Genomic DNA, 288,358 nt, shown 5'->3' on the forward strand with positions numbered 1-288,358 from the left:
TTCGGCCAACCGCGACCAATTAGCGAAGCGTGGTTCAAACTCTGTGCCAATTCATGGCCGCACTGCAACTGTTGCTGATTGTTCACGGCCGGCCACGTAGCATATAACAGCCCACGTAGTAAATAGCACAGCTACATAGTACATAGCACAGCCACGTAGTATATTGCACAGCCACGTAGTATATAGCACAGCCACGTAGTATATAGCACAGCCCACAGAGTATACAGCACAGTCACGTAGTATATAACACAGCCCACAGAGTATATAGCACAGCCGACGGAGTGTACAACAGCCCACATAGCATATAACACAGCTCTCGTAGTATATAACAGCCCACGCATGCAGTATATAACACAGCCCACATAGTGTATAACGCAGCCCACGTAGTGTATAACACAGCCCATGTAGTATATAGCACAGCTCACGTAGTATATAACAGCCCATGTAGTGTATAACACAGCCACGTAGTATATAGCACAGCCACGTAGTACATTGCACAGCCACGTAGTATATTGCACAGCCACGCAGTATATTGCACAGCCCACGTAGTATATTGCACAGCCCACGTAGTATATTGCACAGCCCACGTAGTATATAGCACAGCCCACATAGTATATAACAGCCCACGTAGTATATAACACAGCCACGTAGTATATTGCACAGCCACATAGTATATAGCACAGTCCACGTAGTATATAGCACAGCCACATAGTATATTGCACAGCCACGTAGTATATGGCACAGCCCACGGAGTATATATCAGCCCATGTAGTGTATAACACAGCCAAGTAGTATAGAGCACAGCCCACGTAGTATATAGCACAGCCACGTAGTATATTGCGCAGCCACGTAGTATATAGCACAGCCACACAGTATATTTCACAGCCCACGTAGTATATTGCACAGCCCACATAGTATATTGCAAAGGCCTGTTCTGGATCCGAGGGGCCGACGGACGGTGAGTATATAACTATTTTTTATTTTTTTATTATTTGTAACATTAGATCTTATTACTATTGATGTTGCATAGGCAGCATCAATAGTAAAAAGTTGGTCACACAGGGTTAATAGCAGCATTAACGGAGTGCGTTACACCGCGGCATAACGCGGTCCGTTAACGCTGCCATTAACCCTGTGTGAGCGCTGACTGGAGGGGATTATGGAGCGGGCACTGACTGCGGGGAGGAAGTAGCAGCCATTTTGCCGCCGGACTGTGCCCGTCGCTGATTGGTCGAGGCTGTTTTGCCGCGACCAATCAGCGACTTGGGATTTCAGTGACAGACAGACAGACAGAAGGACAGACAGAAAGACGGAAGTGACCCTTAGACAATTATATAGTAGATATTTAATGGGAATCACAGACACCCTTGCCAAAAAATTGACTGTCTGTAGCAGCACGGAACACATGAACCCTGGTGATCTAGTGGCGGAAAATGATGAGTGGTGGATGAAAGCCTCATTAAAACCAGGCCTAATTTAAAGGAGCATGGCTAGACTTGTAATGCCAATACACTAACTGTATGGGCTGACAAACATTTCCCCATGGGGATTACTTTTTAAAAAAATTATATATGGGTAACATAGATGCCCCTTGCCAAAAATTGAATGGCTGTAGCAGCAGAGAACACATTCACCATGGTGTTCTAGTGGCGGAGAATGATGATATGTGGAGGAAGGCATTATTAAAAACTGTCCAATGTTAAGGAGCATGTTTCCTAGAATTGTAATGCCCATACACTAAGTGCATTGGCTGCCAAACATTTCCCCATGGGGAGTACATTTAAAAAAAATATTTTGTGAGCATCGTATACACCCTTGCAAAAAATTGGACTAGCTGTAACCGCACGGAACACGTTAACCCTGGTGATCTAGAGGCCAAGGATGATGAGAGGTGGATGAAGGCCTCATTAAAAAGTAGGCCCAATGTAAATGAGCATGTCTCCTAGAATGCCCATCTTTAAGTGCATGGCCTGACAAACATTTCCCCATTGGGGGGGTCAATTTAAAAAAAAAATTGTTTACGGGTATCATTAACACCTTGCAAAACTGTAAAGTGGTTTCCTAATCAGTTGCTCCTGTGAAGGTGCAGGTTTTTAGTAAAAATATGTAGGACGAATCGTTGGATGAAGTGATCAGGAAAAGGGGCATGGTGATGACAGGCATGGGAACGTACATGATTAATTACAGCGGTGGCTATGGGAGGTATGAGATCCAGGATACAGCCTACAATGATTAGTCATTCAGCCACCACTAATTACCAGAATGTGTTTCATGCCCATCAGAAGATCGGTGTAACAGATGCGCGTGTTCGACGTGGCCTGAAAAATGTCTGTCAAAATTATGTTGCCAAAGACGCACGTGTCTGTCTAAAGGGCAAAGTGCAACACGTTCGTGAGATGCTGAATTAGAGAAAGCAGATCAGTGTTGGAGGAAAATCAGGAAAATCAAACAAACCGATGGATGCTTGTGAAAGACTAAGTTTAAAGAGGAGTGCACCATCCGTAACTATAAACACTCCCATGCCACAGGCTTTTTCATCTTCACCCATACATATTATTAATATCCAAATGTCACAGTCGAAAATGATTTGCTCTAGTGTAACGAACACTGTTAAAGGAATGTCACTAAACGTAGATAACCACGACCCTGGGAAACACCAGAATTCCCCTTTACAAGATATGGATGATGATGGTATTGATGACGACTTTGAAATTTATCACATCCATGCCAAGAATATGAAGATCACAGCTTCAAAAAATGTGCAAAAAGGCCGTGAATGTCTGGAAAATCATTTTCTCTTGAGCCAACTTTCCCTCTTACTAAAGTGTTACCGAATGATGCATACACAGCTCTCATGTCTATTTAGTGTGAGATGGTTGAAAGACGATGTATTCTGTTTTGTCCATGTCCACTTTTTGAAAGCGAGCAGAAAAGAAGGATGAAATAGCGGGAAGACGTGTGATTTTTGTCAGTAAGGAGGTGATGTCAGGTACAGATAGGTAGATCTGCGTGTCATCGGCGTACTGATGATATTGCAAACCGTCCCATTACATCAGGTGTCCCAGGCCGAAGGTGTAGACGGAGAAGAGTAGGGTCCTAGAACTGAGCTTCGGGGAACACCGAAAGACCAAGGACGAGGTGTGGAGGTGGTGTGGGATAGGGAAACATTGAATGTCCCCATAGCAGCCTGGTTGTTTTTGAAAGACTCTGCCGATAACCCCAAAAAGGCCATGTGCACCACAGGCCATGCCAGCATCAGCAGGGGTAGCAAAACTCCCACCCTAACCATCACAAGCATGATCAGGCATATGGCAGCAAACACCCAACTTTGTTGATTGAACACAAGGCTCCATGAACAGTGTCTGCGGGTGATACCACTGCTTCTTCTGATGTTGTGCGTGCAAGTCAAACCCCTGTCCATGGTGCATGCAAAGATGACGTATGTCCTGCATCTGCAGTTTCACACAAACTCAACTAGCAACATAAACAAGCACGTCCACATCCTTGTCCCAGCGCAGTGTTCAGTTGTCCATACCCCAGTCTTTGGAACGCAAGCGGAAATATGCAGCCAATGCCACAGTACTAAATTCACACATTTCTCGTCTGCTTGCGCTTGAAATGTTGCATTTTAGGTCAGTGGGAGACGTAAGCTTTCTGCAACCTAATGGTGGTGACCGTCACAAGGTACTCTTTGCCCAGCCGCCACAATTTTCCCGGTCTGCCGTCACGACATTACACAAGCAAGGACGTGTCCCACATTACCCGAGCCTTCAACAATGCTGTTACAGGGAATGTGCACCTAACCACGGACACGTTGACAAGTGCTTGTGAGCAGGGATAGTTAGTGTTGAGCGATACCTTCCGATATTCGGAAATATCGATATCGGATTGGATCTACCGATATCCACAACATATTGGATATTGCCAATACGATACCCGATACCAATGCAAGTTAATGGGACAAAAATATTGGAATTAAAAAAAACTTTCTTTCCTTTCTTTCTTTCTTTCTTTCTTTCTTTCTTTCTTTCTTTCTTTCTTTCTTTCTTTCTTTCCTAGGTTAATTCTACATGAAGGAAAACAACTAAGAATAATGTAGGATGTATTGGGGATGTGGAGGAGACATTAAGGCCATAGAGGTTTAGCCCAATCAAATGGAATAGCAGGAATTAATTTCTTTTTTTAAGACGTTCGGAGTTACAAAGATATTGACTATCTTAAGATTTTTTATATTTCACTATTTCCATGCTCTTACCTTCTTTTTTACTTCTCCCACACTTTCTTCTTCATCATCCTCAGCAGCAGCATCTTTTTCATCAACTTCCTCTTCCCCTTATTCATCTTCTTCTTCTTCACCTTCTTCCTATTATTCTTTTTTTTTACATTCTTCAAATTCTTTTTATTCAACTATTATTCTTCTTGATATTCTACTTCTTTATCTTCTTCATATTCTTCTTCTTCATCATATTCTTATTTGTGACAGGCATTCCTGTAGTTGTTAAAAGTTTGAAGATTACACCTTTCGTTCTGCCTGTCACAAAAGATTTACAACAGGATTTGTCCGCGTTCAGTTTGGCCTGCAGCAGCAGGTTTTTTCCAGGAGCACCACGAGGAGGAACGGACTCACCCCATACACTGCTTAGTCTTGTTCTGCTTATAATTTAGATATGTTTTGCTCTGATTTTTAGTCTTATGCTTAATGTTCTTCTGCTTTTTGTTCTGCAGCTTCTTGTTCTTCTGCTTCTTGGTCTTCTTCGGGGTGGTCTTCAGGCTCGTCGTCTCCAAGGTCGTCATCTCCAGGGTCGTCGTCTCCAGGGTCGTCATCTCCAGGGTCGTCTTCTTCTTCGGGGTGGTCTTCAGGGTGATCGTCTTCGGGGTTGTCGTCTCCGGGGTCGTCGTCTCCGTGGTCGTCGTCGTCTTCTTTGGGTGGTCTTCAGAGTCGTCATCTTTAGGGTCGTCGTCAGAGAAATCCAGAGTGATTATCAAAAACCATTTCCAAAAGCTTGAACTTGGAAATGTAGCAGAAGGTACAATGGAACTACCGAGGACCAGCTGATGGTACTGGAACCCGATTACTAAGCAGGAGGCACCCGTGCCAGAAAGCACTATCAAGGACCACCAGACGTTGGTGGAACTTGGATACCGAGAAGGAGGTATCTAAGCCAAAGGCTCTGCCTGGAACCAGCTGATGGTACTGGAACCAGGATGGGTAGCAGAAGGTACAAGAGCCAAAGTCACTGCCGAGAACCTGCTGACGGAACTGGAACTCGGATGGGTAGCCGAAGGTACAAAAGCCAATTGAACTACCGAGGACCAGTTGATGGTACTGCAACCCGGTTACTAAGCAGGAGGTACTAGAAAGCACTACCAAGGACCACCAGACGTTGGTGGAACTCGGATACCGAGAAGGAGGCACCTAAGCCAAAGGCGCTGCCTGGAACCAGCTAACGGTACTGGAACCAGGGGGACCTATTCAAGATTGTCTTCCAAAGAACCAGCTAATGGTGCTGGAACTCAGATAGGCAGCAGAAGGTCCACATGAAAAAAAAATTGCTGGGCCACAATCCGGCCGTAGTTACCGAAAACCCACAGTCCTACAGGGAGAGTTTGTCCTATTGGCACTACGGAACCAGCCTTGATTGCCAGTTCCCGAAGCCCACATAGGAAGCACCTAAACTGCAGGCATAGAGTTGGCTGACCTGACAGCAACCCGACAGGACAAGGTATTGGAGGCAAAGTGACCTTGACACTACCCGGAAACAGCTGGCATGCTGGAACCAGGCTGGGCATTAGGGAGTACCCATGCCAAAGACACTTCTGAGCAGCAACTGGCGGTGTTGGAGCCCAGGGATTACAGGAGAAACAGTGTGTAGGCTGAGGCCTAATTGGAGCAAGTTTAAAATCTGTAGTGGTGTCAATGTGGAGGGAGCATTTCAAAAACCTGACCTGCACATCCAAACATAGACTGAGTGTGAACAGGTGCTGAACCCAGAGTCGCCAACTCGTATATAGTTAAATAAATAGGGCAGCACACTGCAGCGCCAAAACATGTAAACTTGAAAAAACGAAATTTGAACTGCATTACTGCACTAGAAATATGAAAAATGAGAGCTTTTAGCGCACAAAAATGGCCAATTTTATGTGTACCTCGTAGCCACGTTAAGGCATCTCTCTTATACGAGGTCCTAAGTTTGACCTACCTCACTGAGAATAAACGTCTCCATCTGAATGGGTACATGCAAAAACCTCTTCTTGGACTCAAATTCTCTCTCTATGTGGAGGGGTATTGGACCTACTATAATTAAAACACCTGAAGCTAGGAGGCGGGGAGTGCACGATCAGAAGGCTAGAGAATACATTTCAAAAACCTGACCTGCACATCCAAACATAGACTGAGTGTGAACAGGTGCTGAACCCAGAGTCGCCAACTCGTATATAGTTAAATAAATAGGGCAGCACACTGCAGCGCCAAAACATGTAAACTTGAAAAAACGAAATTTGAACTGCATTACTGCACTAGAAATATGAAAAATGAGAGCTTTTAGCGCACAAAAATGGCCAATTTTATGTGTACCTCGTAGCCACGTTAAGGCATCTCTCTTATACGAGGTCCTAAGTTTGACCTACCTCACTGAGAATAAACGTCTCCATCTGAATGGGTACATGCAAAAACCTCTTCTTGGACTCAAATTCTCTCTCTATGTGGAGGGGTATTGGACCTACTATAATTAAAACACCTGAAGCTAGGAGGCGGAGTGCACGACCAGAAGGCTAGAGAATACATTTCAAAAACCTGACCTGCACATCCAAACATAGACTGAGTGTGAACAGGTGCTGAACCCAGAGTCGCCAACTCGTATATAGTTAAATAAATAGGGCAGCACACTGCAGCGCCAAAACATGTAAACTTGAAAAAACGAAATTTGAACTGCATTACTGCACTAGAAATATGAAAAATGAGAGCTTTTTCTCCACATAGAGAGAGAATTTGAGTCCAAGAAGAGGTTTTTGCATGTACCCATTCAGATGGAGACGTTTATTCTCAGCGAGGTAGGTCAAACTTAGGACCTCGTATAAGAGAGATGCCTTAACGTGGCTACGAGGTACACATAAAATTGGCCATTTTTGTGCGCTAAAAGCTCTCATTTTTCATATTTCTAGTGCAGTAATGCAGTTCAAATTTCGTTTTTTCAAGTTTACATGTTTTGGCGCTGCAGTGTGCTGCCCTATTTATTTAACTATATACGAGTTGGCGACTCTGGGTTCAGCACCTGTTCACACTCAGTCTATGTTTGGATGTGCAGGTCAGGTTTTTGAAATGTATTCTCTAGCCTTCTGATCGTGCACTCCCCGCCTCCTAGCTTCAGGTGTTTTAATTATAGTAGGTCCAATACCCCTCCACATAGAGAGAGAATTTGAGTCCAAGAAGAGGTTTTTGCATGTACCCATTCAGATGGAGACGTTTATTCTCAGTGAGGTAGGTCAAACTTAGGACCTCGTATAAGAGAGATGCCTTAACGTGGCTACGAGGTACACATAAAATTGGCCATTTTTGTGCGCTAAAAGCTCTCATTTTTCATATTTCTAGTGCAGTAATGCAGTTCAAATTTCGTTTTTTCAAGTTTACATGTTTTGGCGCTGCAGTGTGCTGCCCTATTTATTTAACTATATAATGTGGAGGGAGCAAGAGAAATTGCCGCACACACAGCTGGGCATCAGCTGACGTTACTGAACCCCAAAACACTGGAGCATGTGTTGACTGTGCAGACGGCACTTCCGAGCAGCAACTGGGGCTGTTGGAGCCCAGGGATTACAGGAGAAACAGAGTGTAGGCTGAGGCCTAATTGGAGCAAGTTGAAAGGGAACCTGTAACCCCCCAGGCATTTATGACTAAAAGAGCCATCTTGTGCAGCACTAATGCTGCACAAGGAAAAGGTGGCTCTTTTAGTTATGCTCCTTGCACATGCTGAAGTAAACACTTATAAAATGTGCCCCCTCAAACAGTGAAACCGTCCCAGAGGCAGGACTTTCCTTCTTAATGAGACGCAGCACAGCCATCATTCATACCCCCTTGGCTCCGGGCGCCGCCTCCTCAGCGTTGTTTGAATCTGACCCGGAGCCTGTGCTGTTATGTTATCCCTTGGTCATGCGCTAGCGTTGCCATCTTCTGACATCATTTGTTGTCAGGCTGACTGCGTCTATGCGGCTGCGCTGCCCGAGATCCCATCCCGCAGTGTCTTCTGATTTATTCACACTGCGGGGCTGGGATTCATGGGCATGCGCAGTGCATTGTTATGACCTGGTGGTCAGGACAATAATGGACCTGGTGGTTAAGAGCACACGCAATGACCTGATAGTTACTGATTATATAGGACGAGCTCTGAGACGTGGGAACTCTGCTGACCGCAATCCCTAATCCTATCACACACTAGAAATAGCCGTGGATTGCTCCTAACGCTCCCTATGCAACTCGGCACAGCCTAAGGAACTAGCTAGCCCTGAAGATAGAAAAATAAAGCCTACCTTGCCTCAGAGAAATTCCTCAAAGGAAAAGGCAGCCCCCCACATATAATGACTGTGAGTAAAGATGAAAATACAAACACAGAGATGAAATAGATTTAGCAAAGTGAGGCCCGACTTACTGAACAGACTGAGGATAGGAAAGGTTGCTTTGCGGTCAGCACAAAACCCTACAAAAAGACCACGCAGAGGGCGCAAAAAGACCCTACGCACCGACTCACGGTGCGGAGGCGCTCCCTCTGCGTCCCAGAGCTTCCAGCAAGCAAGACAACAATAAAAATAGCAAGCTGGACAGAAAAATAGCAAACCAAAGAAAATACAAGCAGGAACTTAGCTTCTGCTGGGAAGACAGGTCACAAGAACGATCCAGGAGAGAACTAGACCAATACTGGAACATTGACAGGTGGCATGGAGCAAAGATCTAACTGGAGTTAAATAGAGCAGCCAGCTAACGAATTAACCTCGTCACCTGTGGAAGGAAACTCAGAAACACCCACCAGAGGAAGTCCATGGACAGAACCAGCCGAAGTACCATTCATGACCACAGGAGGGAGCCCGACAACAGAATTCACAACAGGTTCAGTAACGTCAGCTGCTCCCCTGCTGTATATCCGGCAATGTGTCCTGAGACCGCAACGCTGACACTCCATCACATATTAAACTGCCTCCAGTGCAGGATTTGGCCTACAATCTGCTCCTCCTGCTGACCCTGGGCTCCAACACCGCTAGTTGCTGCCTGGAAGTGCTGTTTGCACAGTCAACAGATGCTCCTCTGTTATTGGGTTTCAGTAACGTCAGCTGTTACCCTGCTGTGTATCCGTAAATGTATACTGAGACCGCCACGTTGACACACCATCAGATATTAAACTGCCTCCAGTGCAGGCTTCGGCCTACACTCTGCTCCTCCTGCTGACCCTGGGTTCCAACACCGCTAGGTGCTTCCTGGAAGTGCTGTTTGCACAGAGAATAACACTTGCTCCTGTGTTAGTGGGGTTCAGTAACGTCAGCTGCTCCCCTGCTGTGTATCCGGCAATGTGTCCTGCAACCGCCACGCTGACACTCCATCAGATTTTAAACTGCCTCCAGTGCAGGCTTCGGCCTACACTCTGCTCCTTCTGCTGACCCTGGGCTCCAACACTGCTAGTTGCTGCCTGGAAGTGCTATTTGCACAGTCAACAGTTGCTCCTCTGTTATTGGGTTTCAGTAACGTCAACTGATCCCCAGCTGTGTATCCTGCAATGTGTCCTGCGACTGCCATGCTGACACTCCATCAGATATTAAACTGCCTCCAGTGCAGGCTTCGGCCTACACTCTGCTCCTCCTGCTGACCCTGGGTTCCAACACCGCTAGGTGCTTCCTGGAAGTGCTGTTTGCACAGAGAAAAACACTTGCTCCTGTGTTAGTGGGGTTCAGTTTCATCAGCTGCTCCCCTGCTGTGTATCTGGCAATGTGTCCTGCAACTGCCACGCTGACACTCCATCAGATATTAAACTGCCTCCAGTGCAGGCTTCAGCCTACACCCTGCTCCTTCTGCTGACCCTGGGCTCCAACACCGCTAGTTGCTGCCTGGAAGTGCTATTTGCACAGTCAACAGTTGCTCCTCTGTTATTGGGTTTCAGTAACGTCAGCTGATCCCCAGCTGTGTATCCGGCAATGTGTCCTGCGACCGCCACACTGACACTCCATCAGATATTAAACTACCTCAAGTGCAGGCTTCAGCCTACACTCTGCTCCACCTGCTGACCCTGGGTTCCAACACCACCAGTTGCTTCCCAGAAGTGCTGTTTGCACAGAGAAAAACACTTGCTCCTGTGTTAGTGGGGTTCAGTAACGTCAGCTGCTCCCCTGCTGTGTATCTGGCAATGTATCCTGCGACTGCCACGCTGACACTCCATCAGATATTTAACTGCCTCCAGTGCAGGCTTCGGCCTAGACTCTGCTCCTCCTGCTGACCCTGGGCTCCAACACCACTAGTTGGGGCTGTAGGAAGACAATCTTGAATAGGTCCCCCTGGTTCCAGTACCGTCAGCTGGTTCCGTGCAGAGCCTTTGGCTTAGGTGCCTCCTTCTGGGTATCCGAGTTCCACCAACGTCAGGTGGTCCTTGGTAGTTCTATTGGCTCTTGTACCTTCGGCTACCCATCCGGGTTCCACTACCATCAGCTGGTTCACGGCAGTGTCTTTTGCTCTTCTACCTTCTGCTCCCCATCCTGGTTCCAGTACCGTCAGCTGGTTCCAGGCAGAGCCTTTGGCTTAGGTGCCTCCTTCTGGGTATCTGAGTTCCACCAACGTCAGGTGGTCCTTGGTATTGCTTGCTGGCACGGGTATCTCCTGCTTAATAACCAGGTTCCAGTACCGTCAGCTGGTCCTCGGTAGTTCCATTCGCTCTTGTACCTTCGGCTACCCATCCGGGTTCCAGTATCATCAGCTGGTTCTCGGCAGTGTCTTTTGCTCTTGTACCTTCTGCTCCCCATCCTGGTTCCAGTACCGTCAGCTGGTTCCAGGCAGAGCCTTTGGCTTAGGTGCCTCCTTCTGGGTATCCGAGTTCCACCAATGTCAGGTGGTCCTTGGTAGTGCTTTCTGGCACGGGTACCTCCTGCTTAGTAACCGGGTTCCAGTACCGTCAGCTGGTCCTCGGTAGTCCCATTGGCTCTTGTACCTTCGGCTACCCATCCGGGTTCCAGTACCGTCAGCTGGTTCTCGGCATTTTCTCAGCCTTCTTGTACCTTCTGCTACATTTCCAAGTTCAAGACCCTAAAGACGATGACCCTGTAGACCACCCCTAAGATGACGACGACACCAGAGACGACAACCCATAAGACGACGACCCTGGAGACGACGACCCGGAAGACCGAGAAGCAGAAGAACAACAAGCTGCAGAGCAAAGAGCAGAAGAACATTAAGCATAAGACTAAACATCAGAGCAAAAGATATCTAAATTATAAGCAGAAGAAGACTAAGCATTGTATGGGGGTGAGTCCGTTCCTCCTCGTGGTGCCCCTGGAAAGAGCCTGCTGCTGCAGGCCAAACTGAACGCAGACAAATCCTATTGTAACTCTTTTGTGACGGGCAGAACAGAAGGTGTAATCTTCAAACTTTTATAGATAACAACTACAGGAATGCCTGTCACAAATAACAATATGATGAAGAAGTAGAATATGAAGAAGAAGAAGAATAGTTTAATAAAAAGAATATGAAGAATGTAACAAAAAAAATAATAGGTAGAAGATGAAGAAGATGATGAATAAGGTGAAGAAGAAGTTGATGTCAAAGATGCTGCTGCTGAGGATGATGAAGAAGAAAGTGTGGGAGAAGTAAAAAAGAAGGTGAAGGGCATGGAAGTCGTGAAACATCAATATCTGACAAAATAAAAAAAATCTTAACATAGTCAATATCTAACTCCAAACGTCTTTAAAAAAAAATTAAAATTCCTGCTATTCTATTTGATTGGGTTAAACCTCTATGCCTTTAGTGTCTCCACCACCTCCCCAAATACATCCGGCATTATTCTTAGTTGTTTTCCTTCATGTAGAATGAACCTACAAGGAAAGAAACGGTATATTTTAATTCTGATATTTTGGTCCCATTGACTTGCATTGGTATCGGGTATCGGTATCGGCGATATCCAATATTTTTGGAATATCGGCCGATCCAATCCAATACCGATACTTTCCGATATCGGAAGGTATCACTCAACACTACTGACCACACATTTAAAGGTATTTCTGTATTTTTTTTCTCTGCTCTGTTTGCTATGGATCCGCTCCATACTTTGGCGGATCAAATGGATAGTTTGACAGTTATGATACAAGACCTGTTTGTGGAACAGAGGGCCTTGTCCTCGTCTCATAACCACCTTCAAAGGGAGCTTTCTGACACAGTTAAATCATTACAGACTGACTGTAAGCTCTCTGACATTGTTGATGTCTCTTTGCACTCTCCTGAACCTACAGTCAAGCTCCCAGATACCTTCTCTGGGGAGACGGAGAGATTTTTTACTTTTAAGGAGAGTTGCAAGCTTTTTTTTTCTCTTAGACCTAGATCTTCTGGAAATGAGAGTCAGCGGGTGGGGATAATCATTTCCTTACTGCGGAAGGGACCTCAGCCATGGGCCTTCTCTTTACCTGCTTCTGCCCCTGAATGTGTGTCTGTGGACAGATTCTTTGAGGCTTTGGGACTGATTTATGACGAACCAGACTGGGTCAGGGTAGCAGAGGACATGATCATGAGTCTCTCCCAGAATGAACTCACTGCTGAACAGTATTGTTCTGAGTTTAGGTGGTGGTCCGTTGAGGTTCTTGGGTTGACTCTACTCTGAGGTGCCTGTTTGAGAGAGGACTTTCAGATCATCTCAAGGACACTCTGACCCTTCATACGCCACCCAGTTCCCTGATAGAGGCCATGACCCAGGCCATTCGTATGGACCGGAGGTTATGGGAGAGAAGAATTATCAAGCGTGAGATTCCTGTTTTGCCTGCCAAGTCTGAGGCGATGTCATTCAAGGAGACAATGGAAGTTGGTGCCACCAATTTCAAGGAGAAGGAAAGGAAACGGTGACGTGATGGGAAATTATGTTTTTATTGTGGAGATCCAGGACATTGGAAGGACTGCCCCTCTTGTTCATCGAGTAACAAGCTGCCGAGTCTGGGGGATGGTCTAGGAGGCCATCCAGACTCTCAGGTACCATTTTCGACATTTCAAAAAGTTTTGTTAGAGGTGGAACTGTGTTCTGGAGGTGGTTTTGCATCCACTTCAGCGTTTGTGGACTATGGATCTTCCATGAACTTCATTGACTCTAGTCTGGTGTCCAAGTTAAAGTTAGGGACAGTTAGGCTAGAGACTCCCATCCATATTGTTGCCATTGATAAGACACCGTTGGTTCAAAATGTCCTTAAATTTGTCTCTGAGGAGTTCCTCCTCAAGGTGGGGTCCTTGCACCAGGAACGAATTTCATGTTATGTTATGAATAATCTTCCTTGCGGGACTGGTGTTGGGGTTCCCCTGGTTGCAGAGGCATAATTCTGTTATAGACTGGGGATCTTGTGATATTGTCAAATGGGGTCCTAATTGTTCCAATGGTTGCCTTTCTGCTGTGTTTATGTCCACCATTAGACTAGAGGGTATTCCGGAGTACCTAAAGGACTTTGGGAATGTGTTCTCCGAAAAAGAGGCTGAGGTCATACCACCCCATCATTCTTATGATTGTACCATCAATCTTATTCCGGGTGCTAAATTGCCCATAGCCTGTTTGTACAATCTTTCTGGCCCGAAACGTATTGCCATGAAAAACTATATCTCTGAAAGTCTTCGCAAAGGTCACATCCTCACCTGTGGCCGCGGGATTTTTTTTTGTCAAGAAGAAAGATGGTGGTTTATGTCCATGCCTCGATTTCCGGGAACTAAATAAAATTACGGTGAGAAATACCTACCCTCTCCCACTCATTCCTGATCTCTATAACCAATTGTCTGGGGCTAAGCGGTTTTCCAAACTGGATCTTAGGGGAGCATATAACTTTATCCGTATTCAGGAAGGGGATGAGTGGAAAATGGCATTTCTCACCTCCGAGGGTCTGATTGAGAACTTGGTCATGCCCTTCGGTCTCACTAACGCGCCCGCGGTGTTTCAAAATTTCATGAATTATGTATTTTCTGATTTTATCGGGCGATTTATGGTTGTATACCTGGATGATATCCTTGTTTTCTCGCCAGACAAGGAATCTTACATTGGTCATTTACATGCTGTTCTTCACAGGTTACGGGGAAATTCTCTGTTTGCTAAACTAAATGTTTGTTTTGTGTTCAGGAGCTTTCTTTTCTGGTATCATCCTTTCTGCCAATGGGTTTCGGATGGATCCCGGAAAGGTACAGGCCATTGTTGATTGGGTGCAACCCAGAGACCTCAAGGGGTTGCAACGGTTTCTGGGTTTCGCCAATTATTATGGGAAATTCATTAAGGGGTTTTCTCAGGTTGTCAAGCCTCTCACCGATCTCACTCTCAAAGGGACTGATCTCAAAGTTTGGTCATCCTTGGCAGTTGAAGCATTTATTACATTAAAAAAGCATTTTATGACTGCTCCTGTATTAGTTCAACCCGATCCATCTGAACCATTCATTGTAGAGGTGGACGCATCAGAGGTGGGAGTAGGGGCGGTGTTGTCTCAGGGACCCGTTACTTTGACCAATTTAAGAACATGTGCCTTTTTCTCCCGGAAGTTTTCTTCTGCAGAAAGGAACTATGATGTTGGGAACCGGGAGATATTGGCCATAAAATTGGCTTTTGGAGAATGGAGGCATTTTTTGGAGGGGCGGTTCATCGGATCACGGTGATTACTGATCACAAGAACTTGTCTTGTATTGAAACTGCCAAACGGATAACTCCTAGAAAGGCTAGGTGGTCGCTTTTTTTCTCTCGTTTTCATTTTTCTATCACTTTTCGGCCTGGTTCCAAGAATGTCAAGGCTGATGCCTTATCTCGCAGTTTTGATCCGATATCACCCCCCGAACCTCCTTCCTCCATTCTTCAGCACGGGGTAGTTGTTGCAGGGGTGTCCTCTGAATTTGAGCTGGAGATTCGAAAGGCTCAGTCTCTTGTTCCTCCCTCTTTGCCTGACAATAAGCTTTTTGTCCCAGTTCAGTACCGATTGAGGGTTCTCCAAGAGTTCCATGATTCTGCTCTCAGTGGACACCCTGGGATCACTGCCACCGGGAAAGCCATTGCTAGGCTGTTTTGGTGGTTCTCCATGACCTCTGATGTCGCTGTGTTTGTGTCTGCCTGTGATACCTGTGCCCATGCTAAGAGCTCTCATAACCAGCCAGCCGGGGAATTGGTGCCATTGCCAATTCCAGATAGACCTTGGACTCATTTGTCCATGGATTTTATCACTGATCTCCCTTCTTCTAATGGCAAAACTGTAATCTGGGTAGTGGTTGATTCAGTAAACAGGTGCATTTTGCACCTCTGGCAGGATTGCCTAATGCTGAAACATTATCTAAGCTGTTTATTGAGCAGGTTGTTCGGTTGCATGCTGTGCCTTTGAATGTGGTTTCTGATAGAGGGGTACAATTTGTGCCCAAATTTTGGAGGGCCTTTTGTAAAAAATTGGGTGTTTGTTTGACCTTCTCCTCTGCTTGCCATCCTGAGACTAACGGTCAGACGGAGAGGACCAATCAGTCTCCTGAACAGATTTTGAGGTGTCTTGCTACGTCTCGGCAGGATGATTGGTGTTCTTCGTTGCCCCTGGCTGAGTTTGCATTTAAACAATCGGATTAACCAGTCCACGGGCACCTCCCCATTCTTTTGTAACTACGGTTTTCACCCTCATTTTGGCAAATTTTCTAGGCTGGATTCAGGATGTCCAGGGGCAGATACGGCAGTGCAACGTTTGGGGGAGGTGTGGAGGGAGGTCCAGAAGAACATCGGAGAGGCTCAGGGCAAGCATAAACTTTTTGCGGATAAGCGACGGTCTGTGGGACCTATATTCCTGGTAGGAGATAAAGTGTGGTTGTCTACCAGGAACATTCGTCTCAAGGTTCCTTCGGCTAAGCTAGGTCCCAGGTATATTGGTCGGTCCTTATGAGATCATTGAGGTGATCAATCCAGTTGCCTTTCGCTTACGACTTCCTCTGTCGCTTCGGATTCCCAATGTGGTCCATAAGTCCCTTCTTAAGTCATTTTTACCATCCTCTGCTAGGCCTCCATCCCCTCCACCTCCAGTCTCTGTGGTCAGACCGAGTATGAAGTGGAACAGATTGTAGATTCTCGCATGGTCCATAGTTCTACTCAGTACTTGGTCCATTGGAGGGGTTACAGTCCTGAGGATCGATCTTGGGTCCCGGCATGATCTGTCCATGCTAATCGACTGGTCCAGGCATTTCTTGCACGTTATCCTGGAAAACCTGAGGGTGGTGTCAGCTATTGCTCTGTCTTTGGCGTGTAAGGCTGGGTTCACATTGCGTTAGCAGCAGCCCGTTCAGCACATACGCTAATGGGCTGCTGTTAACGCAAGTGCCGATATTACATCGTGCTAGCGCAGATAGAGCATCTGCTAGCTCTATCTGCGCTAGCAGTGACGGACCCGGAAACGCTGCAGCCCGCGTCTCAGGGTCCGTCACTCAATGACGGCACATCCCTAGCGCACGCCCATTGTGGGCATGCGATAGCGATGCGTCCGACATTGAATTCCATGGCGGCGTTAACGGACTACATTACACCGCGTTATGCCGTGGTGTAACGTAGTCTGTCTAACGGATGCCAGGAACGCAATGTGAACCCAGCCTTATCCTGGCTCTGGGAGACCTTGATTTGTCCTACTGTGAACCCTGCCTGCCCTTTCCCAGTGTCTCTTTGTCTGTCTGTAGATCTGCTTGACTCTCTGGTTCTGACCTCCTGGCTTTGCTTTTTTGACTCCGTTTCAGTTTGTCCCTACTGTACCGTATTTTGCTCGTCCTGGTTTACTGATCCCTTGCTACGTCCTGACTATCCATTCTGCCTTAATCTTTTTGTACTCTTGTGCTGTATTGTGCTCTGACTTGGCTTTCCTGACCAAGCTCTCGCCACTAGGTGGCGTCTGTTCAGTTGCTCTTTGTGTGCAGTCTTGCTTCCCTACCAAGCTCCCCATGGTGGAGGTTGCACTGTACTGCACTGCAGCTGCATGACAGGTGGTTTCTGTGCCCTGATTGGATGACGAAATGTACACACATTTAGTTAATTTAAAAAAAAAATACACTCCGACGCTCTTCCGTCCTCTACCACCCTCATAAAACTTGACCCCCCCCCACTCTTCATACAGCACCACTATCCTAGCCAAAGTCCTAACAAAAGCATTAGCGGAAATGCGATCATTTATCAAACTATGCCAAAATTTTGCTGACTTTGAGGGAAAATGTTCAGAAATCCCAAAACAAATCCAAATGAGCTACGTTTGTGTCGAATTTCAGATTGGCGAATGTTTTCCAAACACTTTGCTCATCTCTAATTGAGTGCTGTAGAATGATTCTTCATGAATCGAAGGTTAAGGCTATGTGCACATGCTGCGGATTTTGCTGCGGATCTGCAGCAGATTGGCCGCTGCGGATTCGCAGCAGTTTTCCATGCATTTACAGTTTGTTTGGAATAAAAAATCTGCAGTGCACATGCTGCGGAAAAAACAGCATTGAAAAGTAGCGTTGTTTATTCTGCAGCATGTCAATTCTTTGTGCGGATTCCGCAGTGGTTTACACCTGCTCCACAATAGGAATCCGCAGGTGGAATCCGCACAAAATCCGCAGTAAATCTGCAGTAAATCCGCAGGTAAAACGCTGCTTTTTACCTGCGGATTTCTCAAAACAGGTGCTGAAATATCCACAGAGGTTTCAACTACATGTGCACATAGCCTAACTGCTGCCCAGGTCACAGTACATTGATGGGTGCACGGCAGCGCACCCTTTATATTACACATTGACCGTAATGTCGAAGGACACATGACCATTAGGGTCAGATTCTTCAGGATGTTTTCACAAGTTTTCTGTTTTTTTACTTTGTACCAAGGAGATTATTAGAGGAGCTGTGCCTGCCATGTCCAAATTATCTGTGTTGAAAGTTTTTTATGTACTATATCTTAATTTTTTTCCTGGACACTAGCAATAGAAATATGGCAGAATAAATATTAGACCAGTATCAATGTTATTATTTTTCCCCAAAGTTTACTGGAAAGTTCTAAAACTTACAATACAATGTATACAACAACTAACAATACACAATGTTTAATTTTTACCATTTTAATACTAAAAAACACCATTAGTAATTGTATAATATGTATACATGACAAGGAACCAGTGAAAGTGTAACTAATAAATCCATTCATTACATTGCTTTTTGCTGTGGTTGCTTCATTCTGCTTAATTCTTTCATATTAAAAATGTGTTAACAGAAATTCAGCATCTAATTCCCACAAGAAAGCGCAGAAAGTTCTCAGTTGTAAATAGCTAGAAGTATGTCATTGTTCTCTGGAGTCCCAGCGACAGTACGGTTCCTCCCCTGTCATTATGATAGTGAATAAACAGCATATGGCAGGGGAATTCTACACTGGCCGGCATTGTGGGATGTGAGGCGGAGGCCGATCCTGTTTTATGAGTCATTCTTATTATCTTTCATCGATTCTCATCCATCCTGTGTAATTATGTATCCAGGTGACCGACTCCTGGATGAGTTACAGATTTATCCATGTATTGAGGAGTGCGGAGGGGAGCGGAGAGTGACAGCTGTGGCTGCAGCTCCGCTCTGTCATCTGGTTATACAGGAGGATTCAATGTAATGTGAAATACAATGTAACATACAATAAACCGATAGATGTGGACTCTACAGATCATAATACAATATATAATACAGTATAATAATCTCATAGGTCTGGACTCCATAGATCGCAATACAATGTAACATACAATAAACCGATAGATGTGGACTCCATAGATTATAATACAATGTATATTATATACTGATGAGCAAGCACTAAAATGCTCAAATGCTCATAACTCAAGCTGAGCGATTCCTAATGCTCGGGTACTCGTTTCGTGTAGCAAGCATAATGGGAGTCAATGGAAAACCTGAGCAGTTTTGTGGCAGATCCTACAAAGAGTTATTGGGAGCAGTGAAAAAGTAAAACTGGATGAAAAAAGTGCTGAATGGAAGGAAAACAGCATGGGAAAGATCCCTGGAAGCATCTCTGACTCCCAGATCTCTGCTGAGAACAATGGTCTCACACTTTGGCTCCACTTTAACCCCTTAAAGGGACTCTGTCACCTGAATTTGGAGGGAACAATCTTCAGCCATAGGGGCGGGGTTTTCGGGTTTTTGATTCACCTTTTCCTTACCCGCTGGCTGAAGATTGTTCGCTCCAAATTCAGGTGACAGAGTCCCTTTAAAGGGAACCTGTCACCCCGAAAATCGCGGGTGAGGTAAGCCCACTGGCATCAGGGGCTTATCTACAGCATTCTGTAATGCTGTAGATAAGCCCCCGATGTTACCTGAAAGAGGAGAAAAAGACGTTAGATTATACTCACCCAGGGGCGGTCCCGCTGCTGGTTAGGTCAGATGGGTATCTCTGGTCCGCTGCGGCGCCTCCCATCTTCATTCAAAGACGTCCTCTTCTGATCTTCAGCCACGGCTCCGGCGCAGGCGTACTTTGTCTGCCGTGTTGAGGGCAGAGGATAGTACTGCAGTGCACAGGTGCCGGGCCTCTCTGACCTTTCCGGCGCCTGCGCACTGCAGTACTTTGTTCTGCCCTCAACAGTGTGGGTATACCAGATATAATGAACATATCCTTCTCAACTAACAGTCCTTATGAGTACTAATAAAGCTGCATAGATATCAGTGCTAGGCAGGCAGGCAGACTTCAGTGCATATAGCAATAGGGTCCATTCCAGTATTGTCTGCTGCTGGTGCTGCCTATTATAGATATTTATAGACATAGCCCAAGTTATCCGGTGCTAGGAATATTTTGGGGGGGATCTTAATCCTGATTATTTGCTTTAAAAACAATGCAGAAAACACCGTTTTTCTGCTCCATTTGCCTGTTAGCACCGCAGAATGCAACAAGATCCTTTCCATATTACAGTGCTAAAAATCCAGCTATTTTAAACTGGAGTTTGTCTGTCACATGAATCACATATCAGTGCACCCAAAATTGTGCCATTTCATGCCTCCAGTAAAAATTTTTACTGTGTCTTAGCCAAGTTATTGGCACCAGTTTGCCAAAAAAAAAATTCCTACAGGCCAAATATTTGGGGTTTGTCTATCACACGGATCACATATCAGTGCACTCAAAATTGTACCATTTCAGACCTCCATTTAAATTTTGTTGTCATTTCTTAGCCATTAAACCATTATTTCTTATTTTTAGGGACTCTATAGCGACAGGGTCTGTTCCGCAGGACTGGCGCATAGCAAATGTGGTGCCAATATTCAAAAAGGGCTCTAAAAGTGAACCTGGAAATTATAGGCCAGTAAGTCTAACCTCTATTGTTGGTAAAATATTTGAAGGGTTTCTGAGGGATGTTATTCTGGATTATCTCAATGAGAATAACTGTTTAACTCCATATCAGCATGGGTTTATGAGAAATCGCTCCTGTCAAACCAATCTAATCAGTTTTTATGAAGAGGTAAGCTATAGGCTGGACCACGGTGAGTCATTGGACGTGGTATATCTCGATTTTTCCAAAGCGTTTGATACCGTGCCGCACAAGAGGTTGGTACACAAAATGAGAATGCTTGGTCTGGGGGAAAATGTGTGTAAATGGGTTAGTAACTGGCTTAGTGATAGAAAGCAGAGGGTGGTTATAAATGGTATAGTCTCTAACTGGGTCGCTGTGACCAGTGGGGACCGCAGGGGTCAGTATTGGGACCTGTTCTCTTCAACATATTCATTAATGATCTGGTAGAAGGTTTACACAGTAAAATATCGATATTTGCAGATGATACAAAACTATGTAAAGCAGTTAATACAAGAGAAGATAGTATTCTGCTACAGATGGATCTGGATAAGTTGGAAACTTGGGCTGAAAGGTGGCAGATGAGGTTTAACAATAATAAATGTAAGGTTATACACATGGGAAGAGGGAATCAATATCACCATTACACACTGAACGGGAAACCACTGGGTAAATCTGACAGGGAGATGGACTTGGGGATCCTAGTTAATGATAAACTTACCTGGAGCAGCCAGTGCCAGGCAGCAGCTGCCAAGGCAAACAGGATCATGGGGTGCATTAAAAGAGGTCTGGATACACATGATGAGAGCATTATACTGCCTCAGTACAAATCCCTAGTTAGACCGCACATGGAGTACTGTGTCCAGTTTTGGGCACCGGTGCTCAGGAAGGATATAATGGAACTAGAGAGAGTACAAAGGAGGGCAACAAAATTAATAAAGGGGATGGGAGAACTACAATACCTAGATAGATTAGCGAAATTAGGATTATTTAGTCTAGAAAAAAGACTACTGAGGGGCGATCTAATAACCATGTATAAGTATATAAGGGGACAATACAAATATCTCGCTGAGGATCTGTTTATACCAAGGAAGGTGACGGGCACAAGGGGGCATTCTTTGCGTCTGGAGGAGTAAAGGTTTTTCCACCAACATAGAAGAGGATTCTTTACTGTTAGGGCAGTGAGAATCTGGAATTGCTTGCCTGAGGAGGTGGTGATGGCGAACTCAGTCGAGGGGTTCAAGAGAGGCCTGGATGTCTTCCTGGAGCAGAACAATATTGTATCATACAATTATTAGGTTCTGTAGAAGGACGTAAATCTGGGGATTTATTATGATGGAATATAGGCTGAACTGGATGGACAAATGTCTTTTTTCGGCCTTACTAACTATGTTACTATGTTACTATGTTATTGACACCAGTTTGTGGAAAAATAAATAGTTATCTACAGGCTAGATATTTTAAACAGGATTGTCCGTCACATGGATCCCATGTCAGTGCACTCAAAATTGTTCCATTTCATGCCTCCATTTAATTTTTGTTGCAGTGTCTTAGCCAAGTTATTTATACCAGTTTTCTGAAAAAAAATCCTCCAGGCTAGATATTTTAAACTGGGGTTTGTCCGTCACAAGGATCACATGTAAATTCACTCAAAGTTGTGCATTTTCAGGCCTCCATTTAAAGATTTTTGCAGTGTAATAGCCAAGTTATTGACACCAGTTTGTTGGAAAAAAATTCCTACAGGCCAGATATTTTAAATGGGGTTTGTCCGTCATACGGATCACATATAAGTTCGCTCCAAATTCAGCCATTTATAGCGAGCGTGGAAAATATTGTCCTCCATTTAAAATGTTCAAGGCACATGGCAAGGGATGGGGAACTGGATGTGATGGTGATAGTGCATGCAGAGGCCGAGGTAGAGGGTGAGGCCGTGTTTAAGCTCAAATTGTGGCACAACAAACTCGCACATCTTCTCGCTCGTCCTTCCTGTCCCAATTACTAGGGGATCATAAAAAAATATAATTTTATTAAACCATATTTAAAACATAATTTTTAATTATGTTTTAAATATGGTTTAATAAAATTATATTTTATATGATCTTCTTGGAGGACATTTTTTTGTATTTTTTTCTGATCTTCACGGTCCTCCGTGTTCATATTGTGGGGCATTCTTTTGTGCTTTCCAATTACTAGGAGGACTGCAGCACACCACTATTGAACCCAGAGCAGTGTCAAAAGGTTGTTGGTTGGATAGCAGGTAAGGTTTCCTGTCACTGTGCCACCACCACTGTTATGAACAGGTAATTCAGAACCACAATGGACCTTGAAGTTCAGAGCACACAAAGTGACCTGACAATAACCAAAAACATAGGACGAGCTCTGAGACGTGGGAACTCTGCTGACCGCAATCCCTAATCCTATCCAACCACACTAAAGGTAGCCGTGGAGCGCTCCTGACCAGACCTATGCGCCTCGAGCACAGCCTGAGAAGCTAGCTAGCCCTAAGAAAGAAAAATAAGCCTACCTTGCCTCAGAGAAATACCCCAAAGGAAAAGGCAGCCCCCCACATATAATGACTGTGAGTTGAGATGAAAATACAAACGCAGAGATGAAATAGGTTTAGCAAAGTGAGGCCCAACTTACTGAACAGACCGAAGATAGGAAAGATTGCTTTGCGGTCAACACAAAACCCTCCGCACCGACTAACGGTACGGAGGTGCTCCCTCCGCGTCCCAGAGCTTCCAGCAAGCAAGAAAAACCAAATAGCAAGCTGGACAGAAAAAATAGCAAACAAAAATAACACAAGCAAAACTTAGCTTATGCAGGAAGACAGGCCACAGGAACGATCCAGGAGGAAGCAAGACCAATACTAGAACATTGACTGGATCCCAGGATCAAAGCACTAGGTGGAGTTAAATAGAGCAGCACCTAATGACTTCACCTAATGACTTAACCTCATCACCTGAGGAAGGAAACTCAGAAGCCGCAGTACCACTCTCATCCACCAAAGGAAGCTCATAGACAGAACCAGCCGAAGTACCACTCACGACCACAGGAGGGAGCTTGGCCACAGAATTCACAACACACCACCCTATCTTCCACAGATTCAAGTCTCAGTTGCCGTGAGTCTGGACCGCTTATTACTTACCCTGATCCTCCTTCTTCCCACCATGCCGAGAGCCCGTAAGCAACTGATCCCACACTTGGAAACACCGAAGAGCTGTTCACTTTTCCATTTACAGATTTGGGCCTCTTGCCTGGTCCACTTGAAGTGGGGCAAGAGTAGATAGCATGTAGAGATGCTCAAAAATTTGCACAGCCACGGTCACATGAAGGCAACAGTGGGAAAATGTCACAAGAGGTGGACGATGCTGAGACACAATTGCCAGAAACTAAGCAGGAGGACCAGGGTGCAGTAGTAGAAGACAAAGTGGTGGATGATATAGGAACTGACCCAACCTCGCAGGAAGACATGCAGAGTGAGGACAGCAGCACACAGGGGAGGGAGGCATAGCACCCCAACAGGCAGGAAGAAGCAGTGTGGTGGCCACAGATAGAAGGCGGGCAACTGTTCCTGTATCACCAACACAACAGAAGTTGCCAGTACAACTGTAAGATCTTCCCAAGTCTGGTTGTTTTTTAAAGACTCTGCTGATAACACCAAAAAAGACATTTGCACCACATGCCAGGCGAGTATCAGCAGGGGTAGCAAAATACCAGCCTGACCACCACCATCATGATCAGGTACATGGCAGCAAAGCACCCAACTTTGTGGACCGAAACCCAGGGTCCAGGAACAGTGTCTGCGGGTGACACCACTGCTTCTTCCGCTGTTGTGCGAGCAAGCAAATCCCCCGTCCATTGTGCATGCGAAGATGCCTCCTGCCCTGCACCTGTCGTTGCACATACTCAACTAGCACCATCAGCAAGCATGTCCTCGTCCTTGCCCCGGCGCAGCATTCAGTTGTCCATACTCCAGTCCTTGGAACGCAAGCACAAATACTCAGCCAACGCCCCACAGGCTACAATACTAAGTTCACACATTTCTCGACTGCTTGCACTTGAAATGTTGCCTTTCAGGTTCATGTAGACTGAAGCTTAGCAAAACCTGATGGCGGCAGCCATCCCTCGGTACTTGGTCCCCAGCCACCATTATTTCTCCTGGTGTGTCGTCCCCGCATTACACAAGCATTGGTTGTACTCTCAACAATGGAGTTACTGGGAAAGTCCACCTAACCATGGATTAGTGGACAAGTGCTTGTGGGCAGGGATGGTACATCTGATGGCACACTGGGTTGACAGAGTGGAAGTCAGGACCCAGTCGGACCTTGGAATGGAACATGTCCTCCTGATGCCCAGGATTGTGGGCCCTAGGTCAATCAGGGTTTCCCCCACAGTCTACAGCTCCTGCACCTCATCCTTCTCCCCCACCTCCTACTCTTCGGACTCCTGTTGTGAGTTCTGTTTTTGGGCTCCCTCTGGTGGTTACTGATGGTACTGGGTGATTTGTGTTCTGCTGTCTCTGGTGTCCACCTGTTCTATCAGGATATGGGAGTTTCCTATTTAACCGGGCTTTCTTGTCTTTTCCTGGCCGGCTATCAAGGTTATCAGAGTGTTTTGTTACCTCAGCTTCTGGCTTCAGTAATCTTCAGGACAAGCTAAGTTTTGATTTTCTGGTTCCACGCTTTGCTTTATTTTTGTCTTGTCCAGCTTGCAGATACGTGTTTCTTTGCTGCTGGTTGCTCTAGTGGGCTGTAATTGCTCCTCATGTTCCATGAGTTGGAACATGAGTTCAAGTAATTTCAGGATGGTTTTTTGAAGGGTTTTTTGCTGACCGCGCAGTTTACTTTTGTATCCTCTGCTATCTAGTTTTAGCGGGCCTCATTTTGCTGAATCTGTTTTCATACTGCGTATGTGCCTTCTTCTCATTTCACCGTCATTATATGTGGGGGGCTGCTATTTCTGTGGGGTATTTCTCTGGAGGCAAGAGAGGTCTGTGTTTCTTCTAATAGGGGAAGTTAGATCTTCGGCTGGTGCGAGACGTCTAGGATCAACGTAGGCACGTTCCCCGGCTATTATTATTTGTGTGTTTAGGTTTAGGGTTGCGGTCAGCTCAGGTTCCATCACCCTAGAGCTCGTTTGTGCTTGTCCTTTTGTGATTCCCTGCCATTGGGATCATGACAGTATAGCCGGCCCGAAACTTTTGGCTGAAGTAGGAGGAAAAGTAGTCTGAGGAAGTTTTTTTTTTTTTTTTTTTCCCTCCTCAGAGTTTGCTGCCTAGCCTTAATTGCAGCCTGGCTGTTTTTTTTTTCCTCCTCTTAATCCTTGAATGGCTCTGACCTCAGCTGTTTATCATGGACGTCCAGAGTTTAGCTTCCAGCCTGAATAATCTTGCTGCTAAGGTTCAAAATATACAAGATTTTGTTGTACATGCTCCAATGTTTGAACCTAGAATTCCTATCCCAGAGTTCTTTGCTGGAGATAGATCTAGTTTTCTGAATTTTAGGAACAATTGCAAGTTGTTCCTTTCTTTGAAATCTCGCTCTTCTGGAGACCCTGCTCAGCAGGTTAAGATTATTATATCTTTCCTGCGGGGTGACCCTCAAAATTGGGCATTTGCATTGGCACCAGGGGATCCTGCGTTGCTTAATGTGGATGCGTTTTTTCTGGCATTGGGTTTGCTCTATGAGGAACCTAACCAAGAGATTCAGGCTGAAAAAGCTTTATTAGCTCTCTCTCAGGGGCAAGATGAAGCTGAAATATATTGTCAAAAATTTCGGAAATGGTCAGTGCTTACTCAGTGGAATGAGTGCGCCCTGGCTGCAAAGTTCAGAGATGGCCTTTCTGAGGCCATTAAAGATGTTATGGTGGGGTTCCCTGCGCCTACAGGTCTGAATGAGTCTATGACTATGGCTATTCAGATTGATCGGCGTTTACGGGAGCGCAAACCTGTGCACCATTTGGCGGTGTCTTCTGAACAGGCACTTGAGACAATGCAATGTGATAGAGTTCAGTTCAGAAGTGAACGGCAAAACTATAGGCGGAAAAATGGGTTGTGCTTTTATTGTGGTGATTCAGCTCATGTTATATCAGCATGCTCTAAACGCACAAAAAAGGTTGATAAGTCTGTTGCCATTAGTACGTTACAGTCTAAGTTCATTCTGTCTGTGACTCTGATTTGTTCATTATCATCCATTTCCGTCGATGCCTATGTAGATTCAGGCGCTGCCCTGAGTCTTATGGATTGGTCATTTGCCAAGCGCTGTGGGTTTAGTCTTGAGCCTCTGGAAGTCCCTATTCCTTTGAAGGGAATTGACTCTACACCTTTAGCTATGAATAAACCTCAGTACTGGACACAAGTGACCATGCGTATGACTCCCGTTCATCAGGAGGTGATTCGCTTCCTGGTATTGTATAATTTACATGATGTCCTAGTACTTGGTCGGCCATGGTTACAAACTCATAATCCAGTCCTTGACTGGAAAACAATGTCTGTGTTAAGCTGGGGATGTCAGGGGGTTCATGATGATGCACCTCCGATTTCTATCGCTTCATCTACTCCTTCTGAGGTTCCTGTATTTTTGTCTGATTATCGGGATGTTTTTGAGGAGCCTAAGCTCAGTTCGCTTCCTCCTCACAGGGATTGCGATTGTGCTATAGATTTAATTCCTGGTAGTAAATTTCCTAAAGGTAGTTTGTTCAATCTGTCAGTGCCAGAGCATACTGCTATGCGGGATTATGTTAGGGAGTCCTTGGAAAAGGGACATATCCGTCCATCTTCGTCCCCTTTGGGAGCAGGTTTTTTTTTCGTGGCCAAAAAAGATGGTTCCTTGAGGCCTTGTATAGATTATCGTCTTTTGAATAAGATTACCGTAAAATATCAGTATCCTTTGCCTTTGTTGACTGATTTGTTTGCTCGCATTAAGGGGGCTAAATGGTTCACTAAGATTGATCTTCGGGGTGCGTATAATCTTATACGAATAAAACAAGGTGATGAGTGGAAAACCGCATTTAATACGCCTGAGGGCCATTTTGAGTATTTGGTAATGCCTTTCGGACTTTCTAATGCTCCTTCAGTCTTCCAGTCCTTTATGCACGATATTTTCCGTGAATATCTGGATAAATTTATGATTGTATATTTGGATGATATTTTGGTTTTTTCTGATGACTGGGAGTCTCATGTTCAGCAGGTCAGGAAGGTGTTTCAGGTCCTGCGGGCCAATTCCTTGTTTGTAAAGGGCTCAAAGTGTCTCTTTGGAGTCCAGAAGATTTCTTTCTTGGGATATATTTTTTCCCCTTCTACTATTGAGATGGATCCCGTCAAGGTTCAGGCTATTTGTGACTGGACGCAGCCTACATCTCTTAAGAGTCTACAGAAGTTCTTGGGCTTTGCTAATTTCTATCGTCGTTTCATAACTAATTTTTCTAGTGTTGTTAAGCCTTTGACGGATTTGACTAAGAAGGGTGCTGATGTTGCTGATTGGTCTCCTGCGGCTGTGGAGGCCTTTCAGGAACTTAAACGCCGGTTTTCTTCTGCTCCTGTGTTGCGTCAGCCAGATGTTTCGCTTCCTTTCCAGGTTGAGGTTGATGCTTCCGAGATTGGAGCGGGGGCGGTTTTGTCACAGAGAAGCTCCGATTGCTCGGTGATGAAGCCATGTACGTTCTTTTTTAGAAAATTTTCGCCCGCTGAGAGCAGAATTATGATGTTGGTAATCGGGAACTTTTGGCCATGAAGTGGGCATTTGAGAAGTGGCGTCATTGGCTGGAGGGTGCTAGACATCGTGTGGTGGTCTTGACTGATCACAAAAATCTGATTTACCTTGAGTCTGCCAGGCGTCTGAATCCTAGACAGGCTCGTTGGTCACTGTTTTTCTCTCATTTCAATTTTGTGGTTTCATACCTGCCAGGTTCAAAGAATGTGAAGGCGGATGCTCTTTCTAGGAGTTTTGTGCCTGACTCCTCTGGAAATTCTGAGCCCACTGGTATCCTTAGGGATGGGGTGATTTTGTCGGCTGTCTTCCCAGACTTGCGACGTGCTTTGCAGGAGTTTCAGGCGGGTAAACCTGATCGTTGTCCGCCTGAGAGACTGTTTGTTCCGGATAGTTGGACCAGTAGAGTCATCTCCGAGGTCCATTCTTCTGCGTTGGCAGGTCATCCTGGAATATTTGGTACTAGAGACTTGGTGGCCAGGTCTTTTTGGTGGCTTTCCTTGTCGAGGGATGAGCGTTCTTTTGTGCAGTCTTGTGAGGTTTGTGCTCGGGCTAAGCCTTGCTGTTCTCGGGCCAGTGGATTGTTGTCACCTTTGCCTATCCCGAAGAGGCCTTGGACGCACATTTCCATGGACTTTATTTCGGATCTCCCTGTCTCTCAAAAAATGTCCGTCATCTGGGTTGTGTGTGACCGCTTTTCTAAAATGGTTCATCTGGTACCCTTGCCTAAGTTACCTTCCTCCTCTGAGTTGGTCCCTCTGTTTTTCCAGAACGTGGTTCGTTTGCATGGGATCCCGGAGAACATCGTTTCTGACAGGGGATCCCAGTTTGTGTCTAGTGTTATGAGTGCAATCCAGTGACACAGTGTACCAGCGATCAGAGCACATACATTGATCTGACAATAACCCAAAACAATAGAACGAGCTCTGAGACGTGGAATCTCTGTAGACCGCAATACCTGAACCTATCCTAAACACAACTAAAGGCAGCTGTGGATTGCGCCTGACACTACCTATGCAACTCGGCACAGCCTGAGAAACTGACTAGCCTGAAGATAGAAAAACAAGCCTGGCTTGCCTCAGAGAAATACCCCAAAGGAAAAGGCAGCCCCCCACATATAATGACTGTGAGTAAGATGAAAAGACAAAACGTAGGGATGAAATAGATTCAGCAAAGTGAGGCCCGATATTCTAGATAGAGCGAGGATAGCAAAGAGAACTTTGCAGTCTACAAAAAACCCTAAAGCAAAAAACCACGCAAAGGGGGCAAAAAGATCCACCGTGCCGAACTAACGGCACGGCGGTACACCCTTTGCGTCTCAGAGCTTCCAGCAAAACGAATAGACAAGCTGGACAAAAAAAATATCAACAAAAGCAAAGAAGCACTTATCTAAGCAGAGCAGCAGGCCACAGGAAAGATCCAGAAGCTCAGATCCAACACTGGAACATTGACAATGAGCAAGGAAGACAGAATCAGGTGGAGTTAAATAACAAAGCAGCCAACGAGCTCACCAGAACACCTGAGGGAGGAAGCTCGGAAGCTGCAGTACCACTTGTGACCACAGGAGTGAATTCAGCCACAGAATTCACAACAGTCTAGATTTTGGCGGACGTTCTGTGCTAAGATGGGCATTGATTTGTCCTTTTCGTCTGCATTCCACCCTCAGACGAATGGCCAGACGGAGCGAACTAATCAGACCTTGGAAACTTATTTGAGGTGTTTTGTTTCTGCTGATCAGGATGACTGGTTTACCTTTTTGCCGCTGGCCGAGTTTGCCCTTAATAATCGGGCTAGTTCTGCTACCTTGGTTTCTCCTTTCTTTTGTAATTCGGGGTTTCATCCTCGTTTTTCCTCTGGTCAGGTGGAGCTTTCTGATTGTCCTGGAGTGGACATGGTGGTGGATAGGTTGCATCAGATTTGGAGTCATGTGGTGGACAATTTGAAGTTGTCCCAGGAGAAGGCTCAGCAGTTTGCTAATCGCCGTCGCCGCGTGGGTCCTCGACTTCGTGTTGGGGACTTGGTGTGGTTGTCTTCTCGTTTTGTTCCTATGAAGGTCTCTTCTCCTAAGTTCAAGCCTCGGTTCATCGGTCCTTATAGGATCTTGGAAATTCTTAACCCTGTGTCGTTTCGTTTGGATCTCCCGGCATCGTTTGCTATTCATAATGTGTTCCATCGGTCGTTGTTGCGGAGGTATGAGGTACCTGTTGTTCCTTCGCTTGAGCCTCCTGCTCCGGTGCTGGTGGAGGGAGAATTGGAGTATTTTGTGGAGAAGATCTTGGATTCTCGTGTTTCCAGACGGAAACTCCAATATTTGGTCAAGTGGAAGGGTTATGGTCAGGAGGATAATTCTTGGGTGGTTGCCTCTGATGTTCATGCTGATGATTTGGTCCGCGCTTTTCATAGGGCTCATCCTGGTCGCCCTGGTGGTTCTCGTGAGGGTTCGGTGACCCCTCCTCAAGGGGGGGGTACTGTTGTGAGTTCTGTTTTTGGGCTCCCTCTGGTGGTTACTGATGGTACTGGGTGATTTGTGTTCTGCTGTCTCTGGTGTCCACCTGTTCTATCAGGATATGGGAGTTTCCTATTTAACCGGGCTTTCTTGTCTTTTCCTGGCCGGCTATCAAGGTTATCAGAGTGTTTTGTTACCTCAGCTTCTGGCTTCAGTAATCTTCAGGACAAGCTAAGTTTTGATTTTCTGGTTCCACGCTTTGCTTTATTTTTGTCTTGTCCAGCTTGCAGATACGTGTTTCTTTGCTGCTGGTTGCTCTAGTGGGCTGTAATTGCTCCTCATGTTCCATGAGTTGGAACATGAGTTCAAGTAATTTCAGGATGGTTTTTTGAAGGGTTTTTTGCTGACCGCGCAGTTTACTTTTGTATCCTCTGCTATCTAGTTTTAGCGGGCCTCATTTTGCTGAATCTGTTTTCATACTGCGTATGTGCCTTCCTCTCATTTCACCGTCATTATATGTGGGGGGCTGCTATTTCTGTGGGGTATTTCTCTGGAGGCAAGAGAGGTCTGTGTTTCTTCTAATAGGGGAAGTTAGATCTTCGGCTGGTGCGAGACGTCTAGGATCAACGTAGGCACGTTCCCCGGCTATTATTATTTGTGTGTTTAGGTTTAGGGTCGCGGTCAGCTCAGGTTCCATCACCCTAGAGCTCGTTTGTGCTTGTCCTTTTGTGATTCCCTGCCATTGGGATCATGACACACTCCATCTCTGAAATGACCACATCAGTCACAAGCTGGAAACACTCTAGCACTGCCTTAGCCAAGCGGCAGCAAGCTGTGCTGAAGCTAATATGCTTAGGTGACAGTTGTGGACAGCTCTGAAAGAGCATGCAGATCTGTGGCTGTCTGTTGTGAGTTCTGTTTTTGGGCTCCCTCTGGTGCTTACTGATGGTACTGGGTGATTTGTGTTCTGCTGTCTCTGGTGTCCACCTGTTCTATCAGGATATGGGAGTTTCCTATTTAACCGGGCTTTCTTGTCATTTCCTGGCCGGCTATCAAGGTTATCAGAGTGTTTTGTTACCTCAGCTTCTGGCTTCAGTAATCTTCAGGACTAGCTAAGTTTTGATTTTCTTGTTTCACGCTTTGCTTTATTTTTGTCTTGTCCAGCTTGCAGATACGTGTTTCTTTGCTGCTGGTTGCTCTAGTGGGCTGTAATTGCTCCTCATGTTCCATGAGTTGGAACATGAGTTCAAGTAATTTCAGGATGGTTTTTTGAAGGGTTTTTTGCTGACCGCGCAGTTTACTTTTGTATCCTCTGCTATCTAGTTTTAGCGGGCCTCATTTTGCTGAATCTGTTTTCATACTGCGTATGTGCCTTCCTCTCATTTCACCGTCATTATATGTGGGGGGCTGCTATTTCTGTGGGGTATTTCTCTGGAGGCAAGAGAGGTCTGTGTTTCTTCTAATAGGGGAAGTTGGATCTTCGGCTGGTGCGAGACGTCTAGGATCAACGTGGGCACGTTCCCCGGCTATTGTTATTTGTGTGTTTGGGGTCGCGGTCAGCTCAGGTTCCATCACCCTAGAGCTCGTTTGTGCTTGTCCTTTTGTGATTCCCTGCCATTGGGATCATGACAGTATAGCCGGCCCGAAAGTTTTGGCTGAAGTAGGAGGAAAAGTAGTCTGAGGAAGTTTTTTTTTTTTTTGTTTGTTTTTTCCCCTCCTCAGAGTTTGCTGCCTAGCCTTAATTGCAGCCTGGCTGTTTTTTTTTTTCCTCCTCTTAATCCTTGAATGGCTCTGACCTCAGCTGTTTATCATGGACGTCCAGAGTTTAGCTTCCAGCCTGAATAATCTTGCTGCTAAGGTTCAAAATATACAAGATTTTGTTGTACATGCTCCTATGTCTCAACCTAGAATTCCTATCCCAGAGTTCTTTGCTGGAGATAGATCTAGTTTTCTGAATTTTAGAAACAATTGCAAGTTGTTCCTTTCTTTGAAATCTCGCTCTTCTGGAGACCCTGCTCAGCAGGTTAAGATTATTATATCTTTCCTGCGGGGTGACCCTCAAAATTGGGCATTTGCATTGGCACCAGGGGATCCTGCGTTGCTTAATGTGGATGCGTTTTTTCTGGCATTGGGTTTGCTCTATGAGGAACCTAACCAAGAGATTCAGGCTGAAAAAGCTTTATTAGCTCTCTCTCAGGGGCAAGATGAAGCAGAAATATATTGTCAAAAATTTCGGAAATGGTCAGTGCTTACTCAGTGGAATGAGTGCGCCCTGGCTGCAAAGTTCAGAGGTGGCCTTTCTGAGGCCATTAAAGATGTTATGGTGGGGTTCCCTGCGCCTACAGGTCTGAATGAGTCTATGACTATGGCTATTCAGATTGATCGGCGTTTACGGGAGCGCAAACCTGTGCACCATTTGGCGGTGTCTTCTGAACAGGCACTTGAGACAATGCAATGTGATAGAGTTCAGTCCAGAAGTGAACGGCAAAACTATAGGCGGAAAAATGGGTTGTGCTTTTATTGTGGTGATTCAGCTCATGTTATATCAGCATGCTCTAAACGCACAAAAAAGGTTGATAAGTCTGTTGCCATTAGTACGTTACAGTCTAAGTTCATTCTGTCTGTGACTCTGATTTGTTCATTATCATCCATTTCCGTCGATGCCTATGTAGATTCAGGCGCTGCCCTGAGTCTTATGGATTGGTCATTTGCCAAGCGCTGTGGGTTTAGTCTTGAGCCTCTGGAAGTCCCTATTCCTTTGAAGGGAATTGACTCTACACCTTTAGCTATGAATAAACCTCAGTACTGGGCACAAGTGACCATGCGTATGACTCCCGTTCATCAGGAGGTGATTCGCTTCCTGGTATTGTATAATTTACATGATGTCCTAGTACTTGGTCTGCCATGGTTACAAACTCATAATCCAGTCCTTGACTGGAAAACAATGTCTGTGTTAAGCTGGGGATGTCAGGGGGTTCATGATGATGCACCTCCGATTTCTATCGCTTCATCTACTCCTTCTGAGGTTCCTGTATTTTTGTCTGATTATCGGGATGTTTTTGAGGAGCCTAAGCTCAGTTCACTTCCTCCTCACAGGGATTGCGATTGTGCTATAGATTTAATTCCTGGTAGTAAATTTCCTAAAGGTCGTTTGTTCAATCTGTCAGTGCCAGAGCATACTGCTATGCGGGATTATGTTAGGGAGTCCTTGGAAAAGGGACATATCCGTCCATCTTCGTCCCCTTTGGGAGCAGGTTTTTTTTTTCGTGGCCAAAAAAGATGGTTCCTTGAGGCCTTGTATAGATTATCGTCTTTTGAATAAGATTACCGTAAAATATCAGTATCCTTTGCCTTTGTTGACTGATTTGTTTGCTAGCATTAAGGGGGCTAAATGGTTCACTAAGATTGATCTTCGGGGTGCGTATAATCTTATACGAATAAAGCAAGGTGATGAGTGGAAAACCGCATTTAATACGCCTGAGGGCCATTTTTAGTATTTGGTAATGCCTTTCGGACTTTCTAATGCTCCTTCAGTCTTCCAGTCCTTTATGCACGATATTTTCCTTGAATATCTGGATAAATTTATGATTGTGTATTTGGATGATATTTTGTTTTTTTCTGATGACTGGGAGTCTCATGTTCAGCAGGTCAGGAAGGTGTTTCAGGTCCTGCGGGCCAATTCCTTGTTTGTAAAGGGCTCAAAGTGTCTCTTTGGAGTCCAGAAGATTTCTTTCTTGGGGTATATTTTTTCCCCTTCTACTATTGAGATGGATCCCGTCAAGGTTCAGGCTATTTGTGACTGGACACAGCCTACATCTCTTAAGAGTCTACAGAAGTTCTTGGGCTTTGCTAATTTCTATCGTCGTTTCATAACTAATTTTTCTAGTGTTGTTAAGCCTTTGACGGATTTGACTAAGAAGGGTGCTGATGTTGCTGATTGGTCTCCTGCGGCTGTGGAGGCCTTTCAGGAACTTAAACGCCGGTTTTCTTCTGCTCCTGTGTTGCGTCAGCCAGATGTTTCGCTTCCTTTCCAGGTTGAGGTTGATGCTTCCGAGATTGGAGCGGGGGCGGTTTTGTCACAGAGAAGCTCCGATTGCTCGGTGATGAAGCCATGTGCGTTCTTTTCTAGAAAATTTTCACCCGCTGAGCGGAATTATGATGTTGGTAATCGGGAACTTTTGGCCATGAAGTGGGCATTTGAGGAGTGGCGTCATTGGCTGGAGGGTGCTAGACATCGTGTGGTGGTCTTGACTGATCACAAAAATCTGATTTACCTTGAGTCTGCCAGGCGTCTGAATCCTAGACAGGCTCGTTGGTCACTGTTTTTCTCTCGTTTCAATTTTGTGGTTTCATACCTGCCAGGTTCAAAGAATGTGAAGGCGGATGCTCTTTCTAGGAGTTTTGTGCCTGACTCCCCTGGAAATTCTGAGCCCACTGGTATCCTTAGGGATGGGGTGATTTTGTCGGCTGTCTTCCCAGACTTGCGACGTGCTTTGCAGGAGTTTCAGGTGGGTAAACCTGATCGTTGTCCGCCTGAGAGACTGTTTGTTCCGGATAGTTGGACCACTAGAGTCATCTCCGAGGTCCATTCTTCTGCGTTGGCAGGTCATCCTGGAATATTTGGTACTAGAGACTTGGTGGCCAGGTCTTTTTGGTGGCCTTCCTTGTCGAGGGATGTGCGTTCTTTTGTGCAGTCTTGTGAGGTTTGTGCTCGGGCTAAACCTTGCTGTTCTCGGGCCAGTGGATTGTTGTCACCTTTGCCTATCCCGAAAAGGCCTTGGACGCACATTTCCATGGACTTTATTTCGGATCTCCCTGTCTCTCAAAAAATGTCCGTCATCTGGGTTGTGTGTGACCGCTTTTCTAAGATGGTTCATCTGGTACCCTTGCCTAAGTTACCTTCCTCCTCTGAGTTGGTCCCTCTGTTTTTCCAGAACGTGGTTCGTTTGCATGGGATTCCGGAGAACATCGTTTCTGACAGGGGATCCCAGTTTGTGTCTAGATTTTGGCGGACGTTCTGTGCTAAGATGGGCATTGATTTGTCCTTTTCGTCTGCATTCCACCCTCAGACGAATGGCCAGACGGAGCGAACTAATCAGACCTTGGAAACTTATTTGAGGTGTTTTGTTTCTGCTGATCAGGATGACTGGGTTACCTTTTTGCCGCTGGCCGAGTTTGCCCTTAATAATCGGGCTAGTTCTGCTACCTTGGTTTCTCCTTTCTTTTGTAATTCGGGGTTTCATCCTCGTTTTTCCTCTGGTCAGGTGAAGTCTTCTGATTGTCCTGGAGTGGACATGGTGGTGGATAGGTTGCATCAGATTTGGAGTCATGTGGTGGACAATTTGAAGTTGTCCCAGGAGAAGGCTCTGCAGTTTGCTAATCGCCGTCGCCGTGTGGGTCCTCGACTTCGTGTTGGGGACTGGGTGTGGTTGTCTTCTCGTTTTGTTCCTATGAAGGTCTCTTCTCCTAAGTTCAAGCCTCGGTTCATCGGTCCTTATAGGATCTTGGAAATTCTTAACCCTGTGTCGTTTCGTTTGGATCTCCCGGCATTGTTTGCTATTCATAATGTGTTCCATCGGTCGTTGTTGCGGAGGTATGAGGTACCTGTTGTTCCTTCGCTTGAGCCTCCTGCTCCGGTGCTGGTGGAGGGAGAATTGGAGTATGTTGTGGAGAAGATCTTGAATTCTCGTGTTTCCAGACGGAAACTCCAATATTTGGTCAAGTGGAAGGGTTATGGTCAGGAGGATAATTCTTGGGTGGTTGCCTCTGATGTTCATGCTGATGATTTGGTCCGCGCTTTTCATAGGGCTCATCCTGGTCGCCCTGGTGGTTCTCGTGAGGGTTCGGTGACCCCTCCTCAAGGGGGGGGTACTGTTGTGAGTTCTGTTTTTGGGCTCCCTCTGGTGGTTACTGATGGTACTGGGTGATTTGTGTTCTGCTGTCTCTGGTGTCCACCTGTTCTATCAGGATATGGGAGTTTCCTATTTAACCGGGCTTTCTTGTCATTTCCTGGCCGGCTATCAAGGTTATCAGAGTGTTTTGTTACCTCAGCTTCTGGCTTCAGTAATCTTCAGGACTAGCTAAGTTTTGATTTTCTTGTTTCACGCTTTGCTTTATTTTTGTCTTGTCCAGCTTGCAGATACGTGTTTCTTTGCTGCTGGTTGCTCTAGTGGGCTGTAATTGCTCCTCATGTTCCATGAGTTGGAACATGAGTTCAAGTAATTTCAGGATGGTTTTTTGAAGGGTTTTTTGCTGACCGCGCAGTTTACTTTTGTATCCTCTGCTATCTAGTTTTAGCGGGCCTCATTTTGCTGAATCTGTTTTCATACTGCGTATGTGCCTTCCTCTCATTTCACCGTCATTATATGTGGGGGGCTGCTATTTCTGTGGGGTATTTCTCTGGAGGCAAGAGAGGTCTGTGTTTCTTCTAATAGGGGAAGTTGGATCTTCGGCTGGTGCGAGACGTCTAGGATCAACGTGGGCACGTTCCCCGGCTATTGTTATTTGTGTGTTTGGGTTTGGGGTCGCGGTCAGCTCAGGTTCCATCACCCTAGAGCTCGTTTGTGCTTGTCCTTTTGTGATTCCCTGCCATTGGGATCATGACAGCTGTCACCGCTGAACCTACAGCTAGGCATGGTCGTGTGGGACAATGGCCGGAACCTGGTGGCAGCTCTGAGTCGGGGCGAACTAACACATGTACCATGCCTGGCCCATGTGCATAACTCATGGTTCAACAGTTTCTCAAAACCTACCTGGAGCTACCGGATGTGCTTGTCAAAGGATGCCACCTGTGTGCTCATTTTAGAATATCAGCTACAGCTTTCATAGCCCTTGACGTGCTTCAGCAGCATTTGCATCTTCCGGCTCACCGACTGATGTGTGATGTCCCCACTCGTTGGAACTCTACACTGCATATGTTGGAAAGGATTTGTGAGCAGAAGAGGGCAGTTGTTAACTACAAGCATCAACAAGGCCGTCGGTATTCAGTTCAGACTCCACTCATAAATCAGGAGTGGACAAGGATGTCAAACATATGTACCATCCTCCAAAAATTTGAGGACTCCACCAGGATGGTCAGCGGCGATGACGCCATAATTATTAACACCATCCCACGTCTCTTTGCTCTGAAATGCTTTCTGCTCACAATCAGAGAGGATGCATTGCAGGCAGAGCAGGTTGATATGGAGCAAGGAACCATACATGGTGATGGCACACAACCCAGCCTCATCTTATCCCAATGTGGATTGGGTGACAATGAGGAAGATGAGTAGGAGGAGGTGGAAGAACAGGAGCTAGTGTCATGCGCTACAGATGGTACTACCTCCACAACTTTCATACCATCTTTTCAGCGGGGATGGCCTGAGGACAGGTAGGAGGAGCAGGAGAGCATGGTCAGTCATCCCCTTGGTGAGGACATGGAAGTCTTGCCTCTTAGCAGTCTGGTACACATGGCTGAGTTTATGTTACACTGCCTTTCCTGTGACCCTCACGTTCTCAAAATTTTGGGTGACAGTTATTACTGGTTGGTGACACTTCTAGACCCACGCTACAAGGAGGACTTTCTGTCTCCTATTCCGGAAGCAGACAGGTCTACTAAAATGGGGCAGTACCAGAAGGACATTCTTGCAGAATTTTTAAAACAATTCCCATCTGAAAATGATGGCGGCAGAGGTCACAGTTTGGTGGACAACCAAGGAGTACAGGCGAGAGAGACAACTCCAATACAGCAGAGGCAGGGGAACACTGTCAAAGTTCTGTGAGAGTTTCCTCAGACCCTCCCATTGCACAGGTCCTGAGGCATGGAGTACTCTCACAAGGAGTGCAAAGTTTGGGAAGATGCTGAGAGTGTACATGGCTAACCGTACCAACTTAATCTGTACCTTATAATTATTTGGTATCCAAGCTGGACACGTGTCATGAACTAGCTCTCTACACCTTGGAGATCCTAGCCTGCCATGCCACTAGCATTTTGTCAGAGCTGGTGGAACTATTACTGAGAACCGCATCCGCCTGTCAACTGAAAATGTTGACAAGCTGACTCATAAAAATGAACAAGGGCTGGATTGGGCCAGACTTCTCAACACCACCGAATGATAGCAGTGTAGCATAAACTCAAATCCCATGTCTTTTTTTGGGAGGTCTATTTCCATGCACATCTTCACATCCACACATGGGTATACGCTTCCTGATTTTGGCAATTTGCTGTAGTCCTCCTCCTTCTCCTCATCCTCCACCACCATATCTCCAGAGTGACCATGGTCCGTGATGCAACACCCACATAATTTTTTAAAGGGTGTTTATGATGCCCATACATTTTTTTTTATACAGTTGTAAGGTGCTAGCAGGAACGTAGGATGCAGTGACGAGCAGGAGGCAGAACCAGACTTAACAGGTTTTTTCTAAAGAGTAATTATAACAGTAAATACTCCACGCAAGGAGAGTGACAGTGAGGGAATATAGGTGTACAAAGCATAAACAATTATAGCGCAATAACATAGATTCAAATAATGGGTTAACTTATCAGTCAGTGGGTCCCGGACAGAGGAGGCTGGAAAATCCCACAATGGCGTCGTAGGTGACGTGAGAGATCTCTGAACTGATCCTGGAGAAATGTGAAGCACTGTCTCACTGTACAGTAGTGACGTATCCTGGCCTTTCCACATGACCCTGGAAGAAGCGAGCAGAGAAACGGCGCACGTCGGGCGGGAGGGAGAGCACAGCTCCGTGACACAAGTCCGTGACCAGCACTATCTGACACACTATCGCCCCACTTGCATTAATAAGGTAATGAATGACTTTCTGGAGACAAAATATCAGCGATATTTGTGACTAACATCAGGCTGATAGATGTTATACTCATTGGTTACAACTAGTATTACACCCTGGACTGTTTATGTTCATATAGCAACGTATAGGTATAATATTGTTGCCATGCTAGCTGGACTGTCTTTATCAGTATTATTTCCATTATTATTGAACTTAATATTAATTATATCCTCACTATTGTGTATTATACCATTATATTGATAATTACGGATATATTTCACATATTATATATTATTATTAGTTCTCATAGCTAGGGTTGAGCGACTTTTCTTTTTTGGGGGTCGAGTCGGGTTTTGCGAAACCCGACTATCTCAAAAGTCGAGTCGAGTGAAATCGGCCGATTTTCTTGAAAAGTCGGGGATCCACCGAAACACGAAACCCAATGCAAGTCAATGGGGAAGCATAGTCGGCAGTGAGAGGGGGCCAGGAAAACACCTACAGTGCCCATTTTAATGGCAAAAACATCCATTCTTGTTACTGAAGCTTGCCAATCTTAATTTGCCTTATAATAATAGTTAGGCATCGGAAATTGGGGGTCATTTGGCTAAAGTTGTGGGGGGTAGGGCTGGTTCAAGTATTTAGTGGGCCCAGGAAATGTGGACCACGTCACGGCAGTGGAGCAGGGAGAGGTAAGTATTTCAACTTTGCAAGTGCTGTGATCCTGAGCAATGCTCAGGTGGGGGGGGGGGGAATACTCGTTGGCGACATCACTGGCACAGGGCCCCTCAAAGTACAGCGGTGTGTTTGCACGGCGGGGGCGCCTCCCACTGGCAGCAACACTTTTGCGTACTATGAGGGGCCCTGTGCCAGTGACGTCGCCAACGAGTATTCCCCCCCCACCTGATGAAGGAACCTGCACTTTCATCTGCACCTTCCTCTTTGTCCCCGTGTAAGGTGGTATGGTATGCGGGAAGGGGGACCTGACTTTCAGCAGGGTCACATTCTGGCTGTGTAGCGTGCACGGGGAATGTAGCGTTCTGGGTCAATGTACCAGCAGACTCATCTATCATTGGCTGGGCAATGGGCAGGATGAGGAGGAAACACAGATATAGGCCCAAAGAATAAAGTGGGCTAAATGCAGTTCAAAATTGGTAACAGAAGTGAACAGGCGGCACTGGTTTGTTCAGTGGAGGAGAACATCAAGGAGCGGCAGACACCGTTAGTAGGGCCAACAAAACAAGTAGGCCAAATGCAGTGTTATATTAAAAACAATTTAACGAGAGCCTGAAGATAGAAGCTAGGGAAAGACAACCTGGAGAACACCTTGGAGCGGAAGACACCGTTTGTAGAACCCAGACACAACTTGTAGGCCTAATGCAGTGTTGTTTCAACAACTACTTAACGAGAGCTTGAAGATAAAAGCTAGGGATAGACAACATGGAGAACACCTTGGAGCGGAAGACTCAGTTTGTAGACCCCAACGAAACTTGTGGCCCCAATGCAGTTTTAAAATTCCGACAGGCTGAAAACCAGACAATTGCTGCTTTTTTTTTTTTTAGAGGAGGACAGCTGCATTGCGTGGCACAGACAGACACTGCTAGTAGGCCTTACACCACAAAGTTGGCTGGCTGCAGGTTTAAAAAAGGTTACACGGGCAGCATTGAGTGGCGCAGACAGACACTGCTAGTAGGCCTTACACCACAAAGTTGGCTGGCTGCAAGTTTAAAAAAGGTTACACGGGCAGCATTGGTGTAGTCAGCGGAGGACAATTGGTAGGAGGGACCACAGACAGACTTAGTAGGCCTAAAATAAAAAAATTAGGCTCAATGCAGTTAGAATTATGTGGTAGGGGTACACAGGCAGCATTGATGTGGTCAGCGGAGGACAATTTGAAGGAGGGACCGCAGACAGACTTAGTAGGCCTAAAATAACAAAATAAGCTCTATGCAACTTCTATTACGTGGCAGTGGTACACAGGCAGCATTGGTGTGGTCAACGGAGGGCAATTTGAAGGAGGGACCGCTGACAGACTTAGTAGGCCTAAAATAACAAAATAGGCTCTATGCAGCTTCTATTATGTGGCAGGGGTACACAGGCAGCATTGGTGTGGTCAGTGGAGGGCAATTTGAAGGAGGGACCGCAGACAGACTTAGTAGGCCTAAAATAAAGAAATTAGGTTCAATGCAGCTTCGATTATGTGGTGGGGGTACACAGGCAGCATTGGTGTGGTCAGCGGAGGACAATTGGAAAGAGTGTCTGACACAGTTAGTACTCCCAAAAAATAAATAGATGTTAATGTCTCGCAAAACAACAACAACAAAAAAAAAAGGGTGGCATACTTAGGTACAGGGGTGGGCTCTTCTGCAGACTTTCAGACATAGTAATTTGGCACAAAGCATTTACTGGTGTAAATATAGGACACGGCCCCTGACTATTTTAACTAGCATCATACATGTCAACAAATTGGTATTGTCAGTGCCAGGCATTGAAGGATTTCAGCGCATAGACTAAACATTGGTGGAGCTGTGAGAGATAATTTTCCAAGTGGTAGAGCACTGTTTGAGCTGGGGGGGGACACTCTCTTGCGGCCGGCGGTACAGGCCCAGGGCCCCTCATGTTACAACGGTGTGTCTGATGTTGGGTGCACGCCACCACCACCAGAGACACTTCATTGTACTATGAGGGACCCAGTGGCAGTGCCATCAACCAAAAGTGGTATAAAAAGTAATTCACCGCACTCTCTAATGGATAATCAATAAAGATAGTGTAGATTTATTAAATAAGGACTGGGAGCGTAACAGAATATAACAGTATATGCGATATTATGCGATACAACGTTTCGGCTCTACCAGAGCCTTTATCACGTACTCGCTTAATTCAGCAAGATAATAGTGTGCGGTAAGGGAGAAGTCCCAGTTATAAGATGCAGATTCTTAAGGATGTAGTAAATATGTTCATGGAAATTCCCATCAGACAATCATGGACCTGTGGCATTCGGGTATGGAGCGGGGACTTCTCCCTTACCGCACACTATTATCTTGCTGAATTAAGCGAGTACGTGATAAAGGCTCTGGTAGAGCCGAAACGTTGTATCGCATAATATCGCATATACTGTTATATTCTGTTACGCTCCCAGTCCTTATTTAATAAATCTACACTATCTTTATTGATTATCCATTAGAGAGTGCGGTGAATTACTTTTTATACTATTATCTGGGCCTCTGGTCCATTACACCAGCACCTCGTCTTATAGTAGGCTGAGTGCATACCAAAACTCTTTTCTCTATCAACCAAAAGTGGGCACACCCACCTCTTCAGACAAACGGCACTCTCACGGGTGCTTGCGCCAAGTGGCGAGACCACGGCCCCATGGGGGGAGTTAGCCCATTTAAGGAGGGGGTTTAAACATGTCGTATGCTGGACAAATGGCAGCTGCAAATTAAGAGATTGGAACAGTCAGTAAGACCAGTCCACAAGCAAGACCTTTTTATAGGAAAGCTAGGTGTCAGCCGGGAAAGGTGGGGCAAAATAATTAGAAATCCATGAGTGGTTCATTTTAATGAAGGTTAGACCATCAACATTTTGGGTAGCCAGATAAGTCCTTTTTTCGGTCAATATTGAACCAGCAGCACTGAATACTCTTTCTGATAGCACACTAGCTGCTGGGCAAGCAAGCTCCTGCAATGCATATTTGGCCAATTCAGGCCAGGTGTCTATTTTGGATGCCCAATAATCAAATGGGAATGACGGTTGAGGGAGATGTTGTGAATTCTGCTTTTGGGTTCCCTCCAGTGGTTGTAGGTGGTAATGCAGTTGTCCCTGAGTTGCAGTCATGGTCAGGTGAATCTGCTGATTGCAGTTCTGACTGGGGTATTTAGGTGTGCAGGATTCATTAGTCCTTGCCAGTTGTCCATGGTTCAGGGAGGTTTTGGATCTTTGTCTGGTTCCTCCTGCCTTGCTGCCAATTCAGCAAAGATAAGTGTTTGTTTGTTTTTCTGTGGCACACATGCTGTGTGCTTAATAATTTTGTGCTATTCATTTCTTTTCTCTTGTCCAGCTTAGATTGTGTCAGTGTTCTCTCAGTCTTGTTGGATTCTCAGGAGTTGCAGATATACGCTCCACATCTTTAGCTAGATGGTGGAATTTTTTGTATTATCTGTTGTGGATATTTTTTGGAAGGGTTTTAATACTGACCGCTTAGTATTCTGTCCTATCCTTTCCTATTTAGCTAGAAGTGGACTCTTTTGCTAAATCCTGTTTCCTCCCTGCGTGTGTCTTTCCTCTACTGCTCACAGTCAATATTTGTGGGGGGCTGCCTATCCTTTGGGGTTCTGCTCTGAGGCAAGGTAGAATTCCTACTTCCATCTATAGGGGTATTTAGTCCTCCGGCTGTGTCGAGGTGTCTAGGGTTTGTTAGGCACACCCCACGGCTACTTCTAGTTGCGGTGTTAAGTTCAGGATTTGCGGTCAGTACAGTTTCCACCAACTCCAGAGAAAGTTCCATGCGGCTCCAAGGCCACCAGATCATAACAGTACAACTGGCCAATAATGAGTTAAATGCATCTCAGAAGAAGGGAAGAAAGGTGTTGGGCCATTTTTTTTCTGCACTCTGCTTTGTCTTCTCTTCCCTCTTTTTCTCTGGGTGGCTGAAGAGTCTTGTGCTAGCATGGATGTTCAGGAATTAACTTCTCGTGTGGACCAGCTTGCTGCTAGTGTACAGGGTATTTCTGATTATATTGTTCAGACTCCTGTTTTAGAGCCGAAGATTCCTACTCCTGAATTGTTTTTTGATGACAGGTCCAAATTGTTGAGTTTTAAAAACAACTGTAAACTGTTTTTTGCTCTGAGACCTCGATCCTCCAGTGATTCCATTCAGCAGGTTAAAATCGTCATCTCCCTGCTACGTGGCGATCCACAGGATTGGGCATTTTCCCTGGAATCTGGGAATCTGGCTTTGCTTAATGTAGACTCCTCTTTTCAGGCTTTAGGATTATTATATGATGAACCTAATTCTGTGGATCAAACGCAGAAGACCTTGTTGGCCCTGTCTCAGGGTCAAGAGGCGGCAGAATTGTATTGTCAGAAATTTAGAAAATGATCTTTGTTGACTAAATGGAATGATGATGCTTTGGCGGCAATTTTCAGATAGGGTCTTTCTGAATCCATTAAAGATGTTATTGTGGGGTTTCCCACGCCTTTCGGTCTGAGTTATTCTATGTCTCTGGCCATTCAGATTGACCGGCGCTTGCGGGAGCGCAGAACTGTGCGTGCTGTGGCGTTGTCCTCAGAGCAAATTCCTGAGTCAATGCAGTGTGATAGGATTCTGTCTAGAACGGAACGACAAGGTTTCAGACGTCAGAATAGGTTGTGTTATTATTGTGACGACGCTTCTCATGTCATTTCTGTCTGCCCTAAGCGGACAAAGAGGATCACCAGTTCATTTACCATCAGTACTGTACAACCTAAATTTCTGTTATCTGTGTCCATGATCTGCTCATTGTCATAATTTTCTGTCATGGTGTTTGTGGATTCAGGCGCCGCCTTGAACTTAATGGACTTTGAGTTTGCCAGGCGTTGTGGTTTTCTCTTGCAGCCTTTGCAGAACCCTATTCCTTTAAGGGGCATTGATGCTACACCTTTGGCTAAAAATAAGCCCCAGTTTTGGACACAGGTGACCATGCACATGGCGCCAGCCCATCAGGAAGATTGTCGATTTCTGGTGTTGCATAATTTGCATGATGGTATCGTGCTGGGTTTTCAGTGGTTGCAGGTACATAATCCTGTGTTGGACTGGAAGTCCATGTCTGTGACTAGTTGGGGTTGTCAGGGGATTCATAATGATGTTCCTGTGATGTCAATTTCCTCTTCTTCCTCTTCTAAAATTCCTAAGTTTTTGTCTGATTTTCAGGATGTATTCGATGAGCCCAAGTCCAGTTCCCTTCCACCACACAGGGACTGTGATTGTGCTATTGACTTGATTCCAGGCTGTAAGTTTCCTAAGGGCCGACTTTTCAACCTGTCTGTGCCTGAACATACCACCATGCGGAATTATATTAAGGAGTCTTTGGCGAAAGGGCATATTCGGATTTTTTTTTTGTTGCTAAGAAGGATAGCTCCTTGAGACCCTGTATTGATTATCGCCTCTTGAATAAGATCACGGTCAAGTTTCAATACCCTTTACCTTTGCTTTCTGATTTGTTTGCTAGGATTAAGGGAGCTAGCTGGTTTAGGAAGATTGACCTTCGGGGGGCATATAATCTTGTTCGTATTAAGCAGGGCGATGAATGGAAAACTGCGTTTAATACGCCTGAAGGTCGTTTTGAATATCTTGTGATGCCATTCGTGCTCACTAATGCTCCATCTGTTTTTCAGTCCTTCATGCATGATATCTTCCAGAGTTATCTTGATAAATTCTTGATCATATATTTGGACGATATTTTTATTTTTTCCGATGATTGGGAGTCTCATGTGCAGCAGGTCAGGATGGTATTTCAGATCCTTCATGACAATGCCTTGTTTGTGAAAGGGTCTAAGTGTCTTTTTGGGGTGCAGAAGGTTTCTTTTTTGGGCTTCATTTTTTCTCCCTCATCTATGGAGATGGATCCGGTTAAGGTTCAGGCCATTCATGATTGGATTCAACCCACATCCGTGAAGAGCCTTCAGAAATTTTTGGGTTTTGCACATTTTTATCGCCGTTTCATTGCTAACTTCTCTAACGTGGTTAAACCCTTGACCGATTTGACGAAGAAAGGCGCTGATGTGGCGAATTGGTCCTCTGCGGCTGTCTCTGCCTTTCAGGCACTTAAACGCCGATTTACTTCTGCTCCGCTGTTGCGCCAACCAGATGTTTCTCTTCCGTTTCAGGTTGAGATTGACGCTTCTGAGATTGGGGCAGGGGCCGTTTTGTCTCAGAGGGATTCTGTTGGTTCCTTAGTGAAACCGTGTGCCTTCTTTTCCCGTAAGTTTTTGCCTGCGGAACGCAATTATGATGTCGGCAATCGGGAGTTGTTGGCTATGAAGTGGGCATTTGAGGAGTGGCGACATTGGCTTGAGGGAGCTAAGCACTGTATTGTGGTCTTGACTGATCATAAGAATCTGATTTACCTCGAGTCTGCCAAACGGCTGAATCCTAGACAGGCTCGATGGTCCTTGTTTGTTTCCTGTTTTGATTTTGTGGTTTTGTATCTTCCGGGTTCTAAGAATATTAAGGCTGATGCCCTCTATAGGAGTTTTTTGCCTGATTCTCCTGAGGTCCTGGAACCGGTCGGCATTCTGAAAGAAGGGGTGGTCCTTTCTGCCATTTCCCCTGATTTACGACGGGTTCTTCAGGAATTTCAGGCTGACAGACCTGACCGCTGTCCAGTGGGGAAACTGTTTGTTCTTGACAGATGGACTAGTAGAGTGATTTCTGAGGTTCACTGTTCTGTGTTGGCTGGTCATCCTGGTATTTTTGTTACCAGAGATTTGGTTGGTAGGTCTTTTTGGTGGCCTTCTTTGTCATGTGATGTGCGTTCTTTTGTGCAGTCCTGTGGGACTTGTGAGCGGGCCAAGCCTTGATGTTCCCGTGCTAGTGGGTTGCTTTTGCCATTGCCAGTCCCTGAGAGGCCCTGGACGCATATTTCTATGGATTTTATTTCTGATCTTCCGGTTTCCCAGAAGATGTCTGTTATCTGGGTTGTTTGTGACCGGTTCTCTAAGATGGTTCATTTGGTGCCTTTACCTAAATTGCCTTCCTCTTCAGATTTGGTTCCGTTGTTTTTTCAGCATGTGGTTCGTTTGCATGGTATTCCAGAGAATATTGTGTCCGACAGAGGTTCCCAGTTTGTTTCTAGGTTTTTGCGGGCCTTTTGTGCTAGGCTGGACATTGATTTGTCTTTTTTTTCTGCATTTCATCCTCAGACAAATGGCCAGACCGAGCGAACTAATCAGACTTTGGAGACTTATTTGAGGTGCTTTGTGTCTGCTGATCAGGATGATTAGGTGGCCTTCTTGCCATTGGCGGAGTTTGCCCTTAATAATCAGGCTAGTTCGGCTACTTTGGTTTCGCCTTTCTTTTGTAATTTTGGTTTTCATCCTCGTATTTCTTCTGGGCAGGTTGAGCCTTCTGACTATCCTGGTGTGGATTCTGTGGTTTACAGGTTGCAGCAGATTTGGGCTCATGTGGTGGACAATTTGGTGTTGTCTCAGGAGGAGGCTCAACGTTTTGCTAACCGTCGTCGGTGTGTTGGTTCCCGGCTTCGGGTTGGGGATCTGGTCTGGTTGTCTTCCCGTCATGTTCCTATGAAGGTTTCTTCCCCTAAGTTTAAGCCTCGGTTCATTGGTCCGTATAGGATTTCTGAGATTATTAATCCGGTGTCTTTTCGATTGGCGCTTCCGGCCTCTTTTGCTATCCATAATGTCTTCAATAGATCTTTATTGCGGAAATATGTGGTGCCCGTTGTTCCCTCTGTTGATCCTCCAGCCCCTGTGTTGGTTGAGAGTTGGAGTATGTGGTTGAGAAGATTTTGGATTCTAGTTTTTCAAGGCGGAGGCTTCAGTACCTTGTCAAATGGAAGGGTTATGGCCAGGAGGAAAATTCTTGGGTTTTTGCCTCTGATGTCCATGCTGCTGATTTGGTTCGTGCCTTTCATCTGGCTCGTCGTGATCGTCCTGGGGGCTCTGGTGAGGGTTCGGTGACCCCTCCTCAAGGGGGGGTACTGTTGTGAATTCTGCTTTTGGGTTCCCTCCAGTGGTTGTAGGTGGTAATGCAGTTGTCCCTGAGTTGCAGTCATGGTCAGGTGTATCTGCTGATTGCAGTTCCGACTGGGGTATTTAGGTGTGCAGGATTCATTAGTCCTTGCCAGTTGTCCATGGTTCAGGGAGGTTTTGGATCTTTGTCTGGTTCCTCCTGCCTTGCTGCCAATTCAGCAAAGATAAGTGTTTGGTTTTTTTCTGTGACACACATGCTGTGTGCTTAATAATTTTGTGCTATTCATTTCTTTTCTCTTATCCAGCTTAGATTGTGTCAGTGTTCTCTCAGTCTTGTTGGATTCTCAGGAGTTGCAGATATACGCTCCACATCTTTAGTTAGATGGTGGAATTTTTGTATCATCTGCTGTGGATATTTTTTGGAAGGGTTTTAATACTGACCGCTTAGTATTCTGTCCTATCCTTTCCTATTTAGCTAGAAGTGGCCTGTTCTAAATCCTGTTTCCTGCCTGCGTGTGTCTTTCCTCTACTACTCACAGTCAATATTTGTGGGGGGCTGCCTATCCTTTGGGGTTCTGCTCTGAGGCAAGGTAGAATTCCTACTTCCATCTATAGGGGTATTTAGTCCTCCGGCTGTGTCGAGGTGTCTAGGATTTGTTAGGCACACCCCACGGCTACTTCTAGTTGCAGTGTTAAGTTCAGGATTTGCGGTCAGTACACTTTCCACCAACTCCAGAGAAAGTTCCATGCGGCTCCAAGGCCACCAGATCATAACAGGGAGAAAATCGATAAGGGATGAAAAATAGTTAGTAACCATACTGGACAAATGTTGTCTCCTGACACTTTGAATTGATGATGCAGTACCTGTCCTGTCTGCGGTCATTGCGAAATCACTCCACAACCTGATCAGAAAACCCCTCTGTCCAACACCACTTCTGATTTGTGCACCTCTAACACCTCTGCCCTGTTTCCCCCTGCAGCTCGTGTGAGAACCATCACCGGCGCTGTGTGCTGGGAATGCCTGAATCAAACGGTCTACAAGACTTGCTTGTTTGGCTGCCAATATTTGTTCGAGGTTCTCACGTGGCATGATATTTTGCAATTTGCCTTTATAGCGAGGATCAAGGAGGCAGGCCAACCATTAATTGTCATCGGTCATCATTTTTATAATGCGTGGGTCCCTTTTGAGGATACGCAAGGCATAATCCGCCATGTGGGCCAATGTTCCAGTTGTCAAATCTGCACTTGTGCTGGGTTGAGGGGCAGTTTCTGTCAAATCAACGTCACTTGTCTCCCTCAAAAACCCTGAACCCGGCCTTGCAACGCCACCAGTTTCTGTTGCCCATTGAGAAGATTCCTCATCCAAAAAATACTCATTCCCATCATCCTCCTCGTCCGCCTCCTCTTCGCCCGCCACCTCATCCTGTAGACTGCCCTGACCAGACAATCGCTGACTGTCATCAAGGCTTCCCTCGTCCTCGGCTGTAGATCCCTGCTCCTTTATGTGCGTAAAACTTTGCATCAGCAGACGCAATAGGGGGATGCTCATGCTTATTATGGCATTGTCTGCACTAACCAGCCGTGTGCATTCCTCAAAACACTGAAGGACTTGACACAAGTCTTGTAGCTTCGACCACTGCACACCTGACAACTCCATGTGTGCCATCCAACTGCCTGCCCGTGTATGTGTATCCTCCCACAAATACATAACAGCATGCCTCTGTTCGCACAGTCTCTGAAGCATGTGCAGTGTGGAGTTCCACCTTGTTGCAACGTCGATGATTAGGCGATGCTGGGGAAGGTTCAAAGACCGCTGATGGTTCTGCATACGGCTGGAGTGTACGGGCGAACAGCGGATATGCGAGCAAAGTCTGCGCACTTTGAGGAGCAGGTCGGGTAACCCCGGATAACTTTTCAGGAAGCACTGCACCACCAGGTTTAAGGTGTGAGCCAGGCAAGGAATGTGTTTCAGTTGTGAAAGGGCTATGACAGCCATAATATTCCTTCCGTTATCACTCACTACCTTGCCTGCCTCAAGATGTACAGTGCCCAGCCATGACTGAGTTTCTTTCTGCAAGAACTCGGACAGAACTTCCGCGGTATGTCTGTTGTCGCCCAAACACTTCATTGCCAATACAGCCTGCTGACGCTTGCCACTAGCTGTCCCATAATGGGACACCTCGTGTGCAACAGTGGCAGCTGCGATGGAGTGGTCGTGCGACTGCGGTCTGTGGACGAGCACTCGCTTCTGCTGGAGGACGAGGAGGAGGAGGAGGGGGGGGCGAACGCCTACAGCCAACTGTTTCCTAGACCGTGGGCTAGGCAGAATTGGCCCAATATTGCTGTCCCCTCTGGACCCTGCATCCACCACATTAACCCAGTGTGCTGTGATGGAGACGTAACACCCCTGGCCATGCCTACAGGTCCATTCATCTGTTGTCAGGTGCACCTTTGTACTCACAGATTGCCTGAGTGCATGGACGATGCGGTCTTTTACATGCTGGTGGAGGGCTGGGATGGATTTTCTCAAAAAGAAGTGTCGACTGGGTAGCTCGTAGCATGGTGCAGCGTAGTCCATCAGGGCTTTGAAAGCTTCGCTTTCAACTAACCGGTAGGGCATCATCTCTAACGAGATTAGTCTAGCAATGTGGGCGTTCAAACCCTGTGTACGCGGATGCGAGGATGAGTACTTCCTTTTCCTAACAAGAGTCTCATGTAGTGTGAGCTGGACTGGAGAGCTGCAGATGGTGGAACTAGCGGGGGTGCCGGTGGACATGGCAGACTGAGAGAGGGTTGGAGATGGTATTCTTGCTGGTGCCGTACATACAGTGTTTCCTACCACGAACCTGGTGATTCCCTGACTGCTTTGGCCTTGCAACGAAACCTGCACATTTACTGCAGGTGGTGCGGTAAACGGTGGGCTTACAGTGAGGGAAGGGATGTAGCGTTGCTGACTAGCTTAATTGGCAGAGGGTGCTACAACCTTAAGGGACGTTTGGTAGTTAGTCCAGGCTTGCAAGTGCATGGTGGTTAAATGTCTACGCATGCAACTTGTATTTAGATTTTTAACATTCTGACCTCTGCTGAAGGTACTTGAACATTTTTGACAGATGACTTTGCGCTGATCATTTGGATGTTGTTTAAAAAAATGCCAGACTGCACTCTTCCTACTATCGGATACCTTTTCAGGCATTGCAGACTGAGCTTCTGTAACCGGATGGCCACGCTGTCCTACAACTGGTTTTGGTTTTGCCACATGTTTTTGGCCAGATACGGGCCTGGCAGATGGAACCTGTTGCGATGTTGATGCCTGCTGCGGCTCCTCCTCCTCCGCTTCAGAGCTATTGCCGCCTGCACCCTGTTCCCCCAATGGCTGCCAATCGGGGTCAACAACTGGGTCATATATAACCTCCTCTTCTATGTCGTGTGCAACTTCCTCTGTGTCACCGTGTAAGCCTGTGCTATAGCGTTCGTGACGGGGCTCTATAGTCTCATCAGGGTCAGATTCTGGACCAGTACACTGCGAGGGCAATGTTCTGATCTGAGTCAAAGGAACAGCATAGTAATCTGGCTGTGGCTGTGCATCTGTGCACTACATGTCCAATTCATCTTGTAATGGGCATGGCCTGTTAACTGTTTCACTTTCTAACCCAGGAACGGTATGTGTAAAGAGCTCCACGGAGTAACCCGTTGTGTCGCCTGACGCATCCTTCTCTGTTGTTCTTGGTGATGAAGACAAGGAAGTGACTTGTCCCTGACCGGAAACATCCACTGACGACGCGCTGCTTTTACATTTAGCAGTTTCCGAAGAGGGGGCGAAAGAGCTAGAGGCAGAGTCAGCAAGGAAAGCCAAAACTTTTTCCAGCTGCTCCGGCTTTAAAAGCGGTTTTCCTACTCCCAGAAAAGGGAGCGTTCGAGGCCTTGTGTAGCCAGACGATGACGCTGGCTCAACAACTCGAGACTTAGGTGCTATATTGATTTTCCCTTGACCACCTGATCCTCCACCACCACTACCATCATTACCAGCTGGCAATGACCGCCCACGGCCACGACCTCTTCCACCAGACTTCCTCATTGTTTGAAAAATGTAACCAAACAAACAAACGGTATTTGTTACTGTAAAACCAGTTACAAGATGTACTCAAACTTGTGGTGAATTTATATCTCCCTTTATAGGTGGGTGAGACTGCAGGAAAAATCAGGCCCACTGTATAACAGTACACAGCTTCAGTGGCAGACAGATATGCCACTAACAGGACTGACGCAGATGCACACACTACCAATAAAAATCTCCCCCTTTTTATTTTTTCTGGGAGAATATTGAAGAAATTAGGCCCACTCTTATACAGTATATTTTCTGTGGCAGAAAATGAAAGACAGATGCCACAGACAGGACTGGCAGTGCTGCAGATTTGCCAATCTTAATCTCCCACTTGTTTTTTTTTTTCTGGGAGAATTGTGAAGAAATCAGGGCCACTGTATTACAGTATATTTTCTGTGGCAGAAAGTGGCTTGAAGAGATATAACAAAAAAAAGGGACTGTACTACAATTACTATCTCCCTACAGTAATCTCAGAAAAGTATGGCAGGCAGCAATAAAAAGTCATGCTGCACACAAAAGTGTGGACAAACAAACAAGATAGCTGTGCAGAAAGGAAGGAGCAAAAGGATTTGTGCTTTGAAAAAAGCATTCTAGGGTGCCTTCTAGGGTAGCCCAATGAGCTACAGAGCTGATGAACAAAAAGCTAGCCTCCACTGTCCCTGCAAACAAAAGGTGGTGTTGGACAGTGGAAATCGCTACAGCACAAGCGGTTTGGGGGTTAATTGACCCTGCCTAACGCTATCCCTGCTTCTGACGAAGTGGCAGCAACCTCTCCCTATACTCAGATCGGCAGCAGTAAGATGGCCAATCACTGTAATGCCCTTCTCTAAGATGGTGGGGACCAGGACCTATGTCATCGCGCTGCCCACACTCTGCGTCCACCTTCATTGGCTGAGAAATGGCGCTTTTCGCGTCATTGAAACGCGACTTTGGCACGAAAGTCGCGTACCGCGTCGCCGACCCCACACAGGGATCGGGTCGGGTTTCATGAAACCCGACTTTGCCAAAAGTCGGCGACTTATGAAAATGATCGATCCGTTTCGCTCAACCCTACCGCCCAATACTCTCTGAGTAACGAGTATATCTAAACACCCAGATACTGATATCCAAGTATTAACGAGCGTGCTCGCTCATCCCTAATAATCATATCTACAATTATATACAGTGGGGAAAAAAAGTATTTAGTCAGCGATCAATTGTGCAAGTTCTCCCACTTATAAAGATGAGAGAGGCCTGTAATTTACATCATATGGGAGTCAAAATGAGAAAACAAATCCAGAAAATCACCTTATCTGATTTGGAAGATTTATTTTGCAAATGATGGTGGAAAATAAGTGTTTGGTCATTAACAAAAGTTCATCTCAATATTTTGTTCTATATCCTTTGGTGGCATTGACAGAGGTCAAACGTTTTCTGTAAGTCTTTACAAGGTTGGCGCACACTGCTGGTGGTATGTTGGCCCATTCCTCCATGCAGATCTCCTCTAGAGCAGTGATGTTTTGAGCCTGTCGCTGGGCAACACGGTCTGTCAACTCCCTCCAAAGATTTTCTATGGGGTTGAGATCTGGAGACTGGCTAGGCCACACCAGGACCTCCATATCCTTCTTACGAAGGCACTCCTTCACTGCCCTGGCGGAGTGCTTGGGATCATTATCATGTTTGAAAACCCATCCACGTTTCATCTTCAATGCCCTTGCTCATGGAAGGAGGTTTGCACTCAGATTCTCACGATACATGGCCCATTCATTGTTTCATGTACAAGGATCAGTCGTCCTGGTCCCTTTGCAGAGAAACAGCCCCAAAGCATGATATTGCCTCCCCCATGCTTCACAGTAGGTATAGTGTTCTTTGCATACAACTCAGCATGTTGTCTCCTCCAAACACGACGAGTTTTGTTTCTACCAAACATTTCTACTTTGGTTTCATTGGACCATATGACAATACTTTTCTGGATAATCCAAATGCTCTCTAGCAAACTTCAGATGGGCCTGGACATGTACTGGCTTAAGCAGGGGGACACGTCTGACACTGCAGGATCTGAGTCCCTGGCGGCGTAGTGTGTTACTCATGGTAGCCTTTGTTACGGTGGTCCCAGCTCTCTGCAGGTCATTCACTAGGTCTCCACATGTGGTTCTAGGATTTTTGCTCTCCGTTTTTGTGATCATTTTGACCCCACGGGGTGAGATCTTGCGTGGAGCCCCAGATTGAGGGAGATTATCAGTGGTCTTGTATGTCTTCTATTTTCTTATTATTGCTCCCACAGTTGATTTCATCACACCAAGCTGCTTGCCTATTGCAGATTCAGTCTTCCCAGCCTGGTGCAGGGCTACCATTTTGATTCTGGTGTACTTCAACAGCTCTTTTGTCTTCACCATAGTGGAGTTTGGAGTGTGACTGTTTGAGGTTATGGACAGGTGTCTTATATACTGATAACAAGTTCAAACAGGAGCCATTACTACAGGTAATGAGTGGAGGACAGAGGAGCCTCTTAAAGAAGAAGTTACAGGTCTGTGAGAGCCAGAAATCTTGCATGTTTTTAGGTGACCAAATACTTATTTTCCACCATAATTTGTAAAATATATCTTACCAAATCAGACAAGGTGATTATCTGGATTTGTTTTCTCATTGTGACTCTCATAGTTGTGGCCTACCTACGGTGTCAATTACAGGCCTCTCTCACCTTCTTAAGTGGAAGAATTTGCACAATTGGTGGCTGACTAAAATTTTTTTTCCCCCACTGTAGCTCTTTTTCCTATTGTTTTTCAAACTTACTAAGGGCTTTCCTCTTCATATACACATTTATTATTTCCACTAATATAGGTGGCTCCTCCGGTAACCATTTCCCCAATAGGATCAAGTATTTTAGCTATAGTTAGTTGTTTTGCAGTTGTAACTTGTCAACTCTCCGACATATCCCAACAACCTCACTGTAGGATCTTTTGACACCTTTGCACCATACATTCTGCAAATCAATTCTAATAAATTCCTCCAAAGGTCTTACAACACCCCCCAAGTCTAAAACATGTGCTCCAGATCTGCTATCCATTCGAAGATCCATTTTCCATTATATTTGTGGGGTCCTGTACCCCCTGTAGATCAAGAATAACTTAGATGAGATCTTCTTTGTGCATTCACGGTAAAACACATGGAGAATTAGTTGATTCTTCTCAGGCTTCCCTATCTATTCTTTCTACCTTCACTTCCCATTTCTCTTCAATCGACTCTATTATTTAGCAAATGCCTTTGGACGATATGTTATTGATATTTTCCCATTTGCAAATTTAGATTTGACGATGTCGCATTCTATAGGTCGAAATCGATAGACTTACAGTGGGAAAAATAAGTATCTGATTCACTGCCAATTTTGCAAGTATTCCTACCTACAAAGAATGGGGAGGTCTGTAATTTGTATCGCAGGTACACTTCAACTCCGAGAGACAGAATCTAACAATAGAATCCAGAAAAATCACATTGTAGAATTTTTAGATAATTAATTTGCATTTTATTGCATTAATAAATATTTGATACAATACAAAAACAGAACCTAATATTTGGTTCAGAAACCTTTGTTTGTTGTTACAGAGGTTAGAATTTTCCTGTAGTTTTCGACCAAGTTTGCACACACTGCTGCAGGGATTTTGGCCCACTCCTCCATACAGATCTTCTCCAGATCTTTCAGATTTTGGGGCTGTCACTGGACAGCATTAATTTTCTGCTCTCTTCCAAAGACTTTCTATTGGATTCAGATCAGGAGACTGGCTGGGCCACTCCAGGACCATTAAATGTTTCTTAAGGAGCCATTCCTTAGTTGTCCTGGTTGTGTGTTTCTAGTCATTCTGACGCTGGAAGACCGAGCCACGACCCATCTTCTACGCTGTTACTGAGGGAAGGAAGTTGTTGTTAAAATCTCATGATTCATGACCCCATCCATCCTCCCTCCTGTTCCCTTTGCAGAAAAGCATCCACAAAGTATGATGTTTCCTCCACCATGCTTCATGATGGCACGGTGTTCTTGGGGTTGTACTCATCCTTCTTCTTCCTCCAAACACGGCAAATGGAGTTCATCCAAAAAAGGTCTCCTACTTCTCCCATGCCTCCTTGGATCATCCAGATGGTCATAGCTGAACTTCAAATGGGCCTTGACATGTGCTGGTGTGAGCAGAGGGACTTTGTGTGCCATACAGGATTTTAATCCATGACAGTATAGTGTTTTACTAATGATAATGCTAGAGACTGTAGTCCCAGCTCTCTTCAGGTCATTGACCAGGTCCCCCAGTATAGTTCGGGACCGGTTTCTGACCTTTCTTAGAATCATCACTACCCCACGAGGCAAAATCTTGCATGGAGCCCCAGACCGAGAAAGAAAGACAGTCATCTTGTGTTTCTTCCATTTTGTAATAATTGGGCCAACAGTTGTTGCCTTCTCACAAAGGTTCTTGCCTATTGTCCTGTAGCCCATCCCAGCCTTGTGCATGTCTACAATTTTGTCCCTGGTGTCCTTAGACGGCTCTTTGGTCTTGGCCATGGTGGAGAGGTTGGAGTGTCATTGTTTCTTTCATACAGGTAAGGAGTTCAAACGGGCACTGTTAATACAAGTAATGAAAGCAGAATAGGAGGGAGTCTTAAAGAAACACTTACCGGTCTGTGTGAGCCAGAATTCTTGCTGGTTGGTGATCAAATACTTATTTCATGCAATAAAATGCAAATTAATTATGTGATTTTCTGGATTGTATTTATAGATTCTGTCCTTCACAGGTGAAGTGTACCTACGATAAAAATTACAGACCTTACTATTCTTTGTAGGTGGGAAAACTTTCAAAATCGGCAGAGCATCAAATACTTATTTTTCCCACTGTATGTCTACTTTCAACCTTAAAAACCGAGGCTCCTGTATCTAAAATTGCTGTAATTTGAGTCTTGGCAGCACTGAAGTTGAAGAAAGTGCTGAAACCTGTTATTAGCGAACGTAAACTCCTCCTTGAGCCTTTGAAAACTCTTCCAAGCTTCTCCAGAGACCAAACCTGGACCCTTATTATTGTCAACTCTTCCAGCCGGTGAAGTTTGCTTGGTCTGATGGCAGATAATCACTATATTGTTTTTATTTAAGCAATTAAATAAAATGTCAACTGGCTGTGGAATAAAATAATCAGTAAAACGATGAGGACATTTTTGTTTGCCTCTTTCAACGATATCACTTTCTTCCTCATTTAGGAGCAAGAGAAAAAAAAATCGAAAATAAAATTGCTGACAAGAACTTCAAAAAGAGGAACATATAAAATGAGAGAATATATAAAAGCCTCGAATATCCATCACAAGATATCGGGCCGGAGGAGAGAAACTTGGCTATCCCTAAAGGTAATGCAGATATGCAAATATCTACACTCTAATACTTTTTTTGCTTTTTAGACTGGATGATAAAATATAAACAAATTCAGATGAAAAAAAAAAAGACAGAATAACCTTTAGATGTAGAAACATTTCAGCAGGATTTGTAGTTGGGAATATTGATACAGCCTTAAAATTGGTCTAAAATTCAAGAGATAATAACTCGGCAAAGAAGTTAGAAATTATCTCTACGATTTAATAGCAAGTAAGGAACTTTTTCCACATTTCTTAGGTAGTTTTTTTCACTAAACAAAAACAATCTTATAGGAAACCTGTCAGTGTTTTTTTTACCTCTCCTTGTGGATAGTGCCAAGCCTGCGTAAGGAGACTTATAGGCCATACAATGCTCCTTTGGGAATTAAAATATGTAAATAATTTCTTGAGAGGAAGAACTCGAACTCTTGCGCCACCTAAAATCCTAAATGTCAATATCGGCCCTTTAATGAGCCTTAGCTTTGCATATTTAAATTCCCGGAAGAGCATTGCATGGCCTATAAGTCTCCCTTCACTTGGTTGGTATGCTTCACAAGGAGAAACGTTCCCTTTTAAACTCACAGTCAAAGTCTATTGTAGCCCAGTCAGACCTGCTGTTTTGCACTGCTGAGGGGCTAGCACCCCAAAATGTCCATCTGCAAATGCAGTACGTGGTTTGGCTTCTTGACCTAAGTCATGTGGCAAAGCTCATTAAAGGGTTGATATTGAATTTTAGGATTGCTAAATCCAATAGATGGCACAAGAGATCACGTTCTTTTCCTCTCTGTACAGGATATTGGCATACTTAGCCTCTCGGAAAAAAACAAAACACCACCACTACCATTCTCTTCTGCTCCAGCACTTTCCATAGCATTATTAGCTTAAGTAGTAAACAATTTTTTAAAGAAAATGTTAAGATGTCAAACCATATGCAAATTTCCATTCTGAAGACAGGCTGGTGGCACCCTAACCCCACCAACTGACATTCCCAAAATAAGTTTACGTCATCCCAAGCCTTTCAGAAATCTTGTGTACAATAACAAATTGTATTGTGGTACCGTGTTAGCCAGAAAAATCGATGTGAATACTTTTCTGCCCAATGATGACAGAAGTATTCTGGGAGTGATACCTTTATTGGCTAACCAGAAAATAATATGCTTGCAAGCTTTCAGAGCACAGAGGCTCCTTCTTCAGGCAGGATTACAATCTTGTCTGAAGAAGGAGCCTCTGTGCTCTGAAAGCTGCAAACATATTATTTTCTGGTTAGCCAATAAAGGTATCACTCCCAGAATACTTCTGTCATCATTGGGCAGAAAAGTATTCACACATAAATCTTGTGTATGTTCTGTTGAGGTCCGATCCTCATGGGCGGTATCTCTCTAGAGAAGGTGTCCCTGTTCTTCATCAACTCTTACAACATGACTACAGATATTAGCTAATTTGCTGATTAGTGTTTCTTCATTTTGTTGGAGACTTCAATATAGCTAGTAGCCTTAGTCATGTTGCAAGATTTGTGTAGGCCTACATTCACACAACTGTCTGCGATACATGGACCGGCAACAGGTCTACCTACCTGTAGTCAACAGCCTCCTAACCATATGTGAGGCTGCCAAGTCCACACCGTAGAACTTAGACCTGAACACACAGATATGTGGCTATGCTGTAAGGGTTGGACATCGATTCTTAAGGTACCTCAGAGGCGGTACTAAACAAAACGCTTTCTTCATTCTAGAAGAGAGCTTATTGACACAGCCCTAAAAGTAACCCATTTAATGATGCTATTAATTGTGTTTTATTAAAAGTTAAGGAAATATTATATTCAAAAACGTAGTTTATTCATTTTTATGTCTTTTTTGTTACAGGCTCAAAAGCGGGAAAATGTTGCCGCTGAAGTTGTATTTTCTGATCCTTTTAAGTGCGAAAGGTATAACATTGATAAAGCGAAAGTTTTCTGACAACTCAGCACTCAGAAACGAAGCACACTATTGTTTTTCTTGTGAAATTCTCAATAAGTTTGATCTGTCACGTGACCCTCTTCCCATTGAAAAAAATAAAGTTGGATTCAAAATGGCCGACTTCAAAATGGCCGCCATGGTCACCACCCATCTTGAAAAGTTTTCCCCCTCCCATATACTAATGTGCCACAAACAGGAAGTTGATATCACCAACAATTCCCATTTGATTTAGGTGTATCCATATAAATGGCCGACCCTGTGTAGTGGTAATATCTCAGTTCCCTCAGGATGAGGAATAAGAAATTGAGCTAGTGATTTATTGTTATCCTTTTTTCCTTTTTCAGTTTTTTTTTATTTAGATTAAAGCCTACACGAGCTAACTGATATAAATTAATATTTATTTTTCTAGGCGTCGACTGCGACTGGAATGTATTTTACCCCAATACGGTGAAGAGCGTCGCCGGATCCTGTGCCGTAATGCCGTGTTCGTATGACTACCCCAGTGACGTTCAGGACGTGGATGGCATTGTCAAAATCTGGTACAAAGACTATGACGGTGCCCGAAAGCTAGTGTACCATTCCACCGACCAAGCAGATGAGGCCTTTCGCAACCGATTAGAATTTTTGGGCGAGCCGGTGCCAAAAAACTGCACCACCCTAATCAAAAACCTTCAGACATCGGACTCCGGGAAATATTTTTTCCGATTTGAGGTCATTAATGGCAATAAATGGATGGACAAGATTGGCGTCGATCTGAAAGTTACAGGTGAGTCTCCAGAATGCAATCGTGACTGATCTCGAGAGACCGTGGAGTGAACACAGTGCAAAAATACATTAGAATACAGAACATAATCTCGAAAACTCCAAAAGACAACTTTACCGGAGACTTGTTGGGTTTAGATTTTATGGCGGTTCTAAGTCTATGGAAAGAAAAATCGGAGTGACTATACCCAAATATTTTCCATGTGGAATTACTCAAGGGCTTCTGAAGAAGACGTCCGTGAAGCTTGGTCCAAGCACAGACCACAAAGCTCAGACGGCTCGCAGGTCTCCTGACCTAAGCCCGAAAGCCTTGTAGGACACCTGCAGACCCCAGCTTCAAGGATAGTACAGGAAAATGTGCGGCAATACCACTATGTGGGGTAGACCAAATACCAACAGCAAATAACCCACCCAAATAATCAATTACAAAGGTTATCTTTATTAAGTATAACAGGATAAAATATGCAGATAAAAACTAGAGGGGGATATTTTACATAGACAGAAGTGGTAATCAATCATATATATATTTCAATAGATACAATACTTCACAAAATTTAATATCAATGTGCTTCGTATTCCATGATGAGACACAGGGCAAAAAATAGGAAATACAAATTCCTGCACAAAATAATGGATTAATAGAGGTGAAATAACCAAGCACCTGTATAAGCATGCTATTAAAATGAGCCCTAGAGGATCAATATAACCTATAGATATATGCACAACAACCAGCGCACTATATTCATGGAAGACAAGGTAAGTAAAATAATGAAGGGTATAAAGTGCTAATTAGCGCTAAATGGGGTGTTCAATCAATGTTGTGCAACTTGTGGTTCATATCAATGTGTTCTGTATTCAAGGAAAAGATGCAGAGCAGAAAAAAAGCAAATAAAAATTCCTATTCAAAATAATGGCCAAGTACAAGGATTAATAGAAAGGCACATACCCCAGATGCTAGGGCTCCACCTGGTGGTTGTGGGATATAGCATGCTAATAAAGGGGATATCCCTAAATAAGCTCTAGAGCTTCATTATCACCTAAATATACTGTATATACACAAGACAACCAGGATATCGTATACATGGAAGACAAGGCGAGTAGAATAATGGTTAATGATATAAAGAGCAAACAATGCTGAATGGAGTATTCAATGAATACCGTGCAGCTGGAGGGGCAATAAAGAGCAAACACTTCAATTAGGCTAAAGACTAGTTTTGTGTCTTCAAGTTTCTTGGTGGTGTGAACAGGTTCCTACAGACTTGTTCATTGTGCAAGTAGCCCATGTGTTTCTGGTTCTGTAATTGTTCTCTTGTTTCTACAAGACTGGTGAGTCCACCACTCCTTATGGGTCATTTGCATCAAAGCTGGTCAATCCAGCATGTCCACATGGATATTTTCTCTCTGAACCCTGCTTATACAGGTACTCTACATATTATCAGGTTTTTAAATACATCAGATAGGGATTATATACATTAGATAGGACTGCTCTATATGGGTATACCTTGACGATTGGTGGAGTAGCTTAGTATATATTTTTTTGCAAAAAAAAAGTATCAACTAAATACCCTGGTTTTTTTTTCCATCTTTTGACTAGCAGTTGCTTATTACTGTGATTTTTTTTACAACAGAGTATTTTTTACCTCACTGTGCTCTTTTGTGTCTTCAAGTTTCTTGGTGGTGTGAACAGGTTCTTACAGACTTGTTCATTGTGCAAGTAGCCCATGTGTTTCTGGTTCTATAATTGTTCTCTTGTTTCTACAAAACTAGGGACTCCACCACTCCTTTTGTGGGTTATTTGCACTTAAGCTGTTCCATCCAGCATGTCCACATGGATATTCCCTCTCTGAACCCTGCTTATACAGGTACTATCCAGATGATCAGGTTTTTAAATACATCAGATAGGGATTATATACTGTACATTAGTTAGGACTGCGCTATATGGGTATACCTTGACGATTGGTGGAGCAGCTTAGTATACATTTTTTTGCAAAAAAAAGTATCAACTAAATACCCTGTTTTTTCCATCTTTTGACTAGCACTTGCTTATTACTGTGATTTTTTTACAACAGAGTATTTTTGACCTCACTGTGTTCTTTTGTGTCTTTAGGCTAAAGACTAAGTATAATACTAACACAATCATGTCAGATGCATGTAGAGTGGAAACAGTTACCACGATTCCCTCTTACACGCGTTTCACTAAAGGGCTTCCTAGCAGAAGAATTATCAGGGTAGAAAGGCAAAATGAGCAATTGTAAGAACACAGTGCTGTAGAATGTGATGAGTGCAATAAACGATACAAATTTTGATGGGAGGAGGAGGAAAAGGAGGAGGAAGAGGGCGTATGCTCGACCAGACCACCACTACATTCATTCTTTATGGGCCTGCTGGAAAGAATGAATGGAGCAGTGGACGGGTATAATACGCACTGTCAATCTATTTTATTGGAGAATAAAAATTCTGTTCTGTTGATCGCTGCAGGTCCCAGTGGTTGGACCTCACCAATCTATACAGTAAGTTGTCACCTACCCTGCAGATAACTTATTTTCACTATACAACTGCTTTAAATTAATGGATGCATAAGACCTTTCCTGATGAGAAGGTCTATGATGGACTCCAGTTTGAGAATCTTATCACACTGAGTCCTTGAATACGTCGCCTTCATTTTAACCTACTGTCCATGATGTGTGCTCTTTCCACAGATGATCCGCTTGCTCCTGAGGTTGTGGTTCCAACAAACATCAGTGAAGGCTCTTCGGTAACATTTCAGTGCTCCACACCATACTTCTGTCCAGATGGTTCAGTGTCATTAGAATGGAAGGGCCACTCTTCAGAGAGATCGCACATTTCCTACTTAGTACAAATGGACACAAAAACTGTTCTTTATACCAAGAACCTGACGACAAGCTTCTCCTGGATGGACAACCAGAAAAAAATCAGCTGTGAGGTTTCTTTTGGACTGAAAAAAAGAAGCAAAGAAATTATTCTCAATGTGCCACGTAAGTGGGAATTCCGAGCACTGCCCGGCTGGAGGACCTCGAAATATGAACCGAAGGTTTCTAGACACATTCAGGATTATTTTTAGGATTAAATTACCTTACTGTTTGTGAAGTCCATTAATTAGAAGAATTTGTTATCCAAGTTCACATTTTTTATTTTTCCCTTAGTTATCCAGAGCTGACCATCTGGCGTCTTCCCAGTTTTTGTTTACACGCCCCCATCACGTGAGCAGCGGCTCCAGCAGTCATATGTTGGGCTTCTGGTGCCACCACCAAGTTATGAAAGCCACCATATTGCCGTTACAGCACATGATCGCTGAGGCCACTGATTGCACTGACGGACGCTTGTAACCAGGACTAGAGGGACCACCGGAGCATCAGCGCTGGATCTCCGGGGTCAGAGAAGCCAATGATACATTTCTCCTTTACTCTACAACATTTGCAGCTGTTTCTAACAATATTTTTAAAATTGGATCCTCCCTTAGCAGCATATACTGTGTCATGTCTTGTCCATTATGTCTTCTGGAATAATATTGGCCTTCATATTCTATAGGAAGACCCGATGAAGCTTCTTCTCCAGAAAATGATAGCTGAGAGTGGAATTTTATACTTAAATTATTAGTCTGTGTCAGCACAGAATGTGACCATAAAAATGTGAAAATTGCTAAGATGCTAAACTGAAAGGGGTTGGACTGCGGTGCCAAAGGCCCACCAGTAACCAACTCCAGGGCCCCACATTCCGGCTACATGCAAATATGACATTATTCTCAATCATTACTAGTGATGAGCGAATACACTCATTACTCGAGATTTCTCGAGCACGCTCGGGTGACCTCCGAGTATTTTTTAGTGCTCGGAAATTTAGTTTTTCTTGCCGCAGCTGAATGATTTACATCTGTTAGCCAGCATAAGTACATGTGGGGGTTGTCTGGTTGCTAGGGAATCCCCACATGTACTTATGCTGGCTAACAAATGTAATCATTCAGCTGCGGCAAGAAAAACTAAATTTCCGAGCACTAAAAAATACTCGGAGGTCACCCGAGCGTGCTCGAGAAATCTCAAGTAACGAGTATATTCGCTCATCACTAATCAGTGCATTTATATAACAATGATCTGAACAGATTGTTAGATGAAAAGATTCCGCCTCTGTCTGTACATAGTGATTCAGGTATATGTGCCAAGTACTGCTCATATACGAGGATGGTGGCCCACCAGGGGATTCTCCTGCTCTCCTGTGGGCCAGTCCAAGCTTGGATGTGACACCTGGCTACCTGCCGATCAGTTATTATTGGGGTCAAAGTGGCTGGAAGGTAGCAGATGCTGCCGGTGTAAAGTGTGCAAGGTGGTAGTCATGGGCGAGGGGCTGTTATGTTCCCACTCCTTGGCACCCTACAAATAAACGGTGTCCTGATTCCCATGTGCTTTGTGTGGGCTGTAGTATATTCACGGTTCAGCTGCAGGCCTCCGCTTTCTCCTTGCTTTCAGATCCAGGAACAGCTGCACATAAACCAGACGACACTCGGTACTCCTTGACAAGTCCAACTTTACTTACCAGTCTCAGTTCAGTAGCTGGTATCATGCAGTATTGACAGGGCCAGTGTTAGAGGCAGGCAGACCAGGCAGCTGCCTAGGGCCCCCGCACTTCCAAGGGCCCCCAGCCAGTGGCCTGCCATTAATAGCGGCACACTACGTGGCCGCTATGGAGCCCATCAGTAAGAGGGGCCTGGTGCAACCCTCCTGCATTCAACTTATCAGCATCATAGATGCCGATACAGTTGAAAGCAGTGATGGAGGAGAGAGTCAGATGACGCTCCGTCTCCCCTAACTCCCCATCTGCTTGTGACTCAGCATGTACCAGCAGTGGAGCTGATGAGACACTGAGATGCTCTGCAGAAGCCAGAACAGTGGGGGGGGGGGGCGAGCAGGAGAGGTAAGTATTGCATTTGTGTATGTGTGAATTATACTGTGTGTACATTATAGTGTGTGTGGCTGCTGCACTTTACTGGTTTTACTGGGTGTGGGGGTGTGGGGGGGACTGGACTATACTGTGTGTGTGGAGGCTGTATTATACAGCAAGATGGGGGCTGCATTATACTGTTTGTGGGGAAAGTGTACTATACTGTGTGGGTGAGTAGTATACTGCGTGTGGGGGGCTGCATTATACTGTGTGTGTGGGGGCTGCACCCTACTGTGTATGTGGGGGGCTGCACTGTACTGTGTGTGGGGCGACTGCACTATACTGTTTGTGTGGGGGACTTCATTATACTGTGTGGGGGAATGCACTATACTGTGTATGTGGGGAGGCTGCATTATACTGTGTGTGAGGGACTGCACTATACTGTGTTTGTGGGGGGTCTGCAAAATGCTGTGTGTATGGGCTGCATTATACTGTGAATGGTGGGGCTGCATTATACTATGTGTGTGGGGGAGCTGCACTATACTATCTGTGTGCTTGTGGGGGACTGAACTATACTGTGTGGGGGAGGGCTGAATTACACTGTGTGCGTGGTGCATTATACTCTGGGGGAGCTGCATTATACTGTGGGGGAGCTGCATTATACAGTGTTTGTGGGGCTACATTATACTCTGAGGGGCCTGCATTATAATCTGAAGCGGCTGCATTATACTCAGGGGGATTGCATTATACTCTGAGATGGGCTGCATTATACTTTGAGGGGGACTGCATTATATTCCAAAGGGGGGGCTTAATTATACTCTATGAGGGGCCTACATCATACTTTATGAGGGGGCTTCAGTATACTCTGAGGGGGGCTGCAGTATACTCTATAAGGGGGCCTTGCTGTAAACTACTGGGGAATGAATGAAATGCAGGGAGCAGAGCTTCAGTGACTAGCGGTGACGTCACTGAGTCTGCGCTTCCTCGCAGCATGAACTAAAATGAACACTTCAGCGTTGGAAAATGCCTTCTGATTTTCCCACGCTGAAGAGTTCATTTGAGTTCATGCCGGCAGGGAGCGCAGCTTCGGTGACATCACCACTAGTCATTGAAGCTCCGTTCCCTGCATTTCATTCATTTCCCAGTAGTTTACAGCCAGGAGCGGCCGCATTAACATCGGTCCCGATTGTAAACTGTAAATGCCCCAGATATGGATTACTGCGTGGGACTGACTGTACGCCGGACAGGTATTGGTATATTGTTGGTTTATTATTTTGACTTTTTTTCCAGGAGATTGAGGGCTTCACTTGGAATGGCAGACTAATAAAGATGGATAAACTGTGTATATTTTTTTTTTTAATTAAAAGACTTTCTCTTACTGTGTGGTGTATTTGATTAACCCTTTAACTACTATATGATTAGTAATGGATAGGTGTCTTATTAATGTCACCTTACAATAGGAAGGTGACATTAACCCCTCATTACCCCACTTGCCACTGCTACACGGCAAGTGGGAAGAACCGGGCAGATGCGAACTGCTGTTATTAGGCTGGGGCACCCATATCCATGGCCCCTTACCAGCCTGAGAACAGCAGCCCGCACTTGTGAGTTTTGCTGGGTTGGTTTTAAAATATAGGGGGTACCCCACATGTTTTTTTTTTCATTCATTCTCCCCCGATCGCCGTCCGAGCAGTTGAGAAGGGATGACAGCCGCGTTCAGCACCACACGCAGGGGAACAGCAGCTTACAGTAGCGCTGCTTCCCAGCGGCCGTCCATGTGCACAGAGGACAGTGTATATTGTTCTCTGTGTGCATGTGTGCGGGCTGTTTGGTGGGCCGTGGGTCCAGATAAAACGGACATGTCTGCGTGCTTTTCACATGGACACACGGTCCGTGAAAACACGCTGGCATCTGCATAGACCCATTAATTTGAATGTGCATACTTGTGTTAGTGTCTCCGGTACGTGAGAAAACTATCACTACACGTACCGGAGGCACTGACGTGTGAAACCGGCCTTACTGTGTATTCCAAAATGCCAGGATTGCGTTTTTCGGTCACCACGGCGCTGCAAAAAAAACTCTTAAAATTGAAAACTTTATGGGTCTCGAAAAATAGACACAAACAAAATGTTTGGTTTTTTTAACAAATTTGTGATTTTTTTTCACCACTTAAATAAAACAAAATCCATGCATGTGTGGTATCACCATAATCGTAATCAGCCAGAGAATCACATTGCCAGGAGATTTTCATCATATATTGAATGCTGAAAATACAATTTAAAAAAAATGTTCTCCCACTTTCCAGTACATCACGTGATGGCTCTTGGAAGACAGGGAGGGAAAAGCTAAAGTGCAAAAATAGAAAACCAGGACGGGGTTAATTGTACTCGTGATATAAATGTAAGGACCGTTTTCTGCACTCATGGGTTTTTTTTTGTTATTAATTCGCCTACAGATTCCCCCAAAGGAGTGAAAATGATCTTACAACCTTCAGACCGAAATCTCAAACAGGGGGATTCTGTGACCCTGTCCTGTCAGGTTAATAGCAGCAACCCCGCAATTGCCACTTACACCTGGTACAAGGACGGACAACGCGTTTCCGAAGAAAGGATGATTACGTTCCACAGCCTAACCAGGAGTGACCACGGGGAATATCGATGTGAAGTGCAGAATTCTATGGGCCGAGTGTCATCAAATGCAGGTCAACTAGCGGTGTTCTGTGAGTATTGTCCCCCCAATACCAACGTGATCGTCCTATAAGCAACATATCATCAATTCTCACCAGGATGGGTGATGATCACTAAAGGTCTAAGGGCTCCAAAGTCCCAGTACTGAGCATGTGTGACCACTTCTGGTCTGTAGGAGTGGTGGTCACTAGTGATGAGCGAGTGTACTCGTTGCTCGGGTGACCTCCGAGTATTTGCTAGTGTTCGGAGATTAAGTTTTCATTTCGGCAGCTGAATGATTTACAGCTATTAGCCAGGCTAAGTACATGTGGGGGTCCTATAGCAACCAGGCAACCCCCACATGTACTCAGGCAGGCTAATAGCTGTAGATCATTCAGCTGAGGGGATAAAAACTAAATCTCTGGACACTAACAAATACTCGGAGACCACCCGACCAACGAGTATACTCACTCATCACTAGTGGTCACACATGCTGACAACTGCTCTTTTCACACAGGTTGCATTCACCCTTTTATTCTCTGGGTTGGTGGGATTATTATGAGCCGAACTCCTGACGATTGCATCCTGAATTTTTAGAAGTTTTCTCCTGTGCAGCTTCATAATTCGCAATTGTCTCTGAGCTAGTGAGAAGAGACTGGCTGCTACGATATCTCCCATGCACAGCACAACACTCAAGAATAAATTCCTGTTTATAATGCCTTTTATGTCACACAAGAAGCAGAGTTTGGAGGAAATTACACAGCTGTACTGAGCGGTGCAGATATGAATACAGCTCCTGGGTTTGGTAAAGACTTAGTAAAAAGCTCAGCACCTTCTTCCTGTGTCTCCCTCTGCCTGTTGTCTCACTCTGTTCCTCACTCCTCCCATCCCTGACACACCATTTTGCCATCTTGTGTTGAGCAGGACAGAGCTGAGCTGTTTTTTCAGAATGCAGGATGTATTCAGGAGACTAGGTCAGGGGGAAAGTGGCTCATAAATGTGAAGGAAAGAACATTTCTCTGATAAGATATATTGCAAAGTTTCTTCTATTCACTTGTGTCACAGGGTTTTCGTCCGATATCACACAATCAACAGAGCTAGAGTATAGTAAACAATTCCAAGACCTTTATTTAGGCAAAATACGAAAGGTCCATAAACGATCCACCACATAAAGGATAAAATAGTCCAGAACACGAATGCAGTTCATTAACAGGATAAAAATCCAACAATCCAGCTGAGAGGATAACATAGTCCATATACTCTTCCTTCCCACTGATATGCTGTGTCCACTGTTGTGAATTCTGTGGCAGAATTCACTCCTGTGGTCACAAGTGGTACTTCGGCTGATTCTCTCTGGGAGCTTCCGTTTGTGGAGGAAAGTGGTACTGCAGCTTCTGAGTTTCCTCCCTCAGGTGATCTGGTGAGCTCATTAGCTGCTTCTCTACTTAACTCCACCTAATGCTTTTATCCATGCTTCCTGTCAATGTTCCAGTGTTGGACTTGTGTATCTCTGGATCATTCCTGTGGCCTGCTGCTCTGCATAGCTAAGTGCTTCTTTGCTATTTGTTGCTATTTTTTCTGTCCAGCTTGTCTATTTGTTTTGCTGGAAGCTCTGGGACGCAAGGGGTGTACCTCCGTGCCGTTAGTTCGGTACGGAGGGTCTTTTTGCCCCCTTTGCGTGGTTTTCTTTAGGGTTTTGTGTAGACCGCAAAGTTATCTTTTCTATCCTCGTTCTGTGTAGAATATCGGGCCTCACTTTGCTGAATCTATTTCATCCCTACGTTTGTCTTTTCATCTTAACTCACAGTCATTATATGTGGGGGGCTGCCTTTTCCTTTGGGGTATTTCTCTGAGGCAAGGTAGGCTTATTTTTTCTATCTTCAGGCTAGTCAGTTTCTCAGGCTGTGCCGAGTTGCATAGGTAGCGTTAGGCGCAATCCACGGCTGCCTCTAGTTGTGTTTGGAGAGGATCAGGAATTGCGGTCTACAGAGATTCCACGTCTCAGAGCTCGTTCTATTATTTTGGGTTATTGTCAGATCACTGTATGTGCTCTGATCGCTATGTACATTGTGTTTCTGAATTGCCTATCATAACAGTACAGGAAGCCAAAAGTACTAATGTTTCTCAATAGAGGGAAAAGAGAAGTTCTGAGACCATTTTTTTTCCTTTGCACTGTATTTTGTCTTTTTTTTTTCCCCTAGACATTTGGGTGGTTCAGGACACAGGTGTGGACATGGATATTCAGGGTCTGTGCTCTTCCATGGATAATCTCGTTATAAATGTACAAAAGATTCAAGACTTGGTAGTTCAGAAGCCTATGTTAGAACCAAGAATTCCTATTCCTGATCTGTTTTTTGGTGATAGAGTCAAGTTTGTGAATTTCAAAAATAATTGCAAACTGTTTTTGGCCTTGAAACCTCACTCCTCTGGTTACCCAGCTCAACAAGTGAGAATTATTATTTCTTTTTTGCGTGGTGACCCTCAGGACTGGGCATTTTTCCTTGCGCCGGGAGATCCTGCATTAAGTAATGTTGATGCGTTTTTCCTGGCGCTCGGATTGCTGTACGATGAGCCTAATTCAGTGGATCAGGCAGAGAAAAATTTGCTGGCTTTGTGTCAGGGTCAGGAGGAGATAGAGGTATACTGTCAGAAATTTAGAAAGTGGTCTGTACTCACTCAATGGAATGAAGCTGCGCTCGCAGCGGTTTTCAGAGGGGGTCTCTCTGAAGCCCTTAAAGATGTCATGGTGGGATTTCCTATGCCTGATGGTCTGAATGAATCTATGTCTTTGGCCATTCAGATCGGTCGACGCTTGCGTGAGCGTAAATCTGTGCACCATTTGGCGGTATTACCTGAGATTAAACCTGAGACTATGCAGTGCGATAGGACTTTGTCCAGAGTTGAACGGCATGAACACAGACGTCTGAATGGGCTGTGTTTCTACTGTGGTGATTCCACTCATGCCATCTCTGATTGTCCTAAACGCTCAAAGCGGTTCGCTAGGTTTGCCACCATTGGTACGGTACAGTCAAAATTTCTTCTGTCCGTTACCTTGATCTGCTCTTTGTCATCATATTCTGTCATGGCGTTTGTGGATTCAGGCGCTGCCCTGAATTTGATGGACTTGGATTATGCTAAGCGTTGTGGGTTTTTATTGGAGCCCTTGCAGTGTCCTATTCCATTAAGAGGAACTGATGCTACGCCGTTGGCCAAGAATAAGCCTTTGTACTGGACCCAGCTGACCATGTGCATGGCTCCTGCACATCAGGAGGATATTCGCTTTCTGGTGCTACATAATCTGCATGATGTGGTCGTGTTGGGGTTGCCATGGCTACAAGTCCATAATCCAGTATTAGATTGGAAATCCATGTCGGTGTCCAGCTGGGGTTGTCAGGGGGTACATGGTGATGTTCCATTTCTGTCAATTTCGTCATCCACCCCTTCTGAGGTCCCAGAGTTCTTGTCTGATTACCGGATGTATTTGATGAGCCCAAGTCCGATACCCTACCTCCGCATAGGGATTGTGATTGTGCTATCAATTTGATTCCTGGTAGTAAATTCCCAAAAGGTCGATTGTTTAATTTATCTGTACCTGAGCACACCGCTATGCGCAGTTATGTGAAGGAATCCCTGGAGAAGGGGCATATTCGCCCGTCATCGTCGCCATTAGGAGCAGGGTTTTTTTTTGTAGCCAAGAAGGATGGTTCGCTAAGACCGTGTATAGATTACCGCCTTCTTAATAAGATCACTGTTAAATTTCAGTACCCCTTGCCATTGTTATCTGATCTGTTTGCTCGGATTAAGGGGGCTAGTTGGTTCACAAAGATAGATGTTCGTGGTGCGTATAATCTGGTGAGAATCAGGCAAGGCGATGAATGGAAAACTGCATTTAATACGCCCGAGGGTCATTTTGAGTATCTAGTGATGCCGTTCGGACTTGCCAATGCTCCATCAGTGTTTCAATCCTTTATGCATGACATCTTCCGTGAGTACCTGGATAAATTCCTGATTGTGTACTTGGATGACATTTTGATCTTCTCGGATGATTGGGAGTCTCATGTGAAGCAGGTCAGAACGGTTTTTCAGGTCCTGCGTGCTAATTCTTTGTTTGTGAAGGGAACTGTTATGGCTGGCAATCAGGCAACACAGCGTGCAGTAATCAGCGCACATACAGAGATCTGGCAATAACCAAAAACAATAGGACGAGCTCTGAGACGTGGAATCTCTGTAGACTGCAGTACCTGATCTATCCTCACACAACTATAAGCAGCAGTGGATTGCGCCTATCACTACCTATGCAACTCGGCACTGCCTGAGGAGCTGACTAGCCTGAAGATAGAAATACAAGCCTGACTTACCTCAGAGAAATACCCCAAAGGAATAGGCAGCCCCCACATATAATGACTGTTAGCAAGATGAAAAGACAAACGTAGGAATGAAATAGATTCAGCAAAGTGAGGCCCGATATTCTAGACAGAGCGAGGATAGCAAAGAGAACTATGCAGTCTACAAAAAACCCTAAAACGAAAACCACGCAAAGGGGCAAAAAGACCCACTGTGCCGAACTAACAGCACGGCGGTGCACCCCTTTGCTTCTCAGAGCTTCCAGCAAAAGTTAATAGCAAGCTGGACAGAAAAAACAGAAAACAAACTAGAAGCACTTATCTAGCAGAGCAGCAGGCCCAAGGAAAGATGCAGTAGCTCAGATCCAACACTGGAACATTGACAAGGAGCAAGGAAGACAGACTCAGGTGGAGCTAAATAGCAAGGCAGCCAACGAGCTCACCAAAACACCTGAGAGAGGAAGCCCAGAGACTGCAATACCACTTGTGACCACAGAAGTGAACTCAGCCACAGAATTCACAACAGTCCCCCCCCCTTGAGGAGGGGTCACCGAACCCTCACCAGAACCCCCAGGCCGACCAGGATGAGCCACATGAAAGGCACGAACAAGATCTGGGGCATGGACATCAGAGGCAAAAACCCAGGAATTATCTTCCTGAGCATAACCCTTCCATTTGACCAGATACTGGAGTTTCCGTCTAGAGACACGAGAATCCAAAATCTTCTCCACAATATACTCCAATTCCCCCTCCACCAAAACAGGGGCAGGAGGCTCCACAGATGGAACCATAGGTGCCACGTATCTCCTCAACAACGACCTATGGAATACATTATGTATGGAAAAGGAGTCTGGGAGGGTCAGACGAAAAGACACCGGATTGAGAACCTCAGAAATCCTATACGGACCAATAAAATGAGGTTTAAATTTAGGAGAGGAAACCTTCATAGGAATATGACGAGAAGATAACCAAACCAGATCCCCAACACGAAGTCGGGGTCCCACACGGCGTCTGCGATTAGCGAAAAGCTGAGCCTTCTCCTGGGACAAGGTCAAATTGTCCACTACCTGAGTCCAGATCTGCTGCAACCTGTCCACCACAGAATCCACACCAGGATAGTCCGAAGACTCAACCTGTCCTGAAGAGAAAAGAGGATGGAACCCAGAATTGCAGAAAAATGGAGAGACCAAGGTAGCCGAGCTGGCCCGATTATTAAGGGCGAACTCAGCCAACGGCAAAAATGACACCCAATCATCCTGGTCAGCGGAAACAAAACATCTCAGATATGTTTCCAAGGTCTGATTGGTTCGTTCGGTCTGGCCATTAGTCTGAGGATGGAAGGCCGAGGAGAAAGATAGGTCAATGCCCATCCTACCACAAAAGGCTCGCCAGAACCTCGAGACAAACTGGGAACCTCTGTCAGAAACAATATTCTCAGGAATGCCATGTAAACGAACCACATGCTGGAAGAACAAAGGCACCAAATCAGAGGAGGAAGGCAATTTAACCAAGGGCACCAGATGGACCATTTTAGAAAAGCGATCACAGACCACCCAAATGACCGACATTTTTTGAGAAACGGGAAGGTCAGAAATGAAATCCATCGAAATATGTGTCCAAGGCCTCTTCGGGACCGGCAAGGGCAAAAGCAACCCACTGGCACGTGAACAGCAGGGCTTAGCCCTAGCACAAATTCCACAGGACTGCACAAAAGCACGCACATCCCGTGACAGAGACGGCCACCAGAAGGATCTAGCAACCAACTCCCTGGTACCAAAGATTCCTGGATGACCGGCCAGCACCGAACAATGAAGTTCAGAGATAACTTTACTAGTCCACCTATCAGGGACGAACAGTTTCTCGGCCGGACAACGATCAGGTTTATTAGCCTGAAATTTCTGCAACACTCTCCGCAAATCAGGGGAGATGGCAGACACAATGACTCCTTCCTTGAGGATACTCGCCGGCTCAGATAACCCCGGAGAGTCGGGCACAAAACTCCTAGACAGAGCATCCGCCTTCACATTTTTAGAGCCCGGAAGGTATGAAATCACAAAATCAAAACGAGCAAAAAATAACAACCAACGGGCCTGTCTAGGATTCAAGCGCTTGGCAGACTCAAGATAAGTAAGGTTCTTATGATCAGTCAAAACCACCACGCGATGCTTAGCACCCTCAAGCCAATGACGCCACTCCTCGAATGCCCACTTCATGGCCAGCAACTCTCGGTTGCCCACATCATAATTACGCTCAGCAGCAGAAAATTTCCTGGAAAAGAAAGCACATGGTTTGAACACTGAGCAACCAGAACCTCTCTGTGACAAAACCGCCCCTGCACCAATCTCAGAAGCATCAACCTCGACCTGGAATGGAAGAGAAACATCAGGTTGACACAACACAGGGGCACAGCAAAAACGACGCTTCAACTCCTGAAAAGCTTCCACGGCAGCAGAAGACCAATTAACCAAATCAGCACCCTTCTTGGTCAAATCGGTCAATGGTCTGGCAATGCTAGAAAAATTACAGATGAAGCGACGATAAAAATTAGCAAAGCCCAGGAATTTCTGCAGACTTTTTAGAGATGTCGGCTGAGTCCAATCCTGGATGGCCTGAACCTTAACCGGATCCATCTCGATAGTAGAAGGGGAAAAGATGAACCCCAAAAATGAAACTTTCTGCACACCGAAGAGACACTTTGATCCCTTCACGAACAAGGAATTAGCACGCAGTACCTGGAAAACCATTCTGACCTGCCTCACATGAGACTCCCAATCATCTGAGAAGATCAAAATGTCATCCAAGTAAACAATCAAGAATTTATCCAGATACTCACGGAAAATGTCATGCATAAAAGACTGAAAAACAGATGGAGCATTGGCAAGTCCGAACGGCATCACCAGATACTCAAAATGACCCTCGGGCGTATTAAATGCCGTTTTCCATTCATCTCCCTGCCTGATTCTCACCAGATTATACGCACCACGAAGATCAATCTTAGTAAACCAACTAGCCCCCTTAATCCGAGCAAACAAGTCAGAAATCAATGGCAAGGGATACTGAAACTTAACAGTGATCTTATTAAGAAGGCGGTAATCAATACACGGTCTTAGCGAACCATCCTTCTTGGCTACAAAAAAGAACCCTGCTCCCAATGGTGACGACGATGGGCGAATATGTCCCTTCTCCAGGGGCTCCTTCACATAACTGCGCATAGCGGTGTGTTCAGGTACGGACAAATTAAATAAACGACCCTTAGGGAATTTACTACCAGGAATCAAATCGATAGCACAATCACAATTCCTATGCGGAGGTAGGGCATCAGACTTGGACTCTTCAAATACATCCTGAAAGTCCGACAAGAACTCTGGGATGTCAGAAGGAATGGATGACGAAATAGACAAAAATGGAACATCACCATGTACTCCCTGACAACCCCAGCTGGTTACCGACATAGAGTTCCAATCCAATACTGGATTATGGGTTTGTAGCCATGGCAACCCCAACACGACCACATCATGCAAATTATGCAGTACCAGAAAGCGAATAACTTCCTGATGTGCAGGAGCCATGCACATGGTCAGCTGGGCCCAGTACTGAGGCTTATTCTTGGCCAAAGGTGTAGCATCAATTCCTCTCAACGGAATAGGACACCGCAAAGGCTCCAAGAAAAATCCACAACGTTTAGCATAATCCAAATCCATCAGATTCAGGGCAGCGCCTGAATCCACAAACGCCATGACAGAATACGATGACAAAGAGCACATTAAGGTAATGGACAAAAGGAATTTGGACTGTACAGTACCAATAACGGCAGAGCTATCGAACCGCCTAGTGCGTTTAGGACAATTAGAAATAGCATGAGTAGAATCACCACAATAGAAACACAGTCTGTTCAGACGTCTGTGTTCTTGCCGTTCTACTTTAGTCATAGTCCTGTCGCACTGCATAGGCTCAGGTTTACTCTCAGACAATACCGCCAGATGGTGCACAGATTTACGCTCGCGCAAGCGACGACCAATCTGAATGGCCAAGGACATAGACTCATTCAAACCAGCAGGCATAGGAAATCCCACCATTACATCCTTAAGAGCTTCAGAGAGACCCTTTCTGAACAAAGCCGCTAGTGCAGATTCATTCCACAGAGTGAGTACTGACCACTTCCTAAATTTCTGACAATATACTTCTACATCATCCTGACCCTGGCATAAAGCCAGCAGATTTTTCTCAGCCTGATCCACTGAATTAGGCTCATCGTAAAGCAATCCCAGCGCCTGGAAAAATGCATCAACATTACTCAATGCAGAATCTCCTGGTGCAAGAGAAAACGCCCAGTCCTGTGGGTCGCCGCGCAAAAAAGAAATAATAATCAAAACCTGTTGAATAGGATTACCAGAAGAATGAGGTTTCAAGGCCAAAAATAGCTTACAATTATTTCTGAAGCTCAGGAACTTAGTTCTGTCACCAAAAAACAAATCAGGAATCGGAATTCTTGGTTCTAGCATCGATTTCTGATCAATAGTATCTTGAATCTTTTGTACATTTACAACGAGATTATCCATTGAGGAGCACAGAGCCTGAATATCCATGTCCACAGCTGTGTCCTGAAGCACTCTAATGTCTAGGGGAAAAAAAGACTGAAGACAGAGCTAAGAAAAAAAAATGATGTCAGGATTTCTTTTTTCCCTCTATTGGGAATCATTAGTGGTTTGCGGCTCCTTGTACTGTTATGGCTGGCAATCAGGCAACACAGCGTGCAGTAATCAGCGCACATACAGAGATCTGGCAATAACCAAAAACAATAGGACGAGCTCTGAGACGTGGAATCTCTGTAGACTGCAGTACCTGATCTATCCTCACACAACTATAAGCAGCAGTGGATTGCGCCTATCACTACCTATGCAACTCGGCACTGCCTGAGGAGCTGACTAGCCTGAAGATAGAAATACAAGCCTGACTTACCTCAGAGAAATACCCCAAAGGAATAGGCAGCCCCCACATATAATGACTGTTAGCAAGATGAAAAGACAAACGTAGGAATGAAATAGATTCAGCAAAGTGAGGCCCGATATTCTAGACAGAGCGAGGATAGCAAAGAGAACTATGCAGTCTACAAAAAACCCTAAAACGAAAACCACGCAAAGGGGCAAAAAGACCCACCGTGCCGAACTAACAGCACGGCGGTGCACCCCTTTGCTTCTCAGAGCTTCCAGCAAAAGTTAATAGCAAGCTGGACAGAAAAAACAGAAAACAAACTAGAAGCACTTATCTAGCAGAGCAGCAGGCCCAAGGAAAGATGCAGTAGCTCAGATCCAACACTGGAACATTGACAAGGAGCAAGGAAGACAGACTCAGGTGGAGCTAAATAGCAAGGCAGCCAACGAGCTCACCAAAACACCTGAGGGAGGAAGCCCAGAGACTGCAATACCACTTGTGACCACAGAAGTGAACTCAGCCACAGAATTCACAACAGGGAACAAAGTGTCTGTTTGGTGTGCAGAAGGTTTCATTTTTGGGGTTCATCTTTTCCCCTTCTACTATCGAGATGGATCCGGTTAAGGTCCAGGCCATCCATGATTGGACTCAGCCGACATCTCTGAAAAGTCTGCAAAAGTTCCTGGGCTTTGCTAATTTTTATCGTCGCTTCATCTGCAATTTTTCTAGCATTGCCAAACCATTGACCGATTTGACCAAGAAGGGTGCTGATTTGGTCAATTGGTCTTCTGCTGCTGTGGAAGCTTTTCAAGAGTTGAAGCGTCGTTTTTGTTCTGCCCCTGTGTTGTGTCAACCGGATGTTTCTCTTCCGTTCCAGGTCGAGGTTGATGCTTCTGAGATTGGAGCAGGGGCTGTTTTGTCGCAGAGAATTTCTGATTGCTCGGTGATGAAACCATGCGCCTTCTTTTCCAGGAAGTTTTCGCCTGCTGAGCGAAATTATGATGTGGGCAACCGAGAGTTGCTGGCCATGAAGTGGGCATTCGAGGAGTGGCGTCATTGGCTTGAAGGAGCTAAGCATCGCATGGTGGTATTGACTGATCATAAGAACTTGACTTATCTCGAGTCTGCCAAGCGCTTGAATCCTAGACAAGCTCGTTGGTCGTTGTTTTTTGCCCGTTTTGACTTTGTGATTTCGTACCTTCCGGGCTCTAAAAATGTGAAGGCGGATGCTCTGTCTAGGAGTTCCCGACTCTCCGGGTTTATCTGAGCCGGCGGGTATCCTCAAGGAAGGAGTAATTGTGTCTGCCATCTCCCCTGATTTGCGGCGGGTGCTGCAAAAATTTCAGGCTAATAAACCTGATCGTTGCCCAGCGGAGAAACTGTTCGTCCCTGATAGGTGGACGAATAGAGTTATCTCTGAACTTCATTGTTCTGTGTTGGCTGGTCATCCTGGAATCTTTGGTACCAGAGAGTTAGTGGCTAGATCCTTTTGGTGGCCGTCTCTGTCGCGGGATGTGCGTACTTTTGTGCAGTCCTGTGGGATTTGTGCTCGGGCTAAGCCCTGCTGTTCTCGTGCCAGTGGGTTGCTTTTGCCCTTGCCGGTCCCGAAGAGGCCTTGGACACATATCTCTATGGATTTTATTTCTGACCTTCCTGTTTCTCAAAAGATGTCAGTCATTTGGGTGGTCTGTGATCGCTTTTCTAAGATGGTCCATCTGGTACCCTTGTCTAAATTGCCTTCCTCCTCTGATTTGGTGCCTTTGTTCTTCCAGCATGTGGTTCGTTTGCATGGCATTCCAGAGAATATTGTTTCTGACAGAGGTTCCCAGTTTGATTCGAGGTTTTAGCGAGCCTTTTGTGGTAGGATGGGCATTGACTTGTCTTTTTCCTCGGCTTTCCATCCTCAGACTAATGGCCAGACCGAACGAACCAATCAGACCTTGGAAACATATCTAAGATGCTTTGTTTCTGCTGATCAGGATGACTGGGTGTCCTTTTTGCCTTTGGCTGAGTTCGCCCTTAATAATCGGGCCAGCTCGGCTACCTTGGTTTCGCCGTTTTTCTGCAATTCTGGGTTCCATCCTCGTTTCTCTTCGGGACAGGTTGAGTCTTCGGACTGTCCTGGTGTGGATACTGTGGTGGACAGGTTGCAGCAGATTTGGACTCAGGTAGTGGACAATTTGACCTTGTCCCAGGAGAAGGCTCAACTTTTTGCTAATCGCAGACGCCGTGTGGGTCCCCGACTTCGTGTTGGGGATCTGGTTTGGTTGTCTTCTCGTCATGTTCCTATGAAGGTTTCCTCTCCTAAGTTTAAACCTCGTTTTATTGGTCCGTATAGGATTTCTGAGGTTCTTAATCCTGTGTCTTTTCGTCTGACCCTCCCAGAATCTTTTTCCATACATAACGTATTCCATAGGTCATTGTTGCGGAGATACGTGGCACCTATGGTTCCATCTGTTGAGCCTCCTGCCCCGGTTTTGGTGGGGGGGGAATTGGAGTATATTGTGGAGAAGATTTTGGATTCTCGTGTTTCAAGACGGAAACTCCAGTATCTGGTTAAATGGAAGGGTTATTGTTATGTCTGCTAATGATGGGTGTAATGAAGGCAATCCAGAGACACAGTGTGCCTAGCGATCCGAGCGCACACAGTGATCTGACAAATACCCAAAAACAAAAGAACGAGCTCTGAGACGTGGAAACTCTGTAGACTGCACACCTGATCCTATCCTAAACACAACTAATAGCGGCTGTGGATTGCGCCTAGCAACTACCTATGCAACTCGGCACAGCCTAAGAAACTAGCTAGCCTGAAGATAGAAAAATAGGCCTGACTTGCCCCCAGAGAAATACCCCAAAGGAAAAGGCAGCCCCCCACATATAATGACTGTGAGTAAGATGAAAAGACAAAACGTAGGGATGAAATAGATTCAGCAAAGTGGGGCCCGATAATCTTAGACAGAGCGAGGATAGTAAAGCGAACTTTGCAGTCTACAAAAAACCCTAAAGCAAAAACCACGCAAAGGGGGCAAAAAAGACCCACCGTGCCGAACTAACGGCACGGCGGTACACCCTTTGCTTCTCAGAGCTACCAGCAAAACAAAAGACAAGCTGGACAGAAAAAAAGCAACAAAATAGCAAAAAAGCACTTAGCTATACAGAGCAGCAGGTCACAGGAACAATCAGGAGAAGCTCAGATCCAACACTGGAACATTGACAAGGAGCAGGGATAGCAGCATCAGGCGGAGTTAAGTAACGAAGCAGTTAACGAGCTCACCAGAACACCTGAGGAAGGAAGCTCAGAAGCTGCAGTACCACTTGTGACCACAGGAGTGAATTCAGCCACAGAATTCACAACAGTACCCCCCCCTTGAGGAGGGGTCACCGAACCCTCACCAGAGCCCCCAGGCCGACCAGGATGAGCCGCATGAAAGGCACGAACAAGATCGGGAGCATGAACATCAGAGGCAAAAACCCAGGAATTATCTTCCTGAGCATAACCCTTCCATTTAACCAGATACTGGAGTTTCCGTCTAGAAACACGAGAATCCAAAATCTTCTCCACAATATACTCCAGTTCCCCCTCCACCAAAACCGGGGCAGGAGGCTCAACAGATGGAACCATAGGTGCCACGTATCTCCGCAACAACGACCTATGGAATACATTATGTATGGAAAAGGAGTCTGGGAGGGTCAAACGAAAAGACACAGGATTGAGAACCTTAGAAATCCTATACGGACCAATAAAATGAGGTTTAAATTTAGGAGAGGAAACCTTCATAGGAATATGACGAGAAGATAACCAAACCAGATCCCCAACACGAAGTCGGGGACCCACACGGCGTCTGCGATTAGCGAAAAGTTGAGCCTTTTCCTGGGACAAGGTCAAATTGTCCACTACCTGAGTCCAGATCTGCTGCAACCTGTCCACCACAGAATCCACACCAGGACAGTCCGAAGACTCAACCTGTCCTGAAGAGAAACGAGGATGGAACCCAGAATTGCAAAAAAATGGAGAAACCAAGGTAGCCGAGCTGGCCCGATTATTAAGGGCGAACTCAGCCAACGGCAAAAAGGACACCCAATCATCCTGGTCAGCAGAAACAAAACATCTCAGATATGTTTCCAAGGTCTGATTGGTTCGTTCGGTCTGGCCATTAGTCTGAGGATGGAAAGCCGAGGAAAAGGATAGGTCAATGCCCATCCTACCACAAAAGGCTCGCCAAAACCTCGAAACAAACTGGGAACCTCTGTCAGAAACAATATTCTCAGGAATGCCATGCAAACGAACCACATGCTGGAAAAACAAAGGCACCAAATCAGAGGAGGAAGGCAATTTAACCAAGGGCACCAGATGGACCATTTTAGAAAAGCGATTACAGACCACCCAAATGACTGACATCTTTTGAGAAACGGGAAGGTCAGAAATGAAATCCATCGAAATATGTGTCCAAGGCCTCTTTGGGACCGGCAAGGGCAAAAGCAACCCACTGGCACGAGAACAGCAGGGCTTAGCCCTAGCACAAATCCCACAGGACTGCACAAAAGTACGTACATCCCGTGACAGAGATGGCCACCAGAAGGATCTAGCCACTAACTCTCTGGTACCAAAGATTCCAGGATGACCAGCCAACACCGAACAATGAAGTTCAGAGATAAGTTTATTAGTCCACCTATCAGGGACGAACAGTTTCTCCGCTGGACAACGATCAAGTTTATTCGCCTGAAATTTTTGCAGCACCCGCCGCAAATCAGGGGAGATGGCAGACACAATGACTCCTTCCTTGAGGATACCCGCTGGCTCAGATAAACCCGGAGAGTCGGGCACAAAACTCCTAGACAGAGCATCCGCCTTCACATTTTTAGAGACCGGAAGGTACAAAATCACAAAGTCGAAGCGGGCAAAAAATAACGACCAACGGGCCTGTCTAGGATTCAAGCGCTTGGCAGACTCGAGATAAGTCAAGTTCTTATGATCAGTCAATACCACCACGCGATGCTTAGCTCCTTCAAGCCAATGGCGCCATTCCTCGAATGCCCACTTCATGGCCAGCAACTCTCGGTTGCCCACATCATAATTACGCTCAGCGGGCGAAAACTTCCTGGAAAAGAAAGCACATGGTTTCGTCACTGAGCAATCAGAAGCTCTCTGTGACAAAACCGCCCCTGCTCCAATCTCAGAAGCATCAACCTCGACCTGGAACGGAAGAGAAACATCTGGCTGACACAACACAGGGGCAGAACAAAAACGACGCTTCAACTCCTGAAAAGCTTCCACAGCAGCAGAAGACCAAATCAGCACCCTTCTTGGTCAAATCGGTCAATGGTTTGGCAATGCTAGAAAAATTACAGATGAAGCGACGATAAAAATTAGCAAAGCCCAGGAACTTTTGCAGACTTTTCAGAGATGTCGGCTGAATCCAATCCTGGATGGCTTGGACCTTAACTGGATCCATCTCGATAGTAGAAGGGGTAAAGATGAACCCCAAAAATGAAACTTTCTGCACACCGAAGAGACACTTTGATCCCTTCACAAACAAAGAATTAGCACGCAGGACCTGAAAAACCATTCTGACCTGCTTCACATGAGACTCCCAATCATCTGAGAAGATCAAAATGTCATCCAAGTAAACAATCAGGAATTTATCCAGATACTCACGAAAGATGTCATGCATAAAAGACTGAAACACAGATGGAGCATTGGCAAGTCCGAACGGCATCACTAGATACTCAAAATGACCCTCGGGCGTATTAAATGCAGTTTTCCATTCATCTCCTTGCCTGATTCTCACCAGATTATACGCACCACGAAGATCTATCTTACTGAACCAACTAGCCCCCTTAATCCGAGCAAACAAGTCAGATAACAATGGCAAGGGATACTGAAATTTAACAGTGATCTTATTAAGAAGGCGGTAATCAATACACGGTCTCAGCGAACCATCCTTCTTGGCTACAAAGAAGAACCCTGCTCCTAGTGGTGATGACGATGGGCGAATATGTCCCTTCTCCAGGGATTCCTTCACATAACTGCGCATAGCGGCGTGTTCGGGCACGGATAAATTAAATAATCGACCTTTAGGGAATTTACTACCAGGAATCAAATTGATAGCACAATCACAATCCCTATGCGGAGGTAGGGCATCGGACTTGGGCTCTTCAAATACATCCTGATAATCAGACAAGAACTCTGGGACCTCAGAAGGGGTGGATGACGAAATCGACAAAAATGGAACATCACCATGTACCCCCTGACAACCCCAGCTGGATACCGACATGGAATTCCAATCCAATACTGGATTATGGGTTTGTAGCCATGGCAACCCCAACACGACCACATCATGCAGATTATGTAGCACCAGAAAGCGAATAACTTCCTGATGTGCAGGAGCCATGCACATGGTCAGCTGGGCCCAGTACTGAGGTTTATTCTTGGCCAAAGGTGTAGCATCAATTCCTCTCAATGGAATAGGACACCGCAAAGGCTCCAAGAAAAACCCACAACGTTTAGCATAATCCAAATCCATCAGATTCAGGGCAGCGCCTGAATCCACAAAACGCCATGACAGAAAACGACGACAAAGAGCATATCAGGGTAATGGACAGAAGGAATTTGGACTGTACAGTACCAATAACGGCAGAGCTATCGAACCGCCTAGTGCGTTTAGGACAATCAGAAATAGCATGAGTGGAATCACCACAGTAGAAACATAGCCCATTCAGACGTCTGTATTCCTGCCGTTCAACTCTGGTCATAGTCCTATCGCACTGCATAGGCTCAGGTTTAACCTCAGGCAATACCGCCAAATGGTGCACAGATTTACGCTCGCGCAAGCGTCGACCGATTTGAATGGCCAAAGACAAAGACTCATTCAAACCAGCAGGCATAGGAAATCCCACCATGACATCCTTAAGAGCCTCAGAGAGACCCTTTCTGAACAAAGCTGCCAGCGCAGATTCATTCCACTGAGTGAGTACTGACCATTTCCTAAATTTCTGACAATATACTTCTATATCATCCTGACCCTGGCACAAAGCCAGCAAATTTTTCTCAGAATGATCCACTGAATTAGGCTCATCGTACAGTAATCCGAGCGCCAGGAAAAACGCATCGACACTACTCAATGCAGGGTCTCCTGGCGCAAGAGAAAATGCCCAGTCTTGAGGGTCGCCGCGCAAAAAAGAAATAATAATCAAAACCTGTTGAATAGGATTACCAGAAGAATGAGGTTTCAAGGCCAGAAATAGCTTACAATTATTTTTGAAACTTAGAAACTTAGTTCTATCTCCAAAAAACAAATCAGGAATAGGAATTCTTGGTTCTAACATAGATTTCCGATCAATAGCATCTTGAATCTTTTGTACATTTATAACGAGATTATCCATTGAAGAGCACAGACCCTGAATATCCATGTCCACACCTGTGTCCAGAATCACCCAAATGTCTAGGGGAAAAAAAAAAAAATGAACACAGAGCAGAGAAAAAAAAATGATGTCAGAACTTTTTCTTTCCCTCTATTGAGAATCATTAGTTTGGCTCCTTGTACTGTTATGTCTGCTAATGAAGGGTGTAATGAAGGCAATCCAGAGACACAGTGTGCCTAGCGATCCGAGCGCACACAGTGATCTGACAAATACCCAAAAACAAAAGAACGAGCTCTGAGACGTGGAAACTCTGTAGACTGCACACCTGATCCTATCCTAAACACAACTAATAGCGGCTGTGGATTGCGCCTAGCAACTACCTATGCAACTCGGCACAGCCTAAGAAACTAGCTAGCCTGAAGATAGAAAAATAGGCCTCACTTGCACCCAGAGAAATACCCCAAAGGAAAAGGCAGCCCCCCACATATAATGACTGTGAGTAAGATGAAAAGACAAAACGTAGGGATGAAATAGATTCAGCAAAGTGGGGCCCGATAATCATAGACAGAGCGAGGACAGTAAAGCGAACTTTGCAGTCTACAAAAAACCCTAAAGCAAAAACCACGCAAAGGGGGCAAAAAAGACCCACCGTGCCGAACTAACGGCACGGCGGTACACCCTTTGCTTCTCAGAGCTACCAGCAAAACAAAAGACAAGCTGGACAGAAAAAAAGCAACAAAATAGCAAAAAAGCACTTAGCTATACAGAGCAGCAGGTCACAGGAACAATCAGGAGAAGCTCAGATCCAACACTGGAACATTGACAAGGAGCAGGGATAGCAGCATCAGGCGGAGTTAAGTAACGAAGCAGTTAACGAGCTCACCAGAACACCTGAGGAAGGAATCTCAGAAGCTGCAGTACCACTTGTGACCACAGGAGTGAATTCAGCCACAGAATTCACAACAGGTTATGCTCAGGAAGATAATTCCTGGGTTTTTGCTTCTGATGTCACATGCTCCCGATCTTGTTCGTGCCTTTCATGTGGCTCATCCTGGTCGGCCTGGGGGCTCTGGTGAGGGTTCGGTGACCCCTCCTCAAGGGGGGGGTACTGTTGTGAATTCTGTGGCAGAGTTCACTCCTGTGGTCACAAGTGGTACTTCGGCTGATTCTCTCTGGGAGCTTCCGTTTGTGGAGGAAAGTGGTATTGCAACTTCTGAGTTTCCTCCCTCAGGTGATCTGGTGAGCTCATTAGCTGCTTCTCTACTTAACTCCACCTAATGCTTTTATCTATGCTTCCTGTCAATGTTCCAGTGTTGGACTTGTGTATCTCTGGATCATTCCTGTGGCCTGCTGCTCTTCATAGCTAAGTGCTTCTTTGCTATTTGTTGTTGCTATTTTTTCTGTCCAGCTTGTCTATTTGTTTTGCTGGAAGCTCTGGGACGCAAAGGGTGTACCTCCGTGCCGTTAGTTCGGTACGGATGGTCTTTTTGCCCCCTTTGCGTGGTTTTCTTTAGGGTTTTGTGTAGACCGCAAAGTTATCTTTCTATCCTCGTTCTGTCTAGAATATCGGGCCTCACTTTGCTGAATCTATTTCATCCCTACGTTTGTCTTTTCATCTTACCCACAGTCATTATATGTGGGGGGCTGCCTTTTCCTTTGGGGTATTTCTCTGAGGCAAGGTAGGCTTATTTTTCTATCTTCAGGCTAGTCAGTTTCTCAGGCTGTGCCGAGTTGCATAGGTAGCGTTAGGCGCAATCCACGGCTGCCTCTAGTTGTGTTTGGAGAGGATCAGGAATTGCGGTCTACAGAGTTCCCACGTCTCAGAGCTCATTCGATTATTTTGGGTTATTGTCAGATCACTGTATGTGCTCTGATCGCTATGTACATTGTGTTTCTGAATTGCCTATCATAACAGTCCACATCATCATTCCACACAGGACTGATTTCTCAGCTCATGTCCTCCCCAGCCCCCCTCCTTATGTCCAGTCATGTAGTCAGACAGGATGGGGTGGTTTTCAGGCCTCCCAGACTTGACAAAGGTGCCTTGGGGAATAAGGCACTACAGGGGGTCATTGTTTCAACAAGCTAGTTCAATATGTCATTAGCATATTAGCAAACTGGTTTATTCACTGACCTTGTGAGAAGACAACAATACAGTACTGATATCAGATGGCAACCACAGCCATTCACCAATTAGCAAATAACTCCTTCTACAAGAGAACACCATGAAAATAAGTAAAAGAGAAATATACACAAAAATGATACCCACATAGCATATCACACCATCACAACCTGTATTATTGACTTATGCCGTTTTGTTGAAAGCACCGTCCCCATTAAGGGTTAACCCCTAACAGGAAACCAGCTTCTGGATTAAAATTTTGTATCATTGTATCAGTGGAGTTTTTTTTTTTTTTTTTGGGGGGGGGGGGTTTTGGATTTTTCTTCAATGAGATTTTCGCTAATTTTCTCCAATATTTCCTTCAAAAATGCATTCACGTTTTTGAAACACCATGCCGCATTTTTTCCCCAGTTTGCAGCACACTTTAAAGAGAACCTGTCACCCCGTTTTTTCAGATTGAGATAAAAATACTGTTAAATAGGGCCTGCGCTGTGCGTTACAATAGTGTATGTAGTGTACCCTGATTCCCCACCTATGCTGCGAAATACATTACCAAAGTCGCCGTTTTCGTCTGTCAATCAGGCTGGTCAGGTCAGGTGGGCGTGGTGACATCGCTGTTTCTTCCCCAGCTTTCCGTTGGTGGCGTAGTGGTGTGCGCATGTCCAAGTGCCGAATCCACTGCGCGCAGGTGAAGAAAAAGCGTGCGATCTGCGCTATTACCCTTGTCATCAGTGGGGGCGGCCATCTTCCTGAGGCCGCGCGTGCGCAGATGGAGTGCTCTGCTGCACGGGGCTTCAGGAAAATGGCCGCGGGATGCCGCGCATGCGCAGATGGAGATCGCGGTGGCCATTTTCCCAAATGATAAATAGTGGATAGATTGGCCCCCATGTTCAGACATTGTTCAGCTCAGAAATGCTTCGGTGGCTTTACTGTGATTTTTTTTTAATGGGGATTTAGCATATTACTAAGTGACGGAGTTTTGCTAGATCTTGAATGTGAAGGGGATTCGGCGCCGATGTATCCACGCACAGCCGGGTGCTCGGGAGTGCCGCCACCGCTGCACAGGGAAAAGTTAAAAAGCAATGCAACATCTTCATTTTTTTGGATCTGCGGGTGTCCCTGAGGTCAGAGTCCAACCCATCATAATCTGTCAGCATACACTAGAGGTATCACACCATTTAGTGAGATGGGAAAACCTCTGAGTATGATGTAGGTTGAATGAAAGGATTCGTAACAATCTATGATCTGCACTATTAAAGCGGAAAAATTAAAAGGGAAGTGAAGCCTTAACAAGAAAGTAATTCTTTTTTTGCATATATTTGTGGATACCTTTTTACATATAAACATTAGGATTCGTTTAGGTTATAAAAAAATGCACTGTTTCAGTCCACAATCTTCATTAATTCATTTATTTACACCTGAAGTTCAAGTTGTAGTCAGATCAAAGGTTCAGATGTGGTTTTACATATAAGAGTGTCAATTCCAGTAATACAGGCTGGATGTGAGCTGGCTTTGCCCTTCTAAGTAATATTGTTTGGCTATAAGTTCTGTGTTGTTCTCTCAGTAATGTAGGCTGAATTTAAGATCTCCAGAAATATGGGTTGGATGAGCTCAGTGTCTCTCACAAGAACATAGGCTGGATCTGATAACTGTGTCTTTGTGTGCCTTTTCCAGATACATAGGCTGGATGTGAATTGTATGTGTCTTTCAGGGTATATGAACTGGATGTTATCTCTGTGCAGTACTTCCAGTAACACCAGCTGGATGTGAGATCTGTGTGTCTCTCCCAGTAATATAGGCTGGATGTGAGGTCTGTGTGTCTCTCCCAGTAATATAGGCTGGATGTGAGATCTGTGTCTCTCCCTGTAATATAAGCTGGATGTGAGGTCCGTTTGTCTCTCCCAGTAATATAGGCTGGATGTGAGGTCTGTGTGTCTCTCCCAGTAATATAGGCTGGATGTGAGGTCTGTGTGTCTCTCCCAGTAATATAGGCTGGATGTGAGGTCTGTGTGTCTTTCCCAGTAATATAAGCTGGATGTGAGGTCTGGGTGCCTCTCCCAGTAATATAGGCTGGATGTGAGGTCTGGGTGCCTCTCCCAGTAATATAGGCTGGCTGTGTGATCTGTGTGTCTCTCCCTGCAATATAGGCTGGATGTGAGGTCTGTGTGTATCTCCCAGTAATATAGGCTAGATGTGAGGTCTGTGTGTCTCTCCCAGTAATATAGGCTGGATGTGAGGTCTGTGTGTCTTTCCCAGTAATATAGGCTGGATGTGAGGTCTGTGTGCCTCTCCCAGTAATATAGGCTGGATGTGAGGGCTGGGTGCCTCTCACAGTAATATAGGCTGGATGTGAGATCTGTGTGTCTCTCCCAGTAATATAGGCTGGATGTGAGATCTGTGTGTCTCTCCCAGTAATATAGGCTGGATGTGAGGTCTGTGTGCCTCTCCATGTAATATAGGCTGGATGTGAGGTCTGTGTGTCTCTCCCAGTAATATAGGCTGGATGTGAGATCTGTGTGTCTCTCCCAGTAATATAGGCTGGATGTGAGATCTGTGTGTCTCTCCCAGTAATATAGGCTGGATGTGAGGTCTGTGTGTCTCTCCCAGTAATATAGGCTGGATGTGAGGTCTGTGTGTCTCTCCCAGTAATATAACCTGATGTGAGGTCTGTGTGTCTCTCCCAGTAATGTAGGCTGGATGTGAGCTCTGTGTGTCTCTCCCAGTAATATAGGCTGGATGTGAGGTCTGTGTGTCTCTCCCAGTAATATAGGCTGGATGTGAGGTCTGTGTGTCTCTCCCAGTAATATAGACTGGATGTGAGCTCTGTGTGTCTCTCCCAGTAATACAGGCTGGATGTGAGGTCTGTGTGTCTCTCCCAGTAATACAGGCTGGATATGAGGTCTGTGTGCCTCTCCTAGTAATGCAGGCTGGATGTGAGCTCTGTGTGCCTCTTCCAGTTACACAAGGTGCTTCTGAGCTCTTTTTATATTTAAGATGCTGCTGTCTTTATTAAAGAGGACCTTTCACCAAATTTTGTATGCCGAGCTGGACACACAATGTAATGGTGACTAAACAGTGGAATCAAATGTTTTCCTTTTTTATTGTGCCTCTATATATGCCTTTATATTAGGAATCAAAGTATTTGGCACCTACTTAATTAACCTTTTGTTATCCACACCCCAGTGAAAGCGCCCACTTAGAGGTAACTAAAGTTAACGCATTAAGTGATCTACAATAACAAATAGTATTGTGCTACCATGTTAGCCAGAAAAATCGATGTGAATACTTTACTGCCCAATGATGACAAAAGTATTCTGGGAGTGATACCATTATTGGCTAACCAGAAAATAATATGTTTGCAGCTTTCAGAGCACAGTGGCTCCTTCTTCATTTGTAATATTGCCTGAAGAAGGAGCCACTGTGCTCTGAAAGCTGCAAACATTATTTTCTGGTTAGCCAATAACGGTATCACTACCAGAATACTTTTGTCATCATTGGACAGAAAGGTATTCACATCGCATTAAGTGAAAAATACTTTTATTACTAATATTCCCACAATGGAGAGGCAAAATAAAAAAATAAAAATTACGGTAATTCTGCTTTACAGCCGGTTACATAATGTGTGCGGTTCAACATGTAAAATTTAGAGAAAGTTCCTCTTTAAATCCTACTTCACCACCATCATCTTTTCCCTAGATAACAATCTAAAATGACTTTTTGAAAGCTTACATTACCTCCAGAGCCCTAAAGCACAGGACCCCACCACCAACCTCAGCGGTGAGGATCTGGCCACTCATCTCCTAGAAAAAATCAACCACATCCATCAGAACATTTCTGAACAATGTACTCAGAGCCTGGCTTCTCTACCCTGCCTCTACCCTGCCTCATGTCAACCTCATTTGCATCTTTGAGCCTGTTACAGAAGAAGATGTTACCTGGTTTCTCGTTTCTTTTCGCCCAGCAACAGTGACCCTATTCCCTCACATCTCCTGCAGTCTCTCTTGCCGGTTGTCACCACTCACCTAACTAAAATAAAATTTTTAACCTTTCTCTCTCTTCTGGTATCTTTCTCTCCTCATTTAAGCATGCCATCATAACCCCAATACTTAAAAAAAATCCCTCAACCAGAACTGTGTTATATGGCATGGTTAGGACATGGTTAATGTCCTGTTCTCTAAGGGTTAATTTTGCTGGCCTCCTTTTCTTTCTGGGAGGGGTATTTATACTCACTCCAGACTAGGATTCCCTGTCAGCTATACTTTCGTCTAGTCTGTGTGCCTGAACTTTGGGGTACAGTATGTGCTCAGCTTGCAATTGTGTTCCTTGCTCTTCGTGCTTTACTCTGCTCATTTGTTCTTTTGGATTTCTGACCTCTGGCTTCTTTTATGACAATCCCCTTTCTCTCCCCTTTGGTACCTCCTGATCTCCTGGTTCTGACCTTAGCTTGTTTGACTACTCTCCTGTGTGTATGGTCTCCTCTGCACCCCGACATCTGGCTCCACCCCAGACCACCTCCCACTTTTTCACATGGTTCAGATCCTGTTTGTTACCTGGTTAGTAACCAGGCACTTTGCTCTGCTCCCTTGCTTCTGTGTGCAACTCTCCCTGCAGCAGTAATACCCGGGAGTCGCGACACTATAGACCTGTCTCTAATCTTTCTTTCATCTCTAAACTCCTGGAACGCCTGGCCCACTCCCGTCTTACCCGCTATCTCTCAGATAACTCTCTTCTCGACCCTCTTCAATCCGGTTTCTGCTCTTTACACTCTACTGAAACTGCCCTCACTAATGTCTCTAATGACCTACTAACAGCTAAATCTAATTAGGCCAGTAAGCTTAACCTCTACTGTGGGTAAAATCCTGGAGGGCATTCTAAGGGACGCTATACTGGAGTATCTGAAGAGGAATAACCTCATGACCCAGTATCAGCACGGGTTTTCTAGGGACTGTTCCTGTCAGACTAATTTGATCAGTTTCTATGAAGAGGTAAGTTCCGGATTGGACCAAGGGAACCCAGTGGATGTAGTGTATATGGACTTTTCAAAAGCTTTTGATACGGTGCCACACAAAAGGTTGATACATAAAATGAGAATAATGGGGATAGGGGAAAATATGTGTAAGTGGGTTGAGAGCTGGCTCAGGGATAGGAAACAAAGGGTGGTTATTAATGGAGCACGCTCGGACTGGGTAGCGGTTAGCAGTGGGGTACCACAGGGGTCAGTATTGGGTCCTCTTCTTTTTAACATATTTATTAATGACCTTGTAGGGGGCATTCAGAGTAGAATTTCAATATTTGCAGATGACACTAAACTCTGCAGGGTAATCAATACAGAGGAGGACAATTTTATATTACAGGATGATTTATGTAAACTAAAAGCTTGGGCTGATAAATGGCAAATGAGCTTTAATGGGGATAAATGTAAGGTCATGCACTTGGGTAGAAGTAATAAGATGTATAATTATGTGCTTAATTCTAAAACTCTGGGCAAAACCGTCAATGAAAAAGACCTGGGTGTATGGGTGGATGGCAAACTCATATTCAGGGGCCAGTGTCAGGCAGCTGCTACAAAGGCAAATAAAATAATGGGATGCATTAAAAGAGGCATAGATGCTCATGAGGAGAACATAATTTTACCTCTATACAAGTCACTAGTTCGACCACACTTAGAATACTGTGCACAGTTCTGGTCTCCGGTGTATAAGAAAGACATAGCTGAACTGGAGCGGGTGCAGAGAAGAGCGACCAAGGTTATTAGAGGACTGGGGGGTCTGCAATACCAAGATAGGTTATTACACTTGGGGCTATTTAGTTTGGAAAAACGAAGACTAAGGGGTGATCTTATTTTAATGTATAAGTATATGAGGGGACAGTACAAAGACCTTTCTGATGATCTTTTTAACCATAGACCTGAAACCGGGACTAGGGGGCATCCTCTACGTCTGGAGGAAAAAAGGTTTAAGTATAATAACAGACGCGGATTCTTTACTGTAAGAGCAGTGAGACTATGGAACTCTCTGCCGTATGACGTTGTAATGAGTGATTCATTACTTAAATTTAAGAGGGGACTGGATACATTTCTGGAAAAGTATAATGTTACAGGGTATATACACTAGATTCCTTGATAGGGTGTTCATCCAGGGAACTAGTCTGATTTCCGTATGTGGAGTCGGGAAGGAATTTTTTTCCCCAATGTGGAGCTTACTCTTTGCCACATGGGTTTTTTTGCCTTCCTCTGGATCAACATGTTAGGGCATGTTAGGTTAGGCTATGGGGTGAACTAGATGGACTTATAGTCTTCCTTCAACCTTAATAACTATGTAACTATGTAACTAATGGTCATTACTCCATGCTGATCTCCTGGATCTCTGCAGCATTCGACACTGTGGATCACCAGCTCCTCCTCACTATGCTCCGCTCCATCGGCCAATATTCTCCTCCTACCTCTCTGACTTCTCCTTCACTGTATCTTTTGCCGGCTCCTCTTCCTCTCCTCTTCCCCTTACTATCGGGGTTCCGCAGGGCTCAGTCCTAGGCCCCCTCCACTTCTCTCTATACACTGCCCCTATTGGTCAAACAATCAGCAGATTTGGGTTCCAGTACCATCTCTATGCCGATGACACCAATTATTCACTTCTTCCCCCGACATCACCCCTACCCTAATACAAAATACCAAGGATTGTCTGTCTGCTGTCTCTACCATCATGTCATCTCTGAAATTGAATCTGCAAAACTGAACTTCTTGTGTTTCCTCTCTCTACTCACCGAACTTTTCTTAACATTGAAATTACCCTGGAGGGTTCAACCATAGCTCCCCAGCAGCACGCCCGCTGCCTTGGGGTCATATTTGACACTCCTCTTACCTTTATTCCCTGTATCTGATCATTCGCTCTTGTCACCTGCTTCTTAAAAGCATCTCCAGAATCTGACATTTTTCACATTTGGAACTTCTAAATCTCTTTCTGTCGCTCATATTCATTCTCGTATGGACTACTGCAACTCTCTAGTCATTGGTCTCCCTCTAACCAAACTTTCTCCTCTTCAAACCATCCTGAATGTGGCAGCCATGGTTGTATTTCTGTCCAGTCGCTTCACCCCTGGTTACCCATTTGCTACAGAGTACAATATAATCTCATCTCTCTCACCCGCGAAGCCCTCCACAATTCTGCACCACCCTATATCTTCTCCCTTATCTATATCACCACACACATGCCCTCTGTTCTGAAACTGACCTAAGACTAACATCCTCTCACCTACGTTTCCGAGATTTCTCTCATGCTGCGCCAGTTCTCTGGAATGCACTACCCCAGACAATTCGACTGATACCTAGACTCCATTTTTTTAAGTGTGCTTCAAAAACACATCTCCTGAAACAAACCTATCACCTTAAACTCACTAACCGAACTCTTCCCTCTTCCCTCCTTCTAAGCATTATTCATAATCTGCTCCCTCCTATGCATCTGTCTCCTCACCCTCCACGCACACGATAACTGCACCTGATAAATCCACTTAAACACATGGGCTGATGACCGGATCCTGCAGCTTTATATGAAAACCCCTATTTATTACAATTGCTGGACCTGAAATAACAAGCACTTTTCACCTATTGTGTCCCCCCTATTTCCTGGTAGATTGTAAGCTTGTGAGCATCCGGACCCTCACTGCTAATGTAACTGTTTAAATTGTCCTTCCTTGTATTGAATTTATTTTTATATATGTCTCCTCTTAAATAAAAAGTGCTGTGAAATACGTTGCCGCCATATAAATAAAATTATTATTATTTATTATTAACTTATATACCATCACAGCCTCTCTACTTGTCACAAGGGTGTCACGTCCCCCTGGAAGACCTGGAGTTAGAAGGTCACAACAGGTAATGAATTGCAGGTCCTCTTTAGAGACGGCGTGATTTGTGCTCTTTTTTAAATAGAGTTCCTTTCTTTCAGTGCTGAAGGGGCTAAGGACTCTTTCCATGTTGGATGGGAACATTCAGCTTTTGTGCACACACGTGTTACTGCTGCTAATCACCTCTACTCCCTACCTGTACTAGCACTGAGCATTTCTTTCTTTGCTGGTGAAAGATTCTTCTTCCTGTGCTAAGTGCTAAGCTGAGTAGTTGCAGTTGTACTGTTCTGTGATTTGCTGTAGTACGTGTGTGTTAATCTCCTGGTCCCTGTTCCCATTTAGTTTATTCCTCCCTGTCCCTATCCTCCTCCCTAATGTTGGCTAGTGCTTTTGTATAATAGAGGTTATCCCTGTTTTGTCTTTGTTTGGTTTGACTTTACATTTCCAGGGACAGATTGTCAAAATTGACTCTATATTTTTTTTATGGACACATAGAAAAGCCATAATAAAATAATAAGATTCTAAGTGATGAATATCTACATCCCATAATCCTGACATGAGGGCATCAGCTGCATGAACTGCAAAAAAAAGATAATTACATTTACATTAATCTGTGTTGAAATCTCCAACTTCAAAAAAACTCACAGACACATCACTTTCTTTTTGGACAATTGGGGGCAGGGTGCGAGTTTCCAAACTTCCCGACTGTCCAGGAATCTCTGGATGGTTCCCAGCCCTGGTGGGAGAGCAGGGAAGTCAGAACTGAGCTGGGGTAATTATAACGTTTCTGAACTTTGCATTTTCGAAGCTAATAAACAAAAAAAAATGTAATCAAACTCATTACACAGAATTAATTAGTAAAATGATTTTCAGGATTTCCCTTCCTGTTGCGAATCTTCTTTTCTCCGAATGACTTCATGTGGCGCCCAGTGACGGATTACACATCGCATCTTGCACAACAAGTGAAAGTTTCATTTTCGCGGAATATAAGACATAACTCCAGGAGCAAAAATATTACATAGCAAGAAGAAAATATATATTAATGATAGGCAAATCTTGAGAAACGAAACCTATATTTTAAAAGCTCTGTATGTGCTGACTTTATGCATTTATTCTATTTGCAGAAGTTATAAATCCAAATTTAAAAAAAAAATCCATCTTCAAGTAAACTTGACAATATTTGTCTCACAAAAGTATCACGAGATAATACAAATTCTGTAACTTAAAGTAGCTTTTAGAGGAACGAGGGGCCCATCGGGGCCACATTATGGAGAGGGAGCGGAGAGGACCTCCACCCTCGTACTGGCTGTATTATTAGTCCATCATGCATTGAGAGCCTTGCCATTTCTATACCTAGGAGTCCAGTGGAAGGTTCTATTTATTGACTAACAGACCACTACAAAAATGACCCATTCAACTCAAATGAAACTTTTCCTGCAACTCTACAATGTATATCAATCTTTTCTGCTTCTTCCGTGATCTCTGATGACCGTGATGACCATGTATAGACTTTGGAGACCTCTAGTATATTTGGTATGGCCATGTACGGTACTTAATCGTTCTGTATTAAAGGGGTTTTTCCCAAAATTGCAAATTGTTGCAATGACTTAGGCTGGTTTCACATTTGCGTTTTTTGCCGCTGCGTTTTAGTGCAAAAAACCGCAAAAAAACGCATGCGTTTTTTTTCTATACTTAACATTAAAAACGCATGCATTTTTTGCGTGCGTTTTGCCGCGTTTTGTCAACGCATGCGTCTTTTCTCTGCATGCATTGTGTTGCAGAAATGCAACATGTAGTAATTTCTAGCGGCGTTTTTTTTTGCCGCAAAAAAACGTATTGATGGCTATGTAAACGCATACGTTTTAATAGAAAAACACAAGAATACACACTGATAAGCCACCCCCAAACCCTAACCCTAAGGGATCCTAACCCTAACTCTAACCCCAAGGGGTTAGGGTTAGGATCCCTAGGGTTAGAGTTAGGGTTAGGGTTAGGATCCCTAGGGTTAGGGTCCCTGGGGTTACTAGGAATCCTAACCCTAGGGTTAGGGTTAGGATCCCTAGGGTTAGGGTTAGGGTCCCTAGGGTTACTAGGGTTCCTAACCCTAGGGTTAGGGTTAGGGTTAGGATCCCTAGGGTTACTAGGGATCCTAACCCTAGGGTAAGGGTTAGGATCCCTAGGGTTAGGGTCCCTAGGGTTACTAGGGATCCTAACCCTAGGGTTAGGGTTAGGATCCCTAGAGTTACTAGGGATCCTAACCCTAGGGTTAGGGTTAGGATCCCTAGGGTTAGGGTCCCTAGGGTTTCTAGGGATCCTAACCCTAGGGTTAGGGTTAGGATCCCTAGGGTTAGGGTTAGGGTTTGGCTTAGGGTCCCTATGGTTACTAGGGATCCTAACCCTAGGGTTAGGGTTAGGGTCCCTAGGGTTACTAGGGATCCTAACCCTAGGGTTAGGGTTAGGATCCCTAGGGTTATTTCAAAATGGGGGTCTCAATAGTTCATTCTCTGTGTTTCTGAGCTACAGTCTTGGGGTGTCCTGGAATGTAGCAGTTGGACACCCAGAGATCAATACGTTATCTCTTATCCTATGGATAATGGATGACTTGTGTGCTACAATCTATGGCCTCCCATAACTTCCCTGTGCATGGAGGCAGTGATCACACACCATCTTGGATAAGGATGATGAACAATGTTTTACTGTACCCCAATAATCTAATTAGTTAATTCCTGTTGTTTCATGTTCGCAGCTGCTAGGATCATTGTATCTCCTTCTCAAGACATCAAAGAAGGAGAGGCTGTGACCCTGACATGTGAGGTTCCTGGAGCCAGACCTGAAGACGTTCACTACAGTTGGTTTAAGAATAGTATCCTGATCAAAGACAGTTCTGTGAAATCTCTCAACTTCCCAGCGGTATCCACCAATGTTGCCGGTTATTACTACTGCAAGGTGGAAAATGAGAAAGGGAGCGATTCCTCCCCGACTGTCATAATAAACGTCAAGTGTGAGTCACTCCTATCTTATAAAAAAAATAGCAAAATGTAATAGAAAAGCACAATAATAAAAGGAAATGACGAGTGATGACTAGTTATACGTAATGCGAGCCTTTATTGTTACTGCAGATCCTCCAAGAATCCCATCACTCTCCTCATTCCTAGAGACTCAACGTGGCTCCTTGGCGATAATTCACTGCACCGTGGACAGCAATCCATCCTCCGAGCTAACGATCTACAAGGATGGGAATCTAATAGGAAACACCAGTTCTCACGGCGCTCCTGGCGAGAGAGTGCAGGTGGTGCCAACTGTGAATTCTCTAAGCCTGAAGATCCAGGACGTGACGTTAGCCGATGAAGGCTTGTACAGCTGTATCGCGAAGAATCCATTAGGAAACTCATCGACAAGCCTTCAGTTCGCTGTGGAAAGTTAGTAGATAAAATTGTAAAAATATGCTCAGATGGGCTCCAAATGGGGCATCGGGGGCTACTGAGTGTCAAGAGTTCTCAGTGCATGTGATCTAGGGTCCTATCGGGTTACATTCGGGAATACCATCAGTTGTATTGGGGAAAGTGGTTTGTTCAGTCTTTCCCAACTTGTGGTAATTTGGCCATGGTATTTCGTAAATATGAATATTCTTACACATCCATAACCATCTCACTGACTGACAGTCCAGATCTCAACACATTTTGGCCAACCGACCAATAAAATGTTTTTTTGGAATCTGGGACGAAACAGATGTAGAAACTTAGAAAGAACATGAGAACATTGGGTTCGATCCCCTAACGTAATTCTAGCGTTGCCTTTTTCAATCTTTGGAATGTTATTTCTCCTAAAGGTTGAATTCCCATTGACTGACAGCACAGATTTACAGATTTCATTTCTTTTTTTTACAGCTGCTAGGGTGGTAATCACACCATCGCCTGAGACAGAAGAAGGCAAAGAGGTCACCATGGCGTGTAAAGCAACCCGGGGCTCGGAGAAAGGAACCACATATTCCTGGTATAAAGACAACAAAAGGTTGAGAGAAGATATGAGAGAGAAAGAACTTGTCTTCTTCAGATTGTCCAAAACCGACTCGGGTTCCTATTTCTGCAAAGCTCAAAACAGCCATGGAAGCAGCACCTCCCCCCCGGTGACTCTGCGCGTCCTCTGTAAGTTTCACTTCCCTTAAGCAGAGACAGAACTGGAGAATTCACATTATTTATATCTTGAGTATAGAAATCCCCTGTAATATTTTATTAGGGAGTTATTAAGGGGGGAGGGGTTGTTGTGTTTGGATCCTCTTTTCTTGGTCGGATGAGAGAATGGTTAGAAATGGTGAATTGTGTGCTCTGTTGACCCATCCTGTCCTACATGACACATAAATCCACTGATCAGAATGGACACTGTGCAATACTTCACTTCCCCTGTGGAGGCGCTGCTGGGAAACTGAACACTTAAGGTCAGGCTTACCCATGGATAACAACTGATTTCTGGGGTCCATTGGGGGGATGTTTTCAGATCTGCTCATTGTAAAGGGCAGAGGTGTATACAGGTTTTCTGGCACCTGAGGCAAGAATTCAATTTGCCCCCCCTCCCCACCCCCCAAGCACATGTGTGATTTACACAGTCACAGCTGCTCTCCCTAATTCTCTCAATCTCAATGATCAGTGTAAAACTATGAGGAGAGGAGAAGCTCGTTGTCACGTGACCGTAAGTATGAAAATCGCATATGAGTGAAGCGGCCATGTGATGACTGCTGGAACCTGCAGAGCTGAATCCTGACAGTGAGGATATTACACACAAACTATAGGGGACTGCAGCTTCTGAATTCTCACAGTGCATGCACTGCTCACCTTTAGGAATCTCCTTTGCTCAAGTATAAGATTTGTATAGTTCTGGACTCATTCTGACTAGACTTGTCTGGCCTCGCTCAATTCATTTTCATTGAGTGAGGCCATGCATGTCTAGTCAGCATGTGACCGCGTGTATGCAAACCGCCGATACGAGAGAACCCTGACAGCTCCTGGGGCCGATCCATCTGCCGTATGTGTAGTAGACTCAGCTCCTGGGGCCGATCCATCTGCGGTATGTGTAGTAGACTCAGCTCCTGGGGCCGATCCATCTGCCGTATGTGTAGTAGACTCAGCTCCTGGGGACAATCCATCTGTCATATGTGTAGTAGACTCAGCTCCTGGGGCCAATCCATCTGTCATATGTGTAGTAGACTCAGCTCCTGGGGCCAATCCATCTGTCATATGTGTAGTAGACTCAGCTCCTGGGGCCAATCCATCTGCGGTATGTGTAGTAGACTCAGCTCCTGGGGCCAATCCATCTGTCATATGTGTAGTAGACTCAGCTCCTGGGGCCAATCCATCTGCCGTATGTGTAGTAGACTCAGCTCCTGGGGCCGATCCATCTGTCATATGTGTAGTAGACTCAGCTCCTGGGGACAATCCATCTGTCATATGTGTAGTAGACTCAGCTCCTGGGGCCAATCCATCTGTCATATGTGTAGTAGACTCAGCTCCTGGGGCCGATCCATCTGTCATATGTGTAGTAGACTCAGCTCCTGGGACCGATCCATCTGCCGTATGTGTAGTAGACTCAGCTCCTGGGGCCGATCCATCTGCCGTATGTGTAGTAGACTCAGCTCCTGGGGCTGATCCATCTGCCGTATGTGTAGTAGACTCAGCTCCTGGGGCCGATCCATCTGCCGTATGTGTAGTAGACTCAGCTCCTGGGGCCGATCCATCTGCCGTATGTGTAGTAGACTCAGCTCCTGGGGCTGATCCATCTGCCGTATGTGTAGTAGACTCAGCTCCTGGGGCCGATCCATCTGCCGTATGTGTAGTAGACTCAGCTCCTGGGGCCGATCCATCTGCCGTATGTGTAGTAGACTCAGCTCCTGGGACCGATCCATCTGCCGTATGTGTAGTAGACTCAGCTCCTGGGGCCGATCCATCTGCCGTATGTGTAGTAGACTCAGCTCCTGGGACTGATCCATCTACCGTATGTGTAGTAGACTAAGCTCCTGGGGCCGATCCATCTGCCGTATGTGTAGTAGACTCAGCTCCTGGGACCGATCCATCTGCCGTATGTGTAGTAGACTCAGCTCCTGGGGCCGATCCATCTGCCGTATGTGTAGTAGACTCAGCTCCTGGGGCTGATCCATCTGCCGTATGTGTAGTAGACTCAGCTCCTGGGACTGATCCATCTGCCGTATGTGTAGTAGACTCAGCTCCTGGGGCTGATCCATCTGCCGTATGTGTAGTAGACTCAGCTCCTGGGGCCGATCCATCTGCCGTATGTGTAGTAGACTCAGCTCCTGGGACTGGTCCATCTGCCGTATGTGTAGTAGACTCAGCTCCTGGGGCCGATCCATCTGCCGTATGTGTAGTAGACTCAGCTCCTGGGACTGGTCCATCTGCCATATGTGTAGTAGACTCAGCTCCTGGGGCCAATCCATCTGCCATATGTGTAGTAGACTCAGCTCCTGGGACTGATCCATCTGCCGTATGTGTAGTAGACTCAGCTCCTGGGGCCGGTCCATCTGTCATATGTGTAGTAGACTCAGCTCCTGGGGCCAATCCATCTGCCGTATGTGTAGTAGACTCAGCTCCTGGGGCCGATCCATCTGCCGTATGTGTAGTAGACTCAGCTCCTGGGGCCAATCCATCTGCCGTATGTGTAGTAGACTCAGCTCCTGGGGCCAATCCATCTGCCATATGAGTAGTAGACTCAGCTCCTGGGGCCGATCCATCTGTCATATGTGTAGTAGACTCAGCTCCTGGGGCCAATCCATCTGCCGTATGTGTAGTAGACTCAGCTCCTGGGGCCGATCCATCTGCCGTATGTGTAGTAGACTCAGCTCCTGGGGCCGGTCCATCTGTCATATGTGTAGTAGACTCAGCTCCTGGGGCCAATCCATCTGCCGTATGTGTAGTAGACTCAGCTCCTGGGGCCGATCCATCTGCCGTATGTGTAGTAGACTCAGCTCCTGGGGCCAATCCATCTGCCGTATGTGTAGTAGACTCAGCTTCTGGGGCCGATCCATCTGTCATATGTGTAGTAGACTCAGCTCCTGGGGCCGATCCATCTGCCGTATGTGTAGTAGACTCAGCTCCTGGGGCCGGTCCATCTGTCATATGTGTAGTAGACTCAGCTCCTGGGGCCAATCCATCTGCCGTATGTGTAGTAGACTCAGCTCCTGGGGCCGATCCATCTGCCGTATGTGTAGTAGACTCAGCTCCTGGGGCCAATCCATCTGCCGTATGTGTAGTAGACTCAGCTCCTGGGGCCAATCCATCTGCCGTATGTGTAGTAGACTCAGCTCCTGGGGCCAATCCATCTGCCGTATGTGTAGTAGACTCAGCTCCAGGGGCCGATCCATCTGTCATATGTGTAGTAGACTCAGCTCCTGGGGCCAATCCATCTGCCGTATGTGTAGTAGACTCAGCTCCTGGGGCCAATCCATCTGCCGTATCTATAGTAGACTCAGCTCCTGGGACTGATCCATCTGCCGTATGTGTAGTAGACTCAGCTCCTGGGGCCGATCCATCTGCCGTATGTGTAGTAGACTCAGCTCCTGGGGCCAATCCATCTGCCGTATGTGTAGTAGACTCAGCTCCTGGGGCCAATCCATCTGCCGTATGTGTAGTAGACTCAGCTCCTGGGGCCGATCCATCTGTCATATGTGTAGTAGACTCAGCTCCTGGGGCCAATCCATCTGCCGTATGTGTAGTAGACTCAGCTCCTGGGGCCAATCCATCTGCCGTATGTGTAGTAGACTCAGCTCCTGGGACTGATCCATCTGCCGTATGTGTAGTAGACTCAGCTCCTGGGACTGGTCCATCTGCCATATGTGTAGTAGACTCAGCTCCTGGGGCCGATCCATCTGCCGTATGTGTAGTAGACTCAGCTCCTGGGACTGGTCCATCTGCCGTATGTGTAGTAGACTCAGCTCCTGGGGCCGATCCATCTGCCGTATGTGTAGTAGACTCAGCTCCTGGGGCCAATCCATCTGCCGTATCTGTAGTAGACTCAGCTCCTGGGACTGATCCATCTGCCGTATGTGTAGTAGACTCAGCTCCTGGGGCCGGTCCATCTGTCATATGTGTAGTAGACTCAGCTCCTGGGGCCGATCCATCTGCCGTATGTGTAGTAGACTCAGCTCCTGGGACTGGTCCATCTGCCATATGTGTAGTAGACTCAACTCCTGGGGCCGATCCATCTGCCGTATATGTAGTAGACTCAGCTCCTGGGACAAATCCATCTGCCGTATGTGTAGTAGACTCAGCTCCTGGGACAAATCCATCTGCCGTATGTGTAGTAGACTCAGCTCCTGGGGCCAATCCATCTGTCATATGTGTAGTAGACTCAGCTCCTGGGGCCGATCCATCTGTCATATGTGTAGTAGACTCAGCTCCTGGGGCCAATCCATCTGCCGTATGTGTAGTAGACTCAGCTCCTGGGGCAGATTCATCTGCCGTATGTGTAGTAGACTCAGCTCCTGGGGCAGATCCATCTGTCATATGTGTAGTAGACTCAGCTCCTGGGGCCGATCCATCTGCCGTATGTGTAGCAGACTCAGCACATGGGACTGATCCATCTGCCGTATGTGTAGTAGACTCAGCTCCTGGGGCCGATCCATCTGCCGTATGTGTAGTAGACTCAGCTCCTAGGGCCGGTCCATCTGTCGTATGTGTAGTAGACTCAGCTCCTGGGGCCGATCCATCTGCCGTATGTGTAGTAGACTCAGCTCCTGGGGCCGATCCATCTGCCGTATGTGTAGTAGACTCAGCTCCTGGGGCCGATCCATCTGCCGTATGTGTAGTAGACTCAGCTCCTGGGGCCGGTCCATCTGTTGTATGTGTAGTAGACTCAGCTCCTGGGGCCGATCCATCTGCCGTATGTGTAGTAGACTCAGCTCCTGGGGCCAATCCATCTGTCATATGTGTAGTAGACTCAGCTCCTGGGGCCAATCCATCTGTCATATGTGTAGTAGACTCAGCTCCTGGGGCCAATCCATCTGCCGTATGTGTAGTAGACTCAGCTCCTGGGGCAAATCCATCTGCCGTATGTGTAGTAGACTCAGCTCCTGGGGCCAATCCATCTGCCGTATGTGTAGTAGACTCAGCTCCTGGGGCAAATCCATCTGCCGTATGTGTAGTAGACTCAGCTCCTGGGGCCGATCCATCTGTCATATGTGTAGTAGACTCAGCTCCTGGGGCCGATCCATCTGCTGTATGTGTAGTAGACTCAGCTCCTGGGGCCGATCCATCTGCCGTATGTGTAGTAGACTCAGCTCCTGGGGCAAATCCATCTGCCGTATGTGTAGTAGACTCAGCTCCTGGGGCCGATCCATCTGCCGTATGTGTAGTAGACTCAGCTCCTGGGACCGATCCATCTGCCGTATGTGTAGTAGACTCAGCTCCTGGGGCCGATCCATCTGCCGTATGTGTAGTAGACTCAGCTCCTGGTGCCGATCCATCTGTCGTATGTGTAGTAGACTCAGCTCCTGGGGCCGATCCATCTGCCGTATGTGTAGTAGACTCAGCTCCTGGGACTGATCCATCTGCCGTATGTGTAGTAGACTCAGCTCCTGGGGCCAATCCATCTGCCGTATGTGTAGTAGACTCAGCTCCTGGGACCGATCCATCTGCCGTATGTGTAGTAGACTCAGCTCCTGGGACCGATCCATCTGCCGTATGTGTAGTAGACTCAGCTCCTGGGGCCAATCCATCTGCCGTATGTGTAGTAGACTCAGCTCCTGGGACCGATCCATCTGCCGTATGTGTAGTAGACTCAGCTCCTGGGGCCGATCCATCTGCCGTATGTGTAGTAGACTCAGCTCCTGGGACTGATCCATCTGCCGTATGTGTAGTAGACTCAGCTCCTGGGGCCGATCCATCTGCCGTATGTGTAGTAGACTCAGCTCCTGGGACTGATACATCTGCCGTATGTGTAGTAGACTCAGCTCCTGGGGCCAATCCATCTGCCGTATGTGTAGTAGACTCAGCTCCAGGGGCCGATCCATCTGTCATATGTGTAGTAGACTCAGCTCCTGGGACTGATCCATCTGCTGTATGTGTAGTAGACTCAGCTCCTGGGGCCAATCCATCTGTCATATGTGTAGTAGACTCAGCTCCTGGGGCCAATCCATCTGCCGTATGTGTAGTAGACTCAGCTCCTGGGGCCAATCCATCTGCCATATGTGTAGTAGACTCAGCTCCTGGGACTGATCCATCTGCCGTATGTGTAGTAGACTCAGCTCCTGGGGCCGATCCATCTGCCGTATGTGTAGTAGACTCAGCTCCTGGGGCTGATCCATCTGCCGTATGTGTAGTAGACTCAGCTCCTGGGACTGATCCATCTACCGTATGTGTAGTAGACTCAGCTCCTGGGGCAGATCCATCTGCCGTATGTGTAGTAGACTCAGCTCCTGGGACCGATCCATCTGCCGTATGTGTAGTAGACTCAGCTCCTTGGGCCGATCCATCTGTCATATGTGTAGTAGACTCAGCTCCTGGGGCTGATCCATCTGCCGTATGTGTAGTAGACTCAGCTCCTGGGACTGATCCATCTACCGTATGTGTAGTAGACTCAGCTCCTGGGGCCGATCCATCTGCCGTATGTGTAGTAGACTCAGCTCCTGGGACTGATCCATCTGCCGTATGTGTAGTAGACTCAGCTCCTGGGACTGATCCATCTACCGTATGTGTAGTAGACTCAGCTCCTGGGGCCGATCCATCTGCCGTATGTGTAGTAGACTCAGCTCCTGGGACTGATCCATCTGCCGTATGTGTAGTAGACTCAGCTCCTGGGGCCAATCCATCTGCCGTATGTGTAGTAGACTCAGCTCCTGGGACTGATAAATCTGCCGTATGTGTAGTAGACTCAGGTCCTGGGGCCGATCCATCTGCCGTATGTGTAGTAGACTCAGCTCCTGGGGCCGATCCATCTGTCATATGTGTAGTAGACTCAGCTCCTGGGACCGATCCATCTGCCGTATGTGTAGTAGACTCAGCTCCTGGGGCCGATCCATCTGCCGTATGTGTAGTAGACTCAGCTCCTGGGGCCAATCCATCTGCCGTATGTGTAGTAGACTCAGGTCCTGGGGCCGATCCATCTGCCGTATGTGTAGTAGACTCAGCTCCTGGGGCCGATCCATCTGTCATATGTGTAGTAGACTCAGCTCCTGGGACCGATCCATCTGCCGTATGTGTAGTAGACTTAGCTCCTGGGGCCGATCCATCTGCCGTATGTGTAGTAGACTCAGCTCCTGGGACCGATCCATCTGCCGTATGTGTAGTAGACTCAGCTCCTGGGGCCAATCCATCTGCGGTATGTGTAGTAGACTCAGCTCCTGGGACCGATCCATCTGCCGTATGTGTAGTAGACTCAGCTCCTGGGGCTGATCCATCTGCCGTATGTGTAGTAGACTCAGCTCCTGGCCATCCATCTGCCGTATGTGTAGTAGACTCAGCTCCAGGGGCCGATCCATCTGTCATATGTGTAGTAGACTCAGCTCCTGGGACTGATCCATCTGCCGTATGTGTAGTAGACTCAGCTCCTGGGGCCAATCCATCTGTCATATGTGTAGTAGACTCAGCTCCTGGGACTGGTCCATCTGCCATATGTGTAGTAGACTCAGCTCCTGGGGCCGATCCATCTGTCATATGTGTAGTAGACTCAGCTCCTGGGACTGATCCATCTGCCGTATGTGTAGTAGACTCAGCTCCTGGGGCCAATCCATCTGCCATATGTGTAGTAGACTCAGCTCCTGGGACTGGTCCATCTGCCATATGTGTAGTAGACTCAGGTCCTGGGGCCGATCCATCTGCCGTACGTGTAGTAGACTCAGGTCCTGGGGCCGATCCATCTGTCATATGTGTAGTAGACTCAGGTCCTGGGACTGATCCATCTGCCGTATGTGTAGTAGACTCAGCTCCTGGGGCCGGTCCATCTGTCATATGTGTAGTAGACTCAGCTCCTGGGGCCGATCCATCTGCCGTATGTGTAGTAGACTCAGCTCCTGGGGCTGATCCATCTGCCGTATGTGTAGTAGACTCAGCTCCTGGGGCCAATCCATCTGCCGTATGTGTAGTAGACTCAGCTCCTGGGGCCGATCCATCTGCCGTATGTGTAGTAGACTCAGCTCCTGGGGCCGATCCATCTGCCGTATGTGTAGTAGACTCAGCTCCTGGGGCCAATCCATCTGCCGTATGTGTAGTAGACTCAGCTCCTGGGGCCGATCCATCTGTCATATGTGTAGTAGACTCAGCTCCTGGGGCCAATCCATCTGCCGTATGTGTAGTAGACTCAGCTCCTGGGGCCAATCCATCTGCCATATGAGTAGTAGACTCAGCTCCTGGGGCCGATCCATCTGCCGTATGTGTAGTAGACTCAGCTCCTGGGGCCAATCCATCTGCCGTATGTGTAGTAGACTCAGCTCCTGGGGCCGGTCCATCTGCCGTATGTGTAGTAGACTCAGCTCCTGGGGCCGATCCATCTGCCGTATGTGTAGTAGACTCAGCTCCTGGGGCCGATCCATCTGCCGTATGTGTAGTAGACTCAGCTCCTGGGGCCGATCCATCTGCCGTATGTGTAGTAGACTCAGCTCCTGGGGCCGGTCCATCTGTCATATGTGTAGTAGACTCAGCTCCTGGGGCCAATCCATCTGCCGTATGTGTAGTAGACTCAGCTCCTGGGGCCGATCCATCTGCCGTATGTGTAGTAGACTCAGCTCCTGGGGCCGATCCATCTGTCATATGTGTAGTAGACTCAGCTCCTGGGACTGATCCATCTGCCATATGTGTAGTAGACTCAGCTCCTGGGACTGATCCATCTGCCGTATGTGTAGTAGACTCAGCTCCTGGGACTGGTCCATCTGCCATATGTGTAGTAGACTCAGCTCCTGGGACTGATCCATCTGCCGTATGTGTAGTAGACTCAGCTCCTGGGGCCAATCCATCTGCCGTATGTGTAGTAGACTCAGCTCCTGGGGCCGATCCATCTGCCGTATGTGTAGTAGACTCAGCTCCTGGGACTGGTCCATCTGCCATATGTGTAGTAGACTCAGCTCCTGGGACTGATCCATCTGCCGTATGTGTAGTAGACTCAGCTCCTGGGGCCAATCCATCTGCCGTATGTGTAGTAGACTCAGCTCCTGGGGCCAATCCATCTGCCGTATGTGTAGTAGACTCAGCTCCTGGGGCCAATCCATCTGTCATATGTGTAGTAGACTCAGCTCCTGGGGCCGGTCCATCTGTCTTATGTGTAGTAGACTCAGCTCCTGGGGCCGATCCATCTGCCGTATGTGTAGTAGACTCAGCTCCTGGGGCCAATCCATCTGCCGTATGTGTAGTAGACTCAGCTCCTGGGGCAAATCCATCTGCCGTATGTGTAGTAGACTCAGCTCCTGGGGCCAATCCATCTGCCATATGTGTAGTAGACTCAGCTCCTGGGGCAAATCCATCTGCCGTATTTGTAGTAGACTCAGCTCCTGGGGCCGATCCATCTGCCGTATGTGTAGTAGACTCAGCTCCTGGGGCCGATCCATCTGCCGTATGTGTAGTAGACTCAGCTCCTGGTTCTGATCCATCTGTCATGTGTGTAGTAGACTCAGCTCCTGGGGCCGATCCATCTGCCGTATGTGTAGTAGACTCAGCTCCTGGGGCCGATCCATCTGCCGTATGTGTAGTAGACTCAGCTCCTGGTTCTGATCCATCTGCCGTATGTGTAGTAGACTCAGCCCCTGGGGCTGATCCATATGCCGTATGTGTAGTAGACTCAGCTCCTGGGGCCAATCCATATGCCGTATGTGTAGTAGACTCAACTCCTGGGGCAAATCCATCTGTCATATGTGTAGTAGACTCAGCTCCTGGGACTGATCCATCTGCCGTATGTGTAATAGACTCAGCTCCTGGGGCCGGTCCATCTGTCATATGTGTAGTAGACTGAGCTCCTGGGGCCGATCCATCTACCGTATGTGTAGTAGACTCAGCTCCTGGGGCCGATCCATCTGCCGTATGTGTAGTAGACTCAGCTCCTGGGGCCGATCCATCTGTCATATGTGTAGTAGACTCAGCTGCTGGGGCCGATCCATCTGCCGTATGTGTAGTAGACTCAGCTCCTGGGGCCAATCCATCTGCCGTATGTGTAGTAGACTCAACTCCTGGGGCAAATCCATCTGTCATATGTGTAGTAGACTCAGCTCCTGGGGCCAATCCATCTGCCGTATGTGTAGTAGACTCAGTTCCTGGGGCCGATCCATCTGCCGTATGTGTAGTAGACTCAGCTCCTGGGGCCAATCCATCTTTCATATGTGTAGTAGACTCAGCTCCTGGGGCAGATCCATCTGCCGTATGTGTAGTAGACTCAGCTCCTGGGGCCGATCCATCTGCCGTATGTGTAGTAGACTCAGCTCCTGGGGCCGATCCATCTGCCGTATGTGTAGTAGACTCAGCTCCTGGGGCCGATCCATCTGTCATATGTGTAGTAGACTCAGCTCCTGGGGCCGATCCATCTGTCGTATGTGTAGTAGACTCAGCTCCTGGGGCCGATCCATCTGCCGTATGTGTAGTAGACTCAGCTCCTGGGGCCAATCCATCTGTCATATGTGTAGTAGACTCAGCTCCTGGGGCCGATCCATCTGCCGTATTTGTAGTAGACTCAGCTCCAGGGACTGATCCATCTGTCATATGTGTAGTAGACTCAGCTCCTGGGGCCGATCCATCTGTCATATGTGTAGTAGACTCAGCTCCTGGGGCCAATCCATCTGCCATATGTGTAGTAGACTCAGCTCCTGGGGCCGGTCCATCTGCCGTATGTGTAGTAGACTCAGCTCCTGGGACCGATCCATCTGCTGTATGTGTAGTAGACTCAGCTCCTGGGACTGATAAATCTGCCGTATGTGTAGTAGACTCAGCTCCTGGGGCTGATCCATCTGCCGTATGTGTAGTAGACTCAGCTCCTGGGGCCGATCCATCTGCTGTATGTGTAGTAGACTCAGCTCCTGGGGCTGATCCATCTGCCGTATGTGTAGTAGACTCAGCTCCTGGGGCCGATCCATCTGCTGTATGTGTAGTAGACTCAGCTCCTGGGACTGATACATCTGCCGTATGTGTAGTAGACTCAGCTCCTGGGGCCGATCCATCTGCCGTATGTGTAGTAGACTCAGCTCCTGGGGCCGATCCATCTGCCATATGTGTAGTAGACTCAGCTCCTGGGGCCGATCCATCTGCCGTATGTGTAGTAGACTCAGCTCCTGGGGCCGATCCATCTGCCGTATGTGTAGTAGACTCAGCTCCTGGGGCCGATCCATCTGCCGTATGTGTAGTAGACTCAGCTCCTGGGGCCGATCCATCTGCCATATGTGTAGTAGACTCAGCTCCTGGGGCCGATCCATCTGCCGTATGTGTAGTAGACTCAGCTCCTGGGGCCGATCCATCTGCCGTATGTGTAGACTCAGCTCCTGGGGCCGATCCATCTGTCATATGTGTAGTAGACTCAGCTCCTGGGGCCGATCCATCTGTCGTATGTGTAGTAGACTCAGCTCCTGGGGCCGATCCATCTGTCATATGTGTAGTAGACTCAGCTCCTGGTGCCAATCCATCTGCCGTATGTGTAGTAGACTCAGCTCCTGGGGCCGATCCATCTGTCATATGTGTAGTAGACTCAGCTCCTGGGGCCGATCCATCTGCCGTATGTGTAGTAGACTCAGCTCCTGGGGCCGATCCATCTGTCATATGTGTAGTAGACTCAGCTCCTGGGGCCAATCCATCTGCCGTATGTGTAGTAGACTCAGCTCCTGGGGCCGATCCATCTGTCATATGTGTAGTAGACTCAGCTCCTGGGGCCGATCCATCTGCCGTATGTGTAGTAGACTCAGCTCCTGGTGCCAATCCATCTGTCATATGTGTAGTAGATTCAGCTCCTGGTGCCGATCCATCTGTCATATGTGTAGTAGACTCAGCTCCTGGTGCCAATCCATCTGTCATATGTGTAGTAGACTCAGCTCCTGGGGCCGATCCATCTGTCATATGTGTAGTAGACTCAGCTCCTGGTGCCGATCCATCTGCCGTATGTGTAGTAGACTCAGCTCCTGGGACTGATCCATCTGCCGTATGTGTAGTAGACTCATATCCTGGGGCCGATCCATCTGCTGTATGTGTAGTAGACTCAGCTCCTGGGACTGATCCATCTGTCATATGTGTAGTAGACTCAGCTCCTGGGGCAAATCCATCTGCCGTATGTGTAGTAGACTCAGCTCCTGGGACTGATCCATCTGCCGTATGTGTAGTAGACTCAGCTCCTGGGGCCAATCCATCTGCCGTATGTGTAGTAGACTCAGCTCCTGGGGCAAATCCATCTGCCGTATGTGTAGTAGACTCAGCTCCTGGGGCCGATCCATCTGCCGTATGTGTAGTAGACTCAGCTCCTGGGGCCAATCCATCTTTCATATGTGTAGTAGACTCAGCTCCTGGGGCCGATCCATCTGCTGTATGTGTAGTAGACTCAGCTCCTGGGACTGATCCATCTGTCATATGTGTAGTAGACTCAGCTCCTGGGGCCAATCTATCTTTCATATGTGTAGTAGACTCAGCTCCTGGGGCCAATCCATCTGTCATATGTGTAGTAGACTCAGCTCCTGGGGCAAATCCATCTGCCGTATGTGTAGTAGACTCAGCTCCTGGGGCCGATCCATCTGCCGTATGTGTAGTAGACTCAGCTCCTGGGGCCAATCCATCTGCCGTATGTGTAGTAGACTCAGCTCCTGGGGCAAATCCATCTGCCGTATGTGTAGTAGACTCAGCTCCTGGGGCCGATCCATCTGCCGTATGTGTAGTAGACTCAGCTCCTGGGGCCGGTCCATCTGCCGTATGTGTAGTAGACTCAGCTCCTGGGGCCAATCCATCTTTCATATGTGTAGTAGACTCAGCTCCTGGGGCAGGTCCATCTGCCGTATGTGTAGTAGACTCAGCTCCTGGGGCCAATCCATCTTTCATATGTGTAGTAGACTCAGCTCCTGGGGCCAATCCATCTGTCATATGTGTAGTAGACTCAGCTCCTGGGGCAAATCCATCTGCCGTATGTGTAGTAGACTCAGCTCCTGGGGCCGATCCATCTGCCATATGTGTAGTAGACTCAGCTCCTGGGGCCGATCCATCTGCCGTATGTGTAGTAGACTCAGCTCCTGGGACTGATCCATCTGCCGTATGTGTAGTAGACTCAGCTCCTGGGGCCGATCCATCTGTCATATGTGTAGTAGACTCAGCTCCTGGGGCCAATCCATCTGTCATATGTGTAGTAGACTCAGCTCCAGGGGCCAATCCATCTGTCATATGTGTAGTAGACTCAGCTCCTGGGGCCGATCCATCTGTCATATGTGTAGTAGACTCAGCTCCTGGGGCCAATCCATCTGTCATATGTGTAGTAGACTCAGCTCCTGGGGCCAATCCATCTGCCGTATGTGTAGTAGACTCAGCTCCTGGGACTGATCCATCTGTCATATGTGTAGTAGACTCAGCTCCTGGGGCCGATCCATCTGCCGTATGTGTAGTAGACTCAGCTCCTGGGGCAAATCCATCTGCCGTATGTGTAGTAGACTCAGCTCCTGGGGCCGATCCATCTGTCATATGTGTAGTAGACTCAGCTCCTGGGGCCGATCCATCTGTCATATGTGTAGTAGACTCAGCTCCTGGGGCCAATCCATCTGCCATATGTGTAGTAGACTCAGCTCCTGGGACTGATCCATCTGCCGTATGTGTAGTAGACTCAGCTCCTGGGGCCGATCCATCTGCCGTATGTGTAGTAGACTCAGCTCCTGGGGCCGATCCATCTGCCGTATGTGTAGTAGACTCAGCTCCTGGGGCCGATCCATCTGTCATATGTGTAGTAGACTCAGCTCCTGGGGCCGATCCATCTGCTGTATGTGTAGTAGACTCAGCTCCTGGGGCCGATCCATCTGCCGTATGTGTAGTAGACTCAACTCCTGGGGCCAATCCATCTTTCATATGTGTAGTAGACTCAGCTCCTGGGGCCAATCCATCTGTCATATGTGTAGTAGACTCAGCTCCTGGGGCAAATCCATCTGCCGTATGTGTAGTAGACTCAGCTCCTGGGACTGATCCATCTGCCGTATGTGTAGTAGACTCAGCTCCTGGGGCCGATCCATCTGCCGTATGTGTAGTAGACTCAGCTCCTGGGGCCGATCCATCTGCCGTATGTGTAGTAGACTCAGCTCCTGGTGCCGATCCATCTGCCGTATGTGTAGTAGACTCAGCTCCTGGGGCCGATCCATCTGTCATATGTGTAGTAGACTCAGCTCCTGGGGCCGATCCATCTGCCGTATGTGTAGTAGACTCAGCTCCTGGGGCCGATCCATCTGTCATATGTGTAGTAGACTCAGCTCCTGGGGCCAATCCATCTGTCATATGTGTAGTAGACTCAGCTCCTGGGGCCAATCCATCTGCCGTATGTGTAGTAGACTCAGCTCCTGGGACTGATCCATCTGTCATATGTGTAGTAGACTCAGCTCCTGGGGCCGATCCATCTGCCGTATGTGTAGTAGACTCAGCTCCTGGGGCAAATCCATCTGCCGTATGTGTAGTAGACTCAGCTCCTGGGGCCGATCCATCTGTCATATGTGTAGTAGACTCAGCTCCTGGGGCCAATCCATCTGTCATATGTGTAGTAGACTCAGCTCCTGGGGCAAATCCATCTGCCGTATGTGTAGTAGACTCAGCTCCTGGGGCCGATCCATCTGCCATATGTGTAGTAGACTCAGCTCCTGGGACTGATCCATCTGCCGTATGTGTAGTAGACTCAGCTCCTGGGGCCGATCCATCTGCCGTATGTGTAGTAGACTCAGCTCCTGGGGCCGATCCATCTGCCGTATGTGTAGTAGACTCAGCTCCTGGGGCCGATCCATCTGTCATATGTGTAGTAGACTCAGCTCCTGGGGCCGATCCATCTGCTGTATGTGTAGTAGACTCAGCTCCTGGGGCCGATCCATCTGCCGTATGTGTAGTAGACTCAACTCCTGGGGCCAATCCATCTTTCATATGTGTAGTAGACTCAGCTCCTGGGGCCAATCCATCTGTCATATGTGTAGTAGACTCAGCTCCTGGGGCAAATCCATCTGCCGTATGTGTAGTAGACTCAGCTCCTGGGACTGATCCATCTGCCGTATGTGTAGTAGACTCAGCTCCTGGGGCCGATCCATCTGCCGTATGTGTAGTAGACTCAGCTCCTGGGGCCGATCCATCTGCCGTATGTGTAGTAGACTCAGCTCCTGGTGCCGATCCATCTGCCGTATGTGTAGTAGACTCAGCTCCTGGGGCCGATCCATCTGTCATATGTGTAGTAGACTCAGCTCCTGGGGCCGATCCATCTGCCGTATGTGTAGTAGACTCAGCTCCTGGGGCTGATCCATCTGCCGTATGTGTAGTAGACTCAGCTCCTGGGGCCGATCCATCTGCCGTATGTGTAGTAGACTCAGCTCCTGGGGCCAATCCATCTGTCATATGTGTAGTAGACTCATATCCTGGGGCCGATCCATCTGCTGTATGTGTAGTAGACTCAGCTCCTGGGACTGATCCATCTGCCGTATGTGTAGTAGACTCAGCTCCTGGGGCCGATCCATCTGTCGTATGTGTAGTAGACTCAGCTCCTGGTGCCGATCCATCTGCCGTATGTGTAGTAGACTCAGCTCCTGGGGCCGATCCATCTGTTATATGTGTAGTAGACTCAGCTCCTGGGGCCGATCCATCTGCCGTATGTGTAGTAGACTCAGCTCCTGGGGCCAATCCATCTGTCATATGTGTAGTAGACTCATATCCTGGGGCCGATCCATCTGCTGTATGTGTAGTAGACTCAGCTCCTGGGACTGATCCATCTGCCGTATGTGTAGTAGACTCAGCTCTTGGGGCCGATCCATCTGCCGTATGTGTAGTAGACTCAGCTCCTGGGGCCGATCCATCTGCCGTATGTGTAGTAGACTCAGCTCCTGGGGCCAATCCATCTGCCGTATGTGTAGTAGCCTCAGCTCCTGGGTCCGATCCATCTGCCGTATGTGTAGTAGACTCAGCTCCTGGGGCCAATCCATCTTTCATATGTGTAGTAGACTCAGCTCCTGGGGCCAATCCATCTGCCGTATGTGTAGTAGACTCAGCTCCTGGGGCCAATCCATCTGCCGTATGTGTAGTAGACTCAGCTCCTGGGGCCGATCCATCTGCCGTATGTGTAGTAGACTCAGCTCCTGGGGCCGATCCATCTGCCGTATGTGTAGTAGACTCAGCTCCTGGGGCCAATCCATCTTTCATATGTGTAGTAGACTCAGCTCCTGGGGCCAATCCATCTGTCATATGTGTAGTAGACTCAGCTCCTGGGGCAAATCCATCTGCCGTATGTGTAGTAGACTCAGCTCCTGGGGCCAATCCATCTGTCATATGTGTAGTAGACTCATATCCTGGGGCCGATCCATCTGCTGTATGTGTAGTAGACTCAGCTCCTGGGACTGATCCATCTGCCGTATGTGTAGTAGACTCAGCTCCTGGGGCCGATCCATCTGCCGTATGTGTAGTAGACTCAGCTCCTGGGGCCGATCCATCTGCCGTATGTGTAGTAGACTCAGCTCCTGGGGCCGGTCCATCTGTCGTATGTGTAGTAGACTCAGCTCCTGGGGCCAATCCATCTGCCGTATGTGTAGTAGCCTCAGCTCCTGGGGCCAATCCATCTTTCATATGTGTAGTAGACTCAGCTCCTGGGGCCAATCCATCTGTCATATGTGTAGTAGACTCAGCTCCTGGGGCCAATCCATCTGCCGTATGTGTAGTAGACTCAGCTCCTGGGGCCGATCCATCTGCCGTATGTGTAGTAGACTCAGCTCCTGGGGCCAATCCATCTGCCGTATGTGTAGTAGACTCAGCTCCTGGGGCCAATCCATCTGCCGTATGTGTAGTAGACTCAGCTCCTGGGGCCGATCCATCTGCCGTATGTGTAGTAGCCTCAGCTCCTGGGTCCGATCCATCTGCCGTATGTGTAGTAGACTCAGCTCCTGGGGCCGATCCATCTTTCATATGTGTAGTAGACTCAGCTCCTGGGGCCAATCCATCTGCCGTATGTGTAGTAGCCTCAGCTCCTGGGTCCGATCCATCTGCCGTATGTGTAGTAGACTCAGCTCCTGGGGCCAATCCATCTTTCATATGTGTAGTAGACTCAGCTCCTGGGGCCAATCCATCTGTCATATGTGTAGTAGACTCAGCTCCTGGGGCCAATCCATCTGCCGTATGTGTAGTAGACTCAGCTCCTGGGGCCGATCCATCTGTCATATGTGTAGTAGACTCAGCTCCTGGGGCCGATCCATCTGCCGTATGTGTAGTAGACTCAGCTCCTGGGGCCGATCCATCTGTCATATGTGTAGTAGACTCAGCTCCTGGTGCCGATCCATCTGCCGTATGTGTAGTAGACTCAGCTCCTGGGGCCGATCCATCTGCCGTATGTGTGGTAGACTCAAATCCTGGGGCCGATCCATCTGCTGTATGTGTAGTAGACTCAGCTCCTGGGGCCGATCCATCTGCCGTATGTGTAGTAGACTCAGCTCCTGGGGCCGATCCATCTGCCGTATGTGTAGTAGACTCAGCTCCTGGGGCCGGTCCATCTGTCGTATGTGTAGTAGACTCAGCTCCTGGGGCCGATCCATCTGCCGTATGTGTAGTAGACTCAGCTCCTGGGGCCGATCCATCTGCCGTATGTGTAGTAGACTCAGCTCCTGGGGCTGATCCATCTGCCGTATGTGTAGTAGACTCAGCTCCTGGGGCCGATCCATCTGTCATATGTGTAGTAGACTCAGCTCCTGGGGCCGATCCATCTGCCGTATGTGTAGTAGACTCAGCTCCTGGGGCCGATCCATCTGCCGTATGTGTAGTAGACTCAGGTCCTGGGACTGATCCATCTGCCGTATGTGTAGTAGACTCAGCTCCTGGGGCCGATCCATCTGTCATATGTGTAGTAGACTCAGCTCCTGGGGCCAATCCATCTGCCGTATGTGTAGTAGACTCAGCTCCTGGGGCCAATCCATCTGTCATATGTGTAGTAGACTCAGCTCCTGGGGCCAATCCATCTTTCATATGTGTAGTAGACGCAGCTCCTGGGGCCAATCCATCTGCCGTATGTGTAGTAGACTCAGCTCCTGGGGCCAATCCATCTTTCATATGTGTAGTAGACTCAGCTCCTGGGGCCAATCCATCTGTCATATGTGTAGTAGACTCAGCTCCTGGGGCCAATCCATCTTTCATATGTGTAGTAGACGCAGCTCCTGGGGCCAATCCATCTGCCGTATGTGTAGTAGACTCAGCTCCTGGGGCCAATCCATCTTTCATATGTGTAGTAGACTCAGCTCCTGGGGCCAATCCATCTGTCATATGTGTAGTAGACTCAGCTCCTGGGGCTGATCCATCTGTCATATGTGTAGTAGACTCAGCTCCTGGGGCCAATCCATCTGCCGTATGTGTAGTAGACTCAGCTCCTGGGGCCAATCCATCTGCCGTATGTGTAGTAGACTCAGCTCCTAGGGCAAATCCATCTGCCGTATGTGTAGTAGACTCAGCTCCTGGGGCCGATCCATCTGCCGTATGTGTAGTAGACTTAGCTCCTGGGGCCAATCCATCTTTCATATGTGTAGTAGACTCAGCTCCTGGGGCAGGTCCATCTGCCGTATGTGTAGTAGACTTAGCTCCTGGGGCCAATCCATCTGCCGTATGTGTAGTAGACTTAGCTCCTGGGGCCAATCCATCTGCCGTATGTGTAGTAGACTTAGCTCCTGGGGCCAATCCATCTGCCGTATGTGTAGTAGACTCAGCTCCTGGGGCCGATCCATCTGCCGTATGTGTAGTAGACTCAGCTCCTGGGGCCGGTCCATCTGCCGTATGTGTAGTAGACTCAGCTCCTGGGACCGATCCATCTGCTGTATGTGTAGTAGACTCAGCTCCTGGGACTGATCCATCTGCCGTATGTGTAGTAGACTCAGCTCCTGGGGCCGATCCATCTGCCGTATGTGTAGTAGACTCAGCTCCTGGGACTGATACATCTGCCGTATGTGTAGTAGACTCAGCTCCTGGGGCCGATCCATCTGCCGTATGTGTAGTAGACTCAGCTCCTGGGACTGATCCATCTGTCATATGTGTAGTAGACTCAGCTCCTGGGGCCGATCCATCTGCCGTATGTGTAGTAGACTCAGCTCCTGGTGCCAATCCATCTGCCGTATGTGTAGTAGACTCAGCTCCTGGGGCGATCCATCTGCCGTATGTGTAGTAGACTCAGCTCCTGGGGTCGATCCATCTGTCATATGTGTAGTAGACTCAGCTCCTGGGGCCGATCCATCTGCCGTATGTGTAGTAGACTCAGCTCCTGGGGCCAATCCATCTGCTGTATGTGTAGTAGACTCAGCTCCTGGGGCCGATCCATCTGCCGTATGTGTAGTAGACTCAGGTCCTGGGGCCGATCCATCTGTCATATGTGTAGTAGACTCATATCCTGGGGCCGATCCATCTGCTGTATGTGTAGTAGACTCAGCTCCTGGGACTGATCCATCTGCCGTATGTGTAGTAGACTCAGCTCCTGGGGCCAATCCATCTGCCGTATGTGTAGTAGACTCAGCTCCTGGGGCAAATCCATCTGCTGTATGTGTAGTAGACTCAGCTCCTGGGGCAGATCCATCTGCCGTATGTGTAGTAGACTCAGCTCCTGGGGCCGATCCATCTGCCGTATGTGTAGTAGACTCAGCTCATGGGGCCGATCCATCTGTCATATGTGTAGTAGACTCAGCTCCTGGTGCCGATCCCTCTGCCGTATGTGTAGTAGACTCAGCTCCTGGGGCCGATCCATCTGTCATATGTGTAGTAGACTCAGCTCCTGGGGCCGATCCATCTGCCGTATGTGTAGTAGACTCAGCTCCTGGGGCCGATCCATCTGCCGTATGTGTAGTAGACTCAGCTCCTGGGGCCGATCCATCTGCCGTATGTGTAGTAGACTCAGCTCCTGGGGCCGGTCCATCTGTCGTATGTGTAGTAGACTCAGCTCCTGGGGCCAATCCATCTTTCATATGTGTAGTAGACTCAGCTCCAGGGGCCGATCCATCTGTCATATGTGTAGTAGACTCAGCTCCTGGGGCCAATCCATCTGCCGTATGTGTAGTAGACTCAGCTCCTGGGGCCAATCCATCTGCCGTATGTGTAGTAGACTCAGCTCCAGGGGCCAATCCATCTGACATATGTGTAGTAGACTCAGCTCCAGGGGCCGATCCATCTGTCATATGTGTAGTAGACTCAGCTCCTGGGGCCAATCCATCTGCCGTATGTGTAGTAGACTCAGCTCCTGGGGCCGATCCATCTTTCATATGTGTAGTAGACTCAGCTCCTGGGGCCAATCCATCTGTCATATGTGTAGTAGACTCAAATCCTGGGGCCGATCCATCTGCCGTATGTGTAGTAGACTCAGCTCCTGGGGCCGATCCATCTGTCATATGTGTAGTAGACTCAGCTCCTGGGGCAAATCCATCTGCCGTATGTGTAGTAGACTCAGCTCCTGGGGCAAATCCATCTGTCATATGTGTAGTAGACTCAGCTCCTGGTTCGGATCCATCTGCCGTATGTGTAGTAGACTCAGCTCCTGGGGCCGATCCATATGCCGTATGTGTAGTAGACTCAGCTCCTGGGGCCAATCCATCTGTCATATGTGTAGTAGACTCAGCTCCTGGTTCTGATCCATCTGCCGTATGTGTAGTAGACTCAGCTCCTGGGGCTGATCCATATGCCGTATGTGTAGTAGACTCAACTCCTGGTTCTGATCCATCTGCCATATGAGTAGTAGACTCAGCTCCTGGGGCCGATCCATCTGCCGTATGTGTAGTAGACTCAGCTCCTGGGGCTGATCCATCTGCCGTATGTGTAGTAGACTCAGCTCCTGGGGCCGATCCATCTGCTGTACGTGTAGTAGACTCAGCTCCTGGTTCTGATCCATCTGCCGTATGTGTAGTAGACTCAGCTCCTGGGGCCGATCCATATGCCGTATGTGTAGTAGACTCAGCTCCTGGGGCCAATCCATCTGTCATATGTGTAGTAGACTCAGCTCTTGGGGCCAATCCATCTGCTGTACGTGTAGTAGACTCAGCTCCTGGTTCTGATCCATCTGCCGTATGTGTAGTAGACTCAGCTCCTGGGGCCGATCCATCTGCCGTATGTGTAGTAGACTCAGCTCCTGGGGCCGATCCATCTGTCGTATGTGTAGTAGACTCAGCTCCTGGGGCCGATCCATCTGCTGTATATGTAGTAGACTCAGCTCCTGGGGCCAATCCATCTTTCATATGTGTAGTAGACTCAGCTCCTGGGGCAGGTCCATCTGCCGTATGTGTAGTAGACTTAGCTCCTGGGGCCAATCCATCTGCCGTATGTGTAGTAGACTCAGCTCCAGGGACTGATCCATCTGTCATATGTGTAGTAGACTCAGCTCCTGGGGCCAATCCATCTGTCATATGTGTAGTAGACTCAGCTCCTGGGGCCGATCCATCTGCCGTATGTGTAGTAGACTTAGCTCCTGGGGCCAATCCATCTTTCATATGTGTAGTAGACTCAGCTCCTGGGGCAGGTCCATCTGCCGTATGTGTAGTAGACTTAGCTCCTGGGGCCAATCCATCTGCCGTATGTGTAGTAGACTCAGCTCCTGGGGCCGATCCATCTGCCGTATGTGTAGTAGACTTAGCTCCTGGGGCCGATCCATCTGCCGTATGTGTAGTAGACTCAGCTCCTGGGGCTGATCCATCTGCCGTATGTGTAGTAGACTCAGCTCCTGGGGCTGATCCACCTGCCGCATGTGTAGTAGACTCAGCTCCTGGGGCCGATCCATCTGCCGTATGTGTAGTAGACTCAGCTCCTGGGGCTGATCCATCTGCCGTATGTGTAGTAGACTCAGCTCCTGGGGCCGATCCATCTGCCGTATGTGTAGTAGACTCAGCTCCTGGGGCTGATCCATCTGCCGTATGTGTAGTAGACTTAGCTCCTGGGGCCGATCCATCTGCCGTATGTGTAGTAGGCTCAGCTCCTGGGGCTGATCCATCTGCCGTATGTGTAGTAGACTCAGCTCCTGGGGCAAATCCATCTGTCATATGTGTAGTAGACTCAGCTCCTGGGGCCGGTCCATCTGCTGTATGTGTAGTAGACTCAGCTCCTGGGACTGATAAATCTGCCGTATGTGTAGTAGACTCAGCTCCTGGGGCCGGTCCATCTGCTGTATGTGTAGTAGACTCAGCTCCTGGGACCGATCCATCTGCTGTATGTGTAGTAGACTCAGCTCCTGGGACTGATAAATCTGCCGTATGTGTAGTAGACTCAGCTCCTGGGGCTGATCCATCTGCCGTATGTGTAGTAGACTCAGCTCCTGGGGCCGATCCATCTGCTGTATGTGTAGTAGACTCAGCTCCTGGGATTGATCCATCTTTCATATGTGTAGTAGACTCAGCTCCTGGGGCCGATCCATCTGCCGTATGTGTAGTAGACTCAGCTCCTGGTGCCAATCCATCTGCCATATGTGTAGTAGACTCAGCTCCTGGGGCCGATCCATCTGCCGTATGTGTAGTAGACTCAGCTCCTGGGGCCGATCCATCTGTCATGTGTGTAGTAGACTCAACTCCTGGGGCCAATCCATCTGTCATATGTGTAGTAGACTCAGCTCCTGGTTCTGATCCATCTGCCGTATGTGTAGTAGACTCAGCTCCTGGGGCCAATCCATCTGCCGTATGTGTAGTAGACTCAGCTCCTGGGGCCGATCCATCTGTCATATGTGTAGTAGACTCAGCTCCTGGGGCCAATCCATCTGCTGTATGTGTAGTAGACTCAGCTCCTGGGGCCAATCCATCTGCCGTATGTGTAGTAGACTCAGCTCCTGGGGCCAATCCATCTGCCGTATGTGTAGTAGACTCAGCTCCTGGTTCTGATCCATCTGCCGTATGTGTAGTAGACTCAGCTCCTGGGGCCAATCCATCTGCCGTATGTGTAGTAGACTCAGCTCCTGGGGCCGATCCATCTGCCGTATGTGTAGTAGACTCAGCTCCTGGGGCTGATCCATCTGCCGTATGTGTAGTAGACTCAGCTCCTGGGGCCGATCCATCTGCTGTATGTGTAGTAGACTCAGCTCCTGGGATTGATCCATCTGTCATATGTGTAGTAGACTCAGCTCCTGGGGCCGATCCATCTGTCATATGTGTAGTAGATTCAGCTCCTGGTGCCGATCCATCTGTCATATGTGTAGTAGACTCAGCTCCTGGTGCCAATCCATCTGTCATATGTGTAGTAGACTCAGCTCCTGGGGCCGATCCATCTGCCGTATGTGTAGTAGACTCAGCTCCTGGGGCCGATCCATCTGTCATATGTGTAGTAGACTCAGCTCCTGGTGCCGATCCATCTGCCGTATGTGTAGTAGACTCAGCTCCTGGGACTGATCCATCTGCCGTATGTGTAGTAGACTCATATCCTGGGGCCGATCCATCTGCTGTATGTGTAGTAGACTCAGCTCCTGGGGCCGATCCATCTGCCGTATGTGTAGTAGACTCATATCCTGGGGCCGATCCATCTGCCGTATGTGTAGTAGACTCAGCTCCTGGGGCCGATCCATCTGCCGTATGTGTAGTAGACTCAGCTCCTGGGGCCGATCCATCTGTCATATGTGTAGTAGACTCAGCTCCTGGTGCCGATCCATCTGCCGTATGTGTAGTAGACTCAGCTCCTGGGGCCGATCCATCTGCCGTATGTGTAGTAGACTCAGCTCCTGGGGCCGATCCATCTGCCGTATGTGTAGTAGACTCAGCTCCTGGGGCCGATCCATCTGTCATATGTGTAGTAGACTCAGTTCCTGGGGCCGATCCATCTGTCGTATGTGTAGTAGACTCAGCTCCTGGGGCCGATCCATCTGCCGTATGTGTAGTAGACTCAGCTCCTGGGGCCGATCCATCTGCCGTATGTGTAGTAGACTCAGCTCCTGGGGCCAATCCATCTTTCATATGTGTAGTAGACTCAGCTCCTGGGGCCAATCCATCTGTCATATGTGTAGTAGACTCAGCTCCTGGGGCCGATCCATCTGTCATATGTGTAGTAGACTCAGCTCCTGGGGCAAATCCATCTGCCGTATGTGTAGTAGACTCAGCTCCTGGGACTAATCCATCTGTCATATGTGTAGTAGACTCAGCTCCTGGGGCCAATCCATCTGCCGTATGTGTAGTAGACTCAGCTCCTGGGGCAAATCCATCTGCCGTATGTGTAGTAGACTCAGCTCCTGGGGCCGATCCATCTGCCGTATGTGTAGTAGACTTAGCTCCTGGGGCCAATCCCTCTTTCATATGTGTAGAAGACTCAGCTCCTGGGGCAGGTCCATCTGCCGTATGTGTAGTAGACTTAGCTCCTGGGGCCGATCCATCTGCCGTATGTGTAGTAGACTCAGCTCCTGGGGCCAATCCATCTTTCATATGTGTAGTAGACTCAGCTCCTGGGGCCAATCCATCTGTCATATGTGTAGTAGACTCAGCTCCTGGGGCCAATCCATCTGTCATATGTGTAGTAGACTCAGCTCCTGGGGCAAATCCATCTGCCGTATGTGTAGTAGACTCAGCTCCTGGGGCCGATCCATCTGCCATATGTGTAGTAGACTCAGCTCCTGGGGCCGATCCATCTGCCGTATGTGTAGTAGACTCAGCTCCTGGGACTGATCCATCTGTCATATGTGTAGTAGACTCAGCTCCTGGGGCCAATCCATCTGCCGTATGTGTAGTAGACTCAGGTCCTGGGGCCAATCCATCTGTCATATGTGTAGTAGACTCAGCTCCTGGGGCAAATCCATCTGCCGTATGTGTAGTAGACTCAGCTCCTGGGGCCGATCCATCTGCCATATGTGTAGTAGACTCAGCTCCTGGGGCCGATCCATCTGCCGTATGTGTAGTAGACTCAGCTCCTGGGACTGATCCATCTGTCATATGTGTAGTAGAGTCAGCTCCTGGGGCCAATCCATCTGCCGTATGTGTAGTAGACTCAGCTCCTGGGACTGATCCATCTGTCATATGTGTAGTAGACTCAGCTCCTGGGGCCGATCCATCTGCCGTATGTGTAGTAGACTCAGCTCCTGGGGCAAATCCATCTGCCGTATGTGTAGTAGACTCAGCTCCTGGGGCCGATCCATCTGCCGTATGTGTAGTAGACTCAGATCCTGGGGCCAATCCATCTGTCATATGTGTAGTAGACTCAGCTCCTGGGGCCGATCCATCTGCCGTATGTGTAGTAGACTCAGCTCCTGGGGCCGATCCATCTGTCATATGTGTAGTAGACTCAGCTCCTGGGGCCGATCCATCTGCTGTATGTGTAGTAGACTCAGCTCCTGGGACTGATCCATCTGCTGTATATGTAGTAGACTCAACTCCTGGGGCCAATCCATCTTTCATATGTGTAGTAGACTCAGCTCCTGGGGCCAATCCATCTGTCATATGTGTAGTAGACTCAGCTCCTGGGGCAAATCCATCTGCCGTATGTGTAGTAGACTCAGCTCCTGGGACTGATCCATCTGCCGTATGTGTAGTAGACTCAGCTCCTGGGGCCGATCCATCTGCCGTATGTGTAGTAGACTCAGCTCCTGGGGCCGATCCATCTGCCGTATGTGTAGTAGACTCAGCTCCTGGGGCCGATCCATCTGTCATATGTGTAGTAGACTCATATCCTGGGGCCGATCCATCTGTCGTATGTGTAGTAGACTCAGCTCCTGGTGCCGATCCATCTGCCGTATGTGTAGTAGACTCAGCTCCTGGGGCCGATCCATCTGTCATATGTGTAGTAGACTCATATCCTGGGGCCGATCCATCTGCTGTATGTGTAGTAGACTCAGCTCCTGGGACTGATCCATCTGCTGTATGTGTAGTAGACTCAGCTCCTGGTGCCGATCCATCTGCCGTATGTGTAGTAGACTCAGCTCCTGGGGCCGATCCATCTGTCATATGTGTAGTAGACTCAGCTCCTGGGGCCGATCCATCTGCCGTATGTGTAGTAGACTCAGCTCCTGGGGCCGATCCATCTGCCGTATGTGTAGTAGACTCAGCTCCTGGGGCCGGTCCATCTGTCGTATGTGTAGTAGACTCAGCTCCTGGGGCCGATCCATCTGCCGTATGTGTAGTAGACTCAGCTCCTGGGTCCGATCCATCTGCCGTATGTGTAGTAGACTCAGCTCCTGGGGCCAATCCATCTTTCATATGTGTAGTAGACTCAGCTCCTGGGGCCAATCCATCTGTCATATGTGTAGTAGACTCAGCTCCTGGGGCCAATCCATCTGCCGTATGTGTAGTAGACTCAGCTCCTGGGGCCGATCCATCTGCCGTATGTGTAGTAGACTCAGCTCCTGGGGCCAATCCATCTTTCATATGTGTAGTAGACTCAGCTCCTGGGGCCAATCCATCTGTCATATGTGTAGTAGACTCAGCTCCTGGGGCAAATCCATCTGCCGTATGTGTAGTAGACTCAGCTCCTGGGGCCGATCCATCTGCCGTATGTGTAGTAGACTCAGCTCCTGGGGCCGATCCATCTGTCATATGTGTAGTAGACTCAGCTCCTGGTGCCGATCCATCTGCCGTATGTGTAGTAGACTCAGCTCCTGGGGCCGATCCATCTGCCGTATGTGTAGTAGACTCAGCTCCTGGGGCCGATCCATCTGCCGTATGTGTGGTAGACTCAAATCCTGGGGCCGATCCATCTGCTGTATGTGTAGTAGACTCAGCTCCTGGGGCCGATCCATCTGCCGTATGTGTAGTAGACTCAGCTCCTGGGGCCGATCCATCTGCCGTATGTGTAGTAGACTCAGCTCCTGGGGCCGATCCATCTGCCGTATGTGTAGTAGACTCAGCTCCTGGGGCCGGTCCATCTGTCGTATGTGTAGTAGACTCAGCTCCTGGGGCCGATCCATCTGCCGTATGTGTAGTAGACTCAGCTCCTGGGGCCGATCCATCTGCCGTATGTGTAGTAGACTCAGCTCCTGGGGCCAATCCATCTTTCATATGTGTAGTAGACTCAGCTCCTGGGGCCAATCCATCTGTCATATGTGTAGTAGACTCAGCTCCTGGGGCCGATCCATCTGCCGTATGTGTAGTAGACTCAGCTCCTGGGGCCGATCCATCTGCCGTATGTGTAGTAGACTCAGCTCCTGGGGCCGATCCATCTGTCGTATGTGTAGTAGACTCAGCTCCTGGGGCCGATCCATCTGCCGTATGTGTAGTAGACTCAGCTCCTGGGGCCAATCCATCTGCCGTATGTGTAGTAGCCTCAGCTCCTGGGTCCGATCCATCTGCCGTATGTGTAGTAGACTCAGCTCCTGGGGCCAATCCATCTTTCATATGTGTAGTAGACTCAGCTCCTGGGGCCAATCCATCTGTCATATGTGTAGTAGACTCAGCTCCTGGGGCCAATCCATCTGCCGTATGTGTAGTAGCCTCAGCTCCTGGGTCCGATCCATCTGCCGTATGTGTAGTAGACTCAGCTCCTGGGGCCAATCCATCTTTCATATGTGTAGTAGACTCAGCTCCTGGGGCCAATCCATCTGTCATATGTGTAGTAGACTCAGCTCCTGGGGCCAATCCATCTGTCATATGTGTAGTAGACTCAGCTCCTGGGGCAAATCCATCTGCCGTATGTGTAGTAGACTCAGCTCCTGGGGCCGATCCATCTGTCATATGTGTAGTAGACTCAGCTCCTGGTGCCGATCCATCTGCCGTATGTGTAGTAGACTCAGCTCCTGGGGCCGATCCATCTGCCGTATGTGTAGTAGACTCAGCTCCTGGGGCCGATCCATCTGCCGTATGTGTAGTAGACTCAAATCCTGGGGCCGATCCATCTGCTGTATGTGTAGTAGACTCAGCTCCTGGGGCCGATCCATCTGCCGTATGTGTAGTAGACTCAGCTCCTGGGGCCGATCCATCTGCCGTATGTGTAGTAGACTCAGCTCCTGGGGCCGATCCATCTGCCGTATGTGTAGTAGACTCAGCTCCTTGGGGCCGGTCCATCTGTCGTATGTGTAGTAGACTCAGCTCCTGGGGCCAATCCATCTGCCGTATGTGTAGTAGACTCAGCTCCTGGGGCCAATCCATCTTTCATATGTGTAGTAGACTCAGCTCTTGGGGCCAATCCATCTGTCATATGTGTAGTAGACTCAGCTCCTGGGGCCGATCCATCTGCCGTATGTGTAGTAGACTCAGCTCCTGGGGCCGATCCATCTGCCGTATGTGTAGTAGACTCAGCTCCTGGGGCCGATCCATCTGCCGTATGTGTAGTAGACTCAGCTCCTGGGGCCGGTCCATCTGTCGTATGTGTAGTAGACTCAGCTCCTGGGGCCAATCCATCTGCCGTATGTGTAGTAGACTCAGCTCCTGGGGCCAATCCATCTTTCATATGTGTAGTAGACTCAGCTCTTGGGGCCAATCCATCTGTCATATGTGTAGTAGACTCAGCTCCTGGGACTGATCCATCTGCTGTATATGTAGTAGACTCAGCTCCTGGGGCCAATCCATCTTTCATATGTGTAGTAGACGCAGGTCCTGGGGACAATCCATCTGCCGTATGTGTAGTAGACTCAGCTCCTGGGGCCAATCCATCTTTCATATGTGTAGTAGACTCAGCTCCTGGGGCAAATCCATCTGCCGTATGTGTAGTAGACTTAGCTCCTGGGGCCAATCCATCTTTCATATGTGTAGTAGACTCAGCTCCTGGGGCAGGTCCATCTGTCATATGTGTAGTAGACTCAGCTCCTGGGGCCGATCCATCTGCCGTATGTGTAGTAGACTCAGCTCCTGGGACTGGTCCATCTGCCGTATGTGTAGTAGACTCAGCTCCTGGGACCGATCCATCTGCTGTATGTGTAGTAGACTCAGCTCCTGGGACTGATAAATCTGCCGTATGTGTAGTAGACTCAGCTCCTGGGACTGATACATCTGTCATATGTGTAGTAGACTCAGCTCCTGGGGCTGATCCATCTGTCATATGTGTAGTAGACTCAGCTCCTGGGGCCAATCCATCTGCCGTATGTGTAGTAGACTCAGCTCCTGGGGCCAATCCATCTGCCGTATGTGTAGTAGACTCAGCTCCTGGGACTGATACATCTGCCGTTTGTGTAGTAGACTCAGCTCCTGGGGCCAATCCATCTGCCGTATGTGTAGTAGACTCAGCTCCTGGGGCCAATCCATCTGCCGTATGTGTAGTAGACTCAGCTCCTGGGACTGATAAATCTGCCGTATGTGTAGTAGACTCAGCTCCTGGGGCTGATCCATCTGTCATATGTGTAGTAGACTCAGCTCCTGGGGCCAATCCATCTGCCGTATGTGTAGTAGACTCAGCTCCTGGGGCCAATCCATCTGCCGTATGTGTAGTAGACTCAGCTCCTGGGGCCAATCCATCTGCCGTATGTGTAGTAGACTCAGCTCCTGGGGCCAATCCATCTGCCGTATGTGTAGTAGACTCAGCTCCTGGGGCCAATCCATCTGCCGTATGTGTAGTAGACTCAGCTCCTGGGGCAAATCCATCTGCCGTATGTGTAGTAGACTCAGCTCCTGGGGCCGATCCATCTGCCGTATGTGTAGTAGACTCAGCTCCTGGGGCCGATCCATCTGTCATATGTGTAGTAGACTCAGCTCCTGGTGCCGATCCATCTGCCGTATGTGTAGTAGACTCAGCTCCTGGGGCCGATCCATCTGTCTTATGTGTAGTAGACTCAGCTCCTGGGGCCGATCCATCTGCCGTATGTGTGGTAGACTCAAATCCTGGGGCCGATCCATCTGCTGTATGTGTAGTAGACTCAGCTCCTGGGGCCGATCCATCTGCCGTATGTGTAGTAGACTCAGCTCCTGGGGCCGATCCATCTGCTGTATGTGTAGTAGACTCAGCTCCTGGGGCCGATCCATCTGCCGTATGTGTGGTAGACTCAGCTCCTGGGGCCAATTTATCTGCCGTATGTGTAGTAGACTTAGCTCCTGGCATTGATCCATCTGCTGTATGTGTAGTAGACTCAGCTCCTGGGGCCAATCCATCTGCCGTATGTGTAGTAGACTCAGCTCCTGGGGCCAATCCATCTGCCGTATGTGTAGTAGACTCAGCTCCTGGGACTGATACATCTGCCGTATGTGTAGTAGACTCAGCTCCTGGGGCCGATCCATCTGCCGTATGTGTAGTAGACTCAGCTCCTGGGGCCGATCCATCTGTCGTATGTGTAGTAGACTCAGCTCCTGGGGCCGATCCATCTGCCGTATGTGTAGTAGACTCAGCTCCTGGGGCCGATCCATATGCCGTATGTGTAGTAGACTCAGCTCCTGGGGCCAATCCATCTGTCATATGTGTAGTAGACTCAGCTCCTGGGGCCAATCCATCTGCCGTATGTGTAGTAGACTCAGCTCCTGGGGCCAATCCATCTGTCATATGTGTAGTAGACTCAGCTCCTGGGGCCAATCCATCTGCTGTACGTGTAGTAGACTCAGCTCCTGGTTCTGATCCATATGCCGTATGTGTAGTAGACTCAACTCCTGGGGCCAATACATCTGTCATATGTGTAGTAGACTCAGCTCCTGGGGCCAATCCATCTGTCATATGTGTAGTAGACTCAGCTCCTGGGGCCGATCCATCTGCCGTATCTGTAGTAGACTCAGCTCCTGGTTCTGATCCATCTGGCGTATGTGTAGTAGACTCAGCTCCTGGGGCTGATCCATATGCCGTATGTGTAGTAGACTCAACTACTGGGGCCAATACATCTGTCATATGTGTAGTAGACTCAGCTCCTGGGGCCAATCCATCTGCCGTATGTGTAGTAGACTCAGCTCCTGGGGCCGATCCATCTGCCGTATGTGTAGTAGACTCAGCTCCTGGGGCAAATCCATCTGTCATATGTGTAGTAGACTCAGCTCCTGGGGCCAATCCATCTGCCGTATCTGTAGTAGACTCAGCTCCTGGTTCTGATCCATCTGCCGTATGTGTAGTAGACTCAGTTCCTGGGGCCAATCCATCTGCTGTATGTGTAGTAGACTCAGCTCCTGGGGCCGATCCATCTGCCGTATCTGTAGTAGACTCAGCTCCTGGTTCTGATCCATCTGCCGTATGTGTAGTAGACTCAGCTCCTGGGGCCGATCCATATGCCGTATGTGTAGTAGACTCAGCTCCTGGGGCCAATCCATCTGTCATATGTGTAGTAGACTCAGCTCCTGGGGCCGATCCATCTGCCGTATGTGTAGTAGACTCAGCTCCTGGGGCCAATCCATCTGCTGTACGTGTAGTAGACTCAGCTCCTGGTTCTGATCCATCTGCCGTATGTGTAGTAGACTCAGCCCCTGGGGCTGATCCATATGCCGTATGTGTAGTAGACTCAACTCCTGGGGCCAATCCATCTGCTGTATGTGTAGTAGACTCAGCTCCTGGGACCGATCCATCTGCCGTATGTGTAGTAGACTCAGCTCCTCGGGCCGATCCATCTGTCATATGTGTAGTAGACTCAGCTCCTGGGGCCGATCCATCTGCCGTATGTGTAGTAGACTCAGCTCCTGGGGCCGATCCATCTGTCATATGTGTAGTAGACTCAGCTCCTGGGGCCAATCCATCTGCCGTATGTGTAGTAGACTCAGCTCCTGGGACCGATCCATCTGCCGTATGTGTAGTAGACTCAGCTCCTCGGGCCGATCCATCTGTCATATGTGTAGTAGACTCAGCTCCTGGGGCCGATCCATCTGCCGTATGTGTAGTAGACTCAGCTCCTGGGGCCGATCCATCTGTCATATGTGTAGTAGACTCAGCTCCTGGGGCCAATCCATCTGTCGTATGTGTAGTAGACTCAGCTCCTGGGGCCAATCCATCTGCTGTACGTGTAGTAGACTCAGCTCCTGGTTCTGATCCATCTGCCGTATGTGTAGTAGACTCAGCTCCTGGGGCTGATCCATATGCCGTATGTGTAGTAGACTCAACTCCTGGGGCCAATACATCTGTCATATGTGTAGTAGACTCAGCTCCTGGGGCCAATCCATCTGTCGTATGTGTAGTAGACTCAACTCCTGGGGCCAATACATCTGTCATATGTGTAGTAGACTCAGCTCCTGGGGCCAATCCATCTGCCGTATGTGTAGTAGACTCAACTCCTGGGGCCAATACATCTGTCATATGTGTAGTAGACTCAGCTCCTGGGGCCAATCCATCTGCCGTATCTGTAGTAGACTCAGCTCCTGGTTCTGATCCATCTGCCGTATGTGTAGTAGACTCAACTACTGGGGCCAATACATCTGCCGTATGTGTAGTAGACTCAGCTCCTGGGGCCAATCCATCTGCCGTATGTGTAGTAGACTCAGCTCCTGGGGCCGATCCATCTGCCGTATGTGTAGTAGACTTAGCTCCTGGGGCCAATCCATCTGTCATATGTGTAGTAGACTCAGCTCCTGGGGCCAATCCATCTGCCGTATCTGTAGTAGACTCAGCTCCTGGTTCTGATCCATCTGCCGTATGTGTAGTAGACTCAGCTCCTGGGGCCGATCCATATGCCGTATGTGTAGTAGACTCAGCTCCTGGGGCCAATCCATCTGTCATATGTGTAGTAGACTCAGCTCCTGGGGCCAATCCATCTGCCGTATCTGTAGTAGACTCAGCTCCTGGGGCCAATCCATCTGCTATACGTGTAGTAGACTCAGCTCCTGGTTCTGATCCATCTGCCGTATGTGTAGTAGACTCAGCTCCTGGGGCTGATCCATATGCCGTATGTGTAGTAGACTCAACTCCTGGGGCCAATACATCTGTCATATGTGTAGTAGACTCAGCTCCTGGGGCCAATCCATCTGCCGTATGTGTAGTAGACTCAGCTCCTGGGACCGATCCATCTGCCGTATGTGTAGTAGACTCAGCTCCTGGGGCCAATCCATCTGTCGTATGTGTAGTAGACTCAGCTCCTGGGGCCGATCCATCTGTCATATGTGTAGTAGACTCAGCTCCTGGGGCCAATCCATCTGCCGTATGTGTAGTAGACTCAGCTCCTGGGGCCGATCCATATGCCGTATGTGTAGTAGACTCAACTCCTGGGGCCAATACATCTGTCATATGTGTAGTAGACTCAGCTCCTGGGGCCAATCCATCTGCCGTATGTGTAGTAGACTCAGCTCCTGGGGCCGATCCATCTGCCGTATGTGTAGTAGACTCAGCTCCTGGGGCCAATCCATCTGCCGTATCTGTAGTAGACTCAGCTCCTGGGGCCGATCCATCTGCCGTATGTGTAGTAGACTCAGCTCCTGGGGCCGATCCATCTGTCATATGTGTAGTAGACTCAGCTCCTGGGGTCGATCCATCTGCCGTATGTGTAGTAGACTCGGCTCCTGGGGCCGATCCATCTGCCGTATGTGTAGTAGACTCAGCTCCTGGGGCCAATCCATCTGCCGTATGTGTAGTAGACTCGGCTCCTGGGGCCGATCCATCTGCCGTATGTGTAGTAGACTCAGCTCCTGGGGCCGATCCATCTGCCGTATGTGTAGTAGACTCAGCTCCTGGGGCCAATCCATCTGCCGTATGTGTAGTAGACTCAGCTCCTGGGGCCAATCCATCTGTCGTATGTGTAGTAGACTCAGCTCCTGGGGCTGATCCATATGCCGTATGTGTAGTAGACTCAACTCCTGGGGCTGATCCATCTGCCGTATGTGTAGTAGACTCAGCTCCTGGGGCCAATCCATCTGCCGTATGTGTAGTAGACTCAGCTCCTGGGGCCGATCCATCTGTCATATGTGTAGTAGACTCAGCTCCTGGGGCCAATCCATCTGCCGTATCTGTAGTAGACTCAGCTCCAGGGGCCGATCCATCTGCCGTATGTGTAGTAGACTCAGCTCCAGGGGCAAATCCATCTGTCATATGTGTAATAGACTCAGCTCCAGGGGCCGATCCATCTGTCATATGTGTAGTAGACTCAGCTCCTGGGGCCGATCCATCTGCCGTATGTGTAGTAGACTCAGCTCCTGGGGCCAATCCATCTGTCGTATGTGTAGTAGACTCAGCTCCTGGGGCTGATCCATCTGCCGTATGTGTAGTAGACTCAACTCCTGGGGCCAATACATCTGTCATATGTGTAGTAGACTCAGCTCCTGGGGCCGATCCATCTGCCGTATGTGTAGTAGACTCAGCTCCAGGGGCCAATCCATCTGTCATATGTGTAGTAGACTCAGCTCCTGGGGCTGATCCATATGCCGTATGTGTAGTAGACTCAACTCCTGGGGCCAATACATCTGTCATATGTGTAGTAGACTCAGCTCCTGGGGCCAATCCATCTGTCGTATGTGTAGTAGACTCAGCTCCTGGGGCTGATCCATATGCCGTATGTGTAGTAGACTCAACTCCTGGGGCCAATACATCTGTCATATGTGTAGTAGACTCAGCTCCTGGGGCTGATCCATCTGCCGTATGTGTAGTAGACTCAGCTCCAGGGGCCAATCCATCTGTCATATGTGTAGTAGACTCAGCTCCAGGGGCCGATCCATCTGTCATATGTGTAGTAGACTCAGCTCCAGGGGCCGATCCATCTGTCATATGTGTAGTAGACTCAGCTCCTGGGGCCAATCCATCTGTCATATGTGTAGTAGACTCAGCTCCTGGGGCTGATCCATATGCCGTATGTGTAGTAGACTCAACTCCTGGGGCCAATACATCTGTCATATGTGTAGTAGACTCAGCTCCTGGGGCCGATCCATCTGCCGTATGTGTAGTAGACTCAGCTCCAGGGGCCAATCCATCTGTCATATGTGTAGTAGACTCAGCTCCAGGGGCCGATCCATCTGTCATATGTGTAGTAGACTCAGCTCCTGGGGCCAATCCATCTGCCGTATGTGTAGTAGACTCAGCTCCTGGGGCCAATCCATCTGCCGTATGTGTAGTAGACTCAGCTCCTGGGGCCGATCCATCTTTCATATGTGTAGTAGACTCAGCTCCTGGGGCCAATCCATCTGTCATATGTGTAGTAGACTCAGCTCCTGGGGCCGATCCATCTGCCGTATGTGTAGTAGACTCAGCTCCAGGGGCCGATCCATTTGTCATACGTGTAGTAGACTCAAATCCTGGGGCCGATCCATCTGCCGTATGTGTAGTAGACTCAGCTCCTGGGGCCGATCCATCTGCCGTATGTGTAGTAGACTCGGCTCCTGGGGCCGATCCATATGCCGTATGTGTAGTAGACTCAGCTCCTGGGGCCGATCCATCTGTCATATGTGTAGTAGACTCAGCTCCTGGGGCAAATCCATCTGCCGTATGTGTAGTAGACTCAGCTCCTGGGGCCAATCCATCTGTCATATGTGTAGTAGACTCAGCTCCTGGTTCGGATCCATCTGCCGTATGTGTAGTAGACTCAGCTCCTGGGGCCGATCCATATGCCGTATGTGTAGTAGACTCAGCTCCTGGGACTGATCCATCTACCGTATGTGTAGTAGACTCAGCTCCTGGGACTGATCCATCTACCGTATGTGTAGTAGACTCAGCTCCTGGGGCTGATCCATCTGTCATATGTGTAGTAGACTCAGCTCTTGGGGCCAATCCATCTGCTGTACGTGTAGTAGACTCAGCTCCTGGTTCTGATCCATCTGCCGTATGTGTAGTAGACTCAGCTCCTGGGGCTGATCCATATGCCGTATGTGTAGTAGACTCAACTCCTGGTTCTGATCCATCTGCCATATGAGTAGTAGACTCAGCTCCTGGGGCCGATCCATCTGCCGTATGTGTAGTAGACTCAGCTCCTGGGGCCAATCCATCTGCCGTATGTGTAGTAGACTCAGCTCCTGGGGCTGATCCATCTGCTGTACGTGTAGTAGACTCAGCTCCTGGTTCTGATCCATCTGCCGTATGTGTAGTAGACTCAGCTCCTGGGGCTGATCCATATGCCGTATGTGTAGTAGACTCAACTCCTGGGGCCAATCCATCTGTCATATGTGTAGTAGACTCAGCTCCTGGGGCCAATCCATCTGCCGTATGTGTAGTAGACTCAGCTCCAGGGGCTGATCCATATGCCGTATGTGTAGTAGACTCAACTCCTGGGGCCGATCCATCTGTCATATGTGTAGTAGACTCAGCTCCTGGGGCCGATCCATCTGCCGTATGTGTAGTAGACTCAGCTCCTGGGGCTGATCCATATGCCGTATGTGTAGTAGACTCAACTCCTGGGGCCGATCCATCTGTCATATGTGTAGTAGACTCAGCTCCTGGGGCCGATCCATCTGCCGTATGTGTAGTAGACTCAGCTCCAGGGGCCAATCCATCTGTCATATGTGTAGTAGACTCAGCTCCAGGGGCCGATCCATCTGTCATATGTGTAGTAGACTCAGCTCCTGGGGCCAATCCATCTGTCATATGTGTAGTAGACTCAGCTCCTGGGGCCGATCCATCTGCCGTATGTGTAGTAGACTCAGCTCCAGGGGCCAATCCATCTGTCATATGTGTAGTAGACTCAGCTCCAGGGGCCGATCCATCTGTCATATGTGTAGTAGACTCAGCTCCTGGGGCCAATCCATCTGTCATATGTGTAGTAGACTCAGCTCCTGGGGCTGATCCATATGCCGTATGTGTAGTAGACTCAACTCCTGGGGCCAATACATCTGTCATATGTGTAGTAGACTCAGCTCCTGGGGCCGATCCATCTGCCGTATGTGTAGTAGACTCAGCTCCAGGGGCCAATCCATCTGTCATATGTGTAGTAGACTCAGCTCCAGGGGCCGATCCATCTGTCATATGTGTAGTAGACTCAGCTCCTGGGGCCAATCCATCTGCCGTATGTGTAGTAGACTCAGCTCCTGGGGCCAATCCATCTGCCGTATGTGTAGTAGACTCAGCTCCTGGGGCCGATCCATCTTTCATATGTGTAGTAGACTCAGCTCCTGGGGCCAATCCATCTGTCATATGTGTATTAGACTCAGCTCCTGGGGCCGATCCATCTGCCGTATGTGTAGTAGACTCAGCTCCAGGGGCCGATCCATTTGTCATACGTGTAGTAGACTCAAATCCTGGGGCCGATCCATCTGCCGTATGTGTAGTAGACTCAGCTCCTGGGGCCGATCCATCTGCCGTATGTGTAGTAGACTCGGCTCCTGGGGCCGATCCATATGCCGTATGTGTAGTAGACTCAGCTCCTGGGGCCAATCCATCTGTCATATGTGTAGTAGACTCAGCTCCTGGGGCCAATCCATCTGCCGTATGTGTAGTAGACTCAGCTCCTGGGGCCAATCCATCTGCCGTATGTGTAGTAGACTCAGCTCCTGGGGCCAATCCATCTGTCATATGTGTAGTAGACTCAGCTCCTGGTTCGGATCCATCTGCCGTATGTGTAGTAGACTCAGCTCCTGGGGCCGATCCATCTGCCGTATGTGTAGTAGACTCAGCTCCTGGGACTGATCCATCTACCGTATGTGTAGTAGACTCAGCTCCTGGGACTGATCCATCTACCGTATGTGTAGTAGACTCAGCTCCTGGGGCCGATCCATCTGCCGTATGTGTAGTAGACTCAGCTCCTGGGGCTGATCCATCTGTCATATGTGTAGTAGACTCAGCTCTTGGGGCCAATCCATCTGCTGTACGTGTAGTAGACTCAGCTCCTGGTTCTGATCCATCTGCCGTATGTGTAGTAGACTCAGCTCCTGGGGCTGATCCATATGCCGTATGTGTAGTAGACTCAACTCCTGGTTCTGATCCATCTGCCATATGAGTAGTAGACTCAGCTCCTGGGGCCGATCCATCTGCCGTATCTGTAGTAGACTCAGCTCCTGGGGCTGATCCATCTGCTGTACGTGTAGTAGACTCAGCTCCTGGTTCTGATCCATCTGCCGTATGTGTAGTAGACTCAGCTCCTGGGGCCAATCCATCTGCCGTATCTGTAGTAGACTCAGCTCCTGGGGCTGATCCATCTGCTGTACGTGTAGTAGACTCAGCTCCTGGTTCTGATCCATCTGCCGTATGTGTAGTAGACTCAGCTCCTGGGGCTGATCCATATGCCGTATGTGTAGTAGACTCAACTCCTGGGGCCAATCCATCTGTCATATGTGTAGTAGACTCAGCTCCTGGGGCCAATCCATCTGCCGTATGTGTAGTAGACTCAGCTCCAGGGGCCAATCCATCTGTCATATGTGTAGTAGACTCAGCTCCTGGGGCCGATCCATCTGCCGTATGTGTAGTAGACTCAGCTCCAGGGGCCGATCCATCTGTCATATGTGTAGTAGACTCAGCTCCTGGGGCCGATCCATCTGCCGTATGTGTAGTAGACTCAGCTCCTGGGGCCAATCCATCTGCCATATGAGTAGTAGACTCAGCTCCTGGGGCCGATCCATCTGTCATATGTGTAGTAGACTCAGCTCCTGGGGCCAATCCATCTGCCGTATGTGTAGTAGACTCAGCTCCAGGGGCCAATCCATCTGTCATATGTGTAGTAGACTCAGCTCCTGGGGCCGATCCATCTGCCGTATGTGTAGTAGACTCAGCTCCAGGGGCCGATCCATCTGTCATATGTGTAGTAGACTCAGCTCCTGGGGCCGATCCATCTGCCGTATGTGTAGTAGACTCAGCTCCTGGGGCCAATCCATCTGCCATATGAGTAGTAGACTCAGCTCCTGGGGCCAATCCATCTGCCATATGTGTAGTAGACTCAGCTCCTGGGGCCAATCCATCTGCCATATGAGTAGTAGACTCAGCTCCTGGGGCCGATCCATCTGCCGTATGTGTAGTAGACTCAGCTCCTGGGGCCAATCCATCTGCCGTATCTGTAGTAGACTCAACTCCTGGTTCTGATCCATCTGCCGTATGTGTAGTAGACTCAGCTCCTGGGGCCAATCCATCTGCCGTATGTGTAGTAGACTCAGCTCCTGGGGCTGATCCATATGCCGTATGTGTAGTAGACTCAACTCCTGGGGCCAATCCATCTGTCATATGTGTAGTAGACTCAGCTCCTGGGGCCAATCCATCTGTCATATGTGTAGTAGACTCAGCTCCTGGGGCCGATCCATCTGCCGTATGTGTAGTAGACTCAGCTCCTGGGGCCAATCCATCTGCCGTATGTGTAGTAGACTCAGCTCCTGGGGCCAATCCATCTGTCATATGTGTAGTAGACTCAGCTCCTGGGGCCGATCCATATGCCGTATGTGTAGTAGACTCAGCTCCTGGGGCCAATCCATCTGCCGTATGTGTAGTAGACTCAGCTCCTGGGGCCAATCCATCTGTCATATGTGTAGTAGACTCAGCTCCTGGGGCCGATCCATATGCCGTATGTGTAGTAGACTCAGCTCCTGGGGCCAATCCATCTGCCGTATGTGTAGTAGACTCAGCTCCTGGGGCCAATCCATCTGCCATATGAGTAGTAGACTCAGCTCCTGGGGCCGATCCATCTGCCGTATGTGTAGTAGACTCAGCTCCAGGGGCCGATCCATCTGTCATATGTGTAGTAGACTCAGCTCCTGGGGCCAATCCATCTGCCGTATGTGTAGTAGACTCAGCTCCTGGGGCCAATCCATCTGCCATATGAGTAGTAGACTCAGCTCCTGGGGCCGATCCATCTGCCGTATGTGTAGTAGACTCAGCTCCTGGGGCCGATCCATCTTTCATATGTGTAGTAGACTCAGCTCCTGGGGCCAATCCATCTGTCATATGTGTAGTAGACTCAGCTCCTGGGGCCGATCCATCTGCCGTATGTGTAGTAGACTCAGCTCCAGGGGCCGATCCATTTGTCATATGTGTAGTAGACTCAAATCCTGGGGCCGATCCATCTGCCGTATGTGTAGTAGACTCAGCTCCTGGGGCCGATCCATCTGCCGTATGTGTAGTAGACTCGGCTCCTGGGGCCGATCCATATGCCGTATGTGTAGTAGACTCAGCTCCTGGGGCCAATCCATCTGTCATATGTGTAGTAGACTCAGCTCCTGGGGCCGATCCATATGCCGTATGTGTAGTAGACTCAGCTCCTGGGGCCAATCCATCTGTCATATGTGTAGTAGACTCAGCTCCTGGGGCCGATCCATATGCCGTATGTGTAGTAGACTCAGCTCCTGGGGCCGATCCATCTGTCATATGTGTAGTAGACTCAGCTCCTGGGGCCAATCCATCTGTCGTATGTGTAGTAGACTCAGCTCCTGGGGCCAATCCATCTGCTGTACGTGTAGTAGACTCAGCTCCTGGTTCTGATCCATCTGCCGTATGTGTAGTAGACTCAGCTCCTGGGGCTGATCCATATGCCGTATGTGTAGTAGACTCAACTACTGGGGCCAATACATCTGTCATATGTGTAGTAGACTCAGCTCCTGGGGCCAATCCATCTGCCGTATGTGTAGTAGACTCAGCTCCTGGGGCCGATCCATCTGCCGTATGTGTAGTAGACTTAGCTCCTGGGGCCAATCCATCTGTCATATGTGTAGTAGACTCAGCTCCTGGGGCCAATCCATCTGCCGTATCTGTAGTAGACTCAGCTCCTGGTTCTGATCCATCTGCCGTATGTGTAGTAGACTCAGCTCCTGGGGCCGATCCATATGCCGTATGTGTAGTAGACTCAGCTCCTGGGGCCAATCCATCTGTCATATGTGTAGTAGACTCAGCTCCTGGGGCCAATCCATCTGCTGTACGTGTAGTAGACTCAGCTCCTGGTTCTGATCCATCTGCCGTATGTGTAGTAGACTCAGCTCCTGGGGCTGATCCATATGCCGTATGTGTAGTAGACTCAACTCCTGGGGCCAATACATCTGTCATATGTGTAGTAGACTCAGCTCCTGGGGCCAATCCATCTGCCGTATGTGTAGTAGACTCAGCTCCTGGGACCGATCCATCTGCCGTATGTGTAGTAGACTCAGCTCCTGGGGCCAATCCATCTGTCATATGTGTAGTAGACTCAGCTCCTGTGACCGATCCATCTACCGTATGTGTAGTAGACTCAGCTCCTGGGGCCGATCCATCTGTCATATGTGTAGTAGACTCAGCTCCTGGGGCCAATCCATCTGTCGTATGTGTAGTAGACTCAGCTCCTGGGGCTGATCCATATGCCGTATGTGTAGTAGACTCAACTCCTGGGGCCAATACATCTGTCATATGTGTAGTAGACTCAGCTCCTGGGGCCAATCCATCTGCCGTATGTGTAGTAGACTCAGCTCCTGGGACCGATCCATCTGCCGTATGTGTAGTAGACTCAGCTCCTGGGGCCAATCCATCTGTCATATGTGTAGTAGACTCAGCTCCTGGGACCGATCCATCTGCCGTATGTGTAGTAGACTCAGCTCCTGGGGCCAATCCATCTGTCGTATGTGTAGTAGACTCAGCTCCTGGGGCTGATCCATCTGCCGTATGTGTAGTAGACTCAGCTCCTGGGGCCGATCCATCTGTCATATGTGTAGTAGACTCAGCTCCTGGGGCCGATCCATCTGCCGTATGTGTAGTAGACTCAGCTCCTGGGGCCAATCCATCTGTCGTATGTGTAGTAGACTCAGCTCCTGGGGCTGATCCATCTGCCGTATGTGTAGTAGACTCAGCTCCTGGGGCCGATCCATCTGCCGTATGTGTAGTAGACTCAGCTCCTGGGGCCAATCCATCTGCCGTATCTGTAGTAGACTCAGCTCCTGGTTCTGATCCATCTGCCGTATGTGTAGTAGACTCAGCTCCTGGGGCCGATCCATATGCCGTATGTGTAGTAGACTCAGCTCCTGGGGCCAATCCATCTGTCATATGTGTAGTAGACTCAGCTCCTGGGGCAAATCCATCTGCTGTACGTGTAGTAGACTCAGCTCCTGGGGCCAATCCATCTGCCGTATCTGTAGTAGACTCAACTCCTGGGGCCAATCCATCTGCCGTATGTGTAGTAGACTCAGCTCCTGGGGCCGATCCATCTGCCGTATGTGTAGTAGACTCAGCTCCTGGGGCCAATCCATCTGTCGTATGTGTAGTAGACTCAGCTCCTGGGGCCGATCCATCTGTCATATGTGTAGTAGACTCAGCTCCTGGGGCCGATCCATCTGCCGTATGTGTAGTAGACTCAGCTCCTGGGGCCAATCCATATGCCGTATGTGTAGTAGACTCAACTCCTGGGGCTGATCCATCTGCCGTATGTGTAGTAGACTCAGCTCCTGGGGCCAATCCATCTGCCGTATGTGTAGTAGACTCAGCTCCTGGGGCCGATCCATCTGTCATATGTGTAGTAGACTCAGCTCCTGGGGCCATTCCATCTGCCGTATGTGTAGTAGACTCAGCTCCAGGGGCAAATCCATCTGTCATATGTGTAATAGACTCAGCTCCAGGGGCCGATCCATCTGTCATATGTGTAGTAGACTCAGCTCCTGGGGCCGATCCATCTGCCGTATGTGTAGTAGACTCAGCTCCAGGGGCCAATCCATCTGTCATATGTGTAGTAGACTCAGCTCCTGGGGCTGATCCATATGCCGTATGTGTAGTAGACTCAACTCCTGGGGCCAATACATCTGTCATATGTGTAGTAGACTCAGCTCCTGGGGCCAATCCATCTGCCGTATGTGTAGTAGACTCAGCTCCAGGGGCCAATCCATCTGTCATATGTGTAGTAGACTCAGCTCCAGGGGCCGATCCATCTGTCATATGTGTAGTAGACTCAGCTCCTGGGGCCAATCCATCTGCCGTATGTGTAGTAGACTCAGCTCCTGGGGCCAATCCATCTGCCGTATGTGTAGTAGACTCAGCTCCTGGGGCCAATCCATCTGTCATATGTGTAGTAGACTCAGCTCCTGGGGCCGATCCATCTGCCGTATGTGTAGTAGACTCAGCTCCAGGGGCCGATCCATTTGTCATACGTGTAGTAGACTCAAATCCTGGGGCCGATCCATCTGCCGTATGTGTAGTAGACTCGGCTCCTGGGGCCGATCCATATGCCGTATGTGTAGTAGACTCAGCTCCTGGGGCCGATCCATCTGTCATATGTGTAGTAGACTCAGCTCCTGGGGCAAATCCATCTGCCGTATGTGTAGTAGACTCAGCTCCTGGGGCCAATCCATCTGTCATATGTGTAGTAGACTCAGCTCCTGGTTCGGATCCATCTGTCGTATGTGTAGTAGACTCAGCTCCTGGGGCCGATCCATCTGTCATATGTGTAGTAGACTCAGCTCTTGGGGCCAATCCATCTGCTGTACGTGTAGTAGACTCAGCTCCTGGTTCTGATCCATCTGCCGTATGTGTAGTAGACTCAGCTCCTGGGGCCAATCCATCTGTCATATGTGTAGTAGACTCAGCTCTTGGGGCCAATCCATCTGCTGTACGTGTAGTAGACTCAGCTCCTGGTTCTGATCCATCTGCCGTATGTGTAGTAGACTCAGCTCCTGGGGCTGATCCATATGCCGTATGTGTAGTAGACTCAGCTCCTGGGGCCAATCCATCTGCCGTATGTGTAGTAGACTCAGCTCCAGGGGCCAATCCATCTGTCATATGTGTAGTAGACTCAGCTCCTGGGGCCGATCCATCTGCCGTATGTGTAGTAGACTCAGCTCCAGGGGCCGATCCATCTGTCATATGTGTAGTAGACTCAGCTCCTGGGGCCGATCCATCTGCCGTATGTGTAGTAGACTCAGCTCCTGGGGCCAATCCATCTGCCATATGAGTAGTAGACTCAGCTCCTGGGGCCGATCCATCTGCCGTATGTGTAGTAGACTCAGCTCCTGGGGCCAATCCATCTGCCATATGTGTAGTAGACTCAGCTCCTGGGGCCAATCCATCTGCCATATGAGTAGTAGACTCAGCTCCTGGGGCCGATCCATCTGCCGTATGTGTAGTAGACTCAGCTCCTGGGGCCAATCCATCTGCCGTATCTGTAGTAGACTCAGCTCCTGGTTCTGATCCATCTGCCGTATGTGTAGTAGACTCAGCTCCTGGGGCCGATCCATCTGCCGTATGTGTAGTAGACTCAGCTCCTGGGGCCAATCCATCTGCCGTATCTGTAGTAGACTCAGCTCCTGGTTCTGATCCATCTGCCGTATGTGTAGTAGACTCAGCTCCTGGGGCCAATCCATCTGCCGTATCTGTAGTAGACTCAGCTCCTGGGGCCGATCCATCTGCTGTACGTGTAGTAGACTCAGCTCCTGGTTCTGATCCATCTGCCGTATGTGTAGTAGACTCAGCTCCTGGGGCTGATCCATATGCCGTATGTGTAGTAGACTCAACTCCTGGGGCCGATCCATCTGCCGTATGTGTAGTAGACTCGGCTCCTGGGGCCGATCCATATGCCGTATGTGTAGTAGACTCAGCTCCTGGGGCCAATCCATCTGTCATATGTGTAGTAGACTCAGCTCCTGGGGCCGATCCATATGCCGTATGTGTAGTAGACTCAGCTCCTGGGGCCAATCCATCTGTCATATGTGTAGTAGACTCAGCTCCTGGTTCTGATCCATCTGCCGTATGTGTAGTAGACTCAGCTCCTGGGGCCGATCCATATGCCGTATGTGTAGTAGACTCAGCTCCTGGGGCCAATCCATCTGTCATATGTGTAGTAGACTCAGCTCCTGGGGCCAATCCATCTGCCGTATCTGTAGTAGACTCAGCTCCTGGGGCCAATCCATCTGCTGTACGTGTAGTAGACTCAGCTCCTGGTTCTGATCCATCTGCCGTATGTGTAGTAGACTCAGCTCCTGGGGCTGATCCATATGCCGTATGTGTAGTAGACTCAACTCCTGGGGCCAATCCATCTGTCATATGTGTAGTAGACTCAGCTCCTGGGGCCAATCCATCTGCCGTATGTTTAGTAGACTCAGCTCCAGGGGCCAATCCATCTGTCATATGTGTAGTAGACTCAGCTCCTGGGGCCGATCCATCTGCCGTATGTGTAGTAGACTCAGCTCCAGGGGCCGATCCATCTGTCATATGTGTAGTAGACTCAGCTCCTGGGGCCAATCCATCTGCAGTATCTGTAGTAGACTCAGCTCCTGGGGCCGATCCATCTGCCGTATGTGTAGTAGACTCAGCTCCTGGGGCCAATCCATCTGCCATATGAGTAGTAGACTCAGCTCCTGGGGCCGATCCATCTGCCGTATGTGTAGTAGACTCAGCTCCTGGGGCCAATCCATCTGCCATATGTGTAGTAGACTCAGCTCCTGGGGCCGATCCATCTTTCATATGTGTAGTAGACTCAGCTCCTGGGGCCAATCCATCTGTCATATGTGTAGTAGACTCAGCTCCTGGGGCCGATCCATCTGCCGTATGTGTAGTAGACTCAGCTCCAGGGGCCGATCCATTTGTCACATGTGTAGTAGACTCAAATCCTGGGGCCGATCCATCTGCCGTATGTGTAGTAGACTCAGCTCCTGGGGCCAATCCATCTGTCATATGTGTAGTAGACTCAGCTCCTGGGGCCGATCCATCTGTCATATGTGTAGTAGACTCAGCTCCTGGGACTGATCCATCTGTCATATGTGTAGTAGACTCAGCTCCTGGGGCCAATCCATCTGTCATATGTGTAGTAGAGTCAGCTCCTGGGGCCGATCCATCTGCCGTATGTGTAGTAGACTCAGCTCCTGGGGCCAATCCATCTGTCATATGTGTAGTAGACTCAGCTCCTGGGGCCGATCCATCTGTCATGTGTGTAGTAGACTCAGCTCCTGGGGCCAATCCATCTTTCATATGTGTAGTAGACTCAGCTCCAGGGGCCGATCCATCTGTCATATGTGTAGCAACTCAGCTCCTCGGGCCGATCCATCTGCCATATGTGTAGTAGACTCAAATTCTGGGGCCGATCCATCTGCCGTATGTGTAGTAGACTCAGCTCCTGGGGCCAATCCATCTGTCATATGTGTAGTAGACTCAGCTCCTGGGGCCAATCCATCTGTCATATGTGTAGTAGACTCAGCTCCTGGGGCTGATCCATCTGCCGTATGTGTAGTAGACTCAGCTCCTGGGGCTGATCCATCTGTCATATGTGTAGTAGACTCAGCTCCAGGGGCCGATCCATCTGTCATATTTGTATTAGACTCAACTCCTGGGGCCAATCCATCTGTCATATGTGTATTAGACTCAACTCCTGGGGCCAATCCATCTGCCGCATGTGTATTAGACTCAGCTCCTGGGGCCGATCCATCTGCCGTATGTGTAGTAGACTCAGCTCCTGGGGCCAATCCATCTGCCGTATGTGTAGTAGACTCAGCTCCTGGGGCCGGACCATCTGTCATATTTTTATTAGACTCAGCTCCTGGGGCCGATCCATCTGTCATATGTGTAGTAGACTCAGCTCCTGGGGCCAATCCATCTGTCGTATGTGTAGTAGACTCAGCTCCTGGGGCTGATCCATATGCCGTATGTGTAGTAGACTCAACTCCTGGGGCCAATACATCTGTCATATGTGTAGTAGACTCAGCTCCTGGGGCCAATCCATCTGCCGCATGTGTAGTAGACTCAGCTCCTGGGGCCGGTCCATCTGTCATATTTTTATTAGACTCAGCTCCTGGGGCCGATCCATCTGTCATATGTGTAGTAGACTCAGCTCCTGGGGCCAATCCATCTGTCGTATGTGTAGTAGACTCAGCTCCTGGGGCCAATACATCTGCCGTATGTGTAGTAGACTCAGCTCCAGGGGCCAATCTATCTGTCATATGTGTAGTAGACTCAGCTCCAGGGGCCGATCCATCTGTCATATGTGTAGTAGACTCAGCTCCTGGGGCCAATCCATCTGCAGTATCTGTAGTAGACTCAGCTCCTGGGGCCGATCCATCTGCCGTATGTGTAGTAGACTCAGCTCCTGGGGCCGATCCATCTGCCGTATGTGTAGTAGACTCAGCTCCAGGGGCCGATCCATCTGTCATATGTGTAGTAGACTCAGCTCCTGGGGCCAATCCATCTGCAGTATCTGTAGTAGACTCAGCTCCTGGGGCCAATCCATCTGCCATATGTGTAGTAGACTCAGCTCCTGGGGCCAATCCATCTGCCATATGTGTAGTAGACTCAGCTCCTGGGGCCGATCCATCTGCCGTATGTGTAGTAGACTCAGCTCCTGTGGCCAATTCATCTGCCATATGTGTAGTAGACTCAGCTCCTGGGGCCGATCCATCTTTCATATGTGTAGTAGACTCAGCTCCTGGGGCCAATCCATCTGTCATATGTGTAGTAGACTCAGCTCCTGGGGCCGATCCATCTGCCGTATGTGTAGTAGACTCAGCTCCAGGGGCCGATCCATTTGTCATACGTGTAGTAGACTCAAATCCTGGGGCCGATCCATCTGCCGTATGTGTAGTAGACTCAGCTCCTGGGGCCGATCCATCTGCCGTATGTGTAGTAGACTCGGCTCCTGGGGCCGATCCATATGCCATATGTGTAGTAGACTCAGCTCCTGGGGCCAATCCATCTGTCATATGTGTAGTAGACTCAGCTCCTGGGGCCGATCCATATGCCGTATGTGTATTAGACTCAGCTCCTGGGGCCAATCCATCTGTCATATGTGTAGTAGACTCAGCTCCTGGGGCCGATCCATATGCCGTATGTGTAGTAGACTCAGCTCCTGGGGCCAATCCATCTGTCATATGTGTAGTAGACTCAGCTCCTGGTTCTGATCCATCTGCCGTATGTGTAGTAGACTCAGCTCCTGGGGCCGATCCATATGCCGTATGTGTAGTAGACTCAGCTCCTGGGGCCAATCCATCTGCCGTATCTGTAGTAGACTCAGCTCCTGGGGCCAATCCATCTGCTGTACGTGTAGTAGACTCAGCTCCTGGTTCTGATCCATCTGCCGTATGTGTAGTAGACTCAGCTCCTGGGGCTGATCCATATGCCGTATGTGTAGTAGACTCAACTCCTGGTTCTGATCCATCTGCCATATGAGTAGTAGACTCAGCTCCTGGGGCCGATCCATCTGCCGTATGTGTAGTAGACTCAGCTCCTGGGGCCAATCCATCTGCCGTATGTGTAGTAGACTCAGCTCCTGGTTCTGATCCATCTGCCGTATGTGTAGTAGACTCAGCTCCTGGGGCCGATCCCTATGCCGTATGTGTAGTAGACTCAGCTCCTGGGGCCAATCCATCTGTCATATGTGTAGTAGACTCAGCTCCTGTGGCCAATCCATCTGCCGTATCTGTAGTAGACTCAGCTCCTGGGGCCAATCCATCTGTCATATGTGTAGTAGACTCAGCTCCTGGGGCCAATCCATCTGCTGTACGTGTAGTAGACTCAGCTCCTGGTTCTGATCCATCTGCCGTATGTGTAGTAGACTCAGCTCCTGGGTCTGATCCATATGCCGTATGTGTAGTAGACTCAACTCCTGGGGCCAATCCATCTGTCATATGTGTAGTAGACTCAGCTCCTGGGGCCAATCCATCTGCCGTATGTGTAGTAGACTCAGCTCCAGGGGCCGATCCATCTGCCGTATGTGTAGTAGACTCAGCTCCAGGGGCCGATCCATCTGTCATATGTGTAGTAGACTCAGCTCCTGGGGCCAATCCATCTGCAGTATCTGTAGTAGACTCAGCTCCTGGGGCCGATCCATCTGCCGTATGTGTAGTAGACTCAGCTCCTGGGGCCGATCCATCTGCCATATGAGTAGTAGACTCAGCTCCTGGGGCCGATCCATCTGCCGTATGTGTAGTAGACTCAGCTCCTGGGGCCAATCCATCTGCCATATGTGTAGTAGACTCAGCTCCTGGGGCCAATCCATCTGCCATATGAGTTGTAGACTCAGCTCCTGGGGCCGATCCATCTGCCGTATGTGTAGTAGACTCAGCTCCTGGGGCCAATCCATCTGCCATATGTGTAGTAGACTCAGCTCCTGGGGCCAATCCATCTGCCATATGAGTAGTAGACTCAGCTCCAGGGGCCGATCCATCTGTCATATGTGTAGTAGACTCAGCTCCTGGGGCCAATCCATCTGCTGTATGTGTAGTAGGCTCATCTCCTGGGACTGATCCATCTGCCGTATGTGTAGTAGACTCAGGTCCTGGGACTGATCCATCTGCCGTATGTTTAGTAGACTCAGCTCCTGGGGCCAATCCATCTGTCATATGTGTAGTAGACTCAGCTCCAGGGTCCAATCCATCGGCCATATTTGCATTAGACTCAGCTCCTGGGGCCGATCCATCTGCTGTATGTGTAGTAGACTCAGCTCCTGGGGCTGATCCATCTGCCGTATGTGTAGTAGACTCAGCTCCTGGGGCCGATCCATATGCCGTATGTGTAGTAGACTCAACTCCTGGGGCCGATCCATCTGCCATATTTGTATTAGACTCAGCTTCAAGGGCCGATCCTTACACCACCAGACATAGGATGTGCCGATGAACTTCCTGTCCATCAGAGTAACTTGTAGCCTCTGCTGAACAGAGTGGCCAGTGAAAGTCTGACTGTGGATGCAGGGTTGGAGTTCACGGTTTCATCACAGAACTTTTCTAACAAATCAGGATCTTCCACGGGGCAAAAAACATAAGCAGTAACTGAATAAAAATCCTTAATCTTGAATTGAAGCTTTATGCAATGTGAGATTGTTTAAAAAGTGAACAAAAACTGTCTTCTAATCGAAGACAGAAGACATTGTGAATGTCGTCGATGTAACATAACTTGTACTTATAATGAACAGTAGGTGAATCTAATATTTTGTATTTCGTTTCAGTTCCACCCAGGGACCTCTCAATGAATTCACTCATATCAGGTCAGGGTATTTTACAAGCGGTCATTCAGTGCACCGTGGAAAGCGATCCTCCATCACAGATGTTCCTCTATCACGAAGAGACCTTGGTGGCTTCGAGCACAAAAATTCTTTCCGACCTGAGATATGAAGTTTCTCTTTCAACAAATTCTTTACGGCTAGAAATCCAGAATGTTGTGTTGGAGGATGAAGGGGAATATGTCTGTGTAGCGAACACCTCATATGGACAGATGACAGGTGCACTAGAATTTACTGCTGAGAGTAAGTATGGACGCGGCACTTCACTTTTTTTCTTTGTTCATTTGGACAAGTCGCATATTTGGTACTAGATATGAGTAATCTACTTAGCAATTACGGCTCAGAAGAAATATGAACCTACAAATTGTCATGTATGCTGGACAGTGCTCGCTCTACTTTGGGTGCCAGCGATCCTGAGAATGTGTGGTAATTGTCATGATCCAGTTCTGACTTTATGTTCAGCTGTCTTGTTTCTGGACTGGTCATGTTGGAGTTAATCCCCTCTGCCTCACTTTGAAGCTGGCTGAGCTATTTAAGTCCTCTGCAGCCTGTGGGCCAGTGTCAGCTATAGTTCATGTTGCACGGCTTGAGCACCTGATCTGTTCACTTGTACTAGTGTTCCTTTTTGCCTCTGACTGCCTGTACCCGTTTATGACTTGTTCTGACCTCTGGCTTGTATCCCGACTTCGTCTTACGTCTCACATTTTGGTTACCACGTTCCCGGTAGGCTCTGACTTTTTGTTTGTCCCTGACCATTCTTCTGACTCCCCCTGTGTACTTCGCTTATCTCTCTGTGTATGATTTTGGCTTGCCTGACTTCTCTTTCATTACCTGTGACACCTGTGTTGTAGTTCAGTATTGCTGCTCTCTGTGTACAACCTCTTTTCCTTAACCAGCACCCCCTGGTGGAGGTTGCACTATACTGCACTGCAGCAGCACATTACAGTAATTAGTGTTGTTTCTCTTCCATAGCTATTGCAAGCCACTGGTTGGGCAGGAGATCACAGAATAGCCCCAGTGCTTGTACGTGAGAGTATAAGCAGGGAAAATATATAGCCAACTTTTTCATGGTTAAATCAGCTGTTTGGAGAAAGTCTAAGACTAAGTTAACATTGCATTTTAGCCCATGGTCAGTGGTCACACGTCTGGCTTCTAAGGCCGGGCTCACATCTCATCTTACCCTATCGTCATTGGATCCATCAGAGGTTACATCTGAAGCCCTGGAAAACAGAATTTGGACAAATGCACTGATGAGGCCATTGACTGTAATAATGTAGACGGATTCACGATGTGCTCTATCGGGCATCATTTTTGTCCGTACACCTCTGTTGTGGTGGACTCCAAGAAGTCGTTTTGGTGTCCACCTCAAATAGATAGAGATGAAAATAATGTCCGATAGAGCACACTGTGGCTCTGTCTATATCATTACATTCAACGCCTGCATCCAAATCCTGTTTTCCAGGGCTTCAGACATAGGCCTTGATGGAGACACCGATGTGAGGGTAAAACACGATGTGAGCCTTAAAAGCCACACCTGCAACAATCATCCATCATAAAGTGGTTAATGGGATAAGACATCATAGAAGGGGACCTGTCAGAAGATTCATGCTGTCTAAACCACATAATATGCAGACAAGCTCCGTTGTGACAAACAGCCATGTTTTATTCTAAAACTCGGAAAGAGAAAAGTCTTCAGGATGGCTGCCTCTGTCTTCTCCCCACTCAACTCTGCTCCTTTAACAGATCTCTCTCCATTTGCAAAATAGAGAAAGTTTTGTCCAATGTGTTGAGATAGGTGGGGACAAACCAAAAGGGCCACCCATCAGACTCTTCTCCCCATTCCTGGACTCTTCTTAATGGGCTCGGCTCAATTTTTGTCTCTAAAATACGTCCGGATTTTAGACTTCCTATATTTCTTGAATCTCCTGGCAGATTCCATTTCAAGGCATTTTATGAGATTAGAAAAAAAAGTCTCCTAAAGATATTAGACTTTTTAGCAGCCCATTTGCCTGATTAGGGTTATAGTACCTCACAGCCCTGACCCAACATCATTAGTAGTTATGTCCTCCTGGTTTTGATCTTCCATTTAATTTTGTATGGTTTGGTCGTACAGTAACAAAATACTCATCTCCTTTTTTTTTCCCTCAAAATTATTTTTAAAAATATAGCGGCAAAACTAATTGTGTCTCCATCTGGTGACATCCAAGAAGGAAACGGAGTGAATCTAACCTGTGTTCTCAAGACTACGATGGAGAACGGAAACTACTCCTACAGCTGGTATAAGAACAATGTCCCGCTCATGGAAGAATCGAGCGGACGCTTGGAAATTCCACAAGTCTACAGTTTAGATTCTGGGTTTTATTATTGCAAAGCCTGGAACAACGAGAACAGCAAGAGCTCAGCGGTGGTCAGCCTGAACGTGGCGTGTGAGTACTACAATGGCTCTTTGATTTGTGTGATCCTGTCTATCAATGTCAGTCCAGGAATTTACATGTATCAGATCAGATGGTGAAAATCAAAATCAACTAGTGCAAACATCAACTAGTGCAAAACATGGTGGAGTTTGCATTGCGCCAATAGAAACCACCACCAAAGATAACAAATACATTGAGAAGGATTTACTGCATGTGTTACACAATGAAAACCAATGCTGTTCTTGACTGAGGCAACATGGCGACTTTAACCTGAGCACAGATTGCATGGCCAAGGATGGCTGTCTAATGCGTGTGAATGGCATCGCATCGCCAAGGTATTGTGACCAAGGTGAACAAGTCACAATAAATCCAACTGGTTCTTTTTGTGACTTGTTTGCCCTTTGCGGGTCATAATGCAGCCTACTGTGATGTAGCAGTAAGACATAGCAATCTTCTGCCGTGCCATGTGGGTCACAGCCATGTGGCCTTGTTGCCTAAACCTAATACACCAGACAAATCCTATAATTATGTCTTTCCAACTTGACACTTTGCAGAACGAATCTTTATTATTAATCATGTAGTTCAGTAGTAATGTAATATTTATTGAATATTACGAAATAACATGGAGTTGTCTTGCCTCTTCTCTCACATTGCACAGATGCACCAAGGCATCTCCAGGTGTTGTCCTTCCAGGACACGGCAGAAGGTAAATCCGCCTTCATTCGCTGTGCCGTAGACAGTTTCCCATCAGCTGAGATGTCTCTTTATAGAGGAGACCAAGTGGTGGCTTCCAGCAAATCCACAGTCTCCATGAATTCACGATACCGGGTCACATCGTCCCATAATGAGTTGACGGTGAATATTAAGAATCTAAAGCTGGAAGATGAAGGAAAGTACAACTGTACGGCCAGAAACAGCATCGGATCCACCACCCAATCAATGTATTTCCATGTGCAGAGTAAGTTCTTCACTCTGTAGTAAAGTTCCTCATCCTCTAATAAGCTCAACGATACATGTTTCATATAATTGTCATTCATTCAATAAAATGCTTCCTGACAGACTAGATAGCACCAACTCGGAGGGTTCACGTTGGCGCCGTCCACATCTCTCATGGCTCCTATTTTTCATTGAAAAGTTAGAAAAGATAGAAGGGAAAACTAGATTTTTTCTACAAGGAGTGTGGAGGAAGGTGGGTAACCCATTAGTGTGCCAGAATAACAAGATAGAGTAGTGTGACCCAACGTTAGCAGGGGTCCATTTTGAAAAAAATTACTGAAACCTTGTTGTCTATGAAGCCATTTTGGCAATAAAGGCGGCCATATTGTGCACATGAGAGCAATGTCATCCAAACAAGTCATCGTCCAAACATGTTTATGTGCTCTCACTCAATGGCAGATGTGTTTTTAGCTTTGAAAAGAAAAATTTGAAAAGAAAAATGTTGTGACTTTTGTTGTTTTTCACGACATTTTCTCCAAGATCTACCCATTTTGCGCCATACTCTCCCTTGATTGACAGCTCTGACTATTCAGGGAAGGACAGAGATAGATGGATAACAAGAAGGTATGAAGTTGCATTGAGCTGCTCTGCCACCGAACACCTACATAACATATATTATAGAGGGATTTCTTGAAAACTTAGCAGTAGATTTGAACACTACAGGTCCGATTTTTACCAGGACTACGTCCCTTACAAGACGTTGCACATGAACAGTTATTTTGTGCTGACGGTCATCTTTTATGTCAATTTATAGCCTGAAATTGTAACCCAACATTGACTATTATATGTCATTATGGGTCTGTAAAAGATGAAGATAACTTAGAACAGATGAATAGAATATTACAAGATAAGGAACGGACATTCGGGGACTGTAGCAGACCTTAAATTAATATTTTATGACCCACTTATTACTTCTGTTTTAGCTGCCAGAGTCCTGGTGTCTCCATCTCCAGATGTTCTGGAAGGTTCCCAGGTGACCATGACATGTGACTTCATGAAGTCCCAGTTGGGAGAGACAGAAAACATCTGGTACAAGAACAGCAGATGGCTTTCAAAGACCACGGACAACTCCCTGGTGTTTGACAATGTAAAGGACAGAGACTCTGGATATTATCACTGTGTAGTACAGGGAGCCGAGGACAGCAGTGTTTCTCCATCAGTCTTCCTCCACGTGTCTTGTAAGTAAGGGTTGTGCTTAAACCGCTTCCATTTTTTGCGATCCAAATGTTTGAGATAATCAAATCCGATATCTCACAGTCTAAAATGGAATAAATTCATAAAATGATTAATGAGTGTCTTATTTATGTACCTGGGTTCTAGCTCTCGAGAAAATCACTCCTCCATTGTTTTTCAGATGCCCCACGAGTTCCAGTAATGTCATCTTTTTGGGAAGCACAGAGCGGGCAGATTGGCGTCATTCAGTGCTCCGTAGACAGTGACCCACCATCCAGCTTGGCTTTGTACTTTAGAGACTTCATGTTATGGTCCTCTGACTCCAAGGAATCCTCGAGTGGCAGGATAAGAGTATCCTCATCACCGAACATGATAAAGATGGAGATCAGCGACGTACGGCTGGAAGATGAAGGAACGTATCTGTGTGCAGCAAACAATTCTATCGGAGAGTCGAGAGCAACGATCAACTTCACGGCACAAAGTATGACAATCCACCAAGTGTTCCATCTCTTTCTGCTTTTGCTTCTAATGTAGAACCCCTCGAAGGTGTCTTACAATGCAATCATTTCACCCATGGAGACGCCATCTTACACAAGGGCTCATGAACAAGGGCAAAATTCAGGTGAAGCCTCCCGTCGCTATATAGGAGCCCATAACGTGCCTGTGTATGCCTCTGTCTGAAGAGAGCAGAACAAGGAGGCAAAACGGTCAATGGCTCCATAGTATAGAAATGTAGGTACTATGTGAGCCACATCTGCAGAAAGAAATTGGTATTATTAAAGGGGTATTCCCATTGAGAACATTTCAAGATATGGAGATTTTGTGGATTCCCCTTGTTGAAGATGGGTTTCGAAGTGACATGCTCTTCTTCCTCAGGAAACAAAATGTGTTGGAGAAAAAAAATGCACATTTAATAAATTACTGAAAACTGAAGTCTTCAATTCGCAAAATCTCCATATCTTCATTTCATGTGTTTGACAACCCGTGGATCCGCAGCAGCAGAGTAATGTTTTAAAAATCGCGTTAATTCTTGGATCAGTTCAGCACAATCTGATAGATTTTATAATTGTTTGTCGGATAAGACCCTATTTGCGTTTTTTATTATTTATACCCCTTTTCACATGTAAACTGCCATGGAATAAATGGTGCTATATTAATAAATAATAATAATTGGCCCACTTACTCCCCCAGTAAATTTACATTGAGAACATTTGTGTTGTAGGCACGGGGTGATAGATCAGGGTCCAACCAATGGGCGGTGAATGCAACTCGGGAAAGAGGCCCAATCGTGTGCAGAGAAGGGGTCAGAATTCCTGCACAAATAAATGGGGACATTGACCACTTCTCCACTGACAGATGCGCCATTCCCGGACCATTTGCATCCACTATACATTTGTGGCTATGCCATAAATCTCTGAGATGGGAACACCTTTGTAAGCCATGCCAATGAGCTGTTATGATATTGGGTTGTGATGGGGCAGAGACAGAGTTGTACAAATAGTTTATTTCGTCACATCTTGGTGGTTTCACCCTCATTCACACTTCTCACCAAACATCCAATGTTGTGTGCAGGGAGTCAAACCCAAGGGAAAGAGTTTGATGTCCAGTCCCATATACTTTTAATGTTTGAAATTTGACTACAGTGGAAAGTATTCAGAACCCTTTTTAATGTTTAACTATTTGTTTCATTGCAGCCATTTGGTTAATTCAAAAAAGTTCATTTTTCCTCATTAATGTTCACTCTGCACCCCATCCTGACAGATAAATAACAGAAATGTAGAAATGTTTGCAAATTTATTAAAAAAGATAAACTGAAATATCACATGGTCATAAGTATTCAGCCCCTTTGCCCAGTATTGAGGTGAAGCCCCTTTTGAGCTCGTACAGCCATGAGTCTTCTTGGGAATGATGCAACAAGGTTTTCACCCCTGGATTTGGGGATCCTCGGCCATTCTTCCTTGCAGATCCTCTCTAGTTCCGTCAGGTTGGATGGTGAACGTTGGTGGACGCCATTTTCAGGTCTCTCCAGAGATGCTCAGTTGGGTTTAGGTCAGGGTTCTGGCTGGGCCGGTCAAGAATGGTCACAGAGTTGTTCTGAAGCCACTCGTCTCGTTTTAGGACAAGACATTGTCTTGTTGGAAGGTGAACCTTCTGCCAAGTCTGAGGTCCAGAGCGCTCTGAAAGAGGTTTTCATCCAGGATATCTCTGTACTTGGCTGCATTCATGTTTCCTTCAATGACAACCAGTCGTCCTGTCCCTGAAGCTGAAAAACATGATAGCATAGCATGATGCTGCCACCACCATGCTTCACTGTTGGGATTGTATTGGGCAGATGATGAGCTGTTCCTGATTTTCTCCACACATACCGCTTAGAATTATCACCAAAAAGTTCTATTTTCATCTCATCAGACCAGAGAATCTTATTTCTCATAGTCTGGGAGTCCTTCATGTGTTTTTTAGTTAACTCTATGTGGCTTTCATATGTCTTGCACTGAGGAGAGGCTTCCGTCGAGCCACTCTGCCATAAAGGCTGGACTGGTGGAGGGCTGCAGTGATAGTTGACTTTGTGGAACTTTCTCCCATCTCCCTACTGCTTCTCTGGAGCTCAGCCACAGTGATCTTGGGGTTCTTCTTTACCTCTCACCAAGGCTCTTCTCCCACGATTGCTCAGTTTGGCTGGACGGCCAGGTCTAGGAAGACTTCTGGTGGTCTCAAACTTCTTCCATTTAAGTATTATGGAGGCCACTGTGCTCTTAGGAACCTTGAGTACTGCAGACATTCTGTTGTAACCTTGGCCAGATCTGTGCCGTGCCACAATTCTGTCTCTGAGCTCCTCGGCCAGTTCCTTTGACCTCATGATTCTCATTTGGTCTGACATGCACTGTGAGCGGTGAGGTCTTATATAGACAGGTGTGCGCCGCTCCAAATCAAGTCCTTTTCAGTTTAATTAAACAAAGCTGGACTCCAATAAAGGAGAACCATCTCAAGGAGGATAACAAGGAAATGGACAGCATGGGACTTATATATGAGTATCTGAGTAAAGGGTCTGAATACTTATGACCATGTGATATTTCAGTTTTTCTTTTTTAATAAATTTGCAAAAATTTCTACATTTCTGTTTTTTTCAGCCAAGATGGGGTGCGGAGTGTACATTAATGAGGAAAAAAATGAACCTTTTTGAATTTACCAAATGGCTGCAATGATACAAAGAGTGAAACATTTAAAAGGGTCTGAATACTTTCCGTACCCACTGTACATCGGGAAAGATAACATGGTTCAGTAGTCAATTCTGGCAACAAAAAAATTGTCTCACAGATGGTCAGAAACTCAAAAAACAACACAGAAAAAGAACAGCCTGACGAGGATGGGTGAATTGGGGTGTTTGAAATTGTGGGGTGCTTGTATATAGTGCTGGTCAGCCCACCTGATCTAATACAATGGGCATCATCAATAGACTGTAAGCCACACACTGTGCATCACACGTCCCTATGTGACTGGCGTCCTATACAAACCTCATCTGTGTGCATTTTTAGTATTAGGCAGCCACCTCGTCCATGAGTGATTGTGAGTGGTTGCCCCATCAGTATTTTGCACCTGTGCTGCCCCGGCCTCTATCATGGGGGGCGTTCTGTATCCTACTAGTGCAGTGGTAATTTGACCTGATGTTGGCAAGATGTTGTGTCTTTTGGTACCAAAACTGGTACCACACATCCTGGTAATTGGCTTCCGAAGTCAGTAATGCCTATCCCTCTAGCCTACAGACTCACGGGTCGGGATCGTCTCCTTCTTCTAGTTGGTGAGGCTTTCAACGTAAAAGCATTTCAATGTCGCACATAATGTTGGGCTCAGGGGTAGGGTTAGGGTTAGGATCCCTTTAGGGTTAGGGTTAGGATCCCTTTAGGGTTAGGGTAGGGTTAGGGTTAGGATCTCTTTAGGGTTAGGGTTAGGGGTAGGGTTAGGATCCCTTTAGGGTTAGGGTTAGGGTTAGGATCCCTTTAGGGTTAGGGTTAGGGTTAGGATCCCTTTAGGGTTAGGGTTAGGGTTAGGATCCCTTTAGGGTTAGGGTTAGGATCCCTTTAGGGTTAGGGTTAGGGTTAGGATCCCTTTAGGGTTAGGGTTAGGATCCCTTTAGGGTTAGGGTTAGGATCCCTTTATCACCTTTATGGTGGGGGGAGGGGTGGCATATCAGTGTGTTTTCTGTTTTTTTTTAAAGCAAACAAATGCATGTGCTTAATAACGCATGCGTTTCCATTGACTCCAATGTTTTTTTGACACAAAAAAAACGCATGAAAACGCATGCGTTTTTATGTGTCCAAAAAACGCCTCTCAAAAATACTACAAGTTGCATTTCTGAAAAAGAACACATGCAGCAAAAAAAAACGCATGCGTTTCAAAACGCGACCAAACGCGTACAACAAAAAACGCATGCGTTTTCAATGTTAAATATAGGGGGAAAAGCGCATGCGTTTTTTGTGCAAGAAAACGCTGCAGACAAAAACGCAAGTGTGAAACCACCCTTAGAGGACCATATCTAGACATGTCTCCTCCCGATCATTAGTCTTCAGCTTTTTTTCAATATTATATGCATTGTGTCACAGCAGAGGATCTGACCACTTCAAAGGGGATAATACAATCACCCCATATGTGGCTCCTAATTTCCATCCTGGAAGAATGGCCCAGTGCAACATCCTTGTTCCCGAACATCATCTCAAGGTGACACCAATGACCTGGATTACCTCCCACAATGGCAGTGGTTGTTGCGTTAGACGTTAGTCCCTGTCGTCACTCCGTTGGGCATTTCTCAGGCCCATCAGACCCACCACCTGCCCAAAGAACATCCATCAGTGCAACAATTGACTGTGAAGAATATTCAAGGATAAATATTCAGTTTCCTTATGTTCTCACCACAGGGGTCTTCTACTCTTTATTATTGGTACAAATACGTTAAGTATCATCAGGTATGCGACTAGCGCACAGTCTGTAGCTGAAATGATGCAACTTCATAGGCAAAGTCGACATTTCTTACCTCTTCCGCTTGTCCTGTTGTCTTACAGCCACCAGAGTTGTGATCAGTCCATCATCGGTGGTAGAAGAAGGTCGAGCTGTGAACGTCACCTGTGTAGTCGACACCGATGATGAAAGTGACGCAATGTACACTTGGTATAAAAATGGAGTCAAGTATTCGGAGAGTTCCAGAAACACACTGAGGTTCGCTAATGTGGCCGGTGGAGAAGGTGGAGCGTTTCACTGCCGCGTTCAGAGCCAACGTGGGACCAAGATTTCCCCGGCGGTTATCCTAAACGTAATATGTAAGTATTACAATGGAACACATCAATAATGCCCCCAATAATGGTGCCGAGGACAGAAGGATCTGCTACTTGCTTTTCCGTCTACACCCTTTCCGTAAACTTTGAGCCAATTTGTCATCCACTTTGTTTTCTAACATAATTTCTTCTGGAAATAGAAATATAACACAGATTCATACCACCAAATGGCAAAGACTATGAAAAGATGCGTTGACTCACTTGGCAACGTGTTCTTCTTGGTTAGCCTATGGGATACAGACATGCGCCACCAAATTCCGCGTATATTGACTTAAAGGGAATCAGTCACAGGGTTTTCTTATTTAATCTGACAGCAGCATGATTTAGGGGTTGAGAGCCTGATTCCAACGATGTGTCACTTACTGGCCTGCTTGTTGCAGCTTAAAAAAAAATCAGTGTTTTATCAACAGGAGGTTATCACTAGAGGACTAATTGTCTCGTGTCATATGGTCCTCCTGCTCTGTGTAACTCCGCCCCCACCACTGATTGGCCGTTTTCTACCAAGGCACTGTGGATACACAAAGCTGACAATCAGTGCTGTGGGCGGGGTTATACAGAGCCCAGAATTCAGAGAATTGGTAGATCTGAGCCAGAGAAAGCAGGGATTTTATCAGAATGACAGCAAGCAGCCCAGTAAGTGACACATTGTTGGAATCAGGAAATCTGTCTCTACATCATGGAAACATCTCCCCTGGAAGAAGGCACACGCAGCTGAAACGCGCGTAGGGGTCGTGGCACCATCAGACCAGAGGTATAGTTTAGATTTATATTGTGTACACTTATCTGTTTATCGCGCCGCAATGTTGTGATGTATTTTGGGGAAACACATTGTATTATGCCGTGTGGCAAGAGAGACTCCTTTACTCTAACAACTATTACATATATGTGGCAGCGGGATCAAATGTTGTGACAAGCTTACCTCTGGCCTGGGGTGCCTATACATTGGTATCATCTCCATCACTGTTGTTTTTATAATGTTTTGAATATTGTCTCAAATAAAATTTTTAAGTTTTTTGTACGATGAGGTTCTTGTGCAATCTTTTGTAGGTCATAATCATTGAAACAAGGTGTGCCCTAGGTGTCCTACAGTGATGACGCACATCTAGCCTTGTTTCTCCAGCCTCAGTGATCAAGTGCTGACCAGGGTTCAAGAGAACAGCGCACTGACTGCCCGAGAGTAGGAGATAGGCGAGTGCTGATCCTTCTCGTTCCCATAGTTGCAGGTCAAAGTAACAATCGATTTTGCAAAGAAACAAATAGACGGCACAATGTTCCAATGTGAAATAACGTGACGTTTATCAAAGCTACAAAGTCACCAAAGTAAAGCAGCTCTGGCTCGGAGTTTAGGAATTCTTTATAAAGTTGGCATAAAGGGACGATCACAAACCAAAATGTCGCCGGCTGTTCGCTCATCACCACTAAGGCTGATGATTGGCCGCTGCCCAATTGGCACATCATCTCCACCGGACGGACCACAGGATAGGATGGACCACCGCAGTGGTGGCGTTGAAGTACAAGGGGACTTATCAGTTTTGAACCTTATTTTGTCTTTATCCCCATTCCATGCTCAATGACCTTTGCTTATTGTTCTCTTAAATCTTGGACACCATTTTAAGTATTTTTTAAGAAACTGCTTCCCTCGTTCCTATCATCAAGGTTCCATGTATTAAGGTATAAGTACAGTATGAAATCAACGCTCATATATTGTCCCATGATGGTTCTTTTACTTTTTTCTGTACAGATCCTCCAAAAAATGTGCACATTAAATCATTTATGGATACAAAGCACAGCAGAGCGGCCATAATTCTGGGCAGCGTGGACAGTAACCCACCATCAGATCTGTTTTTATATAAAGATGGACAACTGATCGCTTCTTCTGGTGACGGTGGAAGGTCCGGTGAGAGGACGCAGGCTTACTTTTCACCAGACACGTTGAGACTGGAAATCACAAGCATTAAGGCCTCTGATCAGGGGAACTATGTTCTGGTTGCTAAAAACCTCCTGGGAACGAACCAAGCCAACGTTAGCTTCAATGTGGAAGGTAAACTGCAACCAAGGGGAAAATAATTGAAGGCGAAGCAAACACCAAAATGTAATACCTATATACACACAATATATTTTGACTGGAAGTTGTCTTTGGCTCCGAAATCCCATGGGTTCTTGTTTTAGAGTTGTTCTCAGAAACTTTGTGAACAGTGCCGTGTCGGGGCAACGAAATAGGCAGCTCCTTCTTTCTACCTCCCTGGAGAAAGTAACATAGTAACATAGTAACATAGTTAGTAAGGCCGAAAAAAGACATTTGTCCATCCAGTTCAGCCTATATTCCATCATAATAAATACCCAGATCTACGTCCTTCTACAGAACCTAATAATTGTATGATACAATATTGTTCTGCTCCAGGAAGACATCCAGGCCTCTCTTGAACCCCTCGACTGAGTTCGCCATCACCACCTCCTCAGGCAAGCAATTCCAGATTCTCACTGCCCTAACAGTAAAGAATCCTCTTCTATGTTGGTGGAAAAACCTTCTCTCCTCCAGACGCAAAGAATGCCCCCTTGTGCCCGTCACCTTCCTTGGTATAAACAGATCCTCAGCGAGATATTTGTATTGTCCCCTTATATACTTATACATGGTTATTAGATCGCCCCTCAGTCGTCTTTTTTCTAGACTAAATAATCCTAATTTCGCTAATCTATCTGGGTATTGTAGTTCTCCCATCCCCTTTATTAATTTTGTTGCCCTCCTTTGTACTCTCTCTAGTTCCATTATATCCTTCCTGAGCACCGGTGCCCAAAACTGGACACAGTACTCCATGTGCGGTCTAACTAGGGATTTGTACAGAGGCAGTATAATGCTCTCATCATGTGTATCCAGACCTCTTTTAATGCACCCCATGATCCTGTTTGCCTTGGCAGCTGCTGCCTGGCACTGGCTGCTCCAGGTAAGTTTATCATTAACTAGGATCCCCAAGTCCTTCTCCCTGTCAGATTTACCCAGTGGTTTCCCGTTCAGTGTGTAATGGTGATATTGATTCCCTCTTCCCATGTGTATAACCTTACATTTATCATTGTTAAACCTCATCTGCCACCTTTCAGCCCAAGTTTCCAACTTATCCAGATCCATCTGTAGCAGAATACTATCTTCTCTTGTATTAACTGCTTTACATAGTTTTGTATCATCTGCAAATATCGATATTTTACTGTGTAAACCTTCTACCAGATCATTAATGAATATGTTGAAGAGAACAGGTCCCAATACTGACCCCTGCGGTACCCCACTGGTCACAGCGACCCAGTTAGAGACTATACCATTTATAACCACCCTCTGCTTTCTATCACTAAGCCAGTTACTAACCCATTTACACACATTTTCCCCCAGACCAAGCATTCTCATTTTGTGTACCAACCTCTTGTGCGGCACGGTATCAAACGCTTTGGAAAAATCGAGATATACCACTATAAGTGTCATAGAGCAACGGAGCAGAGGCCATTGATCTATTCAAACAAGGCACCTTGGCTCAGGATTGGTGGGTGGTCTCATGGGTGGTGACCCCAGCAAACAGCAAATTAGCCCTTACACCAGTGTTCCCCAACTCCGGTCCTCAAGAGCCACCAACAGGTCATGTTTTCAGGATTTCCTTAGTAGTGCACAGGTGATGGAATTATTGGTGGCTCTTGAGGACTGGAGTTGGGGAACACTGCCTTACACTGTGATGGATAGCCTCTTTAATGATATCCATATTATCCTAACATTGCCTTCCATGTTACTAAGCTATTACATCAGATTGTTAATGGTTCTCTTTAGAAGAAAACGATTTTCAGGACCTTGGTTCAATGGCCATGCAAGTAGATCATGGTGCTGGACCAGAGCCAAAGAACCTCCTCCTACCCACTGGTATCTCCAGCACCTCTTCTGATTAGTAGACCTGGCCTATCATCATGCCTTCAGCCAACTAATCAGAAGAGGCGCCATTACTAGGAGGGTCTCGTGACTTTGGTCCGGCAGCCAAGGACTACCGATGTGTCCTACAAATCTTAAGACTCAACTCTAGTTCTAGCTTTTTAATCATATGGTATTTTGTCCATGAATGATAGACTTTTGCACTTTTTGGCAGATGTACATGTTCTTGTCAGTCCATCCAGAGACCTGAGAGAAGGGCACATAGTCACATTAACTTGCGAAGTTTTAGACGAGACTCAAGAAATAATCAGTTACATCTGGTACAAAAACAGTAGGTGGCTTCAAGATGTCAAAGTCAGTTCATTTGGGCTTGGAAAAGTGAGTAGTCATGATGCTGGATCCTACTCTTGTGCAGCCCGGACATCAAAAGGCTCCAAGACCTCTCCGCCAGTCTCCTTATCCGTCCTATGTGAGTAGCTGTGGTTTTACTCTATGTTTTTTGACATTTCTGTTTATTGTCAAATAGTCAAAACTGAAGAGTTCTCGGTGGTTGATGAATTTTAATGGACAATTGTAAGGATGGGAAGATATAGTAGGCAGAATAAGCTTCGTTTTGTTTTAGTTTTTCACAATAATTTCTGCAGTTCATAGATAAGAAGTGGGAAGTATATTTTTATTAACGGCCTTTGGTTCAATCTTGAACCATGGCAACTTGATGGATGAATGCTCTCCAGGAAGATCGATCTTGTGCATGCCTAAATAAGTCCACCAGGGTCTTCCCCGCAGTTATCTTTATAGTATCCAGACATTGAGTCTTCCGACCATGATGTCATTCTCCAGTGATTGCTCTCTTAATGATCCTTGCTTCCACTGCAGCCCTCCGTCCAGTCCTCCGGTTCTGTTCCTGTATCTATGTAGTAGGCTTATTGCTGTCCGCATATGATGTAGTAACTCAGTTCTGTACCGGCATTCATGTACTCAGCTTGTTTCTGTTCCTGGATCTATGTAACAAACTCAGTTCTCTTCCCATACCTATGTACTAAGCTCTGGTCTGTTCCTGTGTCTATGTACCAGCCAACATTAATTTTACAGCTTGTTACCTCTGCTGCTTTAATGAAAAGGCCAGAGATAAACATGGTAAAGATATGAAGCAGAAACGTGTGGGCCAGTGCTTTGTGATTGCCCTACAGGTTAACATTTGATAGCCAGCCCTTTCATGTGCGTATTACAACCCTGGACCAGACCTTGATCAGTGGACAATAACATTTTCATACTCTTTATAGATGAAATGCTCCAAGATATACTGTCACAACTGTTTTTCCCCTTCTCATGTTGGTCTTTCTGCTTCATATAGCTTGTCTCATTACTGCACTGTTCTATGTCCCGTTGTGTATAAATATGTGACTCTTCAGACTTTGTGTTATACTTGATGAACAGACTGGAGGAGTCTGGAAAGCTGCTCTGTGTTATCATCTTCTCAGTTGCCCTAAAAACTACCAACCACTGAGAACTATTTTTTCTTTTTAATTCTGGACAACATGGCAACATCTCAACTTTTCCCTACAGGGTAAGAAACTGCATGGATTTTTGTATAGTCAGGCATCCAACACTTTTCCCTTCATAAAAAAACACTGAAGTATTATGACAATTCTGGTCATAGGCAAAAATCAAAGCGCTGCCGTAGTCTAAAGTATAGAACATAGTAACAAAAAAATGGTAATCCATATAACTAAATAAATAGCAAAAAAATAACAGATGGTTCCCCTTAATATGCCAGACCACAAATACCCAAAAAATGATTTGCATCACATATACCACCCATTGCCACCACAAATCATAGAGATGGGCATCCATCCACACGGTTCTCCCCAATACAGCACATAGGAGACACATACACACGCGGTCAAAATTGCTTAACAACAGAAAAACCCACAATGGTCACAGAAATAAGTTGTATCTGACAGAAGTAATAATAAATAAAAAAAATCTATGAAAATGAACAAATGAAAGTCAGACATTGCTTTTCAGCCATGCTTCCACAGAATTTAAAAAAAAATAAAACTCATGAAATCGGCCTGGACAGAAATGATGGCACCCCTGAAAATAATGTGACAGAAGGGACATGTTAAATCGCGGTGTGCCCACTAACGATCATCACAGGTGTCTACAATCCTGGAGTCAGTGAGTGTCCGGTGTATAGGGCTACAGATATCACTGTGCTGTGTGGTGACATGGTGAGTATCACACTCAACATGGACCAGAGGAAGCGAAGGAAAGAGTTGTCTCAGGAGATTAGAAAGAACATTATAGACAAACATGTTACAGGTAAAAGTTATAAGAATATCTCCAAGCAGCTCGATGTTCCTGTGACTACAGCTGCACATATTATTCAGAAATGTAAGATCCATGGACTGTAGCCGACCTCCCTGAACGTGGTCACAGGAGGAACATTGATGACAAATCAAAGAGACGGATAATACGAATGGAAACAAAAGAGCCAGAAAAACATCTAAACAGATAAAGGTGAACTTCAAGCTCAAGGAACATCAGGGTCAGATCGCACCATCCGTCATTGTATGAGCCAAAGTGGACTTCATGGAGACAACCAAGGAGGACACCATTGTTGAAAAAAAATCATAAAAAAGCCAGACTGGAATTTGCCAAACTACATGATGATAAGCCACAAAGCTTCTGGGAGAATGTCCTATGGACAGATGAGACAAAAATGGAACTTTTTGGCAAGGCACATCAGCTCTATGTTCACAGACGGAAAATGAAGCCTCTCAAGAAAAGAACACTGTCCCTACTGTGAAACATGGAGGAAGCTCTGTTATGTTCTGGGGCTGCTTTGCTGCATCTGGCACAGGGTGTCTAGAATAGGGTACAATGAAATCTCAAGACTATCAAGGGATTCTTGAGGGAAATGTGCTGCCCAGTGTCAGAACGCTTGGTCTCGGTTGCAGTTCATGGGTCTTGCAAAAGGATGATGATCCAAAACACAGCTAAAATTACCCAAGAATGGTAAAAGGAAAACATTGGACTATTCTGAAGTGGCCTTCTATGAGCCCTGACCTAAATCCTATTGAGCATCTTTGGAAAGAGCTGAAACATGGCGTCTGGAAAAGGCGACCTTCAAACACGAGACAACTGGAGCAGTTTGCTCTTGAGGAGCCGCCAAAATACCTGTCGACAGGTGCAGAAGTCTCACTGGCAGTTACAAGAATTGTTTGATTGCAGTGATTGCCTCAAAAGGTTGTGCAGCAAAATATTACGTTAAGGAACCATCATTTCTGTCCAGGCCGATTTCATGAGTTTTGTTTCATATAAAATTCTGTGGCAGCATGGCTGCAAATCAATGTCCGACTTTCATTTGTTCATTTTCATAGATCTTTTATTTGTTATAACTTTTGTCAGATTCAAGTTATTTCTGTGACCATTGTGGGCTTTTCTGTCATTAGACGAGGGGGACCAACAATTTTGACCACGTGTGTATATTCAAAGACTTCAATGATTGGGCTTTTCTCCGCATTGGGACAAAATTGCAACAACTTTGTGACATTTTTCTTACCACTCTAATATGGAAAACTTAAAAAAATAATGAGCTTGGTCAAACTGAAAATGTACGTTTAGCCTTACTTTCCAAAAAGTCAATAGAGGAGCAACAATACCAGGACCAGAAGTCACAAGCTATTGTAGATCCTTCTGCCCAGAGATGTCTATCACATCGAAATAGTCTGTTTAAGGGTATGTTCACACGTTCAGGATTTCCATCCTTTTTTTTTTCAGGACAGTTTTTTTTAAAAACTGCAGCTCTTGGCAGAAAACGCAGGTCCTTTTTTCGGTCCTTTTTTTGTCCTTTTTTGATGCGTTTTTTGATGCGTTTTTTTATCCTTTTTTTATGCAGTTTTCTATGCAGAGACTGTGTGTTTCCTAGGAAGCTTTTTAGGGCTAAAATGGCTGAAAATACCCTAACCCTACCCCTAACCCTAACCCTACCCCTAACCCTACCCCTAACCCTACCCCTAACCCTACCCCTAACCCTAACCCTACCCCTAACCCTACCCCTAACCCTACCCCTACCCCTATTCTAACCTTAGTGAAAAAAAAAAAAAAAAATTCTTAATTTTTTTATTGTCCCTACCAATGGGGGTGACAAAGTGGGGGGGGTGTCATTTACTATTTTTTTATTTTGATCACTGAGATAGGTTATATCTCAGTGATCAAAATGCACTTTGGAGCGAATCTGCCGGCCGGCAGATTCGGCGGGCGCACTGCGCATGCGCCCGCCATTTTGCAAGATGGCGGCGCCCAGGGAGAAGACGGCCGGACGGACACCGGGACGCCGGGTAAGTATAAGGGGGGGAGATTAGGGCACGGGGGGGGCATCGGAGCACTGGGTGGGGGCATCGGAGCACGGGGGGGGCATCGGAGCACGGGGGGGCGGGATCGGAGCACGGGGGGGCAGCCACACTCCGCCCACGCACTTCCGCCCGCTCCCCCGCACTTCCTGCTGCAGCGGTTCTGCACATCAAATCGCAGTAAAACCCGCAGATATATTTTTGATCTGCGGGTTTTACTGCGATTTTGACCTCACAATGGAGGTCTATGGGTGCAGAACCGCTGCGGTTCAGGAAAAAGAAGTGACATGCTCCTTCTTTTTTGCCGCAGCTATTCTGCGCGGCTTTTTAAACGAAATTACGGACCATGTGCACAGCAGTGACTGTTTTCCATAGGGTTACATTGTTATGTACCCTGCATGGAAAACTGCTGCGGAACCGCAGCGGCAATACCGCTGCGGTTCCGCAGTAAAAAACGCACTGTGTGAACATGGCCTAAAAATGTTATTTTAATTTTCGTTCTTTCAATAGATCCCCCAAGGAACTTATCCCTGACTTCATTTTTGGAACTTCAGGGCAGACAACAAGGAGTAATTCTGTGCACAGTGGACAGCAACCCTCCATCACAAATGCATCTGCTCAGAGGAATGAAACCCTTGAACTTCTCCAGTCTACAGGACATTACCCAACGCATGAAACTGTCCTCAACTCATAACACTTTGAGGCTAGAAATAGAGGACATCACAGCTGAAGACCAAGGACAATACACGTGTCAAGCTCAAAATTCTTTAGGAAATTTGGAAAAAATTATTCAATTCACAGCAGAAAGTGAGTAAAGATCGATAATGTTCTCTATCTCTAATAATGAAATGGGCGTTACATAAAAACTTTACTGTGCATCATTTAATACATTTCTATTTCTGTTTTGTTCTCATTTGTGGAGAGCAAAATAACTAATATAGTGCAGCACTATGTGTACAAGAAAATACCATTTATTACACAGCCACATATGTATAATGATATTATTAACTGCCCTCGCTGATCGAGAACATATTGTAATTATCATCATACTACTCCTGATATAAAACAACATAACAAATACATAGTGCCCTCTATGTAAGAAATGTAAGTACTATAATACAGACCCCTATGTACAAGAATATAACTACTATAATACTGCCCCTATGTACAAGAATATAACTACTATAATACTGCTCCTATGTACAAGAATATATCCACTATAATACAGACCCCTATGTACAAGAATATAACTACTATAATACTGCCCCTATGTACAAGAATATAACTACTATAATACTGCTCCTATGTACAAGAATATAACTACTATAATACTGCTCCTATGTACAAGAATATAACTACTATAATACTGCTCCTATGTACTGTAAGGATTTCACTCACTCAGCTGCGACGGCTGACACTCAGGAGACGTGTTCCTTTAAAGTTCACTGGGTTTATTGCTTCATAAACCATGTGGCAAATAACAGAAAGCAAAATGGGCCTTTGGTTCAGGCAAAGAAAAGCAAGTGTCCAGTTCATCCGGCTCAGTCCTGAAGCCGTAACACACTCAGGAGGGTTTCACCTCCACACATATCTGCTGTGTAAAGGATTAGCCAGTCTTATAAAGAGCTAACCCCACCCAGTAACCCATCACATGATTAGCTATGTGGTCTGACATTACCACAGGTCCTGAAACACATATACAAGATTATGTGCAAGAAAGGAATACTCCGGGCTACATTACAGCAACCAGGCACTTATGTGGCACATACCTCCCATCGACTACACACCCTTTAGCCATGCTACATACCTCCCCCCTCTGCCTAAAGCCGTGGGGCTTGGCACTTTCCCCCACTAAACAAGGGATTCTCGATAGGGCATCCGCATTACCGTGCAGCTTTCCGGCCCTATGTTCCACATGGAAACTGAAGTCCTGCAGGGCTAAGAACCAACGGGTGACTCTAGCATTTCTTCCTTTCGTTTCTCTCATCCACCTAAGCGGGGCATGGTCAGATACCAGTCTAAATTTACGTCCCAGCAGATAGTACCGCAATGTGTCCACTGCCCATTTTATGGCCAAGCACTCCTTCTCAACGACTGAGTAGTTCTTTTCAGATGAGGACAGCTTCCTACTCAGATAGAGAACAGGATGCTCCTCCCCATGTAGTTCTTGGGAAAGGACTGCTCCCACCCCAACATCTGAGGCATCTGTCTGAAGAATAAACTCTTTCTTGAAGTTTGGGGCCATCAGAACGGGTTGCTTACACAAAGCATTTTTCATTTCTTGGAAGGCTGACTCTGTTTCTTCGGACCACTTAACCATTACTGATTTTGTCCCTTTTAGCAGGTCAGTCAGAGGCGCAGCCATCGTGGCGAAGTTTGGGATGAACCTCCTGTAATATCCCACGATTCCCAGGAAGGCTTTAACTTGTTTCTTGGAAACTGGTTTTGGCCATGTTTGGATTGCCTCCACTTTATTGATTTGGGGTTTTATTTCTCCATGACCCACTATGTATCCAAGGTACTTAGCTTCTTCTTTACCCAAGGCGCACTTCTTCGGGTTTATAGTAAATCCGGCCTCTCTTATAGCATCCAACACCGCTTGGACTTTCTCCAGATGACTCTCCCAGTCCGGGCTAAAGATGACGATATCATCTAGGTACGCAGCAGCGTAGGCCTTATGGGGTGCAAGGACTCTATCCATAGCCCTCTGGAAGGTCGCCGGAGCTCCCTGTAGGCCAAACGGCATCCGGGCATATTGGAAGCATCCATCAGGTGTCGAAAAGGCCGTCTTCTCCTTGGCTTCCTGTGCCATGGGGATCTGCCAATACCCCTTTGTCAAATCCAAGGTGGATATATATCTGGCGTGCCCAAGCCTTTCGATGAGCTCATCAATACGGGGCATGGGATAAGCGTCGAACTTGGAGACTTCATTCAACTTCCGATAGTCGTTGCAAAACCTCCACTCTCGATCAGGTTTTGGGACCAGGACAATTGGGCTCGACCAACCGCTCTTGGATTCCTCAATGACCCCAAGCCTCAACATACGCTCCACTTCCTTGGAGATAACTTCTCGACGAGCCTCAGGAATACGATAAGGTTTCACATTCACCCGCACATGTGGCTCTGTTAGGACCTCGTGCTCTATGACCTTCGTGTATCCTGGCAATTCTGAAAACAGGTCCCTGTTTTTCTGGAGTAACTCCCGGCACTGCTGTTTCTGGGTCTTTGATAGCGTCTCTGCTATAGTAACCGCTCCAACCTCACCTTCTGGGTTGCTTAACAATGATGGAGTTGCTGTCGGCTCTCTATCTTGCCATGGCTTGATGAGGTTGACATGGTAAACTTGGAATGGTTTCCGTCTTCCTGGTTGGTGAATTTTATAATTTACCTCACCAAGTTTCTCGACAACCTCATATGGCCCTTGCCATTTGGCCAAGAACTTGCTTTCCACCGTTGGAACTAACACAAGAACTCGGTCTCCCGGATTGAACTGCCTCACTCTTGCAGACCGGTTGTAGACCCTGGCTTGAGCTTCTTGTGCTTGGAGAAGGTGTTCTTTCACGATAGGCATCACCTTTGCAATCCTCTGCTGCATCAGGGCCACATGCTCAATGACGCTTCTGTGGGGTGTGACTTCGGCCTCCCAGGTTTCCTTGGCTATATCCAGGAGTCCTCGTGGATGTCGGCCATATAGAAGCTCAAACGGTGAGAACCCTGTGGAGGCCTGTGGAACTTCACGAATGGAAAACATCAGATAGGGTAAGAGACAATCCCAGTCTCTACCGTCTTTCTCTATAGCTTTTCTCAGCATGCTCTTTAGGGTCTTGTTAAACCTCTCAACAAGGCCATCTGACTGGGGATGGTACACCGAGGTCCTCAACTGGGAGATCTTCAGGGCTTTGCATAACTCGCTCATCACCTTGCTCATGAAAGGTGTACCCTGGTCAGTCAGGATCTCCTTTGGCAGACCTGTCCGGGAAAAGACATGGACCAACTCGCGGGCTATGCTTTTTGAGGAAGAATTTCTCAAGGGAATTGCCTCAGGATAGCGTGTGGCATAGTCCAGGATGACTAATATATACTGATGGCCCCGAGCTGATTTAACTAAGGGACCGACCAAGTCCATGGCAATTCTCTCGAACGGTACCTCAATAATGGGCAGTGGCACAAGGGGGTTCCGGAAATGAGGAGTAGGAGCAGTTAGCTGACATGTAGGGCAGGATCTGCAATAGTTCACTATTTCCCGGTGACACGCAGGCCAATAGAACCTCTGCACAACCCGTTCCTGCGTTTTTTCCACCCCCAGGTGTCCACCCAAGATGTGTGAATGGGCCATGTCCAACACTTTCCGTCTATACGGACCCGGCACTATCAACTGCTCTACCAACTCCTCCCGTATTTTCGTGACACGGTACAACAACTCCCCCCTCAACAGAAAATGGGGAAATCTTGTGTCTGCCCCCGGCTCCTGTACCACCCCGTCAATAACTGTGACATTATTAAAGGCTTCCCTCAGAGTGGGGTCCCTATGTTGGGCAGTCCCAAAATTTTCACCGGTAACTTCTAACTCCAGAATGTCAGATGTAGGGGATACTTCCTCCTCATCCCCAACCAGAACACAAAAAGGAAAACTGTCTGCCTCTGGGTGTGGTGATACCCTTCCAGGGTTCACTGGTTCCCTGCCAGGGAGCTCAGAACCATTTCCCCACAAATCCCAAAACAAACAGAAATCCCGGCCAATAATTATAGGGTGCAACAAGTCCTGAACCACGCCGACTATGTGGGACTCAGTGCCACATGCCGTTTCAATGTCCACCCTAGCCATAGGGTAGTCCTTTGCATCACCATGTATGCAGCGCACTCCGACCTTCTTTCCTGGGAGCAGGTGGAGAGGAAAAGTGGCCCTCACCAGGGTCACTAGGCTCCCCGAGTCTAATAGTGCCGTTACTGCTCGACCGTTCACCTTTACGGGACACGCTTGAGGTCCCTCGTTGGATGGAGAGTTCACACTACAGGCTGGATACGCATAGTATGAACAACGGCGTCCCATGCTGCAGTCCATCTGCTCAGTGGTTTGGGAACAACGGGCAGCTATATGTCCTGGCTTGTGGCACCTCCAACAAATGATATCACCCGTGGGGACCTTGGGCACCACCTCCCCCGCCCTTTGTGACCTTGGACGCACCACCCCTTTTTGGGACTCAGCTGCCTTCTGGGACCCCCAGTACGGCATGGGCTGCCTCCCGAAGGAGCCTTCCAACCCTTGGTATCTCTCAACCAGTCCGATCAGCTCGTCGGCATTCTGGGGATCACCCTGGGCAACCCAAGACTGTATAGGCCTCGGGAGGGAATGGACAAACCGATCCATCATCACCCGTTCTACCATCTGTGCAGGCGCAGAGGATTCTGGCTGCAGCCATTTCTGGACCAGGTGCAACAGATCAAACATTTGGGAACGAGGTGGTTTGTCCCGGTGATAGCCCCAGGAGTGAACTCGCTGTGCCCTGACAGTCAGTGTCACCCCCAAACGTGCGAGAATCTCGGCTTTCAATTTGTGATACTCTTTGGCATCCTGCAAGGTCAAATCATAGTACGCCTTCTGGGGTTCTCCCGTCAGGTATGGCGCAAGTACCTCTGCCCACTGCTCTGGCGGAAGTTTTTCCCTCTCAGCGACCCTCTCAAACACCGTCAGGAAGGCCTCAACATCATCCCCGGGAGTCATTTTCTGCAATGCGCGTCTTACCGTCTTCCGGACGTGGGTGTCATCAGCCAAACCTGGGGTTGGGGCGCTCGCCTTGCCCTGGATGGCGGTTGCCAGAAGCTGCATCTGCTGCTGATGCTCCTGCTGGCTCTGCTGCATCTGCTGCCGTTGCTCCTGCTGACTCTGCCGTTGCTCCTGCTGACTCTGCCGTTGCTCCTGCTGGCTCTGTTGTATCTGCTGCATCAACAGCCTGTTGGTCTCTTGCTGCCTTTGCTCCTGCTGTGACTGCATATGGACCAAGTGTTTCAGCAGGTCCTCCATTTTCTCCGGCAATGCTTGCTGGCTTGCAACAGCCTTGACCCAGGACATTCAAAAATAAACTCACGTCTCCGCTGGGAACGCTGCCCGCATTCTCCACCAATTGTAAGGATTTCACTCACTCAGCTGCGACGGCTGACACTCAGGAGACGTGTTCCTTTAAAGTTCACTGGGTTTATTGCTTCATAAACCATGTGGCAAATAACAGAAAGCAAAATGGGCCTTTGGTTCAGGCAAAGAAAAGCAAGTGTCCAGTTCATCCGGCTCAGTCCTGAAGCCGTAACACACTCAGGAGGGTTTCACCTCCACACATATCTGCTGTGTAAAGGATTAGCCAGTCTTATAAAGAGCTAACCCCACCCAGTAACCCATCACATGATTAGCCATGTGGTCTGACATTACCACAGGTCCTGAAACACATATACAAGATTATGTGCAAGAAAGGAATACTCCGGGCTACATTACAGCAATCAGGCACTTATGTGGCACATACCTCCCATCGACTACAAACCCTTTAGCCATGCTACAGTACATAAATATAACTACTATAATACTGCTCCTATGTACAAGAATATAACTACTATAATACTGCTCCTATGCACAAGAATATAACTACTATAATACAGACCCCTATGTACAAGAATATAACTACTATAATACTGCCCCTATGTACAAGAATATAACTACTATAATACTGCTCCTATGTACAAGAATATAACTACTATAATACTGCTCCTATATACAAGAATATAACTACTATAATACTGCTCCTATGCACAAGAATATAACTACTATAATACAGACCCCTATGTACAAGAATATAACTACTATAATACAGACCCCTATGTACAAGAATATAACTACTATAATACAGACCCCTATGTACAAGAATATAACTACTATAATACTGCTCCTATGTACAAGAATATAACTACTATAATACTGCTCCTATGTACAAGAATATAACTACTATAATACTGCTCCTATGTACAAGAATATAACTACTATAATACTGCTCCTATGTACAAGAATATAACTACTATAATACTGCTCCTATGTCCAAGAATATAACTACTATAATACTGCCCCTATGTACAAGAATATAACTACTATAATACTGCCCCTATGTACAAGAATATAACTACTATAATACAGACCCCTATGTACAAGAATATAACTACTATAATACTGCCCCTATGTACAAGAATATAACTACTATAATACTGCTCCTATGTACAAGAATATAACTACTATAATACTGCTCCTATATACAAGAATATAACTACTATAATACTGCTCCTATGCACAAGAATATAACTACTATAATACAGACCCCTATGTACAAGAATATAACTACTATAATACAGACCCCTATGTACAAGAATATAACTACTATAATACAGACCCCTATGTACAAGAATATAACTACTATAATACTGCTCCTATGTACAAGAATATAACTACTATAATACTGCTCCTATGTACAAGAATATAACTACTATAATACTGCTCCTATGTACAAGAATATAACTACTATAATACTGCTCCTATGTACAAGAATATAACTACTATAATACTGCTCCTATGTACAAGAATATAACTACTATAATACTGCTCCTATGTACAAGAATATAACTACTATAATACTGCTCCTATGTACAAGAATATAACTACTATAATACTGCTCCTATGTACAAGAATATAACTACTATAATACTGCCCCTATGTACAAGAATATAACTACTATAATACTGCTCCTATGTACAAGAATATAACTACTATAATACTGCTCCTATGTACAAGAATATAACTACTATAATACTGCCCCTATGTACAAGAGTATAACTACTATAATACAGACCCCTATGTACAAGAATATAACTACTATAATACTGCCCCTATGTACAAGAATATAACTACTATAATACTGCTCCTATGTACAAGAATATAACTACTATAATACTGCTCCTATGTACATAAATATAACTACTATAATACTGCTCCTATGTACAAGAATATAACTACTATAATACTGCTCCTATGCACAAGAATATAACTACTATAATACAGACCCCTATGTACAAGAATATAACTACTATAATACTGCCCCTATGTACAAGAATATAACTACTATAATACTGCTCCTATATACAAGAATATAACTACTATAATACTGCTCCTATGCACAAGAATATAACTACTATAATACAGACCCCTATGTACAAGAATATAACTACTATAATACAGACCCCTATGTACAAGAATATAACTACTATAATACAGACCCCTATGTACAAGAATATAACTACTATAATACTGCCCCTATGTACAAGAATATAACTACTATAATACTGCTCCTATGCACAAGAATATAACTACTATAATACAGACCCCTATGTACAAGAATATAACTACTATAATACTGCTCCTATGTACAAGAATATAACTACTATAATACAGACCCCTATGTACAAGAATATAACTACTATAATACTGCTCCTATGTACAAGAATATAACTACTATAATACTGCTCCTATATACAAGAATATAACTACTATAATACTGCTCCTATGCACAAGAATATAACTACTATAATACAGACCCCTATGTACAAGAATATAACTACTATAATACAGACCCCTATGTACAAGAATATAACTACTATAATACAGACCCCTATGTACAAGAATATAACTACTATAATACTGCCCCTATGTACAAGAATATAACTACTATAATACTGCTCCTATGTACAAGAATATAACTACTATAATACTGCTCCTATGTACAAGAATATAACTACTATAATACTGCCCCTATGTACAAGAATATAACTACTATAATACAGACCCCTATGTACAAGAATATAACTACTATAATACTGCCCCTATGTACAAGAATATAACTACTATAATACTGCTCCTATGTACAAGAATATAACTACTATAATACTGCTCCTATGTACAAGAATATAACTACTATAATACTGCCCCTATGTACAAGAATATAACTACTATAATACTGCTCCTATGTACAAGAATATAACTACTATAATACTGCCCCTATGTACAAGAATATAACTACTATAATACTGCCCCTATGTACAAGAATATAACTACTATAATTCTGCCCCCTATGTACAAGAATATAACTACTATAATACTGATCCTATGTACAAGAATATAACTACTATAATACTGCTCCTATGTACAAGAATATAACTACTATAATACTGCCCCTATGTACAAGAATATAACTACTATAATTCTGCCCCCTATGTACAAGGATATAACTACTATAATACTGCTCCTATGCACAAGAATATAACTACTATAATTCTGCCCCCTATGTACAAGAATATAACTACTATAGTACTGCTCCTATGTACAAGAATATATCTACTATAATACTGCTCCTATGTACAAGAATATAACTACTATAATACTGCTCCTATGTACAAGAATATAACTACTATAATATTGCTCCTATGCACAAGAATATTACTACTATAATTCTGCCCCCTATGTACAAGAATATAACTACTATAATACTGCTCCTATGTACAAGAATATATCTACTATAATACTGCCCCATGTACAAGAATATAACTACTATAATACTGCTCCTATGTACAAGAATATAACTACTATAATACTGCTCCTATGCACAAGAATATAACTACTATAATTCTGCCCCCTATGTACAAGACTATAACTACTATAGTACTGCTCCTATGTACAAGAATATATCTACTATAATACTGCCCCATGTACAAGAATATAACTACTATAATATTGCTCCTATGTACAAAAATATAACTACTATAATACTGCCCCTATGTACCAGAATATAACTACTATAATACTGCCCCTATGCACAAGAATATAACTACTATAATTCTGCCCCCTATGTACAAGAATATAACTACTATAATACTGCTTCTATGTACAAGAAAATAACTACTATAATACTGCTTCTATGTACAAGAATATAACTACTACAATACTGCTCCCTATGTACAAGAACATAACTACTATAATACTGCCCCTATGTACAAGAATATAACTACTATAATACTGCTCCTATGTACAAGAATATAACTACTATAATACTGCTTCTATGTACAAGAATATAACTACTATAATACTGCTCCCTATGTACAAGAATATAACTACTATAATACTGCCCCTATGTACAAGAATATAACTACTATAATACTGCTTCTATGTACAAGAATATAACTACTATAATACTGCTCCCTATGTACAAGAATATAACTACTATAATACTGCCCCTATGTACAAGAATATAACTACTATAATTCTGCTCCTATGTACAAGAATATAACTACTATAATACTGCCCCTATGTACAAGAATATAACTACTATAATACTGCCCCTATGTACAAGAATATAACTACTATAATACTGCTCCTATGTACAAGAATATAACTACTATAATTCTGCTCCTATGTACAAGTATATAGCTACTATAATACTGCCCTATGTACAAGAATATAACTACTATAATACTGCTCCTATGTACAAGAATATAACTACTATAATACTGCCCCTATGTACAAGAATATAACTACTATAATACTGCCCCTATGTACAAGAATATAACTACTATAATACTGCCCCCTATGTACAAGAATATAACTACTATAATTCTGCCCCCTATGTACAAGAATATAACTACTATAATACTGCCCCTATGTACAAGAATATAACTACTATAATACTGCTCATATGTACAGGAATATAACTACTATAATACTGCTTCTATGTACAAGAATATAACTACTATAATACTGCTCCCTATGTACAAGAATATAACTACTATAATACTGCCCCTATGTACAAGAATATAACTACTATAATTCTGCTCCTATGTACAAGAATATAACTACTATAATACTGCCCCTATGTACAAGAATATAACTACTATAATACTGCCCCTATGTACAAGAATATAACTACTATAATACTGCTCCTATGTACAAGAATATAACTACTATAATTCTGCTCCTATGTACAAGAATATAGCTACTATAATACTGCCCTATGTACAAGAATATAACTACTATAATACTGCTCCTATGTACAAGAATATAACTACTATAATACTGCCCCTATGTACAAGAATATAACTACTATAATACTGCCCCTATGTACAAGAATATAACTACTATAATACTGCCCCCTATGTACAAGAATATAACTACTATAATTCTGCCCCCTATGTACAAGAATATAACTACTATAATACTGCCCCTATGTACAAGAATATAACTACTATAATACTGCTCATATGTACAGGAATATAACTACTATAATACTGCTTCTATGTACAAGAATATAACTACTATAATACTGCTCTATAACTACTATAATACTGCTCCTATGTACAAGAATATAACTACTATAATTCTGCTCCTATGTACAAGAATATAGCTACTATAATACTGCCCTATGTACAAGAATATAACTACTATAATACTGCTCCTATGTACAAGAATATAACTACTATAATACTGCCCCTATGTACAAGAATATAACTACTATAATACTGCCCCTATGTACAAGAATATAACTACTATAATACTGCCCCCTATGTACAAGAATATAACTACTATAATTCTGCCCCCTATGTACAAGAATATAACTACTATAATACTGCCCCTATGTACAAGAATATAACTACTATAATACTGCTCATATGTACAGGAATATAACTACTATAATACTGCTTCTATGTACAAGAATATAACTACTATAATACTGCTTCTATGTACAAGAATATAACTACTATAATACTGCTCCCTATGTACAAGAATATAACTACTATAATACTGCCCCTATGTACAAGAATATAACTACTATAATTCTGCTCCTATGTACAAGAATATAACTACTATAATACTGCCCTATGTACAAGAATATAACTACTATAATACTGCCCCTATGAACAAGAATATAACTACTATAATACTGCTCCTATGTACAAGAATATAACTACTATAATTCTGCTCCTATGTACAAGAATATAGCTACTATAATACTGCCCTATGTACAAGAATATAACTACTATAATACTGCTCCTATGTACAAGAATATAACTACTATAATACTGCCCCTATGTACAAGAATATAACTACTATAATACTGCCCCTATGTACAAGAATATAACTACTATAATACTGCCCCCTATGTACAAGAATATAACTACTATAATTCTGCCCCCTATGTACAAGAATATAACTACTATAATACTGCCCCTATGTACAAGAATATAACTACTATAATACTGCCCCTATGTACAAGAATATAACTACTATAATACTGCCCCCTATGTACAAGAATATAACTACTATAATTCTGCCCCCTATGTACAAGAATATAACTACTATAATACTGCCCCTATGTACAAGAATATAACTACTATAATACTGCTCATATGTACAGGAATATAACTACTATAATACTGCCCCTATGTACAAGAATATAACTACTATAATACTGCTCATATGTACAAGAATATAACTACTATAATACTGCTCCTATGTACAAGAATATAACTACTATAATTCTGCTCCTATGTACAAGAATATAGCTACTATAATACTGCCCTATGTACAAGAATATAACTACTATAATACTGCTCCTATGTACAAGAACATAACTACTATAATACTGCCCCTATGTACAAGAATATAACTACTATAATACTGCCCCTATGTACAAGAATATAACTACTATAATACTGCCCCTTTGTACAAGAATAGAACTACTATAATACTGCACCTATGTACAAGAATATAGCTACTATAATACTGCCCTATGTACAAGAATATAACTACTATAATACTGCTCCTATGTACAAGAATATAACTACTATAATACTGCCCCTATGTACAAGAATATAACTACTATAATACTGCCCCTATGTACAAGAATATAACTACTATAATACTGCCCCGTTGTACAAGAATAGAACTACTATAATACTGCACCTATGTACAAGAATATAACTACTATAATACTGCCCCCTATGTACAAGAATATAACTACTATAATTCTGCCCCCTATGTACAAGAATATAACTACTATAATACTGCCACTATGTACAAGAATATAACTACTATAATACTGCCCCTATGTACAAGAATATAACTACTATAGTACTGCTCCTATGTACAAGAATATAACTACTATAATACTGCTCATATGTACAGGAATATAACTACTATAATACTGCCCCTATGTACAAGAATATAACTACTATAATACTGCCCCCTATGTACAAGAATATAACTACTATAATACTGCCCCTATGTACAAGAATATAACTACTATAATACTGCTCATATGTACAAGAATATAACTACTATAATACTGCTCCTATGTACAAGAATATAACTACTATAATACTGCCCCCTATGTACAAGAATATAACTACTATAATACTGCCCCTATGTACAAGAATATAACTACTATAATACTGCTCATATGTACAGGAATATAACTACTATAATACTGCCCCATGTACAAGAATATAACTACTATAATATTGCTCCTATGTACAAAAATATAACTACTATAATACTGCCCCTATGTACAAGAATATAACTACTATAATACTGCCCCTATGCACAAGAATATAACTACTATAATTCTGCCCCCTATGTACAAGAATATAACTACTATAATACTGCTTCTATGTACAAGAATATAACTACTATAATACTGCTTCTATGTACAAGAATATAACTACTACAATACTGCTCCCTATGTACAAGGACATAACTACTATAATACTGCCCCTATGTACAAGAATATAACTACTATAATACTGCTCCTATGTACAAGAATATAACTACTATAATACTGCTTCTATGTACAAGAATATAACTACTATAATACTGCTCCCTATGTACAAGAATATAACTACTATAATACTGCCCCTATGTACAAGAATATAACTACTATAATACTGCTTCTATGTACAAGAATATAACTACTATAATACTGCTCCCTATGTACAAGAATATAACTACTATAATACTGCCCCTATGTACAAGAATATAACTACTATAATTCTGCTCCTATGTACAAGAATATAACTACTATAATACTGCCCCTATGTACAAGAATATAACTACTATAATACTGCCCCTATGTACAAGAATATAACTACTATAATACTGCTCCTATGTACAAGAATATAACTACTATAATTCTGCTCCTATGTACAAGTATATAGCTACTATAATACTGCCCTATGTACAAGAATATAACTACTATAATACTGCTCCTATGTACAAGAATATAACTACTATAATACTGCCCCTATGTACAAGAATATAACTACTATAATACTGCCCCTATGTACAAGAATATAACTACTATAATACTGCCCCCTATGTACAAGAATATAACTACTATAATTCTGCCCCCTATGTACAAGAATATAACTACTATAATACTGCCCCTATGTACAAGAATATAACTACTATAATACTGCTCATATGTACAGGAATATAACTACTATAATACTGCTTCTATGTACAAGAATATAACTACTATAATACTGCTCCCTATGTACAAGAATATAACTACTATAATACTGCCCCTATGTACAAGAATATAACTACTATAATTCTGCTCCTATGTACAAGAATATAACTACTATAATACTGCCCCTATGTACAAGAATATAACTACTATAATACTGCCCCTATGTACAAGAATATAACTACTATAATACTGCTCCTATGTACAAGAATATAACTACTATAATTCTGCTCCTATGTACAAGAATATAGCTACTATAATACTGCCCTATGTACAAGAATATAACTACTATAATACTGCTCCTATGTACAAGAATATAACTACTATAATACTGCCCCTATGTACAAGAATATAACTACTATAATACTGCCCCTATGTACAAGAATATAACTACTATAATACTGCCCCCTATGTACAAGAATATAACTACTATAATTCTGCCCCCTATGTACAAGAATATAACTACTATAATACTGCCCCTATGTACAAGAATATAACTACTATAATACTGCTCATATGTACAGGAATATAACTACTATAATACTGCTTCTATGTACAAGAATATAACTACTATAATACTGCTCTATAACTACTATAATACTGCTCCTATGTACAAGAATATAACTACTATAATTCTGCTCCTATGTACAAGAATATAGCTACTATAATACTGCCCTATGTACAAGAATATAACTACTATAATACTGCTCCTATGTACAAGAATATAACTACTATAATACTGCCCCTATGTACAAGAATATAACTACTATAATACTGCCCCTATGTACAAGAATATAACTACTATAATACTGCCCCCTATGTACAAGAATATAACTACTATAATTCTGCCCCCTATGTACAAGAATATAACTACTATAATACTGCCCCTATGTACAAGAATATAACTACTATAATACTGCTCATATGTACAGGAATATAACTACTATAATACTGCCCCTATGTACAAGAATATAACTACTATAATACTGCTCCCTATGTACAAGAATATAACTACTATAATACTGCCCCTATGTACAAGAATATAACTACTATAATACTGCTTCTATGTACAAGAATATAACTACTATAATACTGCTCCCTATGTACAAGAATATAACTACTATAATACTGCCCCTATGTACAAGAATATAACTACTATAATTCTGCTCCTATGTACAAGAATATAACTACTATAATACTGCCCCTATGTACAAGAATATAACTACTATAATACTGCCCCTATGAACAAGAATATAACTACTATAATACTGCTCCTATGTACAAGAATATAACTACTATAATTCTGCTCCAATGTACAAGAATATAGCTACTATAATACTGCCCTATGTACAAGAATATAACTACTATAATACTGCTCCTATGTACAAGAATATAACTACTATAATACTGCCCCTATGTACAAGAATATAACTACTATAATACTGCCCCTATTTACAAGAATATAACTACTATAATACTGCCCCCTATGTACAAGAATATAACTACTATAATTCTGCCCCCTATGTACAAGAATATAACTACTATAATACTGCCCCTATGTGCAAGAATATAACTACTATAATACTGCCCCTATGTACAAGAATATAACTACTATAATACTGCCCCCTATGTACAAGAATATAACTACTATAATTCTGCCCCCTATGTACAAGAATATAACTACTATAATACTGCCCCTATGTACAAGAATATAACTACTATAATACTGCTCATATGTACAGGAATATAACTACTATAATACTGCCCCTATGTACAAGAATATAACTACTATAATACTGCTCATATGTACAGGAATATAACTACTATAATACTGCTCCTATGTACAAGAATATAACTACTATAATACTGCTCCTATGTACAAGAATATAACTACTATAATTCTGCTCCTATGTACAAGAATATAGCTACTATAATACTGCCCTATGTACAAGAATATAACTACTATAATTCTGCTCCTATGTACAAGAATATAACTACTATAATACTGCCCCTATGTACAAGAATATAACTACTATAATACTGCCCCTATGTACAAGAATATAACTACTATAATACTGCCCCTTTGTACAAGAATAGAACTACTATAATACTGCACCTATGTACAAGAATATAGCTACTATAATACTGCCCTATGTACAAGAATATAACTACTATAATACTGCTCCTATGTACAAGAATATAACTACTATAATACTGCCCCTATGTACAAGAATATAACTACTATAATACTGCCCCTATGTACAAGAATATAACTACTATAATACTGCTCATATGTACAAGAATATAACTACTATAATACTGCTCCTATGTACAAGAATATAACTACTATAATACTGCCCCCTATGTACAAGAATATAACTACTATAATACTGCCCCTATGTACAAGAATATAACTACTATAATACTGCTCATATGTACAGGAATATAACTACTATAATACTGCCCCATGTACAAGAATATAACTACTATAATATTGCTCCTATGTACAAAAATATAACTACTATAATACTGCCCCTATGTACAAGAATATAACTACTATAATACTGCCCCTATGCACAAGAATATAACTACTATAATTCTGCCCCCTATGTACAAGAATATAACTACTATAATACTGCTTCTATGTACAAGAATATAACTACTATAATACTGCTTCTATGTACAAGAATATAACTACTACAATACTGCTCCCTATGTACAAGAACATAACTACTATAATACTGCCCCTATGTACAAGAATTTAACTACTATAATACTGCTCCTATGTACAAGAATATAACTACTATAATACTGCTTCTATGTACAAGAATATAACTACTATAATACTGCTCCCTATGTACAAGAATATAACTACTATAATACTGCCCCTATGTACAAGAATATAACTACTATAATACTGCTTCTATGTACAAGAATATAACTACTATAATACTGCTCCCTATGTACAAGAATATAACTACTATAATACTGCCCCTATGTACAAGAATATAACTACTATAATTCTGCTCCTATGTACAAGAATATAACTACTATAATACTGCCCCTATGTACAAGAATATAACTACTATAATACTGCCCCTATGTACAAGAATATAACTACTATAATACTGCTCCTATGTACAAGAATATAACTACTATAATTCTGCTCCTATGTACAAGTATATAGCTACTATAATACTGCCCTATGTACAAGAATATAACTACTATAATACTGCTCCTATGTACAAGAATATAACTACTATAATACTGCCCCTATGTACAAGAATATAACTACTATAATACTGCCCCTATGTACAAGAATATAACTACTATAATACTGCCCCCTATGTACAAGAATATAACTACTATAATTCTGCCCCCTATGTACAAGAATATAACTACTATAATACTGCCCCTATGTACAAGAATATAACTACTATAATACTGCTCATATGTACAGGAATATAACTACTATAATACTGCTTCTATGTACAAGAATATAACTACTATAATACTGCTCCCTATGTACAAGAATATAACTACTATAATACTGCCCCTATGTACAAGAATATAACTACTATAATTCTGCTCCTATGTACAAGAATATAACTACTATAATACTGCCCCTATGTACAAGAATATAACTACTATAATACTGCCCCTATGTACAAGAATATAACTACTATAATACTGCTCCTATGTACAAGAATATAACTACTATAATTCTGCTCCTATGTACAAGAATATAGCTACTATAATACTGCCCTATGTACAAGAATATAACTACTATAATACTGCTCCTATGTACAAGAATATAACTACTATAATACTGCCCCTATGTACAAGAATATAACTACTATAATACTGCCCCTATGTACAAGAATATAACTACTATAATACTGCCCCCTATGTACAAGAATATAACTACTATAATTCTGCCCCCTATGTACAAGAATATAACTACTATAATACTGCCCCTATGTACAAGAATATAACTACTATAATACTGCTCATATGTACAGGAATATAACTACTATAATACTGCTTCTATGTACAAGAATATAACTACTATAATACTGCTCTATAACTACTATAATACTGCTCCTATGTACAAGAATATAACTACTATAATTCTGCTCCTATGTACAAGAATATAGCTACTATAATACTGCCCTATGTACAAGAATATAACTACTATAATACTGCTCCTATGTACAAGAATATAACTACTATAATACTGCCCCTATGTACAAGAATATAACTACTATAATACTGCCCCCTATGTACAAGAATATAACTACTATAATACTGCCCCCTATGTACAAGAATATAACTACTATAATTCTGCCCCCTATGTACAAGAATATAACTACTATAATACTGCCCCTATGTACAAGAATATAACTACTATAATACTGCTCATATGTACAGGAATATAACTACTATAATACTGCCCCTATGTACAAGAATATAACTACTATAATACTGCTCCCTATGTACAAGAATATAACTACTATAATACTGCCCCTATGTACAAGAATATAACTACTATAATACTGCTTCTATGTACAAGAATATAACTACTATAATACTGCTCCCTATGTACAAGAATATAACTACTATAATACTGCCCCTATGTACAAGAATATAACTACTATAATTCTGCTCCTATGTACAAGAATATAACTACTATAATACTGCCCCTATGTACAAGAATATAACTACTATAATACTGCCCCTATGAACAAGAATATAACTACTATAATACTGCTCCTATGTACAAGAATATAACTACTATAATTCTGCTCCTATGTACAAGAATATAGCTACTATAATACTGCCCTATGTACAAGAATATAACTACTATAATACTGCTCCTATGTACAAGAATATAACTACTATAATACTGCCCCTATGTACAAGAATATAACTACTATAATACTGCCCCTATGTACAAGAATATAACTACTATAATACTGCCCCCTATGTACAAGAATATAACTACTATAATTCTGCCCCCTATGTACAAGAATATAACTACTATAATACTGCCCCTATGTACAAGAATATAACTACTATAATACTGCCCCTATGTACAAGAATATAACTACTATAATACTGCCCCCTATGTACAAGAATATAACTACTATAATTCTGCCCCCTATGTACAAGAATATAACTACTATAATACTGCCCCTATGTACAAGAATATAACTACTATAATACTGCTCATATGTACAGGAATATAACTACTATAATACTGCCCCTATGTACAAGAATATAACTACTATAATACTGCTCATATGTACAGGAATATAACTACTATAATACTGCTCCTATGTACAAGAATATAACTACTATAATACTGCTCCTATGTACAAGAATATAACTACTATAATTCTGCTCCTATGTACAAGAATATAGCTACTATAATACTGCCCTATGTACAAGAATATAACTACTATAATACTGCTCCTATGTACAAGAATATAACTACTATAATACTGCCCCTATGTACAAGAATATAACTACTATAATACTGCCCCTATGTACAAGAATATAACTACTATAATACTGCCCCTTTGTACAAGAATAGAACTACTATAATACTGCACCTATGTACAAGAATATAGCTACTATAATACTGCCCTATGTACAAGAATATAACTACTATAATACTGCTCCTATGTACAAGAATATAACTACTATAATACTGCCCCTATGTACAAGAATATAACTACTATAATACTGCCCCTATGTACAAGAATATAACTACTATAATACTGCCCCTTTGTACAAGAATAGAACTACTATAATACTGCACCTATGTACAAGAATATAACTACTATAATACTGCCCCCTATGTACAAGAATATAACTACTATAATTCTTCCCCCTATGTACAAGAATATAACTACTATAATACTGCCCCTATGTACAAGAATATAACTACTATAATACTGCCCCTATGTACAAGAATATAACTACTATAATACTGCTCCTATGTACAAGAATATAACTACTATAATACTGCTCATATGTACAGGAATATAACTACTATAATACTGCCCCTATGTACAAGAATATAACTACTATAATACTGCCCCCTATGTACAAGAATATAACTACTATAATACTGCCCCTATGTACAAGAATATAACTACTATAATACTGCTCCTATGTACAAGAATATAACTACTATAATACTGCCCCCTATGTACAAGAATATAACTACTATAATACTGCTCATATGTACAGGAATATAACTACTATAATACTGCTCCTATGTACAAGAATATAACTACTATAATTCTGCTCCTATGTACAAGAATATAACTACTATAATACTGCTCATATGTACAGGAATATAACTACTATAATACTGCTCCTATGTACAAGAATATAACTACTATAATACTGCTCCTATGTACAAGAATATAGCTACTATAATACTGCCCTATGTACAAGAATATAACTACTATAATACTGCTCATATGTACAGGAATATAACTACTATAATACTGCTCCTATGTACAAGAATATAACTACTATAATACTGCTCCTATGTACAAGAATATAACTACTATAATTCTGCTCCTATGTACAAGAATATAGCTACTATAATACTGCCCTATGTACAAGAATATAACTACTATAATACTGCTCCTATGTACAAGAATATAACTACTATAATACTGCCCCTATGTACAAGAATATAACTACTATAATACTGCCCCTATGTACAAGAATATAACTACTATAATACTGCCCCTTTGTACAAGAATAGAACTACTATAATACTGCACCTATGTACAAGAATATAGCTACTATAATACTGCCCTATGTACAAGAATATAACTACTATAATACTGCTCCTATGTACAAGAATATAACTACTATAATACTGCCCCTATGTACAAGAATATAACTACTATAATACTGCCCCTATGTACAAGAATATAACTACTATAATACTGCCCCTTTGTACAAGAATAGAACTACTATAATACTGCACCTATGTACAAGAATATAACTACTATAATACTGCCCCCTATGTACAAGAATATAACTACTATAATTCTTCCCCCTATGTACAAGAATATAACTACTATAATACTGCCCCTATGTACAAGAATATAACTACTATAATACTGCCCCTATGTACAAGAATATAACTACTATAATACTGCTCCTATGTACAAGAATATAACTACTATAATACTGCTCATATGTACAGGAATATAACTACTATAATACTGCCCCTATGTACAAGAATATAACTACTATAATACTGCCCCCTATGTACAAGAATATAACTACTATAATACTGCCCCTATGTACAAGAATATAACTACTATAATACTGCTCCTATGTACAAGAATATAACTACTATAATACTGCCCCCTATGTACAAGAATATAACTACTATAATACTGCTCATATGTACAGGAATATAACTACTATAATACTGCTCCTATGTACAAGAATATAACTACTATAATTCTGCTCCTATGTACAAGAATATAACTACTATAATACTGCTCATATGTACAGGAATAGAACTACTATAATACTGCTCCTATGTACAAGAATATAACTACTATAATACTGCCCCCTATGTACAAGAATATAACTACTATAATTCTTCCCCCTATGTACAAGAATATAACTACTATAATACTGCCCCTATGTACAAGAATATAACTACTATAATACTGCCCCTATGTACAAGAATATAACTACTATAATACTGCTCCTATGTACAAGAATATAACTACTATAATACTGCTCATATGTACAGGAATATAACTACTATAATACTGCCCCTATGTACAAGAATATAACTACTATAATACTGCTCCTATGTACAAGAATATAACTACTATAATACTGCCCCCTATGTACAAGAATATAACTACTATAATACTGCTCCTATGTACAAGAATATAGCTACTATAATTCTGCTCCTATGTACAAGAATATAACTACTATAATACTGCTCATATGTACAGGAATATAACTACTATAATACTGCTCCTATGTACAAGAATATAACTACTATAATTCTGCTCCTATGTACAAGAATATAACTACTATAATACTGCTCCTATGTACAAGAATATAACTACTATAATACTGCTCCTATGTACAGGAATATAACTACTATAATACTGCCCCATGTACAAGAATATAACTACCGTATATACTCGAGTATAAGCCGAGATTTTCAGCCCATTTTTTTGGGCTGAAAGTCCCCCTCTCGGCTTATACTCGAGTCATATACCCGGGTGTCGGCAGGTGAGGGAGAGCGGGGGCTGTGTAATCATACTTACCTGCTCCCAGCGCGGTCCCTGCAGTCCCTGGCTTCTCCGCCGCTGCAGCTTCTTCCTGTAATTGAGCGGTCACATGGCACCGCTCATTACAGAAATGAATAGGCAGCTCCACCCCCATAGGGGAGGAGCCGCATATTCATTGCTGTAAATGATCGGTGCCATGTGACCGCTCAATTACAGGAAGAAGCTGCAGCGGCGGAGAAGCCAGGGACTGCAGGGACCGCGCCGCAGCAGGTAAGGGGAGCGCAGCGCTATAATTACCTGCTCCTCGCTCCGGCTCCGTCTGCAGCGTCCTCTAGCAGTGACGCTCAGGTTAGAGGGCGCTGTGACGTAGTCAGTGCTGGAGACGGAGCCGCAGAGGAGCAGGTAATTATTGAAAGCGCCGGCGTCCTGAGAAGAGAGGTGAGTATGTGATTTTTTTTTTTTAATGGCAGCACCAGCAGCATTATAAGGAGCACCTATGGGGCCATAAAGGTGCAGAGCATATAAGGGGCACAGCATTATAAGGAGCACCTATGGGGCCATAAAGGTGCAGAGCATATAAGGGGCACAGCATTATAAGGAGCATCTATGGGGCCATAAAGGTGCAGAGCATATATGGGGCACAGCATTATAAGGAGCACCTATGGGGCCATAAAGGTGCAGAGCATATAAGGGGCACAGCATTATAAGGAGCACCTATGGGGCCATAAAGGTGCAGAGCATATATGGGGCACAGCATTATAAGGAGCACCTATGGGGCCATAAAGGTGCAGAGCATATAAGGGGCACAGCATTATAAGGAGCACCTATGGGGCCATAAAGGTGCAGAGCATATAAGGGGCACAGCATTATAAGGAGCACCTATGGGGCCATAAAGGTGCAGAGCATATAAGGGGCACAGCATTATAAGGAGCACCTATGGGGCCATAAAGGTGCAGAGCATATAAGGGGCACAGCATTATAAGGAGCATCTATGGGGCCATAAAGGTGCAGAGCATATATGGGGCACAGCATTATAAGGAGCACCTATGGGGCCATAAAGGTGCAGAGCATATATGGGGCACAGCATTATAAGGAGCACCTATGGGGCCATAAAGGTGCAGAGCATATAAGGGGCACAGCATTATAAGGAGCACCTATGGGGCCATAAAGGTGCAGAGCATATATGGGGCACAGCATTATAAGGAGCACCTATGGGGCCATAAAGGTGCAGAGCATATATGGGGCACAGCATTATAAGGAGCACCTATGGGGCCATAAAGGTGCAGAGCATATAAGGGGCACAGCATTATAAGGAGCACCTATGGGGCCATAAAGGTGCAGAGCATATATGGGGCACAGCATTATAAGGAGCACCTATGGGGCCATAAAGGTGCAGAGCATATAAGGGGCACAGCATTATAAGGAGCACCTATGGGGCCATAAAGGTGCAGAGCATATATGGGGCACAGCATTATAAGGAGCACCTATGGGGCCATAAAGGTGCAGAGCATATAAGGGGCACAGCATTATAAGGAGCACCTATGGGGCCATAAAGGTGCAGAGCATATAAGGGGCACAGCATTATAAGGAGCACCTATGGAGCCATAAAGGTGCAGAGCATATATGGGGCACAGCATTATAAGGAGCACCTATGGGGCCATAAAGGTGCAGAGCATATATGGGGCACAGCATTATAAGGAGCACCTATGGGGCCATAAAGGTGCAGAGCATATATGGGGCACAGCATTATAAGGAGCACCTATGGGGCCATAAAGGTGCAGAGCATATAAGGGGCACAGCATTATAAGGAGCACCTATGGGGCCATAAAGGTGCAGAGCATATATGGGGCACAGCATTATAAGGAGCACCTATGGGGCCATAAAGGTGCAGAGCATATATGGGGCACAGCATTATAAGGAGCACCTATGGGGCCATAAAGGTGCAGAGCATATATGGGGCACAGCATTATAAGGAGCACCTATGGGGCCATAAAGGTGCAGAGCATATATGGGGCACAGCATTATAAGGAGCACCTATGGGGCCATAAAGGTGCAGAGCATATAAGGGGCACAGCATTATAAGGAGCACCTATGGGGCCATAAAGGTGCAGAGCATATATGGGGCACAGCATTATAAGGAGCATCTATGGGGCCATAAAGGTGCAGAGCATATATGGGGGCACAGCATTATAAGGAGCATCTATGGGGCCATAAAGGTGCAGAGCATATATGGGGCACAGCATTATAAGGAGCATCTATGGGGCCATAATCAAAGGTGCAGAGCATATAAGGGGCACAGCATTATAAGGAGCACCTATGGGGCCATAAAGGTGCAGAGCATATATGGGGCACAGCATTATAAGGAGCATCTATGGGGCCATAAAGGTGCAGAGCATATAAGGGGCACAGCATTATAAGGAGCATCTATGGGGCCATAAAGGTGCAGAGCATATATGGGGCACAGCATTATAAGGAGCACCTATGGGGCCATAAAGGTGCAGAGCATAAATGGGGCACAGCATTATAAGGAGCTTCTATGGGGCCATAAAGGTGCAGAGCATAAATGGGGCACAGCATTATAAGGAGCACCTATGGGGCCATAAAGGTGCAGAGCATATATGGGGCACAGCATTATAAGGAGCACCTATGGGGCCATAAAGGTGCAGAGCATATAAGGGGCACAGCATTATAAGGAGCATCTATGGGGCCATAAAGGTGCAGAGCATATATGGGGCACAGCATTATAAGGAGCTTCTATGGGGCCATAAAGGTGCAGAGCATATAAGGGGCACAGCATTATAAGGAGCATCTATGGGGCCATAAAGGTGCAGAGCATATATGGGGCACAGCATTATAAGGAGCACCTATGGGGCCATAAAGGTGCAGAGCATATAAGGGGCACAGCATTATAAGGAGCATCTATGGGGCCATAAAGGTGCAGAGCATAAATGGGGCACAGCATTATAAGGAACACCTATGGGGCCATAAAGGTGCAGAGCATATATATGGCACAGCATTATAAGGAGCATCTATGGGGCCATAAAGGTGCAGAGCATATATGGGGCACAGCATTATAAGGAGCACCTATGGGGCCATAAAGGTGCAGAGCATATATGGAGCACAGCATTATAAGGAGCACCTATGGGGCCATAAAGGTGCAGAGCATATATGGGGCACAGCATTATAAGGAGCACCTATGGGGCCATAAAGGTGCAGAGCATATATGGGGCACAGCATTATAAGGAGCACCTATGGGGCCATAAAGGTGCAGAGCATATATGGGGCACAGCATTATAAGGAGCACCTATGGGGCCATAAAGGTGCAGAGCATATATGGAGCACAGCATTATAAGGAGCACCTATGGGGCCATAAAGGTGCAGAGCATATAAGGGGCACAGCATTATAAGGAACACCTATGGGGCCATAAAGGTGCAGAGCATATAAGGGGCACAGCATTATAAGGAGCATCTATGGGGCCATAAAGGTGCAGAGCATATATGGGGCACAGCATTATAAGGAGCACCTATGGGGCCATAAAGGTGCAGAGCATAAATGGGGCACAGCATTATAAGGAGCACCTATGGGGCCATAAAGGTGCAGAGCATATAAGGGGCACAGCATTATAAGGAGCATCTATGGGGCCATAAAGGTGCAGAGCATATAAGGGGCACAGCATTATAAGGAGCACCTATGGGGCCATAAAGGTGCAGAGCATATAAGGGGCACAGCATTATAAGGAGCACCTATGGGGCCATAAAGGTGCAGAGCATATATGGGGCACAGCATTATAAGGAGCATCTATGGGGCCATAAAGGTGCAGAGCATATATGGGGCACAGCATTATAAGGGGCATCTATGGGGCCATAAAGGTGCAGAGCATATATGGGGCACAGCATTATAAGGAGCACCTATGGGGCCATAAAGGTGCAGAGCATATATATGGCACAGCATTATAAGGAGCACCTATGGGGCCATAAAGGTGCAGAGCATATATGGCACAGCATTATAAGGAGCACCTATGGGGCCATAAAGGTGCAGAGCATATAAGGGGCACAGCATTATAAGGAGCACCTATGGGGCCATAAAGGTGCAGAGCATATAAGGGGCACAGCATTATAAGGAGCACCTATGGGGCCATAAAGGTGCAGAGCATATATATGGCACAGCATTATAAGGAGCATCTATGGGGCCATAAAGGTGCAGAGCATATATGGCACAGCATTATAAGGAGCACCTATGGGGCCATAAAGGTGCAGAGCATATAAGGGGCACAGCATTATAAGGAGCATCTATGGGGCCATAAAGGTGCAGAGCATATATGGCACAGCATTATAAGGAGCACCTATGGGGCCATAAAGGTGCAGAGCATATATGGGGCACAGCATTATAAGGAGCACCTATGGGGCCATAAAGGTGCAGAGCATATAAGGGGCACAGCATTATAAGGAGCATCTATGGGGCCATAAAGGTGCAGAGCATATATGGGGCACAGCATTATAAGGAGCATCTATGGGGCCATAAAGGTGCAGAGCATATAAGGGGCACAGCATTATAAGGAGCACCTATGGGGCCATAAAGGTGCAGAGCATATAAGGGGCACAGCATTATAAGGAGCATCTATGGGGCCATAAAGGTGCAGAGCATATATGGGGCACAGCATTATAAGGAGCATCTATGGGGCCATAAAGGTGCAGAGCATATATGGGGCACAGCATTATAAGGAGCACCTATGGGGCCATAAAGGTGCAGAGCATATATGGCACAGCATTATAAGGAGCACCTATGGGGCCATAAAGGTGCAGAGCATATATGGGGCACAGCATTATAAGGAGCACCTATGGGGCCATAAAGGTGCAGAGCATATAAGGGGCACAGCATTATAAGGAGCATCTATGGGGCCATAAAGGTGCAGAGCATATATGGGGCACAGCATTATAAGGAGCATCTATGGGGCCATAAAGGTGCAGAGCATATAAGGGGCACAGCATTATAAGGAGCACCTATGGGGCCATAAAGGTGCAGAGCATATAAGGGGCACAGCATTATAAGGAGCATCTATGGGGCCATAAAGGTGCAGAGCATATATGGGGCACAGCATTATAAGGAGCATCTATGGGGCCATAAAGGTGCAGAGCATATATGGGGCACAGCATTATAAGGAGCATCTATGGGGCCATAAAGGTGCAGAGCATATATATGGCACAGCATTATAAGGAGCACCTATGGGGCCATAAAGGTGCAGAGCATATATATGGCACAGCATTATAAGGAGCACCTATGGGGCCATAAAGGTGCAGAGCATATAAGGGGCACAGCATTATAAGGAGCACCTATGGGGCCATAAAGGTGCAGAGCATATAAGGGGCACAGCATTATAAGGAGCACCTATGGGGCCATAAAGGTGCAGAGCATATAAGGGGCACAGCATTATAAGGAGCATCTATGGGGCCATAAAGGTGCAGAGCATATATGGGGCACAGCATTATAAGGAGCATCTATGGGGCCATAAAGGTGCAGAGCATATATGGGGCACAGCATTATAAGGAGCATCTATGGGGCCATAAAGGTGCAGAGCATATATATGGCACAGCATTATAAGGAGCACCTATGGGGCCATAAAGGTGCAGAGCATATATATGGCACAGCATTATAAGGAGCACCTATGGGGCCATAAAGGTGCAGAGCATATAAGGGGCACAGCATTATAAGGAGCACCTATGGGGCCATAAAGGTGCAGAGCATATAAGGGGCACAGCATTATAAGGAGCACCTATGGGGCCATAAAGGTGCAGAGCATATAAGGGGCACAGCATTATAAGGAGCATCTATGGGGCCATAAAGGTGCAGAGCATATATGGGGCACAGCATTATAAGGAGCATCTATGGGGCCATAAAGGTGCAGAGCATATAAGGGGCACAGCATTATAAGGAGCATCTATGGGGCCATAAAGGTGCAGAGCATATATGGGGCACAGCATTATAAGGAGCATCTATGGGGCCATAAAGGTGCAGAGCATATATGGGGCACAGCATTATAAGGAGCATCTATGGGGCCATAAAGGTGCAGAGCATATAAGGGGCACAGCATTATAAGGAGCATCTATGGGGCCATAAAGGTGCAGAGCATATATGGGGCACAGCATTATAAGGAGCACCTATGGGGCCATAAAGGTGCAGAGCATATAAGGGGCACAGCATTATAAGGAGCATCTATGGGGCCATAAAGGTGCAGAGCATATATGGGGCACAGCATTATAAGGAGCATCTATGGGGCCATAAAGGTGCAGAGCATATATGGGGCACAGCATTATAAGGAGCACCTATGGGGCCATAAAGGTGCAGAGCATATAAGGGGCACAGCATTATAAGGAGCATCTATGGGGCCATAAAGGTGCAGAGCATAAATGGGGCACAGCATTATAAGGAACACCTATGGGGCCATAAAGGTGCAGAGCATATATGGGGCACAGCATTATAAGGAGCACCTATGGGGCCATAAAGGTGCAGAGCATATAAGGGGCACAGCATTATAAGGAGCATCTATGGGGCCATAAAGGTGCAGAGCATATAAGGGGCACAGCATTATAAGGAGCACCTATGGGGCCATAAAGGTGCAGAGCATATATGGGGCACAGCATTATAAGGAGCACCTATGGGGCCATAAAGGTGCAGAGCATATATGGGGCACAGCATTATAAGGAGCACCTATGGGGCCATAAAGGTGCAGAGCATATAAGGGGCACAGCATTATAAGGAGCACCTATGGGGCCATAAAGGTGCAGAGCATATAAGGGGCACAGCATTATAAGGAGCATCTATGGGGCCATAAAGGTGCAGAGCATATAAGGGGCACAGCATTATAAGGAGCATCTATGGGGCCATAAAGGTGCAGAGCATATATGGGGCACAGCATTATAAGGAGCACCTATGGGGCCATAAAGGTGCAGAGCATATAAGGGGCACAGCATTATAAGGAGCACCTATGGGGCCATAAAGGTGCAGAGCATATAAGGGGCACAGCATTATAAGGAACACCTATGGGGCCATAAAGGTGCAGAGCATATAAGGGGCACAGCATTATAAGGAGCATCTATGGGGCCATAAAGGTGCAGAGCATATATGGGGCACAGCATTATAAGGAGCACCTATGGGGCCATAAAGGTGCAGAGCATATATGGGGCACAGCATTATAAGGAGCACCTATGGGGCCATAAAGGTGCAGAGCATATAAGGGGCACAGCATTATAAGGAGCACCTATGGGGCCATAAAGGTGCAGAGCATATAAGGGGCACAGCATTATAAGGAGCATCTATGGGGCCATAAAGGTGCAGAGCATATAAGGGGCACAGCATTATAAGGAGCATCTATGGGGCCATAAAGGTGCAGAGCATATAAGGGGCACAGCATTATAAGGAGCATCTATGGGGCCATAAAGGTGCAGAGCATATAAGGGGCACAGCATTATAAGGAGCACCTATGGGGCCATAAAGGTGCAGAGCATATATGGGGCACAGCATTATAAGGAGCACCTATGGGGCCATAAAGGTGCAGAGCATATAAGGGGCACAGCATTATAAGGAGCACCTATGGGGCCATAAAGGTGCAGAGCATATATGGGGCACAGCATTATAAGGAGCACCTATGGGGCCATAAAGGTGCAGAGCATATATGGGGCACAGCATTATAAGGAGCACCTATGGGGCCATAAAGGTGCAGAGCATATATGGGGCACAGCATTATAAGGAGCACCTATGGGGCCATAAAGGTGCAGAGCATATAAGGGGCACATCATTATAAGGAGCATCTATGGGGCCATAAAGGTGCAGAGCATATAAGGGGCACAGCATTATAAGGAGCATCTATGGGGCCATAAAGGTGCAGAGCATATAAGGGGCACAGCATTATAAGGAGCATCTATGGGGCCATAAAGGTGCAGAGCATATAAGGGGCACAGCATTATAAGGAGCATCTATGGGGCCATAAAGGTGCAGAGCATATAAGGGGCACAGCATTATAAGGAGCACCTATGGGGCCATAAAGGTGCAGAGCATATATGGGGCACAGCATTATAAGGAGCACCTATGGGGCCATAAAGGTGCAGAGCATATATGGGGCACAGCATTATAAGGAGCACCTATGGGGCCATAAAGGTGCAGAGCATATAAGGGGCACAGCATTATAAGGAGCACCTATGGGGCCATAAAGGTGCAGAGCATATATGGGGCACAGCATTATAAGGAGCACCTATGGGGCCATAAAGGTGCAGAGCATATATGGGGCACAGCATTATAAGGAGCATCTATGGGGCCATAAAGGTGCAGAGCATATAAGGGGCACAGCATTATAAGGAGCACCTATGGGGCCATAAAGGTGCAGAGCATATAAGGGGCACATCATTATAAGGAGCACCTATGGGGCCATAAAGGTGCAGAGCATATATGGGGCACAGCATTATAAGGAGCATCTATGGGGCCATAAAGGTGCAGAGCATATATGGGGCACAGCATTATAAGGAGCATCTATGGGGCCATAAAGGTGCAGAGCATATATGGGGCACAGCATTATAAGGAGCACCTATGGGGCCATAATCAAAGGTGCAGAGCATATATGGGGCACAGCATTATAAGGAGCACCTATGGGGCCATAAAGGTGCAGAGCATATATGGCACAGCATTATAAGGAGCACCTATGGGGCCATAAAGGTGCAGAGCATATAAGGGGCACATCATTATAAGGAGCATCTATGGGGCCATAAAGGTGCAGAGCATATAAGGGGCACAGCATTATAAGGAGCATCTATGGGGCCATAAAGGTGCAGAGCATATAAGGGGCACAGCATTATAAGGAGCACCTATGGGGCCATAAAGGTGCAGAGCATATAAGGGGCACAGCATTATAAGGAGCACCTATGGGGCCATAAAGGTGCAGAGCATATAAGGGGCACAGCATTATAAGGAGCACCTATGGGGCCATAAAGGTGCAGAGCATAAATGGGGCACAGCATTATAAGGAGCATCTATGGGGCCATAAAGGTGCAGAGCATAAATGGGGCACAGCATTATAAGGAGCATCTATGGGGCCATAAAGGTGCAGAGCATATAAGGGGCACAGCATTATAAGGAGCATCTATGGGGCCATAAAGGTGCAGAGCATATAAGGGGCACAGCATTATAAGGAGCACCTATGGGGCCATAAAGGTGCAGAGCATATAAGGGGCACAGCATTATAAGGAGCACCTATGGGGCCATAAAGGTGCAGAGCATATAAGGGGCACAGCATTATAAGGAGCACCTATGGGGCCATAAAGGTGCAGAGCATATATGGCACAGCATTATAAGGAGCATCTATGGGGCCATAAAGGTGCAGAGCATATATGGGGCACAGCATTATAAGGAGCACCTATGGGGCCATAAAGGTGCAGAGCATATATGGGGCACAGCATTATAAGGAGCACCTATGGGGCCATAAAGGTGCAGAGCATAAATGGGGCACAGCATTATAAGGAGCACCTATGGGCCATAAAGGTGCAGAGCATAAATGGGGCACAGCATTATAAGGAGCACCTATGGGGCCATAAAGGTGCAGAGCATATAGGGGGCACAGCATTATAAGGAGCATCTATGGGGCCATAAAGGTGCAGAGCATATATGGGGCACAGCATTATAAGGAGCATCTATGGGGCCATAAAGGTGCAGAGCATATATGGGGCACAGCATTATAAGGAGCACCTATGGGGCCATAAAGGTGCAGAGCATATATGGGGCACAGCATTATAAGGAGCATCTATGGGGCCATAAAGGTGCAGAGCATATAAGGGGCACAGCATTATAAGGAGCATCTATGGGGCCATAAAGGTGCAGAGCATATAAGGGGCACAGCATTATAAGGAGCACCTATGGGGCCATAAAGGTGCAGAGCATAAATGGGGCACAGCATTATAAGGAGCACCTATGGGGCCATAAAGGTGCAGAGCATATATGGGGCACAGCATTATAAGGAGCATCTATGGGGCCATAAAGGTGCAGAGCATATATGGGGCACAGCATTATAAGGAACACCTATGGGGCCATAAAGGTGCAGAGCATATATGGGGCACATCATTATAAGGAGCACCTATGGGGCCATAAAGGTGCAGAGCATATAAGGGGCACAGCATTATAAGGAGCACCTATGGGGCCATAAAGGTGCAGAGCATATAAGGGGCACAGCATTATAAGGAGCACCTATGGGGCCATAAAGGTGCAGAGCATATATGGCACAGCATTATAAGGAGCACCTATGGGGCCATAAAGGTGCAGAGCATATAAGGGGCACAGCATTATAAGGAGCATCTATGGGGCCATAAAGGTGCAGAGCATATAAGGGGCACAGCATTATAAGGAGCACCTATGGGGCCATAAAGGTGCAGAGCATATAAGGGGCACAGCATTATAAGGAGCATCTATGGGGCCATAAAGGTGCAGAGCATATAAGGGGCACAGCATTATAAGGAGCATCTATGGGGCCATAATCAAAGGTGCAGAGCATATATGGGGCACAGCATTATAAGGAGCACCTATGGGGCCATAAAGGTGCAGAGCATATATGGGGCACAGCATTATAAGGAGCACCTATGGGGCCATAAAGGTGCAGAGCATATAAGGGGCACAGCATTATAAGGAGCACCTATGGGGCCATAAAAGTGCAGAGCATATATGGGGCACAGCATTATAAGGAGCATCTATGGGGCCATAAAGGTGCAGAGCATATAAGGGGCACAGCATTATAAGGAGCACCTATGGGGCCATAAAGGTGCAGAGCATATAAGGGGCACAGCATTATAAGGAGCACCTATGGGGCCATAAAGGTGCAGAGCATATATGGGGCACAGCATTATAAGGAGCACCTATGGGGCCATAAAGGTGCAGAGCATATATGGGGCACAGCATTATAAGGAGCACCTATGGGGCCATAAAGGTGCAGAGCATATAAGGGGCACAGCATTATAAGGAGCACCTATGGGGCCATAAAGGTGCAGAGCATATATGGGGCACAGCATTATAAGGAGCACCTATGGGGCCATAAAGGTGCAGAGCATATATGGGGCACAGCATTATAAGGAGCACCTATGGGGCCATAAAGGTGCAGAGCATATAAGGGGCACAGCATTATAAGGAGCACCTATGGGGCCATAAAGGTGCAGAGCATATAAGGGGCACAGCATTATAAGGAGCACCTATGGGGCCATAAAGGTGCAGAGCATATATGGGGCACAGCATTATAAGGAGCACCTATGGGGCCATAAAGGTGCAGAGCATATAAGGGGCACAGCATTATAAGGAGCACCTATGGGGCCATAAAGGTGCAGAGCATATATGGGGCACAGCATTATAAGGAGCACCTATGGGGCCATAAAGGTGCAGAGCATATAAGGGGCACAGCATTATAAGGAGCACCTATGGGGCCATAAAGGTGCAGAGCATATATGGGGCACAGCATTATAAGGAGCACCTATGGGGCCATAAAGGTGCAGAGCATATAAGGGGCACAGCATTATAAGGAGCACCTATGGGGCCATAAAGGTGCAGAGCATATATGGGGCACAGCATTATAAGGAGCACCTATGGGGCCATAAAGGTGCAGAGCATATATGGGGCACAGCATTATAAGGAGCACCTATGGGGCCATAAAGGTGCAGAGCATATATGGGGCACAGCATTATAAGGAGCACCTATGGGGCCATAAAGGTGCAGAGCATATATGGGGCACAGCATTATAAGGAGCACCTATGGGGCCATAAAGGTGCAGAGCATATAAGGGGCACAGCATTATAAGGAGCATCTATGGGACCATAAAGGTGCAGAGCATATATGGGGCACAGCATTATAAGGAGCACCTATGGGGCCATAAAGGTGCAGAGCATATATGGGGCACAGCATTATAAGGAGCATCTATGGGGCCATAAAGGTGCAGAACATATATGGGGCATAGCATTTTAAGGAGCATCTATGGGGCCATAAAGGTGCAGAGCATATATGGGGCACAGCATTATAAGGAGCATCTATGGGGCCATAAAGGTGCAGAGCATATATGGGGCACAGCATTATAAGGAGCATCTATGGGGCCATAAAGGTGCAGAGCATATATGGCACAGCATTATAAGGAGCACCTATGGGGCCATAAAGGTGCAGAGCATATATGGGGCACAGCATTATAAGGAGCACCTATGGGGCCATAAAGGTGCAGAGCATATATGGGGCACAGCATTATAAGGAGCATCTATGGGGCCATAAAGGTGCAGAGCATATATGGGGCACAGCATTATAAGGAGCACCTATGGGGCCATAATCTAAGGTGCAGAGCATATATGGCACAGCATTATAAGGGGCATCTATGGGGCCATAATCTAAGGTGCAGAGCATATATGGGGCACAGCATTATAAGGAGCACCTATGGGGCCATAATCTAAGGTGCAGAGCATATATGGCACAGCATTATAAGGGGCATCTATGGGGCCATAATCAAAGGTGCAGAGCATATAGGGGGCACAGCATTATAAGGGGCACCTATGGGGCCATAAAGGTGCAGAGCATATATGGGGCACTGCATTATAAGGAGCACCTATGGGGCCATAAAGGTGCAGAGCATATATGGCACAGCATTATAAGGAGCACCTATGGGGCCATAAAGGTGCAGAGCATATAAGGGGCACAGCATTATAAGGAGCACCTATGGGGCCATAAAGGTGCAGAGCATATATGGGGCACAGCATTATAAGGAGCATCTATGGGGCCATAAAGGTGCAGAGCATATAAGGGGCACAGCATTATAAGGAGCACCTATGGGGCCATAATTAAAGGTGCAGAGCATATATGGCACAGCATTATAAGGGGCATCTATGGGGCCATAATCAAAGGTGCAGAGCATATATGGGGCACAGCATTATAAGGAGCATCTATGGGGCCATAATCAAAGGTGCAGAGTATATATGGCACGGCTTTATAAGGAGCACCTATGGGGCCATAATTAAAGGTGCAGAGCATATATGGGGCACAGCATTATAAGGAGCATCTATGGGGCCATAATCAAAGGTGCAGAGTATATATGGCACGGCTTTATAAGGAGCACCTATGGGGCCATAATTAAAGGTGCAGAGCATATATGGCACAGCATTATAAGGAGCATCTATGGGGCCATAATCAAAGGTGCAGAGCATTCTATATAGCACAGTTGTATATGGAGCATCTATGGGGCAATAATGAACGGTATGGAGCATCTATTTTTATTTTTGAAATTCACCGGTAAATGCTGCATTTTCTACCCTAGGCTTATACTCGAGTCAATAAGTTTTCCCAGTTTTTTGTGGCAAAATTAGGGGGGTCGGCTTATACTCGAGTATATACGGTACTATAATATTGCTCCTACAGTGGGGCAAAAAAGTATTTAGTCAGTCAGCAATAGTGCAAGTTCCACCACTTAAAAAGATGAGAGGCATCTGTAATTTACATCATAGGTAGACCTCAACTATGGGAGACAAACTGAGAAAAAAAAATCCAGAAAATCACATTGTCTGTTTTTTTTATCATTTTTTTTGCATATTATGGTGGAAAATAAGTATTTGGTCAGAAACAAACAATCAAGATTTCTGGCTCTCACAGACCTGTAACTTCTTCTTTAAGAGTCTCCTCTTTCCTCCACTCATTACCTGTAGTAATGACACCTGTTTAAACTTGTTATCAGTATAAAAAGACACCTGTGCACACCCTCAAACAGTCTGACTCCAAACTCCACTATGGTGAAGACCAAAGAGCTGTCAAAGGACACCAGAAACAAAATTGTAGCCCTGCACCAGGCTGGGAAGACTGAATCTGCAATAGCCAACCAGCTTGGAGTGAAGAAATCAACAGTGGGAGCAATAATTAGAAAATGGAAGACATACAAGACCACTGATAATCTCCCTCGATCTGGGGCTCCACGCAAAATCCCACCCCGTGGGGTCAGAATGATCACAAGAACGGTGAACAAAAATCCCAGAACCACGCGGGGGGACCTAGTGAATGAACTGCAGAGAGCTAGGACCAATGTAACAAGGCCTACCATAAGTAACACACTACGCCACCATGGACTCAGATCCTGCAGTGCCAGACGTGTCCCACTGCTTAAGCCAGTACATGTCCGGGCCCGTCTGAAGTTTGCTAGAGAGCATTTGGATGATCCAAAGGAGTTTTGGGAGAATGTCCTATGGTCTGATGAAACCAAACTGGAACTGTTTGGTAGAAACACAACTTGTGTTTGGAGGAAAAAGAATACTGAGTTGCATCCATCAAACACCATACCTACTGTAAAGCATGGTGGTGGAAACATCATGCTTTGGGGCTGTTTCTCTGCAAAGGGGCCAGGACGACTGATCCGGGTACATGAAAAAATGAATGGGGCCATGTATCGTGAGATTTTGAGTGCAAACCTCCTTCCATCAGCAAGGGCATTGAAGATGAAACGTGGCTGGGTCTTTCAACATGACAATGATCCAAAGCACACCGCCAGGGCAACGAAGGAGTGGCTTCGTAAGAAGCATTTCAAGGTCCTGGAGTGGCCTAGCCAGTCTCCAGATCTCAACCCTATAGAAAACCTTTGGAGGGAGTTGAAAGTCCGTGTTGCCAAGCGAAAAGCCAAAAACATCACTGCTCTAGAGGAGATCTGCATGGAGGAATGGGCCAACATACCAACAACAGTGTGTGGCAACCTTGTGAAGACTTACAGAAAACGTTTGACCTCTGTCATTGCCAACAAAGGATATATTACAAAGTATTGAGATGAAATTTTGTTTCTGACCAAATACTTATTTTCCACCATAATATGCAAATAAAATGTTAAAAAAACAGACAATGTGATTTTCTGGATTTTTTTTTCTCAGTTTGTCTCCCATAGTTGAGGTTTACCTATGATGTAAATTACAGACGCCTCTCATCTTTTTAAGTGGTGGAACTTGCACTATTGCTGACTGACTAAATACTTTTTTGCCCCACTGTATGTACAAGAATATAACTACTATAATACTGTCCCTATGTACAAGAATATAACTACTATAATACTGCCCCATGTACAAGAATATAACTACTATAATATTGCTCCTATGTACAAGAATATAACTACTATAATTCTGCCCCCTATGTACAAGAATATAACTACTATAATACTGCCCCATGTGCAAGAATATAACTACTATAATACTGCCCCATGTGCAAGAATATAACTACTATAATATTGCTCCTATGTACAAGAATATAACTACTATAATACTGCCCCATGTGCAAGAATATAACTACTATAATTCTGCCCCTATGTACAAGAGTATAACTACTATAATACTGCTCCTATGTACAAGAATATAACTACTATAATACTTCTCCTATGTACAAGAATATAACTACTATAATACTGCTCCTATGTACAAGAATATAACTACTATAATATTGCTCCTATGTACAAGAATATAACTACTACAATACTGCTCCCTATGTACAAGAATATAACTACTATAATACTGCTCCTATGTACAAGAAAATAACTACTATAATACTGCTCCTATGTACAAGAATATAACTACTACAATACTGCTCCCTATGTACAAGAATATAACTACTATAATACTGCTCCTATGTACAAGAATATAACTACTACAATACTGCCCCTATGTACAAGAATATAACTACTATAATACTGCTCCTATGTACAAGAATATAACTACTATAATACTTCTCCTATGTACAAGAATATAACTACTATAATACTGCCCCTATGTACAAGAATATAACTACTATAATACTGCCCCTATGTACAAGAATATAACTACTATAATACTGCTCCTATGTACAATAATATAACTGCTATAATACTGCTCCTATGTACAAGAAAATAACTACTATAATACTGCTCCTATGTACAAGAATATAACTACTATAATTGTTATGACCTGGTGGTAAGGACAATAATGGACCTGGTGGTTAAGAGCACACGGAATGACCTGATAGTTACTAATAATATAGGACGAGCTCTGAGACGTGGGAACTCTGCTGACCGCAATCCCTAATCCTGTCACACACACTAGAAATAGCCGTGGATTGCTCCTAACGCTCCCTATGCAACTCGTCACAGCCTAAGAAACTAGCTAGCCCTAGAGATAGAAAAATAAAGCCTACCTTGCCTCAGAGAAATTCCCCAAAGGAAAAGGCAGCCCCCACATATAATGACTGTGAGTAAAGATGAAAATTACAAACACAGAGATTAAATATATTTAGCAAAGTGAGGCCCGACTTACTGAACAGACAGAGGATAGAAAAGGTAACTTTGCGGTCAGCACAAAAAACTACAAAAAGACCACGCAGAGGGCGCAAAAAGACCCTCCGCACCGACTCACGGTGCGGAGGCGCTCCCTCTGCGTCCCAGAGCTTCCAGCAAGCAAGACAAAATTCAAAATAGCAAGCTGGACAGAAAAATAACAAACCAGAGAAAAACAAGCAGGAACTTAACTTCTGCTGGGAAGACAGGTCACAAGAACGATCCAGTAGAGAACTAGACCAATACTGGAACATTGACAGGTGGCATTGAGCAATGATCTAAGTGGAGTTAAATAGAGCAGCCAGCTAACGAATTAACCTCGTCAACTGTGGAAGGAAACTCAGAAGCCGCAGCTCCACTCACAACCACCAGAGGAAGCCCATGGACAGAACCAGCCGAAGTACCATTCATGACCACAGGAGGAAGCTTGACAACAGAATTCACAACAGTACCCCCCCCTTGAGGAGGGGTCACCGAACACTCACCAAAGCCCCCAGGCCGACCAGGACGAGCCAAATGAAAGGCACGAACCAGATCGGCAGCATGAACATCGGAGGCAAAGACCCAGGAATTTTCTTCCTGACTATAACCCTTCCACTTGACCAGGTACTGGAGTTTCCGTCTCGAAATACGAGAATCCAAAATCTTCTCCACCACATACTCCAACTCCCCCTCAACCAACACCGGGGCAGGAGGATCAACGGATGGAACCACAGGCGCCACGTATCTCCGCAACAATGACCTATGGAATACATTATGGATGGCAAAAGAAGCTGGAAGGGTCAAAGAAACGACACAGGATTGAGAACCTCAGAAATCTTATACGGACCAATGAAACGAGGCTTAAACTTAGGAGAGGAAACCTTCATAGGAACATAACGAGACGACAACCAAACCAAATCCCCAACACGATGTCGGGGACCCACACAGCGCCGGCGGTTAGCGAAACGTTGAGCCTTCTCCTGGGACAATGTCAAATTGTCCACCACATGAGTCCAAATCTGCTGCAACCTATCCACCACAGTATCTACACCAGGACAGTCAGGAGACTCAACCTGCCCTGAAGAGAAACGAGGATGGAAACCAGAATTGCAGAAAAACGGCGAAACCAACGTAGCCGAGCTGGCCCGATTATTAAGGGCGAACTCAGCCAAAGGCAAAAAGGACACCCAATCATCCTGATCAGCAGAAACAAAGCATCTCAGATATGTTTCCAAAGTCTGATTAGTTCGTTCGGTCTGGCCATTAGTCTGAGGATGGAAAGTCGGGGAAAAAGACAAATCAATGCCCATCCTAGCACAAAAGGCTCGCCAAAACCTCGAAACAAACTGGGAACCTCTGTCCGAAACGATGTTCTCTGGAATGCCATGTAAACGAACCACATGCTGGAAAAACAATGGCACCAAATCAGAGGAGGAAGGCAATTTAGACAAGGGTACCAAATGGACCATCTTAGAGAAGCGATCACAAACCACCCAAATGACCGACATCTTTTGAGAGACAGGGAGATCCGAAATAAAATCCATAGAGATATGCGTCCAGGGCCACTTCGGGACCGGCAAGGGCAAAAGCAACCCACTGGCACGAGAACAGCAGGGCTTAGCCCGAGCACAAGTCCCACAGGACTGCACAAATGAACGCACATCCCGCGACAAAGACGGCCACCAAAAGGATCTAGCCACCAAATCTCTGGTACCAAAGATTCCAGGATGACCAGCCAACACCGAACAATGAACCTCAGAGATAACTCTACTAGGCCATTTATCAGGGACAAACAGTTTCTCCGCTGGGCAACGGTCAGGTCTATCAGCCTGAAATTTTTGCAGCACCCGCCGCAAATCAGGGGAGATGGCAGACAAAATTACCCCCTCTTTGAGAATACCCGCCGGCTCAGGAACACTCGGAGAGTCGGACACAAAACTCCTTGACAGGGCATCAGCCTTCACATTCTTAGAGCCTGGAAGGTACGAAACCACAAAATCAAAACGGGAGAAAAATAGCGACCAACGAGCTTGTCTAGGATTCAACCGTTTGGCAGACTCGAGATAAGTCAAATTCTTGTGATCCGTCAAGACCACCACGCGATGCTTGGCTCCTTCAAGCCAATGACGCCACTCCTCGAATGCCCACTTCATGGACAACAACTCTCGATTGCCAACATCATAATTGCGCTCAGAAGGCGAAAACTTTCTAGAAAAGAAGGCACATGGTTTCATCACCGAGCCATCAGAACTTCTTTGCGACAAAACAGCCCCTGCTCCAATCTCAGAAGCATCAACCTCGACCTGAAACGGAAGCGAAACATCTGGCTGGCACAACACAGGGGCAGAAGAAAAACGACGCTTCAACTCCTGAAAAGCTTCCACAGCCGCAGAAGACCAATTGACCACATCAGCACCCTTCTTGGTCAAATCAGTCAACGGTTTAGCAACACTAGAAAAATTACTGATGAAGCGACGATAAAAATTAGCAAAGCCCAGGAACTTTGCAGACTCTTCACTGATGTCGGCTGAGTCCAATCGTAAATGGCCTGAACTTTAACAGGGTCCATCTCGATAGTAGAAGGGGAAAAAATGAAACCCAAAAATGAAACCTTCTGAACTCCAAAGAGACACTTTGACCCCTTCACAAACAAAGAATTCGCACGAAGGACCTGGAACACCATTCTGACCTGCTTCACGTGAGACTCCCAATCATCCGAGAAGACCAAAATATCATCCAAATATACAATCAGGAATTTATCCAGGTACTCTCAGAAGATGTCATGCATAAAGGACTGAAATACTGATGTAGCATTGGAAAGCCCGAATGGCATGACCAGGTACTCAAAATGACCCTCGGGCGTATTAAATGCTGTTTTCCATTCATCGCCCTGTTTAATACGCACAAGATTATACGCACCACGAAGATCTATCTTGGTGAACCAACTAGCCCCCTTAATCCGAGCAAATAAATCCGACAGCAGCGGCAAAGGGTACTGAAATTTGACTGTGATCTTATTAAGAAGGCGGTAATCAATACAAGGTCTCAAAGAACCATCCTTCTTGGCCACAAAAAAGAACCCTGCTCCCAATGGTGATGACGACGGGCGAATATGACCCTTCTCCAAGGATTCCTTTACATAATTCCGCATAGCGGCGTGCTCTGGCACAGATAAATTGAACAGTCGGCCCTTAGGAAACTTACTACCAGGAATCAAATTGATAGCACAATCGCAATCCCTATGAGGAGGTAGGGCACTGGATTTGGGCTCATCAAATACATCCCGGTAATCCGACAAAAACTCCGGGACTTCAGAAGGGGTGGATGACGAAATAGACAAAAATGGAACATCACCATGTACCCCCTGACAACCCCAGCTGGACACAGACATAGATTTCCAATCCAATACTGGATTATGGACCTGTAGCCATGGCAACCCCAAAACGACCACATCATGCAGATCATGCAACACCAGAAAGCGAATATACTCCTGATGTGCAGGAGCCATGCACATGGTCAATTGGGTCCAGTACTGAGGTTTATTCTTGGCCAAAGGTGTAGCATCAATTCCTCTCAATGGAATAGGATACTGCAAGGGCTCCAAGAAAAAACCACAGCGCCTAGCAAACTCCAAGTCCATCAAATTCAGGGCAGCGCCTGAATCCACAAATGCCATAACAGAATAGGATGACAAAGAGCAAATCAGAGTAACGGACAAAAGAAATTTCGAGTGTAGCGTGCCAATGGTAGCAGACCTAGCGAAACGCTTAGTGCGCTTAGGACAATCGGAGATAGCATGAGTGGAATCACCACAGTAAAAACACAGCCCATTCCGACGTCTGTGTTCTTGCCGTTCAGCTCTGGTCAAAGTCCTATCACATTGCATAGGCTCAGGTCTATGCTCAGATAATACCGCCAAATGGTGCACAGCTTTACGCTCACGCAAGCGTCGATCGATCTGAATGGCCAAAGACATAGACTCATTCAGACCAGCAGGCATGGGAAATCCCACCATGACATCCTTAAGGGCTTCAGAGAGACCCTTTCTGAAAATTGCTGCCAGGGCACATTCATTCCACTGAGTGAGTACAGACCACTTCCTAAACTTCTGACAATATATCTCTACCTCATCCTGACCCTGACACAGAGCCAGCAAGAGTTTCTCTGCCTGATCCACTGAATTAGGTTCATCATAAAGCAATCCGAGCGCCAGAAAAAACGCATCAACATCACGCAATGCCGGATCTCCTGGCGCAAGGGAAAATGCCCAGTCTTGAGGGTCGCCACGTAACAAAGAAATAATGATTTTCACTTGTTGAACAGGGTCACCTGAGGAGCGAGGTTTCAAAGCAAGAAACAATTTACAATTATTTTTGAAATTCAGAAACTTAGATCTATCCCCAAAAAACAAATCAGGAATAGGAATCTTAGGCTCTAACATCGGATTCTGAACCACAAAATCTTGAATGTTTTGTACCCTTGCAGTGAGATTATCCATACAAGAGGACAGACCTTGAATGTCCATATCTACACCTGTATCCTGAACCACCCAGAGGTAAAGGGGAAAAGAGAGACAAAACACACTGCAAAGAAAAAAAAATGGTCTCAGAACTTCTCTTATCCCTCTACTGAGATGCATTAATACTTTGGGCCACCTGTACTGTTATGACCTGGTGGTAAGGACAATAATGGACCTGGTGGTTAAGAGCACACGGAATGACCTGATAGTTACTAATAATATAGGACGAGCTCTGAGACGTGGGAACTCTGCTGACCGCAATCCCTAATCCTGTCACACACACTAGAAATAGCCGTGGATTGCTCCTAACGCTCCCTATGCAACTCGACACAGCCTAAGAAACTAGCTAGCCCTAGAGATAGAAAAATAAAGCCTACCTTGCCTCAGAGAAATTCCCCAAAGGAAAAGGCAGCCCCCCACATATAATGACTGTGAGTAAAGATGAAAATTACAAACACAGAGATGAAATAGATTTAGCAAAGTGAGGCCCGACTTACTGAACAGACAGAGGATAGGAAAGGTAACTTTGCGGTCAGCACAAAAAACTACAAAAAGACCACGCAGAGGGCGCAAAAAGACCCTCCGCACCGACTCACGGTGCGGAGGCGCTCCCACTGCATCCCAGAGCTTCCAGCAAGCAAGACAAAATTCAAAATAGCAAGCTGGACAGAAAAATAGCAAACCAGAGAAAAACAAGCAGGAACTTAACTTCTGCTGGGAAGACAGGTCACAAGAACGATCCAGGAGAGAACTAGACCAATACTGGAACATTGACAGGTGGCATGGAGCAATGATCTAAGTGGAGTTAAATAGAGCAGCCAGCTAACGAATTAACCTCGTCACCTGTGGAAGGAACTCAGAAGCCACAGCTCCACTCACAACCACCAGAGGAAGCCCATGGACAGAACCAGCCGAAGTACCATTCATGACCACAGGAGGGAGCTCACAACAGAATTCACAACATATAATACTGCTCCTATGTACAAGAAAATAACTACTATAATGCTGCCCCTATGTGCAAGAATATAACTACTATAATACTGCCCCTATGTTCAAAAATATAACTACTATAATACTGCCCCCATGTGCAAGAATATAACTACTACTAGATGGTGGCCCGATTCTAACGCATAAGGTATTCTAGAATATGTATGTAGTTTGTTTATGAAGTTTTCAGAATAATGCAATTTATACACAGGATTCAGCCGGCCGCGACCAATTAGAGAAGCGTGGTTCAAATTCCGTGCCAATTCGCGGGCGGACTGTGCCTGTCCCTGATTGTTCGCGGCAGGGCGTGATCAATCAGTGATGCCAGGACCGGCTCCAGGTTTTTGAGGGCCCCGGTCGAAAGAGTCTCAGTGGGCCCCCCTCTTTAACACATACCAAGATTCATGATGCACAGACAGAGCAGAGAAATATAGAACAGCCAAGTAGCGTATAACACAACCCACGTAGTATATAACAGCCCACATAGTATATAGCACAGCCACGTAGTATATAACACAGCCCACGTAGTATATAACACAGCCACATAGTATATAGCAGAGCCAGGTAGTATATCACACAGCCACATAGTATATTGCCCAGCCATGTAGTATATTGCCCAGCCACGTAGTATATAGCACAGACACGTAGTATATAGCACAGACACGTAGTATATAGCACAGACACGTAGTATATAGCAGACACATAATGCATTGCCCAGCCACATAGTATATTGTCCAGCCACGTAGTATATAACACAGCCCACATAGTATATAACACAGCCACGTAGCATATAGCAAAGCCACATAGTATATAGCAGAGCCACGTAGTATATAACACAGCCACGTAGTATATTGCCCAGCCACATAGTATATAACACAGCCCACGTAGTATATAGCACAGCCCACATAGTATATAGCACAGCCTCGTAGTATATAGCACAGCCCATGTAGTATATAGCACAGCCACATATTACATAGCAGCCAGATAGTATGTAGCAGCCACATAGTATATAGCACAGCCCACGTAGTATATTACCCTACCACGTAGTATATAGCACAGCCACGTAGTATATAGCACAGCCCACATAGTATATAGCACAGCCCACATAGTATATAGCACAGACACGTAGCATATTGCCCAGCCATGTAGTATATTGCCCAGCATCGTAGTATATTGCCCAGCGACGTAGTATGTTGCCCAGCCACGTAGTATATTGCCCAGCCCATATAGTATATAGCACAGAGATGTAGTATATAACACTGCCCATGCAGTATATTACACAGGCCACATAGTAAATAGCACAGCCATGCAGTATATTGCCCAGCCACGTAGTATATATCACAGAGATGTAGTATATAACACTGCCCATGCAGTATATAACACAGGCCATGTAGTATATAGCACAGCGATGTAGTATATTACCCAGCCACGTAGTATATACCACATCCACGTAGTATATAGCACAGCCCACATAGTATATAGCACAGAGACGTAGTATATAACACGTAGTATATAACACTGCCCATGCAGTATATAGCACAGCCCACGTAGTATATAGCACAGACACGTAGTATATTGCCCAGCCACGTAGTATATTGTTATGATCTGGTGATTAAGGAGCGACTTGCGTCTAGCTCTGAGCAGGTGGCAACTATACTGACCGTAGTCCCTAAGCTCAACACAACACTAGAAGTAGCCGTGGAATGCTCCTAACTCTGCCTAGGCATCTCGTCACAGCCTAAGAGCTAACTACCCCTAAAGATAGAAGCAGGAAAACTATCTTGCCTCAGAGAAAATCCCCAAAGAATAGATTAGCCCCCCACAAATAATGACTGTGAGAGGAGAAGGAAATGACATACGTAGTATGAAACAAGATTTAGCACAGGAGGCCACTTCTAGCTAGAAAGAAATAGTGCAGGACAGAACGCTGTGCGGTCAGTAGTAAAAACTAGAAAAAGTCCACCACAGAGAAATACAAAAATCTCCACACCTGACTAAAGGTGTGGAGGGCAAACTCTGCTGCCCAGAGCTTCCAGCTGAGCTGAATAGATCCATACTGAAAAGCTGGACAAAAGAACAAAAACAAAGAAAGTGCTGAACAACAAAGTCCACAACAAGTGAACCGCAAAAGGACAAGCAAGGACTTAGCTTTGATGAACTGGTCAGAGTGTCAGGAAAGTCCTAAGAGCAATGACTCCAGGCAGGAACAATTGACAACTGGCATTGAATGAGGGATAAGGCCAGACTAATATAGCCGAGCCAGAAAGACGATCAGTGAAAACAGCTGCTGAAGCTAAATCCAAGAAGCAGCCATACCACTCAAAACCACAGGAGGGAGCCTAAGAGCAGAACTCACAAAAATGCTACTTACAACCACCGGAGGGAGCCCAAGAGCGGAATTCACAACAGTATATTGCCCAACGTCGTAGTATATTGCCCAGCGACGTAGTATATTGCCCAGCCACGTAGCATATTGCCCAGCCCATATAGTATATAGCACAGAGATGTAGTATATAACACTGCCCATGCAGTATATAGCACAGGCCATGTAGTAAATAGCACAGCCATGCAGTATATTGCCCAGCCACGTATTATATAGCACAGAGACGTAGTATATAACACTGCCCATGCAGTATATAACACAGGCCATGTAGTATATAGCACAGCAATGTAGTATATTACCCAGCCACGTAAAATATACCTCAGCCACGTAGTATATAGCACAGCCCACATAGTATATAGCACAGAGATGTAGTATATAACAGCCCACGCAGTATCTAACACAGCCCACGTAGTATATAGCAATGTGGGCACTATATCTCTGTTAAAAAAGAATTAAAATAAAAAATAGTTATATACTCACCCTCCGTCAGCCCCCCGGCCCCAGCCGAGGCGTTTACCAATGCTCCTCGCGACGCTCCGGTCCCAAGAGTGCATGATGACGTAGCGGTCTCGCGAGACCACTACATCATCATCTCGCAAGACCGCAATGCATGGATCGGTCACCGGAGCGTCATGAGGAGCGGGAAAGGCCTGGGCTGGATCCGGAAGGTGAGTATATAATGATTTTTTATTTTTTTTATTTTTTTTAACATTAGATCCCACACCAATGTCACTGATTGGTCGCGCTGGCTGGGCGCGAGCAATCAACGAGGCGGGATTTAAATCCGGCGGCAATGTCGCTGATTGGTTGCGCCTGCTGGGCGCGAGCAATCAGCGAAGAGGGATTTAAATCCTGCGGCAATGTCACTGATTGGTCGCCACGGCAGGGTGCGGCCAATCAGCGAAGAGGGATTTAAATCTCGCGCCAATGCCACTGCATAGGCAGCATCAATAGTAAAAAGTTGGTCACACAGGGTTAATAGCAGCGTTAACGGAGTGCGTTACACCGCGGCATAATGCTGTCCATTAATGCTGCCATTAACCCTGTGTGAGTGCTGACTGGAGGGGAGTATGGAGCGGCCATTTTTCCGCCGGACTGTGCCTGTCCCTGATTGGTCGTGGCTGTTTTGACGCAACCAATCAGCAACTTAGGATTTCCGTTACAGACAGACAGAAAGACAGAAGTGACCCTTAGACAATTATATAGTAGGTAATACTGCCCCTATGTTCAAAAATATAACTACTATAATACTGCCCCTATGTACAAGAATATAACTGCTATAATACTGCTCCTATGTACAAGAATATAACTACTATAATACTGCCCCCATGTACAAGACTATAACTACTATAATACTGCCCCCTATGTACAATAATATAACTACTATAATACTGCTCTCTATGGACAAGAATATAACTACTATAATACTGCCCCCTATATACAAGAATATAACTACTATAACTACTATAATACTGCTCCTATGTACAAGAATATAACTACTATAATACTGCCCCTATATACAAGAATATAACTACTATAACTACTATAATACTGCTCCTATGTACAAGAATATAACTACTATAATACTGCCCCTATATACAAGAATATAACTACTATAATACTGCCCCTATGTACAAGAATATAACTACTATAATACTGCCCCTATATACAAGAATATAACTGCTATAATACTGCCTCTATATACAAGAATATAACTACTATAATACTGCCCCTATGTACAAGAGCATAACTACTATAATACTGCCCCTCTGTACAAGAATATAACTACTATAATACTGCTCCTATGTACAAGAATATAACTACTATAATACTGCTCCTATATACAAGAATATAACTACTATAATACTACTCCTATGTACAATAATATAACTACTATAATACTGCTCCTATGTACGATAATATAACTACTATAATACTGCTCCTATGTACGATAATATAACTACTATAATACTGCTCCCTATGTACAAGAATATAACTACTATAATACTGCTCCTATATACAAGAATATAACTTCTATAATACTGCTCCTATGTACAATAATATAACTACTATAATACTGCTCCTATGTACAAGAATATAACTACTATAATACTGCCCCTATGTACAAGAATATAACTACTATAATACTGCCCTATGTACTAGAATATAACTACTATAATACTGCTCCTATGTACGATAATATAACTACTATAATACTGCTCCTATGTACAAGAATATAACTACTATAATACTGCTCCTATGTACAATAATATAACTACTATAATACTGCTCCTATGTACGATAATATAACTACTATAATACTGCTCCTATGTACGATAATATAACTACTATAATACTGCTCCTATGTACAAGAATATAACTACTATAATACTGCTCCTATGTACAAGAATATAACTACTATAATACTGCTCCTATGTACAAGAATATAACTACTATAATACTGCTCCTATGTACAAGAATATAACTACTATAATACTGCCCCTATGTACAAGAATATAACTACTATAATACTGCTCCTATATACAAGAATATAACTACTATAATACTGCCCCTATGTACAAGAATATAACTATTATAATACTGCCCCTATGTACAAGAATATAACTACTATAATACTGCCCCCTATGTACAAGAATATAACTACTATAATACTGCCCCTATGTACAAGAATATAACTACTATAATACTGCCCCCTATGTACAAGAATATAACTACTATAATGCTGCTCCTATGTACAAGAATATAACTACTATAATACTGCCCCTATGTACAAGAATATAACTACTATAATACTGCTCCTATGTACAATAATATAACTACTATAATACTGCCCCCTATGTACAAGAATATAACTACTATAATGCTGCTCCTATGTACAAGAATATAACTACTATAATACTGCCCCTATATACAAGAATATAACTACTATAATACTGCCCCTATGTACAAGAATATAACTATTATAATACTGCCCCTATGTACAAGAATATAACTACTATAATACTGCCCCCTATGTACAAGAATATAACTACTATAATGCTGCTCCTATGTACAAGAATATAACTACTATAATACTGCCCCTATGTACAAGAATATAACTACTATAATACTGCTCCTATGTACAATAATATAACTACTATAATACTGCTCCTATGTACAATAATATAACTACTATAATACTGCTCCTATGTACGATAATATAACTACTATAATACTGCTCCTATGTACGATAATATAACTACTATAATACTGCTCCTATGTACAAGAATATAACTACTATAATACTGCTCTCTATGGACAAGAATATAACTACTATAATACTGCCCCCTATATACAAGAATATAACTACTATAACTACTATAATACTGCTCCTATGTACAAGAATATAACTACTATAATACTGCCCCTATATACAAGAATATAACTACTATAACTACTATAATACTGCTCCTATGTACAAGAATATAACTACTATAATACTGCCCCTATATACAAGAATATAACTACTATAATACTGCCCCTATGTACAAGAATATAACTACTATAATACTGCCCCTATATACAAGAATATAACTGCTATAATACTGCCTCTATATACAAGAATATAACTACTATAATACTGCCCCTATGTACAAGAATATAACTACTATAATACTGCTCCTATGTACAAGAATATAACTACTATAATACTGCTCCTATATACAAGAATATAACTACTATAATACTGCTCCTATGTACAATAATATAACTACTATAATACTGCTCCTATGTACGATAATATAACTACTATAATACTGCTCCTATGTACGATAATATAACTACTATAATACTGCTCCCTATGTACAAGAATATAACTACTATAATACTGCTCCTATATACAAGAATATAACTTCTATAATACTGCTCCTATGTACAATAATATAACTACTATAATACTGCTCCTATGTACAAGAATATAACTACTATAATACTGCCCCTATGTACAAGAATATAACTACTATAATACTGCCCTATGTACTAGAATATAACTACTATAATACTGCTCCTATGTACGATAATATAACTACTATAATACTGCTCCTATGTACAAGAATATAACTACTATAATACTGCTCCTATGTACAATAATATAACTACTATAATACTGCTCCTATGTACGATAATATAACTACTATAATACTGCTCCTATGTACGATAATATAACTACTATAATACTGCTCCTATGTACAAGAATATAACTACTATAATACTGCTCCTATGTACAAGAATATAACTACTATAATACTGCTCCTATGTACAAGAATATAACTACTATAATACTGCTCCTATGTACAAGAATATAACTACTATAATACTGCCCCTATGTACAAGAATATAACTACTATAATACTGCTCCTATGTACAAGAATATAACTACTATAATACTGCCCCTATGTACAAGAATATAACTATTATAATACTGCCCCTATGTACAAGAATATAACTACTATAATACTGCCCCCTATGTACAAGAATATAACTACTATAATACTGCCCCTCTGTACAAGAATATAACTACTATAATACTGCCCCTATGTACAAGAATATAACTACTATAATACTGCCCCCTATGTACAAGAATATAACTACTATAATGCTGCTCCTATGTACAAGAATATAACTACTATAATACTGCCCCTATGTACAAGAATATAACTACTATAATACTGCTCCTATGTACAATAATATAACTACTATAATACTGCTCCTATGTACAATAATATAACTACTATAATACTGCTCCTATGTACGATAATATAACTACTATAATACTGCTCCTATGTACGATAATATAACTACTATAATACTGCTCCTATGTACAAGAATATAACTACTATAATACTGCTCCTATGTACAAGAATATAACTACTATAATACTGCCCCTATGTACAAGAATATAACTACTATAATACTGCTCCTATGTACAAGAATATAACTACTATAATACTGCCCCTATGTACAAGAATATAACTTATAATACTGCCCCTATGTACAAGAATATAACTACTATAATACTGCCCCCTATGTACAAGAATATAACTACTATAATACTGCCCCTCTGTACAAGAATATAACTACTATAATACTGCCCCTATGTACAAGAATATAACTACTATAATACTGCTCCTATATACAAGAATATAACTACTATAATACTGCCCCATGTACAAGAATATAACTACTATAACACTGCCCCTATGTACAAGAATATAACTACTATAATACTGCTCCTATGTACAATAATATAACTACTATAATACTGCTCCTATGTACAATAATATAACTACTATAATACTGCTCCTATGTACGATAATATAACTACTATAATACTGCTCCTATGTACGATAATATAACTACTATAATACTGCTCCTATGTACAAGAATATAACTACTATAATACTGCTCCTATGTACAAGAATATAACTACTATAATACTGCCCCTATGTACAAGAATATAACTACTATAATACTGCTCCTATGTACAAGAATATAACTACTATAATACTGCCCCTATGTACAAGAATATAACTTATAATACTGCCCCTATGTACAAGAATATAACTACTATAATACTGCCCCCTATGTACAAGAATATAACTACTATAATACTGCCCCTCTGTACAAGAATATAACTACTATAATACTGCCCCTATGTACAAGAATATAACTACTATAATACTGCTCCTATATACAAGAATATAACTACTATAATACTGCCCCATGTGCAAGAATATAACTACTATAACACTGCCCCTATGTACAAGAATATAACTACTATAATACTGCTCCTATGTACAATAATATAACTACTATAATACTGCTCCTATGTACAATAATATAACTACTATAATACTGCTCCTATGTACGATAATATAACTACTATAATACTGCTCCTATGTACGATAATATAACTACTATAATACTGCTCCTATGTACAAGAATATAACTACTATAATACTGCTCCTATGTACAAGAATATAACTACTATAATACTGCCCCTATGTACAAGAATATAACTACTATAATACTGCTCCTATGTACAAGAATATAACTACTATAATACTGCCCCTATGTACAAGAATATAACTTATAATACTGCCCCTATGTACAAGAATATAACTACTATAATACTGCCCCCTATGTACAAGAATATAACTACTATAATACTGCCCCTCTGTACAAGAATATAACTACTATAATACTGCCCCATGTACAAGAATATAACTACTATAACACTGCCCCTATGTACAGGAATATAACTACTATAATACTGCTCCTATGTACAATAATATAACTACTATAATACTGCTCCTATGTACAATAATATAACTACTATAATACTGCTCCTATGTACAAGAATATAACTACTATAATACTGCTCCTATATACAAGAATATAACTACTATAATACTGCTCCTATATACAAGAATATAACTACTATAATACTGCTCCTATATACAAGAATATAACTACTATAATACTGCTCCTATGTACAAGAATATAACTACTATAATACTGCCCCTATGTACAAGAATATAACTACTATAATACTGCTCCTATGTACAAGAATATAACTACTATAATACTGCCCCTATGTACAAGAATATAACTTATAATACTGCCCCTATGTACAAGAATATAACTACTATAATACTGCCCCCTATGTACAAGAATATAACTACTATAATACTGCCCCTCTGTACAAGAATATAACTACTATAATACTGCCCCTATGTACAAGAATATAACTACTATAATACTGCTCCTATATACAAGAATATAACTACTATAATACTGCCCCATGTACAAGAATATAACTACTATAACACTGCCCCTATGTACAAGAATATAACTACTATAATACTGCTCCTATGTACAATAATATAACTACTATAATACTGCTCCTATGTACAATAATATAACTACTATAATACTGCTCCTATGTACGATAATATAACTACTATAATACTGCTCCTATGTACGATAATATAACTACTATAATACTGCTCCTATGTACAAGAATATAACTACTATAATACTGCTCCTATGTACAAGAATATAACTACTATAATACTGCCCCTATGTACAAGAATATAACTACTATAATACTGCTCCTATGTACAAGAATATAACTACTATAATACTGCCCCTATGTACAAGAATATAACTTATAATACTGCCCCTATGTACAAGAATATAACTACTATAATACTGCCCCCTATGTACAAGAATATAACTACTATAATACTGCCCCTCTGTACAAGAATATAACTACTATAATACTGCCCCATGTACAAGAATATAACTACTATAACACTGCCCCTATGTACAAGAATATAACTACTATAATACTGCTCCTATGTACAATAATATAACTACTATAATACTGCTCCTATGTACAATAATATAACTACTATAATACTGCTCCTATGTACAAGAATATAACTACTATAATACTGCTCCTATATACAAGAATATAACTACTATAATACTGCTCCTATATACAAGAATATAACTACTATAATACTGCTCCTATATACAAGAATATAACTACTATAATACTGCTCCTATATACAAGAATATAACTACTATAATACTGCCCCATGTACAAGAATATAACTACTATAATACTGCTCCTATGTACAAGAATATAACTACTATAATACTGCCCCATGTACAAGAATATAACTACTATAATACTGCCCCATGTACAAGAATATAACTACTATAATACTGCATCTCGTGTACTTCATGCTACGGACAAGAACATTTGTGGAATTTATGTTTTACCTTTGTTAATTTCTGAGACTTGTTTATAGGTTTTCTGGTTTCATGCTGTATGGATTTTTTCTGTCTGTATAGGTGCGCGGCTGCTGGTGGCGCCATCTGAGGAGATATATGAAGGCCACTCTGTGACTCTTACATGTGAGGTTCCCTGGATGAAAAACATAACCTTTACCTGGTACAAGAACAATAAGTGGTTTCATGAAGGTCCAGACAAGACTTATGAACTGGTCAATGTGTCCAGCTCAGAAACAGGTTCCTACCACTGCCTAGCGAATCACTGGCTGGGAAACAGGGTCTCTCCATTTGTTGGGATAAGTGTACTATGTAAGACTTGATTACTTATTTTTTCATATCAGAACATACCGTAGACACCATGGGTAGCCAACAGCCCAGAATTCAATTAGATTCCCTACTAAATTTCATGAGAGTCGAAAAAGAATCAAAGAAGTGTCCAAGGATACAGTCAAATTCCCAAAATTTACCAACCAGCATTGTCGAGTCATTGAGGTTGTTGTGTAGATTTCACCAGTCAATTATCTCAACTTCTATTTTTCGGTATTGCATCATTCCGGGTTTGGCATTTTCTACTAGACACATGTTACATATTTTATTACTTTTCAGATGGCCCCAAGAATCTGGTGACCTTGTCCTTCATAGAAATACATGAAAGAAGTCGAGTGATCATATTGTGCCATGTGGACAGCCACCCGCCGTCCACCATTGAGGTCTACAAGAACCATCTACTCCTGGGAAGTTCTGCATTAAAACAAGCTGACCGAGGCCAGAAGTACTGGACTTCTACATTGTATAATTATCTCCGGCTGGAGATACGAGACGTTACAGCAGAGGATTACGGGACTTATATCTGCACAGCCAACAATATATTGGGAACAATAAGTTCATCCATAGACATCGATAATACAGGTCCGTTGTTTTACTTTAGTATTTTAGATCATGTGAACTTTTCTCTAAATGTATTTCCAGGATTTTTCTTTTAAAGGGTTATACCCAACATTTAAAGTCATCACCTAAACACGGGAAAGTTAATAACTTTGTGTTTGATGGAGGTCTGAGAAATGTGACCCTCACCGATTCTGAGAATGGGACACTGAAACGCTTCATTGTCAATGTGACTGCTGGAAAAAGTCAAGCTCAGTACTTGGCCAGCCATCCACCACACCATTCCAGCATCGCATTTCAAAGACCTGTTCTTGGGATCCCAGCAGTCAGACAATGACTTTTCATGAAGAAATTGCCCACCCTCTGGATATTTTGTAATTTATAATTTTGAGAATAACCCTTCAATTTGTTTTTTAGGATAGGTCATCAAATTAATTGGGATGAGCACCTGACTCTTCACTAGAGGCCCTAGGGGTGGGGTTAGGCTTGGCTCCCGATGAACACCAGGTGCTACACTAGGACAGACCTCAGACGCACGGCAATAAAACACGTCACTTCTGGAATTCTGGTGGTGCACAAGTAAGACAACCAAATCCGTCAGCTGCGATGTAGAAATACGTGGCACCCATATTCAAGAACTTATATATTGAGTGAAGAAATTCCAGAAAAAACTAGATGTTTCGGTCAATACCTGATGACCTTCATCAGTCATCTGGATAGGGGAGATCTATGTGGAAGCGCCCTGTGAGAGGGTCTGCAGTGTTCACTGCTAAGACAGTAAGCGCTCCCTGACTTAACAGTGGACACTGCAGACCCTCACACAGTGAGTTCTTGAATACAACTACAGTACAGATCAAAAGTTTGGACACACCTTCTCATTTAAAAGATTTTTCTGTATTTTCATAACTATGAAAATTGTACATTCACACTGAAGGCATCAAAACTATGAATTAACACATGTGGAATTATATACTTAACAAAAAAGTGTGAAACAACTGAAATTATGTGTTATATTCTAGGTTCTTCAAAGTAGCCACCTTTTGCTTTGATGACTGCTTTGCACACTCTTGGCACTCTCTTGATGAGCTTCAAGAGGCAGTCACCGGGAATGGTTTTCACTTCACAGGTGTGCCCTGTCAGGTTTAATAAATGGGATGTCTTGTCTTATGAATGGGGTTGGGACCATCAGTTGTGTTGAGCAGAAGTCTGGTGGATACACAGCTGATAGTCCTACTGAATAGATTGTTAGAATTTGTATTATGGCAAGAAAAAAGCAGCTAAGTAAAGAAAAATGAGTGGCCATCATTACTTTAAGAAATGAAGGTCAGTCAGTCTGAAAAATTGGGAAAACTTTGAACGTGTCCCCAAGTGCAGTGGCAAAAACCATCAAGCGCTACAAAGAAACTGGCTCACATGAGGACCGCCCCAGGAAAGGAAGACCAAGAGTCACCTCTGCTTCTGAGGATAAGTTTATCCAAGTCACCAGCCTCAGAAATCGCAGGTTAACAGCAGCTCAGATTAGAGACCAGGTCAATGCCACACAGAGTTCTAGCAGCAGACACATCTCTACAACAACTGTTAAGAGGAGACTTTGTGTAGCAGGCCTTCATGGTAAAATAGCTGCTAGGAAACCACTGCTAAGGACAGGCAACAAGCAGAAGAGACTTGTTTGGGCTAAAGAACACAAGGAATGGACATTAGACCAGTGGAAATCTGTGCTTTGGTCTGATGAGTCCAAATTTGAGATCTTTGGTTCTAACCACCGTGTCTTTGTGCGACGCAGAAAAGGTGAACGGGTGGACTCTACATGCCTGGTTCCCACCGTGAAGCATGGAGGAGGAGGTGTGATGGTGTGGGGGCGCTTTGCTGGTGACAATGTTGGGGATTTATTCAAAATTGAAGGCATACTGAACCAGCATGGCTACCACAGCATCTTGCAGCGGCATGCTATTCCAGCCGGTTTGCGTTTAGTTGGACCATCATTTATTTTTCAACAGGACAGTGACCCCAAACACCTCCAGGCTGTGTAAGGGCTATTTGACCAAGAAGGAGAGTGATGGGGTGCTACGCCAGATGACCTGGCCTCCACAGTCACCAGACCTGAACCCAATCGAGATGGTTTGGGGTGAGCTGGACCGCAGAGTGAAGGCAAAAGGACCAACAAGTGCTAAGCATCTCTGGGAACTCCTTCAAGATTGTTGGAAGACCATTCCCAGTGACTACCTCTTGAAGCTCATCAAGAGAATGCCAAGAAAGTGCAAAGCAGTCATCAAAGCAAAAGGTGGCTACTTTGAAAAACCTAGAATATAAGACATATTTTCAGTTGTTTCAGACTTTTTTGTTAAGTATATAATTCCACATGTGTTAATTCATAGTTTTGATGCCTTCAGTGTGAATGTACAATTTTCATAGTCATGAAAATACAGAAAAATCTTTAAATGAGAAAGTGTGTCCAAACTTTAGGTCTGTACTGTATATGAGTGCCAAGTATTTCTACATCGCCTCAAATGCATGGCGGCTGACCCCAAGGGACATATAACTGGAATGGCCCGGTAGGAGAATAGAGCTGGTACAGCAGGAACACAGGAACCACAGATGCTGGAAAGTACAGCTGGTTTATAGATAGGCACTGTCAGGTGCAGGCTGGTACACTGGTGTGGATTCCATTCAATAAAAATAAGACTTATTCATGGATGAGTGCTTGAGGTTATCTTTTTTCTACAGCTGGTAAACAGATAGGCACCGTCAGGTGCAGGCTGGTATGGCTGGTATACAGATAGACACTGGAAGGTGCAGGCTGGTATACAGATAGACACTGGAAGGTGCAGGCTGGTATGACTGGTATTCAGATAGGAACTGGAAGGTATGCTGGAAGGCATAAGTATAGAAAAATTAGATAGAGGCAAGAACAAGCAGGTACGGGCAGGTTTGAGCAGACACTAGTGGAACTAGCGGGTACTGACAGGTACTAATAAACTGAGGACCTGAGAACTAGAAAGTGTGATGGGAACTACCTAACCACGTTGCTCTGGCACCTCCTTTCAGGTGGAGGTGCCTTAAATAATAAGTGTCTCCCTGCCATTAGCTAGGGACCCATTAAGATGACACAAGCGGTCCTTTTAAGAAGGAGGGAGGTCATGCCTTAAGCACAGTGCCCAGGGATCTGCACCTACAGCAACTTTTGGGTCCCGCTGCGCAGCGCTAGTCCCGGAGACTCTGAAGAGCAGTGGCGTCTGTAACGGTGTGAGTGCAACATACAGTATCACATTGACATTGCATCAGCCTGGCTGATTAAAAAAGCAGCCAGGAGTGCGGGTAGGAGGCGGTGTGTAATCCCCTAATCCAGTGGTTATAGAATACTGGAATGGCCCCTGGCACCAGCAATTTTTTTTTGTTCATTTTATTGTTCGGTTCCATAACGTTTTATCTTCATAAACAGTTTGCTTGAAAATCAAATATTAACATTTTCCAGGAGGTTAAGAGATTAAAAAATGACAAGGGGTGTCTGTTTTGTTTCATGTAACCTTAGAAGTTAGTTTGCACGAGCTGGTAATAGTTTACACAGGATGAGAACCGTGAATGACACCGTTGGATAGAGATCATTACATCGTAAGTTGGAGCATCGAGCACCGTGTTCACACAGACAGTCTGAAGTGTAGATGACTTCAATGTTCAAATCCCATGAGTGATACTAATTGATTTGAATACATGAATTCGTAAAGTGGTATACAAACAATATTGTTGATGCAAGTAAAGGAGGCGATGGCAGCACTCACCGATCTTCAAAGCAGGTGATACTTTACTGCAGTAAAATCTTCACGGCTCGTGGGTGCATAAACAACAGAGTGTGTAGGTCAAACGACGGCCATTTCGCGCTGCTCAAGCGCTCAACAGGCAACAGACAAACCTGTTGAAGCGCTTGGCAGCGCGAAACGGCCGTCGTTTGACCTACACACTCTGTTGTTTATGCACCCCCGAGCCGTGAAGATTTTACTGCAATAAAGTATCACCTGCTTTGAAGATTGGTGAGTGCTGCTATCTCCTCCTTTACTTGCATCTGCACTGTTATGTTTTCTTGGTTTAGCACCCAACATCTAGAGGCCGGCCCATGCTGACAGCTAATGTGTTCACTTACTCAGCGTCTTGGTGGTGCGGTCAGCTGTTTCTTGATTGATGACTCTACAAACAATATTGCTGATTTGGTACAAAGAAAGTTGAAGTAGCGAATCAAAATATTTTTTCAACAATGACGACTCTATACTCATACCAATGCTGATTTATTGATTGCCTTAGAACACGGTCCACCCTATTTAGGACTTGAATTTCTCCTCCTCCTTTTTGCTGGTCTAATTATTAAACAAATGAACAATCTCGTTTCTGGTTACAACAATTTTCAAATTTTGAGCAAACATTTTTTCACTCACGATGAACAAGAGTTTTTGGACCCATCTTTCAGTCGCTCAACCCACTCTAATTACACAATTATCGTGAGCGGTGGGTCGTGACTGCCAGGATCTTGTTCGTTCTCGGCTGGTGGTAGACACAGCTTTAGTCTTCCTCCTCCACAGACCTCCCAGCTATCACAGCCTCACGCTAATGCTGCGCTCCACTTCTCTTCCCCCAGACAGAGAGTCTCCCACCTATAAGGTCGTTTTCTGGCTGGCTTTCATCTGTATTCTCTTCCTGGTCTTCAGTATGATTGCTCTTCACTTCAGGAAGAGGTAGGTGACCTTATATCATTTGTTAAGTTTGCATTTGTCACTTTATCGGAGCGTTGCATTATGAAAGCTCTTTAAAGGGAATCTTTATGAAATTGACACTTTTTAGAAGGATCACTTGACTTCAGGCAGGTCACAAAGTGTCTCTTAAAACGTTCTTACATTTCCTTTACGTAAATATAGCAGGAAGTGCTGAGTTTCCCTACAGCACTCCCGCAGGGAAAATGAAGTATTACACAGTGCAAATCTAAATCGATGTGTTGCTTGTGTGATGCAGGACAGGACAGGTCCTCTGGAGGTGACACGCTTCTAGCAACCACACTACACTTAGGTCATGAGTTAGAGAACCAAACACCTCCCAACCCCCATATCAACTCCATATTGCATTCTATCCAAGGTTATAGATTATATTAGCAGGAAAAGAAAGCAAGACGTCATTAAGTCATGTATTAGACGCGACAGAAGTATGTTTGTCTTTGTGTTGTGTGTTTGTAGCAAATTTGTTTTCTTTATTTTTGGGTTTTTTTTTTAATCCATATTGAGCTTGTAGAGTTTAGTAAAATGACAATTGAAAAACCTGTGAAAAGGACTGGTCACCCAGAAAGAGATGTAAAACTGCAGTTTCGCTCGAACAAGGATACACTTGTGTTGAAATTAAAGGAAAAATTAAATCATGAAGAAGATTGAAAAGATTACAGTGCGGTTCCCCCTCATGTTACTGGCACAGAACCATCTGGAGTGATGAGACCAGCATCTGCCTTTCCTCCCACTACTACGCTGGAGTTTCCTAAGCTCTGACCTTGTTGTGCCCTCATCTTTTACCGACTATTCGGCCTTTGAGACCTGTCCATTGTTTTGTGTCAGGTATCCATGTTGGTGCACATTAGAGGAGACAGAAACGATGGGACTGTAGAGAACTAGCAGAAATTGTTATGTTCTGCAAACTTTCACGTTTGGTCAAGTGAGCAGCAGCAACTTGCCGATAGTCTCAGAAACCTCCAGATGTGTTCAGCAGAGAAGCCAACAACTGAATGGAAGCAGTGACCAGACTAGTGGCGCTGACAGGGGTGAAAATCAGACCTGGGAAAGTTTGGAGGGCAATGTGTTTCTCATCTTCCCCAGTTCAAGTGGCCATTGCCGTCACTCAGGGCTGTGATGGTCCTGGCTTCAGATCTCCTTCTGTTTTTAGTATTGGATTGCTCTGCTCACCCATCCAACAGAAATGTCCGATTCACAATTGTCAAACTGTCGTTCATCTCTAGCGGCCATTGGAGGTTGTCACTGAGCTTCTGTCATCTGTGTGTAGGTGACCATGATAACTACAAAGTGGCTAACAAAAAGACTCCATGTGTCGCCCTGCCAGGGCCGTGGGGTACGCAGTACTGGGTCCTGCGTTCACAGGGGGATGTCACGGTGGCTGACCCGGTCCGTGGCCCTGGGCGCCCATGTAAAAGGGAAAGGTCTTTAAAAGGAATAAAGTTTATGTTTGTGACGCCACCTGTGGTATCCGGTCAGTGGGGACCGACGATTCTTTAAGGGGTCCTCTGGGGTGATGTTATGGCAGCTAGATGGTATACCTTCCCACAGATGAAGTGTATCCCCAGGGCTCCCGGTGTGTAGATGGAAGATGGTGAATGGCGCAGTAAAGAATGAGGATGCAGGACCTTGTTTACTGAAGACTTCAGGCAGCCACAGTCCAGGGCACCAGATCACAAGGCAGGCAGGGTCCAGCCGGCTTGGAAGCGAATCCAGAGTCCTCTTTACCAAGTGGAGTTAAAAGCCTTCCTCTAGCGTGGTGGAGTTGTAGTCCCTTACTGGCTACGGCTTCAGATAAGGTCCTCACAGATGTTCTCTCTCTGTCCCCCGTGTAGGATAGGACATAATCCGTATGACTGGTGACTTGAGCCTGTTTATAGGGACTCTAGCACACCCAGGCTCTAACGGTGTCACCATGTCTTCAGGTGCGTGTGGGGACAGATAACTTGCAATTCAGCTCTCCTGCCGGTTTCTGCTGTAAGTCATAGAGTCCTTACAACCTCGGTGGTCTGGCTACCGGTTATCTGCGCTTCAGAGTGAGGCAGCCTGATCTTCGCTGGTCTCCCCTGATGTTACTCTCCTGTGCTTCGCTCTCCTGCACACTCACTGAACAATGTTCGGCTTTCTGTATGTCTCTTCCTCCAGGGGCTGCAGTACTTCAGACTCCAGGCCCCTTCAGACGTTCTGACACTCTATGTCGCTCTGCTCCCTTCTGTGTCTCTCCCTTTCTGAACTGAAACTGAAACTGAACTCTTTCCCTCCAGATCAGGATGTTTTTATAGGGGAGTTCACCTTACGCAGGTTTAGAGCTCCCCCTTCTGGTATGGAGTGTGAACATGTTGTATGCATTGTGGTTATAACCTGATAAAAGATATTCCTTCATCGCTTCCAAACATATCATCACTCTCCCCGTGAGGAAAGCAATGCTACTGCGATGACCAGGACCCTGGGGCGCCACACCCACATGACTTAATATCGATGCCACAGAGACAATGCTGCAGTGCTCAAACGGGAGGATACTAAGGACTAGAGCAGATATGTTGGATACACGGATGTTGGATAACTCATCACTCACTGTCACATTACTGTGCCTGACATGTCCTTCATCTCCTCAGTTAGTCCGCCTGATGTCCGACTTCAGAAGTTTTTATATTCTGGGCTTTATATTCTGCAGGATTAAAGAGAAGTGTATGCGGACTCCCGACCAAGAGCCGATAGAGATGGACAAAAAGGACCCGGCACAGGTCAGGACTCAGGAGACGTCTTACACTGTATTAGGTGGTGTGCACTATGCTCAACATGGAGGCAGCTTATACAAAAAACTGGAACCAAAAAATGTCTACAGCAGACATAACCACAGTGCCCCCATGACAAGAGCATCCACAGGTCCCCTTATCATGCTGACAACTACACTGTCCCCATCACAATGTGCTTATAGCAGCACCAGTAACACCATACATGGTCCCAATAACAGTAACATCTACACTGCCCCTATAGCAGTGCCCCCATAACAGTGTCAGTCACTCTGCCCCATAACATGGTCCCCATAATAGTGACCAATACACTGCACTTACAATAATGCCCTCATAACAGTATCAGTCACACCATAACATGGTCACCATAACTGCTACATTTACGCTGCCCCTATAATAGTGTCAGTAACTTTGCCCCCGTAGCATGGTCCCTATAACAGTGTCTTTATAAAATCACACCATAAAAAGGCCTCCATAAGAGCTACAACTACTCTGTCCCTATAACAGTGCCTATATAACAGCATCAGTCACAGTGCCCCCATATCATATTACACTTATAACAGGATCCATATAACAGTGTCAGTCACAGTGTCCCCTTAACAGATACACCTACAGCGCCGTCAACAGTACGTCACGATCAGGGTGACCTTTGGCCCTCCCACGGCTATCACATGTGCAGGGGGCTTATCTTAGTTATCCCTCCACTCCACAATGTGATGAAAAAACCACACACAAGTCTATGGACCTCTTAATTTACAGCAGGGGCTTATTTTAGTTATCCCACTGCTCTTCAATATACCACGAACTGCAGGGATTTATGTATATCCCGCTTTACAGTTCCGCTTGAACTTGCAGCTCTCTGGCGCCCCCTTACCCTCAGGTCAGATTAGGTACTGCACCCTGGGTAATTAGTCGCCAGAAAGGCTGCCTGCTATGTACTGGCTATTGGGCACGCTGCAGCAAGGCGATATAACTACCACTCAGGCAGGAACAATAATTATCAACGCCGCCGTCGCTACAACGACTCCCAAAAGCGCAGGACAGGGTATGCCGCCACCAGCTTCGATTAATGGGTCCAAAGCTAACCCAAATCAGTAGCGTAATACCTTTCAGAAGACTTAGAGTACGTTTTAGAGCAGGTGAACGAAGCTAGTAATTTAAATATTTTACTCCATAAAGATCAGGCAGTGTTTATAAAAAGGTATATAAAGATGTTACAATATGAGACAAAGTATGTATGTACAAAGCAATTATAAAATAACATGGATTAAAGAAGAAACATAAAACTCACATGTGCACAGATCATCTCAGGCAAAACCATGCTGGTAGGCGGAGCCCCAAATGTCCCAATTCATGAGAAAGTCTTTGTATAGTGAGATCCCAGGCAAAAAAACTGAAGGCTGGGTGAAGTGCAGGAACTTATAACCGCAGCCTGGTGACATCACTAAAGAGGCTGGTTTCCCTGGACCCACCCCTCTCCTCAGACATACAGATTTCAACAGCAATTCTAATCATTCTCATATATTCGCTCGAGAATTTGTCAGTCATAACACACACCTCAACCATCTTGTATTAAATTATTTCTCTATTGTTACCAAATTCCTCCTAGTTGTTCCACACGGTTCTAGAGAAATCCGTACTTTTTACTCATTGCGTTTAGCTGCTAGTGGTTACAGTGGCTGACAGATCTACCGATAGAAGTTAGCAGTATATACTTATTATTTTTCTAGCCCAAATCGGTGGCCCAATATCTTACTATAAGAGAACAAAGAACCATATGTCTTAAGAGGGATATCAGACCAGTTTCAGCTGGAGGGAGATTTGTGCCTCTACAAGCGCAATAAACATTCATGGCTTGGGGGCAGGCAGAGCATTGAGAAGAATAGCTTCACACACACAGAAGCAAAGAGAGAAGGGGGGTCAGAGCCCACATCGTACATGGTAACAGGGAAAATGAAAAATCCTACTCCATTTTATACATTATTGTGACAGCCCCTATGACTATGCTCTCATAAGAGTGTCAGTCACTCTGCTCCATAACATAATCCTAATACCAGTTACAACATTGTACCTACAGCAATTTCCTCATGTATTAATGCCCTGTTGTGTTAGTGACAGTGCCCTCATCTAACAGTTGCAGTAACAGTGCCTTCCAAATAGAAACCCTGTTTCTTCATAATTAATGACAACTGTGCCACCTTCATAACAGTGTCAGTGCGTCCAAAAATATGACTCTATCACTTCTGCTGTTATACCTATAGCATCTGGCTAGAAAGTTCTGGATAATCAGTTATGATGCATAACATCATGAGCCCACCAGCCACTACAAGCCAAAATAAGACAGATGAGTCCCACACTAATATCCCATATTGCGCCTGCACAGTAAGAGCCCAGATTGTCGTTTAGGCCCATGTCTACTCCTTATCATTCTTAGGTCCTGAAATTTGTGTTGTTTTTCTCTAAAGCCCCAAATTTTGAGCATAAACCTAGTGCATTTCCCCTTATAAAATTCTGCCTTCCCAGAGACACCACTAGAGGGAGCCAGGAGAGAACAGCATGAGTTATTATTGAGTCTACATAGTCTGCAATTAACTCTTTAGGTCCCTCTAGTGGCAGTTGCAGGAAGTACAAAAAGTTCTGTTAAGGTACCGTCACACTAAGCGACGCTGCAGCGATACCGACAACGATGTCGATCGCTGCAGCGTCGCTGTTTGGTCGCTGGAGAGCTGTCACACAGACAGCTCTCCAGCGACCAACGATCCAGAGGTCCCCGGTAACCAGGGTAAACATTGGGTTACTAAGCGCAGGGCCGCGCTTAGTAACCCGATGTTTACCATGGTTACCAGCGTAAACGTTAAAAAAACAAACACTACATACTTACCTTCAGCTGTCTGTCCTCCGGCGCTCTGCTTTCCTCTGCACTGTCAGCGCCGGTCAGCCGGAAAGCAGAGGGGTGACGTCACTGCTGTGCTTTCTGGCTGGCCGGCGCTGACACAGGATGCAGGAGGAGTGCAGAGAAGCAGAGCGCCGGGGACAGACAGCGGTAGGTAAGTATGTAGTGTTTGTTTTTTTAACGTTTACGCTGGTAACCAGGGTAAACATCGGGTTACTAAGCGCGGCCCTGCGCTTAGTAACCCGATGTTTACCCTGGTTACCAGTGAAGACATCGCTGGATCAGCGTCACACACACCGATCCAGCGATGACAGCGGGAGATCCAGCGACAAAATAAAGTTCTGGACTTTCCTCAGCGACCAACGATCTCCCAGCAGGGGCCTGATCGTTGGTCGCTGTCACACATAACGATTTCCTTAACGATATCGTTGCTACGTCACAAAAAGCAACGATATCGTTAACGATATCGTTATGTGTGAAGGTACCTTTAGTCTGTGTGTGTGATTCATTTCTCTTGAGTCGCCTCTTATTTCATATAATTTGATTATTTTTCTATTTCTAGAGTTAATACATTGATTCCTCTGTGTCCTCGGTGCTGACTCGAGATGTGGTGAGCATGATCCATCAATTAATTTATGAGAAGAAGGTCTGGAAGCTTCAGCCCTGACTCCATATAAGATCCGCCATATTCTGCTACTGATTATATACCACCAGGCAGATTTTATTTTGGGGGATTAGGTCTCATCTGACACCAATGTTTGGTATCATACAAACATTCACCATTTCGCCTGGTGTGCTGCTGCCCGGTATACCACCCGGTGGTTTTCACCTGTGTATATATACCACGCTCTACGCCCTACACCTGGTGATTTTCAACTGTATATATACCACGCTCTACGCCCTACACCCGGTGGTTTTCACCTGTATATATACCACGCTCTACGCCCTACACCCGGTGGTTTTTCACCTGTATATATACCACGCTCTACGCCCTACACCCGGTGGTTTTCACCTGTATATATACCACGCTCTACGCCCTACACCTGGTGATTTTCAACTGTATATATACCACGCTCTACGCCCTACACCCGGTGGTTTTCACCTTATATATACCACGCTCTACGCCCTACCCCCGTTGGTTTTTCACCTTATATATACCACGCTCTACGCCCTACACCTGGTGATTTTCAACTGTATATATACCACGCTCTACGCCCTACACCTGGTGATTTTCAACTGTATATATACCACGCTCTACGCCCTACACCTGGTGATTTTCAACTGTATATATACCACGCTCTACGCCCTACACCTGGTGATTTTCAACTGTATATATACCACGCTCTACGCCCTACACCCGGTGGTTTTCACCTGTATATATACCACGCTCTACGCCCTACACCCGGTGGTTTTCACCTGTATATATACCACGCTCTACGCCCTACACCTGGTGATTTTCAACTGTATATATACCACGCTCTACGCCCTACACCCGGTGGTTTTCACCTTATATATACCACGCTCTACGCCCTACCCCCGTTGGTTTTTCACCTTATATATACCACGCTCTATGCCCTACACCCGGTGATTTTCAACTGTATATATACCACGCTCTACGCCCCACACCCGGTGGTTTTTACCTGTATAGCTCTATGCCCTACATCTGGTGGTTTTCACCTGTATATATACCACGCTCTACACCCTACACCTGGTGGTTTTCACCTGTATATATACCACGCTCTATGCCCTACATCTGGTGGTTTTCACCTTTATATATACCACGCTCTATGCCCTACACCTGGTGGTTTTCACCTGTGTATATATACCACACTCTATGCCCTACACCCGGTTGTTTATCACCTTTGTATATACCACGCTCTACGCCCTACACCCGGTCGTTTTTCACCTGTATATATACCACACTCTATGCCCTACACCCGGTCGTTTTTCACCTGTATATATACCACGCTCTACGCGCTACACCGGTGGTTTTCACCTGTATATATACCATGCTCTACGCCCTACACCCGGTGGTTTTCACCTGTATATATACCACGCTCTACGCCCTACACCCGGTGGTTTTCACCTGTATATATACCACGCTCTATGCCCTACACCCGGTGGTTTTCATCTGTGTATATATGCCACGCTCTACGCCCTACACCCGGTGGTTTTTCACCTGTATATATACCACGCTCTACGCCCTACACCCGGTGGTTTTCAACTGTATATATACCACGCTCTACGCCCTACACCTGGTGATTTTCAACTGTATATATACCACGCTCTACGCCCTACACCCGGTGGTTTTCACCTTATATATACCACGCTCTACGCCCTACACCCATTGGTTTTTCACCTTATATATACCACGCTCTATGCCCTACACCCGGTGATTTTCAACTGTATATATACCACGCTCTACGCCCCACACCCGGTGGTTTTTACCTGTATAGCTCTATGCCCTACATCTGGTGGTTTTCACCTGTATATATACCACGCTCTACACCCTACACCTGGTGCTTTTCACCTGTATATATACCACGCTCTATGCCCTACATCTGGTGGTTTTCACCTTTATATATACCACGCTCTATGCCCTACACCTGGTGGTTTTCACCTGTGTATATATACCACACTCTATGCCCTACACCCGGTTGTTTATCACCTGTGTATATACCACGCTCTACGCCCTACACCCGGTGGTTTTTCACCTGTATATATACCACGCTCTATGCCCTACACCCGGTGGTTTTTCATCTGTATGTATACCACGCTCTACGCGCTACACCGGTGGTTTTCACCTGTATATATACCATGCTCTACGCCCTACACCCGGTGTTTTTTCACCTGTATATATACCACGCTCTACGCCCTACACCCGGTGGTTTTCACCTGTATATATACCACACTCTATGCCCTACACCCGGTGGTTTTCACCTGTATATATACCACGCTCTATGCCCTACACCCGGTGGTTTTCACCTGTATATATACCACGCTCTATGCCCTACACCCGGTGGTTTTCACCTGTATATATACCACGCTCTATGCCCTACATCTGGTGGTTTTCACCTTTATATATACCACGCTCTATGCCCTACACCTGGTGGTTTTCACCTGTGTATATATACCACACTCTATGCCCTACACCCGGTTGTTTATCACCTGTATATATACCACGCTCTACGCCCTACACCCGGTGGTTTTTCACCTGTATATATACCACGCTCTATGCCCTACACCCGGTGGTTTTTCATCTGTATGTATACCACGCTCTACGCGCTACACCGGTGGTTTTCACCTGTATATATACCACGCTCTGCGCCCTACACCCGGTGGTTTTCACCTGTATATATACCACGCTCTATGCCCTACACCCGGTGGTTTTCATCTGTATATATACCACGCTCTACGCCCTACACCCGGTGGTTTTTCACCTGTATATATACCACGCTCTATGCCCTACACCCGGTGGTTTTTCATCTGTATGTATACCACGCTCTACGCGCTACACCGGTGGTTTTCACCTGTATATATACCATGCTCTACGCCCTACACCCGGTGTTTTTTCACCTGTATATATACCACGCTCTACGCCCTACACCCGGTGGTTTTCACCTGTATATATACCACGCTCTATGCCCTACACCCGGTGGTTTTCATCTGTGTATATATGCCACGCTCTACGCCCTACACCCGGTGGTTTTTCACCTGTATATATACCACGCTCTACGCCCTACACCCGGTGGTTTTCACCTGTATATATACCACGCTCTATGCCCTACACCCGGTTGTTTATCACCTGTGTATATACCACGCTCTACGCCCTACACCCGGTGGTTTTTCACCTGTATATATACCACGCTCTATGCCCTACACCCGGTGGTTTTTCATCTGTATGTATACCACGCTCTACGCGCTACACCGGTGGTTTTCACCTGTATATATACCATGCTCTACGCCCTACACCCGGTGTTTTTTCACCTATATATATACCACGCTCTACGCCCTACACCCGGTGGTTTTCACCTGTATATATACCACGCTCTATGCCCTACACCCGGTGGTTTTCATCTGTGTATATATGCCACGCTCTACGCCCTACACCCGGTGGTTTTTCACCTGTATATATACCACGCTCTACGCCCTACACCCGGTGGTTTTCACCTGTATATATACCACACTCTATGCCCTACACCCGGTGGTTTTCACCTGTATATATACCACGCTCTATGCCCTACACCCGGTGGTTTTCACCTGTGTATATATACCACGCTCTACGCCCTACACCCAGTGGTTTTCACCTGTATATATACCACGCTCTATGCCCTACACCCGGTGGTTTTCACCTGTATATATACCACGCTCTATGCCCTACACCCGGTGGTTTTCACCTGTATATATACCACGCTCTATGCCCTACACCCGGTGGTTTTCATCTGTGTATATATGCCACGCTCTACGCCCTACACCCGGTGGTTTTTCACCTGTATATATACCACGCTCTACGCCCTACACCCGGTGGTTTTCACCTGTATATATACCACACTCTATGCCCTACACCCGGTGGTTTTCACCTGTATATATGCCACGCTCTACGCCCTACACCTGGTGGTTTTTCATCTGTATGTATACAACGCTCTACGCCCTACACCCAGTGGTTTTCACCTGTATATATACCACGCTCTATGCCCTACACCCGGTGGTTTTCACCTGTATATATACCACGCTCTGCGCCCTACACCCGGTGGTTTTTCACCTGTATGCCATGATCTATGTCCTACAACCGGAGGTTTTCACCTGTATATTGCAGTTGTGCCAAACTCAGCTCATTCGGGGAGACATTTGACTATTTTCTCCCATCATGTCCGAACCAAGGAGGAAAAGTGATTTGTCCGGATATCTTGCAAAGCTTTGCTGTACATTTACCGCACATGACAACGCCTTGGACTCTCTCGTTATTCTACAACTTTTATTATATTGCATGTTGCAATAAAGTCTGCTCCATATGTCACACCCGTCATAATTACTATTTTTAATAAACTTTGCTTAAATCTATAATTTGAGGAAATATAAGAAGCTTTGTAATACATTTGATCAGAAATCTGCTTCTTTCTCCACTTATGAGCCTCTTCTTACCTTCCGCAGGCCTCCTAACCTCATCACCCATTCTGGACCATAGTACAGGTTACAGCTGCTTATTTAGATATTCGGACATTGTCTCTCCTTGTTATGACTGGTTTTCTATCAGGACCAGCAAACCCCAGTAAGCGGCTTGATAACGCAAGAGAATTCTTCTATAAGGCAGAATCAGTAACTACTCTCCCTAATAAACCTACACTTAAATCTATAGAGGAATATAAGGACAGCATCAAATCGTGGCGGGAGGTGCAACCATTGGCTAATTACATTAGGCAAAATATAGGCCCTAAGGGACTAATAATTTCCATTATTCCTGCCCCTAGATGGAGGTCTTCATCTGTTTAGTCCAAATGGGAGAAGGAATCAATTGGATCCTCTACCCGATTCCTGCAAATTTTTAGAAAAGACTTCGAAAAGGCTCCATGAACTCAAAAGAGGGTGCACCGAAATTCAAAGCAGACCCTGATCTTGATATTAGGGAATCTATCTTAAAAGCTGTTGTTGAACCTGAAGTATAGGAATGCATAAAAGCTTTGTCAATGATCTGGTTGACTTCAAGGAGGGATGAGCGTTTCCACCTCTACTCGAAACTTAAGTCCCAACAACAGACGTGTCACCATCTGACCTTGAGTCTTATAATAACGAGTTCAAATCTGAGAACACACAATATAGGGACAACTTTAAATCTAGGGGCAAGATTGAAGGATGGAGAAGATGGCAGGAGAGTGTGGACCGATCAGGACAAAGATACCACCAAAATACTCAAGCATCTCCCTCTTCGATTCAATACATTATCAACTTCAGGACCACACATGACTAAGCAGCAATCTACGCAGGTAATCATGGTGAATGCCTTGGGTAGGACAGCACATGATGGGAATCAAACTTATCATCCGTGATCGGAGCTGGAGCGGTCACTGTTGGGTGCTGGTCTATCCTTTGTTACTGCGATGAGGTTTGATCCTTTCACAAGGATTACAGATATTAACCTCTTCTTGAGTAAACTCAAGTGGAGGCAATGTATTGCTAATACCAACAAGGCCAAATGCCGGCAACTAGGCACATCACTCGATGACCTTCCCAATGTCATGCTTTTGACCGAACTATCTGGGAAATGAGAGAGGGAACATGAGGTGTGACCTTTCTCTGATTTAAAACCAAAATGTACAAGAATTTGCCCTCCAAGTGATATGGATAGTATTGATATTTAATAAAAAAATAGTTACAGAAAAAATGTAAGCGATTAACCCTAAACCTGTATCTACTAAACCAAATCTGTCCTATATGGAAAAGAGAGCACTTGAGGATATTAATAAGAACCAGTCTATTCCTATTACATCATCAGATAAGGAGGGAGGGGATGTAGTTGTCATGGATAATGAGAAATATTTGAAAATATGTTATGATATCTTAGGTGACAGTACTGCATATGAGATTCTTCGAAAGGATCCAACTCCTGGATACAATGCTAAATTGCAGAATATACTTTATATACTCATGTATAAGCTGAGTTTTTCAGCACTTTTTTGTGCCGAAAATGCCCCCCTCGGCTTATACACAAGTCACGGTCCAGAAAGCCGGTGGGGGAGGGGGATGGAGGAGCAGCAGGTGACAGGAATCGGCGGCTTACAGCACACATCCTACTCACCTACCTGCGTGCTGGCCTCGGTGCTGGCACTGCATCTTGTTCCAGCCACTGGTGCCTGCCTGCAGCTCTTGCTCTTTCTTCTGAGCAATCACGTGGTACCGCTCATTAAGGTGATGAATATGGATGTGTCTCCACTCCCATAGGGGTGGAGCGCATATTCATTACCTTAATGAGCGGTACCACGTGATCGCTCGGCAGGACGAGCTGCAGGCAGGCGCCGGAATGAGATGCAGTGCCAGCACCAAGGGCACGCAGGTAGGTGAGTAGGATGTTTTTGGTTTTTTCAATAGGAAACATGCACACAGGGATAGGGGATAAGGAGGCATGCATACAGGGACAGGACGGAGAGGCATGCATACAGGGACGAAACGGGGGAGGCATTCATACCAGGACAGTGAAGGGGGAGGCATGCATACAGGGATGGAACGGGGAGGCATGCATACAGGGACGGAACGGGGAGGCATCCATACAGGGGCAGGGAAGGGGGAGGCATGCATACAGAGACAGGACAGAGAGGCATGCATACAGGGACGAAATGGGGGAGGCGTTCATACCAGGACAGGGAAGGGGGAGGCATGCATACAGGGATGGAAAAGAGAGGCATGCATACAGGGACGGAACGGGGAGGCATTCATACAGGGGCAGGGAAGGGGGAGGCATGCATACAGGGATGGAATGGGGAGGCATGCATATAGGTACGGACCGAGGAGGCATGCATACAGGGACGGAATGGGGAGACATGCATACAGGGATGGAACTGGGGAGGCATTCATACAGGGGCAGGGATGGGGAGCCATGCATACCAGGACAGGAAAGAGGGAGGCATGCATACAATGAAAGGGACAAAGGGAGGCATGCATACAGGGACGGAACAGGGAGGCATTCATACAGGGGCAGGGAAGGGGGAGGCATGCATACAGGGACAGAACGGGAAGGCATGCATACAGGTACGGAACGGGGAGGCATGCATACAGGGACGGAATGAGGAGGCATGCTTACAAGGACGGAACAGGGGAGGCATTCATACAGGGGAAGGAATGGGGAGCCATGCATACCAGGACAGGGAAGAGGGAGGCATGCATACAATGACAGGGACAAAGCGAGGCATGCAGACAGGGACAGGGATGGGGAGGCATTCATAACAGGACAAGGAAAGGGGAGCCATGCATAGCAGGACAGGGATGAGGGGACAATGCATACCCGGCTTATACTCGAGTCAATAAGCTTACCCAGTTTTCCGTGACAAAAGTAGGTGCCTCGGCTTATACTCGAGTAGGCTACGAGTTATGAAAACACTTAAGACTAATTTAATATCAAGGAATGAGTTTGAATTTTTACTTCCAAAATGCCCCATATGATGACTCCAAGTTTATTCTTAATTATGACAGATGTATTATTCAGTAGGCCCAGGGACATGAGCTATTGTTCATATGAGCCTGAACATTAACTCTTGTTGTAGGTTGAATTGGCGTTTGTTGCTTTGTTGAATAGCGACTGATTACCTATTGTATCAGCCCCTGCAGCTTATTGTTCCGCTATCCTTGAGAGACAAATGCGCTTGTTAAATGAACAATCAATGCTTGTTAATTTGGTGAATGCCAACTGACTACTTATTGAATCAGTCCTTGGAGTTTGTGGCTCTGCAAACATTGGAGGACAAAATATGCAGGTTAATTGAACACTCGAAGGATGAAAGATGATTTCCTCCCACATCTCCCCAGACCTGTTGTTACAGAACCCCCCAGCACCAAGAATATGTTATGCAGTATATATTATGTATAATAGGTTCCATGTGAAATGCATCAGTCCACAGGCTGCGCCCCTGGTCAGAGGGGACAAGATATTCTCCTTTTGACCTCCCCCACCTTTGTAATTCCCACAGTAAATATCAGCAGGCACCGGCCCCCTGCGGCTATTGTAATGTATGTCTGGCCTGCTTTTTCTATTGGCCTGCCCTGTGTATCTATGTTATATATTCTGTGTCCTGTGAATAAAGTGTGTTCTTTAACACTGGAAATACGTGGAGTAGCAGTCAGCTTTTATATGCTCTCACGTAATCAAGGAATTCCAGCCAGTGTCCTTCATTCAGAATCCAGCAAAAGCAGAGTGGACCTCCTGAAACACGGTGGGTGCTGAAAGAGGTACTACAGCACAGTAGACCCCGTTACACCTGTGGATAATGGCCTAAATGACAGCTCTGAATATAAAATGGGCCTTTCTCCTTCTATAGAGAGACTCTAGAGGACAGCAGCCAAGGCACCATGGCTCCAAACGGAGAAAAATAGATTTGATTAACTTCCCATCACTCAGCCCATGGAGATTTTTGGAGAACACAGTTTGGAACAATCAGGTCACTTGGCCACATACCTCAAAGGACTCTGCCAGCTTACTAAGCTTGCTGCTGCCTCCTCTCTGTGGGTGCCCACCAAAAGCAGAGCGACAGTGGTTGAGGTAGTTGGGCCTGGAAGCTTCGAAGTCACAAATGTTCTAATTCCTAGTGAGTCAGCAGAAGGGTGAGACTCATCTTATGTACTTGCTGGGACTGTCTAATATGTTATTGACTGTTGGTGATCCAATAAAGTATCACCCCATTGTGTTGCCCTCATCCTGGGTTGCCTTAGTAGTTGTCTCCGCACGGAGTAGAACTGGTGCTCAGTGGGAGGAGCAATTCACTGGTTCTAAAGACAGCCAGGCAGGCGGACAAGAGCAGCCACTGATCCTCATGTCGCCACACACCATGACAGCAATGTTCTATGCCCTTCCCAAGACCAATAAGGGTTATGATCCTTTGAAAAGACATCCTATTGTGTTGGGGATTGATGCATTATATCAAACTTCAAGCATCTATTTGACCAACTTTTAAGCTAATTTGTGACAACTTTGACCTCTTAGCTAAGAGACCCTAGTGATCTCCTCAAGAAATTGGACGGTATTTCGGTAGACACAGGGACTATCCTGGTTTCTATCAACATTAATCTCTATATAGCAGTGTCCATCACATCTTTGGTCTCTCGTCAGTGGAATACTTTTAGAACACCAGAGGAACACATATCATATATCACAATAGATTTATTATTAAATTACTTAATTTTGTATTTTTCATCTTTATCAACAGGTATTACCACCAGCTCAGGAGCACAGCAATGGGTAGCCCTTGTGCCCCTACATATGCTAATCTGCTTCTGGGCTGATGGACGATACAGTGGTCTTCCGGGATGATGATGTCATCTGGGGTCTCCACATTCTATTCTGGAGGCGATACATTGACGACATCCTCATCTTGTGTTAGGTAGACAAAAATTAATTTGAGTCATTTATGAAACATCTAAAGTGTAAAGAATTGGGCTTTTCCTTCACCCATGCGGTGAATAGGGATAGGATCCTCTTTGAGGATTCGATTATTTCAAAAGAAGGGAATGGCTCTCCAAAAACCTCAATCTTCTGTAAACCAACTGCAAGAAAAAGTTTATTAAGTTGGGAGAGCCATCATCCTGTATGTCTCAAAAAGGGTATCCCAATAGGCAAATTCCTCAGGTTAAGAAGGAATTGTTCTAATCTCACAGATTTACAAACCCAAGACAAAAAAAACCTTGAGAGAAGATTTTTGCGCAGTTTATTAATCAGGAATTACTAGATCGGCTAATAAGTATGATTTAAGCAGTAGGTCATCATTGCTACAACCCAAACGGGAGCATTTTCCGCATTTGGTGACATCTTATTGGAACTTATGACGTCCTCAGAAAATACTATCTCATCTCCCCAACACCTAGTGTCACCTTCGGGAAGGGGCGGTCCATATGGGATCTGCTCTCCGAAAAAAACGGGGATTACGTGGTTGGAGAACAGATCAGTGGGAACATTTAGTTGTGGCTCCTGTACTTTTTGTTATCTTGTCTGTCCCAAAAAAATCTTTTGTAGTGCAGTAACAAATAGGGTTTATGGTTGTCGATTTTTTGCAAATTGTAAGACCTCAGGATTGGTATGCTTCTGTACCTGCACCTGTCCCATGGACTATGTGGGAAAAAGAAAGCACAAGTTCCGTGTTCTCATGGGTGGACATTTGGGGGTTATCAGACACAAAAGGGATACCCTTGGCCCGACACGTGAACCAAAAGCATGGTGGGGACATTGGTTGAATTTCCTTTTGTGCGATTGAGGTAGTGCCCCTACAGGGTGATAAGGACCTAAGGATTGTTCAGCGAGAAGCGAGGTGGTCGGAGTCATTGAGCCCAAAAGGACTAAATAAGCAATCAAGCTTTGCTCGTTTTATATGACTACTATAAATGTTTTTCAGGTATTTATTGATTTTGTTTCCAATTTATTTAGAAGATCCGCCATTGGTGCACAGGTTGGTTTAGATTGCACCAAATAAATGCCATTCGGACTGATTCTTTATTCTTGATGTTATCTTTACTGCATACTCTGAGTCTTATGAATGTTTTATTTGATACCTAGCAAATTGTATAACACCATGATATAATATAATATGATGTTAATAATAATATTATGATGTAATATAGACATCAAATCATATAATCTGATATTTCTTATATTGGTTGGGATATACAAGATATTTAATTATAAACTATTTACCATGAGATGGGGCTGCTATGGGTTACCGTAACATAACTATTAATAGATAAGGCGACAAGGAGTTCATGTATATCGTGCTTAATACGATCTTGGTGGCTGGTAGAGCGCGTGATGGCGTGAAAGGTTTCCTCAAAAAAGAACGCATTGCGTTCTTTGCTGCTGGCGAAGCATGTGTGCATTCCACCACTGAACCCCATATGTCACTTCTGGGAGAGTAGGGGAAGTTACGTTCCCTGCCGCTGGAACGCATATATGCGCAGTATGGATACTCCTACCGGGATTAAGGGGAAGTGATCTCACTTCCCTATTACTACATATGGATGACAGACTAGCTCCCATGCGCACACAATATATCTGTCCTGCGGCCACGGGAACCTGACCTCACACTGGTCGCCCTTGCTCTATATTTTGAATTGTTTGGAGTCTGCTGATGGACCCCAATAACCAGGGATAGTTCAGGTAGGAACAATGGATTCATAAATCATGATTTGATAATTACTTGTTATGGTAGTGTAGCAACTCGCTCGGAATAATAGGTTACACACTAAAACTGCAACTTACCCTGCTGGATCCTGTACAGATGAGAGATCCTGACCCACAGTCCCTAGTGGCTTCTTCATGAGCTGAGATAGCCCTAATCACACACTAGATGATGGCAGCTTGGACCTCTGCTGCTAGAAAAGCCGTCGAGTGCAACAGGTTCCTCCTAAAGAAAAGGAGGGCAGAGCAAAGTGCAAATTACCTGCAGAAGGGAAAGAGTGCTGAAATAGGAAGAGATCCCAGAGTGAGTAAAACTAACCACAAAATACAAAATAAAGGATTAAATATGTACGGATAGGGAATATGCCGCCTACTTCCTAAAACGAAACCGAGGATAGGTGCAGGGTAAAGAACATAAACCGCAAAGAGATAAACCCTAGATGCTTTTTCACTGACTGGCTTAAACTACAGCAGTATGGCTGGACATCTAAATGAGACTATCACAGCACGAAATCCCAGCAGGGGGAAAGAATATAAAGCTGCACCCGAAAGGTGATAGGACAGACAAATGAGTAAATGAAAACACCTGTTATCTCAATAATACTGAAGCTGACCACAAAACACAATATCAAGGGTTCAAACCCAGAAGGATGACAGTGCCGATCCTCTATTTTGTATTTAGAGCTTGTCTAACAATGAATGTGTATAGGGTACTACTCCATATGTAACACCCATCAATATTACTGTTTTTAATACATTGTGCATAAATCTATAATTTGAGGAAATATAAGAAGCTTTGTAATACATCTCTACTTACATCTCTACTTACCTTCCGCCTGTCTCCTAAAATGATCATTCACTTAGAAAAATATTTGGAATTGAGAGTCCTCAGTGGTTGATACCTTTTAATGGCCAACTGAAAAGATGGTAACAAATTGCAGCTTTCGAGACTACATACGTCTCTTCATCAGGCAAAAACTAAAGCAAATTCTGAAAAAAACACATATGCACAACACAGCAGAAAGATAATGCAATGGATAAGACAGGTGATGTAAAGCAGAACTACCATTATGGGAGAGTGATAAAATGTTTATGTCCATAAATATTGGAACAGTTCATAGATAAAGAGTGTGAATGTTTTATTGTCCTCTGATTGGGGTCTGGTTCTATGTTATGATGACCCCACATGGTCTGAGGAGCAAATTCCTTAATTGATGTAAAAAGACATAAATCCATGCGACACATTCATTCCTGCACTAAGACTGTCAAAGGTTGTCATCAGCTTATACTCCCAGACTCTTCTGTCTCTCTGAGATTAGAAGTTACCTTTTAATACAATTAATTTCATGTCCATAATGTTATGATTTGGGAGACAGAAATGTATTGCCATAGGTAGATCCATTCTTTTTTCTCTCATTGTATGGCGATGAGAGTTCATTCTTGTTCTATGCTTTTGCCCTGTCTCCCCCACATACAGACCCCCAGCTGGATAATTTGGTACAAATAATTAGGTACACAACATTAGATATGATGCAGCTGAAAGTACCTATTATCTTGTAGAATTTTTTGTGTTTTGGATAGAAACTGTCCCATTTAAGGTATGGTGGGCAGTCGATTGGCTTCTGATACAGGGATGTCTCTATTTCATTGTCCTTGTAGCTTAATTATGGTGTCCAAAAAGTTAATTTCAGTGCAGGAGTAGTTGAGTGTTAAGTTGACAGTGAGAAGAAATTGATTAAACTGTTCATGGAGTGATCAAAATAAAAAATAGTCATTCAACCCCCCTTTATCACCTCTTTAGTTAGGTAAAAATAATATAATAAAAAATGCATTTTTTTCCAATTTTAAATTAGGGTTAGCTTTGAGGCTAGGGTTAGAGTTGGGGTTAGGGCTAGGGTTAGGGTTGAGGTTAGAGTTAGGGTTGGGGCTAGGGTTAGGGTTGAGGCTAGGGTTAGGGTTGGGGTTAGGGTTGAGGTTAGAGTTAGGGTTGGGGCTAGGGTTAGATCTAGGGTTAGGGTTGGGTTAGAGCTAGGTTGGGGTTAGGGTTGTATTGGGGTTATTATTATTATTATTATTTATTTATATAGATATATAGATATATATATTGATTCCATGGTGCTGTACATGAGAAGGGGTTACATACAAGTTACAAATATCACATACAGTAAACAAACTAACAATGACGGACTGATACAGAGGGGCGAGGACCCTGCCCTTGCGGGCTTACATTCTACAGGATTATGGGGAAGGAGACAGTAGGTTGAGGGTTGCAGGAGCTCCGGTGTTGGTGAGGCGGTAGCTCCGGTGTTGGTGAGGCGGTAGCTCCGGTGTTGGTGAGGCGGTAGCTCCGGTGTTGGTGAGGCGGTAGCTTCATTGGTGATAAGGCAGCAGCGGTGTCAGTGCAGGCTATAGGCTTTCCTGAAGAGACGAGTTTTCAGGTTCCGTCTGAAGGCTCCGACTGTGGTTTATAGTCGGACGTGTTGGGGCAGAGAGTTCCAGAGGATGGGGGATATTCGGGAGAAGTCTGTTGTGGTGTTGGGGTCAGGGTTGTAGTTAGCGTTGGGATTAGGGTTATGGGTGTGTTGGGGGTTGGGCTGTGTTAGGGTTGGAGTTAGAATTGTGAGATTTCCACAGTTTAGGTACATCAAGAGGTTCCAAATGCGACATGTCCCCTGTTGTGAACAGGTAATTCAGAACCACAATGGACATTGAAGTTCAGAGCACACAAAGTGACCTGACAAATACCAAAAACAAAGGACGAGCTCTGAGACGTGGGAACTCTGCTGACCGCAATCCCTAATCCTAACACACCACACTAGAGGTAGCCGTGGATTGCGCCTAACGCTCCCTATGCAACTCGACACAGCCTGAGAAACTAACTAGCCCTGAAGATAGAAAAATAAGCCTACCTTGCCTCAGAGAAATTCCCCAAAGGAAAAGGCAGCCCCCCACATATAATGACTGTGAGTAAGATGAAAATAAAAACACAGAGATGAAATAGATTTAGCAAAGTGAGGCCCGACTTACTGAATAGACTGAGGATAGGAAAGATAGCTTTGTGGTCAACACAAAAACCTACAAACAACCACGCAGAGGGGCAAAAAGACCCTCCGCACCGACTAACGGTACGGAGGTGCTCCCTCTGCGTCTCAGAGCTTCCAGCAAGCAAGAAAAACCAATATAGCAAGCTGGACAGAAAAAATAGCAAACAAAAATAACACAAGCAACACTTAGCTTATGCAGGATAGACAGGCCACAGGAACGATCCAGGAGGAAGCAAGACCAATACTAGAACATTGACTGGAGGCCAGGATCAAAGCACCAGGTGAAGTTAAATAGAGCAGCACCTAACGACTTAACCTCATCACCTGAGGAAGGAAACTCAGAAGCCGCAGTACCGCTCTCATCCACCAAAGGAAGCTCATAGACAGAACCAGCCGAAGTACCACTCTCGACCGCAGGAGGGAGCTTGGCCACAGAATTCACAACAGTACCCCCCCCTTGAGGAGGGGTCACCGAACCCTCACCAGAGCCCCCAGGCCGACCAGGATGAGCCACATGAAAGGCACGAACCAGATCGGCAGCATGGACATCAGAGGCAAAGACCCAGGAATTATCTTCCTGACCATAACCTTTCCACTTAACCAGATACTGGAGTTTCCGTCTCGAAACACGAGAATCCAAAATCTTCTCCACTATATACTCCAATTCCCCTTCAACCAAAACCGGAGCAGGAGGATCAATAGATGGAACCACAGGTGCCACGTATCTCCGCAACAATGACCTATGGAACACGTTATGGATGGAAAAAGAAGCTGGAAGAGTCAAACGAAAAGACACAGGATTAAGAACCTCAGAAATCCTATATGGACCAATGAAACGAGGCTTAAATTTAGGAGAGGAAACCTTCATAGGAATATAACGAGATGACAACCAAACCAAATCCCCAACACGAAGTCGGGGACCCACACAGCGCCTGCGGTTAGTGAAACGTTGAGCCTTCTCCTGAGACAAAGTCAGATTGTCCACTACATGAGTCCAAATCTGCTGCAACCTATCCACCACAGTATCCACACCAGGACAGTCCGAAGACTCAACCTGCCCTGAAGAGAACCGAGGGTGGAACCCAGAATTGCAGAAAAACGGCGAAACCAAAGTAGCCGAGCTGGCCCGATTATTAAGGGCGAACTCAGCCAAAGGCAAAAAGGACACCCAATCATCCTGATCAGCAGAAACAAAACATCTCAGATATGTTTCCAAGGTCTGATTGGTTCGTTCAGTCTGGCCATTTGTCTGAGGATGGAAAGCCGAGGAAAAAGACAAATCAATGCCCATCCTAGCACAAAAGGCTCGCCAAAACCTCGAAACAAACTGGGAACCTTTGTCAGAAACGATGTTCTCTGGAATGCCATGTAAACGAACCACATGCTGGAAAAACAATGGCACCAAATCAGAGGAGGAAGGCAATTTAGACAAGGGCACCAAATGGACCATCTTAGAGAAGCGATCACAAACCACCCAAATGACCGACATTCTTTGAGAGACGGGGAGATCCGAAATAAAATCCATAGAGATATGTGTCCAAGGCCTCTTCGGGAGCGGCAAGGGCAAAAGCAACCCACTGGCACGAGAACAGCAGGGCTTAGCCCGAGCACAAATCCCACAGGACTGCACAAAAGAACGCACATCCCGCGACCGAGACGGCCACCAAAAGGATCTAGCCACCAAATCTCTGGTACCAAAGATTCCAGGATGACCAGCCAACACCGAACAATGAACCTCAGAGATAACTTTATTCGTCCACCTATCAGGGACAAACAGTTTCTCCGCTGGGCAATGGTCAGGTCTATTAGCCTGAAATTTTTGCAGCACCCGCCGCAAATAAGGGAAGATGGCAGACAAAATTACCCCCTCTTTGAGAATACCCGCCGGCTCAGTCAAACCCGGAGAATCAGGCACAAAACTCCTAGACAGGGCATCCGCCTTCACATTTTTAGAGCCCGGAAGGTACGAAACCACAAAGTCAAAACGGGAGAAAAACAGCGACCAACGAGCCTGTCTAGGATTCAACCGTTTGGCAGACTCAAGATAAGTCAAGTTTTTGTGATCAGTCAAGACCACCACGCGATGCTTAGCTCCTTCAAGCCAATGACGCCACTCCTCGAATGCCCACTTCATGGCTAGCAACTCTCGATTGCCAACATCATAATTTCGCTCAGCAGGCGAAAATTTCCTGGAAAAGAAGGCGCATGGTTTCATCACCGAGCAATCAGAACTTCTCTGCGACAAAACAGCCCCTGCTCCAATTTCGGAAGCATCAACCTCGACCTGGAACGGAAGCGAAACATCTGGTTGGCACAACACAGGGGCAGAAGAAAAACGACGCTTCAACTCCTGAAAAGCTTCCACAGCAGCAGAAGACCAATTGACCACATCAGCACCCTTCTTGGTTAAATCAGTCAACGGTTTAGCAATGCTAGAAAAATTAGCGATGAAGCGACGATAAAAATTAGCAAAGCCCAGGAACTTCTGCAGACTCTTCAGAGATGTTGGCTGAGTCCAATCATAAATGGCCTGAACTTTAACAGGGTCCATCTCGATAGTAGAAGGAGAAAAAATGAACCCCAAAAATGAAATCTTCTGAACACCAAAGAGACACTTTGACCCCTTCACAAACAAAGAATTAGCACGCAGGACCAGGAACACCATTCTGACCTGCTTCACATGAGACTCCCAATCATCCGAGAAGACCAAAATATCATCCAAGTATACAATCAGGAATTTATCCAGGTACTCTCGGAAGATGTCATGCATAAAGGACTGAAACACTGATGGAGCATTAGAAAGTCCGAATGGCATAACCAGGTACTCAAAATGGCCTTCGGGCGTATTAAATGCTGTCTTCCATTCATCGCCCCGTTTAATACGCACAAGATTATACGCACCACGAAGATCTATCTTGGTGAACCAACTAGCCCCCTTAATCCGAGCAAACAAATCAGACATCAGCGGCAAGGATTACTGAAATTTAACCGTGATCTTATTTAGAAGGCGGTAATCAATACAATGTCTCAGCGAACCATCGTTCTTGGCCACAAAAAAGAACCCCGCTCCCAATGGCGACGATGACGGGCGAATATGACCCTTCTCCAAAGACTCCTTCACGTAACTCCGCATAGCGGCGTGCTCAGGTACAGATAAATTAAACAGTCGACCCTTAGGAAACTTACTACCAGGAATCAAATCGATAGCACAATCACAATCCCTATGCGGAGGTAGGGCATTGGACTTGGGCTCATCGAATACATCCCGGTAATCAGACAAGAACTCTGGAACCTCAGAAGAGGTGGATGACGAAATTGACAGAAATGGAACATCACCATGTACCCCCTGACAACCCCAGCTGGACACCGACATGGATTTCCAATCTAATACTGGATTATGGGCTTGTAGCCATGGCAACCCCAACACAACCACATCATGCAGATTATGCAACACCAGAAAGCGAATAACCTCCTGATGTGCGGAAGCCATGCACATGGTCAGCTGGGTCCAGTATTGAGGCTTATTCTTGGCCAAAGGCGTGGCATTCAATTCCTCTCAATGGAATAGGACACTGCAAGGGCTCTAAGAGAAACCCACAACGCTTAGCATACTCCAAGTCCATCAAATTCAGGGCAGCGCCTGAATCCACAAATGCCATGACAGAATACGATGACAAAGAACAGATCAAGGTAACGGACAGAAGAAATTTTGACTGTACCGTACCAATGGTGGCAGACCTAGCGAACCGCTTAGTGCGCTTAGGACAATCAGAAATAGCATGAGTGGAATCACCACAGTAGAAACACAGCCCATTCTGGCGTCTGTGTTCTTGCCGTTCAACTCTGGTCAAAGTCCTATCGCACTGCATAGGCTCAGATTTATGCTCAGATAATACCGCCAAATGGTGCACAGATTTACGCTCACGCAAGCGTCGACCGATCTGAATGGCCAAAGACATAGACTCATTCAGACCAGCAGGCATAGGAAATCCCACCATGACATCCTTAAGGGCTTCAGAGAGACCTTTTCTGAAAATAGCTGCCAGCGCACATTCATTCCATTGAGTGAGCACGGACCACTTTCTAAACTTCTGACAATAAATCTCTATCTCATCCTGACCCTGACACAGAGCCAGCAAATTTTTCTCTGCCTGATCCACTGAATTTGGTTCGTCGTACAGCAATCCGAGCGCCAGAAAAAACGCATTAATATTACATAATGCAGGATCTCCTGGCGCAAGGGAAAATGCCCAGTCTTGAGGGTCACCACGTAACAAGGAAATAATGATCTTAACTTGTTGAACTGGGTCACCAGAGGAGCGAGGTTTCAACGCCAGAAATAGTTTACAATTATTCTTAAAATTCAAAAACTTAGCTCTATTTCCAGAAAATAACTCATGAATAGGAATCTTAGTTTCTAACATAGGATTCTGAACCACTAAATCTTGAATATTCTGTACATTTATAGCGAGATTATCCATCAAAGAGAACAGACCTTGAATGTCCATGTCCACACCTGTGTTCTGAACCACCCTGATGTAAAGGGGAAAAGAAAGACAGAACACAGTGCAAAGAAAAAAAAAAGGTCTCAGAACTTCTCTTTTCCCTCTATTGAGAAGCATTAGTACTTTGGGCCTCCAGTACTGTTGTGAACAGGTAATTCAGAACCACAATGGACATAGAGGTTCAGAGCACACAAAGTGACCTGACAAATACCAAAAACAAAGGACGAGCTCTGAGACGTGGGAACTCTGCTGACCGCAATCCCTAATCCTAACACACCACACTAGAGGTAGCCGTGGATTGCGCCTAACGCTCCCTATGCAACTCGGCACAGCCTGAGAAACTAACTAGCCCTGAAGATAGAAAAATAAGCCTACCTTGCCTCAGAGAAATTCCCCAAAGGAAAAGGCAGCCCCCCACATATAATGACTGTGAGTAAGATGAAAATACAAACAGAGATGAAATAGATTTAGCAAAGTGAGGCCCGACTTACTGAATAGACCGAGGATAGGAAAGATAGCTTTGCGGTCAACACAAAAACCTACAAACAACCACGCAGAGGGGCAAAAAGACCCTCCGCACCGACTAACGGTACGGAGGTGCTCCCTCTGCGTCTCAGAGCTTCCAGCAAGCAAGAAAAACCAATATAGCAAGCTGGATAGAAAAAAATAGCAAACAAAAATAACACAAGCAAAACTTAGCTTATGCAGGATAGACAGGCCACAGGAACGATCCAGGAGGAAGCAAGACCAATACTAGAACATTGACTGGAGGCCAGGATCAAAGCACCAGGTGAAGTTAAATAGAGCAGCACCTAACGACTTAACCTCATCACCTGAGGAAGGAAACTCAGAAGCCGCAGTACCACTCTCATCCACCAAAGGAAGCTCATAGACAGAACCAGCTGAAGTACCACTCTCGACCGCAGGAGGGAGCTTGGCCACAGAATTCACAACAGTCCCCAGGCATTGATTCCAGCCAATTTTGCTCCCTCCCCTCTAAGCCCTGCCATGCACCTAAACAGTGGCTTTCCCCCACATACAGTGGGGCAAAAAAGTATTTAGTCAGTCAGCAATAGTGCAAGTTCCACCACTTAAAAAGATGAGAGGCGTCTGTAATTTACATCATAGGTAGATTTCAACTATGTGAGACAAACTGAGAAAAAAAAATCCAGAAAATCACATTGTCTGTTTTTTTAACATTTTATTTGCATATTATGGTGGAAAATAAGTATTTGGTCAGAAACAAAATTTCATCTCAATACTTTGTAATATATCCTTTGTTGGCAATGACAGAGGTCAAACGTTTTCTGTAAGTCTTCACAAGGTTGCCACACACTGTTCTTGGTATGTTGGCCCATTCCTCCATGCAGATCTCCTCTAGAGCAGTGATGTTTTTGGCTTTTCGCTTGGCAACACGGACTTTCAACTCCTTCCAAAGGTTTTCTATAGGGTTGAGATCTGGAGACTGGCTAGGCCACTCCAGGACCTTGAAATGCTTCTTACGAAGCCACTCCTTCATTGCCCTGGCGGTGTGCTTTGGATCATTGTCATATTGAAAGACCCAGCCACGTTTTATCTTCAGTGCCCTTGCTGATGGAAGGAGGTTTGCACTCAAAATCTCACGATACATGGCCCCATTCATTCTTTCATGTACCCGGATCAATCGTCCTGGCCCCTTTGCAGAGAAACAGCCCCAAAGCATGATGTTTCCACCACCATGCTTTACAGTAGGTATGGTGTTTGATGGATGCAACTCAGTATTCTTTTTCCTCCAAACACGACAAGTTGTGTTTCTACCAAACAGTTCCAGTTTCGTTTCATCAGACCATAGGACATTCTCCCAAAACTCCTCTGGATCATCCAAATGCTCTCTAGCAAACTTCAGACGGGCCCGGACATGTACTGGCTTAAGCAGTGGGACACGTCTGGCACTGCAGGATCTGAGTCCATGGTGGCGTAGTGTGTTACTTATGGTAGGCCTTGTTACATTGGTCCCAGCTCTCTGCAGTTCATTCACTAGGTCCCCCTGCGTGGTTCTGGGATTTTTGCTCACCGTTCTTGTGATCATTCTGACCCCACGGGGTGGGATTTTGCGTGGAGCCCCAGATCGAGGGAGATTATCAGTGGTCTTGTATGTCTTCCATTTTCTAATTATTGCTCCCACTGTTGATTTCTTCACTCCAAGCTGGTTGGCTATTGCAGATTCAGTCTTCCCAGCCTGGTGCAGGGCTACAATTTTGTTTCTGGTGTCCTTTGACAGCTCTTTGGTCTTCACCATAGTGGAGTTTGGAGTCAGACTGTTTGAGGGTGTGCACAGGTGTCTTTTTATACTGATAACAAGTTTAAACAGGTGTCATTACTACAGGTAATGAGTGGAGGAAAGAGGAGACTCTTAAAGAAGAAGTTACAGGTCTGTGAGAGCCAGAAATCTTGATTGTTTGTTTCTGACCAAATACTTATTTTCCACCATAATATGCAAAAAAATGATAAAAAAACAGACAATGTGATTTTCTGGATTTTTTTTTCTCAGTTTGTCTCCCATAGTTGAGGTCTACCTATGATGTAAATTACAGACGCCTCTCATCTTTTTAAGTGGTGGAACTTGCACTATTGCTGACTGACTAAATACTTTTTTGCCCCACAGTACATGCTATCGGTGTACTCAGGAGAAATTGCACAACAAATTTTGTTGTCCATTTTTTCCTGATACTCTTGAGAAAATAAAAAGGTTTGTGTCATGATCCAGTTCTGAGATTATGTTCAGCTCTCTTGTCTCTGGACTGGTCATGTGGGAGTTAATCCTCTCTGCCTCACCCTGGAGCTGGCTGTGCTATTTAAGTCCTCTGCAGCCTGGGGGCCAGTGTCAGCTATAAGTTCATCCTGCACTGTTTGAGCTCCTGACCTGGATCCCTGTTCTAAGTGTTCCTCTTTGCCTCTGACTGACTGCACCCGTTTGTTACTTGTTCTGACCTTTGGCCTGTACCCCGACTCTGTCTTACGTCTCACGTTTTGGTTACCACGTTCCCGGTAGGTTCTGACGTCTTGCTTGTCCCCGACGATTCTCTGCTCGCCCCTTCTGTACCGCGCTGCTATCTCCGTGTATGACCTCGGCTTGTTTCATGTCCCTTTCATTACCTGTGACACCTGTGTTGTTGTTCAGTGTAGCTGTGCTGTGTGTGCAGCCTCCTTTCCTTATCCAGCACCCCCTGGTGGAGATTGCTCCATACTGCACTGCAGCAGCACATCACAGTTTGGTTTCAAAGTAATTTTTTTGTGAAAAAAGTAAAATGTTCATTTTTTTCCTTCCACATTGCTTTACTTCTCGTGAAGCACCTGAAGGGTTAATAAACTTCATGAGTGTGGTTTTGTGTACCTTGAGGGGTGCAGTTTTTAGAATGGTGTCACTTTTGGGTATTTTCTGTTATATTGAAACCCCCAAACTCACTTCACATGTGAGGTGGTCCCTAAAAAAATGGTGTTGTAAATTTTGTTGGAAAAACTAGCTACTCAACTTTTAACCCCTTTAACGTCCTAAGTAAAAAAAAAAAATGTTTCCAAAATGGTGCTGATGTAAAATAGACATGTGGGAAATGTTATTTATTAACTATTTTGTGTGACATGACTCTCTGATTTAAGAGCACAAAAATTAAAAGTTTGAAAAATTTGCGAAATATTCTAAATTTTTGCCAGATTTCCGTTACAGTACAATATGTCACACAAAAAACAAACTCAGAGTCAGCGGGATCCGTTGAAGCATTCCAGATCTATAACCTCATAAAGTCACAGTGGTCAGAATTGTAAAAATTGGCCTGGTCATTAAGTACAAAATTGGCTCTGTCTCTAAGGGGTTAAAAGAAAAAAAATGTCAATCAAGTTCAACCGAGAAACTGAAAATGGCAAACGGAAAAGGTGCATGAAAAACTGCATTGCATTATCAACTCCACCCAAAAGGGATGATCTTTCCCTCCTGATCAGAATTGTCGATCGACTGTGCTGGATTCACAGCTACACTACTCAGTATTGTGCTGTATAATGTCATCTGTACTACTGCTTTCTATTAAGGATTTATCTCACCTCATTGCTGCATTCATTGCTACACTGCTCAGTACTGCTGCATATCTCCCAGGCTACTACTACTATACATATTGTCTCACTGCAGTGGTGGATTTGCAACTACACTTCTCAGTATCCATGTATAATAGTCTCTGCGCCGCCCCACCAGCACAAAACCACAGCAACAATGGCCGCCACACAGCACCAACCCCAAATGAAAGAACTAAGAACCTCACGTTCAGTTATATATAAAGTTTGGCCTAACGCTTTAGATCAACGTATGAATTTTGGATGTGCAGTTCATGCTTTTTTTTTGCTGTATAGCAAGTTTATCTCATCCTAGTGCTGTATTCATGGCTACCCTGCTCAATACTGCCATAATATACTCCATGTTACAGCTTTCTAATAAGTCTTATCTCACCACACCACAGTGGTGGATTCACTACTACACTGCTCAGTGTTCCTGTATAATGATGCTCATGCTACTGCTTTCTAATAAGGTTTATCTCACTCTAGGGGAGGATTCACAACTTCAATGCTCAGTACTGTTGTACAATGAGATCGATACTTCTGCTTTCAAATGAGCGATTATCTCATCCCTATGCAGTGTTCATGGCTACACTGCTTAGTACTGCTGTATAATGTCCTTCATGTTATAGATTTATAGTAAGACTTCTCAGCAGAGCAGTGGATTCACAGCTACACTGCTCAATATTTCTATTGAGTGTTTATCTCATCCCAGTGCTGTATTCATGGTTTCACAGCTCAGTACCACCATATAATGTCCTCCATGCTGCAGCTTTATAGTAAATTTTATCTCACCCCTTTAGTTAGTAGATTCACAGCTACACTGCTTTATAAAGTCCACCATGCTCCTGATGCTCCAGATCTTTTGAGTCGGGAGAGCAGGAATCCCTTGTATCTGTGTGTACTGTGTATGGGAGACATCATAGCAGCTAGTCTTCACTCACTAGCTCAGAGACAACTAACCATTAGAGATAGAGGCCGCAGAGGGGAAAGTGGTGACCATGCAGAATACAAGTCATACAATGGGCAGAAATTGTATTACTCCTCACTTACACATAACAGCTGAGTTTGAAGAGTCCCCTGAAACAAAAAGCTTTCGGATTATTTTTTTTTTTAATTTGTGCTGCAATATGTATTTTCTCCACCGGGTGGCAGCAAAGTCCACGAAATGAGACTATGACTTTTTACATCTTCCAGATGAGTTATAATCCGCACAAACAGCAGAGGATGAGCCATCTTTTACACGCTGAGCTCTGCTGCATCCATATACATTAGGTCCTGTAGCCTTTTCCAATGGTTACGGTTACTTTTTGGTTTCTCTATTAATAAATATAACTAGAGAGCAAGAATCTGATCTATTGTGTTATCCATTTCTGTTTCTCTTTACTTTCAAGATCTCTGCTTGCTGTCAGTGAATGCAGCAATACTTATTTTATAAGCAAGGAACGGTAGACAGAAAATGGTGAGGAATCTATGCAAGTTGTATGAGACAGTGGCAGTAGCGGAGCAGTATTTTAGAAAATTTAAAAAACCCTTTAAAAAGGTTTTCCGCTATTATAGAATATTATATAAATAGGCCCATGGTGATGGAAAAGTTAAAAAAAAATAAACCTGTCGGGACAGCGTTGCTTTTCCATGCTACTACCTCCATCTGCAGCCCGGATATTATATTAGTATACAGCATAAAATATTAGCCATCATGTACTGTAACAGCCCCATACGTTGTGCATAAAAATGCCGCATTTTACTGAATCTTATACATTTCATTCCTAACATTTGGTCCAAATTAAATCACAAGATTACAAAAAAAATCCAAAATAATGTGCAGTTACAAAGATGACCACCAGATGGCAGCAAGGGACCTAGAATCTCTCTATCTCCATCCCTCCACTGTGGGTCCTCTGCTGGTCCGCATCATTGGAGGCAAAAACACAAATAAAGTGATTTTAATAATCCGATGACTGCGACGGAGTCAGGTTCTCATTGTCAAATGTGTTTATTTATTAAAAGCTCTGCAGAGTGATGAAGTAGCAATAATTATTGGGGTCATATAGAGGTAACTAGTCTATTGGGTCAGGGGTCTGATCTGTGGTCTGTACTAAATAAAAAAAATATATATTTTTAAATTTAATATTTGTTGCTAAATCTGTACCGGGACCCCTCCTTATTGACCATTTATATTACCCATAGGACACAGGGACCTTGGCGCTGCTCAGGCACTAGGACCCAGGTGCAACTGCTCCTCCTGCTCCCCCCGTAGTTGTACTCCTCCTGCCCCTCTTATGTGACTTCTCTGGCCAAGTCTGAGGCCATTTACGACTCTCCCCAGACTTGCTGGAAGGGAACAATAAGCAGATCATAAAGTGACCCCTTACTGAAACCTCCAGTGATCAGCCGTAATCTGTGGAAAACCTGGCAGTGAGTGTTCACTTTTCCCTATAGCACCCCCACAGGATGGATGAAGTATTACACATTTCTTTTTTCTCCAGAGCGCGTGACTCTCTTTATTATCTCTCTCCACTTTATAAATAAGGGTCTTGAACAGAGGACCTCCCTCCTTCCCCATATTAACCAGGAATTTCCGGAAAGGGAGTATAACTTTAACCCCTTTCCGACATTGGGTGTAATAGTACGCCGATGTCAGACTTCCCCTGTTGGGTGCGGGCTACGGCGCTGAGCCTGCACATTTCTGGGAACACGACAGCTGATCTATACAGCTGACATGTGCCCTGTTAACTAGTTAAATGCCGCTGTCAATTTCTGACAACGGCATTTAACTCAGACTGCGGAGACCCGTGTGTCGTAAATAGTGCCTTCCCCCCTACCACCAATCCTGAAAAGACAACACAAACAGGCTCGGATGGGTTGAACTAGACGGTCACAGTTTATTAAATTAATAAGCAGGGAAGGGCAAATTACATTTCGCAACGGGCTCACAGCCGTGGGCCCAGTGTGCGACCGACAGGCGGCCAACCAATGAGCGGCTACGAAGCTTCGCCCCTCCCTCCATTTCCGCTGTGACTTAAAAATAACAGTATTATTATCGTCAGCTTTAAATTTCAAGTAATAAAAACTTTTTTTTTTAAAAAACGTCATAAACACATTAGTTAATATGTAGGGGAGGGAGGGTGGGACAATTGCTTCCAGAGGGTCAGGCGGAGTTGGCGACTCTAGGTTCAGCACCTGTTCACACTCAGTCTATGTTTGGATGTGCGGGTTAGGTTTTTGAAATGTATTCTTTAGCCTTCTGATCGTGCACTCCGCCTCCTAGCTTACAGGTGTTTTAATTACAGCAGGTCCAGTACCCCTCCACAGTGAGAGAGAATTTTAGTCTAGTAAGAGGTTTTCACATGTACCCATTCAGATGGAGACGTTTATTCTCAGCGAGGTAAGGCAAGTTTAGGACCTGGTATAAGAGAGATGCCGTAACGGGGCTACCAGGTACACATAAAATTGGCCATTTTTATGCGCTAAAAGCTCTCGTTTTTCATATTTCTAGTGCAGTAATGCAGTTCAAATTTCGTTTTTCAAGTTCGTATGTTCTAGCGCTGCAGTGTGCTGCCTTATTTACTTAACAATAGCCAGTACATAGCAGGCAGCCTTTCTGGCGACTAATTACCCAGGGTGCAGTACCTAATCTGACCTGAGAGTAAGGGGGGCGCCAGAGAGCTGCAAGTGTTAAGTGGAACTGTAAGCGGGATATACATAAATCCCTGTAGTTCGTGGTATATTGAAAAGCAGTGGGATACAGCCCCTGCTGTAAACTAAGAGGTCAATAGCCTTGTGTGTGTTGTTTCATCACATTGTGGAGTGGAGGGATAACTAAGATAAGCCCCCCTGCACATGTGATAGCCGTCTGTTGGCCTAAAGTCACCCCAACCCGTGACGTAGGGGTGACTGTCACGGTGTGAATCGTGACAAATTGGTGGCAGCAGTCGGGGATTCATGACAAATTGGTGGCAAGGCGGTGGGATCTTAGAGCATTAGTGATTTGGTTTGAGCAATCATTCCCCTCACTAAAAACTTGCAGAAAGTTCTTGCGAGGACTGTGCGCAAATATGTTTGGAGAACAAACTCAGTGCTTATTAGTCTTGAGACAATTGTGTACTGGTAATTATCCCCTCCCTTTCTCTTCGTTTTTCTATCCTATCTTTTATTTGGCAACCATGGTTGTGCTGGGAGAAGTCTTTTATGAGCAGCAGACCAGAGACACCCTTATTGCCTTATGCAAGTCACAGCACATTGACTCTGCAAGCAAAAACAAAGCCCAACTGGTCGCAGATCTGGTGCAATGGGAAGCCGCTCGAGACCACTCTCAGAGCTCAGTAGCCGCAGAAGCCAGCACAAGCGAACATGGTGCTGCAGCAGAGATCCAACCACTGAATGCTGGCCCTGTTAGCAATCCGGTCGAATTGGACCCCCACCTGCAGGTGGCCTTGGGAGAACTCCCCACTGATGACCATGATGGACGCCTACAGCTGATTCAGCAATACCGGCAGGAGGCCCGAGCCGAGCGGCAAGCGGAGCGGGAGTACCAGCTGCGGATGGCCCAACTGCAAATGCAGGGGTCGTCCCAGTCCTGCCGTGAGCCCAGCAGCGCTCAGACACCGAAGCCCCGGCCTGAGCATTTTCCTGTGATGGAAAAGGATGGGGACTTGGACTCGTTTCTGCGGGCCTTTGAGAAAGCCTGCCGACAGTACCGGCTGCCTACAGACCAATGAGCCCGATACCTGACACCAGGGCTGAGAGGCAAAGCTCTGGAGGCGTTTGCTGCCCTCCCTCAAGAACAAGATGGAGACTATGAGGCCATCAAGCAGGCCCTGATAGCCAAGTACCAGCTTACACCCGAGGTGTACCGTAGAAAGTTACGGACCCTCCAACGTGGCCCACACGACAGTTACAGTGATGTGGTGCATGGAGTGGGGACCCACTTTGACCAGTGGACCCAAGGACTGTCAGTGACCACCTCTGCACAGCTGCGAGACCTGATGATCAAAGACCAGTTCTTTCATCTTTGCCCAGCTGAGGTGCGACAGTTCGTGATGGACAGAGAACCCAAAGACGTGACGAAAGCAGCGCAGATTGCCGATGCCTATGAGGCCAACCGTAGATCGGAAGTGCGGAAGCCACTCACCACCAGCTGGAGAGGGGGTAACCTGCAACCAACGCCAGTACCCCTGCCAGCCAGCACACCAGAGGTCGTGTCCCCGTAGCCAACAGCGCCAGACCTACCACCGAACCTCGCCAGTGTTACCACTGCAATCAGACTGGTCATATCAGTCCCTCCTGCCCAACCAAGCAGCAGAACCCCTCATCCAAGGCCCCAGGGGCCTAATGCAGCAGTTCTTTTGGTTGGTGGTGTGGCTGGGAGGGTGTGTGACAACGTACAGCACGTCACTGTGGGAGGCCATGTTGCTACAGGCCTCAAGGACACCGGGGCTGAACGCACCCTCATCCGACCCGAACTGGCGGCCCCTGAAGAAATCATTCCGGGGAAAACCCTAACTGTCACTGGGATTGGGGGCATCAGCTGTCCTTTACCAATGGCCCGGGTTTATATTGATTGGGGTGCCGGGAGCGGGGTGAAGGAAGTGGGGCTGTCTGATAATTTGCCCACTGATGTTTTGTTAGGGACTGATTTGGGGAGGTTGGTTGCACACTACGTTCCTGACACCCCTCCCCAATCTACTAATAAGGGTAACGTTAACCCTGATGATGATGATGATGGGAAATCGCATGTGTTACCTGACCATGCTTTACCTTGTAATGATGCATCTGTTAACCATTTTTTCCCTAGGAGTGTTGGTGAAAATGTTGTACCTGTGCCAACTGAACCTGATAATGATTTTTCTGTGAAAGTTGATGTGTCCATAGGTACTGGAGTGCTCAGCCACGTCGCTCTGCGGAGTAAGACGGCTGAGGAACCCCTAGCAGGGGCAAGTGTTGGTGCTACAGGAAATGGGGAGCAGCATGGGAACCATGAGAAAGGTGATGCCATGCAATTGACCAGTGCCACCGAGGAAGGTAACTGGCCCATAAGTAGCACTGCTCCTGAGGTAATGGGGGTGGATGGGGAGGTAGAGCCCATAGCAGCGACGGCTGATGGGCCTGTAGAAACCCCCGGGGAGACAGCCTACGTAGCTGCTGTCACCCGCAGTCAGAGTGCCCGGAACGCAGATAACTGTCTGCCATCCGGACCCTCCTCAGTCATCACTGTGACTGAACCAGAGGTAGACCCAGAGCAGGTTCAAGAGGGTTCCCGTGGGGAAGGGACCCTGACGTCGCTTCTGGCTTCCCCTAGCCAGGAGTTTCAGGCGGCTCTGCACACAGATGCGAGCCCAGAGAGTTTGAGACAACTCGCCGGGACGCGCTTCTCCGAGACTGATAAGGAGAAGGTGTTCTGGGAACGAGGAAGGTTGTACCGGGAGACAGTACCCGGAGAATCACAAAAGGAGTGGTTGAAGGAAAGACAGCTGGTCGTCCCGCAGCAATTCCGGGGTGAGTTGTTGCGGATTGCCCATGAGATCCCACTAGCTGGACACTTGGGGATCAGCAAAACTAAGGCCCGGCTGTCTCAACACTTCTATTGGCCTAAGATGGGGACAGATGTGTAAAACTACTGCAGCTCCTGTATCACTTGTCAAAGGGTGGGGAAGGCGGGGCCTGCTCTTAAGGCTCCCCTGATCCCTTTGCCAGTGATAGAGGAGCCTTTCCAGAGGATCGCGGTGGACATTGTAGGCCCGCTGGCCGTCCCCAGCCCCTCTGGAAAGCGATATATTCTTACTGTGGTAGACTACGCTACCCGGTACCCAGAGGCAGTAGCTCTGTCATCAACTAGGGCAAATAAAGTGGCGGATGCCCTGTTGGCCATCTTTTCACGTGTAGGATTTCCCAGGGAAATGCTTACTGATCAAGGGACCCAATTTATGTCTTGCCTAATGGAGGCTCTCTGTAAGAGAATGCAGGTGAAGCACCTGGTATCGAGTGCGTATCACCCACAGACCAATGACTTGTGTGAACGCTTCAATGGTACCCTCAAACAGATGCTACGCATGCTGGTTGAGACTCAAGGGCGCGACTGGGAGGGGTACCTCCCACACCTGCTGTTCGCTTACCGAGAGGTTCCGCAGGCCACGACGGGGTCCTCCCCCTTCGAGCTCCTGTACGGCAGGCGAGTTCGGGGACCCCTTGGGTTGGTAAGAGAATCCTGGGAAGAGGAGCCGAACCCTTCTGAAGTGTCCATAGTGGAGTATGTCATGCGCTTCCGTGACAAGATACAGACCTTGACGCAGTTGGTGCAAGACAACATGACGCAGGCTCAGGCTGACCAGAAGCACTGGTACGACCAGAACGCCCGGGAGCGGACCTACCACGTGGGTCACAAGGTGTGGGTGCTGGTCCCCGTACCAACGGATAAGCTTCAGGCAGCCTGGGAGGGCCCGTACGTCGTCCACCAACAGCTCAACCCGGTCACTTACGTGGTCACGCTTGACCACGCTCGGGGTAGGCGAAAGGCCTTTCACGTCAACATGATGAAGGCTCATCACGAACGTGAACCTTTCGTCCTACCGGTCTGCAGCTTGCCCGAAGACGGGGAGAAAGACACCCTCCTGGACATGCTGGCCCAAGCCAAGGCCAATGGGTCCATCGAGGACATGGAGGTAAGCGCCTCGTTAACTGAACCCCAGTGGTTGCAGTTGCAAACCACACTGGAACCCTTCTGAATCGTGTTCTCCAACCGTCCTGGGAGGACTAAGTTAGCAGTCCACGAGGTGGACACCGGGAATCACGCCCCACTACGGCGAACACCCTATCGAATCTCTGACCAGGTGCAACAGATTATGCGCCAAGAGATCGATGAGATGTTACAGCTGGGGGTGATTCGACGGTCAAAGAGCGCGTGGGCATCACCTGTAGTTCTCGTGCCAAAGAAGGATCGGACCACCCGGTTCTGCGTGGACTACAGGGGGCTCAACGCCATCACAGCCTCTGACGCGCACCCAATGCCGCGCATCGAGGAGCTGCTGGATAGGTTAGCTGGCGCAAAATACATGGCAATAATGGATTTGAGTCGAGGATACTGGCAGATTCCCCTGAGCCCCGAGGCACAGGAGAAGTCCGCCTTTATCACACCCTTTGGACTGTACGAGTCCACGGTCATGCCCTTCGGCATGAAGAATGCCCCTGCCACTTTCCAGCGGATGGTCAACCTCCTGCTTCAGGGACTGGAGAAGTACGCAGTGGCGTACTTGGATGACATTGCCATGTTCAGTCCCTCCTGGAAGGAACACCTGCAGCATCTCGAGGAGGTGCTCAGGCGAATTCACCGATCTGGACTGATTATCAAGCCGGGAAAGTGCCAGATGGGCATGAGGGAGGTCCACTACCTGGGCCACCGGGTAGGCGGAGGCACCCTAAAGCCAGAGCCTGACAAAGTGGGAGTGATCGTGAACTGGCCCACTCCCGTGACCAAGAAACAGGTGATGTCCTTCTTGGGCACTGCAGGGTACTATAGGCGCTTCGTACAGCACTATAGTAGCCTGGCAAAACCTTTGACAGACTTCACCAGGAAGAAGCTACCCCACATTGTCAACTGGACAGATGGCTTTGAGGGGGCCTTCCAGGAGTTGAAAACCACACTGTGAAACGCCCCTGTGTTGAAAGCAGTCGACAGCAGTCGACCGTTCTTGGTGCAAACCGACGCCAGCGAGTTTGGCCTTGGTGCTGTGCTCAGCCAGGTTTACTCGGAGGACCAAGAGCACCCCGTGTTATACCTGAGCCGGAAACTTTTGCCGAGGGAAGTGGCCTACTCCACCATCGAAAAGGAGTGCCTGGCCATAGTCTGGGCCCTGCAGCGCTTGCAGCCCTACTTGTACGGTCGCCCCTTCACTGTGGTGACTGACCACGACCCTCTGCGCTGGCTAAACGCCATGTGTGGAACCAACGGCAGGTTGCTACGCTGGAGCCTTGCCCTTCAGCAGTTTGACTTCACCATTGAACACTGGAACTGGATAAGCTAGCCTTTCTGTGATGTCACTAGCTGCAGGTTTTAAGTTTGTGGCAGGCTCTCAGCAGGCAGTTCTTCTTGATTTCTTGTCTTCTCTGGAAGAGCCCTGAGCACGTCCAATGAACTGGGACGTATGGTTGCCTGCAATGCAATGAACTGAGAACATGTGAGTGTTATCTTTTCTCCTTTAATCCCTTTATGTTATAATTATCTTGTACATATTTGCAATTGTCTCATTTGTAACATCTTTGTAAAATATTTTTGATAAAGCACTGCCAAAATTTGTGGGGTATAGTATTTCATGCCAGTTCTTTCTCCATGCTCTAAAAACATACTAAGTCTCCTTAAGAGAAATACGCTACTGTGTTGGGTTAGCTTTGGACCCGTTTAATCGAAGCTGGTGGCAGCGATACCGTGTGCAGACTTTTGGGTGATGCTGTAGCGACTGCGGCGTTGATAATTATTGTTCCTGCCTGAGTGGGAGTAGTTTATCGCGTCGCTGCAGCGTGCCCAATAGCCAGTACATAGCAGGCAGCCTGTCTGGCGACTAATTACCCAGGGTGCAGTACCTAATCTGACCTGAGAGTAAGGGGGGTGCCAGAGCGCTGCAAGTGTTAAGTGGAACTGTAAGCGGGATATACATAAATCCCTGTAGTTCGTGGTATATTGAAAAGCAGTGGGATACCTAAAAATAAGCCCCTGCTGTAAACTAAGAGGTCAATAGCCTTGTGTGTGTTGTTTCATCACATTGTGGAGTGGAGGGATAACTAAGATAAGCCCCCCTGCACATGTGATAGCCGTCTGTTGGCCTAAAGTCACCCCAACCCGTGACGTAGGGGCGACTGTCACGGTGTGAATCGTGACAAATTGGTGGCAGCGGTCAAGGGATTCCTGACAAATTGATGGCAGCGGTCAGGGGATTCATGACATGGAGCTACGTGTGTACGAGGTGTACGGAGCGGAGCCGTGTGTGCAAGGTGGTGTACGGAGCTCAGCTGCGTGTGTGTAGGAGTAACTAGGTGTGGCCAATATACTGTATGCAATATGTGTGTGTGTGTTTGTGCGTGCATGCGTAGCGCTGCGGGTGAATGTGCAGAGACGTAAATGGTTTTGTGTGTGTGTACGGGGAGGAGAGGCGAGGGCAATGATGAGGCTGACAGGGAGAGTGCAATTATTGGGATGGAGGGGGAGGAGGAAATGATGGATGTGGTGGAATGGGCAATGATGGAGATGGAATGGGCAATGATAGGGGTGGGGGGAGGAAATGATGGAGGTGGTGGAATGGGCAATGATGGGGGTGGGGGGAGGCAATGATGGAGGTAGAAATTGGAATGGGCAATGATGGTGGTGGGGGGAGAATGCAATGATGGTGGGGAGGAGGAAATCATGGAGGTGGTGGAAAGGGCAATAATGAGGGGGGAAGAAATGATGGAGGTGGTAGAATGGACAAGGATGGTGGTGGTGGAAAGCACACTGATGATATTGGAGGGGAGAAAATGATGGAGGTGGTGGAATGGGCAAGTATGGTGATGGCGGCAGAAAGGACAATGATGATGGTGGTGGAAAGGGCAATGATGGAGATGGTGGGGGAAGAGAAAATGATGGATATGGTGGAAAAGGCAAAGGAGGAAATGATGAAGGTGGTGGAATGGGAAATTATGGGGTGGTGGGGGAGAAAGCAATGACAGTGGTGGTGAAGGCAAAGATGGAGGTGGTGAAGAGAGCAATGATGGGGTGGGTAGAGAAAAATAATGGGGATATATCAGGAAACAGTACAGGAGAATGGGGGGGCATATCTGAGGAAACAATATGGAGGATGGGTGCAGACAGTATGAGGAACGAATGGGGGAATGTATGTGGACACAGTATAAGTAGCGATGTGAAAAATGTATGTGGACATAGTACGGGGAGTGAGGGTGATGGGATGTGTGCAGACACAGTATGGGGAGTCAGGTGAGCAGGCAGTATAGAAAGTGAGGGGTAAATATATGAGGAGACAGTATGGTGAACTGGAGGGATATGAGAGGAGACAGTATGAGCAGGGAGGGGAATAGTGTGAGGAGACAGTGTGGGGGAGAAAAGTGAGTGGGCACAGAATAGAAACTGAGTAGTGGGGGTGTAGCATGGGGGAACAGTGTAAGGGCACAGCCAGGAGGGGACAATATACAAGGAGGAGGAGTGTGATGAGAGAGTACAGTATAAATACTGGGCCCTATAGGGGGGACACAGTGTGAGAGGACAGTGTGAAGAGGGGGGCCTTTATGGAAAGGAGAGGTCCGTGTGAAGAGCATGTACCATAAGAGGGACAGTGTGGGGGTCATATTTTGTGCAGACAATATAGTGAGGGGCAATTTTTTATTCAGGAGCATTATAATGACACAGCCCTCACACCATGTTGATGTGCAATACAGGTGTACAACGACTCCACATCCGCCGTGACCAGCAACATGTCGGGCTCAAGGGTAAGACCATCAAGTCTCCGCAGGACGTCATTAGTGTCTCTGACGTAGGAGGGGAGCGTCTCCGCCAAAGGTTGCAAATAATGATCAATAAATTTACAGATCGGGTCGCATAACCCTCCCACGCCAGAAACAATAGGATGACCCGGCGGGACCACAGGATCTTTATGAATTTTAGGTAATAAGTAAAAGGTAGGGGTGACTGGGGCCTGAACAAATAGGCCATCAAAAACCATTTTGGTGATAACTCCCCGAGAGAGCGCCGACTCCAGAACCCGAAGGAGTTTGTTTTGAAAGAGGGATACCGGATTGTATGAGAGCGTGGAATATGCCTCCCTATTCCTCAACTGTCTGAACGCTTCCTGTTCGTACAAGTTGGTAGGCCAGACCACCACGTTCCCTCCCTTGTCAGCGGGCTTGAATACCACATCGCGTAGAGCCCGCAAATCAGAGAGTGCCTGCCTCTGAGCATAGGTTAAATTGTCATTAACCCTCCCTGTAGGGATGGTTTTAAGTTCCTGCATCACCAGTTTGCAGAAAATTTCTACCTGGGGACATAATGACACTGGAGGGAACGTGGTGGATCTGGGAAGGATAGATCTGGGAAAATTACCTGTAGCGACGTCAGAAGTTTCGCCTGCAAGTTCCTCTAGGATACGTAAAGCTTCCTGACTGTTCAGCCCTGGTGTCAAGATCCATCTGAGATTGATTTTTTGAATGCAGTTTTTTTAAAATCAGTTTCCTTGTGAACAGAAAGAGGTCCTTCACTGTAGTGAAAAAGTCATAATTATTATTGAGGACAAACGTTAAACCCAGACGCAGGACCTCACATTGAATGTCAGACAACTTATGAGAGGACAAATTAATTACCTCAAGGTTGTTTCCACTTTTTTTTATAATCCTTCGATTGTGGAGGGGTGGTCCTGCGTTTGTTTTTAAACCTATTGTGGGTCCCATTGCTAGACTTGCCAGACCTAAGTCTATCATTCCACTGTGGACCGCTTCCTGTACCCGACGCGGCCGGGGGGGGGGGGGATTGGGGGGATTTTTCTCTTTCTTTTCCTTTTTTTTTTTTTTTTTTTCTCTGGCTCCACACGGGTGCTTGATTTGGGATTGCACATGGGACTATATAAGGCTCTGGTTTGGCACATTATCACACTGCCCCTTGAAAAAGCAGCAGCGAAACGTGCGTTGGGGTATCTGTGCGGTGGGTCACGGCGTCCATGGGTAAGATATGCCTATCATTTCATCCCTATGTATTTTTGGCGCTGCACTGTCAGCTTTATTATAATGTGGCCGGGTTATTACATGTTACTTCCCACTCACATCCTGGTCGGTTTTTGCCTGTGATATGTGGCGGACTCTATCCCCATTTATCTTAGTGGATTTCCATTAGGTAGCTCTGTCCTCCACACATGCCATGTGATGACATTCTGCCTTTATATTTATCGTGCATTTTTTGGTATGTAGACTTATCATATATTTGTGAGCGCCTCTGTTCTATTGGATTGCCGGCCCCTGCCAGTTTGTATCATCATTCTGTAGACCTGTCCAGTTTTGTTTGTTTTCTTTGTTTTTATGTTTTGTACTTGTGTGTTTGGCTTTAATATTTGTACTATAATAAAGTTATACATTTTTATACACCCCTTTCTTGCCTTACACTAGTTTATTTATTTTTTTGTAGTATTTTTTTTATGTTTTGGAATTTAAAAGCTCTGGTTTTTTCATATGTTTTCTATAGTTCTAGTGGAGTTTTCCTCTAAATATGGTCATACTATATCAGTTCTGGTATGTTATCATAATTCGTGTACTGTGATTTTCACAGCATTCCCTCTGGGACAGATGGACCTTCAGGCACGGGATAAGACGTGGCTGACTAAATTGGATCAGGTCTTTGGTGATGATGCATCTCCATCTTTTAATGTGGACTCCGGGGATACTCATGAACTCACTGCCAAGCTTAGGGACCTTCTGAATAGACGCACGCGCTGGTGGTGGAACAAGTCATTTTTGGAACGCTATGTCAGTAAGGGCCTGATACCGAGAGGATTGAGGGTTCAGGTTTTCCCTTCTTTTAATATGGACAATGAGGAATTCAAGCTTGAATGGGAAGGTATTGCTAACACCTGCTCTATGGGCTTTATGCAGCTTCTTATTAAATCTAATGCAAGTATGATTAAAAGGATGGAGGATGAGATCGGGGGGATTCAGGAGACATTGGCAAAACAGATGACAGCAGAAGCCATGACTAAATTTAATGCGGATCTTGATCTCGATTTCCAAAAATGGGAGAAGGACATTGTCCAGACGAAAAGTAAAAAGTACCAAAGGGATCTTGGTGATTATAAAAGTAATCGGGTATATAAATGGCGCAGATCAGCCCCTGCGAACCAGAGAAAGCTGTCCTTTCAGGCTAGATCCAACTAATTTTCCTCCGTCTCTTCTGTGGATGAGGATCCTCCATCGGGTACAGGAAGCGGTTCACAGTGGAATGATAGACTTAGGTCTGGCAAGTCTAGCAATGGGACCCACAATAGGTTTAAAAACAAACGCAGGACCACCCCTCCACAATCGAAGGATTATAAAAAAAGTGGAAACAACCTTGAGGTAATTAATTTGTCCTCTCATAAGTTGTCTGACATTCAATGTGAGGTCCTGCGTCTGGGTTTAACGTTTGTCCCCAATAATAATTATGACTTTTTCACTACAGTGAAGGACCTCTTTCTGTTCACAAGGAAACTGATTTTTAAAAAACTGCATTCAAAAAATCAATCTCAGATGGATCTTGACACCAGGGCTGAACAAGAAGCTTTACGTATCCTGGAGGAACTTGCAGGCGAAACTTCTGACGTCGCTACAGGTAATTTTCCAAGATCTATCCTTCCCAGATCCACCACGTTCCCTCCAGTGTCATTATGTCCCCAGGTAGAAATTTTCTGCAAACTGGTGATGCAGGAACTTAAAACCATCCCTACAGGGAGGGTTAATGACAATTTAACCTATGCTCAGAGGCAGGCACTCTCTGATTTGCGGGCTCTACGCGATGTGGTATTCAAGCCCGCTGACAAGGGAGGGAACGTGGTGGTCTGGCCTACCAACTTGTACGAACAGGAAGCGTTCAGACAGTTGAGGAATAGGGAGGCATATTCCACGCTCTCATACAATCCGGTATCCCTTTTTCAAAACAAACTCCTTCGGGTTCTGGAGTCGGCGCTCTCTCGGGGAGTTATCACCAAAAAGGTTTTTGATGGCCTATTTGTTCACCCAGTCACCCCTACCTTTTACTTATTACCTAAAATTCATAAAGATCCTGTGGTCCCGCCGGGTCGTCCTATTGTCTCTGGCGTGGGAGAGTTATGCGACCCGATCTGTAAATTTATTGATCATTATTTGCAACCTTTGGTGGAGACGCTCCCCTCCTACGTCAGAGACACTAATGACGTCCTGCGGAGACTTGATGGTCTTACCCTTGAGCCCGACATGTTGCTGGTCACGGCGGATGTGGAGTCGTTGTACACCTGTATTGCACATCAACATGGTGTGAGGGTGTTAAGGACTGGCGGAACGCACCAAGTACAAGATGAAATGGAACTAGGTGCGTTCGCAGTCCGAGGTCCACCATGCAGGTAAAAACCCTGCTGCTAGTAAGACGGACTATATGGCGGTACTATAAGTATACACGCACGAGTTAACTTCACCCTGCGTGAAGGAAGCGATCCTGTTGCGTCACAGGACCGCGGTACCGCACATAGAGCGCGAGCAAGAAGTCAACGAACTCAACCCCAACTAGGATTGAAGTCCGATTAGACGCTTGCTGGCACAACACCGCAACTGGGTGTGTAAGGAAACTAAATTATAATATAAAGGCACAAGAGTGCGTGCGGTGCCGCACTGACGGACGCCACTAACCACCCAGGCTTGGGTCAGGAAAGCGCAGAGCAAGCGCACGGCGCCATACAGGCGGACACAGCAATTGGTAGCTGTAATGTGTGTTACGTGCTGCTGGATAAGTCGGGCGCTAGATAGCAAACATACACCTTCCGCGAACAATCATTCAATAGGGAGGGTTATTTAAAGAGCGACTTTCACTCACAACACACACACATATTTACAAGACAATACTAGCGCATGGCCGTGCGGTCATGCGCAGTTTATATAGCTGCAGCACAGGAAACAGCTACAGAAGTTTTGCCCTTTCAGGACCTGCCAAAAGGACCAATGGAATGTGCTGCAGTACCTGAGCATGTGACCCTCGATCTCCAACGGGAGATCCTGCCCTGGGCATGCTCAGACAGAGAAAAGCAGGACTTAGATCCAGAAACGTCCACTCGCCGCTGCCCAGCACTGGCTTCAATGGCAGAAGCAGGAAAAGCAGCAGTAACTCTTCGCACAGAGTCAGACTGAGCGAGACGCTGGGATCGATGTCCCTGCTGAGCAGACTCCACTGCGGCTGGAGAAGAATGGGAGACCTGTTGTGAATTCTGTGGCAGAGCTCCCTCCTGTGGTCAGAAGTGGTACTTCGGCTGATTCTCTCTGTGAGCTTCCGTTGGTGGAGGAAAGTGGTACTGCGGCTTCTGAGTTTCCTTCCTCAGGTGATGTGGTGAAGTCATTAGGTGCTGCTCTATTTAACTCCACCTAGTGCTTTGATCCTGGCCTTCAGTCAATGTTCTTGTATTGGACCTGTTTCCTCCTGGATCGTTCCTGTGGCCTGCTGCTCTGCATAGCTAAGTTCTGCTTTGCTATTTTGTTTGCTGTTTTTTCTGTCCAGCTTGTCTATTTGTTTGCTGGAAGCTCTGGGACGCAGAGGGTGTACCTCCGTGCCGTTAGTTCGGTACGGAGGGTCTTTTTGCCCCCTTTGCGTGGTTTTTGTAGGGTTTTGTGTTGACCGCAAAGTTACCTTTCCTATCCTCGCTCTGTTCAGAAAGTCGGGCCTCACTTTGCTAAATCTATTTCATCTCTACGTTTGTCTTTTCATCTTAACTCACAGTCATTATATGTGGGGGCTGCCTTTTCCTTTGGGGTATTTCTCTGAGGCAAGGTAGGCTTATTTTCTATCTTCAGGCTAGCTAGTTTCTCAGGCTGTGCCGAGTTGCATAGGGAGCGTTAGGCGCAATCCACGGCTGTCTCTAGTGTTGTTGGAGAGGATTAGGGATTGCGGATTGCAGAGTTCCCACGTCTCCGAGCTCGTTCTATGTTTTTGGGTTATTGTCAGGTCACTGTATGTGCTCTGACCTCTATGTCCATTGTGGTACTGAATTACCTAATCATAACAGTACTGAAGGCCAAAAGTACTAATGATTCTCAATAGAGGGAAAAAAGAAGTTCTGAGACCATTTTTTTTTCTCCTCACTGTGTTTTGCCTTTTTTTTCCCCTAGACATTTGGGTGGTTCAGGACACAGGTGTGGACATGGACATTCAGGGTCTTTGTTCTTCAATGGATAATCTCGTTATAAATGTACAAAAGATTCAAGATTTGGTGGTTCAGAAGCCTATGTTAGAACCAAGAATTCCTATTCCTGATTTGTTTTATGGTGATAGAGCCAAGTTTGTGAATTTCAAAAATAATTGCAAACTGTTTCTGGCCTTGAAACCTCGCTCCTCTGGTGACCCAGTTCAACAAGTGAGAATTATTATTTCTTTTTTTGCGTGGTGACCCTCAAGACTGGGCATTTTCCCTTGCGCCAGGAGATCCTGCATTAAGTAATATTGATGCGTTTTTCCTGGCGCTCAGATTGCTGTACGATGAGCCTAATTCAGTGGATCAGGCAGAGAAAAATTTGCTGGCTCTATGTCAGGGTCAGGATGAGATAGAGGTATATTGTCAGAAATTTAGAAAGTGGTCCGTACTCACTCAATGGAATGAAGGTGCGCTCGCAGCTATTTTCAGAAAAGGTCTCTCTGAAGCCCTTAAGGATGTCATGGTGGGATTTCCTATGCCTGCTGGTCTGAATGAGTCTATGTCTTTGGCCATTCAGATTGGTCGACGCTTGCGTGAGCGTAAATCTGTGCACCATTTGGCGGTATTACCTGAGCTTAAACCTGAGCCTATGCAGTGCGATAGGACTTTGACCAGAGTTGAACGGCAAGAACACAGACGTCTGAATGGGCTGTGTTTCTACTGTGGAGATTCCACTCATGCTATCTCTGATTGTCCTAAGCGCACTAAGCGGTTCGCTAGGTCTGCCACCATTGGTACGGTACAGTCAAAATTTCTTCTGTCCGTTACCTTGATCTGCTCTTTGTCATCATGGTGATGTCCCATTTCTGACTATTTCGTCATCCACCCCTTCTGAGGTTCCAGAGTTCTTGTCTGATTACCGGGATGTATTTGATGAGCCCAAGTCCGATGCCCTACCTCCGCATAGGGATTGTGATTGTGCTATCGATTTGATTCCTGGTAGTAAATTCCCAAAAGGTCGACTGTTTAATTTATCTGTGCCTGAGCATGCCGCTATGCGGAGTTATGTGAAGGAGTCCTTGGAGAAGGGGCATATTCGCACGTCATCGTCGCCATTAGGAGCAGGGTTATTTTTTGTAGCCAAGAAGGATGGTTCACTGAGACCTTGTATAGATTACCGCCTTCTAAATAAGATCACGGTTAAATTTCAGTACCCCTTGCCGTTGTTATCTGATTTGTTTGCTCGGATTAAGGGGGCTAGTTGGTTCACCAAGATAGATCTTCGTGGTGCGTATAATCTTGTGCGTATTAAGCGAGGCGATGAATGGAAAACTGCATTTAATACGCCCGAGGGCCATTTTGAGTATCTAGTAATGCCATTCGGACTTGCCAATGCTCCATCAGTGTTTCAGTCCTTTATGCATGACATCTTCCGAGAGTACCTGGATAAATTCCTGATTGTGTACTTGGATGACATTTTGATCTTCTCGGATCATTGGGAGTTTCATGTGAAGCAGGTCAGAACGGTGTTTCAGGTCCTGCGTGCTAATTCTTTGTTTGTGAAGGGATCAAAGTGTCTCTTTGGTGTTCAGAAGGTTTCATTTTTGGGGTTCATCTTTTCCCCTTCTACTATCGAGATGGACCCTGTTAAGGTCCAAGCCATCCATGATTGGACTCAGCCGACATCTCTGAAAAGTCTGCAAATGTTCCTGGGCTTTGCTAATTTTTATCGTCGCTTCATCTGCAATTTTTCTAGTATTGCTAAACCATTGACCGATTTGACCAAGAAGGGTGCTGATGTGGTCAATTGGTCTCCTGCTGCTGTGGAAGCTTTTCAAGAGTTGAAGCGTCGTTTTTCTTCTGCCCCTGTGTTGTGTCAACCAGATGTTTCGCTTCCGTTCCAGGTCGAGGTTGATGCTTCTGAGATTGGAGCAGGGGCTGTTTTGTCGCAGAGAAGTTCTGATTGCTCGGTGATGAAACCATGCGCCTTCTTTTCCAGGAAGTTTTCGCCTGCTGATCGAAATTATGATGTGGGCAATCGAGAGTTGCTGGCCATGTAGTGGGCATTCGAGGAGTGGCGTCATTGGCTTGAAGGAGCTAAGCATCGCGTGTTGGTCTTGACTGATCATATGAACTTGACTTATCTCGAGTCTGCCAAGCGGTTGAATCCTAGACAGGCTCGTTGGTCGCTGTTTTTTGCCCGTTTTGACTTTGTGATTTCGTACCTTCCGGGCTCTAAAAATGTGAAGGCGGATGCTCTGTCTAGGAGTTTTGTGCCCGACTCTCCGGGTTTATCTGAGCCGGTGGGTATCCTCAAAGAGGGAGTAATTGTGTCTGCCATCTCCCCTGATTTGCGGCGGGTGCTGCAAAAATTTCAGGCTAATAAACCTGATCGTTGCCCAGCGGAGAAACTGTTTGTCCCTGATAGGTGGACGAATAAAGTTATCTCTGAGGTTCATTGTTTGGTGTTGGCTGGTCATCCTGGAATCTTTGGTACCAGAGAGTTAGTGGCTAGATCCTTTTGGTGGCCATCTCTGTCGCGGGATGTGCGTACTTTTGTGCAGTCCTGTGGGATTTGTGCTCGGGCTAAGCCCTGCTGTTCTCGTGCCAGTGGGTTGCTTTTGCCCTTGCCGGTCCCGAAGAGGCCTTGGACACATATCTCTATGGATTTTATTTCAGATCTTCCCGTCTCTCAAAAGATGTCAGTCATTTGGGTGGTCTGTGATCGCTTCTCTAAGATGGTCCATTTGGTACCCTTGTCTAAATTGCCTTCCTCCTCTGATTTGGTGCCATTGTTCTTCCAGCATGTGGTTCGTTTACATGGCATTCCAGAGAATATCGTTTCTGACAGAGGTTCCCAGTTTGTTTCGAGGTTTTGGCGAGCCTTTTGTGGTAGGATGGGCATTGACTTGTCTTTTTCCTCGGCTTTCCATCCTCAGACTAATGGCCAGACCAAAAGAACCAATCAGACCTTGGAAACATATCTGAGATGCTTTGTTTCTGCTGATCAGGATGACTGGGTGTCCTTTTTGCCTTTGGCTGAGTTCGCCCTTAATAATCGGGCCAGCTCGGCTACCTTGGTTTCGCCGTTTTTCTGCAACTCTGGATTCCATCCTCGTTTCTCTTCAGGACAGGTTGAGTCTTCGGACTGTCCTGGTGTGGATACTGTGGTGGACAGGTTGCAGCAGATTTTGACTCATGTAGTGGACAATTTGACCTTGTCCCAGGAGAAGGCTCAACGTTTCGCTAATCGCAGACGTTGTGTGGGTCCCCGACTTCGTGTTGGGGATTTGGTTTGGTTATCTTCTCGTCATATTCCTATGAAGGTTTCCTCTCCTAAGTTTAAACCTCGTTTCATTGGTCCGTATAGGATTTCTGAGGTTCTTAATCCTGTGTCTTTTCGTCTGACCCTTCCAGATTCTTTTTCCATACATAACGTTTTCCATAGGTCATTGTTGTGGAGATACGTGGCACCTGTGGTTCCATCCGTTGATCCTCCTGCCCCGGTTTTGGTGGAGGGGGAGTTGGAGTATATTGTGGAGAAGATTTTGGATTCTCGTGTTTCAAGACGGAAACTCCAGTATCTGGTTAAGTGGAAGGGTTATGCTCAGGAAGATAATTCCTGGGTCTTTGCCTCTGATGTCCATGCTCCCGATCTTGTTCGTGCCTTTCATATGGCTCATCCTGATCGTCCTGGGGGCTCTGGTGAGGGTTCGGTGACCCCTCCTCAAGGGGGGGTAATGTTGTGAATTCTGTGGCAGAGCTCCCTCCTGTGGTCACAAGTGGTACTTCGGCTGATTCTCTCTGTGAGCTTCCGTTGGTGGAGGAAAGTGGTACTGCGGCTTCTGAGTTTCCTTCCTCAGGTGATGTGGTGAAGTCATTAGGTGCTGCTCTATTTAACTCTACCTAGTGCTTTGATCCTGGCCTTCAGTCAATGTTCTTGTATTGGACCTGTTTCCTCCAGGATCGTTCCTGTGGCCTGCTGCTCTGCATAGCTAAGTTCTTCTTTGCTATTTGTTTGCTGTTTTTTCTGTTCAGCTTGTCTATTTGTTTGCTGGAAGCTCTGGGACGCAGAGGGTGTACCTCCGTGCCGTTAATTTGGTACGGAGGGTCTTTTTGCCCCCTTTGTGTGGTTTTTGTAGGGTTTTGTGTTGACCGCAAAGTTACCTTTCCTATCCTCGCTCTGTTCAGAAAGTCGGGCCTCACTTTGCTAAATCTATTTCATCTCTATGTTTGTCTTTTCATCTTAACTCACAGTCATTATATGTGGGGGCTGCCTTTTCCTTTGGGGTATTTCTCTGAGGCAAGGTAGGCTTATTTTCTATCTTCAGGCTAGCTAGTTTCTCAGGCTGTGCCGAGTTGCATTGGGAGCGTTAGGCGCAATCCACGGCTGTCTCTAGTGTTGTTGGAGAGGATTAGGGATTGCGGATTGCAGAGTTCCCACGTCTCAGAGCTCGTTCTATGTTTTTGGGTTATTGTCAGGTCACTGTATGTGCTCTGACCTCTATGTCCATTGTGGTACTGAATTACCTAATCATAACAGAGACCGCAGCGGAGACGGATCGAGATTCCCCCTGTGCAGCAGAGGAAACTCGACTCCTAACAGAGGGCTGTGGAATTCTTCCTTGGCACAAGTAATCTGGATGGTACATTACAACTTTTGATTTTGGAATTATTATATTTTATTTTGACTCATAACTTTTTTACGTTTAAGGATCGTTTTTTTCTACAGCAACGCCATGGGTGCGGCGTGTGCGCCATCCTATGCTAACCTCTTTTTCGGGTACTGGGAGAGGGAGGTTTTTGGGGATGGCACACACGCCGCTTCCCAGGTCATTGGCTGGTACCGCTATATCGATGATGTTTTAATTATTTGGCAGGGTTCTGAGGTGGATTTAGTTAATTTTTTTGCCTTTCTTAACAGTAACAAATATAATATCAACCTTACGTTTAAACATCATACATGTCAAATTGATTTTTTAGACATCCAGATTCTTGTTGACAAGGAGGGAAGGGTCCAAACAGATGTATTTCGGAAGGAGACCTCGGTTAATGCCCTCCTCCATGCATCATCGGCTCACACCCCTTCTACTACAAACCAGAGATTCAAGCTTGAGGAGGCTAATTTGCATATTCCAGGTGCCTTCTGGGAAAGCGAAGAGTCTCCCTAAGCTAGAAGATCGTTGGGTACAGCCGGGACCAGCTGCTTGGAAAGAATCACCAAACCAGGGATTCAAGCTTGAGGAGGCTAATTTGCATATTCCAGGTGCCTTCTGGGAAAGCGAAGAGTCTCCCTAAGCTAGAAGCTCGTTGGGTACAGCCGGGACCAGCTGCTTGGAAAGAATCACCAAACCAGGGATTCAAGCTTGAGGAGGCTAATTTGCATATTCCAGGTGCCTTCTGGGAAAGCGAAGAGTCTCCCTAAGCTAGAAGCTCGTTGGGTACAGCCGGGACCAGCTGCTTGGAAAGAATCACCAAACCAGGGATTCAAGCTTGAGGAGGCTAATTTGCATATTCCAGGTGCCTTCTGGGAAAGCGAAGAGTCTCCCTAAGCTAGAAGCTCGTTGGGTACAGCCGGGACCAGCTGCTTGGAAAGAATCACCAAACCAGGGATTCAAGCTTGAGGAGGCTAATTTGCATATTCCAGGTGCCTTCTGGGAAAGCGAAGAGTCTCCCTAAGCTAGAAGCTCGTTGGGTACAGCCGGGACCAGCTGCTTGGAAAGAATCACCAAACCAGGGATTCAAGCTTGAGGAGGCTAATTTGCATATTCCAGGTGCCTTCTGGGAAAGCGAAGAGTCTCCCTAAGCTAGAAGCTCGTTGGGTACAGCCGGGACCAGCTGCTTGGAAAGAATCACCAAACCAGGGATTCAAGCTTGAGGAGGCTAATTTGCATATTCCAGGTGCCTTCTGGGAAAGCGAAGAGTCTCCCTAAGCTAGAAGCTCGTTGGGTACAGCCGGGACCAGCTGCTTGGAAAGAATCACCAAACCAGGGATTCAAGCTTGAGGAGGCTAATTTGCATATTCCAGGTGCCTTCTGGGAAAGCGAAGAGTCTCCCTAAGCTAGAAGCTCGTTGGGTACAGCCGGGACCAGCTGCTTGGAAAGAATCACCAAACCAGGGATTCAAGCTTGAGGAGGCTAATTTGCATATTCCAGGTGCCTTCTGGGAAAGCGAAGAGTCTCCCTAAGCTAGAAGCTCGTTGGGTACAGCCGGGACCAGCTGCTTGGAAAGAATCACCAAACCAGGGATTCAAGCTTGAGGAGGCTAATTTGCATATTCCAGGTGCCTTCTGGGAAAGCGAAGAGTCTCCCTAAGCTAGAAGCTCGTTGGGTACAGCCGGGACCAGCTGCTTGGAAAGAATCACCAAACCAGGGATTCAAGCTTGAGGAGGCTAATTTGCATATTCCAGGTGCCTTCTGGGAAAGCGAAGAGTCTCCCTAAGCTAGAAGCTCGTTGGGTACAGCCGGGACCAGCTGCTTGGAAAGAATCACCAAACCAGGGATTCAAGCTTGAGGAGGCTAATTTGCATATTCCAGGTGCCTTCTGGGAAAGCGAAGAGTCTCCCTAAGCTAGAAGCTCGTTGGGTACAGCCGGGACCAGCTGCTTGGAAAGAATCACCAAACCAGGGATTCAAGCTTGAGGAGGCTAATTTGCATATTCCAGGTGCCTTCTGGGAAAGCGAAGAGTCTCCCTAAGCTAGAAGCTCGTTGGGTACAGCCGGGACCAGCTGCTTGGAAAGAATCACCAAACCAGGGATTCAAGCTTGAGGAGGCTAATTTGCATATTCCAGGTGCCTTCTGGGAAAGCGAAGAGTCTCCCTAAGCTAGAAGCTCGTTGGGTACAGCCGGGACCAGCTGCTTGGAAAGAATCACCAAACCAGGGATTCAAGCTTGAGGAGGCTAATTTGCATATTCCAGGTGCCTTCTGGGAAAGCGAAGAGTCTCCCTAAGCTAGAAGCTCGTTGGGTACAGCCGGGACCAGCTGCTTGGAAAGAATCACCAAACCAGGGATTCAAGCTTGAGGAGGCTAATTTGCATATTCCAGGTGCCTTCTGGGAAAGCGAAGAGTCTCCCTAAGCTAGAAGCTCGTTGGGTACAGCCGGGACCAGCTGCTTGGAAAGAATCACCAAACCAGGGATTCAAGCTTGAGGAGGCTAATTTGCATATTCCAGGTGCCTTCTGGGAAAGCGAAGAGTCTCCCTAAGCTAGAAGCTCGTTGGGTACAGCCGGGACCAGCTGCTTGGAAAGAATCACCAAACCAGGGATTCAAGCTTGAGGAGGCTAATTTGCATATTCCAGGTGCCTTCTGGGAAAGCGAAGAGTCTCCCTAAGCTAGAAGCTCGTTGGGTACAGCCGGGACCAGCTGCTTGGAAAGAATCACCAAACCAGGGATTCAAGCTTGAGGAGGCTAATTTGCATATTCCAGGTGCCTTCTGGGAAAGCGAAGAGTCTCCCTAAGCTAGAAGCTCGTTGGGTACAGCCGGGACCAGCTGCTTGGAAAGAATCACCAAACCAGGGATTCAAGCTTGAGGAGGCTAATTTGCATATTCCAGGTGCCTTCTGGGAAAGCGAAGAGTCTCCCTAAGCTAGAAGCTCGTTGGGTACAGCCGGGACCAGCTGCTTGGAAAGAATCACCAAACCAGGGATTCAAGCTTGAGGAGGCTAATTTGCATATTCCAGGTGCCTTCTGGGAAAGCGAAGAGTCTCCCTAAGCTAGAAGCTCGTTGGGTACAGCCGGGACCAGCTGCTTGGAAAGAATCACCAAACCAGGGATTCAAGCTTGAGGAGGCTAATTTGCATATTCCAGGTGCCTTCTGGGAAAGCGAAGAGTCTCCCTAAGCTAGAAGCTCGTTGGGTACAGCCGGGACCAGCTGCTTGGAAAGAATCACCAAACCAGGGATTCAAGCTTGAGGAGGCTAATTTGCATATTCCAGGTGCCTTCTGGGAAAGCGAAGAGTCTCCCTAAGCTAGAAGCTCGTTGGGTACAGCCGGGACCAGCTGCTTGGAAAGAATCACCAAACCAGGGATTCAAGCTTGAGGAGGCTAATTTGCATATTCCAGGTGCCTTCTGGGAAAGCGAAGAGTCTCCCTAAGCTAGAAGCTCGTTGGGTACAGCCGGGACCAGCTGCTTGGAAAGAATCACCAAACCAGGGATTCAAGCTTGAGGAGGCTAATTTGCATATTCCAGGTGCCTTCTGGGAAAGCGAAGAGTCTCCCTAAGCTAGAAGCTCGTTGGGTACAGCCGGGACCAGCTGCTTGGAAAGAATCACCAAACCAGGGATTCAAGCTTGAGGAGGCTAATTTGCATATTCCAGGTGCCTTCTGGGAAAGCGAAGAGTCTCCCTAAGCTAGAAGCTCGTTGGGTACAGCCGGGACCAGCTGCTTGGAAAGAATCACCAAACCAGGGATTCAAGCTTGAGGAGGCTAATTTGCATATTCCAGGTGCCTTCTGGGAAAGCGAAGAGTCTCCCTAAGCTAGAAGCTCGTTGGGTACAGCCGGGACCAGCTGCTTGGAAAGAATCACCAAACCAGGGATTCAAGCTTGAGGAGGCTAATTTGCATATTCCAGGTGCCTTCTGGGAAAGCGAAGAGTCTCCCTAAGCTAGAAGCTCGTTGGGTACAGCCGGGACCAGCTGCTTGGAAAGAATCACCAAACCAGGGATTCAAGCTTGAGGAGGCTAATTTGCATATTCCAGGTGCCTTCTGGGAAAGCGAAGAGTCTCCCTAAGCTAGAAGCTCGTTGGGTACAGCCGGGACCAGCTGCTTGGAAAGAATCACCAAACCAGGGATTCAAGCTTGAGGAGGCTAATTTGCATATTCCAGGTGCCTTCTGGGAAAGCGAAGAGTCTCCCTAAGCTAGAAGCTCGTTGGGTACAGCCGGGACCAGCTGCTTGGAAAGAATCACCAAACCAGGGATTCAAGCTTGAGGAGGCTAATTTGCATATTCCAGGTGCCTTCTGGGAAAGCGAAGAGTCTCCCTAAGCTAGAAGCTCGTTGGGTACAGCCGGGACCAGCTGCTTGGAAAGAATCACCAAACCAGGGATTCAAGCTTGAGGAGGCTAATTTGCATATTCCAGGTGCCTTCTGGGAAAGCGAAGAGTCTCCCTAAGCTAGAAGCTCGTTGGGTACAGCCGGGACCAGCTGCTTGGAAAGAATCACCAAACCAGGGATTCAAGCTTGAGGAGGCTAATTTGCATATTCCAGGTGCCTTCTGGGAAAGCGAAGAGTCTCCCTAAGCTAGAAGCTCGTTGGGTACAGCCGGGACCAGCTGCTTGGAAAGAATCACCAAACCAGGGATTCAAGCTTGAGGAGGCTAATTTGCATATTCCAGGTGCCTTCTGGGAAAGCGAAGAGTCTCCCTAAGCTAGAAGCTCGTTGGGTACAGCCGGGACCAGCTGCTTGGAAAGAATCACCAAACCAGGGATTCAAGCTTGAGGAGGCTAATTTGCATATTCCAGGTGCCTTCTGGGAAAGCGAAGAGTCTCCCTAAGCTAGAAGCTCGTTGGGTACAGCCGGGACCAGCTGCTTGGAAAGAATCACCAAACCAGGGATTCAAGCTTGAGGAGGCTAATTTGCATATTCCAGGTGCCTTCTGGGAAAGCGAAGAGTCTCCCTAAGCTAGAAGCTCGTTGGGTACAGCCGGGACCAGCTGCTTGGAAAGAATCACCAAACCAGGGATTCAAGCTTGAGGAGGCTAATTTGCATATTCCAGGTGCCTTCTGGGAAAGCGAAGAGTCTCCCTAAGCTAGAAGCTCGTTGGGTACAGCCGGGACCAGCTGCTTGGAAAGAATCACCAAACCAGGGATTCAAGCTTGAGGAGGCTAATTTGCATATTCCAGGTGCCTTCTGGGAAAGCGAAGAGTCTCCCTAAGCTAGAAGCTCGTTGGGTACAGCCGGGACCAGCTGCTTGGAAAGAATCACCAAACCAGGGATTCAAGCTTGAGGAGGCTAATTTGCATATTCCAGGTGCCTTCTGGGAAAGCGAAGAGTCTCCCTAAGCTAGAAGCTCGTTGGGTACAGCCGGGACCAGCTGCTTGGAAAGAATCACCAAACCAGGGATTCAAGCTTGAGGAGGCTAATTTGCATATTCCAGGTGCCTTCTGGGAAAGCGAAGAGTCTCCCTAAGCTAGAAGCTCGTTGGGTACAGCCGGGACCAGCTGCTTGGAAAGAATCACCAAACCAGGGATTCAAGCTTGAGGAGGCTAATTTGCATATTCCAGGTGCCTTCTGGGAAAGCGAAGAGTCTCCCTAAGCTAGAAGCTCGTTGGGTACAGCCGGGACCAGCTGCTTGGAAAGAATCACCAAACCAGGGATTCAAGCTTGAGGAGGCTAATTTGCATATTCCAGGTGCCTTCTGGGAAAGCGAAGAGTCTCCCTAAGCTAGAAGCTCGTTGGGTACAGCCGGGACCAGCTGCTTGGAAAGAATCACCAAACCAGGGATTCAAGCTTGAGGAGGCTAATTTGCATATTCCAGGTGCCTTCTGGGAAAGCGAAGAGTCTCCCTAAGCTAGAAGCTCGTTGGGTACAGCCGGGACCAGCTGCTTGGAAAGAATCACCAAACCAGGGATTCAAGCTTGAGGAGGCTAATTTGCATATTCCAGGTGCCTTCTGGGAAAGCGAAGAGTCTCCCTAAGCTAGAAGCTCGTTGGGTACAGCCGGGACCAGCTGCTTGGAAAGAATCACCAAACCAGGGATTCAAGCTTGAGGAGGCTAATTTGCATATTCCAGGTGCCTTCTGGGAAAGCGAAGAGTCTCCCTAAGCTAGAAGCTCGTTGGGTACAGCCGGGACCAGCTGCTTGGAAAGAATCACCAAACCAGGGATTCAAGCTTGAGGAGGCTAATTTGCATATTCCAGGTGCCTTCTGGGAAAGCGAAGAGTCTCCCTAAGCTAGAAGCTCGTTGGGTACAGCCGGGACCAGCTGCTTGGAAAGAATCACCAAACCAGGGATTCAAGCTTGAGGAGGCTAATTTGCATATTCCAGGTGCCTTCTGGGAAAGCGAAGAGTCTCCCTAAGCTAGAAGCTCGTTGGGTACAGCCGGGACCAGCTGCTTGGAAAGAATCACCAAACCAGGGATTCAAGCTTGAGGAGGCTAATTTGCATATTCCAGGTGCCTTCTGGGAAAGCGAAGAGTCTCCCTAAGCTAGAAGCTCGTTGGGTACAGCCGGGACCAGCTGCTTGGAAAGAATCACCAAACCAGGGATTCAAGCTTGAGGAGGCTAATTTGCATATTCCAGGTGCCTTCTGGGAAAGCGAAGAGTCTCCCTAAGCTAGAAGCTCGTTGGGTACAGCCGGGACCAGCTGCTTGGAAAGAATCACCAAACCAGGGATTCAAGCTTGAGGAGGCTAATTTGCATATTCCAGGTGCCTTCTGGGAAAGCGAAGAGTCTCCCTAAGCTAGAAGCTCGTTGGGTACAGCCGGGACCAGCTGCTTGGAAAGAATCACCAAACCAGGGATTCAAGCTTGAGGAGGCTAATTTGCATATTCCAGGTGCCTTCTGGGAAAGCGAAGAGTCTCCCTAAGCTAGAAGCTCGTTGGGTACAGCCGGGACCAGCTGCTTGGAAAGAATCACCAAACCAGGGATTCAAGCTTGAGGAGGCTAATTTGCATATTCCAGGTGCCTTCTGGGAAAGCGAAGAGTCTCCCTAAGCTAGAAGCTCGTTGGGTACAGCCGGGACCAGCTGCTTGGAAAGAATCACCAAACCAGGGATTCAAGCTTGAGGAGGCTAATTTGCATATTCCAGGTGCCTTCTGGGAAAGCGAAGAGTCTCCCTAAGCTAGAAGCTCGTTGGGTACAGCCGGGACCAGCTGCTTGGAAAGAATCACCAAACCAGGGATTCAAGCTTGAGGAGGCTAATTTGCATATTCCAGGTGCCTTCTGGGAAAGCGAAGAGTCTCCCTAAGCTAGAAGCTCGTTGGGTACAGCCGGGACCAGCTGCTTGGAAAGAATCACCAAACCAGGGATTCAAGCTTGAGGAGGCTAATTTGCATATTCCAGGTGCCTTCTGGGAAAGCGAAGAGTCTCCCTAAGCTAGAAGCTCGTTGGGTACAGCCGGGACCAGCTGCTTGGAAAGAATCACCAAACCAGGGATTCAAGCTTGAGGAGGCTAATTTGCATATTCCAGGTGCCTTCTGGGAAAGCGAAGAGTCTCCCTAAGCTAGAAGCTCGTTGGGTACAGCCGGGACCAGCTGCTTGGAAAGAATCACCAAACCAGGGATTCAAGCTTGAGGAGGCTAATTTGCATATTCCAGGTGCCTTCTGGGAAAGCGAAGAGTCTCCCTAAGCTAGAAGCTCGTTGGGTACAGCCGGGACCAGCTGCTTGGAAAGAATCACCAAACCAGGGATTCAAGCTTGAGGAGGCTAATTTGCATATTCCAGGTGCCTTCTGGGAAAGCGAAGAGTCTCCCTAAGCTAGAAGCTCGTTGGGTACAGCCGGGACCAGCTGCTTGGAAAGAATCACCAAACCAGGGATTCAAGCTTGAGGAGGCTAATTTGCATATTCCAGGTGCCTTCTGGGAAAGCGAAGAGTCTCCCTAAGCTAGAAGCTCGTTGGGTACAGCCGGGACCAGCTGCTTGGAAAGAATCACCAAACCAGGGATTCAAGCTTGAGGAGGCTAATTTGCATATTCCAGGTGCCTTCTGGGAAAGCGAAGAGTCTCCCTAAGCTAGAAGCTCGTTGGGTACAGCCGGGACCAGCTGCTTGGAAAGAATCACCAAACCAGGGATTCAAGCTTGAGGAGGCTAATTTGCATATTCCAGGTGCCTTCTGGGAAAGCGAAGAGTCTCCCTAAGCTAGAAGCTCGTTGGGTACAGCCGGGACCAGCTGCTTGGAAAGAATCACCAAACCAGGGATTCAAGCTTGAGGAGGCTAATTTGCATATTCCAGGTGCCTTCTGGGAAAGCGAAGAGTCTCCCTAAGCTAGAAGCTCGTTGGGTACAGCCGGGACCAGCTGCTTGGAAAGAATCACCAAACCAGGGATTCAAGCTTGAGGAGGCTAATTTGCATATTCCAGGTGCCTTCTGGGAAAGCGAAGAGTCTCCCTAAGCTAGAAGCTCGTTGGGTACAGCCGGGACCAGCTGCTTGGAAAGAATCACCAAACCAGGGATTCAAGCTTGAGGAGGCTAATTTGCATATTCCAGGTGCCTTCTGGGAAAGCGAAGAGTCTCCCTAAGCTAGAAGCTCGTTGGGTACAGCCGGGACCAGCTGCTTGGAAAGAATCACCAAACCAGGGATTCAAGCTTGAGGAGGCTAATTTGCATATTCCAGGTGCCTTCTGGGAAAGCGAAGAGTCTCCCTAAGCTAGAAGCTCGTTGGGTACAGCCGGGACCAGCTGCTTGGAAAGAATCACCAAACCAGGGATTCAAGCTTGAGGAGGCTAATTTGCATATTCCAGGTGCCTTCTGGGAAAGCGAAGAGTCTCCCTAAGCTAGAAGCTCGTTGGGTACAGCCGGGACCAGCTGCTTGGAAAGAATCACCAAACCAGGGATTCAAGCTTGAGGAGGCTAATTTGCATATTCCAGGTGCCTTCTGGGAAAGCGAAGAGTCTCCCTAAGCTAGAAGCTCGTTGGGTACAGCCGGGACCAGCTGCTTGGAAAGAATCACCAAACCAGGGATTCAAGCTTGAGGAGGCTAATTTGCATATTCCAGGTGCCTTCTGGGAAAGCGAAGAGTCTCCCTAAGCTAGAAGCTCGTTGGGTACAGCCGGGACCAGCTGCTTGGAAAGAATCACCAAACCAGGGATTCAAGCTTGAGGAGGCTAATTTGCATATTCCAGGTGCCTTCTGGGAAAGCGAAGAGTCTCCCTAAGCTAGAAGCTCGTTGGGTACAGCCGGGACCAGCTGCTTGGAAAGAATCACCAAACCAGGGATTCAAGCTTGAGGAGGCTAATTTGCATATTCCAGGTGCCTTCTGGGAAAGCGAAGAGTCTCCCTAAGCTAGAAGCTCGTTGGGTACAGCCGGGACCAGCTGCTTGGAAAGAATCACCAAACCAGGGATTCAAGCTTGAGGAGGCTAATTTGCATATTCCAGGTGCCTTCTGGGAAAGCGAAGAGTCTCCCTAAGCTAGAAGCTCGTTGGGTACAGCCGGGACCAGCTGCTTGGAAAGAATCACCAAACCAGGGATTCAAGCTTGAGGAGGCTAATTTGCATATTCCAGGTGCCTTCTGGGAAAGCGAAGAGTCTCCCTAAGCTAGAAGCTCGTTGGGTACAGCCGGGACCAGCTGCTTGGAAAGAATCACCAAACCAGGGATTCAAGCTTGAGGAGGCTAATTTGCATATTCCAGGTGCCTTCTGGGAAAGCGAAGAGTCTCCCTAAGCTAGAAGCTCGTTGGGTACAGCCGGGACCAGCTGCTTGGAAAGAATCACCAAACCAGGGATTCAAGCTTGAGGAGGCTAATTTGCATATTCCAGGTGCCTTCTGGGAAAGCGAAGAGTCTCCCTAAGCTAGAAGCTCGTTGGGTACAGCCGGGACCAGCTGCTTGGAAAGAATCACCAAACCAGGGATTCAAGCTTGAGGAGGCTAATTTGCATATTCCAGGTGCCTTCTGGGAAAGCGAAGAGTCTCCCTAAGCTAGAAGCTCGTTGGGTACAGCCGGGACCAGCTGCTTGGAAAGAATCACCAAACCAGGGATTCAAGCTTGAGGAGGCTAATTTGCATATTCCAGGTGCCTTCTGGGAAAGCGAAGAGTCTCCCTAAGCTAGAAGCTCGTTGGGTACAGCCGGGACCAGCTGCTTGGAAAGAATCACCAAACCAGGGATTCAAGCTTGAGGAGGCTAATTTGCATATTCCAGGTGCCTTCTGGGAAAGCGAAGAGTCTCCCTAAGCTAGAAGCTCGTTGGGTACAGCCGGGACCAGCTGCTTGGAAAGAATCACCAAACCAGGGATTCAAGCTTGAGGAGGCTAATTTGCATATTCCAGGTGCCTTCTGGGAAAGCGAAGAGTCTCCCTAAGCTAGAAGCTCGTTGGGTACAGCCGGGACCAGCTGCTTGGAAAGAATCACCAAACCAGGGATTCAAGCTTGAGGAGGCTAATTTGCATATTCCAGGTGCCTTCTGGGAAAGCGAAGAGTCTCCCTAAGCTAGAAGCTCGTTGGGTACAGCCGGGACCAGCTGCTTGGAAAGAATCACCAAACCAGGGATTCAAGCTTGAGGAGGCTAATTTGCATATTCCAGGTGCCTTCTGGGAAAGCGAAGAGTCTCCCTAAGCTAGAAGCTCGTTGGGTACAGCCGGGACCAGCTGCTTGGAAAGAATCACCAAACCAGGGATTCAAGCTTGAGGAGGCTAATTTGCATATTCCAGGTGCCTTCTGGGAAAGCGAAGAGTCTCCCTAAGCTAGAAGCTCGTTGGGTACAGCCGGGACCAGCTGCTTGGAAAGAATCACCAAACCAGGGATTCAAGCTTGAGGAGGCTAATTTGCATATTCCAGGTGCCTTCTGGGAAAGCGAAGAGTCTCCCTAAGCTAGAAGCTCGTTGGGTACAGCCGGGACCAGCTGCTTGGAAAGAATCACCAAACCAGGGATTCAAGCTTGAGGAGGCTA

At 45.7% G+C, this 288,358-nt stretch overlaps 1 protein-coding gene across 1 annotated transcript; it reads left to right on the plus strand.

The window, feature by feature from the left end:
- The first annotated feature begins 57,516 nt into the window (after positions 1-57,516).
- SIGLEC1 (sialic acid binding Ig like lectin 1) lies at positions 57,517-239,371 on the plus strand. The gene is made up of 23 exons (XM_069745100.1): positions 57,517-57,548; positions 59,414-59,475; positions 59,916-60,272; positions 62,968-63,264; positions 67,617-67,880; positions 97,175-97,429; positions 97,548-97,847; positions 98,316-98,573; positions 148,009-148,305; positions 150,231-150,488; positions 151,135-151,434; positions 152,396-152,650; positions 152,827-153,126; positions 157,700-157,954; positions 159,711-160,010; positions 162,085-162,339; positions 166,739-167,035; positions 221,236-221,484; positions 221,782-222,084; positions 226,685-226,781; positions 229,489-229,558; positions 233,023-233,070; positions 237,612-239,371. Exons 2-22 carry the CDS (start codon positions 59,430-59,432, stop codon positions 233,026-233,028), a joined length of 5,019 nt encoding a protein of 1,672 aa, XP_069601201.1. The 5' UTR covers positions 57,517-57,548; positions 59,414-59,429; the 3' UTR covers positions 233,029-233,070; positions 237,612-239,371.
- Positions 239,372-288,358: the final 48,987 nt, after the last annotated feature.

Source organism: Ranitomeya imitator, chromosome 1, assembly GCF_032444005.1.
Source record: "Ranitomeya imitator isolate aRanImi1 chromosome 1, aRanImi1.pri, whole genome shotgun sequence".
Lineage (NCBI taxonomy): Eukaryota > Metazoa > Chordata > Amphibia > Anura > Dendrobatidae > Ranitomeya > Ranitomeya imitator.

Excerpts from the sequence above, each read along its gene's own strand:
- SIGLEC1 (XM_069745100.1), top strand. The coding sequence starts at position 59,430 with ATGTTGCCGCTGAAGTTGTATTTTCTGATCCTTTTAAGTGCGAAAG. Across the intron at positions 162,340-166,738 it reads AGTCTCCTTATCCGTCCTAT|ATCCCCCAAGGAACTTATCC; the intron begins GTGAGTAGCTGT and ends TTCTTTCAATAG. Across the intron at positions 222,085-226,684 it reads CATAGACATCGATAATACAG|ACAGAGAGTCTCCCACCTAT; the intron begins GTCCGTTGTTTT and ends CTCTTCCCCCAG.